This window comes from Tenrec ecaudatus, chromosome 12, assembly GCF_050624435.1.
Source record: "Tenrec ecaudatus isolate mTenEca1 chromosome 12, mTenEca1.hap1, whole genome shotgun sequence".
NCBI lineage: Eukaryota > Metazoa > Chordata > Mammalia > Afrosoricida > Tenrecidae > Tenrec > Tenrec ecaudatus.
The window spans coordinates 3,808,353-4,091,923 of NC_134541.1; the positions used below are offsets into that span (position 1 = coordinate 3,808,353).

At 53.1% G+C, this 283,571-nt stretch overlaps 3 protein-coding genes, 2 long non-coding RNA genes and 1 other non-coding gene across 9 annotated transcripts; 1 reads left to right on the top strand and 5 right to left on the bottom strand.

Annotated features, from left to right (window-relative positions):
• Positions 1 to 4,210: 4,210 nt before the first annotated feature.
• Positions 4,211 to 4,334, bottom strand: LOC142423680 (small nucleolar RNA SNORA54). Its single transcript, XR_012779284.1, has one exon. It is a non-coding gene; the product is annotated as a small nucleolar RNA SNORA54 (small nucleolar RNA).
• An 11,385-nt stretch (positions 4,335 to 15,719) lies between these two features.
• On the top strand, positions 15,720 to 167,341 carry LOC142422281 (piezo-type mechanosensitive ion channel component 2-like). Its single transcript, XM_075527687.1, has 51 exons — positions 15,720 to 15,783; positions 19,158 to 19,259; positions 20,524 to 20,566; positions 21,595 to 21,784; positions 30,916 to 31,117; positions 31,637 to 31,850; positions 32,534 to 32,696; positions 33,843 to 33,929; positions 37,195 to 37,321; positions 38,569 to 38,684; positions 40,065 to 40,112; positions 94,821 to 95,084; positions 95,450 to 95,561; positions 96,259 to 96,428; positions 97,578 to 97,726; positions 98,522 to 98,695; positions 99,826 to 99,867; positions 100,648 to 100,680; positions 101,001 to 101,068; positions 102,286 to 102,449; positions 103,263 to 103,439; positions 104,529 to 104,663; positions 107,300 to 107,338; positions 109,367 to 109,567; positions 110,912 to 111,116; positions 112,421 to 112,519; positions 113,538 to 113,703; positions 117,204 to 117,447; positions 119,897 to 119,993; positions 121,050 to 121,212; positions 121,990 to 122,079; positions 124,144 to 124,277; positions 127,149 to 127,264; positions 129,032 to 129,122; positions 129,791 to 129,856; positions 130,602 to 130,764; positions 131,983 to 132,241; positions 135,546 to 135,734; positions 136,110 to 136,199; positions 136,804 to 136,865; positions 138,497 to 138,644; positions 139,699 to 139,910; positions 140,800 to 140,958; positions 142,183 to 142,330; positions 142,810 to 142,998; positions 143,315 to 143,407; positions 143,608 to 143,777; positions 164,767 to 164,883; positions 165,698 to 165,777; positions 166,020 to 166,257; positions 166,998 to 167,341. The coding sequence occupies exons 1-51, from the start codon at positions 15,720 to 15,722 to the stop codon at positions 167,293 to 167,295; spliced, it is 7,170 nt and encodes a 2,389-aa protein (XP_075383802.1). The 3' UTR covers positions 167,296 to 167,341.
• A 1,133-nt stretch (positions 167,342 to 168,474) lies between these two features.
• NPEPL1 (aminopeptidase like 1) lies at positions 168,475 to 186,509 on the bottom strand. Its single transcript, XM_075528373.1, has 12 exons — positions 186,331 to 186,509; positions 185,565 to 185,750; positions 185,057 to 185,227; positions 184,534 to 184,623; positions 184,138 to 184,219; positions 177,592 to 177,734; positions 173,407 to 173,484; positions 170,388 to 170,488; positions 169,766 to 169,889; positions 169,509 to 169,685; positions 169,228 to 169,338; positions 168,475 to 168,722 (listed from the first exon to the last, which is right to left on the bottom strand). The coding sequence occupies exons 1-12, from the start codon at positions 186,478 to 186,480 to the stop codon at positions 168,564 to 168,566; spliced, it is 1,572 nt and encodes a 523-aa protein (XP_075384488.1). The 5' UTR covers positions 186,481 to 186,509; the 3' UTR covers positions 168,475 to 168,563.
• A 16,284-nt stretch (positions 186,510 to 202,793) lies between these two features.
• STX16 (syntaxin 16) lies at positions 202,794 to 223,952 on the bottom strand. 4 transcript variants are annotated; one of them, XM_075528378.1, is made up of 10 exons: positions 223,041 to 223,952; positions 220,498 to 220,500; positions 215,863 to 215,874; positions 209,597 to 209,704; positions 209,136 to 209,276; positions 208,453 to 208,618; positions 207,786 to 207,877; positions 207,292 to 207,435; positions 207,114 to 207,194; positions 202,794 to 205,343 (listed from the first exon to the last, which is right to left on the bottom strand). In XM_075528378.1, the coding sequence occupies exons 1-10, from the start codon at positions 223,170 to 223,172 to the stop codon at positions 205,239 to 205,241; spliced, it is 984 nt and encodes a 327-aa protein (XP_075384493.1). In that variant the 5' UTR covers positions 223,173 to 223,952; the 3' UTR covers positions 202,794 to 205,238. The 4 variants fall into 4 exon arrangements, with proteins under 4 accessions (XP_075384493.1, XP_075384491.1, XP_075384489.1 ...); XM_075528376.1 differs by lacking the exons at positions 215,863 to 215,874; positions 220,498 to 220,500 and having other exon boundaries at positions 223,092 to 223,950; XM_075528374.1 differs by lacking the exon at positions 223,041 to 223,952 and having other exon boundaries at positions 215,863 to 221,785.
• Positions 223,953 to 228,529: 4,577 nt separating this feature from the next.
• LOC142423143 (uncharacterized) lies at positions 228,530 to 230,934 on the bottom strand. The gene is made up of 3 exons (XR_012779104.1): positions 230,325 to 230,934; positions 229,633 to 229,725; positions 228,530 to 228,676 (listed from the first exon to the last, which is right to left on the bottom strand). It is a non-coding gene; the product is annotated as an uncharacterized LOC142423143 (long non-coding RNA).
• Positions 230,935 to 233,580: 2,646 nt separating this feature from the next.
• On the bottom strand, positions 233,581 to 235,184 carry LOC142462562 (uncharacterized). Its single transcript, XR_012787264.1, has 3 exons — positions 235,068 to 235,184; positions 234,346 to 234,465; positions 233,581 to 233,665 (listed from the first exon to the last, which is right to left on the bottom strand). It is a non-coding gene; the product is annotated as an uncharacterized LOC142462562 (long non-coding RNA).
• Between the last annotated feature and the right edge of the window lie 48,387 nt (positions 235,185 to 283,571).

The window sequence follows — 283,571 nt, forward strand, 5'->3', positions numbered from 1 at the left end:
GCGTACTTGAGCTAAAACTCCATTGATAACTTGACCTCCATAAGCCCCCACTCTGATTGGTGGGCCTTCGAAACATTTTGGGTCTCCTGGAATTAGTGTCAGTTCTGAGCCGGTGTCTAGTAATTCCCGAAAATTTTGATTATTTCCTTTCCCCCAATGAACAGTCACTCTTGTGAAAGGCCGCAGGTCCCTTTGGGGAAGGCTAGAAGAAAGACTAACAGTATAAACCTTCAGTGATGTAACAGTATCCTCCTTACAAGGGACCCGGCCTCCCCTTCATTCAAGGGGTTGTGGGTCTGTAAACTGGCTCAGGTCTGGGAATTGATTGAGTGATCATGACTGTCTATTCTGCTGTTCACCTGATCTACCATTCTTTTGCCTGTACAGATCACGGAAATATTTAGTAGGCTTCCCATCTATTTCATTCCTAGGGACACCGTGGCTAAGTAGCCAATGCCATAATTCCACACGAGACAGGTTGCTTTGATTATTATTGAAAACTTGTTGTCTATTATAACCACGCCCACCCTGTCTCTGTTGATTCAGTGCTGACACCTGCCCTCTACCATCACGGGGACCAATCAGCCCCACTGTGGGCAAATGTCGGAGTTCGCTTAGGGCAGTGCCCACTGTTAATCCTGGTGCACATAGAATAGCAATTACAGGAGTCTTAAGAGATGCTGGGGCCCACTTCACAAACTTGTTCCTTATGGTTGTGGAGAAGGGCATGTCCTCAGGACACCCCCTTTTTGGATCTATGGGAATATCTTGATAGATCCATTCTAACATACCAATTTCTCCAAGCTTTTGGATGCCTTCCTCTACAGTGTACCAAGGGAGGTCAGGTACTTCAAGTTGGTCTAATCTAGGCCATCTGGCAGTCCATACTTCATTGAACCAACCAAATAAAGACTTAGATCCTTTTTTAGCCTGTCTCGCAGAGACATTGAAAGAAGAGTCTGTGCTTAGGGGTCCCATATCCAGAAACTCAGACCGGCCTAATATTACATTTCGTGCACCAGTATCCCACACCCTGAGTAACCATTCCCAGGGGTATTCCCCAGGCTTTTGCTTGTACGTATTTGAGAACTCGAGCAGGTCTTTATGTGTGTAGCCCACTTCTTCTTGGATAACCTCACCTTTAGGAGGTTTCTGAGACTTAATTCTAGTGACAGGTCTAGCGGAAATAATGGGTGGTTGGGGTGTTTCCTGGGTGCTCTCAGCAATACCTTGCGAGGCATCTTCCTCAGGTAATGCTACTGATGCAGCCCCACCTGGCATATCAACTTGAATAGTTTGGATAATCTGCTCAGGTGTTTCTAAGGGCTCAATATCCTCTTCTTCTGTATCATCAGCCCATATGTTCCCATCCCATGTTTCAGGGTCCCAACTTTTCCCAATGAATGCCCTTACTTTGGTTTCAGACACTACTCTAGATCTGCAATTCAGCCACTCGTATAATGAGACTCTGGACCTGGTTCTCAGCAATGTCAGCTCTTTTACTAGAGGAGAGAAGGCTCTCCTTTGTAGCACAGATGGAAGTTTTCAAATCTGTTAGTCTGCACCTGAGGCGTGCTTTTGAGGCTCTGAGATCATCCCTCTCCTTAATAACTCTTTCCATTGTAAGAAGGACCAGTCAACCAGCTTCCCTATACTTGTCATTATCTCAAAACTCCTGGAAAATATCAAATATACGATTGCCTAGAGCATCTCCTTTATCCAGCACGTCATCTACTTTAGGTGCTACTTCAGGTATTATCTTTGCTATTTCACACCATGGATTAATACGGGTAGCAGACGTATCCCCGTCAAGACTAAATAGGTTGGAAAACCAATTTAAGAAATCCATATTTATAGTTTATTTCTCTGGAAGCACTCCTGGTACCAAATGTATTTGTCTTTAGAGAGACAAACCAGATTGCTAGTAATTATATATAAATATATTTATAAAGATAGATATGTAATTCAAGAAATAAACCGTTAAATTATATACAGATAGATGATACAAGAAATTAACAGTCAAATTATAAAGCAGTGAGACACTAGCATTCCTTCAAGACTTGAGAGCTGCCAGTTGCCAGTCCCCTTCTGTAGAGAGATCTGGGCTATATATACCCAGGCAGCAAACAGCAAGGCAGGTCCCCAACTGTCATCAACTGTCAGTCCCCAGCTCCAGAGATGAACATTCCAATTGTGTGGGCTCAAAGGGACCTCAACTTACAGCAACACAGTCCACAGCCTAGACATCCCACACGTAGTGAGTGTACCCCTTTAAACTGAGACACAGAACAACCAAGGTGAGGCTCACCGAGCCATTTATCCCTCTGCCCTTCAGTTATTCCTACTTGTGTTTATCGGCCAGGCTGGCACAATAAACTATAGCTGGGTCCTTGGGGAAAGAGGTGTCCACTTGCCGACGGGGCTGATACTATTCTTGCAGTCCGTGCTGTCAGTGAGAAGCCCCTGCCACGATGCAGACGTGCGTCCGGACCTGGACTGATGGCAGGAACCACAACATGGGAAGCCAGGCTCTGCGCACTGCCTCCACGGCCGCCCTCGCCCACAGCCATCAAGTGGCCTTTATGACTTGCCAAAAATGGTGTCCATGTGGTCATCACTCTCAGGTTTGCCTTGCTTACACGAATCCCCCACTTACATAGACTCCTTAGCAATAGGCTTTTTTGTTTGTTTGTTTTGGATTGGCTAATGGTGCAGAACCTATTTCCACAGACACACGGACATACTGCCCTTTAGGGAAATGTGTTTAAATTGATTGCCCCTATTTAAAAAATAAGAACAAACAAACAACCCCCCAAACCCCTTTTATCGTGAATTAGGTGAAGGTGTACAGAGCAGATGACCAGCTTTACACTCAACAATCCATATATATTTTGTCTCAACTTATACATTGCAATGTCCTCACTGGACCATGCCTGCCCCACTGTTTCTTGGAGTGTCCTGTGTCCATCCTCTTTCTACCTAAGCCTCTGAACTTCGTCCCTGGGTAAATGCTGCCCTTTGGATCTTGAATGGTTTATTATTCTAACAAGGGTGTGAGTTCCGTTCTAGATCTGAAGGGTGGCTAATGGCCATAGTTGCAAATCTCATCAGCCATTTCTATCTTTTTTTTTTTAAAGAGAACACATAGTAGGTCTTACACAGGGCAAAGACAGGACAACTTCAGACACATCATCTGGAGGAGGGGACCATTAAGAAAAGGTCATAATGGCATGGAAGGATTCGCATTTGTCCAGTTTTTTTTATTGGGTTGTCTTTTGGTTGTGAATTGGCAGGAGTCTAAATAGAGAGGTATATATATATTTATATATATATATATGCTATGCAACCCTTCTCAGATGTGTGGTCCCCCCAATATTCCCCCATTCGGTTGTTCGGTGCTGTCAGGTCAGTTCTGATTCTTTTTTTTGGGGGGGGTTCTTTTCTTTCCATTTTATTGGCATATAATTCACATATACAATAGTGCAATCACATCAAGAAGGTTGTACAGTCATCACCACAATCAATTTTAGACCATTTCCTTCATTCCTGTACTCCCTATTAGCTCCCCAATTCCCCCCAACCACCCCTGTCATACCCTCAAGGGACCAATAATCCAGTTACATCTCTATAGATTTACGTATGCTGGATTTCATGAACAGAAAAACATTAAAAATAATAACAAAAACCAAAAAACACAAGAATAACAAAGTAGAACAGATGAACCTCTCAATCAGTTTTTATGCTTCTTAATGCTTTGTCTAGTGTCAGAAAAAGGTACATGTTTTCTCCAATAAATTCAACAGCTGTGGTTATTGAGCCATAAGTACCTCTAAAAATAGTATTCTTAAGTACAAGGGACTTGAAGGAGCTCTGGAGATGTTCTTGTCTGCTAACTTAGAGGGTGGTGACTCTAACCTACCCAGCTGCTCATGGATAAAGACTTGGCAGGCTGCTTCCATGAAGATCATGTGCAACATGGAAGAAGCACACCAACTCATGTGATCCGAAGGCCACAATGACAAAATTCAGATATGACAAAGGGAAAAGTATCAGCGCCTCAACTGCGAACCCCAATGTGTTCTAAGGAAGACGGTGGGAGCCCCAAACTCATCAGCAGAGCATCTTGTCAGATTAAGCCACTGGCAGATCCCCTCTTGCCACAGGCAAGGGTCTCTAACAGCTTCCCCCCCTCCACTTTTTTTCTTTTCCCCCTTGTCTCCCAAATATAAAATCAGACAGACACGATGTCAGTCTTGTATTATTCTGGGAATTCCTGTAGCACTGGAATGGAACCCATCAGCAGTAAATCTGATAGCAGGTTATGAACAGCGCAATCTAATAGCTTTAAAAAATTTTTTTAAAATCGTTTTATTAGGGGCTCATGCAACTCTTATTACAATCCATACATGCATTAATTGTGTAAAGCACATTTGTACATTCATGGCCCTCATCATTCTCAAAACATTTGCTCTCCACTTAAGGCCCTGGCAACAGGTCTTCATTTTTCCCTCCCTCCCGTCTTCCCCCTCCCTCATGAACCCTTGATAATTTATACATTATATTTTGTCATATCTTGCCCTGTCTGACGTCTCCCTTCACCCACTTTTCTGTTGTCCGTCCCCCAGGGAGGAGGTCACATGTAGATCCTTGTAATCAGTTCTCCCTTTCCAACCCACCCTCCCTTTACCCTCCCAGTATTGCCACTCACACCACTGGTTCTGAAGGGATCATGTGCCCTGGATTCCCCGCGTTCCCAGTTCCTATCTCTACCGGCGTCCATCCTCTGTCTTAGCGACCCCATGTGCAGCAGAATGGAGCACGTTCTAGCCTGTGCCATCCTCACACTGACAGCTGTGTTTGAGTCCGCCGTGCAGCCACGGGGCCAGTTCGTCACATCGAGGGTCTTCCTCTGTCTCGCCAAATGTGAAGTCCCTGTGTCGAATCGAGTCCCTCCTGATCCCGTGTCTCACTGTCCTTGCTTCTAATGAGCATCCCCACTGCGCTTCTTCCAAGACAGATTTGTTTGTTTAGGCAGTCCATGGTGCTTTCAATCTTCTCCAGCATCATAATGTAAATGCATCAATTCAGTCTTCTGGTTCACAGTCCAGCGTTCACATCTCTATCAGGCGATTGAAACACCATGACGTCCTTGCTCTTCAGCACTTTTAAGGGGTCTGGTGCAGTCATTTGTCCAGTGCAACATCATTTAATTTTTGACTGTTGCTTCTACGATCGTTGACTGTGGATCCAAGCAAGAGGAAATCTTCAACAAGTGCAGTCTTTTCTCTATTTATCGTGATTGTGTCTATTGGTCCATATCTCGTAATCCCTACTGAAGGCTGCAACCATTGATCGGCATCTGCAAATGCTGGTGGCCATACTGAGACCGAAGCATGAACTTTATCACAACCCAAGAAACACCCCAACCCAAGAGGCAAGAAGCGAAACTTCCCTCCATTCGGAAACTACTCCTGTGTAGCGCCTGGGGCAAGTAAAAAAGTATTGCTACTGGCGTTCCAATTCATCCATGTATGGGTTGATTCCAAGAAAAATATGTTGCCATATAGTTCTGATGGGTGGATGGATGGCTGCAGGCAAGTTCTCTCAGTAAGACACGTGTCTTGGTCTCGTTGGCGTGCCTTCAAAAATCAAGTCCAATCCAACCAGCAGCTTCGGAGGGGAGCCGCTGGGCCAGTTAAATGCAAGGCGGAGAGGTCGGCTCAGACGGTAACAGTGACTGGCTTGTGGGGGGGGGGGGGGTTCTCACAGGGGTCATCCTGGTAGACTTTCTTGAAGGACACGGGACCATCGGGGGCTCCTTATGAAGGTGTTTTAAGGAAATGTAGAACAGCAGTGACACATCAGGGCTGGGAACATTGTATCTGGGAGCTTCTTTTTTGCACCATGCATCTGCTCATCCCTTCTCCAGAGTAGTAAGGACAGTTCTGTAAGAATTCATGGGGAAACTTCGCCCCTCGACCCTACAGCCCTGAGCTTGCCCCAGACAGACTTCTTGTCCCTGAACTCAGAGGACACTGAAAGGGAACATCATTTAAGGCTCTGGAGGATGTCAAACTGCTGTCTTGGTGTAAAGTGGGAGCCCAGAAGTCGGGGGAGGGGGAGGGGGAAGGTTCGGGAGATGGAGACACGGCCTTCAGCGTAGTATAGACCCAGATGGAGGACGTGATGAGAAACAATAGCTTCCTGTTTGGCTATTTTTCCTCACAGAGGTTTCTATGACTCTGTAGCGGTATTTTGTGACTTACCCTCGTTGGGCTCAACAAGACCATCTTCACTTCTCCAGAGCATCTGGCCCCACTTTTCCCAACACAGGTTTATTTGTCCTTGTGGCAGTTCATGGCCAAGCGTGTCATGCAAATGCACCGGCTCTTCCCTGCTCCTCCTTGTGCATCACCCAGCTTCTGCTCACAGATGGGCTCAGTGAAAGCTCTGGGTTTGGGGTCACATGCACCTGAGTCATCAGTGGGACGGCTTTGCTTTGTAACACTTTGAAGAGGTTGTGTGTCGCAGATCGGCCCAATGCAACACGCTGACCTCTCTTTTTGGTAATCATGTTACTGGGGCTCATACACCTCTTATCACAATCCATACATACATCCGCTGTGTAAAACACATTTGTACATTCATTGCCCTCATCAGTCTCAAGACATTTGCTCTCCACTTAAGCCCTTGGCGTCAGCTCCTCATTTCCCCCTCTCCCTCCCCACTATTCCTTCCTCCTCCCTTATGAACCCTTGATAATTTATAAATTATTATTATTTTGTCATATCTTACACTGTCTGATATCTTCCTTCACCCACTGTTCTGTTGTCCATCCTCCAGGGAGGAGGTTATATGCCGATCCTTGTAATCGGTTCTCCCTTTCCACGCTACCCAGTATTGCCATTCTCAGCACTGGTCCTGAGGGGTCCGTCGGTCCTGGATTCCCTGTGTTTCCAGTTCCTATCTGTGCCAGTGTACATCCTCTGATCTAGCCAGATTTGTAAGGTAGAATTGGAATTGGACTCATGATGTGGGGATGGGGTGGTGGGGAGGGGGAGGAAGCATTTAGGAACTAGAGGAAAGTTGCATGTTTCATCATTGCTAACCTGCACCCTGACTGGCTCGTCTCCTCCTCATGACCCTTTTGTAAGGGGATGTCCAGTTGCCTACAGATGGATCTTGGGTCCTTAATCAGCACTCCCCCTCATTCACAATGATTTGATTTTTTTGTTCTTTGATGCCTGATACCTGATCCCTTCGACACCTCGTGGTCACACAGGCTGGTGTGCTTCTTCCATGTGGGCTTTCTTACTTCTGAACTAGATGGCCGCTTGTTTACCTTCCTGTCTTTAAGACCCTAGATGTTATATCTTTTGATAGCTGGGCACCATCAGTTCTCTTCACTACATTTGCTTATGCACTTACTTTGTCTTCAGTGATTGTGTTGGGAAGGTGAGCATCATGGAATGCCAGTTTAATAGAACAAAGTACTCTTGCATTGAGGGAGTACTTAAGTGGAGGCCCAGTGTCCATTTGCTACCTTAATACTAATCCTATAAATATATGCACATAGATCTATTTCCCCATCCTCATATATAAATATATTTACGTAAGTATGTGTCTTTATTTAGACCTCTATAAATGCCCTTTGACTCCTGGCTCTTTCCTCTATTTTGTTTTATTTTCCTCCTGTCCCACTATCATGCTCAGCCTTCATTTGGGTTTCAGTAATTCCTCTCGGTTACATTACTCTTGATCTCGCCCTACCAGGCCTCCTACACCCTCCTCAGCATCGATTTGGATCACATTTTGTTCCCTTGTCACTGGGTTTGTTAACACCACTTCCTTTCCCTCACCTTCCCCCACTCCCGTGTTCCCCCAGGAACCATCAGTCCCATTGTTTTCTCCTCCAGACTGTTCATCAAGCCTATCTTATTTAGACAGACCTGCGGAGATAATAGCGCACAAAAACAAGACAGAGCAAAACAGAACAACAACAACAAAAAGAAAGAAAGAAAGAAAAGCCTGTAGTTAGTTCAAGGACTGTTGGCTTTTAGGAATGTGTTCCGGTTGAGTCTGATGAGGTGCCAAGCCCTGACCCCAAAGTCTATTTTTGGTATTGATTGGGAACTTCCTTGCTCTGCTCCCCTTGCTGTTCAGTTGCACGCCCTTAGTGTTTTGCCTCGGTGTGGTGGGGTCAGATCAGGCGCAATTCCCACACTGTGTCTCCAGTGTTGTCCCCTGCCGGGCTATGGGTGAGGGAGGGATGTTGTGTCTCATACTGGGGCTGGCAATATGGTCCTCTCTGTGCATTGGCTGCTCTGGGTGGGGATATTGTCCTCCAGGCTCGGTGGGCCACACTGCTGCTTCCAGGAGCGTTGATTGCGGATCCAACGTCAAGGAAAGCTGTCCATTGCCTGTTGATCTTGTGGCTAGAGTTCTGTGTTGACCAGGACAGCACCTCGTTCATAGATGGTCACACTCAGCTCTCTGGGCCTTTGCTGGCCATGCTTTTGATGTTGTTGGCATTGTCTGGGAGAGAGGGTAGGATGTGTCCACCTGTGTGGAAGTCTCTGCATGGTTTTGTGGGTGAGCAGAGGGAACCCAGAAAGGGCAGGGGACTCACGACGGAGTGAACCCTTCCCAGGTACAGCTGGCCCCCACATCGGCCGCTGGGCTCCAGGGCCTGGCCCCCACTGGGTCCAAGGACGCAGGAGCGGAGGCAAGGCTTGCGGGGGCAGGGTACTGAAGACCTGGTATCAGGAAACCAGCCTTCTCCCAGCTTACGTCTTTCTTCACAAGCTCTTAAGCTGCTTAAAAACCTGGCCTATAGACTTGTGACTCATCAATTACGCCTGCAACAGAATTAGCCAATTTGTTAGATCTCCAACTGATCTCATACATTTGTCTTGTCCCCCTCCTTTTTATTTAATAGCTGACGTACAAAAGCAACCAAAGTTTACACAAAAGGGAAAAACAAGCACACGAAACCAAAGCAAATGGCGTGGTTCTCTCTCTCTGTTTTCTAAAAGAATAGAATTAAAAACCCAGCTTGCAAACAGAAGCTCGGGGCTCACCACGCCAGCCCCTCTCTACTCTGATCTCTGGGGTGCCTGGTCTAAATCACTCTAGGGGCTAGCTTTCCCCCACCCTCTTCTCCCCTCACGTGTGCACGCCACATGGCCTCTCCCAGGGTCCCCATGGTGGGGGCCGGGGGCCTAGATGGGTCTTCTAATGAACACTTCCTGCCTGGAAAGTGCCCCTCCACCATCCAAGGGCTCCATTGCCCACCACACGGTGCGCCAGTGTGGGAACGGAGGCGCAGAGAGGCTGAGGGATTTGCCGAAAGCTCTTACCTTGTACGGAGTCCTGCTGGAGGAATGGCTACTCGAAAGGCCAGCAGTTCAAACCCACCAGTCTCCCATGGAAGAGAGATGGGGCGATCGGCTCCCAGAACCATGGCTGTGGGTGAGTGACACCATGCAGTGGGTTCTGGCCCTCGTGCTCAACAGAAGGAGACACAGCCTGCTCCTGCCCCTCCCCCCAACACACACACACACACACACACACACACACACACGTCGCTCCATTGGAGCCCATCGTTACCGCCACGGTGTCCATCCAGCTGGCGGAAGGCCTCCCTCTTTCCTGCTGGCCCTCAATGTCCTTCTCCAGGGAAGATGATTTGGGAAGCTCCAAGCCTAGAAAAACCCAACAGGGCCGTTCTGCTCCATTCCACGGGGGTTGCTAATGAGTCGGGTTGACTGTCTGGCACCTAACCACACCAACTTCACCTGGTAAGGGACCCTCGCCTCTAACTGCAAACGCCAAAGGACACACGGTCCAGTGACCTGGCTGGCTCCTTTGTCTCTGACCCTGGGCCAGTCCAGAGCAGCAGCTGCAGGGGCTCGTTCTGCCCGAGAGGTTGTGTACGGGGCCGGGTCTGGAGGTATATTTGGGGGCGTCGCACCAGGGATTGACATAGGACTGGCATCTTATGAGTGGATGCTACGGACCCTGCTCTGCACCCCACAGCTCACTGGATGTGCCACCCCGCCCCACTCCCACCCCTTCCTCACCTCAGTCAGGGCCGCAGTGGAGACTCCCTGATATAGGTGAAATGTCTCGGGCAACGCGTGTCTGCCCATGAGCCCAGAGCGTGTCAGGAAGCTACGCGCCGCCCGACACATTGCTCATCTCCCTGAGACAGAGTCTGGGTAACCGAAACAAATTCTTGCCTTCCTTGTTGTTTTCTGAACTGCTTCAGTTCTTACGCACGCACACACGCACACCACTGGACATGCATCATTTTTGTAATCGAGTGTGGGGGGAAGTACTGTTTTCATTGTGTAAAATAATAAAAAAGGGGGGGTTTAAGACTTATCGATTTCGATCCCGTTCCCTCACTAGCTAGCTGTCAGGTACAGCTCTCTGGGAAATATGTCTACCTGGGAAGTAAGAAGAGCTATCCTTCTTGCTTTATATTATAGGAATATAAAGTAACATTGTCCCGGAAAAGCTCCGGAGCCCAGAGGAGAAAAATTGTCGTGAATCTTGAGACATTACTTCTCGCCTATATTTCTTCTCCGAGGCGGAAGCGTGCATTCCTGCGGCACAGAGGATTGGGAAAAAACAGGACTTGGGCGGGCTGCATCCTGATGTGCCAAGCTCAGGGTCAGACACTGGCAGAGGAGTGGGGTCCCCAGGGGGCTGGGGAGACACAGCTCGAGCATGAATAGGAAGACTGACGAAGCCCTGGAGCCTTTGAAGGAGGTCCTGTCAGCAAGCACGGGATGTACTGTGGACCGCAGAGGAATGTGCACGTCTGTCCTGGAGGGAACTGCAGCCAGCACGCTCCTTAGACACGAGTGCAGGGGGACTCCATCCCACGGACTTGGGACCAGTCCCTGGAGAAGCACATCGTGAGCCTGGTAAAGCAGAGGCTCACTGGACAAGGAGGAAGATGCCCCGTCGGGGAGATGGACCACATTTTGCTGTGACACTGCATCATAACCGTGTGGTTGGCGCGGGACCAGGCGATGCGGTGTTCTCTAGTACAGGAGGTCACTTTGAGTACCAGCGGCCCCAATGGTACCTCATTGCAACTACTCCTCCTTCTGGGGACCGTCTTGTCTCCCCAGGAATATGTGAACCCCAGTCGGCATGGTCTGCTGGGGTCCCGGGGTCCATTGGGACCCATAGCCACCCCATGTGAAAGGGAAATGTCCTTGGGGTTTTCTGAGCTGTCCCCTTTACTGACACCCTACTAGGTCTTTCCCCAGGGGCCAGTGGGTGAGTTCAAACCACTCACTTTGGGTGAGCAGCCGAGCACCTCACCACGGCGGCACCAGGACTCCCTCAGGCTGGGCTAGGGCAGGCCTTTGCCACCTTAGCACGACTGATATTTTGGACAGGGTGATTGTTGTGGGGATGAGTACTCGTCCCACCACCCCACCCCAGAGTGGCAGTAGCATGCCTCCCCAAATCCTGATGACCACCGGTGCCTGCAGATATGTGTCCCCTGGGGGTGCTGGCTGGGACACTTGGGGTGTGACAAGAAGATGCATCAGAAGGCTACCTCCCTCTCAGTTTCTGTCCACGAGCGGCATCTTCAAAGTCTCCCTCCCTGTGTGCCCAGCTCCTCAGAGATTGCCCCTCTCCACACCCAGCCCCTGGGAGCCCCTTCATCCTGCTGGCAAGCCTTCCTAGATGGGTCAAGGACCAGGGGCAGGGCTTCTGGTTCTGTAGTCACCACATGCCAGGCAGGCCAGGAGCCATCAGGAGCCATGGAAGGGAGCCCGCAGGGGCCCCACACAGCACTGAGCGGCATGGATGGAGAGAGGGCCCAGGGAGATGTGCTGCCCGACTGTCCCCACACCCCAGCCCTGCAGGCCCACTGCCCCTGCCTTGTATCAGAGCCAACAGATGAACTTTAAATGGAGCAGGTGGAAACCAGTTTGGAGATCAAATAGTTACCCTCCTCCCCGCTTCCTTACAAACCCATAACCGTAGAGAACACAGTCAGGGCCTGGCAGTTCTGACTGAATTATTACCGACCCCCTCCCAGCCCCCCCAGAACTCCCCCCCTCTGAAGACCACAGCTGGGCACGGGCGTGGGGGCGGGGAAGCAACTCTGTGAGCTCCTGCTCCTTGGTCTAAATGGCCTGGCCTCAGCCCTCCATCCCAGCAGGACAGGAACATTATAAATACATGCTAAACAGCCTTCTGAAAAGCAGGCTAATTGCGCTTCTAGGAATTTCCCCACTGCTGTCCCCCAGCATGGTGATGAATACACAGGTCCCTGCATCGCCACAAGGACCGTCATGGCAACAGACTGGGGGCCCCCTGGGTGCCCAGGCTCCCCTGGTAAGACAAGCCGGCTCCTCCTCCTCCATAGCCTGGCCCGGGGGCCCAGGCGGCCACTGGGGAGACTCGGCCAGTGCAGTGCCAGTTACAGCGTGCCTGTGTCCCGACAGGGGCCGATGCCTATGTCCCCACCATTTTGACCCCGTCTGGTGTCTTCAGGCCGCTGCCCCCGGGAGAAAGAGGGATCGAGAGGGATAATTCACAGGATTATGAATGATCTGTTGGTTTCGAGTTTGGGAGCAGACATGCATGGATGAAATGACCTTTCTTCAAGGGGGTGGGGCATACTAATGACTGAGAAATACCTGGCAGGGAAGGGGTGATGGCTTTGTGCAAAGCAGATGCTGCCACACTGTCCAGGCACAGTGTTGTTTTTCTTACCGCACTGCAGCCTCCTTGTGGGCTGTTTTAGGGTCTTTCCAGCCACAGTGCGGCCGTCCACCCCCTAGCCACAAGCCCAAGCCTTTCCCTCTAACCTCCCGCCTGCCATAGCTTTGCTGACCTCTGGCAAGGCTGGATCTGCGGATAAGCCTGGGCTCATTCTTCTGCATCTTTGTTTCCCTTAAGAGCACATTGGTTAAAAAAAAAAGCACGCTGGGTTGCTAACCTCAAGGTTGGAGGTTCAAACCACAAGCCGCGCCTGGGGGGAAAGAGGAGGCTGCACAGCCTCGGGCACCCTAGGAAGTGGTGCTTTCTTGGAGTCACTGTGAGCCGGAATCAACTCAGTGGTGGTGTGGACGGAGACGCCGTGGCTCAGCGCTGAGCAGCTGAGGGAAAGGGGGAGGTTCCACCCGCCAGCCTCCCCTTGGGGGAACAGCCCTGAGACTCAGTTTCCATAATGATGGCGATTGTGGAGGAAGCCCAGAGGAGGGAGCTGCCGGATCAGCCCCTCGACAGGAGGGTGGGAGACCCTGTCGTCCCCTCGTGATTGGAGGGGAGCAGGAGGGAGCCGCGTGGAAGTGAGAACAAGCACAACTCAAGCCGGGGGCCACACAGCAGGCTGGGTGCAGGGCTGTGCTGGCTGCACACCGCCCTTCCCAAGGCCCCTCCTTTTGCCCAGCCTCCTGGAAGAGAGAGGAAGGGGAACCTTGGCAGTGAGCACTCAATTACCGGTGGAGCGGGCAGCACCCCCAGGTGTTCTGTGCCCGGTAGTCACGTGGGAAGAAGCGGGGGGGGGGGGGGGGGGTCGATTCCCCAGGGTACGCGGTGCTTCTCTGCTTGGCCTGCCTGCCCGGTGACCTTCCCTTTCCGTTCCAGTTTAGATCGTATTTTCTGTTCCCTTTTAGAGCGTATTGTCCGTTCTCCAGAGTCAATTATGGCTTAAGTAGAGCAAATCCTGAGCGAGGAGGGGAGGCCTTCGTGAGCCGCTGGGTTTGGCTGGATCCACACTTGCCTGCAGCCCCCTCTCAGGAGAAAGCTGGGAAGGCGTGGCAGAGAGGGTGCCCAGGACAAAGCAACTCCCGGGGGGGGGCCGTTGGAGCACTGCCTGTTAGCAGCTCTCACGCCCGGGCCTTCCTATGAGACTTGTAGCCGAGTGTCTGAAGATCGTTACTGAAACACCTAGACCCCTAGCCACCCCAGGTGCCTCACAGGAAAGGCCTGGCAGTCTGCTTCCAAGCAACCAGCCATAGAAAGGCCCTGCTGAGAGACAGTCCCACTCCAGCACCCACGAGGTCACAACACCCGAGAGGAGGGATCTGGCAGCCAGGAACGAATGCACAACAAGCTAGGGTATACGATTTTCGGCTGCCGTGTGGCTATTTTGCCAGGATATGAGTTTTATCAACGGTATCCCGCTTTACCAGTGTTAAAATCTGGTCACCTTACCATGGATGTCCCCTCAGAGAAAACCAGCCAGGAGCCCCCCCATAGAGTTTTCAGTGGCTTTGATTTTTCTCACATAGATTGCCAGCACTTTTTCCTAAGACCTGTCTGGATGGATTTGAACCTCCAACCTTGCTACCAGCATCACCCAATAAATCATTGTATTAATGACTGTCTCTCTGCATCTACTCCTTCTGTGTTTGTAAATCTTAAAGGTTATACAAAGCCTCATCTTTCTCCAGAGGAGCGGCTGGTGGGTCTGAACTGCTGACCCTGCAGTTAGCAACCCAACGCATAATGGAGGTTGCTGGTGGGGGGGCCAGGTTGTGGGGAACGGGGAGCAAATAATGAATGCAGGAGGGGGAGCGTACACCAGAACTGATTGTGATGATGAATATCTAGCTCTTTTTAAAAGCAACCGAACACTGGAAGTGTATGATATGTGAATGTTCTATCAATTAAAAATAATAAGAGGCCATGTTTGCAAAGTAGAGAGTCAGAGAACCTGAAGGGAGCCTTTAAAAGCTAGCAGAGGGACAGTCTCGGCAACCCAGAAGCTCCGTTCTTCCCTGTCCTGCAGGGTCGCTCCGTGGCAGTGGTGAGAGGGCCAGTTAGTTTGTCTGCCTGCTTGTTTGGGAGACATGGCCAGGGCAGTGTGTCTGCAGACAGGAGCATGGGCAGCTTCACGGTGCTTCCCTCCGGTGTGGGATGGGTGGGGCTGACCAGGAACTGGGAGCCTGCAGACCCACAAGTGCCCCAGGTTGTCCACAGAACTTGTGGGGACCCACCATGGCCTCCCTTCCTGCATGGTCCCCCCCTTTCCAAGGTCTGAAACAGGGGAGACGGCAGCTGTTCTTAGCACGCTCAGTGAAGGGCTCGTGGTGGGCTTGCGGGCAACAGAGGTGTTTTAGGGATGTTGTGAGGTCACCGACCGTGTGCCCCTCGGGGGGACAGCTTCCAGAAGGCCAGGAGAGTAGGAGTGGGAGTCCCTTCCGGCAGGCTCTGGGCCAGGGTCCTGGCCGGCCAGTGGCACACGCATCCTGTACCCTGTGTCTAATGACAGTTGCAAGGGAATGTGAATGGAACTAATTAGAAACCAATTACCCGCTCAGGAGATGGAAGCCACTTGCTAATGGACATTTGAGGGGGGGGGACTGAAAGTGGGGAGGCACGAGCCCACATATTCTTCTGAACTTGACATTTCAGGGCCTGGAAAGTTCTTGGGCCTGGGCTGGGAATTCAGCCCAGCCTTCTGGGAACCCGGTGCCTCCTGGACCCCGGGTTCAGGTAAAGTGGAGAAAGGTGTCCAGGGATCGATGGCCCGGCCAGGGGAACGACCGGGAAGGGAGCCATCTTTCCACTGACCCAGTGTGTTAGGGCAGCTTCCAGGGCCCCTCCTTCCAGGATCCCGCCTTTGAAAAGGGCCCGGGGGTAGGGAGGTGGCCCAGGAGAAGGCAGGAGGTGGCTGCAGAGACCCCAGTGCCTGAAGAGGCAGCCCTAGGGTGGAGCCCATGAGGCCAGGGGCTATGACCACCGAGTGGCCTGCCGGCTTCCTCTTCCGAGTGCTGCTGCCGGCCTCCTTGCTCACAGGTAAGGCCGCTCCAGGTGGGAGGAGAGGCTACTCAGCCCTGAAACGTGCCTATCATGGGGTCCCCTGGGACTGGCCCATTGGTAAGAGGGGGATCTGGCTGGTCTCGTGAGATGTCAAGAAAACCACCACCTGGGCCCCTCTTCCTGGGATCCAGGACCACGGAGGACAGCAGACCCCTACCCCAGTACACACCCAGTTCCCCGGAGATTGCTGGGGCTCACCTAGGTGGCTCCTGCAGACCCTGGTACACCCCCTGTAGCTCTAATAGCAGCTGAGCTTGTGATGCCAGGAGGACCTTGGGCCGGGGGTAGGGAGTGTCCACCAACTGCCCTCAGAAAGCTACAGCAGGCTGTGACTCCCCATCCTCCACACAGGCCTCTCCCAGTGGGTGATGGGAGCCGTGTGTGCCTCACGGTGACTTGACCACCCCCTGCCCGGGGCTCAGTCCTTCCCCAAGCCCTGCTGACCCCTAGTCTCCTGGAGTGGGGGTGAGACACCTATGTTTTCATCAAAGCCCGTCCTCACCCCAACCTAGCAGTCTTGGAGGCATCATTCAGGCAAGAGAGTTGGGGTGCAGAGATCCGCAACCGCTTTAATTTGCATGAGGTGGGGGGGCTACTAAGTTCCCTGACTACCTTGAGACAGCTCTCCGAACGACCGGAGGCTGTAATTAACCATGCGCAGGGAAGCTGGAATGTCAGAGAATTATCTAGAGAATTCGAGTCCGAAGAAGCATGTTCATCTGAAATACCTAGATAATTAAAGAAAAAAAATATTCATTGCATAAATTGCTCATTAATTCACTCCTCCATGGGGGCACGGAGCTTAAAAGCAGGCACTTTGATTAATCCGCACGATATTAAATTCTCCGGATGCATTCTCTAACCTTCTCCCGCCGCGCCCCCCCCTGTGCCCGGGTCTTCATATTTGCTTTCTCTAAGAGAAAGGGTGGCGAGAAATCATAAATAAAGTTGTCCTCTTACAAAACAAAACCAAAAAATGCATTTGCGATTGGCTTGGAAAAATGAACCCCCGAAGGGTTGGGGGGGTGGGTAGATGTCTGTGTGTGTGTGTGTATGTGTGTGTGTGTGTGTGTGTGTGTGTGTGTGTGTGTAGGGGGGGAGATCAACTTGGATATGCATTTCCTTTTTTTCCCCCTAAGTACACATTTTGAAATCAGACATATTCTTTCAAGTTCACTAGAAAATGCTAATCTTTCCCCCCTTCCTCTTTCCCCAACGCCGTGCAGAGCTACATTGTGTGTGGCTAAGGCACAGCACCCACCAAGATAGCACTTCAGAGAGGAGGAACGAGGACAGGTCCCAATCAGACGGCGAGCCGGGGACATGGTTAATGTCGCAGGCAGACAACTGATTGGGGAGATGCGCAGATACAATTATTTATTTCCTTTATAAACACACACACAACCCTGAAAATTCAGAGCCCACTTGGCAAGAACAATCGTCTAATCCCGGCAGGTTGATTTCGCCAGACCCTCGTAATGGCATGTCAGCTGATCTGCAATTTGCTCGTGTTCCTGCCCTCTCAGGGTGGGGGTGGGCCGGGGGAGGGAGCTACCTGCTCCCTCTGGTCCAGCTCGCCTGTGGGGGCACCCCGCCCCGTAGCTGTCTCCTTCAGGTACAATGCTCTGTCGGCTGTCTATCTGGGTCTCCTGCTGTTGCTGCCCCTCCTCCAAACCCCATCAGCCAGCCCTGCAACAGGTAGGCAGACCCCCGGCCCAGGTGAGCAGGGGTCGTGACCCTACAGACCCGGGCCCCATTCGCTAAAGGAACAAACTACACACCGGTGGTGTGTGCCAGCGTGCGGACTCCTCCTTGGGGTCCGTGATGAGGCCTTTGTTCTGCCTGTTGGCCCAGCACAGCAACATTCCGGCCCGGAAAGGCCTTCCTAGCAAGGGGTGGGGTGGGGTGGTGGAGGAGAAAGAGGAAATGTTTCCAGGAACTTCCGGGATGTTGTGTGCCTCCGGCCAACCCCGACTCACCTAGAGCCCGTAGGACAAAGAGCTGCTGTCTTTCCAGAAGCGGGTGCTGCCACTTCGCTTCCGCCCGCTGGTCTTTTCACAAGGAGCAGCCCGGTGCCTGTCCCTGTGTCGCCCACTCCATCCAGTTCACACCCTGATAGAGAGTTCTTGTCTACGCCGGGGTCGGCCCTCCCCTGGGATTCCATCTTGTTCTTGGTGGGCCCTTCAGGCTGACTGCGACTCACGGTGGCGCTGCCCGGTCCCGCGCCAGCTGCACAGCCCTCTGTGTCTGAGCCCGTGGTGGCAGCCCCCGTCAGTCTATCCCATTGAGGGCCTTCCTCTTCCTCGCTGCCCCTCCGCTTGACCAAGCAGGATGCCCTTCTCCAGGGACTGGTCTCTCCTGATGGCATGTCCGAAGGATGTGAGATGAAGTGTCTCCATCCATGCTTCCGAGATGAGTTCGGGTTGGATTTCTCCCAGCTTTGCAGGACATGTTCAGTGTTAGCGTCTGAGCTGCCAAAGCAAACGCCAGAATACTTTCCACCTTCTTCACCAGCACCTTACCCAAAGGCACCAACTCTTCCCCAGGCTTGAATGTTCGGTGCTCAGTTGTTCATGTGCCTAGCTCAGTCATTGACAAGCTCGTGTAAGAAGTAAAAAAGAAAAAAAATCATTAGTGGAGAAGATTGCAGCGTTTAAAGTTTGTCAAGAAAGGCTTTCTGAAGCCTCCCACTCAGTACACTACCCTCGAGTCCAATCTGACTCCTGGTGACCCTGCAGGACAGGGGAGAACTGCCCTTGTGCGTTTCTGAGATGGAGGGGCGCTCTTGATGGGAGGTAGAAAGCCTCCTCTTTCTCGCGTGGAGCAGTGACGTTAGATTAGCTGCCCAATACCTAACCCACTCTGCTACCTCACTGGGTTGTCCTCACTGGGTTGTCCCCTGGAGCCTACTCCTCACTGGGCCTCACTGGGTTGTCCCCTGGAGCCTACTCCTAGGGAGCCCAGGCCCATGTCATCGCAGGTGACCAGCCTTGTGTGAGGTCTCGCTCTATCTACCTGGTTATCCATTGCCAACCACGCCTAGGTCCCCAATGTGAGGAAGTCATGCTTCTCCCTAGACTATGACCAGGCCACAATCTAACATGGTGTAAGAGAGAGCAGGGCAGGAGGGCAAGTGGGTGGTGAGTTCTGCCCGCCAGTAACTGGTTCACGGAGAGGCGAGTTGTGGGAAACAAGATGGGCATCCTGCCCATTTTCTCCTAAAGAGCCCGTGCAAACCACCCCCACCTCTAGTTGGGGACTGGGCACCAGTGACCAGTGAGGGGGCAAGGCAGGCATCAAAACCTGTGGCCTGCGCCTCATGGACACCTCACCTTTTGCCCCTCTTCCAGCGGGCACCGGGCACTTCCTGCGCGGCGTGTGGTATACAAGCAGCTTCTTCCTCCTGCTGCAGGGGGCTCTGCAGATCGCCTTTGGGGTCGCGCCGCCCCACGGTAAGGCCCAAGTCATACACTCCTGCCTTGCATGACCCCTGCACTGCTGGGAGCGGGGGCCAGGTGAGGGCGGCTCAAGGTCTCGTGACCAGAGGAGGGCCGTGGGCACCGTCTTCAAGCAGAAGCCCAACTTTGAACGGACCCTTCTTACTGCCCTTCCTGGGGCAAGAGTTGGGCACTTGCTGGCCAAGGGCAGGAGTGCTTCCCGTCCAGGCATGAAGGAAGTCAATACTCCGTGCCTGTGGTAGAGAATGTGCGTGGGGCACACACCAGTTCAGCTATTTCTACACATGCGAGGTGGTGGCATGAAGGATATGCTTCAAGCTGACCAACTCTCCCAGCCCCGTGTCCTATCATCCCTCCCCCAAGAGCAGAAGCTCCCTGCCTCCTTGGGTTCCCATTGAACCTTTCCAGCTGCCCTGCCCCTTGCTCACTGCCATCTCGAGTCGATGCTGCCTCACAGCGACCCTGTGGGACAGAGTGGAACTGCTCCTATGGCGTTCCAAGATGGTCTCTCTTTACTGGCGCCAAGAAAGGCCTGACTTTCTCCCAAGGAGCAGCTGGTGGTTTCTAACCACCACCCTTGCGGTTAACAGCCCAGTATGTAGGCACTAAGTCACCAGGGCCCCACACTTGAGGGGCGTGATGGCGAGTCCCACAGGCTGTCACGGAGAGCCCACTCTGCCCTTTCAGCGTCTCCCTCGTGTTTGCTGTTCTTAAGGCCTGTGTTCCCTGTGATGCTCCCAGTCCATGGGTCCTGGGCAGTGTCCGGGAGCCTCTCAGCTGTAGCTCCCACCCCACTTCCACTGGACTGGCTGGCTCTCTTTGCCCTCGGGCCCCAGGCAGGGGTTTGCCCTATCGCTGATTCTGCAGCTCTCCCCTGATTGCTATGGGAGCAAAGAAGTGAGGCAGGTCGGGGCCAGGCCAGGTGCTCCCCTACCTGCCCAGGTGAGGCCCAAGCAGGTGGGGAGAAGAGCTGTCTGCCTCCTGCAGAGAGGTTTGGACCCCCCCACCCTCACCCCTTTCTGATGCAGCCCTCACTCTGGACTCCGGCTGTGTCACTGGGCTCACTCCTCAGTCTCGGTGCAAACGGACCCACATGTGTCTGGCAGTGTGGGGCCAGGGTTGAGACAGTCCCTATCCTTGCTGTCCTGTGCACGCGTGCGCGCGCGCACACACACTCACACACCCCGGCCCCCAACCCCCCTGCCAGGTGCTGTAGCCCACAAAGTACTGGAGGCCTGAGCCACTGTGTCTCCAACAGGTGCAGTATGGGAGGAGGCCCTGGAGAGCATTGGCATCATTCGGTAAGGGGCCTGGGAAGGAGGCGGGCGGCGGGCATTCTACCCCTGTGCAGGGTGGCTCAGATCCACCCGCTCCCTGTGTGTGGAGAAGCTGCTGGTGGTGTGAACCCCAGCTGACCTCTCTGGGGTGCAGAGTAGACACCCAGAGAAGAGCAGGGCCAGCATGTGGGTACGGGAGGACCCAGCTCAGTGTGTATGGGTGGGGGGCACGGAAGGTCAGATGAAGGGGCAGAGAGGTAGTGCCCAAGACCATGATCCCCCCCACAGCCCCAGGATGTGGGATTTAATTCTACTTCAGAATCCCACTCTTGGGGAGAAGGTATTAATGATGATGGCGGTATGGGTAATGCTAATTTACCTGTCCAACGTTCACCGTGTCTAGAAAAACCAAGCAAATCCCAAATCCAAACCCACTACCATCGAGTTGATGCTGGCTCACACCAGCCCCACAGGACAGGCAGCACCGCCCCGGGGGTTTCTGAGCCTGTCCCCTGCATGGCTGCAGCAAGCCTGCCATTCTCCCACAGAGCAGCTGTGGTCGCAAACGGGTGACCAATGGTTAGCAGCCCCTCCTGCACTCACCACGCCCCCAGGGAAGTCATTACTGTGGGGTGCCAGCCCCCAGCTCATTCTGACCGATGGAGCCCCCACGTGACACCGTAGAACTGCTGCATTGTGTTTCCTAGGAAACAGACCACCAGGCCAAAGCCATTGCGTGGGTCCAAATCCCCAGCCCAGCACTTAACCATTGTTTCACCAGGACTCCTGCAGAAGAAGGGGACCTGGTCTCGTCTGTGCTACAGGCGAGGCGGTCGACGTTCAGTGGGAGAGAATGCCCGGGGCAGGGGCAGCAGTGGGGGCTGAGCGGACAGTGGGGCATTAGGAAGGATGGCCAGGTGGGTGGTGAAGTGGGAAGGCAGCTATTGCTTAGACCAGTAGTGGTAGAGCAAGCTAGGTGCCAGGAGGAGGGGGGCTTCCGCGATGGTCGGCCCTTCTCCCTGGGAACCCACCGCTGTTGCTGGCCTCCTCAGGCTCAGCCGGGCCGACGCCGGCAATGCTTTGCGCCTGCTGGCTCCAGACGTCGGGATGGCTCTCGTGGGCCTTGTCGTCTTCAGGATGAGCAAGAAGCTGGCGAAGCCGTCTGGGACCCCAACATATGCTTCTCCCGACACGGAGGCCTTCCAGGAGCAGCAGGCAGACGGAGAGGGGGAAGGAGTGGAGGTAGGTGGGCGCGAGGGCACATGGGACCACCCATTCCCCAAGCTGCAGGGTCATCCACACAGGCTTGTCATCCAGCTTCTCTGAGCATTTGCTCGGCGTACAGACTGAGTAAACGTGGCGAGAGGCGGCAGCTCTGCTGCACCGCCTTCCTGGGTTCGGCCACACAGCCCCCTGTTCTGTTCCGATGACCGCTTCTTCAGCCCTGGGCATGTTCCGGAATTCCCCGTCTTCCCAAGGCTACGCGTAGCCGCCGGTCTAACCCACACAATCTATTGACTTGGCATTGTCAATCAAGCACAGGTAAACATCTTTCTGGGCGTCTCTGCTTTCTGCCAAGACCCAGCTGACATCAGCAGCGCCCACCCTTGTTCCTGTCCTTTTCTGAATCGGGCCTGAGCCTCTGGCAGAGCCCTGCCGGGGCACGGCTGCCACCATGGTTGGCGGATCTTCAGCGAGCTTGGACTTGCTCGTGGAGCTAGTGATGTTGCTCTCCAATCTGAGCATTCTGTTGGGTGACCTTTCTGGGCAAGGGGTGCAAATGTGGATCTCTTCCAGTCAGTGGGCCGGGCAGCCGTCTTCCAAATTTCCCGTCACAGATGAGTACTGCCAGTGCTCCTTCGGCTTGTTGGACCGTTTCAGCAGGTGTCCCCTCAATTCCGGGGGCTGCTTTTGACTAATGCCTTCGGTGCAGCTGGAGCCTCTTCCTTTGGCACCATGGGTCCCCGATGATCGACTGCTTCTTGAAGTAGTTTGACCGCTGACTCATTCTTTTGGGGGCAGTAGATCTGTGCCTTCTTTGATGCCTCCTGCAACATTCAATGCCTTTTCCCCATAGAATCTTTCATGATTTCAAAACAAGGCTTGATATTTTTCCTGAGTCTCTTTCAGCGGGAGATATGATGAGTGTTCCTCCTTTCCCTTTTCATTTTCTAACTCTAGGGCTTTGCACTCCCCACCCCAACCCCCCACCTTCTAAACCAGACTTAGCTATCACGAAAAAATCTAAGCTATCTCAGCCCAGCTTTTCTGTCCTTTCAGTCTCTCAGGCCAGTGTTTGGATCTCAGGGGTTCGGAGAAATCTGGAAGGGTTTTAAGGCTTGACCTTTCACTCGCTCACGCTCTTACCATTTCTTTTAAGTTTTTTTTTTCCTTTGGTTTTATTTTGTTTTTAAAGAAAAACATCTTCTGGGTGGTTGCCAAGCCCATCTCGTTAAATCTGATCAGTAATAGTATCCCACTAAACCCCAGGCATGTGGTTCTTTTTGCTTTGCTTTTTCCTCCCGACTTCTTTCCCTCCCTCCACAGTTCCCTGTGCCTCCCCCCTACCAGCCCTCCCCACGCTGCCCCTAGTCTCTGTGTAGTCTCAAAGTCTTATCTCGACTCAGGGCGAAAAGAAACCCCCTTTCTTTTTCTTTATAATAATAGAGTCATTAGCTACTCATCACTGGGCCGTGCACGGCTTTCCCTACTTGTGTCCATGTCGGTCAGCGTCTGACAGACTTGCCATTGCGCTTTGTGGATGTGTAATATTCCGTTGTACGGATGTAGCACCGTTTGTTTATCCACTCCTCCTAGAGTTAGAGTTTGCATTGTTTCCATTTTTTAAAAAATTGAGCTATAATGAACATGTACTACATTTCAATGGCCACCACTCGTCTGTCTGTCTGTCGTATTGTGGTGGCTTGTATGTGACTGTGATGCTGGAAGCTAGGTCACTGGTATCGAAGATGCCAGCAGGGTCACCCCAAGTGAACGGGTTTCAGTGGAGCTTCCAGACTGAGCAGAGACCTTGGAGAAGGTCTTGCTCCCGCTGTGGAGGAAGGAGCCGCGGGAAACCGGATGCGCAGCTTCCAGCGTCGTCAGGTACTGAAGGCCGAACGAATGCACGCAGGACGTCGTCAGCCAGAGACGGTGCCAGAGGAGGGGCCTCTCGGGTGAGGGGGCTCTGCATGTGACGGAGGAGGGGCTGCTTCTCGAGGGAGGGTCAACCATGGCGTGGGAATGGAGGAGAGTCTACGGGAGGGGAGCCTGCCAGGCCTTCATTTGCTGATGGGGCACAACTCCGTGTGAGAAGAAACACTGTTAAACCGAATCGTTGGAACTTGGAATGCAAGAGTATGAACCAGGAAAATCGGAAGTAATAAAGAGTGAGACGGAATGCATAGAGATCACTGTCCTAGGCATTAGTGAGCTACAGTGCACTGGCAGTGGCCGTTTTGAATCAGAAAATCATGTAGTTTACTCTGCTGGGAACAACGACATCCAGGAAATGGCTCAGTACTCATCGTCAGACAGGACCTGTCTGTGACGCACCGTGCAATCTGTGATAGGAACCGCTCGATCTGCAATCAAGGAAATCTAATGAAGACACCTGGCATTCAAATGTGGGCCTCACCACCAAAGTTAGGGATGGAGGCGTGGAAGAACTTTACCAACATCTTCAGTCTGACACTGATCAAACACGCAATCAAGATGCATTAGTCATTATTGGCAATTGGGATACAGCAGTTGAGAACAAAGAGAGTGGCACAGTTGGGAAATATGATCTTGGTGATGGAAACAGAGCTGGAGCTCATATGACAGGATTTTGCGAGACGAACGACTTCTCCATTGAAAATACCCTTTTCAGCAACACAAACAGTGATTATACACGTGCGCTTGTCCGGATGGACTGCACAGAGACCAGGCCGACTGCATCCACAGGAAGAGAGGATGGAGATGCTCAATATTAGCGGCTAAAACCAGGTCAGGGACTGACTGTGGAACAGATGATCAATTTCTCATATTTAAGTAAAGGTTGTAGCTGAAGACAATTAAAACAAATTCACCAGAGCTAAAATACGACTTTGGCTACCTTATCTGAACTTCAAGAACATCTCGAGAACAGATTGGCTGCGCTGAACACTACTGCCAGAAGACCCGATGAGCCGTGGGAGGACGTCAGGACCAGGCTGCGTGAAGGAAGCAAAGGTCATTAAAAAGACAGGAAGAAAAGAGGACCTGATGCAAGGGGCTTAAGTGGAGAGCAAATGCTTTGAGAATGATTGGGGCAGGGAATGTATGGATGTGCTTTATGCAATTGATGTATGTATATGTATGGATGGTGATAAGAGTTGTATGAGCCCCTAATAAAATGTAAAAAAAGAAAAGAGGAGAAAAAAATGATTAGGGCAGGGACTGTACAGATGTGCTTTATGCAATTGATGCATGTATATGTATGGATGGTGATAAGAATTGTATGAGCCCCTAATAAAATATTTTTTAATAAAAAAAAAGACAGGAAGAAGTAAAAGAGCAGCATGGGTGTCCGCATAACAAACACCCACGACAAATACACTGCCATGGAGCGGTGCCGACTGCAGGGCCGAGTACAACTGCCCCCATGCGTCCCCCTCGGAGCAGCTGGGTTTCTGTCGCTTGTTCTTGAAAGTTGCGTACTAAGGGCCTTGAGGTGCATGGAGTCAAAGGGCTGAACAGAATATTTCAAAGGGCAGCTTGAGAAGACAAAGTGAAGTATTATGGTGAAATGTGTGAAGACCTAGAGTTAGAAAATCAAAAATGGAAGAACACTCTCAACACATCTTAAATGGAAACAACTCAAGGGGGAAAAAACAGGGCTTGAGTTGCAATAATGAAAGATTCTATGGGCCAAATATTGAATGATGCAGGAAGCATCAATAGGAGATGGAAAGAACACACAGGGTCCACTGTACCCAAAATAACGAGTCCACATTCGACCATCTCAAGAGGTAGCATGTGAACAAGAACCAATGGTACCGAAGGAAGAATTTCAAGATGAAGAAATTTGAAGGAGGTTTAAAGGTTGAAGCTACTCAAGGAGGGAGTTTCAAGTATTGGAAGCGTGAACCGAAAACAAAGCTGTGGGAATTGACGGACTACGAATGGAAATGTTCTGACAAGTTGACGAAGTACCTGAAGCACTACTCACTCACTGTTGGCAGGAAATTGAAAGACAGCTCACTTTCCAAATTTGAAAGGCCTGGCCAACTGACCTTCCCAAAGAAAAGCAACCCCCAAAATGCTCACATTATAGAACAACATCATTAACATCACATGCAAGTAAAATGTCCCCAAGATCGTCCAACAATGGGGGCAGCAGTGCATCGACAGGACATGGCCAGAGGTTCAGGCCCGATTCAGAAGAGGGCAGAGAACAAGGGGTATTGTTGCTGACGTCAGATGGACCTGGGCAGAAAGCAGGGAATAGCAGAAAAGATGTTGGTTTATGTTTTATTGGCTGTGCTAAGGCATTCGATTGTATGGATCACAACAAGCTATGGATAGCCTTGAGAAGAGTAGGAATCTCAGAGCACTGTTTGTGCTAATGGGGAAATGTACCGGGATCAAGAGACAGCCCTGTGAACTGAACATGAATTAAAATCAGGAAAGGTGTGTGTGTGTCAGGACTGTATCCTGTCACCACACTTATTCAATCTGTACGTTGAGCAAATCATCAAAGAAGTTAGATTGCATGAAGAAGAACGAGACATCAGATTGGAGAAACAACCTGCTATACGCAGATGGCACAACCTTGCTTGCTGAAAGGGCGGAGGACATGAACTCGAAGTACTTGTTGACGAAGACCAAGGATTACCACTCAATGTAAAGAAAATCCAAGTCCTTACAACTGGGCTGGTAGGTAGCCTCATGATAAGTGGAGCAAAGATTGAAGTTGTCAAGGATTTCGTCTTGCTTGGATCACTCAGTGCTCATGGAAACAGCGGTCACGAGATCAAAGGACACATTTCATTGTGCCAATCTGCTGCACACGACCTCTTTAAAGTGTGAACAGCAAGAATGCTACTTTCAGTAAACTAAAGCGAGCACTAGTGCACCGAGGGTGTGCCCGACACAAGCCGTCGTATCTTCAGTCATCTCATATCCATGTGAAAGTTGGACATTGAATGAGGAAGACCAAAGAAGAATCGATGCAGTTGAATTATGGTGCTGGAGAAGCATATTGAAAGTGCCATGGGCTGCCCAAAGAACACATAAATCCGTCTCAGAAGTACAGCCAGAATGCTCCTTTAGCGGTGAGGATGCAAGTCTTCATCTCACGTCCTTTGGACCTGTCTTGAGGAGAGACCGGTCCCTGGAGAAGGACGTCACACTTGGTAAAGTAGTGGGGCAGCGAAAAAGAGAACTGGGTAATGCTTTGTTCTGTTGTGCATAGGGTTGGCATGGATCACAACCAACTCAATGGCACCTAGCAACAACAAACAGAACAACAACGATAACAACACCCATCCAATGGCCCCACCATATCAAGAAGGGCTGCACAATCATCCTCACCCTCAACTCTGGACCTTTCCCCTCATGTCTCCCTCCGTCTCCTGCCATGTCCTCAGGTAATCACCAATCCCGTTACTACCTTCCTATTCCTATTGATCCCGTTTTCCTCAACAGACAACTGTTTCAAATGAGGGCAGACACCAATCAAGGATCCATCCACAGTGGCCATGCAAACCAATGGAGATCTCATTCTAACAGAAAGCAGAGGAAAAGTTTAGAACACATTTACTTTGGTCCACTGGGAGATCCTATTACAAGCCAGCGTATTCCGGCCTGGGTTCAGCTGCTTAAACCCCTGTACACGGCTCACCATCTGCCTTTTGATCGGTCGTCGTTTCAAGCCGCCGTGTATTGAGGACTCTTAGGAGGCTCATCCATGCGGTGGTTTTGCAAATGGATGCTGAGCGACTGCTGTCCTCTATAGTTTTCTGCAGTCTGGGGGTTTAGGATTTGGGGACTGGGACTGTCCCCTTCTCCTGGTGTGGATCGTATTGTCAGCCATCTTTGGATCACACCGGTGAGTGTGCTGCTTCTGTCTGGACTCAGCTGATGCCTCACTTAGCCGGCTGCTTGTTTGGATACAAACCTTTAAGGCCTCAGGAGCTAATAGCCACGATAGCTGGGCACCATCTAGATTTTTCACTACACTGTGCTGTGGCACCCATGTGCTCACTGATCTCTTAATGGGGGCGATTAGCAGGCAGGGCTCTGTCATAAGAACTAATAGACCTTATAGCTGTGATCAAGCGGCAGCTCACAATCCATTCTTTTAACTGTTGTTCCTTTGAGGCCCTCGTCTGATTGCTTGAGACGTCATTGCCATTGTATTGTAGTAGATCCTAAATCTTCCCCTGAGGCGTAAAGCAATTCGATTGCTAGGAGGAGGATTTTAGTCAATGCGCTCGTGTTACTGATCGGAGACTTTCACAAGCAGAGAGCTGTGTGTCTCCAAGAGGTGGCTGGCTGGCTGGCTGCTAGCGGCACACATGTTGTGGAGATCGTGCTTTCAGTAACCCTCATTGTGGGGGCAGAGTCCTGCCTCCCAGACTCGCCCGTGTTGATTGCTTCCATCTTTGTGCTATTGTGGAAATTGCTGCAATAAACATAGGTGTGCATGCGTCTGTTTGTGTTGTGTGCTTCATTTCTCTGGTGTATATACTCAGTACAGAGATGATAGCATCATGACATAATTGAACGTGTATTTATTTCTGGAAGAGCCTTACTCATTTCCGCAGTGGGTGGCCACTTCTGCAGTCCCACCGGCAATGGATGAGCAGTCCCATCTCCCCGCATCCTCTCCAGCATGTATTATTTTCTGGTCTGTTACGAATTCTTTTGCTCAGCATATTGGTGTGAGGTGGCATCTCATTGTTGTTTTGTGGTGTTTCTCTTCTTGCTGATGAAGGTGAACATTTCTTCATGCCGCTGCTGGCCACCTGGATGTCATCTTGAGTAAATTGTCTACTCATGTCTTGTGCCCATTTTTGGTTGGGTTATTTTAATTTTTTCTTATTAAGTTGTAGATTTCGATAGATATGTATTTTGAAAATTCGCCCTTTACTGATCAATCACTACTAAATATTTTTCCCACTCTAGGGGTTCTCTGAACTCTTTTGATGTGCATGAGTGTCATATTTTTACAAGGCCCCAGTCCTTTCTTTTGTCTTCCACAGTGTGAATATTTTCATTATGTTCAGTAGTATATTTATTCCTTATATTAGGAGCTTTCCATTTGTCCTAATTTTTCATTGATGGTCCTAGGGTTTATGTTTAGGTTTTTAATTCATATTGAGTTTGCAGGTTGTTAATAAGCCTTTCCCCAACCCTGATGCTGAGTTCTTCTTCATATAATCCAGCTTCTCCAATTATTTTCTCAGCATACAGATGAGAAAGAATGGTGAAAGGATGGAAGCCTGATGCACATCGGTCCTGACTTTAAACCAAGCAGTACCCTCTGGTTCTGCACAAACCACTGCCTCTTCACCCATACACAGGTTCCCCATTGGCATCTCCGTCTGTCTGAATGGTGATCTGAGTGTGGTGTGACCCACACAGTCGAAGGCCATTGCATAGTCAACGAAACACAAGGGAACACCTTTCTTGCAGTCTCTTCTTTCAGAGACGATCCATCTGACATCAGCCATGATATCCCTTGTCCTCTTCTGAATCCAGCTTGACTTGATGGCAGTCCCCTGTCGATGCACGGCTGAAACCGTTGTTGACTGATCTTTTGCAAACTTTAACTTGGATCTGATATGAATGATGTTGTTTGATAATTACACAGTCGGTTGGGTGGCCTTTCTTGGGAATGCATACAAATAACAATCTCTTCCAGTGGGCTGGCCTCTTGGCACACCAGACTGTGTGCTTCCTGGGCGGCATCAGCTTGCTGCCACATTTCAACTCCAGGACTCCCGTACTTCACTTTTGCTTTCAGTGCCGCTTGGACTTGGCCCTTCAACACCATCCGTTCTTGCTGCCTCTTGAAATGGTTGACTGCCGGGCAGTTCTTTGATCCAGTGACGCTGTAATGTTCCTTTCATCTTCTTCTGATGCTTCCTGGCTTGGCCGACATTCCCCTAGCATCTTTCAGTACTGGCATGGAGCTTTCCTGCCGCTCCTTTCGCTGCCATAGAGCGCTCTTCCTTTTTGGTAGTCCAACCCCAGGCCTTGAACATTGCATCACAACACAGTACTGTCTTCTCAAGCTGCCCTGCGACATGTTTGCGCAACTCTTTGACTTCATGTTGATTTCAAGAGCAAGTTCAAGTCTCTTCCAACACCCTCTTTGATGACTTCCCTATTGCTCGTCTTTTGCTTGCTTCATGTACTGGGTTTTTGAGGTCATCCTACCGCTGCCCAAGTCTTCCATCATCAGTGCCCAAGAGGCAGATCTGTGCTTGAGATGGTCTTGAACTCAGGTGGTATGTACCGAAGGCTGGTTGAGCTAAGCTAGCATATGGTCTTAAATAGACTTGAGGGGATAGTTTTCATTTAAGGTTCAAACAGATCCCAAGGGCCATAGTTCTGAGGGATCATCTGGCCTCAGTGGCTCCGGAAAGTCTAGAGTCCATGAGAATTTGAAATTCTACTCTAGATTACCCCCGCCTCCCCACTCCTTTGATCAGGATCTGTAAGGTCTCTCTCTCCGGGACTAGATTTCAGCCTCGGTCCTTGGCTCCGCGTGAGAAAGATTTCACGCCGAAGCCGGGCTCATGATCCAAGTGAATTTAATGAGAGTTAAAAGAAGTTTCAGGTTTTACGCGGCACCCATTAGGATTCCTTTGACCATGCGGCCTGACAGAGACTGCCCCAGGTCACGCAAGGACCTCTCTCCTCCCACGAAGACGACCAGACCGCCCAAGCAAGAAGACCCTCTCCCTTCTGGTCCCTGCCTTTTCAAGGGTTCCCGGGGGAGGTGTGGTGAACGACCCCAGGTCGCTCCCATTGGCTGAATTGCAATCACCTGGCCCAGGTGGGCTACTCCAGGTGTAACGCCCATCCGAGCCCACCGGCAGGAAAATCCAGCTTTGTCCTTTGCTGGCTCTCCTGGGCATGTGTAAATGGACTTCCCAATTCCCTAGGCTAAGCTGCCTAACAGATCCTTCAACAGACTCTTTGACCAAAACGGTCAACAGGGGCAGAAGGGCACCATCTACTTCTTCTGGTCTCAATGCCAAGGAGGCAGTTGTTCTTGGAGGCCCTTAGCAACACATTCCACAGTCTCCTCCCCTTCCTGGCTCTCCTTCTTCCTTGGCTGCTCCCGGTGAGTAGAGCCTAATGGTGGTGCCTTGGATTTGGCCTCTTCTTTCTCCCAGGATTGCGGGTGGGACTCTGAGGACGACCCCCCCAGTTCCTGGTCCGAGGACAGCATCGAGGGCAGCATGGAGGAGGCTGGGGGAATGATACAAGACGGTCTTCTGAGAATCTCCTCCGTGGCCGCGGGCTTGAGAAAGATCATGGAGCCTCTCGTTTCCTCTGCAGGAAAGGTCTTGGTGACACTCCTCCTGGGCTTGGCAGGTATCCAAACGTTCTGGGTGGTGGGTCCAATGCTGGACTGGCCAGCGGGCACAGAAGAGGAAAGTCTGGGGTGGGCCATGGGGTTTCCCAGGAGCCCAGGGTTTCTGGGGCGCTCAGTGAGGAAGAGGCAGGTGGCTGGAGAGAGAGCGGTCTCTTGGAGGCTGCGGGCTGGGTGGCACGGGAAGGTCATGGAGAGCGAGGAGGGGCGGGGCATATGCTGCTGACTCAGGGGGGGCCTCAGGCGGATGACCTTTTCTATCAGGTCACATTGCTATCCAGGTAGAGGGACAGGAGCTCACAGAAAGGGTAGGCCTATCCCAGGAATGCACACTTGGATGCCTGTGGGTGGGTCGCCCTTGTCCTCTAGCCTTGGGCGTTGGTGCGTCTCTCTGGGATGCCGCTCCAAGTCTGGACCCTGCCACGTGCCCGTGTAGGCTGCTTTCAGAGCCAGCGTCTCCTGCTCTGGGCTCACAGAGAGGAGGAAAGGGCCACCGGTCATGTGGGGAATTGTCTCCCTAGGCATGGTGTCTCCTTCTGTCACCTCGGCTGTGTACTTTGGGGCCTTCCTGGGCCTGGGCTCCTGGTGGGCATGCCAGTGGGCGTTGAGTGCCCTGGCCTTCAGCTCTCTGTGTGTCTTCATGACCATCTTCACTGCTGGCCACCTGGGGAGCCTCTACCTCTACCAGTTCCCTGTCTTCCAGGACCTTGTGCCACCCGAGGACATCCATGCCAGGTACAGCTGGTGACACCCATCAGGCATGGGAGGGAGGGCTCTTAGAGGGGCTTTGCCTGCTCTTCAGGGGTGCAGCCCCACCTCCACTTCCCCAAACTGGAGTAAGGATGTGGTCAGCTTGGGAAGTTCAGCCCGTCAGCATGAGGACAGCACCCATAGCCACCTCCCACCTGGAGGAGAGAACAGTCTCAGGACTTCCCTCTTCCTCCCTCCTCCCCCATCTCTCTTTCTCTCATTCGTTCTCTCCCCCTCCTTTTCTTCCTCCCTCCCTTCCTGCCAGACCAGAGCCCTCCAGGCACTGTTCCGGCTGTTAGGGTTAAAGGGACAGACCAAAAACACGTGGGTTACAACCTGGTTTGGAGTTCTCACCCACCGGCTGGCTTCTAAAGCCCTCCCGAAGGGAAAGTGGCCGACATGTGTGCCTGGGACCGAGGATACGAGGCAGCAAGGCAGTCGGGCTCGTGTCTAAGGGGAGACCCATGAGGGGCTTGATCCAAAGGCATCGCAGGGAGAGGGTGGGGCAAGGTTCATGCACGAGAGGAGGCCCTGAGCTTGTTGACCCATCGCCAGCTTCCATACTCCCCGAGGCTGGTTCTCTGGCCCCCTCGAAGCAAGGGGCTGGACATGGAATAGACCAGGGCAGCATCTGATGACGCTCTGGCTGACCAGCTTTCTGTACGCAGGTTGCTGGGCATGACTGGGGTCATCCGGACCAATCGCACGGAACCCTGGAAGCTCCACGTCCATGCAGGCCTCCGCTGGCCGGAGGTTGTGAACCCGTTCATCCTGCTGCTGACTTACTACGCACTGGTCCTCCTGCTGAAGCTGCAGGCACCTCCTCCTGCAGTAGGTTGTCCCCAGAGAGCGGGACTGTTTGTTCACCTGCCTACCCCAACACAGTAAAGCAACTCAATGGGCAAATTCTCACTCAAGTGTGAATGACTAAAAGTTACTTACTAGGTTCCCTTCCCATGGCACTAAGCAGGCTGGGAGTGATGGGTCAGAGTGGGGGTGGGGGGAATCGGAGAAGCCCGGAATGTTTGAAGGGCTGTCATGTGAGCCGGTGGGAGGGTGTGAAAGAGCTTAATGCGCAACCAAACCAAAAACAAAGAAACAAACAAAAACCCAAGTTCACCGTCCTTGAGTCTATCCTGACTCCTAGTAACCAGACAAGACAGGGTAGAACTTCTCCTGTGAGTTTCCAGACTGTAACTCTTTATAGGAGTAAAAGACATCCTCCCCACCACCACCCAGGGCCTGGTGGTTTTGAACTGCTGAACCTTGGGTCTAGCAGCCCACCTGGTAGTAGCTTCTGTCAAGATGACTGCCTTAGAAACCTGGGTGCGGGGGCAGGTGGGTGTCAGCTCTGCTCTGAGTTGGATGGTTTCCATGGGGGTGGGCTGGTGTTTGGTTTGCACATTGGATTTTGGGAACTTGTGAGGGATTGAAGGCGTAAGGCTTTGCCCTTGTCTTAGGTTGATTGTGTAATGAAGCGGTAACGCAGGGGGTCTCATACCTCGCTACATATGGAGGAAGTGGCGAAATTCCCGCCTTCGGTGTGGGAGGACCAGGTTAGACCCCGGCCAAGCAACCTCAGGTGGAGGTGCAGGCTTGTGTGCTGCTGTGACGTGGAACAGCCTTGGCTCTTCAGCTAAGAGGAGGAAGAAAGACCTGGCGGTGGACTGTGAAAAGTCAGCCAATGGGCGCCACGATGGTCCAGTCCACAGCCAATCATGGGGTCACTGTGAATTGGGGACCAACTCAATGGCAGCTTGAAACAACACAGTGAAGGGGCACCTGTGGCTCCTAGCCCCATCCCTCTGGCAGGGAGCAGTCCCCTGGGTTGGGGGGGGGGGGCGTTTCCTGAGGATGGAGGGCAGGCTTGGGGGGGGGCAGGCAACCTCAGTGAACCTTGAGACCTTCGCCTGTACCAAGCAGCTGAGACGGGTCCCAGAAGGGAGCTGAGACTTTGATGGTGGTGTGTCCCTCCAGAATCGGGAAGAGACGGCCCTGCCAAGCCACAGTGAAGATCTGGAGCTGAGCTCTGTGCAGTGCACCTCGGGCAGCGAGGGGGACCAGGTAAGAGCCCCCCGTGGGCGTGTGTGTGTGCCCACCACTCCCCCAGCAGCGCCAGGGCTCGTTGACCATCCACGACGCGCCAGGCACCGTCCCAGGTTGTCCTCCACGTTGGATGGAAACTGGGTGGGGGAGGGGCACTTGCCAGGTGGAGTCCCACCAGTCCTAGTAGGAAAATGGAGATGGGTACCCCTCAGCACAGCAGCAGCCCTCGCCCCCAGGGCCATCAGAAAGTCCAGAAACCTGTGTGAGAATGTGCCCCAAGTGGAGTGGAAACAGCCATGCAGGGAGTTAGTTCCAAGCTCACAGGGCTCCCGTGGCCGCCTTCGGGATTCTGAGACCTAGCGCAAGAGGCTGACCCCGCGGGGCGGGCAGTGGGTAGCAGCTGGAGGACGCCCACTCGCCTCGGCCCTCTGACTACTCCAGAAGAGACGGATGGGGAGCCAGCTTGAAGATGCACCCGTGGATGGGCAGCTGGTGCCATTCCATCTGCAGACGGGAAGGGAGGGCCCAAAGGCGCAAATCACCTGCCCAAGGTCACCAGCCCCGGCCTCCCTGAGTGGCAATGAGAAGCTGTCCATCTTGTAGAAGAGTCCACATGAATCATCGTCCAAGCCTCTCGCTCAGTGTGATTATACGGCCGCTCACCTTGGCGGCTGCAGCCAGTCCTTCATCTTGTATCTGTACCAACCAGCTGGGCCCTTGGCAGCCCTGGGCCTGGGAGAGAACCTGCAAACAGCCAAACACTTGCCTGGGCTCTCGGACCTTGGGGGGGTCCTGGCTCTTTGTGTGGGGACTCCACAGCTCTGGGCCACCTTGCCCCATCCCCAGACCCCAGAGGCCTTTCATTCCCGGCACCTCCCTGTGGTGCCTAGCTGGGCTCTGGGGCACAGGACTTCATACCGGCCTGCTGAGAGCCTGTTTCCATGTTCAATTTCACAGATGGCTCTAGGAGCCAGGGAAAGAAAAGGGCGGAATTAATATACATTAGGTGACCTTACTGTCCAGATGGGGCTGACTGTCCCCATCAGACAGAGTGGAACGGCTCCGTAGGTTCTGAGACGGTGCAGCTTTACCAGAGGGAGCGGCCTGCAGTGGGCTCAACCCACCCTGTCTTGCACTGAGCACCATACTTAACCCAGGATGCTACCAGGGCTCCAGCGTATCCACGTGGGGCATGAGAGTGAGCCCCTGGCCTCATGACAGGCAGCCTCTCCATGCCCTCCACGCAGCTCCCAGCTCCTAAGAGCCTTGCAGCCAAGATGCGGAGAAGAGCCCTTTCCTGTCCAACAGGTTTGGGTGCCTCCCACTCTCCTCTGCCGATCCCCCGAGGTGATATATGACTGCACTTTATTTACCGGCAGGCAGGCAGGCAGAGCCCTTGTCCCCAGCCTGCTCACACCGGAGGCCGTCCATCACTGGCCTGCCCCTGGTTGAAATTCACCAAGCAGCCCGGGCCTCTGTGAGCTCGCGCGCGCAATGCATTTTAAAGAGCGTCCTCTACACAGATCCATGCACTCGACCTCGGCTCAAAGCACAAGATGGAATGGTGGCGTAGCAAGCGCCTCCCGCAGCCTGCGTGGAATGCAGCCCCTGAGACATCCCCCAAAAGCCATGCGCCTCTCCGGGTTCTGGGAAGGCAACAAAGGCTGCAAAGTTGGGGGGGGTGTATCTGTTGCCCCAAGACCCCGCCAGACAGGACACTGTGTTCCCGTGAGACCCGAGTCGAGGGCTCCAAGAAGAAGCATGGGCACCTCCTCTTGGGTAAGGCTGTCCCTTCAAGCTGGCATTGTGGAAGGCAGTAGGGTCAAGCCTCTGCCAGGTACCTCTGGGTCTGCGTGGGAGCATGGTGGGTAACGCAGGGCCACTAACTCCAAGGCTGGCGTTTTCAACCTGCTCCTATGATCATGACTCTGTGAAGCAGCTCTACATGGTGCTGGAGTTGACTTGATGGCAGTGAGTTTTCCTTTTTACTTCTGTTGGGAGCCAGATGAAACAGATCTCTCTAGCAGGACTTCTTGTAGGAAAAGGCACTTGACCTTGGCTTGGAGGATGGGCAGGGAGGTGTAGGAAGTTCATTGCTGGCTGGGGAACTGAAGAACAAGCACCTCCTTGCTGTCAAATCAGTTGCCGACTGATAGCGACCCTACAGGGCAGACTCGACCGTCCTCTGTGGGTTTCCCAGCGAAACAGACAGCCTCATCTTTCTCCCTCGGAGGGACTGGTGGGTTTGAACGGCTGACCTCGTGGTTAGCGGCCCATCATGTAACCCACTCCCAGGCAAAAAGCAATGTGTTTTCACGAGGAGAAAGGAGCTTGATAAAGTACGGGGTGGGGTAGGAGGGCAGCAAAGAAGAGGAAGGTGACCGATGGACACGGGGGCTGCAACAGTGGGGCTCAAACGCGGGAACAATTGTGAGGCCGACACACGAGCGGCCGTGTTGGCTCCTGGTCATTGTACGTGGGCGACTCCACAGCACCTAAGGACACCAGCAAAGTGCTCACCACTCGAAAGGCACGTGAGTCCGAGGAGGCCTGCACGGGACTCTTCAAAGGGCCCTCCAGGGCCAGCCTGTCTCCATTCACACTTAGGACGGAGCCCCCCTCCACCCTGGCTTTCCCACACGCCCTGCCTCAGCCAATGCATCTCTATCCAGGCCACGTCTGCGAGCAAGATCTCGCTCCCCACCACCCACAACAGAGGAGCCCCCCCACCTACTTCTGTGTCTCTGGAGCCACCTTCCAAGCTACCTGTGTCGTGGATGGGCAACGTGACAGCTGACGTGGCAAGATTGCCGAATGGATGAATACGTGGGGCCATGATCTTGAGATATTATCACCTCAGCTATGGCCTGAGAGTCCCCGAGAGGGCTGGTGGCGTGCAGAAGTCACAGGTTGAAGACATTCTAGGGGTACAGTAGACAGGAAGGTGGGGGCACCACAAACAGCCAGGGCACCTGCCGTCAGTCACCACTTTCCAGGAAGGGAGGAGACAGGAGGAGGTCCTGCCCCCCACCCCCACCCCCACCCCCCACCCCCGCCTCTCCCAGCAGGTGTTTTCAAACCACATCTTGATGAAAGCCAGGGGTCATGTCCCTCAAAGGCTCATGTAGCTTTTGTACAGATTTTCACCAGGGCAGCTGATCAGAGATAAGTGTCCCTGCTAACGCCCACCGTAGCAGAGTCTTTGGGTCTCATTGCAGGTGACTGGGGAGGCCCTTGGCTCCCAGGTCTCACCTTGAACTGCCTTTCCTTTTTGCTTCGGCAGCTCACCTTGCCCCAGGGGAGCTGGCAGGATCTTCCCCTTCTGCACTGCACGGAGCGCCAGGAACAGGACGCGGGCCTTGACTCACCTGCTTTCTTTGTGCTGGAGACGCGGGAGGAGACACTCTCAGGTGAGAAGATCCCCTCAGACGGTCCCCTCCTTCAGGTGGTAGGGAGGCTGACACGCATCTTTAGAAGGGACCAGTGCTTTCCATTTCCGAGCAGGAGGCCCTGGAATGGGTCCCTCAGACCTCAGGCATTCAGCCCCCAAGGCCAAAGGCATCAGAAGACTTATTGAGACAAACAAGAGTAAGTCACAAAATACTACTACAAAGTCAGAAACCTCTGTGAGGAAAAATAGCCAAACAGGAAGCTATTGTTTCTCATCACGTCCTCCATCTGGGTCTATACTATGCTGAAGGCCGTGTCTCTATCTCCCGAACCTTCCCCCTCCCCCCTCCCCCTCCCCCGACTCCTGGGCTCCCACTTTGCACCAAGACAGCAGTTTGACATCCTCCGGGGCCTTAAATGATGTTCCCTTTCAGTGTCCTCTGAGTTCGGGGGCAAGAAGTCGGGAGGTTTCCCAATGGAATTCTCACAGGTGGGTCCTTACCAGCCTTTAGGAAGCAGGTTCATCATAAAGGAAAGACAAAAATAAAAATCTTAGGGACAACTTTCCTGGCCCTTTACACATCAATATTGTTCGTAATTTTCTTCAAGCACTTTCATAATAAGCCCCGCCGTGACGGTCCCGTGTCCTTCAAGAAAGTCTATCAGGATGGCCACTGTAGGACCACCCCTCCCAGCCAGTCACTGTTACCGTCTGAGCCGACCTCTCCGCCTTGCATTTAACTGGCCCAGCGGCTCCCCTCCGAAGCTGCTGGTTTGATTGGACTTGATTTTTGAAGGCACGCCAACGAGACCAAGACACGTGTCTTACTGAGAGAACTTGTCTGCAGCCATCCACTGATCAGAGACACGCAAACACGTTTTGCTTGGAATCAGGCAGTACGCAGATGAGCTAGAATGCTAGCACAGTACTTTTCGGCTTGCCTCAGGTGTTGACAAACACACACATGTGGCTCCCCAGTGAAGCCAAGCCACACTTCCTACCTCTTGGGTTGGGGTGAAGATCGTGTTGACCATTTTGGGGTTTGCGACAGTCGTGAATGCAGCCACTTAAATGCACACACTGAAGAGGAGTTGGGGGGGTGGTGAGCTAGCAGACTGTTCGCCAGGCAGAGGAAGGAGCCCACTCGCCTCGGGTCCCCAGGGCCAGCAGAGACATGCGGATGCCTCTGGTCTTCCGTGTTGCTCACCGAGGCCCTTCTACATGGGACTTGCCGGTCCTCCAGTCTGTCCGTGTCTTTGTTTGCAGGATGCACTGAGACTGCCACACAGACCAGGGACACAAGCACAGGACCAAGCAGCATCACGGTGCTGTGCCATCTGGCCTTGAGGCACAGCTATGTCACCGCGCTGATCACCATGATGGTGAGCTAGGGAAGACGGGATCTGGCTCCCTGTTGCCTCCTGGGCAGATGGTGGGGGATGCTTCCTCCTTCCCGCAGGAGCGCCTCTGTGGAGCCCGTTGGTTGTGAATGGGTGCACGGGGGAATGAGGATGTGTGAGGCCTGGGAGGAACCCTGGCCGGGCCACAGGTCAGCTCTTGGCAGCTAACCGAAAGTGGACCCTGAGGCCCTCCTAGCCCCTCTACAGGGGCAAAGACCCGTTGATGTGCTCTGGGAAAGATGGAAACTGGTGAAACCTCTGGGGCAGTTCTGCCCAGTCACGCGGAGTTTCTGGGAGCCGGAATGGATTGGGTTGTATCCAATAGCAGCAGCAACAAGGGGGACCCCAGTCTTGTAACTGCAGAGGCCGACATCAGGCCAAGGAGAAGCTTCTGGCTCCTCACAATCGGGTGACTGGGAGCTAGCCGCAGGGAGGGCGAGGACCCTTTCTAGGTACGCGTGCCGTGATGCAGGCTCGAATTCATCTTCCAGAGGAGCAGAAGGAGGCTGGGAGTGAGGAGAAGCCTGGTTCGGGGTTTTCATGCTAAGGCTGAAACATCACCCAGGAAGTTCTCATTTAGAGTGTTTGACCCCGTCAGCCCCATTCCTGACCTCTTCTCCCTTCCATGTGGGACTCAGCTGCTTTGATGGGTGGCTGTGGCCTGTGATGGTGGCCTGTGGGGGTGGCCTGTGATGGTGGCCTGTGGGTGTGGTCTCAGGCTTTGGTTGAGGAAAAAAGTGCATCTAGGTGCCAACATGCTAAAGGATAGCGCCCAGGGGCCCGTGGTGGAACCCCCAGAAATTCACCAACTCTTGTATCCACAAGCTCAGGAGGGGCCTGATCGGACAGGGATCAGGCTGAAAGCCACCATCCCATCCACACCAAGGGCATCCTTTTCTGTTGTTTGCTTTTGATGCCCTAAAACATTGTATTGTGCCTTTGGGGTTTACACATCAGAACACCAGGTTTGCACTCAACACTTAACCAGCTTACCAACCCCCCCACCCCCAATGGCTTGCTGGGCCCCCATTTCCCTCTCGTGGTATATAATCTTTCCCTTCACCAAAGTCAACACCCATCCACCTTCTGTCCTGTTGCTTCCCCTCCCCCACTTCCTCTCCCACCCCTGGGAGCCCTGTGTCTCTGTTGCTATGGAGATCTGTTCTCAATTAAAAAAATAACAACGGTCTCCTGCGGTCTGTCCCCTTCTGTGTGCGACTGACCACTCAGCACAGTGTCCCCCGAGTCCCTGTGTCACAAGGCGCTCCACAGATCCATCACTGCCCTGCAACGATGCTTAGTATTCCCTGGCGAGTCCGTGCCGAAGCTTATTGACCCGTTCTCCCACGGCCGCACCTGCAGGTTGCCTCCACCTTCCTGCTGCGGCGAATCACGCTGCGACGGACACGCGTGAGCATCTCTCTCTTTGGGCGGGGTCCGGCGTTTCCGCAGGGCTTGCACCAAGCCGTGAGGTTGCTGGGTCACATCCTAGGTCTGCTCCCAATAGTTTGGGAAAGAGCCAGCCCGCCTCGCACCGGGACTGTGCTGCTGCTTGGCGGTCCCACCAGGGGCCTATGTGTTCCAGTTTCGCCACATTCCCGCCAGCAGTTGTTGTTTTCTGCCCCTTTGGACGTTGCTGTCAGTATTGGTTTGAGATGGCATCTCCTGGCTGTTTCTGATGGTTAGTCACGGTGAGCAGTTCTTCATCCTATGTTTATTGGCTGCCAGAATGTCTTCTTTGATGAACTGTCTATTCATGTCCACTGCCCATTTTTTAATTGGGTTGTTCATCTTGTTGAAAAGTTTTCTACAGATTTTAGAGATGAGTCCTTTGTCTGAAATGTCATTACCAAAATCTTCCCCCCCTCACCCCCATCTATAGGTGTTCTCTTGATTTATTTTGGAGAAATCTTTAAAGCACAAAGGCGTCTGCTTTTAGGGGTTCCAGTCATCTATTTTGTCTCTTTATGTGTGTATGAATCTATTTGACAATCTGTGTTTATGCCAGGTCTTAAGGCACCTACATTTGTCTCTATTTTTTCTTGAAGCAATGATCTTTGATGATTTTTGTAGTTCTTGTGTTTACATGTGTAAGGTCTTTAAGTCCGCTTGAGTTTGTTTTTGTGTGTGGAGTGAGACATGAGGCCTAATTCATTCTTCTGCAAAGGAAAACCCAATCTTGTCAGCACCGATTGTTGAAAAGTCTCTCTCGTCCTCATTTAATGCCTCACTCCTTTGTCAAAAATAAGTTGTAAGTTGTGTGTAGGTAGATGGATTTATTTCTAAGGTCTCTATTCTATTTCCCTTGTCTACTTCTCTATCCTTGTCCTATTACCAGGCTGTTTTGACCACCGCCACCGTGGAGTAGCTTTTGAGATTTAGAAATGAGAGGCTCCGGACTTTGTGCTACTTGTTAAGTTGTGTTTTGCATCTCCTGGGTCTCTTTCCATGAGTTTTTCATGTCTTTGAAGAATGAGGCTGATCTGGAGAGAATTTTCATCATCGTTTGGTCCACGGTGTTAACGCTTATTATGCATGGACCTGAAACAGTCTTCCGCTTCTGAGTATCTTGGTCTCTCTTGGTTGCTTGTGGTGGTGTTTTGTAGCTTTCTTTATACAAGTCTTGTTTCTCTCGTTGGCATGATTCCTAAGGACTTTGTCATTTGGGTGGCGATTGTCAATGGCACAGCTGTCTTGGTTTCTTTTCCAGAGCTCTCTTCATTCGTGTGCAGGAAGCCAGTGGATTTTGTATGTTGATCTTGTACCCGCCATGTTGTATGGTAGAATTTCTTGTTAAGTGTTTGGGGTTTTCTATGCTTAGAGTCATATCATCTGCAAGTAAAGAGAGGTTTACTTCTCCATTGCTAATTTGCATGCCTTTGGTTTCTTTGTGTTGTCTTTAGTTAAAACTTCCAGTTGTGCTCTCTTGAATAAGAGTCATGAGAGAGGGTCGTTGTCTGGTTTCCATTCACCTAAGGATGCTTAACGTTTCTTCCACCGAGAGAGATGTTGGTCATTGGTTTTGTGCATACCCTGCTATTAGGCTGAAGAATTTCCTTTGCGTTTCTATTTTGTTGAGTATTTTGTGAAGGAATGGGTATTAGATTTTCTCAAATGCCTTTTCTGCATCAATTGTCATGAAAAAAATCTCCCTTTGTTTTATCGATGTGGTGGATTATATTAATTATTTTTCTGATGTTGACCCGTCCTGTTTTCTACTTTCTGGGCTCGCTGCCGTGGAAAGCCCTTCTCTGAACGCTTACTAGGCTCCCCTGGCTAAGCCGTCTGTCTGTGGACTTTTGGAGTGTTTTGGATGATCAGATCATTTTCTCCTTTTTATATCAGTCTGTGTTACCTTAAGTGGGTAGCGTGCTTCTAGAAATTTGTCCATTTCTTCTAGGTTTCCAGATTTCAGGCGTGTGTGTGTGTGTGCAGTCCTTCATTGCATTGTGTTATGATCTTTTTTATTTCAATTGGTTCTGATGTGATGTCACCATTTCATCTTTTAAAGCAGCTTGATTGGCACATAATTTCCACACATACCATTCGATAGCTGCACTGATATTAAGGAGAGCCGCGCAATCACCACTGCAATCATGCAGACCGTTTCCCTCTTTCTGTGCGCATCGCTATCGGTGCCCACCTCCCCCAGTCTGCCCTGCCGTGCCCCAAGAGACCATTAACCCACTTACCGCCGCCGCGCACTCACCTGTCCTCGCTCTCACAGACAGAAAAACATACTAAATAAAGAAGTCGATAGATCGGTAGATAGAAAAACTAACGACAATAATAAAGTAAAACAGAAAAACCTCAATCGGAAAGAAAGCAGGAAATAATAAAAACTAGAACAACTTTAGAATGGATCAAAAGGGAGATCAAATGATAAGGTGTTACATTTTAGCCCATCTCATTTCTTATTCATCTTATTTGCATCTTATCCTTGTTTTCCGTTGTTAGTTTAGCCAGTGATCTGTCTATTTTGTTAATTCTTTCAAAGATCTTTTTTTCTTTTAAAAATCACTTTAGTGGGGACTTGTACAGCTCTTATCACAATCCATCCATCCATCCATCTATCCATCCATCCATGCATCCATGCATCCATGCATCCATGCATCCATTGTGTCAAGCACATTTGTACATTTGTTGCCATCAACATTCTCAAAACATGTGCTTTCTACTTGAGCCCTTGGTATCAGCTCCTCATTTTTTCCTCTTCCTCCCTGCCCCTCCACCCTCATGGACCCTTGATAATTTATAATTTTTTTTCACGTCTTACACTGTCTGATGCCTCCCTTCCCCCACTTTTCTGTTGCCCATCCCCCAGGGAGGGGGTTATATGGAGATTCTTGTGATCTGTTCCCCCTTGCTTCCCACCTTCCCCTCCCCCTCATTATTGGTCCTGAGGGGTTATCTGTCCTAGATCCCCTGTGTTTCCAGCTCTTATTTGTACCAGTGTGCATCCTCTGGTCTAGCCGGATTTGTCAGGTAGAATTGGGATTGGGATTGTGGGTGGAGGAAGCATTTAAGAACTAGAGGAAAGTTGTATGTTTCATTGTTGCTACACTGCACCCTGACTGGCTCCCCTCCTCCCTGCGACCCTTCTGCAAGGGGATGTCCAGTTGCCTACAGATGGGCTTTGGGTCTCCAATCCGCACTCCCCCTATTTCAAAGAACCATTTTTTTGGTCTTTAACTCTTTCTATTGTTCTTCTGTTTTCTGAATCATTTTTTTTCTGCTCTGTTTTTTGTGGCTAAAGTTTTGACTCAAGGACTTTTTTATTCCTTCAGTTATCTAATTGTTTCAAAGGCGATGTTCTTCAATTTTTATGTGTTTTATTCTCCGCCCCCCCCCCCGCCCCTTGCTATTTGTGTAGTTATTCAGTTTTGTAGCATTGCAATCGGAGAAGATGCTTCGGAATTTCTCGATGGTGTAAGATGGATTGCGGCTTGCTTGCCTGTGGCCTAACATGTCATCTCCTCTGGAGAAGACGCACCATGCTGCTGCTAGGCAGAGCGTTCTCTGCGTATCTCACAGGTCCAGTGGACCCATTGTGTTGTTTAGCTCGTCCATGTTCTTGTTGACTTTCTTTCCAGTTGCCCTGTCCTGTCTCAGGAGTGGCGTGTCGAGCCCTGCTACTACGATTGTAGTGCTTTCCACTTCTCTCTGCAAAGCCTCAGAGTTTGATTACTGCCTTTCTAAGGTCTTTCATGGGGCGCGTAAATATTTGTTATAGTCATATCTTCGTTTCATTATTTCCTTTAAAATTATGTGGTGGCCTTCTTTGTCGCTAATGGTGGGTATGCTTTGACTATTTTATCTGCGATTTACGTCGTCACTCACATTTCTTTTAGCTTGCCCTTAGTTAGAGCCCCGACCCCCATCCTTTAACGTGCAGTCTGTTTTTGTCTTGGTGTCTACACTGTGTCTCTTGAAGCAGGATACTGATAAGTACCGCTTTCAATCTGGCTCGTCCGGACTCTTGGCACCAGCCTCAGAGACAGCGCCAAGGTTCCCCGTCATTTTGCTGTGGGATTTTGGGGGTATTGTTGCTTTCCTTTTCCTTCATTTTTCTTGTGAGCTTATCTTTTTGTTGTTGCCAATGTTTGCTTCCTCTTTCTTACTTTGCCAAGGTTGACCCACTTTCTTTAAGGCTGTCATCTTTTCTATTACATTATTCCTGAAGCCGAACCCATCTGAGCCCTTGAACCTCACTTGGCTGCCTCACTTCAGTTTGCCTTTTGGTGCCAACACATGCAACACCGTATTCGCCATTTCGCCCACTGCGTGTGTGCCCGTCCAGCGGCATTCGTTCTGTTCTTCATGTCACGCCATCTGCTCTCACGTCCTTCGCCACAGCTAGCATAGCCGCATGGCCTCCACGGCAGAAACCGCTCCTCCCACGGCCTCCCACGGCCTCCCGCTCATCGCCGCTGTGCCCGTCCGGCTCAGAGCTGCTCTTTCTGGCACCCACGGGCGTCCTGGACGTCTACACGCGAGCTCATTCCACACGAGTAGCACAGTCCCGCGTCCTTCTTTTGGAGCGGACTCATTCAAGCCAGTGTCCGGCTTTTGCCCCCACTTGTGTGTCAGTGTGGTGTGCTGTGACAGCTGGCATGCTGCTACGGCGGTGGAGACTACGTCACCCGTGTTTCAACACGAGCAGGGGCCCCCTGTGTAGACTGGTTTCCAGGCGACAGCGAAGGATGAAGCTGTCCGTTTCTGAGAGTTGAGCCATGAAGAACCTTATAAATAGGCTTTTAGCAAGATGTTGTCAGATATAGTGGGCCAGACGATGAGGCCCTCAGGGTGGAAGGCATTCAGAATACAACTGGGGAAGCACTTCCTGCTCCAAGTGGGGGTGGCCACCAAGATGTGGATGGAGTAATTCTGGCATCGCCACTATTTACCGATGGGGTATGACTCAAGATGAGAAGGAAAAGCTGTAAACATTCATTACAACTGGAACGTGAAATGTGCAAAATGTGAACCTAGAAACATTGCAAGCCACCCACACTGGAGTGGAACACAGACATACTGATATTGTGCATCTGAATGACACAGTCACATGGTTGCTACAAGGGGAAGGTGGATTCAAGAATAACGATGTTGCACTCATGCACAAAAAGAAACATTTCAAGATCTGTCTTGAAGTACATTCGTCTCTGTGATAAGATAGTATCTGTATTCCACCACGGGAATCCAGTTAATAAAACTGTGATTCAAATGTGCAAATTAACCGCTAAAGCTTGTGAGGAAAACAATCAAAGAATTCCACCAAATTCTTCCATCCGAAACGGCTCAAACATATAATCAAGGTGCACTGATGCTTGAGGACTGGAATGAGTGACTGTCAGGAACTGGGAGGCAGGGACGATGGTTGGACCACGTGGCCTTGGTGATGGAAATGACGCTGGAACTTGCACGAGAGGATTTTGTGAGATCAACAACTCTTTTTCATTGCAAATATCTTTTCCTCAAGAACATACACAGCAACCTTGACAGAGGGGCTCTACAGGAATGCAGGGGCAACAGAGCAGCGGGAGATTAGCAGTCAGACAGGGCCAAGGGCTGGCTGAGGAATGAACTATCAGTTACTCTTCTATAAATTCAGATCGAAGTTGGAGGAAATGAAACCTTGTCCACACCAATTACAAGGATCTACATGTGACCTCCTCCCTGGGGGACGGACAACAGAAAAGGGGGTGAAGGGAGATGCCGGATAGGGCAAGATATGACAAAATAATAATCTATAAATTATCAAGGGCTCATGAAGTAGGGGAGAGCGGGGAGGGAGGGAAAAACAGAGGACCTGATGCAAAGGGCTTAAGTGGAGAGCAAATGCTTTGAAAATGAGTAGGGCAAAGAATATACAGATGTGCTTTATACAAGTGATGTATGTATGTATATGTATGGATTGTGATAACAGTTGTATTATCCCCTAATAAAATGTAAAAAAATGTATATATATTTTGGCTCTTGTGGACAAGTTTGTTTTTTTTTTTTGCTGTTTTGTTTTTTGTTTGTTTGTTTCTGCTTTTACTTTTAAAAAAACATTTTATTAGGGGCTCATACAACTCTTATCACAAGCCATACATATACATACATCAATTGTATAAAGCACATCCGTACATTCATTGCCCTAATCATTTTCAAAGCATTTGAAGAGCCAAAATATTGCCCTGAGTCTATTGCACCTGAATTTCAAGAAAATGTCAAGCACAGGTGTGAGACATTAAACACTCATGACAGCAGTGCTGACCAGCTATGGCACGACATCAAGAACAGCACAGGAGAAGAAATAAAAGGGTCATTAGAAAGAAAATACCAAAATGGATGTCAGAAGAGACTATGGCGCCTAAAGCACATGGAAGACATGATGAAGTCAAAGAGCTAAATAGAACATTTCAAAGGGCGGCTCAAGCAGGCAAAGGAAAGGATTTTTATGAAAAGCGCAAAGACATAAAGCAAGAAGATGGAAAAGAAAGGGCTGAAGAAAAAAGATTCAAGCCTCACATCTCAGTATTGAAGGATTATACAGGCAAATCATCGAACAATGCAGGGAGCGTCAACAGAAGGTGAAAGAAACACACAGTCCTTTCCCCAAAAAGAACCTGTCAAAATCCAACCGTTTGCAGAGGAAGCATGCAGTCAAACATTTGATGGCACTGAAGGAAGAAGTCCAAGCTACACGGAAGGCATGAATAAAAAACAAGGCTCCAGAAATCGGTGGACTACTCACTGAACTGTTTCCACAGCTGATGAAGTTCTGGAGACACGCGTTTGGTTTTCCCACCCCACCTCGGTAATCTCCAAAGCCCATTCCTTTCGGTAGAAAGATAGTTGTCTTCTCTCTCTCTCTCTCTCTCTCTCTCTCTCTCTCTCTCTCTCTCTCTCTCTCTCAAAGTGGTTTCATTCAGTATATGCCTTTTTTGTGACTGAGTAATTTCATTCATGATACTGGTCTTTCTCCAGATCAATTCATGCCAAGAGGCTGTTCCTGATTTCATCATTGTTCTTTAACAACGCGTTGTATTCCATCCCACCTCTCGTCTGCCAGCTAGTCGTGCTGTGCTCGTTTGTGTGTTGCTGTGATGCTGCTGCATCACTGGTATTTCAAATGCCAGCAGGGTCACCCACAGGGGACACGTTGTAACAAAGCCTACAGACTAAGGACAGACTAGAATGAAGGACGACGCTGTCTGTCAGCTCTCGAGGAACAAACCACTGAAAACCTTCTGAAAAATAGGGAAATATTGTCAGATGCCAGAAACTCTTGAATAGCGGCGGAACGCCATGGGGTAAAGTGCCAGAAGATGAGCCCTTCAGATCGGAAGGCACCCCAAATCTGGCTGAGACGACTGGCCTCTCAAATTAGAATGAGCCATGGCGACGTGGATGCAGTGAAGCTTTGAGACCGTCACTTGCTGATGGAGGTGACTCAAAATGGTAGGAAACAGCTGCAAGCATCAATTATTGGACACCATAATTATGAATATGAATCTAGGAGAATTGGAATTCATCAGAAATGAAATGGACTGCATAAAGATCGATACCCTAGGCATCAGTGAACTGAACTGCATGGGGACCGGTCATTTTGAAGCAGAAAAAATGTTATGACTTACTATCCCACGAATGACAATTTCAAGAGGGATGGCGCACACGGAAATCCAGTCAATACCACTATTAGTCAAAGTTATGAACCAACTGCTAAACCTGTGATGAAGAAATTGAGTTATGCCACTATCTCCAGTCAGAAATGGATCAGACATGCAATCAATTATATTGATAATGATTGGTGATTGGAATGTGAGAGTTGGAAACAGACACAAGGATAGTCATTGGAACTTATGTCTTTGTTGATAGAAAGGAAGCTGGAGATCACTTGATACAATTTTGCAAGACCGATGATTTCTTCAGCGCTAGTAGCTTTTTCCACATTAATGACACTACGCACGTAGACTTCTCCAGATGGAATACAGAGAAATCCGCCTGACTGTGTCTGTAGGAAGAGATGATGGAAAAGCCCAATGTCGGCAGTCAAAAGGAGGCCGGGGGCTGACTATGGAGCAGACGATCAATTGCTCATTTGTAAGTTCAAGTTCTAATTGAAGAAAATTAACACAAATTCACAACAGCCCAAATATGATTTTGAATTATCCTACCCGAATTTAATTTTGAGAACATATGGAGAATAGATGTGACTCACTGGACACTAGTGACCGAGGACCGAATGAGCTGCGAGAGAACGTGAAGAGAGCCAAAGAGACAAGACAGGAAAGATAAAGGTGGTGTCAGGAGACACGCTGACACTTGCTCTTGGACATAGAACGGCCAACGCAAAAGCAAGAAACGATGAAGGGAAAGAGCCGAACAGAAAACTTCCAAGGTCAGCTTGAGAAGACAAAGCAATCTTTAGAAACAAAGGTGCAAAGACCTAGAATTCGAAAGCCACAAAGGAGGAACACGTTCAGCATATCTGAAACCGAAAGAACTCAAGAAAAAATGCAGGCCTCGAGTTGCAAGATTGAGAAATTCTACGGGCGAAAAATGCAGGGAGCATCAAGATAAAATGGGTGGAATACACAAAGGCACTACATCAAAAAGCACGAGTCAGCATTAAACCAGGTCAAGAGGTAGCGTGCGATCAAGAACCACCCCGCACCGAAGGCCTTGGTGGAAAACAGGCTCCAGGAAGCGATGACGCCAATGGAAATGTTTCACGATGCTGAGGAGCCAGTGGGAGCACTCCCGCATGAGTCAGTCTATGGCAAGAAATTTGGGAGGCGGCTACCTGGCCAGCTGAGGGGAAGAGAGCCACACTTGGAGTCCTCACAGACGGGTGGCCCCACAGAATGTGCAAATTATGGAACAAGATCAACGATACCACGTGCAAGTGCAAACTTGCTGAAGATCATTCGACAGCAGAGGTAGCAATGCATGACGGGGAGGATGTGGCTTGAGGGGCTTCATTGCTGACGTCAGGTAGTTCTTAACTGCAAGCACAGAGTATCCGAAAGCGGGCTAGTTGCTTTTTATTGACTATGCAGACGCATTCGACTGTATGAATCATAACAAACTATGGGCAGCCTTGAAAAGAGCGAGAAGTCTAGAACAGTTTGTGCGGAGCCTGTGCATGGAGCACGAGCCGTGTGGTTTAAAATCAGGGATGCTGTGTGTCGGGATTGGCTCCTTCCACCGTACTCACTCTCTGTGTAGCTGGGCAATCATCGGGGAAGCTGGAGTCTGTGAAAAAGAAGCCAGCATCCAGCTTTGACCCTTTGCTGTGCAAGACTACACAATCTTGCTTGCTGACAATAAAGACTTGGAGCACGTGCTGGTGAAGATCAAGGCTGGCTGCCTTGAGTATAGATCACAACTCAGTGTAGAGAAGGCTGCTATCCTTGACCTTCAGCAGCAGGTGCTTCACGTCCTCATTATGAAGTATAATGCAGGCTTGCAATGAGAACAGCAGCAGGATTTCATTGCTCCTGTGTTCCAAAGTTTCCCAATCCATCCTTCTGCTGGGCGTTTAAGCTATTTCTGCTTTACTGATATGGTGAACAGTGCCGTGAGGAACACAGGCGGATGTGTGTCTATTGGTGCTACGATTGTGACTGTTTTAGAGCATCTACCTAGCAGATAGATCGCTGGGTTGATGGAGTTCTGTTCCCAGTGTTTGAGAGGCTGCCTGTTGCTGTCCTCAGGGGCCGTGCACATTTCCAGCCCCACCAACAGGATAGCAGGGCGCCAGCCTTTCTGCATCCGCTCCAGCCTTTATTCCTTTCCGGTTTCCTTCTGATGTGACTGTCATTGCGGGTGCAAGGTGGCCTCTCACAGTTGCTTTGAATCACGTGCCCTCGATGGTTAGTGCTTGTCAGTATTCATCCTTGTTGGCTAGTTCGCTGTTATCTCTGGTGAACTGTCTGTTCATGTTCTTTACCTAATTTAATTTGGTTATTTATCTTCTTCTTACTGAAGTATTGCAATTTTTCATAAATTTTGTTAGTCCTTTGTCCATTGTGCCATGGTTTAAAAAAAAAGTTCCCCACTTTATTGGGTCTATTTTTACTCCTTTGATGTGGTCTCTTGATGGACATAAGGGTCTTATTTTGAGTAGGTCCCAGCCACCCATTCTTCTTCAATTATATCGTTGCCTTTCTGTTGCGCTTGAGAGCGTGTCCGTAGGCAGCACTGGGCCGTTCGGTTTGTCCCTGATTTCTCGTTCGTGGTTTTATAGCCCTGGGATTTACATTAGGTCTCCGATCTATCGGGAGTCCTTTTTTCCTATATGGGGCCCTGGTTCATTCTTCTGAAAATGGAGATCCAATTTTGCCAGCAACTTGTGAAGAGATGATAATAACTTCCCCCATTTAAAGTTGCTTGACCTTTGTGAGAAGTCAACTGCTGCAAGTGGATGATGGGTTTCCTGTGCCGTTCCATCGCTCCAGGTACCTATCGTTGCACCAGTGCCAGGCTCTTTGAACGCCTGTGGCTATGTAATAGGCTGTAACGTTGGGAAATAAGAGTTCTCTCATTTTCTTTTTCTTCTTAAGTTCTTTGCTTCCTCCCCCACAACTACCACGATCCGAATTCTACCTGGCAGGGCTGGATAGGGCAGAGGCTGTACACTGGTGCATATGGGAGCTGGAGGCACAGGGAATCCAGGGCGGATGATCCCTTCAGGACCAGAAGCGAGTGGCGAGAGTAGAGGGTGAGTGGGTTGGAAAGGGGGGACCGATTACAAGGATCCACATGTGACCTCCTCCCTGGGGGATGAACAACAGAGAAGGGGGTGAAGGGAGATGCCGGATAGGGCCAGATATGACAAAATAATAATCTATAAATTATCAAGGGCTCATGAAGGAGGGGGTAGCGGGGAGGGAGATGAAAAAAGAGGACCTGATGCAAAGGGCTTAAGTGGAGAGCAGATGCTTCGAAAATGACTAGGGCAAAGAATGTACAGATGTGCTTTATACAATTGATGCATGTATATGTATGGGTTATATGAGCCCCTAATAAAATGTTTTTTTAAAAAAGTCCTTTGCTTATCGTGAGTCTCCTCTCTCCACATAAAGTTACTCATTAGTTTTCCCAAATTTTTTTAAGAGTGAAGCTGACATGTGGATCAGAAGTGCACTGTGTTTATAGATTGGTTTGGATCGCATCGGCAGTTTCACAGTATTAAGCCTTCCAATCCGTTAGCACGGACTATTCTTTTGCTTTCTTACTGTGCTCTGTAGCTTTCCTTAGTCTGAGTCTTTGGTTCATCTTGGCAGGGGTCTTCCTGAGCATTGCATCTTTGGGTGGTTATTGTACACTGCATCTTCCCCTGATATCTTTTTTTCAGAGCTTTCTTTGTTACTACACATAGAGCTGACTGATTTTTAAAAATATTGATCTTGTATCCTACCACTTTGCAGAATATTTTAATCGCATCCAACAATCTTTGATGGCTGAGTCTTTGGGGTTTTCCCATGTGTAAAATCATAGGATCTTCAAATAGTGGGAGTTTTATTTTTTCTTTGTCAATTTGTATTCCTTTGATTTTTGTTGTTGCTGTGGTCCGATAGCTCTAGCTAAGACTTAGAGCACAGGGTTGAATAAGAGTGGTGAGAAGGGGCTCCCTTGTCTGGTTTCCATTCACAAGGGGAATGGTTTCAGTGTCTCCCGGTTGAGCAAGATGTTGGCCACGGGCTTTGTGTACGTACCTAGTATTGTTTGAGGATTTTTCCCTTCTATTCCTATTTTTAAATGATTTTTTATCAGGAATGGGTATTGGATACTGTTAAATGCCTTTTCTATATTGATTGATAAGACCATGTGGTTCTCATCTGTTCTCGTTTATATGGTAGATTACATGAATTATTTTTCTAATGTTGGGTCATCCTTATATACCTGTTATAAATCCCACTTGATCATGATGTTTGTTTGTTTTTTGATACATTGTTGGATTCTCTTGGTCAGGACTTGGCTGGGACTTTTAGCATCTATGATCATAAGGGATAATGGCCTGTAGTTTTCTACTTTGGTGCTGTTTTTGCCTGGTATCAAGACCATGCTCACTTCATAAGATGAGTCTGAGTTTATGGTTCTTTTCTGTATTCCAGAAGAGTTTGTGTAAAATTGGTGTCAGCTCGTCTCTGAATGCTCGCAAGAATTCCCCTGTGAAACCATCTGGCCCTGGACCATTAAAAACAAAACAAAACAAAACAAAAACCAATTCAGTGGTTTAAATATATTAAAAAGAGTTGTGCAATCATCGCCAGAATCAATATTTGAACATTTTCTTCCTTCTTGTGCCCATGATTATTAGCTCCTCTGAGTCGGCATCGACTCGGAAAGAATGAGTTTGTTTTGTTTCCCTCAGCCTTCTCGTCCATGACCCTAAGAAACTATTAATCTAGTTTTTGTTTCTATAGATTGATCTATCCTGGATTTCATATAAAGAAAATCACAGGGGAAAAACACCAATAACCAAACCCAAACCACAGAAAACCCTCAGTCCAAAAGAAAGCAGAGAATAATAAACTCTAGAAAAATTTAAAGTGGGTTAAAGGGGAAACAAAGGATGACAGGTCCCATTTTAACATGACTTCATCTGCATGGAGCTGTTGTCTAATGCACACTGTCTGATGGAAAGGCCATGCGCATTCCTCGTCGAGCACCAGAGGCAACGCACTGGAGGCTTAATTCATGTGGGGGCTATCCAAATCGATTTTGGGTTTACACTGTCATCCATAATCTTCTGCAAACCAGGGGCCTAGAATTTCAGTTCTAATGCAGTGGTTCTCAACCTGTGGGTCGTGACCCTTTCAAAGGAGTCACCCGATTCATAATGGTAGCAAAATTACAGTTATGAAGTCCCAACAAAAATAATGTTATGGTTGGGGGGGGTCACCCCAACACGAAGAACGGCATTAAAGGGTCGCAGCATGAGGCAGATTGAGAACCACTGCTCTAATGCAATTCTACCCTCTGGTCCTAGATTTTATTTTTGGAAATCCTTGGATCACAGTGGCTGGAGTGTTTCTTCCGTGTTGACTGAGCTGGCATCTCACTTGGATGTTTATTTTAAGCAAGAATTTAAGCCCACAGATGCTGTTCTTTCTGATAGCTTGGTATCATTGGGTTTCTTCACCATGCTTTGTTACAGCACCGCAGCTTCAGCTATCTCTAAAAGATGGCAGACATCAAGTAGGGCCACGTCATAAGAACTAATTTTTCATAGAATAGGGCTATAACTAAGTGTGAGCGCAAAATCCATTCATCTATCTACATTTTATCCGTTCATCTATCTACATTTTATATATGCCCCGTACATGTTTGCGATATCACTATCATTTTATTGGGAATATTATATCTATATAATCCCCATGGGCATATAGTAATTCAATTAATAGTATCATTGATTTAGTCAATGGTATAAAATGATAATTGCTGTTGATGAAAAGAAACTATACCGATATAGGACAGATGTTTAAACTAATAGACATGGTTGTTAACTTGCCCAGACTAAACACGTAAGTGATTGGACCATTATGTAAAAAAAAAAAAAAATAGAGCTGCTGATCAGGCAAAACTTTCCATCGGGTTCATTCACGAAAGCAGAACTATATCTGCTCCACTGAGGCTTATTATCAAAAAGCAGAGAGTATGAAAATAGCAAATACATGATAGTCACGTCTTGCCAATTATTGGGCACTCTCAAAGCAAGAGCTTTGAGCCAAAGTCCAATGACTTCCAAATCCACAACCTTAGGAGAGAAGTCATCTGCTTCTTCTCACACTGGGACATTTCAGCTTTATATCCAAGGGACTATTTCAGTTCCTTTAAACTGCCCTGGTGGCTTAGTGGGTAATGCACTGGGCTTCTGGCTGGAAGGTCAGCAGCTTGAAACCATCGGCCGCTCTGTGGGAGAAAGAGGAGGCTTTCTACACCTGGAAAGAGTTACAATCTTGGAAACCCACAGGGGTTCTATGGGGTTGCGTCGATTCGATGGCACTGAGTTATAGTGAGTTAACCTGCCTACAGGTGTGTTTGAAGTAAAGCCTGGTTCCCTCCATGGGGTTTCCAAATCAGATCTTTCAGGTGTGGCCAATGAAGGATGTTAAAAACAAAACAAACTCACTGAGATGGAGTCACTCCTACTCTCGTGCAGAGCGGCCCGTGGTTTAGAACTGCCAACCTTGCAGGTCCTCGATCAACGCTTCACCGCTGCATCGTCCGGGTTCCTATGGAAGGTGTTGCGCTCCAGAGGGAGAACTTCCAAAGTCCTGATTGTCTATAGCACACAGCCGGAGTCACCCAGGGCTGGATAGAAACCTGGTCACACATGTGGGATTGGGAACATAACACGGGGCCGATTCTTCCTGTGGGGTTCAGTGTTTTCCCAGTGGCAGGCTCCCCTCCTGGTTGACCCAACAGCAGCAGTGAAATCTCCTTCTCTGAGACAGACACCCCGCTCTCACCTCCGGACTTGACCTTCCATAAGGCTCCGTGAGTACCCAGGCCGGGGTCACTATTGATTTGGGGGTGACTGTGTGTGGAAAACGTGTTCTAACGGGTAGGTCTTCTCCCTTTCTTTCCAACATCTGAAACCGGCCCCCGCGGGCGGGCGGCGGCCCCGTCTGACAACGTGCTTCTAAGCGGTACAAACAAGGGCCTGATAATGAGTCATGAGAGCATTCGGCGAGCACATCCTCTCGTTGCTTGGGAGACCGGAGGAGAAGATTGCACGACCTAAGAACAGATGCCTGCCTTCATCCTGGGGTTTATCTTTAGACTGGTGGTCTCATCCAGCCTTTGTCCTTTTGTAAGCAACGAACTTCACGCAGCATAATGGTTTCCTGGTCCATCCACGTCATGAAGTGCTTCATGGTTTCATCACTGGTTTTCAGAAACGTGTGCTATTCCATTGTGTCTGTACCAGAGTTACTTTATCCAGGACATTTGGGCCTCTCCAGTCTCTTGTTATTGTGAATTGTGCTCTGCGGAGCACGGAAAAGCATACATCTCTTTGTGTTGTGTCTCTTATTTCTTTGGGGTAGATGCTCAACAAAGGTATTGCTGGATCATATGAGATTTCTATTTTCAGTTCTTTCAGTAGCACCATCTTGCTTTCCATCGGTGTGCACATGTTTATAGATCCATCGGCAGTGTATAAGAGTTTCAATTTCTCTCCCCACTAGCTTTAGTATTTATTGTTTGCTGGTGTGTGGGTTGTTTGTTTGTTTTGTATTGGACTATCTTTATTAGTATAAGGTAGTATCTCATCATTGTTTTGATTTGTATCTTCTGGACGGCTGCTGACCGGGAAGATTTTTTTCATATGTTTGTTTGTCATTTGAATGTCATTTTTGGTGAACTTTCCATGTCTTTTCCCCACCTTTTAATTGGATTATCAGGGCTGTTGGGTTTTTTTTTCCTCCTTATTGAAGGATTGCAGAATTCTATCGATTTTTAGTAGTCCCTTGTCCATTGTGTTGTTGCTAAGGACTTTTTTCCCAGTCTGCAAGCTCTTTTAAATTAATTTTTGATGCTATCTTTTGATGCACATTAAAAAGCAAAGCAAAGCACTCGCTGCCGTCAAGTTTCTTAAGATCAACCGACAACGGTTGCAGCAACACATCGGAAAGAAGCTGCCAGTGGTGCTGGCCAGATTCAGAAGAAGATGTGCAGCAAAAGACTTCACTGCTCATAGCAGATGGATCTTGGTTCAAAGTAGAGAGTGCCAGAAAGATGCTTACTTGTGTTTCATTGGCTAGCCAAAGACATTCGACTAGGTGCGCCGCAATAGACTATGGGAAACTCTGAGAAGAATGAGAATTCCAGAACACTTCCTTGTGCTCACGAGGAACTTCTCCATGGACCAGGTTGCTGGGACGGAACGAGGGAGCGTCGCGTGGTTTAACATCAGGAAAGGTGTGTGTCAGGGCTGTCCCCTCTCACCACACGTGTTCCATCTGTGTGCTGAGCAAATCATCAGGGAAGTTGGAGTCTCTGAAGAACTTGCGATCAAGAATGGAGGAAGGTTTATTAACAGCCTGTGATCTGCAGATGATATACCTGGCTCGCTGACAGTGAGGAGGACATGAAGCCCTTGCTGATGAAACTCCAGGATGGCAGCCTTCAGCACAGATGACAACTCAATGTAAAGAGGACCCAAATCTTCACACCTGGACCGATAGGTAACATCATGACAACTGGGGGAAAGGTTGAGGCTGTGAAGGATTTTTGTCTTGCTTGGATTCGGAATCAATGCTTTATGGAAGCTGCAGTCAAGAGATCCAAAGGTGCATTATTGCACAGGTAACACGAGGCATCTGCAGAGCAGTGGTGCTCAACCTACCGAATGCCGTGACCCTTGAATACGGGCCCTCGTGTGGTGGTGACCCACCCCCCCCAACCATAACACTATTGTCGTTGCTACTTCATCACTGTCGTTTTGCTACTGTGATGAATCATCATGTCAATATCTGATAGGCAGGATGTATTTTCATAGTTACAAATTGAACATAATTAAAGCATGGTGATGGATCACAAAACAATATGGAATCATATACTGTGAAAACAATATGGCATTCCATAGTGTGAAATATTTATGTGTTTTCTGATAGTCTTAGGCGGCTCCTGTGAAAGGCTTGTTCGCTCCCCAAAAGGGTCGTGACCCACAGGCTGAGAAGCACTGCTTTAGAGTATTGAAGGGCAGGGCGTTACTTTGAGGACTGAGGCGGCCCGACCCAAGCCTACGCACATGCACGTTAGACATTGAATAAGAAAGCCAGAAGCAAGATAGGTGCATTTAAATTGTGGTGCTGGAGAAGCATAGTAGATTAAAAGCACAACCTGATCTGTGTTGGAAGAAGGAAGGCCAGAGTGCTCCTTAGAGACAAGGATAGCAGACTCTGTCTTCCGTACGTTGGGCATATTTTCAGCAGAGACCAGTCCCTGGAGAAGGTCCTCAGGTGTGCTAAAGTCGAGGGTCATCGAAGAAGGGGAAGGCCCGCGAGGCGATGGATTGACACAGTGGCTGCATCCACAGGCTCAGGCAGAGGAAAACTGGTGAGGACAATACTGGACCGTGCAGTGTTTTGCTCTGGTGTGCACTGGTTCTCAACAGGGTGGAAACCAACTCGATGGCACCTAACGCTACAATACAACAGCAACGCCATCGAGGCAATGCTGACTCACAGGGTCCCCAGGGGACAGGGTGGCACTTCCCCTGAGTTTCCTCGACTGTAACTCGCCAAGGGAGTAGAAAATTGTGTCTGCCCCCAGCAGAGGCTGGGGTGGTGAGCAGCCCAGTGTGTAAGCGCCCTGCCTGCAGGGCTCCTGATGCAGTGAGTGCTTTATTTTTAGAAGGTTTCCGTCATCATTTTTGCTTCTGTTTGCGCTTCCCTCACTCTATTTGGTACGAAGTCTATTTTCTGCGCGGCCGCACTGTTTGTCCTGCGCTCTCATTGCGGATCTCTAGAGCTCTGCGATCTGCCTTGAGGTCCTGGGTCCATCTTAAGCTCGTGTCTGTGCATAAAGTATGGGTCCTGCTTCTTTCTTTGGCAGATGGCCATTCAATTTTGCCGGCCCAATTTCTTGGAGAGTCTTTCTCGTTCCCACTGAATGCTTTCTGGTCTTTTGTCACAGATAGGTGGATGGAGGAGTGATTTCTGGGTTTTCTGTCCCGTTCTATTGCGCTACGACGCGTCTCTCATTACACCGGTCTCAGGCCACTTGGCCGACGGTGGCTGTGCCCGGAGGCTGAGCAGTTCAAGGCCTTCCGCTTTGTCCTTCCTCTTATGGAGTTATGTGCTTATTGCGAGCCTCTTTCTTCTCCATATGAACCTGGTTGTTAATTTTATTTTCATTTCTTCAGAGAGTGAAATTGGGATTGGGAACGGAATGGCATCGCATTTATAGATTGATTTGGGCAAGTATTGGCATTTCCACAATAATAAGCCGTCCTACCCATAACAAAGGAGCTCAGGGGGCATCCCTGGCTACGGTTGGACTGCTAACTGCAGTCAGCCCTTTGAAACCCCCCGCTGCTCTGCTGGACAAGGCAAGGCTTTCTACTCTCGAAAGAGGCGCAAGCGCAGAAGCCCACGGGGCCGGTCTACTCTGCCCTTCGGGGCTGCCAGGAGTGACACCGACTTTGGAGTGTTTTATCCTAAATGTAGACTATTCTTCCATCTGTGTAGGCATCTTTTGGTTTCTTGGCATAGTGATCTGCAATTTTCTGTGTACAGGCCTCTTGTGTCTTTGATTACGGAGTTATTTGTTGTGTTGTTGTTGTTAGGTGCCATCAAGCTGGTCCTGATTCATTGCGATCCGATGCACAACAGAACAAAACACTGCCCTGCTCCGTGTCATCCTCACAAATGTTCTTATGTTGGAGCCCATCGAGGCAGCCCCGGCGTCAACCCGTGTTGTCAAGGGTCTTCCTCTTTCTTACTGCCCCTCTCCGTTACCAAGCATGGTGTCCTTCTCCAGGCACCAGTCCCTCCTGACAAACGTGTCCAAAGCCCGTGAGATGAAGCCTTTCCATCCTTGCTTCCGAGGAGCATCCCGACTGTACTTCTCCCAGGACACACGTGCTGGCTCTCTGGCAGTCCGTGGAACTTTCAGTGCTCCAGCGCCCAGTCTTCCTCCATCTTCCTTATTCAGTCTCCTGCTTTCACACGCAGGGGAGGTGTTTGAAAATGCCACGGCTCGGGTCAGGCGCACCTTGGTCCTCAAAGTAACATCCTTACTTGGCAATATCTTAAAGCAGCGGTTCTCAACCTGTGGGTCGCGACCCCTTTGGGGTCGAACAACCCTTTCACAGGGGTCGCCCGATTCAGAACGGTAGCAAAATGACAGTGATGAAGTAGCAAAGAAAGTAATTTTATGATTGGGGGGGTCACCACCACACGAGGAACTGTATTCAAGGGTCGCGGCATTAGGAAGGTTGAGCACCACTGCTCTGCAGAGATCTTAATACAGCAGATTTGCTCAATGCAACACGTCATCTGGTCTCTTGACTGACTGTGGATCCAAGCAAGATCCAATCCTTGACAACCTCGATGTTTTCTCCATTTACCATGATGTTGCATCTTGGTCCAGCTGGGAGGATTTTGGTTCTCCTTACGTTGAGTTGTCATCCAGACTGGAAAATCGTTGGTCTTCATCAACAACGGTTGCAAATCCTCCTGGCTTTCAGCAAGCAGCTTGTGTCACCTGTAGATCCCAAGTTGTTACTAAGCCTTCCTCCAGTCCTGAGGTTCCATTCTTCTTTGCATAAACCAGCTTCTCTGATTATTTACATACGGATGGCGCCTGAGAGAGTCGATCCTGATGCATATCTTTCCCCTGATTTTAAATGGTGCAGCATTTCCCTGTTGTGTTCCCACAGCTGCTTCTCCAGCCTTGTATAGTGTGGGATGTAAATGGGTTTCCTGACTGTGCACTCGGAGGTCAGTTGCTTAGAGGTCACCTCCCTGAGGGTATCAGGCATTTAGAGCAGTCACACCCTATGGTCTGTCCCACCCTAGGTGGGGCCCCCTCCCTGCTGATAAGGATAGTGGATTGCATCCCTGAAGGAGAGCTCAAGGTCAAGCCAACTCAAGGAGGACTGGACTTGGACTGCCATCTTGAATCTAGGGCCCGCCCATCTTGTCACATGTACACCCCTAGTCCCTCCCCTTCCTATTCCACGAACACCCCTACCTCATCCCCTTCCTGTCCTGCACATGCCTATTGGACAGCCCCTCCCTGTTACATACGTGGTTACCTGTAATCAGGGGGGCTTGCAGGTCCCCTAAATATCTGTAAGGTGTGATTAGAATAGAAATATATTCTCTTTCTTTCTCTCTCTCTCTCTCTCTCTCTCTCTCTCTGCTTGGACCTGGCTACTGAGATCTTGGCCATCCCAGAGGTGAGCATGCTACCACAAAATGTGTCTGACTCCTTTATTTTATTCTTTCTCCTATCTCCCTTATCTTCTATGACTTACTATAACCTTTATAGATTATCACTGTACAATTGTTCCTACAGACCCTTCGGTGGTTAGAGGCTGGTTTCCTCTGACAGTCTAGGCTCTATCTGAGCACAATCCAGTGTTCCCGGATTCCCATTGTTCCCAAGGCTGTCCATAATTTGTTATGGCACATTCAGACAAAGGTACTTGCATTGTCCATAAAACACAAGTGAACATCTTTCTGGTTTGAGCCAAGACCTAGCTGACATCAACAATGATATCCCTTGTTCCATGTCCTCTACTGAACTGACCTTCCCCTCTGGAACTCGGTCAGTATCCCGCTGCCACAGCTGTCTGCTGCTCTTCGTCACCGTCACGTGCATGTGATAGTAATTATAATTGACCTCTAATTTGGACAGTCTGTTGGGTCATCTTTCTTTGGAATATAGACCTCTTGCAATCAGCTCATCAAGTGGCTGCCTTTCAAATGTCTTGGTACAGAGGACCTTCATCAGCTTGTTGAATCCTTCCAACGCGCCTCCCATCAATTCCTGGACTCTCTTTTTAGCTATGCCCTCACACAGCTTACCCTTCTCCCTTCAGCATGAAAACATGCTGCCTCTTGAAATGGTAGAATGTCAACCAGTTCTTTTTGATACAGTGCCTGTGTCTTCTTTCCATCTTCTTCCGGTGATTCTTACATCACTGAATACTTTGCTCACAGAATCTTTCGATATTACAACTCCAGGCTTGAATATTTTCCCTTTAGTTCTTTCCATTTAAAATATGCTGAGCGTGTCCCCTTTTGGTTTTCTAATGCTAGGTCTTTTCAAATTCCATTATAAGATTGTACTTCTTGAGCTGCCCTTTGAAATTTTCTGTTCAGCTCTTTGGCTTCATCGTTTTTTTTCATGTTCCTCACATACCCCGCGCTTAAGAGCAAATTTCAGAGTCTCCTCTGACATCCACTTTGATCTTTCTCTTCCTTCATGACTTGTTAATGAACATTCGCTTTCTTCATGCATGATGATCTTCATTCCCTCCCGCAGCTCACCAGGTCTTCTGTTATTAGTGTTCAATATGCCAAATCTGTTCTTGAGATTCAGGTGGGGTGGATCCAAGTCTCGTGGCCTTGTTTTAATTCTCTTCCACTTCCACTTGAACTCGAATGTGAGCAAATGATGGTCCGGCCTCATTTTAGCGGCTGGCATTGAGCTTCTCTGCCCCATCCTCTCTTCCCACAGGTTTATTCAATTTGTTTCCTGCGTATTCCATCTGGACATGTGTACTCACCTTTTGTGTTGTTGAGAAAAGGTATTTACAGTGAAGTTATTGGTTTTGCGAAATTCTATCATGTGCTCGGCAGCTTTGTTTCTGCCATCAAGGTCATATTTTCCAGCTACTGTGGCTGCCTCTTTGTTTCCATCCTCTGCATTCCGATCGCCAACAATTTCAGACTGAAGATGCTGGTACGTTTTTCACTTTCTGAATCACCAGCGTTAGTCGTTGGTGCTTGAATTGAATAATAGTTGCAGGGACTGAATTTCCTTGTATGAGGATAGATATTATTTTATCACAGACAGCACTGTGCTTAGGATAGATCTTGAAATGTCCTTTTTGATGATGAATGCAGCACCATTCCCCTTGAATCTGTCATTCCTGACATAGCCAACCACACGATTTTCTGATTCAAAACGGCCAATATCTAGTTCACCTCACTAATGCCCATGATACAGATCTTTATGAGTTTCATTTCACTCTGATGACTACCAATTTTCCTAGATTCATACTTCATGCATTCCAAGTTGCTACTATTATTAGATGCTTGCAACGGTGGCTTCTCATGTGAGTCATGCCCCATGTGATAGGCTGGTCGGACGAGAGAAACAAATCCAGTGACATTCGTGTCTGTGTAAGGAAGAGCTTTCTATCAAGAAGTAGCTATGTATCAGGAAAACGTCCCAGCCCAGTCCCACTCAAGGCATAAGTCTGATACTAGTCCACCAGTCCCTCTTCAGACTCACGCAGGAGGATCACAGGCCAGTGCGTGAAAAGACGTGTGGATCCAATGGTGCTAGAAACACCACAGGGTGGTGGAGGTCCCAGAGTGGCTCCTTCCCAGGAAGCTGAACGCAGAGAGAGGGAGAGCTTCCCCGGACCTCTGCCCCCACCTTGTTTATGAGCAGGTCATGCCCACAAGGAATCACCATCAGGCTGTGCCCTGATTGACAGGTTGGGTCCCACTCCTGCACTTACTATCTATCTTTAAGTTGACATGAAATTATGTAACTGCCACACCCCATCAGCAACTGCAGGTCCCAAAGGCTTTCCTCCTGAATGGCTTCCTCCAGTCACGTAGTACAGTACACTCTACTTTGAGACGGCAGCTCTTCCTTAGTCGTGTTTTAAGTAGCCTCTGACCTGAGGGACTGATCTTCTGGCCCTGCCTCTGACGATGTTCTGCTGCTGTTCTGGAGGTTTTTAGTATCTTACGAGCTGTTGCCGTCCACAAGGCGTCCAGGGGCTGGTTCCTCTGAAGTGGATAACCTAGTTCTTCCTCGTTGTCTGTTCTCAGTCTGTGAGTGCTGCTGAGACCTGTTCACTTTGGGTGGCCCCTGGCATTTGAACATACGAATGACATAGCTTCCCATCTTAGAGCAAAACGCAAGCCACCACAGTAGGACAGCATGACAGACAAAGGGTTGTGGAAGCATCGATCCACATATAGCTGTTAGTGTGTTGTTCTGTATTTCTCTGGGGTGTTTACTGAACAGGGCGGTGGCTGATAGCGCAGGACATCACCTCAGTTACACGGTCTTCTATTTCCATTTGTTTAAGGAAGTGCCGCGTTGCTTTGCTCTGCGTAGTGGCTGTACCATTGTAAAATTCCATCCGCGATGGTGATGGGTCCAATCTCTCCACATTCCCCCAGCATTTTAGTTTTAATTGTGCTGGTGTGAGGCGCTACATCATTGTTGTTTTAATCTGTATTTCCCTAATGATCTCAAGCGTGTCTTCTTTGGTCAGCTAGATGTCATTTTTGGTGACTTGTCTCTTCACGTCTTCTGCCCATTTTTAATTGGATCGTTTGTGTTTTTCTCCTTAAATTGTCACCATTTTCTGTAGATTTAGAGATTGGTATTTTATCTGATATATCATTGCTCATTTATCCCCCATTGGTGCGTTCTGCTTTCTTCATATGAATTTGTGTGTCATTAAAGACTCCAAGTCTGCTTCATTGTTACTTCCAGCGACTTAGACCCATATTTAGATCTGCGGGGTTCGGGGTCTGGGGGTTTTATTAAGGCCACGAGACTTCACTCTAGTCGTCGTTGTTGTCGTGGTTGTTGTTGTCTATACAGCTGCACAGCTTGTCTCAACAAACGAGGTCAGTAATGAAACCCTGTTGACCCCCCCGCCCCCACCAAGTGCTCTCTCTTTCTTTGTCTCCCTTCCTCCCTCCCTCCCTCCCCCTGCAATGCCCTGTGCCTCCCTCTCCTTGTCCATGCCCCTGTCCTTGTCCATGCCCCTGTCCTTGTCCATGCCCCTCTCCTTGTCCATGCCCCTCTCCTTGTCCATGCCCCTCTCCTTGTCCATGCCCCTCTCCTTGTCCATGCCCCTCTCCTTGTCCATTCCCCTCTCCTTGTCCATGCCCCTCTCCTTGTCCATGCCCCTCTCCTTGTTCATGCCCCTGTCCTTGTCCATGCCCCTGTCCTTGTCCTCCCTGTATTCTTTTCTTTTGGCGTGGGAGACACTTTTCTTTTTCTTTGTTTTTCCTTAAAATCATGGTGTCATATTTTTATAAGGTTGACTAACTTTGCTAAGCTCAATGTTCTCGGGTTTTGTCCGTGCCTTCAGTGTTCAAGAGTTGTCAATTATTTTTTATTTATGCATATATTCCACTGTATGGATGAAGGTACCAGAGTTCATTTATCCATCCCTCTGCAATAGGAGTTTTTGGTTGTTCCCATGTTTTTGCTGTTATAGACATTGCTGCAAAAAGCATATGTCTGTTCATACTTTATTCTCTATTTCTTAAGGATATGCACCTGGGAGAGAGATTGCTGGGTCATAAGGTATTTACACTTGAATGTGTTTAAGGGAGTGCTGTAGTAATTCCACAGTAAATGCACCACTCTGCCGCCCCACCAGCAACGCATGAGCGTTCCAATCTTTCCACCTGCCCTCCCTCCAGCATTTATTATTTTGTGTTCTATTGATTTTTGCTAAAAGTTTCGGTTTGAGGTGATATTTCATTATTGTTTCCATGTATATTTCTCTTACGCTAACGAACACAAACATTTCTCCCTACGACTGTTGGCCATCTGGACCTCGTCTTTGGTAAACTCTCTGTTCATGACATGTGTTCATGTTTTAATTGGGTTATGGGTATTTATCTTGTTAAGATGTTGTAGTTTTCTATGCATTTTGGAGATTATCCCTATATCTGATATATTGTTACTAATTTTTCCCCAGTCTGTGGGGTTTTTAGAAACGTCTTTAATGAAGTCTTTTGATGCCTACTTGTCATCTTTGTACAAGTGTGTCTATCTTTGATTCTATTCTATACTGTACTTTTGCTTTATATTAGCGTCCTAAGTTTGTCCCTATTTTTTATTTGATGGTCATTATAATTGTGTGGTTTATATTTAGGTCTCTGATCCAGCTTGAGTTCATTTTTGTGCATGGTGGGAGGCATGGGTGCTGTTTCATTCTTTTGCAGGGGAAAATCCAGTTTCTGCAGGATCATGTACTTAAAGGCTCTCTCTTCTCACATAATGTGTTTCAGTCTTTTACCCAAAATTAGGTCTCTTTAGATTCTTGGTTGTATTTCTGGGTTCCCAATTCTAATCCACTGGTCTTCCTATCTATCACTGTATCAGTACCGAGTCGTTCTGATTCCTCTGGCTATGTAATACGTTTTAAAATCTAGGAGCGAAAGGCCTCCTAGGCGGTTTCTTCTTTTTAAATAGTGTTTTATTTATCCTGGGTTTCTGTCCCTTCTATATAAAGTTGGTGATTCATTTTTCCATTTCTTTGAAGAATTGTGGTGGGATTTGGATTGGAATTGTGTTGAATTTGTGAAGTGTTTTTTGTACTGTTGACATTTTCACCGTGTTTACCTACCCAGGGACATGGCAGCCGACTCCATCTGTGTAGGTTTCTTTTGGTTTCTCACAGAAATGCTTTGTCGGTTTCCTAGTATAAGTCTTTTGTTTCTCTGGTAAGATTTATCCCTAAATATTTTATCTTTTGTATAGTTATTGCAAGTGATGTTGTTCTTTTAATATATATTTTTGGTATCATCTTCTTTAATATAAAAGGATCCTGCTGAATTCTTATGTTTTTTGATTAATTCAAGCAATTTTAAAAATTGTGTGTTTGGGGTTTTCTGTATATGGGATTTATGTCACCTGCAAATAGTTTTGTTTCTTCTGTATCTATGTAGATGTCTTTAATGTCATTTGATGTCATGTAGCTCTAGCTGAAACTTCTAGGACCAAATTAAATAAAAGTGGTGATAAAGGGTCATTCTCTCTGGTTTCTGTTTGAAGGGGGAAATCTTTTCACTCTTTTAATGAAGTATTTCAATGTTCATAAATGCCATATTTTATTAGGATTTAATACATACATCATATTATTCCATATATCCATATATCCAATATCCATATCATTCCATGTATCCAATACATATATCATATCATTCCATATTTCAATCATGTCAAGTAAAATTGTACAATTGTCACCACAATCAATTTCCAAACATTATTTTTCTACATGGACTCCTTGACATTGCCTCCCTCTACACCACCACCACCGTATCCCCCTTCCCCTGAACCCCTTCTCCTACTTGCTGTTCCTATAGTTCCATCAGTCCTGAGTTTCATACACTGAAAAACGGGAAAGCATATAACTCAGCTTCAAGAGGGCGGCCTCCACTGACAGAACTCCCCTGAGATACATGATAATATGAACAAACAAAAATCGAACCAAACAATGTAAACCAAAGGTACAAAAAAGTGTGGAAACCAGATCAGGTCCAGCCTGCATCGCAGGGGGATCCACTGACAAGGTTTTAACTGTTCAAGTCGGATGTATGCCTTTGGCCTTCTGTCCTCCTCTCTCCCAAGCTCTCTGTTCAGTCACTGCTTCCTCCCACCCCTCAGTTTTAGGTAAGCGAGCTCTCCGGAGGCTTATTTCCCAGGTAGTTCCAGACAGGAATCCACAGAGGAATCAGAACGACTTGGTACTGATCCAGTGACAGTCCATGGACTCCCACTGCCCTCCATCGCCGTCTGCACACCGGATTCTCCTAGTGGAGGCTCTGATACCGATCCCTCCTTTGACTTTGGATTATACGGATTCCAACCCTTCAGGGATTGCTCAGGGCGCGCTTCTTCCACGTGGACTTAGTTGACTTCTCACTCAGATGGCCCCTTGTTTAGAGACAAGCCTTTAAGGTCCACTACGCTACTTTCATCTGCTAGCCAGGCACTATCGAGATTCTTCTCCACATTTGGCCGTATCCCCTGCATCTTCTGTCTTCCCTTCCCGAGGGTGAGGATTGTGCAGGGCCGTGATGTAAGAAATCATTGTTCTTAAGTTGGAGGTAGGATTTAGCGTGAGCCCAAAACCCATTCCTGGAACTATGCTTTTTTTTTTTTTTAATTTGCTGTAAATTGGGAGTTAATACATATGTCAGATCATAGCTCAATCACCCCAGCAAGCAGAATTGCACAATTGCTTCCACTATCAGTCTCCAAACATACTTTTCCTTCTTGGACTCCTGCACATTGTGTCCCTCTTAACTCCCCCGCCCTCTACATAAACGTCACGCTTTACGGGGGTCTCAGTCCTGTTTTGTCTTTTGTAGTGTGTGCTTCCATTGTTTGGTAGGATGCTCATGCCCTGTGGGAGGAGCCTTTAGTTTGTCCTTATTTTGTCATTGATGATCATAAGAGTTCTAGGGTTTGTATCTAAATCATTAATCCAGCTTGAGTTAGTTTTTTTAATTTGGCATAGGTCTTAGGTCTTAATTTAGATGAGCATCCAGTTTGACCAGCTGGCTCTTGCCCAGGTAATTGTTTTCATCTGTCATCTGCACTCAGGTGTCTGTGACTGCTTTGTTTTGCTTATGGGTTCTCTACTCTGATCCTTGGTCTCCATCATTATCACTGTACCAGTACCAAGTTGTTTCCGCGATGGCTAGGTAATATGTTTGGAAGCAGGGAGTGAAAGGCCAGCTATTTTGTTTTGTTTGTAGTGTTTTACTTATTCTGAGTTTCTTTCCTGTTCATTTAAAGTTAGTGATTAATTTTTCAATTTCTCTGAAAAATAGTGCCAGGGCTTGAATCAGAATTAGTTCTATTTCTAGACTGCTTTAGGCAACATTGACATGTTTGCAATATTAAGTTTCCTATCCATGAATATGGAACATTCCTCCATATTTATGTACCTCTCTTGTGGTATTGTTTTGTCGTTTCTTTGTTCAAATATTTGCTTCTCTGATTAGGGCTGTTTCTAAGTATTTAATCATTTGGGTGGCTATTATAAATGGTATTTAAATTTTTTTTGTTCTAGTGGTTTCTCTCTTGATATATAGAAAAACGATTGATTTTTGTACATTGACCTTAGCCTGCTATGTTGGTGAAATTTTCAATTAGCTCCAGCAGTTTTCTTATTGAATCTTTGGGGGTTTTATTATATAAAATCATATCCTTTTTGGCCAGGCAGAGTTTTACTTCGTGTTTGCCAATTTGGAGGCCTAGAGTTTCTTTTTGATGTCTTGCAGCTCTGACTGAGACTTCGGGACCATATGAAATGAGGGTGGTGATAAAGGACATCCCGCTTGGTTTCACTGGGAGTGGGAATGTTTTCAGTATCTTTCCATTCATCAAAATGCTGGCTGTTGCTTTTGCATCTATGGTCTTTATTATACTGAGAAATTTCTCTTCAATTCTTATTTTATTGAGTGTTTTTATCAAAAATTGATGATGGATTTTGTCAAATGCATCCTCTGCATCTATTGTTATATGGTTCTTTTGTTTTATTTATATGGTGGATTATGTCAGTTGTTTTTCTAATATTGAACCATCTCTAAATATCTTGTATAAATCCTACTTCACCATGATGTCATTTTAAAATGCTTTGTTGAATTTTATTACCGAGAATTTTGTTGAAGCTTTTGGCATCTCTGCTCATAAGTGATATTGGTTTGCAGTTTTCTATTCTGGTAATATCTGTGGATTTAGTATTAAGGGCACATCTGCTTCATAAATCAGTTTGGTAGTCTCTTGTGCTTTTCTAAATTCTAGAATAGTTTGGGTTCTATTGGCTTTAACTTTTCTCTGAATGCTTTGTAGAACTCGCCAGCAAAGCCATGTGATACCAGACTTATTTTGTCGGGAGTTATTTAATGACTTGGTCTATTGCTACTTGTGTCACAGGTCTGCTAATGGACTTTCTACATCAGCCTGTGTTCCTCTAGGCAGGTAATGTGTGCTAGGCATTTGTACATTTCTTCTAGGTTTTCCAGTTTATTGAGGTGCAGTCCTTCATAATGTGGCATTTCCTTTTTTTATTTTGGTTGGTTTGGCTGTGATGTCGCTCATTTTATTTCTTATTAGTAATATTTTCTGCTTCTCCTTGGGAACATAGATGTTTATTATGGCAATGTATTTTGTTTGTGGTTTTAATAATCATATAATGGCTTTCTTTGCCTTTCATGATGGCTTTTATTTGATGTCTGTTTTATCAAAAATAATATTGTTACTCTACCTGGGTTTTTTTTAGTTTTGTTTTTCAACAGTTTTATTGGCAAGTCGTTTGCATGTCATATAATTCAATAGTTCAATCATTCAGTCATATCAAGGAGAATTGTACAATCACCCCCACATCCATTGTTTTTAGATCGGTCCCCCTCCCAGGGTTAAATCACCCCCAAGATGAGTTATGCAGTCACCATCCATTCAATACTTGAGTTTTTTAATCATTTTATTGGGGGCTCATACAACTGTTATCACCATCCATCCATCCATCCATCCATTGTGTCAAGCACATTTGTGCATTCGTGGCCCTCATTATTCTCAAAACATTTTCTTTCTACTTGAGCCCTTTGTATCAGCTCCTCATTTTCCCCTCCCTCCCCACTCCCTCCTCCCTCATGAACACTTGATAATTTATAAATTATTATTATTTTGTCATGTCTTCCACTGTCTGACGTCTCCCTCCCTTGACCTACTTTTCTGTTGTCCGTCCCCCAGGGAGGAGGTTAAATGGAGATCCTTGTCGTTGGTTCCCCCTTTCTACCCCACCTTCCCTCCATCCTCCAGATATCACTACTCTCACCACTGGTCCTGAAGGGATCATCTGTCCTGGATTCCCTGTGTTTCCAGTTCCTACCTGTACCAGTGTGCACCCTCTGGTCTAGCTGGATTTGTAAGGTAGAATTGGGATCATGATTATGGGAGAAGGAAGCATTTAAGAATTAGAGGAAAGTTGTATGTTTCATTGTTGCTGCTCAATGTTTTCTTTCTTTCTTTTTTAAAAACAAACAAACAAACAAACACTTTTAAATCCAAACCAAACTCATCGCCATCAGAAAGAATGATGAAAAGATGGCAGGAGTACAGAAACATTGAACCAAGAAGAACTCATCAACATTCAGCCATTTGGGCAAGTAGCGTACAATTAAGAACCAATGGCACTGACGGAAGGTACGGAGGTATACCTGCACTGAAGCCAAGACTGAAAAACAACATTCCAGGAACCGATGGCATACAAATCGAAATGTTTTAACAAGTTGATGAAGCACTCGCTAATCCACTTCAAGAAAGTTGGAAAGCAGGTAGCTGGCTAACCAACGGAAAGAGATCCATATTTGTACCAATACCAAAGAGGTGATTCAGCAGAATTCTCAAATTGTAGAACAATGCCCTCAAATCACATGCAAGTAAAATGTTGCTGAACATTACCTAACAGCTGTTGCAGCAGTAGACTGACAGAGAGCTACCACCAGAGGTTCAGACCAGATCCAGAAGGGGGTGTGGAACAAGGGATATCAGTGCTGATGTCAGATGGACCTTTCCTGGAAGCAGGGAATACCAGAAAGATGTTTACTTGTGTTTCCTTCTGCTGTGCATAGGGTCACTATGGGTGGGACCGACTTGATGGGACCTAACAACAAACAAAGGAATTCATTAAAACATGACCCCTTACAAAAAATATTAAAAGTAAATACATGGACAGAAAATCTAGAACAGACAGTAACCTAAAACTATTAGAAAAATTATTACGGAGAAAACATTCTATTTACGCAATACTCAAAGTGAAATGGAAATGAACTAATTAAAACAAGGAAGCATAGACAACATTCCTCTATGAATTAAAAATGAGCAAATAAATAACAGCAGTGGGAACAGAGTAATCAATACATAGCTAAACTGAGATGATATTGAACCATTCACAAAATACAACTGTTTAAAATTAAAAAAGAAACAGCAAAAGCAAACAGCCTACCAAGAAAAAACATCAAAACAAACAAGATAAAAATCATATAAGGAAGACAAACATAGATTAAAATAAAGAGTATCGACAAGACAATAGAAAATAAAGGGAACACACACACACAAAATCATGATGAAAATGGAAACTGGTAGCACACTAAAAATACACGACAAAAGAGCACCAACCAAGCAAACCATATTTATCTATAATGACACTGTGGTAGTTACATAATTTCATGTCAACTTGACAAAGAAAGTGGAGGGGTGGAGTTTAGCCTGTCAATCAGGTCACAGCCTGATGACGCTTCCTTGAAGGCATGACCTTCTCATGAGGAGGATTCTGGGAACTTCCTCTCTCTCTCTCTCTGTGTCATCTTTCTGTTGAAGCATAGTTGGAGAGCTGGAGGAGCCAAGTGGAGACCCACGCCTCCGCTGAGATGCTTTCACTGCCATTGGATCCACAAGACTCTGCACTGGTCGGTTGTGATCTTCCTGCATTTTGCATCATCGCATGTGATTGCGTGAGTCTGAAGAAGGATTTATGGACTAGTATTGGGCTTACGGGCTCAAGGACTTGATCGGACTCAAGGACTTGATCTGAACTGAGCTGGGATGTTTTCTTAATATACAATTACTCTTTGAAATAAGCTCTTTCTTTCGTATGTATACATGAGTGTCCTTGGGTCTGTTCATCTAGTCAGCCTGGACTAACACAAGCACTGAATGTAAAGGGAAGGAAAGACTTACAGAATGGATTTAAAACATGACCTTCGATAGGCTGCTTACAAGAAGCTCATCTTGGATACAAAGAAAAACATAGACTAAAAATCAAAGGATGTAATAAATGTATCGAGCAAACAGCAGTCAAAAGAAAGCTAGGGTAGCAATATTTACTTCAAACAAAATAGACATCAAAGTTAATGAGAGATAAAGGAGATCCCTGTAAAATTATTAAAACTTTAATTGAACAAGAAACTATAAACATATTAAATAAGCATGCATCAAATGAAAGACCATCAAAAGACATTAATCGAATGCTTACAGAAATGAAGAGACAAATGGACCGTTTCAGGATAATGGTAGGAGACGTCCATACATCACTTCCAACTAAAGATCGGTCCACTAGAAAGAAAACCGACAAAATACAGAAAAATTAAATAACTTGATCAATCAACTTGATTTCAGAGATATCGATAGAACACTCCATCCAACAAAAGTTCCTTTCGCTTTCTTGTCTAGTACCCATGCTACCTTCTGGAATAGATTATATTTTAGGTCATAAAGCAAGCGTCAATAAATTTTAAAGCATTAAGAGAATACAAGCCACCTTCTCAGATCACAAAGCCATAAAATTGGAAATCAACCATAGAGTGATTAAAGTCCCCCCAAATCAAATAGATGGAAATCGAACAATGCTTTACTTCAGAACTGCTGAGTAAGTGAAGAAATAAAGAGCATAATTAAATGATTGCTTGAAAATTGAGACTGAAAAAAAATCGAGACTGAAAATATACCATGTATCAAATCCCTTTGGGATGTGGCAAAAACAGTATTCAGAGGGCGATTTATAGCAATAACGGCGCGCATCGATAAAGCAGAAAGAATGGAAAATAAGCACACCAACTACAACTGGAAAAAATGTAGTCAAACCATTATATAAAGAAGAAAAGATATAATGAAGACTAGAGCAGAAATAAATGAATCAAAAATTTTAAATTATAGAATAAATCCGTCAGACAAGAATTTGTATTTTTAAAGTTTAATGACATTGATAAACTACTGACACACCTAGCAAAGGAAAGAATGAAAAAAGATTCTACAAATAAGAAATGAAGCGTGTGATATCACAGTAGCCCAAATGAGATTTTAAAATATCACCCCCCCCAATTATACGTCCCAAAATTCAAAAATCTCGAAGAAATGGATAATTATCTAGAAATGTATTATTTAACAAAATTACCACAGAACGATGTAGAAAATCCCAACAAACCTAAAACATGAGAAGAAATAGATCTACTCATAAAAAACCTCCCCAAATCAAAAGGCCTGGGTCTAAACTGCTTCCCTGGGGAATTCGATCCAATATTTCTAGAAGACTTAACAGCAACTTAACATAAACCGCTTGACAATATGCCAATGGACAATGTACTTCTAAACTCATTTTATGAACAATGCCAACTCTGATAGCTCAACCAGGCAAGGACATCATCACCAGAATTGAAAATCACAGGCCAATATTTCTAATGCTATAGATGCCAACATTTTCAATAACATTCTAGCCAGCAGAATTCCAATAAGCATCAAAAAATAACACATCACAAGCAAGTGGAATTCATACCAAATATGTCAGGATAGTTTAAGATTAGAAAAACAATCAATGTAATAGGCTAGCTATGTAAACAAACTAAAGGGAAAGAATCACATGAGTTTATCAACGATCCAGAAAAGGCATTTGATAAAATTCAGCATCCATTCCTGATAAGAACACGCCATGAAATAGGTACCAAAGGGAAGGTTCTCAACATCATAAAAGCCACACCTATAAAACAATTGGCCTGCATCTCACTTATTGGCCGGGAATTGAAAGCATCCCTTCGTTGACTGGGAACCAGACAGGGTTGCCCTTTACCACTACTTTCATCACTACCGTCCTGGACGTTTTAGCCAGAGCCATAAAAGACCAAAGAAGATAGGAAGGTATCTACATAGGCAACAAGCAATAAAAATCTCTTTACTTGCAGGTGACGGAATCCTATATATAGAAACCTTCCGTGAGATTTACTTTATTTTTTATTATTATTTTTAATCCTTTTATTGGGGGCTCATACAGCTCTTACCACAATTCATGCATCCATCCATCGTGTCAAGAACATTTGTACATTTCTTGCCATCATCATTTTCAAAACATTTTCTTTCTACTTGAGTCCTTGGTATCAGCTTTTCATTTTTTCCCCTCCCTCCCACCCTCTCTCTCCCTCATGAACCCTTGATAATTTATAAATTATTATTATCTTTTCATTTCTTACATTGACCAGTGTTTCCCTTCACCCACTTTTCTGTTGTCTGTCCCCCTGGGAGGGGGTTATATGTAGTTCATTGTGATTAGTTCCCCCTTCCTCTCCCACCTCCCCCTTTCCCTCCTGGTATTGCAACTCTCATTATTGGTCCTGAGGGGTTTACCTGTCCTGGATTCCCTGTGCTTCCAGCTCTTATCTGTACCAGTGCACGTGCTCTGGTCTAGCTGGATTTGTAAGGTAGAGTTGGGGTCACAGTAGTGGGGTGGGGGGAAGCATTAAAGAACTAGAGGAAAATTGTATGTTTTATCGTTGCTACACTGCACCCTGACTGGCTCGTCTCTTCCCCCTGACCCTTCTGCAAGGGGATGTCCAATTGCCTACAGATGGCTCCCATGCAATTTTTAAAATTGCTCAAACTAATTGACAATTTTGGCAGTATAGCAGGCTATCAGATCAACACACAGAAATCAGTTGGATTCTTGTAAAGATGATGATGCCCAAAAAGGCCAATACCACTTATAATAATTACACAAAAGATAAAATATTTAATAATAATTCTTACCAGAGAAACAAGGATTTAGACAAGTGTTTATACAAAACACTTCTACAAGAAGCCAAAGAAACTTACACAAAGGGAACAAGCTACCATTTCCTGTATAGGCAAACACTTTGAAAATGTCAATATTATCTGAAACACTTTAAAAATTCAATACTACTCTGATCCCAATCCCACCACAGTTCTTCAAAGGTAGGGGAAATGAATCACCGACTTTATTCAGAAAGGAAAGAAACCCGAGGTAAATAAAACACTTCAATTCCGAGACTTAAAAACTTCATGGTGATGAAAACCAACTTGGTGTTTGTATAATGATAGATTTGAAGACCGTAGGTTAGAATTGAGAACTCAAATGCAACCAAGTACGATACTTAATTTTTCTTTTTTTCCCCTTAATTTTTTCATAAAGGGCTAAAACACATTAAGTGGGGAAGAGATCACCTTCTCAACAAATGGTAATGGAAAAACTGCATCTTCTCCTGCAAGAGAATGAAATGGGACCCATACTTCACACCACGTACAATAAGTGACTCAAGATGGAGCGATGGCCGAAGTATAAACAACATAATTGTAATGACTATCAATAAAATAATAGGCATGAACTTAAGGACCCGACACAAGGCATAAACGCACAACTGAACATAATGAAGAATATCCGCACTATGGAGAACAAAATAGAGAGCTGGAGCTTAACAAAAAACATGATACATATGCAAATCAAAAGTCTTAAAAGAACCATAGACTGGGGGAAAATACAAGTATATACACAGGTGGAAGGTTTTACAGGATCTTATTGTTATTTCCTCTCTTGAGATGGTGAGATGTGCTCATATATACAGGGTGTTTTTTTTTAAAAAAAACCCTCCAGATTTCTTATCCCTGAAACATGAGTATTGATCTGAGTGGTGGAAAAAAAAAGCGGAGTAAAACTTTTAATGGATTTAAAGTTTTTTGAGACAAAGAAGTTTATTCAAACAAACAAGCAAAGAGATCAAGTGGCACATTGCATTGGGATAATAGGCTCACAAGACCTCTTTCGAGGATTAAAGAGCAAGGTCGTTGCTTTGAGGTAGAAAAAGTGCTGCTGACTCATGTCATGGTAATTTCAGTGGTCTCACGTGCATGCGAAGTTGCACACGTGGGCAGAGAGTCCGTGCATTTGGATTATGTGCTGGCGAAGAATGTTGGGAGTACCAGGCACTTCCGAAAGAAAGTGCACGCCCCTCTTGGAAGCAGTACAGCCAGGATGCTCCTTGGAAAGCAGGAGGGTGAGACTCCGTCTCATGCACTTGGAGCATGTTCTTGTTGTTGTTGGTAAGTGCCACTGAGCTGGCTCTGCCCATAGCGACCTCATGCACGACAGATTGAAGGCAGACCTGCGCTGTCCTCGCCATCGTTCCTGCGCGGGAGCCCAGCCTGGCAGCCTCGGGGGTCAGTCCGTCTCCTGGAGGGCCTTCCTCTTTGTCACTGCCCTTCCACTTTACCAAGCACGATGTCCTTCTGCAGGTCTCTCCTTCTCCAGGGACTGGTCTCTTCTGTGACCTGTCCAAAAATGGGTAAGACTGAGCCTTACCACCCCTGCCTCAGCACTCTGAGTCTACTTTTTCTAAGACACTGTTCCTTCGGTCGTCCACAGGACTGCCAACGTCCCCCGCCAGTGTCATAATTTAGATGAATCACGTGTCCTTCAGTCTTCCTTAGTCAACGCCCAGCCCTTCACGTGCATACGAGGCAACTGAGCGGACCCTGGCACCTTCGTCCTCAAAGTCACGAACATCCTTGCTGTTCAACATTTTAAAGCCCTGCGCAGCAGATTACCCACTGCGATGCATCCTATGATCTCTCGTCTGCTGCTTCCATGAGCATTGATTGTGGGGCCAAGCAAGAAGAAATCCTTGACAACTTCAACCTTTTCTCCACTGATTATGATGTGACCTATTGGTTCCGGTGGCGAGGATTTGGGTTTTTACATTGAGCTGTGATCTGTACTGAAGGCTGGATCCTTAGCAAGCGTTTCGACCCCTCCTCACTTTCAACAAGCAAGGATGTGCCATCTGCGACCCAAAGATTGTGAATAATCTTTCCCCCAATCTTTAGGCCGGACAACCCAGCTTCTGTGATGATGTGTTCAGTATGTAGATTAAACACATAGTGAGCGTGTCCAACCCTGACACACACCTTTCCAGGTTTCAAACCAGGCAGCATGCCCCGGTTTCGTTCACACTCCTGCCTCTTGATCCGTGTACGAGTTCTGCATGGACACAAGCGAGTGTTCCGGAATTCTCATTCTTCTGAAGGTTATCGAGGGTTTGTTAGGACCCACACAGTCACATGCCTTGGCACAGTCAATAAACACAAGCTAACATCTCTCTGACACTCTCTGCTGTGAGCCAAGGGGCATCTGATGTCAGCAATGAGAGCCCTTGGTCCATTTCCTCTTCCGAATCCGTCCTGAAGCCCTGGCAGCTCCCTGTCAATGGACTGCTGCCATTTCTGTTGGACAGACTCATGGTGGGAGCATATTATTGGAAGAGACCGATCTCCGGAAAGGGACATCATGATCGGCAAAGCCGAAGGTCAGTGGACACATAAAGGTCAAAAACAGGAATTGGCACCGTGAGTGCAGTAAAGGGCCTCAAACACAGCAGCCGTGTAGGGGACGTGTGTGCTGTGTCTTAGGCAACCCTGGGCATGGGAGGTCTTCACAGCTTCACCTCCTCTGATGCTCATTTCCCCTTGGTTTCAGGCAGGTTGGCCTTCCCCCCACCGGGCAGGCTCAAGCTCCCAGGTATGCAGGAGGGAGGGCGTCAGCATCTTCCTCAGATTAAAGATGGGGTACTGGGCTTGGGAAAGCAGGGCGCAGCTGCTTTGATGAACTGGCTCCTGGTCAAAGACTTGCTGAGAGAAGGAATTTCTGTCCTATTCACATCTTGTGGAATTTTAAAAGAATTAAATGGTGTTGAAGGTGATCATTGTGTCCAGTGCCTTGTCTGCTTCGGTTGAGATGATTATGGGGTTTGGGGTGTCTTTTCTTCTCTCTGTTTGGTTTTGTTAATTTGGTGTCTTCCATGGATTGGTTTTCTAATGTTCAACTCACCCTTGCTGTCCTGGTATCAACGATCCCTACTTGGTCTTGTTTTATAATCCTTTTGGTGTCTTTCGGGATGCGAATTTCTAGAGTTTATTTGCATCTTTGTCCATTAGAAGTACTTGGTTTATAGTTCTCGTTCCTGGTGGGGTCTGCCCTTGGTCCCGGCATGATACTCACTTCCTAAGGGGAGACAGGAAGGCTACTGTCCTTTCCGCTTTCTGGAGGAGCTTCCGCAGCTCAGTCTGTTTCCCTGTACCTGTGCTGGGGTTCTCTGGTGACGCCGTCTGGTCCAGCACCTCTCCTTCTTGAGGAGGGTTTTTGATTCCTGTCTTAACCTCATCACTTGTCATGGGTCTGTGCAGAGCCGCTATTTCCTCCTGAGTCGGCGTAGGGAATTGGCGTGTTTCGGGGAATCTGCCCATTGCCGCTCCGTGATCTAATTTGTTGGTGCACGACTGTTCACGGAGCTCCTTCACAACTCTGGGCACGTCTGTGGTGTCGGCTTCCTCACTCGGGTTTCTATTTTTAGAGATTTGCGCCTCCTCTTTCTTTTTGCTGGTTGATTTTATTGACATTTTCCCCCAAAAAATGAACTTCTGGTTTGATTGCCTATCTAGTGTTTTTCTGGTTTCTCTTTCTCTCTTTTTGAACATTTGGTCTTATTTATCCTCACGAGGGGAGGATGGCTTATTATATTAATACTGAGTTATGTATTTTTCAATAAAGATTTATTTTTGTCAATATCTGGACAGGCTGGGTGGGGAGAAAGACAGAAAACGGAAAACATACGTATCCCTTTTCCCTCCTCTGAAGGATTATGATGGAGTGATGTTTTCTCATCTCTCTGTGGCATGTAAGAAGGCATTTAGTGTGGTCACGTACTGATTCCTAATGGCTGAGGAAGCGGCGTGGGATTGCAGGAAGCAGGGATTAGGAAGTGGGGGGTCCCTGGATGGGGCACCTCCCATGATCCTCAGTTCTGTGCATCCTTCTTTGCTTTCTTCCGGTGTCTATGTCATTTATTTCAGGTAGCTCTGGGCTTAGCTTGTTGTTGCTGCTGTTGTTGTTGTTCTTAGGTGCCGTCAAGCCAGTTCGAACTCATGGTGACCCAAGGCGTCACAGAACAGAGCGCCCTCCTCCTCCTTGTTGAGCCCAGTGTTGCACCCACGGCGTTGGTCTTATCAATGGCTTTCTTCTTCTCACGCCCCTTCACTTTACACGAGGTCCTTCTCCAGGGACTGGTCTCGCCTAAGCAGATGTTCAAGGTATGCCAGACAAGTCTCCCCATCCTTGTCCCTGCGGGACATTCTGGCTGTGCATCTTCCAAGACAGATGTGTACGTTCTCTGGGCAGTCTGGGCGTTTGCAATATTCCTCACCGATACCCAGAGTTGATTTTACCAACACCAATATCGGTTTTTCTTCGGTCTTCCTTATTCAACGTCCGACTTTCACATGCCTATGAGGCAATTGAAAATACCATGACTTGGGTCAGACATAGACTGAGCCTATTCATTTGGCATTTATTGCTATAAATTTCTCTCTGAGTACTGTTTGGCTTAATTCTTACTTGTGATTCGAATATATTTTGTTGTGTTTTGGGTGAAGATTCACACAGCAAATGTGATCCCCATTTAGCCATTTCTATACACATTGGTCAGTAACATTGATTACATTTTCCACACTATGTCAACATTCTCCTTGTTTCAATTCCAGTAATCTAAATTCCTTGCCCCCTCTTGCCTTCTCATCTCGGTTTTAGAGTAAATATTGACCATTTGGTCTCTTGTTTAGAAGGACACCGCATTCATGAGTGATAGTGTTTATTTTATGAGCCAATCTGTCTGGCTCTCCGGAGAGGTACCAGTTCAGAAGCTAAGGCATGTCTCAGGGTGACCATTTCAGGGGTGCTGGGAATTCTCTCCTGATCCAGGAGATCTGCCTTTTTAAAAAGACTCTGAGTCTCGCTCTGCTTGTCTCTCCCGTGCTGTCTGGGCAGTCACTGAGACCGTGGCCAAAGTGGGCGGCAGCAGTACCTGCCTGCCACGGATCTTCTGGTCCCGGGACCGAAGAAGCTGTATTAAGTAGAGGTTATCAGCCCTGTGAATTAATTTCTCCTTTGAGCATTTAGGTTTCTTCTTTCTTTCGTTCCACGTGAGTGGAGATCAATAGTCGTATCCTAGATTTCTGCTCACAAGCTTTTACGACTTGAGACCCTAAGCAGTAAGCACACTAGGATATGAACCTTAAACTCTTGAACCTTGTGATGACCATGGACCAGCTTGTCTCACAAGACTGTGGCCCTGTCTTTGATCCTAGTAAACCAAGTCCATGCGTGCTTAGTTCTATCTAGAAAGTACCTGTAGCTGTGTGGTTTATGATATTAGTGTTGTTCAGTGTCAGCGAGTCAACTCCAACTCATAACGTTCCTGTGTGCCACAGAACAAAAATCTGCCCAGTCCTATGGCAGCCTCACAATTACTCCCACGATCGAGCCACTGGGGCAGCCCCCTCATTGACTGCCTTCCTCTCCGCTGCTCGTCCTCTGCTTCGCCAAGCATGATGTCCTTCTCTGGGACTGTTCGTTCCTGACACGTCCAAAGTCCGTGAGACAAAGTCTCTCAATCCTGGCTTCTAAGGAGCACTCTGGCCATCCTTCCTCCAAGACAGATTCATTTGTCCCTTCAGCAGTCCGTGGGACTTTCAGTATTCTTCGCCAGCACCGCCGTTCAAATGCTTTAACTCTTCTTTGCTCCTCCGGATTCACTGCCCTACGTTCACATGCATATGAGGTGATGGAGAACACCCAGGCGTGGGGCAGGTGAACCTGACACCTCAAAGTAACATCCTTGCTTTTCAGCACTTTAAAGAGGTCTTGTGTAGCAGGTTTACTCAATACGTCTCCACCCCCACCCCAATAAGTCTTTTTATCTCTTGACTGCCGCATCCTTGAGCATTGGCTGTGGATCTAAGCACAGCATCCTTCACAACTTCAACCTTTTCTCCATCTATCATGATGTCACCGGTTGGTCCAGTGGTGAGGAGTCTGTTCCTCTTTGCACTGAGTTGTCATCCACACCGAAGGCTACAACCCTTGACCTTCATCAAGTGCCTTGAGTCCTCAGTGTCAGCAGGCAAGGTTGTCACCTGCACATTGCAGGTTGTTAATAAGCGTTCCTTCAATCTGATGTCTCATTATTTTCCATATAATCCAGCTTCTCTGGTCAAGAAATAGGCTAAAAGGATATGGCCCTGATGTACACTTTTCCTGATTTTTAAAAAAAATCATTTGATTGGGGGCATGTACAACCCTTATCACCATCCATCCATCCATCCATTGTGCATCGAGCACATTTGTACATGTGTTGCGCTCATCATTCTCAAAACATTTGCTTTCTGCTTGAGCCATTGGGATCAGCTCCTCATTTTCCCCCTCACTCCCTGCTCCCTGCTTTTCCTGATTTTAAACCTGGCTGTATCCCCTTGTTCGTTTACACTACCACCTCGTGTTCAGTCTACTAGCTCTGCACGAACACAGTCACGTCTTGTGGCGCGCTTCTCCAGGCTGACCATTGTTTATTACGTACGATTCGCACAATTAAATGCCTCCGTAGAGTCCAGAAAGCGCCAGCAAACCACGTCTGACATCAGCAGTGATATCCCTTGTTACGGTGTCCTCTTCTGAATCTGGCTTCAACCTCCGGTCGCTCCTTGCCAGGCACCGCTGCAATATTGCTGATGAGCTACAGCAAAACTGCACTTGGCTGTGATAGCAACGATTTCTGTTGAGTCACCTCTCCTCCTTTCTTTGAAATGTGTCCATACACGGAGCTCTTCCAGGCAGTTGGCCAAGTAGTTGCCTTCCAAATGTCCTTCCATAAGCGATTAAGTGTTTCCAGGGCTTCTACCGCTTGTCGAAACCTTTCCGTTGGTATCTCGTCGATTCCTGGGCCTTGCTTTGGGGTACGCTTTGAGTGCAGCTCGAATTTAATCCTTCCTTCCCATTGGCTCTTACTCACATGCCATTTCCTGACACGACGGGACGTTCTCTAAGTGGTGGAGTGCCCACTGGCTCTTTGTCGGCGAGTGACCGCCCGTGTTCTTTCCGTCTTCTTTGGATGCTACCTGCCTCATTTGATATTTTGCCCAGCGGATCGTTCAGAATTGCAACTTAAGGCTTGACGCTGTTTTCTTTAGTTCTTCCCATTTGAGTTATGCTGAGTGTGCTCCTCCCTCTCGGCTTTCCGACTCCAGGCCTCTGCATGTATCATTATAATATTTTAATTAATATTTCTCAAGCTGCCTTTAAACATTTTCAGTTCAACTCTTTGGCTTCATTTTTTCCATGTACTTAAACTGCTCTATGATCAAGAGCAAATTTCAGAGTCTCCTCTGACATCCACTTTGAAATTTTAGCTCATGCCTTTTTAATAACCCTTTGCTTTCTTCGGGAATGATGTGCTTGATGCCCTCCCGCCGCTCATCTAGTCTTTGGTCCTCAGTGTTCAGTGCGTCAACACTGCTCTTGAGAAGTTCACTTGGAATTCAGGTGGGAGAGACTCACAGTCATATTTTGGCTCTCTTGGACTGGTTTAAATTCAGCTTCAACTTGAACGTACATGTTAGCAATTGATAATTTGTTTCACAGTCAGCCCCTGGCCTGGTTTCAGGTGCTGATATTGAGATTCTCCATGGTCTCTTCCTGCAGGTATTGTCAATTTGGTTTCTGTGGATTTCATCTGGATAAGTCCATGAGTATAGTTACCTTTTGAGGTTTTTTAAAAAAATGCATTTTCTATGAACAAGCCGGTGGTCTTGCTAAATTCTATCATGCAGTCTCCAGCTTTGCTTCTGTCACCAAGCCCATGTTTCCCGATGAATGTTTATTCCTCTTTGTTTTTTGACTTCAGCATTCCAGTCACCAGTAATTACCAAGACATCTCGATTGCCCGTTTGATCAATTTCAGACTGAAGACATGGCTACAAGTCTTCAGCTTCTTCATTACTCGCTTTTGTGGTTGGTGCATACATTTGAATAAGAGTTGTATTGATTGGGTTTCCTTGAAGGTGAATAGATACAATTCTGTCAGAGACAGCACTGTACTTCAGAATAGATCTTGAAATATCTTTTCTGACATAGAGTGCAATGCCATTAGTCTTGCTTGTGTTATCCCCAGCACAGGTAATCCTAGGATTTTCTGATTCAAAATGGACAGTATCAGCCCATTTCAGCTCACTAATACCTATGACACCGACCTCTATGCCTTCCATTTCATTTTTGAAGACCTCCAGTTTTGGAGATTCATACGCCACAGCTCCAAGTTCTGATCCTTAGCAGATTTTTGTGGCTGCTTCTCCTGACCTTGAGCCGTGTCCCAGCAGCAAATGAAGATCCCCCCTCCCGGCGCCATTTCTACAGGCTTGACCCAACTCACGTGACCATGGCGACTCCGCTCCAAGAAGTCAGCTCCTGTCCGTCATCTTTGGAGTGCCTTCCGAGCGGAGGGCCCGTCCCCGCGCTGGCTTCGACATGCGCTGCTCCCAGGCGCAGGCTCGCAGTGCTGACGGCGGTGCAGGGCTGCGCAGGAGGTTGCCAGCAGCTACTTCCTCCGAGGTGAGCGGCGTGGGGGTCGTTCTTCGCTGTCTCTTCTTCGTCTGGAAACTCTGCTGACACCTGTTCACTGTGGGGGAGCCTGCTGGCACTTGAAATCCCAGGGACACAGCTTCCAGCATCACAGGATGCCCAACTGACAGACAAGGGGTGCTTTACTATACGTAGGAATGCATGCATGCAGTGTACACACGCATGCACGTGCACACGCATACCGCCATGCACAAAGGAGACCTTCATGGTGTAACCTAAGTGCTCACTTGCTAACTCAAAGGTCAGCAGTTCGAGCCAGCAGCCCCTGCAGAAAAAGGAAGCAGCAGTCAGTTTCAGTAAGGAGTGCAGCCGTGGGCACTCAGTGGGGCATCCTCTGCCCTGCAGCGTCACCGAGTCAGAGTCAGCGAGACGACGAGGGGCTTGGCTTCCATGAACAAGCACACGTGCGCGTGTCCAGGCATCCATGCATAGAACTTTCTGTATGCCTATGTGGATACCTAACTACCCGTGTAGCCACGCATGTTTTTTATTGTTATAACGTCGTGTTGGGGGAGGCTTCAAAAAGGGTGTGAAAAGAGGCCACAATCCTTTCAGTCCATTTATCCCCAGCCTTTTTTTGTTTTTTAAACTTCTTATTGCGGAAAGAGTCCATGTTAACAGAGCAGACCATCAGTTTCGCATGCAACAACCCGTACACACTGAGCACCACTGCAGCCCTCACGGTCCCCTCGGGGTCACACCTACATCCCCCCTCCTCCCGGTGATCCACGCCTCCTTTCCGCTCAACCCGTCTGCGCTATGTGTTTGGTGCCTGCCGTCTGCTTCATCCCAGTGGTTCTTCTAAGGTGTGTGTTCCTCACTAGTATCATTGTCTCCCCCTGCCCCCCCAACCTTTACACCTGCCTACGGTTGGGCTGAAAATTAGACCTTGGGTGAGTTCTTTTCCATTGTCCCGGGGGGTCCTCCTGCAGTCTATAGGACCAAGAAACCTGGTATCTTCCATGATTCCAAGTTTGTTCCACAGATTTCTCTCACTCTACCCAGGAGCTTCAGATGGGGTCCCTTTCCGAGAAGCCGGTAGTTGTAGTCAGGCACCATCTAGTTCCTCTGGTGTCAGTCATGGACACCGATACTCATGGGCTCCATTGGACTAATTCTATCCATGATCTCTTTTTAATTTTCTTCTCTCTCTCTCTCTCTCTCTCTCCTTCCATCCCTCCCTCCCTCCCTCTCTCCCAAAGAGACACAAAGAGCTACACCTTAGACGGTTTCTCACGAGTTTTTGCGACCCCAGTTGCTCTTGATACAAGTAGAATATAAACCACTGTCTCTGGGGACTGGGTCATTCCAGTTGACCCGGGTACCCTCCAAACTAGGGTGTGGAGCCCCCAGGCCCCACTCCTCATTCTCGGAGGTGTTTGGCTATGTCCAAGACGTTTCTGTAGCCTTGTCCTCTGCACGCCCCATTACATTCAAGGTTAGAGGTGCAGAAAAGCAAACTACCCATTTGCAAATGTATTCTCTCAAAACTAGATAGATGTGCGGGTATGTATGTCCCACTGTCCTCACACATGTTCGGCATAAATGTTCCACTCGGGGTCACCACGGCTTCCGGAGGGTGTCGGGAACAGTAGGCAGCTGAGCTGCCTTCCGCTCGGGCACGACTCCCAGTAACTGCCCTGCCCATCCGCTGTGCCGCCAGCCTCTCCATGGCCTTCCCTTCACTCGGTTTACCAGCGATGCGCCTTTCTTGTTCTCCAGCCCTTGCAGGGGGTGTTTCATTTACGTGGGCACGTGAAAGCCCTTTCCTGATTTTTCACAATAGTGGTCTGATGCCATAGCCATCCTTGTCAGCACCCTACTCTCCGGATTCTTCCATGTTAGGAGGTGTTCCACAGATTCGTTATTACTTCACGTTGTCTAGAGTCTCGCTGTGTGGATGTACCAGAGTTGACTTGCCCATTCATCCAGTGATGGCTATTTAGGCGGCTTCCATCTTTCTGCTACCATGAATGGTGCTGCCACGAACACGGGGATGCACGGGTCCATTCAGGCCTTGTTCCTATTTCCCTGCGATAGGTAGCAAGGAGAGGGATCGCCCGGTTGCAAGGTTTTGCTAGACTCGGCTTGGCCCTTGATGCTGGGGAGATGCTAGCTCATGTTCCTTGTGGTGTGCCTCTCTCAGATGGCTAATGAGGACACACCTCACTTCTTCTGTTTGTTGGCTACCACAATGGCCTCTCTGGTGAAGTGTCTACTCGTGTTCTCTGCTCAGTTTCAAGTTGGATTATTTGAGGTGAAGTTTCCTGGACATGTTAGAGACTTGCCCCTTGTCTGACATGTCTCATCAATTTTCCCCTTTGGAGGGACACTCCTGTGACGCATATAAGGGTCTAATAGGTATGAAGCTCCAGTCATCCAGCCTGTGCGCTTTCAGGTGCTGTTCGATAGCATATTTATGCTATGTATCCGAGACCCTACATTTGCTCCTGTTTTTTCACTAATGATCTGTAGAGTTCTAGAATTTACCGCGAGGCCTTTGATCCGCCTGCAGGTTCTGTTTGTAGATGGTGTGAAATATCGGTTCTGTCCCATTCTTCAAATGCATGTCCATTTGTGTGCGTGCCATGCGTTCAAGAGGCGATCTCTTCTCCAGTGAAGGTGCCCTCGCCCTTTGTCAACGACCAGGTAACCGTGGAATGATCGATTCCGTCCCAGTGGGCTCTGTGCCTGTCGTCCCAGTGTCGTGCTCTCCTCACTCCGAAGGCTGCGTGCTTGGATATTGGAAAGTGAGAGGCCTCCACGTTATCCTGCTTCCTTAGTCGATCTTGTTTCTCCAGCTCACTTTCCTTTCCACCGTCATATTGGGTTCTCCATCTGTCAAAAGTGACCCTGGGATCTGGATCGGGATCGCACTGTATCGGTCCATAGCTCTGGGTCCCATTTATCTTGGCCCAGCGTCCAATCCTCCTGTCAATGAGCAGGGCAGGATTTTCTACGTATCACTGTCATCGAGCCAAAGTCAACCCATAGTGACCCTAGAGGACCGGGTAGAACTGCCCCTGTGGGTTTCCGAGACTGTAACTCTTCAGAGGAGAACACCTTGTCTTTCTTTCTGCCAAGGATTGGTTGCTGGCTTGGAACTGCTGCCCTTGAAGGTTGCAGCCCAACTCATAAGCACGATACCATCAGGGCCCCCTTTTCTATGCAAATCAAGGGAGTTTTACTTCTTCTTTGCCCATTTTGATGCTTCCGATTCCCTTGAGCACTGGTGACTGGGAGTCCGGGTGGAGGTGCAGGTTACACATTAGGCTGCCCGCTGGGAGGCCAGAGGATTGTGAGCAGGAGCCACTAGGTGGGATAAAGTTGAGGCTTTCTAGTGTGATAGAGACGGACAGTTCTGGAAACCCACAGAGACAGTTCTACTCCGTCTGTAGGACTGCTGTGAGTGGAATCGACTCAATGGCAGCGAGTTGAGGTTTTATTTTGGCTTCTTTCCCGTTGTTGCCTAGTGGTTCTGACAGCGACTCCCAGCGCAATCGTGGCTGCTGTTAGGTTGCTGTGAGATGCCGTCAGGTTGGCTGGCTCTGTTTCAGGCTGAGCAGATGGACAGCAGAAGGAAACCTGCTCCGGTCTGCGCTGTCCTCAGTCGTGGCTGTGTGGGGGCTCACTGTTCCAATCAGCGTGCCCATCCACCTTCCTGAGGATCGTTCTCTTGGGCTGCCCCTCCACTCCTCCGGGCGTGGGTTTCTTTCCCAGGGACTGGTCTCTCTCAATAAAATGTCCCAAGTAGGTGAGATGCATGAAGTCTTGCACCCTCGCAATCAATCCAGGAGAGTTCCGGCTGCACCTTTTCCAAGGCGGATTGATGTGCTTCCCAGCAGCCCGTGGTACTTCCAGGATTCTTCCCAGCACCCTGAGTGCCCAATCACCCAGTCTTCACTTGTCTTCCTTATTCTTGTCCGACTGTGACATGCATAGGAGGCAACTGAAAATGTCATGGCTTGGGTGAGACGCACCTTCGTGATCAAAGTGACATCACCCTCCCTCTTCAACACTTTAAAGAGGTCCATGAAGCTGATTGATGCAATGAAATGCACCATGTGATCGCTCAGCTGTTGCTTCCGTGAGCGTTGCTTGTGAATCTGAGCCAGGCAAGCTCCTTGACAACTTCGGTTTTTTCTCTGTTTATCATGATGGTGCCGCCAGGTCCAGTTGTGAAGATTGTGGGTTTCTTTAGATGGAGTGGTCACCCACACTAAATCTTCATCAGCAAATACTTCAATCCTCCTCACTTCCAGGTAGTAAGATTGTGTCATGGGCTTATCGAAAGCCACCCTCCAATCCTGATGCGGATTTCTTCTTCGTATAATTGAGCTTCTCAATTTGTCGCTCAACGTAAGTATGGCGAGAGGATACGCCCCTGATGCCCACCTTTCCTGATGTCAAACTGCACTGTTCGCTCATTCTAGTCTCGCAAGTGTTTCCTGAGCCATGTACGGGTTTTACATGAGCACAATTAAATGGTCTCAAACACCAATTTTTATGCCCGGTTGGGTGTCTTTGCAAACTCAATAAAACACAAGTAAGCATCAATCTGGCAGTCTCGGCTTCCAGCCCAAATCCATCTGACCTCAGCAATGACATCCCTTTCTTCCACGTCCTCTTCTGAATCCGACCGGAATCTCTGGCAGGTGATTTTCAAGGTACTGTCCCAACCATTGTTGGATGATCTTCAGCTTAACTTTAATTTCATGTGATATGAATGATACTGTTCTATAATTTCAGTATTCAGGGGGTGGTGGTGGTAACTTTTCTTTAGAATGGATACAATAATAGGGACAAACTTAAGGACCCCAATACAAGATAAACACACTACTGAACATAATGAAAAATATCCACATTATAGAAACAAAATAAAGAACTTTGACCTGCTGAGAATACTGCATTTCTGCACATCAAAACTCAACAGAGAAACTACAGATTGGGAAAAAATATTTAATAACGATGCATCGAATAAAGGGTGAATTTCCGAAATCTAGAAAACTACAACATCTTGACAGTAAAAGTGCAAATAACCCAAACCAAAAATGAGCACAAGAAATGAGTCAAAAACATACAAAAGGTGACATTCAGGCAGCCAACGACCATGTGGAGAAATGCTAGCGTTTATTAGCAATGATAGAAATAAAAATTAAAACAACAACGAGATCCCGCCTCACACCAGCAAAATAAAAGGAAACAGACAATAATCAACGGTGGCGAGAATGGGGAGATGGGAACGCCCTCACTTTGCTGGTGGGACCGTAGAACCGTGCGAGCATGATGGAAATCAGTGTGGTGCTCCCTTAAACCAGTGCAACTGCAAGCACCCGATGAGCCAGCAATCTCCATGGTGTCCAGACCCTAAAACAATAAAGGGCACAACACAAACAGACCTCCGCATACCTATGTTTATTGCAGCGATTTCCATAATAGCAAAATCAAGGAAACAGCCATAAACCTATTATAGAGGCATGGATAAACAAGCCCCGGTAGAGCCACACAATGGGATATTATGCATCAACAGAAAACAATGCCAAGTCTCTTAAACATGGCAGGACATGGACACAACAAGAGAACATTATGTTTAGCAAGCTCAGTCAATCTTACAAAGATAAGCATTTAACAACACCATTATGATACAGATAAACAAAGACCAAGACGTGTGGTTATGTACTAGAAGACAAGGCTTGAATGAGTACATGACGGTCCGGGAGGGGGAGTGAACCGGAAGGGAAGGGTAGGATATTGAGGAAGGAAGAAGGAAGGAGGTGGGGGGGGGGGGAGTCTCCTTCATGGAGGGTTTTACAGGAGATTGTTGTAGATTTCATTTTTCCAGACAGTCTGTGTGAATATCTATACCATGTGTTTTCTTAGAAACCAAGAAGTTAATAAATCCCTCCAGATTCTTTATCTCTCAAACCTAAATATGGGTCTGAGTTGTTTTTTGTTTTTGTTTTTTTAAAAAAAGGAGGAAGTACAACTGAAACGGTCTTAGAGTCTTTGGTGACAAGTTCATTAAAAAAACACCAAAGAAAATATATGGTCTTTAACGTCAACCGAGCCCTGTCCTTAAGGGCCATCTAGTCGGTTCGGACTCACGGAGACCTTGTGCACAACAGAGGGAAACATCGCCTGACTGAGACCATCAGACTTGGCGTTGCTGTGCTTTCAGTCCATTGTAGCCCCTCTGTAAGTTCATCTCATCGGGTGTATCTCCTCTTTTGGCTGCTTCTCTACGTTGCCGAGGTTGATGTCCTTTGTCCAGGGACTGGTCTGTCTCCTAATAATCTGCTCCATGTATCTGAGATCAAAGTTGACCATCCTGGCCGCTCAGGAGCATTTTGCCTGCAATTCCTCCAGCGTTCTTCACCAGCACCACCATTGAAACGCACCGATTCTTCTGTGGGCTTCATTAGTCCAATGTCCACATGCATATGAGGCCATTGAAAATACATGGCTTGGGTCAGGTGCATGTTAATCGCCAGAGCGGCATCCTGGCTTTCAACACTTTGAAGAGGTCCCGTGCAGCAACTTTAGCCAACGCAACCAGTCATTCATCTCGACTGCTCCTTCCATGAGTGGTGACTGTGGATCCAAGCAGGACCACATCCTTGACACCTTCAGTCATTTCCTCTTTTTCATGATGCTACCTATTGGTCCCGTTGTGAGGATTTTGGTTTTCTGTGCATCGAGTTGCAGTCTCTTCTGACATCCCGTTTGAGCGTATCTTCCTTTCCCATCACTGTAATGACTTTTTGCTCTTTCGTCTTCTCTCATCAGTGTTCCTGAGACTTTCTTGAAATTCAGGTGCCTTACACTTAAGGTCATAATTGGGCTCTTGTAGATTTGCTTTCATTTTCTTCCGTCTAAACCTGAACTTACATGTGAGCAGTTAATGGTCTGTCCCACCTTTGGCCCCTGGGCCCCTTTTTTGCTGCTGATATTGAGCTTTTCTGTCATCTCTTCCCACAGATGTAGTGAATTTGGCTCCTGTGTTTTCCATCTGGAGATGTCCACGTATTGTCACCTTTTGTGTTGTTGGAAAAAGGCACCTGCATTGTAGAGGTCTGCCGTGCATCATCCACTACAGTTTCTTCCTCTTTGTTTCCAACTTTTATCACCAATAATTATCTATGCAGCCTGATTGCATGCTCGATCGATTTCAGACTGAAAGCATTTATAAAAATTATTCAATTTCTTCATCACCAGCTTGGGTGGTTGGCGCATGCATTCGAATAGCTGTCGTCTGGAACCCGACGTCATTGTGCGCAGACAGATATTGTCCTTTCACAGACAGCATTGTACTTGAGGACTGCTCTTGACGTGTCCTTTTGATGATGCATGTATTCCTCTGGGATTTGTCATTCCAGGCGGCGCAAGCCATGCCACTTTCTGCTTCGACGTGGCCGCTCCCAGTCACTGCAGCTCATGCCTGCCGAGAAGATTGCTGTTGATGAGTTCATTTCACTTGGATGACTTCAAATTTTCCTAGATTCCTGCTTCACACATTCCAAGTTCCAATTATTATGATTCGATATATGCAACTGTCCCTCCTCAATTTCCAATCACGCTGCATCAACACATAGAGTTCCCAGAGTTCTTTGTTCTGAAAGGTTCTGCTCCATCCACGTCATTCTGGTGGACCCCCTGGAGAAGGCAGCTCTTTCTCGGCCGTGTGCCGGGCGCTTTCAACCTGTGGGGCGCGTCTTTTGGTTGCCGCGCTCTGACAGTGTGCTGCTGCTCTTCATGGGGTTTTCAGTATCAGACAGGGCTTTCTAGCAACCTATTCCTCCGAAGCAGACAGTGTATTCCTTCTTAGCTGTCTGTTCTTAGTCTCGGAGCTTTGCAGAAACCTGTTTACGTTGGGTGACGCTGCTGCTATTTGAAATACCCGTGACCTAGCTGTAAGCATCCCCGCGACGCACAGGTCACTACAGTAGGACAAACTGACAGACAAGTGGTGGCAACCTGCATGCATAGATGAGCAACTGATGATGTGTTTCCCAGTCAACCCCTGGGCCACGTTTTGGCTGCTTCTGCTGAACGTGCCCATCGTCTCTGCCCACAGGGGCAGCCCGTCTGATTTGGATGCATTCCGTCTGGTGAGGCCTTCATGTTTATGTTGTTGAGAAAATGGTATTTGCAATAAAAGAAGCCGTTGGTCTTGCAGCTTGAAGCTTCATCCCTGTCTCCATGGCTCTGGTTTCAACTACTGTCCCTTCGTCTGTGTTTCCAACATTTACATTCCAGTTGCTAGTAACTACTAGTGCATCTCGATGACATGTTTGATTAACTTCAGACGGAAGAAGTTGGCGGGATTCTTCAGTTTCTTTATCACTGGCTTTAGTGGATGATACCTAGATTTGAATAGTCACTGTAGGGATAGATATTATCCTATCACAGATAGCATTGAACTTCAAGATGGTGGTAGTCACCTAATCTAGTGTCAGTTTGAGGATTCAGAGTGTCGGGGTGGAGTCTAGGCTGTCAATCTGGAGAGATAGCCAATGAAACTTCTGTGTGGGCATGGCCTTCTCCTGAGAATTCTGGGAAATCTGGTACTTCCTCCTCGGAGGCGGAAGACACTTCTCTCTCTCTGCTGCACCCTGGGAGACATTGCAGAAGACAAGCCACATGGACACAACCAGACCTCGGAAGCCGGAGAACCTACAGAGAGACCCCTGCCAGCACTGAGATGCTTCCAACGCCACTGGACCCAAAGACTTTCTACCCACTGGCGTGTGATCGTCCTGCATTTGGCGTCATTGCATGTGTTTCGTGAGTCTGAAGAGACTTCATAGATGGGTATTGGGCATATGGGCTAATATCAAACGTATGGCCTTGGACTGGACTGGGTTGGGATGTTTTCTCAATGTTCAATTACCCGTGTATATAAACCTCTCCCTTATATACATATGCATGCCTATGAATTTGTTTCTTTAGTCTATCCAGACGAACACAAAGCTTAATCTTGAAATGTCCTTTTTGATAATGATTGTGCCACCATCCCTCTTGAACTTATCATTCTCAATATAGTAGACCATAGGATTATCAGATTCAGAATGGCTGATACCAGTCCATTTCAGCTTACTGAGGCCTATCTTTATGTGTTCCATTTAATGTGTGATGAATTCCAATTTTTCTACATTCATACTTAGTATATTCCAGGTGCTGATTATTAACCGATGTTGGCAGCTGTTTTTTCCCATTCCGAGTCACGGCCCATCTGCAAGTAAAGCTTCTGAAAGCTTCCCTCCACCCATGTGATTGTGGCAGACTCCACTTGGAGAAGGCAATTCTTCCTCTTGAGTGTCTTCCAAACCGAGGGGGCTCGTCTGCTGGCACTGTGTCTGACAATGGTTTCCTGCTCTCCGTGATGGTCTCCGTGTGTCTGACAGTGCTCGGCTGCTACTTTTAAGGTTTTCAGGGGCTAATTCCTCAGGAGTGGACACTCTATTCCTTTCCTGCAGTCTGTTCTTAGTCTAGAAGGTCTGCTGACACCTGTTCACCCTGAGTTTTTCTGATGGTCATCAAAATATTGGGGACAGATTTTGTAGCATTGTAGCCACAGGCAAGGCGCTGCAGCATGACAAACCAACCGTCTAGTGGTGGACAATGTAGACCAGGAGCAGTGATAGCAGGCACCCTTGTCAGGTCCCGCCCGTTGCAAAGGGGATGCTTTCAGTTGCTTTTTGAAGCCCCCTCGGACCTGTTAAGGGAGCCCTGCTAATGTCCTGGGGTACATGTTGGGCTGTGGATCACAATTTCAGCAGTTCAAAACCACTCGTTACTCCACAGGAGAAAGATGAGTCTTTCTATCCTTGTAAAGGTTTGCAGTCTGGGAACGCCACGGAGCAGGTTGACCGTGTCCTACACATAGGTCACTATGAGCTGGAGTTGGCTCAATGAGTTGTAGACATTATAGCATTTAGCCAAAGCCCCCCCTTTCTTTCATATTTCTTAGTTATCATTTACCTTGGTCAAGGTGCCCACGGTTCACTCCACTGGTGTTTCCTTTCCGATAACCCCAAACAACAAGTTATCGACTGTCTAGAAAGCTAGTCCCCATTCTCCCCTTCCACCAATGAACATTGAGTTCTGTGTGTATGCCGGTTTGTGTTTTTGTAAAAGCAAGCTCCTGCAATATTTTCCTTTTATGATTGGCTTATGTCCTCCAGGTTCACTCACGTTGAAAGATTTTGTAGTCTTCACCATCCGTTCCCATCGGCACATGCTATCACTTTGCAGGCATGTGGCATATTTTGTTTATTCATTCCTCTGTGGGTGGCAGCTGGTTGTTTTTCTCCTTTTACTATCGCAAACGATGCTGCCGTGACTATAGAGGTCCATGAATATGTCTCTTCACGTTGCCGCGATGACATCTCCAGGGTATATTCGTGGAGGCATTGCTATATCATAAGAATGCATACTGCTAGCTTTTTGAAGAAGTGCCAGACCATAATCCATTGTGGCTGTATCGCTTTACAGAGTGGTGTTGTGGTTACTTGCTGGGCTGCTAACCACAAGGTCAGCAGTTCGAAACTACCAGATGCTCCCTGGGAGAAAAGTGAGGCTTTCTGCTCTTGTACAGAGGTACAGCCTCCAAAATTTGGGGAGTTCTACCCTGTTCTACCGTGTCGTGTGAGTCAAAATTGACTTGATGGCAGTTGGCTGGTTCCAGGCAATGGATTAAGAGCCCAACTCTCCACATCTATCTCCACAGAAAAGTTTGTTTGTTGGTTTTTATCAGTAGCACTCTTGCACGGGTGAGGCAGTATCTCATGGGCATTCCCCTGGTGGCTCATGATCATAGGCATCTTTTCACCTGGTTGACCGTCCCCTTTGGGGAAGTCTCTATTCTTGCCTTTTACCAGCTGTTCCTCGAGCTCTGTCTTTTTCCTGCGGAGTTGTTGAAGGTCTCTGTGTGCTTAAGGGACGCCGTTCTATTCTGTAGGTTCTTTTGATACAGCCTTGTGATGAGCATAGAAATTTAATCTTTACGATGTCTCATTTATCTAGTATTTGCTCCATTGTTCATGCATGTGTAGTTGTGTTTGACAACACATTTCTGAAGAACCTGGTCCCATAGTTTGGCCACTCTATTTCCTGCCAGGAGTTCCATCGTTTTGGCTTTAACATTGACATCGTGTTCCATTTGGAGTTCGTTTTCTTTTGTGTGTGTGGATGGTGTGAGGTATGGATCCTGCTTTGTTATTTCTGAATGTACGTATCCAGTTTTTCCAGCACCGATGTTAAAGAGGCTGTTTCTTCCCCCTTTGGATGGACTTGGGCCCCTTTCAATTAACTCTAAATGTTCCGTGGATGCTGTCTTGGCCTCTTCTTTGGCCCACTGCTTGCTGGGTAAAAGGTTGGTGACTTCACATACATCTGTATAATTTTCCAGTTTTGCTTATCTTATTAATTTCTAGTTTCATTTCTTTCTTTCTTTCCTTCTTTTTTGCATCAAGCTCCGTCTTCTGCTCCTCTTTATGGCTGGGAGCGCCAGGCTCCCATCTCCACCACAAGGAAGCTCACTGGGGAAAGACTCCCTGTACCTGGTGCATCTAGGCAAGAGGGCTGGGTCTCCAGGCTCACCCTCCTCTCACATGCTGAGACTTGGCTCCCGGGTTGGGTTGGGGACAGAGGCGAAGAACCTGAAGTTTAGGAAACTTGGGTGCTCTCTCGCCACTGCCTGGGGGAAACATGCACCTGATTCTAGTCTTAACTCCAAAGTGGCCTGGAGGACTGGGGATGTGCATGAGTGGGAGTGCCACAGGGCGGTCCCTTTCCCGGGGGCTGGAGGCTAGATCTGGAGATGTGAGCCGGAACCTGGTGCCTCCTTGCCCCAGGTATGGAGCATCACACACAACAGCTGGCTGAGCTTCGTCCTGCTGCTTTGGGCCTGCGTCATCTGGATGGCCCGGGACCGCCGCTCCCTGGCCCTGCTCAGCGCGCCTGGCCTGGTCCTCTATGCCAACCTCCTGGTCCTCCTCAACTTCTATGCGGGGCTGCGCCTGTCCCAGGAGGAGCTGTTCCCCGGGGTTCCTGACTGGCTGCTTGCCGACCTGGACCTCAAGCCCTATCCCCAGCCATGTCTTCACCTCGGCATCAAAGTAGGGTCACAGGTCTTTCTGCATCATCTATGGTGGGAACAACGGGGCTCTGGGGCGGGGCCCACAGAGATTGTCCTCTTCAGAAGAGCGACCTTCTGGGCTGGGCACAGGGATGTGGAGGCAGGAGGGAGCTGTGTACTGGGACCAGAGGGGTGTGTGTGTGTGTGTGTGTGTGTGTGTGTGTGTGTGTGTACCATTTTCCCCATTTGGAAGAGGGAGGGCTCACCGTCACCCGCTTCATGCCCTAATACCCGGGGAACCAGTAGGGGTTAGGGCAGGGAACATGGGCCAGATATGCTCCAGGAGAGATGTGGAGACAGGCGCGTCCTCCCCGCCCCGTGACACTGGTTCATGTCTCACTGCAGAGCCTCTATGCATCGTTATTCTGGCTGCTGCTGCGGCAGCGGGTCCTGGAGAGGCAGGTGCTGGCGGAGGTGGTGGCCGAGGCTCCAAGTGGAGAAGCGGGGTCAACACCTGGTGAGGACCCTCCCACTGCCTCCTGGCCCCGCCTCCAGGCAGCGCCCCTTCACTGACCATTTGTATGCCTACTTTATCCTTCGCTGTCTTCCTGGGGACCCCAGGGCTTGGGAGACGTGCACATGCACCCACAAGTCCCTGGTCCCTGCCTGCCTTCCCTGGCTGGGATCAAGGTTGTCTCTAGGGGACTCAGGTCATGGATAGCCCCTCATCTGGAGAGGTGCCCGGTAGCAGTCCCTTGTCCTGGGCTTTGTCCAAATGTTGGGTCTGTAATTCTCTGGTTGTAGCTGCCTCTGAGCTACTGCCCCTGCTTCTGGGGACAGGCCATCTCCTCTGAGTGGGTGTGCAGGGCTTAGAGGAATCCCCTCGCCTTTCCAGTCCCTTGGCTTAGGCCTGCTTGGCTCCTCTTACTCTCTAGGCTTGTAGCTCTACGAGTGTCATGTCCAACCTCCTGTAGTCATGGAGGATGTAGCCGGCCATGAGCCCCTTCCCTGAGCCCTGCCTGGCCCTTGCTCCTGCTCCCTGCGAGCTGCCAGCAGCCAACACGCACCTTCCACAGGGAGGGGCAGACTCCAGAGAGAGACTGACATCACCTTTGGGTGTGACAAGGGGCTGAGCAGAGGGTGGGCATGTCTGTGGGGACAAGGAGTCCACCCAACACCAGCCCTGATAGCTCCCCCTGCGCCCTACCCCCCAGCCTCCAGCCTCCTGGTGGACATGCTAGGCTCCTTCCTCCGGGGCCTCTTGGCTAAGTACTGGATCTATGTCTGCGGCTCCATGTTCTTCGTCATCAGCTTCGACGGCAAGGTGGTGGTGTACAAGATCGTCTACATCTTCCTCTTCCTTGCCTGGGTGGCCTTGTACCAGGTAGCATGCCCATGCCCACCCCACTTCCCTGAAGTCCTTCCTTCGGGGCCAATGGGGCAGCTGGAATGCCTCCAGCCCATGCCCGCTGGACGGGACACTCGGTCCTCTCGCATGAGACGCTCAGGAGGCCCCGGGCCTGAAAGGTGCCCTGGCACAGGGTGGTGCACCCTTGATTTTCTCCCCATTGCTGATGAGAACGCCCCCTACGTGCCCATTCAGCACTCTTGCTGACATGACAGCTTCAAGCTACGCACCAACCTCGCCCTCCTTTCCCAAATTGTCTCCCACCCCTGGGGAGGGGCATAACCTCATGGCTCTTAAGTTTCTGCCTTATTTCATGGAGAGACCTTTTATTGTATTAATTAACTTATTTTGAGAGAACCTTTTAAAGACTGCTCATGTTTTGAGATGGCAGCCGTGGCGCCAAGGGATACGTAGGGCCTGCCACGGACCGAAGCCCCCCCACCCCGTGCCGGGACCTGTGGTGTGAGGGCAAGCCCAGGCCTTGTCTGAAATCCTCGCAGCAGCTGGGGGACCAGAGACCGAGGAGGCGGTCCTGGACAGTCAGCCTGCGTCTTCCCGACCGGCTGTCTGGCCCCGGGGCCCCGAGTGACGCCAGCACAGGGTCGGCTTGCATGACGTGGAAGGGTGACGGAGGCACAGGGAGCAGCCAGGGAGCCTATTTGCATCAGTCAATACGCCAGCCCACCCAGTCCACCTCTGGACGTGGCAACCGTGGTCTCCGCATAGCCCAGCGGCTTCCACTCACAGGCTAGCGGGGGAGTAGACTGTGTGTGTGTGTGTGTGTGAGAGAGAGAGATTGATTTCCAATACCTCCCAGATCAGTCAATAAGCACACACAACTCCCACCCCAGTGACTCACCGGCTTCTAAGGGGGCGGCGGCTTTGTTTTCCTGAGGGCAGAGTAGCTGCAGCCACGAAGCCACTGACTTCATCTTGTGTCTCATGAGAACTTACTTTGCAATGCGCCTGGGGCTGGAGCTAGGGAGGGAGGCTGTTGGAGACTGTGGATCTGTAGGGGGCGGGGGCGGGGGCAGGGTGCCTCCAGACCCCTCGCCGGCCTCCCTCGCCATGTCTGTCCCCAGCAAGGTGCAGCGAGTGCCACCAGGGGCCATGTCTGTGTTGCAGATGAACTATGCTGCCTGGAGGAGGCTGCTGAAGTCCTTCTGGGTGGTGGTGGTCTCATACTCCATGGTGGTCCTGTGTGTACTCTACACGTACCAGTTTCAGACCACGGCTGCCTTTTTCACCGGGACCCTGGGGCTGTCTGAAGAGGGGTAAGATTTAGGATCTGGGAGCTGGGTGGCAGTCTTTCGTGCTAGAAGACCCCAGTTCTGCCAGCCTTCCTGGGATTTGGGATCAGAGGAGGTGGGCACCAGCCCAGCCTCATGACCTCCTGCGTGGAAACTTCCAGAGCAGTAAGGGGCTGCCCAAGGGGACCTGGCCTTGCCAATGGAGCTGTTCAGACAGCCTCAGCCACCTGGAAGCTGGAGACGCCACCCCACCTGGTCGGCCCGAGGCAAGGGCTAGGAAGAGTTTCTCGGGTTGGTCCTGCTCACTTAGGGGCACCTTCATCAAGCTTCCAGACTCTCAGGGTCCCTGAAGACACCTTCTCCAGGTGCCATTGACTTTGAAGTCAGAATCACCAAGGCCAAGGAGAGGGTAGATGTGGCGGGAACTCATCGGGGCCTTAATGCCAGTAGACGCGCCTGTTCTGTGGGCCTCTGGGATCCAACGACTCTCCCCTCCTTCATGTAGGTTCCTGCAGCCTTCAACTGAACCCCATCCTCAGCTTGCCCTGTTCCTCGCCCCCCAAATTTCAGATACAGTTCTGCATTTGTGCCCCAAACCTATACCCCTGGGTACTCTGGGCTTTCTCAGCCACCTGAGTCCACTGTGGGAGACTTCTGGGGGGTCCACTGGACTCCCGGGTGCATGCTTGTAGAGGTCACACCTGTGTCTCTGCCGGTCCAGAGGCGAGGACTCCAAGAGGGAGGATGGCAGGGGGTGCAGGCAGGTGTCTGTCAGGCGGCCCCAGCTGGGGCTCTGCCTCACTCCCCTGCCCCCTCCAGCTTGCGGGACGTCGGCCTAGAGCAGTTCAGCACAGCAGAGCTATTTGCGAAGATTCTGCGACCCGCCGCCTTTCTGCTGGCATGCATCCTTCAGCTTCATTACTTTAACGAGGAGTTTCTGAAGACCACCAGCCACCCTGCAGTTCCCATTCCCCGCAAAGGCCCATGTGACAGGTACTACCGTCGCCCGGGGTGGCACTTGAAGATGCTGCTAATGGACTCCAAGATGGGCTTTGCTCAGGAGAATGGAATTAAATTTACTTTCCATTTGCTGAGTCATCCGTTTGTGGGTGTGCTCTGAAAGTGTGTGTGAATTAGGGCCTTGTGTGTCTTCTCAGGGGGCAGTGGACAGGATTGGGGTTGGGGACAGGATTCCCTACCAAGTGTCCCTGTTGGCAGAACCAGATCCCCAGTCTGTTGAGGCACCATTCAGGTGTTGTTGGGGGTTTGTTTTTGGCTGAGATATCTTTTAAGCAGGCATCCTGGGACCCAATCACCTAAGGTTTCCTTTTATTTTATGATTATTATTTTTAACCATGCCTATACTTCATCACGATGAAGAAGCTGGCTGTGCAGCTTGGCTTTTAAAGATTTTGACTTTCTGTTTGTTAAATTTTCAGACTGACTGACTCATATGCTAGAGTATTTCACAGAATTCTTGTTTTCAAAGGTGGTACTTTGCCAAAACAATTCCCTTTCTTCCTAAAGAAAATCCAGCAGGAGGCTGCTGTCTCCGGCCAAAGCTGGTGTGTGTGTGTGTATGTGTGTGTGTTCCCGAGCAAATCCGAGTAGCCATCCGAATGCTTTACATGAGCAAGTGCACAAAATACCTACGCTTGATTCTCTCCTGTTCCCAGGGGAGATGCGGAACATTCCTTTTTATCAATGCAGGTGTCATTTGTGTTTGGTTTGCCCTGCCTGGTTCATATCCAGGTGGAGTTGGGAGCCTGAGAAGCAGAGAGGGGAGGGTGGGGGGAGGTGGTGGGGTCCCCAGGGAGTTGAAAAGCCGGGGGCGAAGAGCAGCGAATTCTTCCCACGTCCTAGAAATAACGTGCCGGGCAAGTTAATACCAAGCAATTTCTGCTGCAGCAGGGAGAGGAAGCTTGGGGAGACGTGGTCTCTTTCCAAGGCTCTGGACCCCAGTGGGTGAACTCGTTGAATGGTGTGAGGAAGGGGTGAGACCCTCTGAGGCCGATTGAACCTGAGACAGGAGAGGGGCAATGCTCGGGGGGCAGGTGGCGGGGGCAACGTTGTGTGAACACACCAGCCCTACACCAGGGCTCTGTGGTCTCTCTCCCCTTCAGCAATATGGCGGCAGGGAGGGCCATGCAGCTCCTGGCGGATGCGTAAGTCTCCCTTTTCACCTCTGCCCCCGAGAAGCCCCTCCTGGACAGCGAGGCCTTGTGCGGGGTGCATGGGCTACGCTTCCCAGTGTTTGGCTGCGGTGCATCTGCACGCCAGCAGGTTCATCTCAGTCTTTTAAAAACACCAGCAGAGAATGAATGCCCATCACGAAGGGCCTGGCTGAACAAATTATGGTGTGCTTCTGCAGCATAATGCTATGCAGCCAATAAAAAGAACAAGGCAGCTCTCTCTCCACTGATAGGGGATAAGCTCCGTGATATATTGCCAAGTGCGAGGAAGCAAGGTGCAGAACACCGTGTAGAGAGTGTGCTACATTTGTTTAAGAACAAGATATATATAGATAGATAGATAGATAGATAGATAGATAGATAGATAGATAGATAGATATGCTCATGCTTAGACACACAAAACCTCTCTTTGGAAGATTACCAAGGAAACCGGTGAGGGTACTTGCTTTGGGGGCAGGAGACCCGGACAGGAAGGAGGGGCCCTTTCACTGTAAATACTTTGTGGGTTTTGAATGTATATAAATCACATATAAGTGTTATCTAGTATACGAATACACATCTATGTCAAACCCTGTGCATGCATTGTCTTGGCCACACAATGAATGGGTCAAAGGACAGCATCTTCTAGAGGGGTTTGCTGTTGAAAGAAACCCACTGGAAAATGAATTCTCTAAGAAACAGAGGCACCTCTCTCTCTCTCTCCCTCTCTCGCTCTCCCTCCACTCCCCTCCGTTCCTTCTCTCTCTCTGTCAGGCTTAAGGATACCATCTGGAAACTTCGAAAGAGGTAAGATCTCCATCCACTCACTGCAGTTGGGCGTGTTCTCATCCACCGGGGCCTAGAGTCGATAGAGCTGACAATGGAGAGAGAGGAACGTGCGGGTCCATGTTGACTTCTGAAGTCAATTGCACCCCGCGAGCGGGAGGAAATCCAAAACTGCAAATGGAACTGGATTGACCTTTTTTTTTAACGATCGTGGGCTCTGTCTCCTACCCATATGAGCCAGTGTCCTCATGGACACTCCCTACCCATTTCACTCATGGGGAACGAGTGAGCACAGAGACCCTCTGTCCAAGTGCTGAAGGGCACTGTCCTTGGGTTCTCAGTCTAGGAGCCAACAAGGAGAAGGAAGCCATGTGGACCGGGGATGACAAAGCAAGCTGTGGAGTGACAGGTGAGCTGGGGATGCTGGCAGAAGACGGAGGACAGAGGCAGAATGCACCAGAAGGTTAGAAATGCTGCTTTCCCCCCGGAACTCCTGCTGGGCACAGTATGGGGGTTCCCTAGTATTCTCGGGAATCTTGGATGCCCTCCCCCCAAGTTAATGCCTTTAAAAAAATCCTTAGAGGGGGCTGAGCTGATTCAACATCACTGCAGGTTGAAAAGAAGGGACGCCCTGCATCAAGAAGGGACAGGAGCCCTCCTCCCCGACCATCTCCCGGTTGTCCTTGCCTTAGCTGCGTGTTTGTACCCCCATGCCATAGCGGTGGCGGTGGCAGTTGCTGGTAAACTTCCCGTGAAACACATGGCCTGTGAATGACTAGTAACAGGGGCCCTTGGAGTCTGCTTTGTCTACTTGAGGAACTAGCGGGCTGCTAGTGATTCTGGAGCATGTGATGATGTTTCATTCGGCGTCTGGCAGGCAGTGAAATAAGACTGTAGGAGTCTCAGCACCACACCTGGGTACATGATGAGTCAGTTACAGTTCCTCTCTGCTCTAAAGAGCAACCAGCACGGAAAGGCTCTCCTTGGGCAGGGATGAAAATTAAACTTCTCGTGGGCAGATAGTTGTTTTTTAAAAAACAAATTGTCATTCATGCGTGTGTCCTCCGTTAAGTGTTTCGGGGGTGTCTCTGCAGGACCCGACATTGTGCTAAGCACTGGGGGGCCCGGGGGAATAATGAGCTCTCCTCTCCGGCACACGGTGGCCACTGGGTCCTATGTGGTCCTCGTGGTTTGCTAGACTAAGCTGCATCCACGTCCATCTTGTCTCTGGCTCTTCCTCACCACAGTGCCAGTGCTGAGGGCATGGCCAAGACCTGCTGGCCTGAAAGATTGACTCTCTGGCCTTTTACAGATGCCGGTGGTCGCCCCCTGGTCTAGATCGGGACGCGAGACTGCTAGCGGATTGCTGAACGGGGCTGGGTGGGGGCAGGGGGAGATGAGGAAATGTTGGCACAGGGAGGAGGGGAACCTGGGGACCCAGGGGCCCTGCCACACTCTGTATTGTGGGAAACAGCCTTCTTTAAAAAAAGAAATCAACAACAAGACAGCAAAAACAATGGCTTCCTAGTTTTCTCTGCTGTGTCCCTGCTTCCTGCTAAGTCCAGAGGTGTGCGTGTCGTTTGAAAGACAGGATCCGGCCAGTTCAAGCCTCTCTCTTCCCCTCAGAGGCGGGCACAAGTGATTGGGATTCAGCGATTGACAAGCTGGCCGCTGGTTTCCTGAAGCTTCTAGAAACGATTAATGGAGCCCAAGCGCTGCTGTGGTGCCTTCTGGAAATGCACATCCTGAAGCTCGTGTCCTCCGTGGCGGTCTGGCTCACACTGCAGGAGGTCCGTGGCCTTTCAGCCGACGCGCGGCCCCTTCTCTCAGGGCCTCCCACCCAGGTCTCAAAAGCCTTCCCCACGGCACAGCGCTCACTTCTGGACGGTGGTTCGCTCCCGTGTCCACTCACGGACACAGTGGGCGACCCCTGCCTTCCTAGGCACTTCCTAGGAAGGAGAGCCAGGTTCGATCCCGAGAGGAAACCGCTCCTGCGTAGCCCCCGTCTGTCCGTGGAAAGCAGCTGTCGCTGCCATGCTGGGCAGGTTCCTGCAGAGCCTCCAGATGAAGACAGACGAGAAAGAACGGCCCAATCACGAGCGGCTGTAGCACCGACTCTACAGAACAGAGCAGGGCAGTCGTGCACCGAGATCAGAGACGGGGGGTTGGGGGGGGGGACCAAGAGACAGTGAGGTGCAGTGCAGGGGAACTTCCTGGCAGAGGCCAAGAGAGCACGTGGCTGAGAGGCGGAGGAGGAGAGAGCAGATGGCTGCTGGCTATGGGGAGAGTGCTGTGGACCAACGCTCGTGTCCCTACTGGTTTCTGATCCTGACTCCTGGGACCTTAGTACTTATTAACGCTCCTTGTGAAACAAAAGAAAAAGAAAGACGTGCCGGGCGATTTACTTCTGAAAAGCCACCCATGAACACCCTGTGGGTCACAGGGTCCAGTGGTCGGCTGACCCGGGGGATGGGGCAGGGCCTGGCTGGGCTCTGCCCCGTTGTGCTCAGGCTCGGGGCTGACGCCGAGTCAGAATGCTGGGGTCACAGTGGGGGGATGGAAGCCCGGCCAAGGCCCTGAGCAACCCCCAGGCTCCCTTGCAGGTTTCTTTGATGAACTCCCTGTTTTACGTCTCCTGGGTGACCTCGCTGCCCTATGCTAAGCTCCGCCCCGGTGCGTCCCGCCTCTCCACCCTCTGGGCCTGCGGGATGGTCATCTGCAAAATGATGTACCAGTTGAAGTGCGTGGAGCCCTCGGCTTATGCTTCCAACTGCACAGAGGTGAGCTCTGACCTTGACCCAGCCCTCCCTGGGCCCCGCGGGAGCTCCACCTTTGGCACCTGCTGTGACAAGGTCTGCACAAGGGAGGGCTCTCGATGAATGAGGACACACAGCTATTGGGCCCACCCAGAGTGCCGCCGATTTCAAGATGGCGCCCGGGATGGGTGGGGCAGGGAGACTTGGTCTGAGAGTCCAGGTTCTGTTGGGTATGCGCATTCAGCAAGCGCCTCCGGCTGGGGCGGGGCTGCCAGGGCTGCATGGAGGTCCCAGTCTCTTGGACTAGACATTCCAAAGGGACAGACGGCTGTACGCAAGTCAGCAGAGAGACTGAAGTTGAAGCTGGTGGGCCGTTGTGTGGAGAAGGCTGGACCGAATGGGGCCAGACAGCGCTGGGGCCCGGTGGGGGTGGGGAACACACAGGAACAGGACAAGAAAGCACGATGGCCGTGTGGTGGACCCATTGACGGTGCTGGATGAGGGCCAAAGTGGAATGGACACAGAGGCGGGGATGGGGTAGGAGGGGTGTCGATGGGGTGGGGAGAGATGCGGGGATGAGGCATGAAAGGAGATGGATGTGAGAAGAGATTGTGGGGAGAGAGCGGAGAAGGAGATGTGCGATGGAGATGAGGGTGAGGGAGATGTGGATGAGGGGTGTTGGGGTAAGGTGAGGTGGGGAGAGAAGGGGGTAGGGGTTGAGGAGATGAGGGTGTGGAGCAGGGGGTTCAGGAGGAGTGAGATGGGAATGAGGGTACAGAAGTTGGGAGACATGGTTGTGAGCTCTCTATGAGGACCTCAGCCAGGGTCAAGTCTGGAGATGGAGAGGAATGGGGTGGGGAATGGATAGAGATGGGGGGGAAGTGGAACATGGGGGAGGGGATAGGATGAGTGGGATGGGGGTGACCTGTCCTGGGAGGAAGGGGTCAGGCACTAAGTCACAAGGACTTGCAAAGAAGAATCAGGAAGGACCTTGTGACCCATCATGAGGGCCGGCCTGGGCTCTGTCCTGGTCAGGCAGAGTCAGGGCAGGGGCGGATGGCAGATGGGACAGCGGCATCCTTGTGGACCCCATGCCTGTCTGTGTCCCCCAAGGTGTGGCAAGAGAACAAGACACGCCTGCAGGGTGAGCTCCAGGGGGCCACGCCCATCCACCTCCGGCCTGTGGATCCAGCCGAGTGGCTTGGCGCCTTGAGGAAGTGCCACGACAGAGTGCTCCCCTGTCTGCAGGTAGGGAGGGGGCAATGCCCAGGTGATGGGCAAATGGGAGCATTGGCAAGACCCTACAAAGTGTCTGGCACCCAGCAGGCTCCTGTTCACTACGCTGCAGCATCCTGGCCCTTCCCGGGAACATTATGCTAAGTAATTGCTTTAGTGGCCAAGTTATATATTACTGCGAGCGAACCTGGCTCGGACATATCAGTCACTTTTACTGTTTTGCCTAGAGAGGTTTCCGTGGCAGCTCAGAAAGCCAGGAATGAATAAGGAGAGAGGTGACATTAAAGGCAGGCTGTTAGCGGAAGTGAAAATTAAACAACTCAGCCAAAATCGAAGTCAGGGAGCGCCTTGCCTGTAGGAACAGGGAGATTAATGCCCCCCTTCTAGAGCGCTTGCCCTGGCCCAGGCTAGCAGGGCTCCCCCCACCCCAACTCTCTTCTTTAAAAAAAAAAAAAAAGTCAAACACAGGGGATCCAGGACAGATAAACCCCTCAAGTAGTGATACCAGGAGGCCAAGGGGAAGGTGGGGAAAAAGGGGGAACCAATCAAAAGGATCTACATATGTCCCCCTCCCTGGGGGACAGACAACAGCAAAGTGGGTGAAGGGAGACATCGGACAGTGTTAGACATGAAAAAATAATAATAACTTATTTGTGAGGGAGGGAGGGTGGGGACGGGGGAAATGAGGAGCTGATACCAAGGGCTCAAGTAGAAAGAAAGTGTTTTGAGAATGATGATGGCAACAAATGTACAAATGTGCTGGACACACTGGATGGATGGATGGATTGTGATGAGTTGTACGAGCCCCTGACAAAATGATTTTAAAGAAGTCATTGCAGTAAAATATATGTAACCAAAGTATGTCCTTTAGCTTTATTTAAGTGCACCATTCAGTGACCTTCATTACGACCGCTATTTCCAAAAGTTTTCCACCCCCATAACAGAGTCTCAGTGCCCGTCCCCCACAGGTCCTGTTTCCTCCTCCCACTGCTTCTAGACACGGATCCGTTGTCGTGGTGGTGGGGGCGGGGTGTCTTATCTCTGCCTTTGCCTGTTCTTGACCTTTCATAGAAGGGGAATCCTGCCGTGTTTATCCCTTCGGGCTTGGCTGGTTCTGCTCAGCTGCATTACAGCATGTCGGGCAGAGAGAGCTTCAGGTCTCTTGAGAGTTGGGGAAGAGTCTGCCGCTGTGTGCATAGGCCACCTGTGTTGGATGCACGTACCTGTTGGTGTCCGCGTGGGTTGTTTCCACCTGTTGTGGTTGGGAACAACATTGCAACGGACCCTGGCATGCAACCTCCAGTGGGAGGCCCTGATTTTGAGAAGTGGGGGTCTGCCTGCCTCAGAGTGGAACTGCTAGGTCCTGGGTTGTTGTTAGGTGGCAGCCAGGTGGTTCCGACCCATTGTGACCATGCACAGCAGAATGGAATGAAACACTGCGTGGTCTGGCCCCGTCCTCACGATGGGTACTATGCTGGAGCCCATTGGAGGCGCGGTGTCCATCCGTCTCCTAGAAGGCCTTCCTCTCTTTCGCTGCCCCTCCACTTGACCACCCCCTCCTGCTCCGGGGGCTTGCCTCTCATACCAACATGCCCAACGTTTTCACGGTGACGTTTCACCATCCTTGCCTCTAAGGAGAACTCTGGCCGTACTTCTTCCAAGCCACATTGGTTTGTCCACATAGGGGAGCTGCGTGGGCCATGTGGTCACCCCATATTTCGTGTTTTGAGGAACTCCCTCCAAACTGTTGTCCACAGAGTGTCGCTATTTTATGATGTGGTGGTGTGTTAGGCCAGATTCTCTAGAGAGACAAAGGCAGGACACTTATGAATATATATATATATATATATATATATATATATATATATATATATATATATATATATATATATATATATATGGATAGGTTTATACAGCAAGAAGGAATATAACAGCTAAATAGTCCACACAGCAGGACAGAGGGCCCAGTTCAACTCACTTCCATGAAATACTTCATATACTGGAAATTCTTTAACTCAGGAGGGTTGCTGGGTCCAAGGTCAAGGAAGCAGACAACAGGGTCTTTTCTGAGGTAAGACAGGCAGAGTCTGCCCACAGGCAGCAAACAGCAGGGGGCGGGGGGTCAGCAACAGCCAGTAGCTCAGGAACTTAGTGAAGCAGGCCCAGATGGGATATTGAACTCAAGCAATGCAAGGTGACAGCACCCACCAGCCTCAAGCTCAAGTGATGTATGCACCTGCAGCGTGGAGAGGCAGGTCTTGAAGGAGCCGCAAGCTCTAGCGACTTGATCCACAGGTTGGCTTGGCCCACAGGTAGTGTAGCTCACAGGTTGAGGTAGAGAACTAGCTAAAGCAGCAGCATGCTGGTCCAGAAAATCCATTTATCTCTTTGCTCTCCAATCAAGCTTCGACCTGATTAATCCCACATGTTCCTATTGGCCAGGTTGGCACAATTAAACCTAATTATAACAGGTGGGTGGGGAAATGGGTCCGAGGGAGGAAGCAAGGAAGCAGTTCCAAACCAGGCTCAGAAGCACACAGGGACAGGTCTGCTCTGTCCTATGAGGTCACTGTGAGTCTGAATCGACTCCTCGGCCGTGGGAGCGAGTGAGAGGGTGTGGGGCCTCTGTGTCACCACATCCTCCCCAGCACGTGTCTGTGTTTCTGGAACGAGCCATCCTAGTGCAGGTGAGGTGGCTCCTCACTGCATTCTGGTTTGTCACCAGCTGATCCCCAATACTCTTTAGAGAGACTGTCTCAGGGAAACCCCAGCACCCAAATTGCGGGCAAACCTTGTCGGTGACTCAGAACAGAGCAGAGATCTTGCCTGCTGAGCACCACACAGCGTTGTTTGTTAACCTGGTGAGACGGCCAATTAAAGACTTGACTCTGCCAATTAGAGACTGGACGCGGCCAATTAAAGACTGGATTCTGCCCTTCCATGTCTTCTTCACGCCAGGCATCAAGAACAAGTCCCCCTCATCCTCCAGGGCTTCCCAAGGAGTCCGGCATGGTGGCCTCATCACTCCACAGCCTGTGCATCTCTTACAATGAGAACGGACCTTGGAGCTGAGACCCTGACCTAGGGACCCCCCCTCTGCCTCCTCTGTGTGGCTGTCGGGGAGCCCCAGGGTGGCTAGTCCACACCAGAGCAGTGGTCAAGGTCAAGGCAGGAGATAGACTCTGAGCAAGTGCAGTGGATGAAAACCAGCCCTCTGGGTGATGATGAGGAAGTGGGGGAGGGCTCTGGGCCCACTGCTTTTTGTGATTAGGGCCCCAATTTCCAGCCTCTGGACAGGCTGCGTTTGACCTCTCTGTGCCTGGACAGGGGTTCTGGACCATACTCCCGATAAAAGGCTCTGCTCCCACCATCCAGAGAAACCATGCAGTGACACATGGATGGCCCTGGCACATGTGGAGCTGGGTGGGCTCAGGCAGACAGACCTAAAGGGATAGGCGTTGGGTCAGCCTGGCTTCTGGGGAAGGTTGAGAACAGGCAAGCGCAGAGAGATGGGAAACGAACCCATGGCTAGCAGGGCGGGTGGAGGAGGACACAGGAGCTGTAGTGGTGGGGGTGGGGTGGGGTGCCAAGCATCTATGTGTGGGTGGTGAAGGCTTCTGGCCAGTCTGTTGGATGCAGAGAAGGTTGCTGAAGCAGCACCTGCTGAAATGGGGCCAGAGGGGGATGGATACTCTGTGCCCCATAGAATCAGAGAAGGAACACCCCCACCACCACCACCACACACACAAATGCATGGAGAAGGTCGGGCCAGCCATGCAGATGCTCAAACAGAAGTCCCATTTAGTGTCTACCTCCTAATGTGCTAAGAAGATGCAGGAGAGGCCTTGAGTGACCATGGGAAGCCGGTCAGAACAGAGCACGTCTATGAGGCCCCTGAAAGGCAGTGGGGTGAGCTGGGGCGCCAGCTCAGAAAGAGGGGCATTGGGAGGACCGTCTGGGGCACAGAACAGACCCTGTTCTTCATCTCAGATAATGAGTTAGTCTCTCTCCAGTGCCCCAAGTAGACGCAAACAGAGCATACTCATGGCTAAATATGATCTAATAAGGTAATCCTTTCCAGCCCCGTGTCAGATAATCAATAGGGAAATACAGCGTATTTATAACCAACAATTAGGCTTTCAACAAGCACCCTGTCCCCAACTCTGAGTCATTCGTTCTCCACCACGAGTCTGCCTGGAGCACGGAGGACTGCACTGAGCGCCTCAAGAGAAAACCGACCCCCACGGGTGGCTTTTCAACGCATGGATCACAGAGCCGAATGGGGCTGGGGGCCCCCCGCAGCACTCCCTGCGGGGGCAGCTCGGAGGCGGGCCCAGGTCCTTTGGGAGGGCGTGCCCGAGGCCACCGCACGCTGGACCAGGAGGCCATCAAGCAAAGTAAATGAACTCATTCTGGTTGGCTTCTTATTCCCAGCCTGTCGGGAGTCATAAGTGTGTGAGGCACAGCCTCCGCCCAGATCGATGGGAAATCAATACCTTGGTATTTGTGGAGCACACCCCCTACAGAAGGACAGGAACGGAGACGTTTGGGGAGCAGGGGTGGGGGGTGCTGGGGGACATTTAGGAAATGATTCAGCCCCAGTGACAGCTCTCTGGGAAGTGAGAAGAGGACCGGCTGAGCCGCTGTGTCATGGCGGGGTGGGCGAGGAGCGGCGGCCGTGGGCCGGGCGGGCTGACACTCACTGCCGTTGGCAGGGCCAGCTGATCATCTTGGCCCTCATGACTTTGGAGCAGACGGTGAGACGGCATCAGAAATTCCACCGCCTTCGGAAGCAGCTGCCCGAGCCCCTCCTGGCGGTCCTTGCCGACGACATCACCCGGGCACACCTGGACAGGGGGCTTCCCGGAGCGTGTCTGTATTTCGTCAACTATGGGTTTTACAAGTTTGGCCTTGAGGTGAGGTCCTGGGGCCACCCCACCCCTCCTTTCCCAATTTCTTTCGAGGATGGGAGATGTCGTACGTTCACAGAAAACAGGGCCCTCAAGCCCCACGCCTCTATTACCCATTCCCAGCCATGGTCGCTGCACTACCAACCCCTTCTTCTGCCCGGTGGGTTTGCAGGAGACAGGCCCCCATGAAGATTTCTGTGCATGTCTGTAAAAAGTGTGGATACTCTTAAAGATTAAAAAAAAACACAAAGGAAAAAAGATCCAATTCTTCAGCACCAAGCATATCCAGTGTTCCCTTACTGCCCCATAACCTAAACAGAAACAAGGCACCTAAATTAAACTAAAGCAAAGAAGAGCCCTAGACTCACTGCCTTTGAGTCGGTGCTGAGTCATAGCGACCCTCTAAGACAGGGTGGAACGGCCCCTGTGAGTTTCTGAGGCAGTGACTCTTTACAGCAATAGAAAGCCTCGTCTTTCTCCCGAGGAGCAGCTGGTGGTTTCAAACTGCCGACCTTGCTGTTAGCATCCCAACGCGCCACTGTCATGCCGCCAGGGCTCCTCTAACTTAAAATAAAAAAAAGAAATTGAATGGAGATTCAATTCAGATCCAAATAACACCCAGACATTGCCATTGGTTACTTGATTCTGCAGCTCTCCGGTCTCCTAATCTACAGCTTCTCTCTCTCCCGGTAATTTATTTGCTGAAGGCATCTGATCCAGAGCTGCCAAATTTCTCAGTCTCGATTTTGCTGATTGCATGCCCCTGGGGCCTTTTGAACTCGTGACAGTCCAGCTCGATCATTGCTCCCTTATTTGTGACTGACAGACTTCTATAAAGAGCAAGTCCCCTCAGCGACTCGTCAATTACCCCAGGATTTAGTTCTGATCAGAGAAGGCAGGGGATGTGCTCAATCTCCCCGCTTTGTTCCCAGTGAACAAAATAGGGCCTCGGTTCCCCAGCACCCTCCTGGGCTGACTGTGAGCTGTCAGTGTCCCATCCCATTGCGGTAGGGTCCTGTCCCTGGCCAGGGAGTCCCCCCCCACTAGCCGGCCTGGACCTGCATTGTCTCTCTGGCCTGTATGTGATAAACTGGGCCTCATTAGTTACCCGATTTGCTAAGACATCAGGTGGCTGTCATGGATTTCTGGGCGATGGGGTGCTTTGCAAAAACCGTACAGCCAACCAACCCAGTGTCCCTCCCCAACCCATGCCCCCCACACAGAATTAATCCCAACAACCGTTCCACCCTGGCCCCCCCAGGGACTGAGATCCCCACCCCCTTCCTTGATCTGGACTAGATGGCTGGTGCCCCTGGGCATTGGTCTGCCATCTTTCATTCTGCGTTCCAGCTGAGTTTCGTGGCTGCTCTCCATGTCATTGGGCAGCGCATGGATTTCTACTCCCTCATCCATGTCATCTGGTTGATTTATTTGCTGAGTCTCCGGCGGAGGAAAGCAATCGCCGAGGTCTGGCCCCGGTACTGTGGTTTTCTCGTCAGTCTTGTGATCCTCCAGTATTTTCTGTGCCTTGGGCTGCCCCCCACTTTCTGCAAAGGTAAGCTGAACCACCTGCCGGCCCGAAGCTTGGGCCCAAAGCTTGGGCCCACTTTGCAGTAAACCCGGCGGGCATCCTCGGGCCTCTGTGCCTCTGTTTCTTTTTATGGGAGGGTTGCCTCCAGGAGGAATTAGGGGGCCTCGGAAGCTACTTGGTCTAACACCTGGATCGCTTGGTCTTAAGGGATAGTTGACCCCGGAAAGAGCCAGCTCAAAGTCACAGCCCCACTAAACACCCCCGGCCTTGCCTGGGGGAAGCGTGGATCCAAGCCCACCTTGGACTTAAATGAGATGGACAAGAGCAGGCTGTAGGAAGACCCCTCCCCCTTTCACTCCCGTCTGCTCTTGGCCCCCCAAGCGTGTCTCGCCTCTCTCTACCAGCCCACCATCCTGATAGCTCAGGTCCATCAGCCACCAACATCCCTGCTGTGCACAAGGGGATGTGGAGGCTGGGGCGGAGGGTGTGCAGATGCAGGCCAGCCTCCAGTGGGCTGGGACCCATTAGCTAAGGTGAGGCAGTTCTTGGTGGCACCTCCCAGAGGGGAACTCCGTTCCCACAGTGCCATCCCAGCGGAGTCTCCCGAGTCCAGCGGAGCTCTTCGTAGGCGTCTTCTTTCTCGAGCCTGTGACCGGCTCTTCCAGTCCGCCGCCACCTTGTTCGTTGTCACACACTCCCCACTGAGTTCTCCTGCCTACCAGTGTCCTCTTTCCTCCTTCTCTCTCTCCCTGACAGTCTTTCCTACTTCTTCCTGGCCTGCTGCTCTCCTCCTGCCTCCTCTTCCCTGCTCCTTCCGTCTCCCTGCACTCACCTTTGCTCCCTCTCACCCTTGCCCAGGGCTCTCCACCCTTGTCCCAGCCTGAGGGTGCTCCTGGGGCCCCCTCTCTCCTCCCCTGCTGAGGCCGAACCCACACTGCTTCTCTCAGCGCCTCCAGTGCGGTCCAGCTCCTGACCCCCAGCCCCACCGAGTGCCCAGAGATACCTGGATCTGCCGCTTGGAACTCACGGGCTCACTGGTTCCCTTTATCGGGCCCTGGCTGGAACAGGGGCCTCTCCATGGAGTTCCTCCCTGACCCTCCCCAAACTCCCCAAGACGGGAATCAGCACCCTTCCCCAGGCAAGCCAGTGGTCAACTTTTCCAATGCTGTTCCCGGCACGGGCTCAACTTCAAAAAAAAAGTCCTTCTTTTGACCTTGACTTCACCTCTGACATCTTAGTCATTCTATATAATTTGAAAGAAGGGCGAATAGAACACAGGCTCAATGACCTTTAGACAAATCGTGAGATAATCACTCCTTCCTTTGCAGATTACCCGTGGCGAACCCGCTCCGCAGTGCAGTCAAATCTCATTCAGTGGTTGTATCTCCCCGACTTTGCCAGGAAGCCGGACGCCAACTTGTTACTCTGTGAGTACTCCGAGGGTCCGAGGGTCTCTTCAACTCGGGGCTTCAGATTGGCCGAGCCACGGAGGACTCGGACATGCCAAGAGGCGCCTCAGCCCTCTCTTGTCGCCAATCTTCATTCCGACATTTCTCCATTCCATCTTCTTGTAATCATCCAGATGGTACTCAGAGAGGAAATATAGTTACCAGGTTCCAAGGTCTCCATCTAATTAAAAGATGCCTGCCTGGGAGAGAATTTTAATTCCTAAGCATTATCTGACGGGGAGGCTGGGGCTCTCGGTGATGTAAAATGCAGAGATTTAGCTAAATGCCAGATTAAAAGTCAATGGCTGGGTTGCACGCGACTTCCAAACACCATTGCAAACAAAAGGCTCCCTAGGTTTAGACGGGACAGGTGCCCACACCCTGCCAACAGGGGCCCTCTCGGTGTATTCTGCAGGGGGCAGGGGACTGTCCTCCAGTCCGTCCATAGGAAAGGCCCTTCTTCTGGAAGAGAGCCGAGTCGAGTCTGAGAAGACCACACCGGGAGCTGTCGATGGCGCCAGCATTTTCAGAGCCTTTGCCCATGTCTTACCTTTTCCTGAGTTCTGCCCCTCGCAGATTCATTCCTTCAGCGGAAGTCCACCCATTCGTTTCATAAATGCTAATGAGCCCGTACCGACCCTGTGCCCAGCACTGCCCAGAGCTCGTGGAGACCCAGCCACGAGGAGAAAGAGCACCACCCCCACCAGCAGACCCACTCAAGTGGTTGGAAAGAGCAGGGTCCCCCCAACCCCACTTGGAGTCCTGAGGACACCCCACATTTCATGGGAGCAAATAACCCTCACCACAGTGCCTTCAACTGCTCCCCCACCGAGAAGGTGGTGAGGGAGCCCCAAGTCATAGGAGGGGCGAGCAGAACCAGGCCTGCCTCGTGGCCCTGTGTCCTTGCTGGTGGCTCCTTGGCCCTGAGGGCGCCACAGGAACCGTGCAACCGGGCAGGCGTGACCGAGAGCCTGTGGTCCTCCTCGTCTCTCTACAGACGACTTCCTGCTCCTCCTGGTGGCCTCCCTGCAGTGGCAGGTGTTCGTGGATGAGAACAAAGCCGTGGTACGAATACAGGCTGGGGACAACGTGGAGATCAGCCGAGAGCTGAGGGCAGAAGACCTCAACCAGCTCAGCCTCCTTCCCAACTTCATTTTCTGCCGGTAAGAAACGCGATCCTGCTCCAGAAAGCACGCCCGGTGGGGTGGGCCCACTCCTCTTTTAACTCTTAAACTATTTTTACGTTGAGGGATGTATCCTGCAAAATGTTGCGAAGCAAGTGGTCTCCGTCGATCCGTTCTGGTGGGGGCCTAGGAAGGCACTAAGCATTTGCAGGAGCCTGGAATTTTCCGTCGGGCCTCTGACCGGTGAATCCTCCCTCCCAAGCAAATACCGGTCTGATTTCTATCGTCCAAAATTAGCTCCACCTTTTCCGGGCGCTCGTCCAAACGCATCACCTGGCGGGTCGTTTTTACATGTGACTCCCTCTGCGCCTCGCGTGTGGTCTCTTGGAGGTCCGTCCATTTGGGTCACTGGGGTCAGTAGGGTGCGCCTTGTTCCCGCGGAGCCGTCTTCCACGGCACCAGTTTGACCACATTGAGTGGAGCCACTCGTTAGCTGATGGACATCCTGCTGCTCGCTGTGAACGCGACAGCCAAGAGCATTTTTGTGCAGGGCTCTCACGGGTGTGTTTCTGTGCCTCTCCATCTCCGAGTCAAGAGGTGCGTCTAGTGTTTTGAGAACTGGCCAGATAGCCCTCTGGAGAAGCGGTGTTACTTTCTATGACTTTCTGAGTGACCCTTCTCGCGGCGGGGCAATGGACTCGGTCTCTGCCATGTGCACGCTCACAAGGAGGTACAGAGCCAGGCCCCGTGCAAAACAGGACTTGGAATTCGGCAGGAAGAAAAGCAGGGGGTGGGGGGGCAGGGAGTGCGGGGGCGGGGACGGGGGTGGAGTAGACCCACTTTCATCCCAGCAGACTTCTTTCCCTGATGAAATTGAGGAATTTATATGAAAAAACAAAATCATTTTGCATGTTCTTCACAGCCATCAAGATGGGGCAGGATCGGTAAAAGTAGACACCTGAGTCATAGACTCGCTGGTACAGCAGGGCCTTAAAAAGAATCGCCCTTTCAATCAGCGGGACTGGGGCTACGAAGAATCTGTTCATTTTTGCCACAATTTTTTAAAATTACATGAATAACAATGAGCACAGGGACGATGAAAATATTCCAGAATTGATGGTGATGATGAGTGTACAACTCTTCTGGATCTGATTGAACCCCTGAGTTATGTGGATGAAGTGCCAATACAGCTACTTAAAAAAAGAAAGCAAAAAGATAAACCCCCTGATCCCTACCTCACATTGTACACAAACACGAACCTGACATTGATCTTAGACCTCAATACAAAACCTTACATTTCTGTAAAAACTTTAAAATTTTTGAAAAATTAGGAGACGTCACTTAGAAGGCAGGGAACGTCTGTGATTGGTGGTGCAATCATCCAGCAAGGAGAGTGGTGAGGGTAAGCCCGCAGGAGGAATCCAATCAATGACACCAAATTGTCCGTCTATTGATTCAGGCGTCTGTGCCTTTGCCAATCCCACCCCATCTTGATGCTGTGTAGCTGTAGGGAAAGCCGTTTGTTTCCATATAATTTCCCCCCATCTCAATATATACTAATTATTTAGTTTTCAAACTCATTCCACGCATACAGACACCTCCCCGCCCCCCCAAAAAAACAAACAGCAAAGATATGCATCTTGATGGCAGCTTAACGCATGATTGTCAAAAGCTGTGGGAAATGGGATGCCCGCCAGCGGCTGACTGGACCCATTGTGGCCCATTGGTGCGACGGGAGGGGCTCAGCAGTAAGAAGGTGTCGACACGGATCCTTGCGACCACAGGCATGCATCCCACAAGCACTAGGCTGAATCAAAGAAGCCAGACACAAAAGGCAGAGTTCTGTAGGACCGAGTTTGCAGAGGGCGGATTATAGGGAGCCACCGCCGGCCTGTTAGTTTGTGAGACTGCGATGGCTCGCTCCTTGGTCTGATGCAGGGAGCGGCGGCAGGGGTATTTCGTAGACAGTGAAGTCACTCCTGGCGGACAGGTTTCAGCAAAGCTCGTCGACTGAGCCAGGCTGAGAAGAGCAGGCTGGTGGTCCACTTCCAAAACCCAGCTCAGGAAAACCCAGTGGTTTATAGCAGAACTTCGTCCAACATGGTGCCGGCAGATGAGGCCCCTGGGTGGGAAGACACAGCACCACGACGGCCACAAGGGGCTCACCGTGCCCACGGTCACGAAGGCGGACCAGGCGACGTCTCCTCTGCTGCCCAATCTGCCGACACTGAGGCGCGAAGATGCTAACGGAACAATTTGCTCTGGCTGTTTGCCCCGCTGGAGAAAGAGGTGACCGTCGGCTTCCATTAAGGGGGCAGGCCTCAAAATCCACTGGGGCAGTTCCTGTCTGTCCTTCAAGGTTATGCACCCGACACGGCTTGATGGGCACCGGTCACAAGATCGACTAAGAAGGGAAGCACATCTGAGACAGGGAACTGAGGGAGGGCGCAGGGACCCAGGGAGACGGTGGAGCACTCTTTAAATCTTGCTTTAATTCGGTGTTTAAACAGCTTCATCGGCACTCCGTCCACATAGCCTGCAATCCAACAGTTCAGTCCCATCAAGAGGAGTTGTCCAATCACCACCACAATCAACTTGAGAACAGTTTCTTCCTTCTTGTCCTCATTGTGCTTAGCTCCCCGTGTCCCCGAAACTCCCCTGCCTCCCCCCTCCCGCCCCCAAGAAACCAGTCATCCGTATGGTCTCTGGAGATTTACCTAGCCTCGACTTCATACGCGGAAGAAATCAAAACCAGAACAAAAGAAAGCAGAACCAAAAACTGACAACAGGAACAAACGGAAACAGGATAACCTCCATCAAAAAGGAAGGCGCATACATTAAAATCTGGAACCACTTGAGAAATGAGTTAAAAGGGAGCTCAGATGGTAAGATGTTAAATTTTAACCCACCGGCAGCGGCTGAAAGGCGCTTTCCCGTGCGCTCTGAGTCCCTGGTCTGCGGCCAGAGAGGACTGACTGGAGCTAGCCTCCGTGTGTATTTCCCTGTCACTTTCTTGTTTGTTTTTGCTTTTCTGATCTGAAACACCTTTTAAAGGGGGGGGGAGCTGGAGATCAAATAAGATAGCCACATTTCCCTAACACTATCCACCGAATAGTCTTCACAATGCTGCCTGCTGACCAGGCTGCGCATACCCTTCGGCCACGGTCAAGGGCTCGGTCTGAGGCTTCATCGGAGGTGTGGCCCCTGCACTTTCAGCCCATCGAGGTGAAGGGCGCAGCCTCGAGTGTCCAGGAAGCTTGAGGAACGTGTCTGTCTGTCCAAACGCGTAGAGCCACCCCTCGAGGGGGCTGTGTGTGTGTGTCACTGTGTGTGCATAACATCCCAACCGGTCCAGTTTTTCGGAACACGCATGTCCTCGTGGGCCTTTCTGACTGTGGCCCGTGCTCTGAGGCTCTGAGGACCCCCACACTCCATGTGCTGCTTGCCCCACTCTGTGCTATCTCCCCATTGTTGGAGGGTCGGTGAGAGGTGGCTCTGGGGCAGCAAGCTTGCCTTTAATGGGTTTTGCTTTCTTCCAGGTCCTACCTGGACCTGGCCAAGGTTGCCATTTTCCGCTACCTCTTCTGGTTTGTGATTTGCCTGGTCTTCCTCGCCGGAACAACTCGGATCAACGTCTTGGGTGCTGGGTACCTGGTGGCCTTTGGTTACTTCATGCAACGAGGAAACCATCTCCTCCTGCAGCCTGTGAAGTCGATCCTCCAGCCCTGGGACCGTCTGGTGGCCTGCTCGGTGCTGGCGGTGGCCGGAAAGACTCTCCTGTCGGTATGGGGCCAGCCTTCCCTGAAGGCTTCTCCTTGCCCTCCTGGCCTGGCGGCGCTCATACTCTAAAGAAGGGGTACAGCTAAGATCAGCGCCGTCTTAAATTGTGTGTGGACCAAAGAGGGGGAGCTGTGAAACAGGTTCCCCCCACCCACCGAGGCCCCAGTGGAGCCGCTGGCACTTTCTGAGGTGGCCTCTGAGGCTCTGGATCTGGAGGGCACCCAGAGGGAGGCAGCGTGGTAGGAAGGATGCTCTATGAGGCAGCTAACGGCCGGGAGACTAGCCCCAGCGAGTCTGGCGTGCCCTCGTGACGACAGGACTCACCCTCTTTGCCCCGTGCCTCTTGAAGTGCAAGCCCATTTGGAGCATAACAAAGCCGAGTGGGCTGATCAATGCAGTAGGGTTCGGGGCGCATGATTCACATCTTGTACAATTCAATGGTTCAATCATATTAAGAAGAATCATACAATCATCACCACAATCAACGTTAGAACATTTTCTTCCTTCTTCAGGCTGTTATTGTGAGCTTCCCATTCTCTCTCACCACCACCCCGCCCCAACCTCCCCTGCCACGTCTCCCAGAACAACCAAACCCACTGCCACCCCTCACAGCGGTGCCATAAGATGGGGTAACTCTTTACGGGAGTAGAGAGCCTCCTCTGTCTCCGGTGGAGCGGCTGGTGGGTTCGAACTGCTGACCTTGCAGTGAGCAGCCCAAAGCTGACCAACATGCAACCTCTACACCATGTCTCTAGCTAATCATGAATCCAGTTACTGTCACTATAGATTTGCCTATGCTGGCCTTCATATACAGAGACAATGTAACAGGATCCAGAAACAAACACACACAACCCCAACCGAGGCAGCCGCTTGAGAGCTACAGAATTCACGGGCTGGAAACGGGACTGGGGGGCGGGGGGGTCTCAGAAGGCGACTGGACTCCCACAGCCACAACCCCTTCCCTTGCCGCCACCACGGCTGAGAGGGCTTTAAGATTTCCATCTTACAGCTAAGCGCCCGGACCTAAGAGACAGCCCAACACCACATCTGGGGTAGAAGACCCTCCCTGTCTCCAGCCGCCAGCCCCTGCCCGAGACGTTCCTTTTTCGTCTTTTGGTTTTAGCTGCCGCGTTCCACATGCGCCCTTCCACCTCTGCCGTGCATTAACGCTCCACTCAGCATAATGGAATCATTCTTTGGCGATTCCAACCCCAGGTCTTCCTTCAGTCGATTGGTCTTGGTTGGCCCGGACCTCCTGAGTGATTGCCTGTCAGATGAACTAGCTTTTCCTGTAATGGCGACATTCGCATCCCTAATTTATCTTATTGCCTCTCCGTGGGGGGAGACACCGCTGGGTCCTCCAGTGGAATACATCCGCCTAATGGCCAGGAGGAGGCCTTTCTTTGTAAAAAATAAAACACAAGCGTGGGAGTGAGAGGGAGTGTCTAGAGATGACGCAGTCCCTTGGCAGATGAGGCCCCAGCGAGGAGCCAGGGCCTTGCACCACGGCAGCTCTCTTTCCTCCGTCTGCCCCTTACCAAGACTCCGCCGGGGCCTCTTGGCTCCCATGATTGCTATGGGACGACGATGAGACGGAAGGACAGTGGCAGCCACCGTGCGCTCACACCTAAGGACAGCTCTAGCCGAGAGACTGGCCCCCGGCGAGTCTCGTGGTCCCTAGTGACGATGGGTGACAGGTGCAGGGGTCATTGTGTGTCGGCACCGACTGGACGGCCCCCGGCGGCGACGACGATGACAAAGCCTTGCCGTCCAGCTGGCTCCGTGCCTGGCTGCCTAATATGTGCTCCGCTGCTGGCAGTGAGGATAGTGACGGGTCCCACCAGCTGCTGCAGGGCCGACAACCCGCTCCTGCAGCGGCTGTGTGCAGCCTCAGGAGCCCCCAGCGCAGTTCCACTCAGCCCCATGGTCTTTAAGAGTCAGACGGCACACTCCGTGGCATCGGGCTTGGCTTGGTTGTTTAGAACCTCCCCAGGGACGGCTGTCATTCAACCAGGAGTAGCCTCAGGCTGCCCGGCTATGTGTCTAGGAGGGGACCCAGTGGTGGGGGAGGGGTTGCAGAAGTCACAAGGTCAGTGGCCCGAAACCACCAGGAGAACGATGAGGCTTTCTACTCCCCCAAAGAGTTACAGTCTCAGAAATCCTATGAGGCAGGATGGGCTCCGCTGGGGGTTGGGGGGGGGGGGCAGGAACACGCTGAGTTGGCGTGGCTAGCAGCATGGGCTGGGGGGATTTACACAGTCCATGCTACAGATGACAACACAGACAGAAGAGAACCGCACAGTCCTGTCGTCTGCAGCTTGATGTTTCAGCTGAGGAGACAGCAAAGGGAGGCAATTACGATGACATTGATTGCTGGTGTTGGCGGAGAGGGGCGGGCAGAGGGAGGCCCGGTTGTGGTCCATGTGCATCCTCAGCCTGTTTCTCCTTGCAGGTGGGGGCGTGTGTGTACCTGGACACATTGCTTGGTTCCCACTGCTGGCTAGTCCACACCTTGGGCATGTTCTGCACAGGGAGGGGCTACCAGCTCAGTAAGTACCCACACCACGCCCGCCAGCAAACACAGGGCTGGGTCGCTGGGAATCAGCGATGGGTAGCTGGTGCCGGGGGCATACATTCTGCTGGCCAAACACTTAGAAGCCTGGTGCCGCCATCACCCGTACCCTCGCCCACCCTCCCCCGAGAAAGGAGCGGCTGTTGATGGTGCTGTGTCTGCAGTGTGCGGGCTGTGTGCTTTTGTAAAAGCCCCAAGGAGGCATTGCCCCAGTCTCACCCCTTGCTGGCCCAGCTCCGTCAGTCACAGCTGGTCGAGGGATCGGGGGCGGGGATCAGGGTCTGAAGAGGGCCACCCGGTGCCAGTCTCTCAAAACGTGGAGGGAAGCCACTGGCCAGGTAGGGAGACATCCATTCTCCCTTGGAGAAGTCTCCCTTGGAGACAGGGCACAACGGAGCAGGAGGGGCATCCAGCCAGGGGCCGCACCTCCGCAGAACTGACAGGCTGGGAGAAGGAGTTCTATCCTGGCAGGGCTGTCCCTGGCTCCCCCTTTTTAAAGAGGGGGAAAGGAAGAAATGTTTATTTTACGCCTTGCTTCTGAGTGACGCCTTGGGCGAGTCCACTGCCTCGGTTTGTCCAGAACATGTGTGAGCTCAGGCGTCTGGTTCTCCCCAGACTGGCCCTGCAGGCCGGGCTCGGTGCCATGGCCCCAGGGAGTTGAGGTGGCTCGGGAATGTACTCAACCCTGGATTTCCGGCTCCCCCAGCCACTCATGGCTCCACTGTTTAGCTCCCCAGGGGAGGCCCGGATGCTGGGCTCACCCACCTGAGGCTAGGAGAGGGAGTGGGCGAGGGCCCTGAGGAGGGTGCTGGTGGAGAGTCCGAGCGAAAGAGGAGCAGCTGCTTGGCCTGGCCTGCCCCCCTCGGCCCCTCCAAGACCAGCCCAGTGGGCAGGAAGAGGGAGAAAGAGGAGGGAGGGGGCTGGCTCGAACCAGAGTCGGCCATATAGAAGGGGGCCAGTCACGGTGGGTGGCTCCCCGAGGGGCGCTGGCTAGGCCACCTGTGTGGTGTCTCCTGTGCCTGTCTCCACGCAGCCGTCCCTGAAGACGGACCGTGCGAGGCCCCTGAGCAGGCAGCCGGGATCCTTTGGGACGGTGTGTGCTTCACCTTTCTGCTGATGCAGAGACGCATCTTCCTGAGCTACTACCACCTGTACGTGGTGGCCGACCGGAAGGCCGCGGCCGCCTCCGCGCCCAGGTACCCGACTCCGGACTGAAGTGCTAGTGCCCGAGGACTGCCTTAACACCCAGAGGATCACAAGACTGCAGACATCGGAAACCTCAGACTGCCCCAGTCCCCTCTCCCCACCCCATGCCTCTCAGACCACTCCATCTCAGCCCTCCCCACAATAGAGAAAGAGTTAAGCCCCAGAGAGGTCACGTGCTTGGCATTGCTCAGCTGACCTAGAGAGAAGCATGCCAGACCCCAGCCCTTCCCTCAATGTCTGGGAGCTCCTTGGGGGTCTCTAGGCATATAGGGCCTGAGACTTGGGGTGATACTGATTTGTAAACGCAGAGGAAGGTCACCCACTTCTCACTTGGCCAACTTGGTAGGGCACTGGCCCCACGGCAGTAGGGGACCCCATTCAGCCGAGTCAGTGTGGGGAGGCCAGTTTGTGTGCAGCACCTTCAAGCCAAGGCCATGCCGGCCAGGGACAGGGCTGGGGACCCCTGTGGGCATCTCCTCTGGCCTCGGGCTTGGCCACCTTGGTCTTGCTCCTCAGCAGTCAGCCAGTCACCTCACAGCCCCAGGGGCAAAACAAAGTCTTTATGTCCTTGAGGGTCACGCCCTTCAGGGAGCAGAGGACAAGGGCTCCCTCTGAGCGGCCCTGGGACCTGCCTTGTCACCTGAAGGCTTGACACACTTTATCCCCGGACGTTCTCGCCAAGCCTGGTGGTGCCTTTTGGTGGGCAGAACCCGGGAAGAGGTGACTTGGGCTGGGAGGGTTGTTAAGTGTCCATTGCCCACACGCAGGGCGGCCGAACTGCTCCGGCAGGTGCTCAGAGATGCCTTGATGTGCTGCGAGGAAGAGGAAGGAAGGTCCCGACGGGTCGCCATGGAGCGGTAGGTTGACTTTGCTCTTGTTTCGGCCTGGAAACGAATTCCTCCCAAAGCTTTTGTCATTTGGGTAGCGCTGATTTCTCCCTCCGGTGCCGGCTTGTCCTCACCCTCCCCTTGCAGGCCCCTCTCTGCCCCCACTGCTTCTTATTTTTTACTGTCACCAAGAAGAAGAGGCTGCCGCGTGATTAGAAATGTACCAGGGTTCTGAGCATGGGCGCTAATGAGACCCACGTGGGTCAATCAGTGGTCGGAGGTGCCAAAGATTGCAGCCCGACCCCTCGAGCTTGAGGACCGAGGCCGAGCTCTTGAGCGTGATGGGAAGACGGGCTTCTCTGGAACGAGCCGGAGGCGCAGCACGCCCGGGAGCTCTCGGCAGCGCCCGCTCGGCCTTGGTCACGCCACTGTCCCCCAGACAGGCCACATGCTGTCCTGGGAATGAGCCTCCGTTCCGGCAGCCTTTTGCTTTAACCCAGTGCCCACCCCATCCTCCGATGACGTGCCAGTCGCTGATGTCTAGAGCCCTCCTCCCGTTTCAGGAGGGGCTCGGCGAAACATGAGTTTTGCTTTAACCTCGTGTTGGCTCCAACCCAGTGTGACCCTACGGGGCAGAGGTGAGCTGCCCCACGGCTCCTCCAGGCTGCGCTCTTTAGTGGAACCGAACAACAGGTACTTCTCCCACAGACAGGTATTTCTCCCATAGACAGGTACTTTTCCCATAGACAGGTACTTTTCCCATAGACAGGTACTTTTCCCACAGACAGGTACTTCTCCCACAGACAGGTACTTCTCCCACAGACAGGTACTTTTCCCACAGACAGATATTTCTCCCACAGACAGGTAATTTTCCCACAGACATATATTTCCCCCATAGACAGGTATTTTTCCCACAGACAGATATTTCTCCCATAGACAGGTAATTTTCCCATAGGGTGGCAGGTGAGTTTGAACCTTGGACCTTTCAGTTAGTAGCCAAGTGCTGAGTCACTGCTTTATAAAAGCTCCAAAAATGCATCTTTAAAAAAAACCACCAAAAAAACCCAACCCAACCCACTGCCATCAATTCCAGCTCATAGTGACTCTGTGCCACGAGTTTCTAAGGCTGCACACGCCCTACGGGGACAGACAACCTCATCTTTCTCCAGATAAGTACCCTGAGGTGGAGTCTCAGAGCTTGTGGTCCAATGCTTGCCCACAGCACCACCAGGGACCACTAGGTCTCATGGGGACCAGAATCCTTCAGCATCAAATGAGCAGTCTCAAGGGTACGACTGCTTAGGATGGGGCCAAGCTACAAAAGCGAATTGGCTAAAAGCTGTACCAGTGAGACCCCTCTGGAGAAACGTGTGTGTGTGTGTATGTGTGTGTGTGTGTGTGTGTGTGTGTCTGGAAATGGTATGTGAATGGCATGCACCACCATCATGGTTTCTCCTGGTCATGGTCAGGAGTGCTCACACGGGTCTGGGGCTGGAGAGGGCTTGGTGGGCTCAGGCAGCTGGGGAATTTAAACTTGAGCAAGCAAAGAAAAAACAAACTGGTGCATCCTCGCCTTCCCTGAGCGCGGCCTGCCTCCCCATTACCGGATCCTTCCAGACTGTCTTCATGGTCCATGGGCAAGAGGTGATACCAGTTTCTTCAACCTGGTCCACGCAAGGAGAGAGAGCCACCAGCCCCATTGAAAAGCAGCCGGTTGAGAAAGATGTTTCTCTTGTGACCGAGAAGAGAATGGAGGGTCTCTACTCTGCCACCAGGTCCTTTGGAGAAAGAAGCCGTAATCGAGAGGGAGCAGTGGGGTGCCACTGGTGTTGTTTGGGGATGTACGTTCTATCTTCCGGCAAGTGCCTGACCAGTCACAAGCTGTTTGCCGCTGCTGCGGCAGCATCCAGACCAGGGCTCTACCCACAGCCTTGGCTGCTGGCTGTGGGGGCTGGGGGTGTAAGGAGGCCCCTGGGGAGCGCTTCCTCAGCCTTGGGTTCTAGGGGGCAGGGAAGCAGGAGTCGCACAAAATGGCGGAGGGGCTTTGACCGATAGAGACAAAAATGGCTCTTTCTATGTGCCTTCCATTGCCAGGATGGAGAAAATCAAAGCAAAACAGAACAAAATTGCGGGTCTGCAGAGAGCCCGCGGGAGCCCGGGAGCCTTGGTTGATGCTAGCGAGCGCCAGCTGCCCGGGGAAGAAATGCACCAAGAGGCCTTAAAACAAGGTGAGATGCAGTGGAAGTGGGCAAGCGGTGACCTGTCCTAGCAGTCGGGAGGCAGCAGGGACACTGATTCCTCTGCCACTGTCGCTCACCCCAGAAGCCAACAAGAAAATGGAAAATGGACCCCCCCTACACCCCACACCACCCCCCTTCCTGAGCACGGGTGTCATAGAAGTGCCTTTCAGTCTGGAATATATTCCGTCTCAGTTGAAAATGCAGAACTCAGCTTGGACCCTCCCCCATTTACTGAATAAAAATAGCCTCCTCCCCCACCCCCAATCAAGAAGAGCTCTTGCTATTGGGGCCCTGGCTCTCTGGAAATCGAAGGGTTTCTTAAATGGCAATTTCTGCCCTTTCCGTTTAGAGATCTTTCCGGAAAAAATAAAATAAAATAAAATAGCTTCCCCAAAGGGCCAGGTGGCGAAAGGAGAAAGGGCTTCCATTTTTATTGTCAGAAAGGAGATAAAATATCTTTCGAAACTGGTTGCTTTTAAATTGGACTAGATTTTCTCTTTCCTTGAGTTGGGCCAGGTTGCGGAAATCAACCAACCCCCCCCCCCCCCCCCCCCGGCCATGGACCCACGGAGATGGCGGTTGCATCCAATCATGGATGCGCAGGGCATGGCAGGTGCTTAACCTTCCTAATTGGGGCCCAGGCTGTCTGAATTAGTGACGAGACTGAATTATGGTGCTTTTAAGAAAAAGAAGAAAAGATTCCATTTTAGTTCTCTCAAGTTCAAGAAGCATCGATGCTCCTTGTCTCCCCAAGCACTGCCCAGGGAAGTCTTCCTGTGGTAGCTTCTAGAAGCTAAGAAAAGAATGGTGTGTCACCTGGGGTGCTGGGCAACCTCACCTGTAGGGCCCGTGTGCCATACATTTCCAGGATGGAGAAAATGATCCACAACCTTTACATGCTACATTTGCATGAAACAATTTCCCCCAAACGAAGCATTCTGTAAAGTGATGGGGGTGCAGGGGGAGTTAATAAAGTCCAAAGGGTTTAGTCTCACTTCTTCATGGTGTGTGTGTGGGGGGGGGCACATCTTCGTCCAGCCTCCTTTCATGTGCTTTGTTTATTTTGTTCCTGATGGGTGTTGCTGAGACGACCACACAGCAGAACATACTGCCATGCCACAATCTCTACCCGTCCATGCGGCGACATTGATGGCGACCCTTGAGAGGAATGGCCTTAAGGGTCCTCTGCTTCTGTGTCCCTCCCCCCATTCACAAAGTCTCCCGGCCCTGGAAAGCTCGTCACTGTGGGCAGTCTGATCCCATATGGCTGAGTCTTAAAAGACAGTGTTCAAGGTAGACATCCAAGGCTAAACTCTTCTTTGGTTGTTAAAAAAACAACAACAAAAGATGGCAGGGTGTGATTTTGGTTTAAGGTTTCAACATTAGCTCAGGGTACTGCCTCGGGGGTTCATCCAGCCTCCATGGACCCCAAAAGGCTGGGTTCCACGAGAACTGGAATGTCCTCTTGGATCGGGATTCTTTTGTGTCCAGTAACGGTGGCCCAGCACCATCCACTTCTGGTCTCTTGGCCAAGAGGCGAGTGGTTGATCATGGAGGCCATCAGCTGCATACTCCATTCCCCCCTCCCTTTCCTGGCACTCCTGCTGCCCCTGCTGCTCCTGATGAATAGAGACTAATTGCTATAAGTTCAGCTTCTCCTTTGAACAACTGCAAGGTGGTCCAGGCCAATAAAAGCTGACGGGTTTGGGCTTGCTCTGTGTTTAGATAAACGTGGCACAATGGACAATGAAGACGAGAGGAAGTGGTGGGAACCTTGGGGGAAGCATCCTTCCAGTAAGTAGATTCTTACAGGGGTGGGATCGGCGGGGAGGGAGAGGGTGTACATGACTCAGCTTCCTGTGGCACAGACTCTGTGATGTCCAGGTGTTAGCGGCCCCCAACGTTTGGCACATTTTCTGGGGAATGGCTGCCTTGGGGCAGGGACACGGCCTCACTCTTGGGACACAAGTCCACCAAGACTCCTAGAAAGGGTCCTGGTGACGGCAGAGTCATCGGTCCCCTCCTCTACTGAGGAGGGATGTGCTGCCATTTCGACGCATGACACCTACAGGAGACTCTACGGCAATGGAAGACCCCGGGCTCAGAATTTCACGGCCAATGAGGTGGATGGATAGGAAAGGGAAGTGGAAACCCATGGGCCCTAATGCGAAATATCAATACTTGTGCATAATTTACATCTGTTAAGAAATCATTTTATTGGGGGCTCTGACAATTCTTATCACCATCCATGCATCCATCCATTATGTCAAGCACATTTGTACATATGTTGCCATCATCATTTCAAAATGTTTTCTTTATATTTGAGCCCTTGATTTCAGCTCCTCATTTTTCCTCCTCCCCAACCCTCCCTCCCTCATAAGCTCTTGATAATTTATTTAAAAAATTTCCCCTCATATCTTATACTGACTGCTGTCTCCCTTCACCTACTTGTCTGTTGTCCATCCCCCTAGGAAAGGGTTATATGTAGATCATTGTGATCAGTTCTGCCTTTCTCCCCCCTCCTTCCCCTTCCCTTCCTGGTATCTCTATTCTCATGATTGGTCCTGCGGGGTTTATCTGCCCTGGATTCCCTGCATTGCGTGCAAGCCCTTGTGTGTACCAGTGCACGTGCTCTGGTCTGGTCTGATCTGTAAGGCAGAATTGAGGTCAGAGAGCAATGTGAGCCTGTTCTGGCCCCGCTCATCGCTGCCGCGGAATGGGCCAGATGAGGAGGAAGCCACACACACCACCCGAGACGACACGTCCATAGAACATCCAGACATGTGGCCAACTGGGAGGTGTGCAGGCCAAGGGACGAGGGGTGGGCCCCGCAGGCTCATGGGTGGCCATGTTTTCCAGGGTCGCAGGAGGGTGGTTACAGCCTCTTCGAGACAGACAGTGAGGATGAAGAGGCCACTGAGGAAGCCAAGCAAGAACGGAAAGACGGTGTGCCGGAGCCCCAAACGGCCTTCCAGGTAAGCTTTCCCTGAGAGTGCTTCGGGAGCTCAGTGACACACAGGGGTGCCCACTGTAGTTTGGGTGGCGACCGGATACCTCGAAGTTCGCTAGGCCCTCAGCATCCATCGGGGGCGTGTGGTCCACCACTGGACGCCTGGGTCCACCGAAATAAACCCCGCCCATAGGATGGAGTAGAAGGGCCCTCTAGGAGTCCCAGGGCTGTACATCTGTACGGGAACGGGCAGCCCCAATTTCTCCCCGGGAGGGAGCAGCTGGTAGGTTCAAACTGCTGCCCCTCATGAGTCGGGTGGTCGCCCAACTCCTAAGCTGCTTCATCACCAGTCTCCGTCCTCAGGAGCTCAGGCTTTGCGGCACCAGAGGCCAATTTACTGGGTCTGGAAAGTTGCTGCTGACTCCAGGTGCCCCGATGTGGTACAGGAGTACAGTGACCCACTGTCTGCCTGGGTACCAGGTGGCTTGAGGTCCAAGCTGCAGCCACACTGTGTGCTGAAACCCACGAGGACTGGAACTCGGCGGGCCTGCCTCGTTTCTCCGGGCCCTCGCAGGGCACAGTCTGGCCACTGTCCCGTCCCTCGCTGTGTTAGGAAGTGTCTGCGTTTTCTTCTCTGAGAGGTTTATGCCCTCCAGAACCTTCTGGCCTCCGAGGCCCCTCTTCAGACTGACGTTTGCCAGGGCTCTGCTGTGACCTGTGGGTCTTCGGTAGCTAATTGTCAAAAGTCGATCACCAGGCAGGTGTTTCCTTCCTCGTTTGTCTTCACTGAGGGCTTCCACTGACACCTGTCCGTCAGGGGCCACCTTGCTCCCATTGCTGGAAACACCAGGGGCACGGCTTTCTGAGTCACCGTCACACACGAGCCACTGCTCATGAAGGTGCCCTGGTGGCATTGGGGGCTGGGCTGCTAACCCCAAGGTCAGCAGATCGAAACCCCTGCTTACTCCCTGAGGCTTTCTTCCTATTCTGGCAGCAATTTACGGCCTTGGGGACCCACAGGGGCAGTGCTATACCGTCCTGTAGTGTCGCTGTGAGTCTGATCTACTCGATGCAGGGAGTGGGCTCCTTGTGAGTCCCTGCCACCAGCTCACTTGAAGGAGCCTCTGCCTCAGCTTTGCACTGTGTGGATGGGGTGCCCCTCCTTTCTTCTTGTTAGCTGGGGCGCTTCTCTCCCACGTGGCATTCTAGCTGAAACTAATTAAGTAAATTGCTTGAAAAAACATTTAAGGGTGAGAAGGAATCCCATAGGCCCTCTCTCTGCTCCTTCTTTAGGGACGCCTCACTTCCAAACACCCCCCCCCACACGCACACGCACACGCACACACCTGTGACTGAGCAGGACACCTCCAAGCAGGTGCAGAAAAGCTTACCAGTGCCCTCACCTTGACACCAAGCAGGCTGCCTCTTCCAGGGATGAGGGGCCAGATCACCCCCAGACACTCCGTTTGGGGTTGCCTTGGATGCCCCCCTGTTGAGATGCAACCCGCACCCCTCTTTAAATTCACGAACCGCTGCTCAGAGTCTTCTCTCCCAAATAAACGAGCAAACCACAAAGAAAGAGAGGAGTCACAGGGAACAAATATGACATTGATTTCCCGTCTCCCCGGAGGGGTCTCATTTGCAGGGATGTTTATGATTTAAGACTCGCCAACCACAGGACCCATGGTTAGAAACGGCTCTAATTAGACAGTGTGACCTTTAAGGGAGAGAAGGCAGATCTGGGCCCGAAGATGTCCACAGCCCTGGGCGATGTGTGGCTTTCTCCCTGCAGCTGGCTTACCACGCCTGGACTAACAGCCCCAAGTCCGCATTGAGGATGAGGAGGCAGGACGAAGAGGAGGCCTGGGAGAGCCACCCAGAAGGTACTGGCAGCAGCGCAGTGGGATCTCTGTAGGGCCTTTGACCCCCAGGTGGCCTGCAGCTCTGGCTTTCCACTGGATCCACTGACAGCCCGCGGGATGGGTGGGAGGATGAGCTCGTGGGTAAGGATGGCCGTGGGGCTTGGATCCGCCCTCCTCATGACGTGGGGCGTCATGGAGGTGACCCCAGTGTGGGAACAATACGTCCTTACTGACGGGGCACTTGGTGGACTTCAGATTGGGGACGGCTTTACCTTTGAGGTGCGGCGAGGAGAGGGCAAGAGAGGGGACTGCACGCTCCGCCCAGTGTCCGGTCTTCCTTTAGCGTCGCGGGCACTGGAGCGCCGCCTGCGCTCCGGGCGCAAGAAGCAGGGGTCGGTGCAATGTCAAAGGCTCCCCTCCCTCCATAGACCTGTTTGCCCTGGTGTCAAGTACAAAGCAGGCTTGACATGAACCCCGATAGTCTGCCAGGGACAACCCAAAAAAGCACCTGCCATGGCCCAACGATGCCCCCAAGTATGTCCACAGTGTGAGCTGCTTCCAGGGGTCCATGATCCCCGAGGCCCACCCACACATTCGCCCAAGACACCCACACAGCCCGACGGGGAGGCCGTGCCACTTCAGAGCAACATGGCCATCAGACGCCTCTTTCTTCTGCTGGTGTTCCCCAGGAGGTGAGGAGCTGGCAGCCCGCGAAGCCAAGCTTCAGGCTGAAGCAGGGCACACAGATGAGCCTGGTACGTATGGCAGCCCCACCGCAGGATGGAGAATGGGGAGGGGGCGGGGGAGCGGGGGGCTGGTGTTGTCCGGCCACTCCACCCCACGGGGACCCTGTGGGACAGAACAGCCCATGGTCATGGTGTCTCCTGGCTGTTGTCCTTGTGGGGGCAGGTGGCCAGGTGCTTTCTCCATGGAGACCCCGCTGGGTTCCACCCCAGCACTTCTTTCAGTTCGCAGCCAAGTGTGAAGCTAATGCACCCTGGGCGAAGGGGAAGTGTGAATGTGGGAACCCCTCTTGCTCCAGCCCTTATGGCTGTGACATGGGCTCTGTACCCCTGGGAAGTATGGGGCTCAAGGATGGCGAGACTCCGCCATACATTCTTCGGACACGTTGTCAGGAGAGACCAGTCCCTGGGGAAAGCACATCAAGCTTGAACAATGAGGCAGGCCCTCCCAGAGAGGGGTTGACCCGGCAGCTGCAACAATCGTTCCAACACCCCCACACACCGACCATTGTGTGGCCAGTTAGCGTCACCGTCACCGGGTAACACAGCTTGTGCTCCACGACTCACCCAGATAGGCTGGCCGTTTGCAAGAAAGGCCCAGATGCCTGTGGAGCGCAGTCCTCCTGGGACACACAGGATGCCATGGGTCAGGTTCAGGCTGGCTTTCTGAGGTCCCATCCCAAGAGGAGACTCTGGTCTTGGAGGCGTTGTGTTGCTGAGTGGGGCCCCTCTAGCACATTGTTCTGTCTCCCCATAGACGGTGTGGCCCAGAGGCTCATCACGCTGGTCCAGCTCCTCTGGGTGCTGGGGAAGGTGCTGCTGGATGATGTCACCAAGGCCCTGGGGACGCTGAGTGGAGGGCACGTTGGCGTGGCAGCAGCGCTTCGGGTGGACCGCCACGCGTGGTGGCGGCGGGTCATGTTAGAGGCAAGTCTGTCCAGAGCCCTATCTCAGACACCAGCTTCTTGTCATTACGTCGTCCAACAACTCAATGACGAGGATGGGCACCCCGATGTAGGCCTGGTGTGGCTGCGCAAGGCCCACTGCCCCCCTTTCTTGGCAGGTCCAGAGCCCAGCCTGCTGACCACACGGCCCTCTGGCTGCCCTGTCCCAGCAGCAGGAGGACTCCCTGGTAGTTGTAGCTTGTGTCCTAGGGTAGAAGTCATAGTTTTGGGGTCACCCCCATCTCAGAAGCGTACCCCCTTGGGCCCTTCCCCATCTTGCCCCCACCCCCACCCCCGCTTGCTTTCCTTCCCTTGTTTTTCCTTTGGATAACGAAGACCTGAAATCTTTTTGCAGGGGAGGAAGCCCCCCACTGAGTGTATCCTGGGGTCCTGCCTGTCCCCTGAAGCAGCATCTGCTGGAAAAGGGGAGAGATGGAAGGAGTGCCCAAGCCGAGGGGCCGAGTCTCAGCAGCCACCTGGGCCTGTGGACAGCAGAGTGGCTGTAGGGTCCGGGCCAGCGCCCCCCAAAGAAACGGAGGGCTACCCTCCAACCCAAGAAGGCTCCCAACCCCCAGAGGGTCCCAGGAGAAATGGCTGCGTGGGGGAGCCTCAGTCTCTCTTAAGGTCAGACCTTTGCCCGGGTGTGGAACAGGGAGTCCGGGGCCAGGGTGGTCATTTTGGGTAATGCCCTGCAGCGACACTCTGAGTTGGAGACTGGCGAGTCGAGGTGGGAACAGATGTCATCTCCCTCCAACGGGGACTCTGACTTTGAGAGAGGTGGGAGGCAGCCTTGGGGGTGCTGGCAGCTCCTGTCTGGGGACTATGAGGGATCTCCGCTGGAGCTGCAACCTTGCCCTTGTGTCACCTAAAACAGTCACCGGAGAGCGGGGTGATCCTGTCCCCACCCCCGACACACGTGAAGGGCCTCTAGGCAAGGGGTCTGAGAAACTCAGTCTAGGGTCCAGGCCCGTCTGGACCTCAACCCCTGGAGCTTTGTGGGTGGGCCAGGCCACCAGTCCGAGCTTCTCTGTAAGACCCCAGCCTGCTTCCCCTCAGGGAGCCCCCATATCACCTTGGATGAGGCCCGCCATTCCTGAACCTGTTGGGGTTTCTCCAGGCAAGGCCACCCCTGCTCCGTTCAAGGCTGGGGTCCTGCGGCACCCCGGGCTTATGGCAGGCTCTCTCGCCTTTCAGGGCACGCGGGGACGAGGAGCTGGTGCAGTCGGACAGGTTTTACAGACAGCTGCCACGTCTGGTGAAACTGGCCTTCGCCTTCTACCAGCTGGTGGAGTCCCGGTCTGAGATGATGTGCTACTTTGTGATTGTTCTGAACCACACGTTCTCAGCTTCCATGATCTCCATGGTTCTCCCCATCCTGTCCTTCCTGTGGGCCATGCTTTCTACCCCAAGACCTTCCAAACGCTTTTGGATGGCGGCCATCTACTACACAGAGGTAGGGGCCAAGGGGTGTGTGTGTGTGTGTGTGTGTGTGTGTGTGTGTGTGTGTGTGTGTGTGTGTGTCCCCATCCTTGGCTTCTTCATATGGGTGGAGGGCTCAGAGTGGAGCCCCAGGCACAGCCTTCTGAAGTCCCAGGCTGTAGTGATAAGCCTTCCTAAACAGAGCAGAACGTGGCGCGTGCACACAGTGGGGCTTGTTGTTGTTGGGTGCTGCGGCGGGAGTCCCATTCACAGAGACTCCAGGTGACACCGGAACACTGTCCCTGGACTTTTCTTGGCTGTCTTCTTTACAGGAGAAATAGCCAGCTCCGTCTCTCAAGCCGGGGGGGCTTGAGCCAGCAAACTCTGGGTTAGCTGCTGGGCTCACTGAGGGTCCAGCCCAGAGGATGCTAGCCACGCCTGTGTCCCTGTTGGCGCCTCTTGGCCTCACCGACCACGAAGTCATTCTCTCCAGCACTCTTCCCGGGTCGGCCTCCGGCCTGGTGCCTCGGAGGCAGCCTGGGCGTGGAGCTCAGTAGAGCAGAAGTTGAGTTTCCCTCATTGGGTGGCTTCTACCCTCAAAGCATCTTGATGAACCTGTCTGATGGAGGAGTCCTGCCGTCTTCCACTCCCACAGGTTCTGGACAGGAGGGAGGGATCCCCTGGCCAGGCCTCCTCCTTCAGAATCGCTGAGCTTTCTCTAGGGAGGAGGCAGTGACCCCAGGGGCTGTCCACCAGGCAGTGTCTCAGAAGCCCTGACTATCACTGCAGGAGCTGGGGAGAAATAGTGTTACATGAGCCAAGGAACATCATTGCAGGGGATGTTTTCATCCACTGAAAGGAGTGCACTTCTGAAAATCCATACTACTGTGTGGTGGTGGTTGGTCAGTGGATTTCAAGTCATAGTCACCTTGTGTGACTGAATAGAACTGCCCACAGGATTCCCCCCGCCCCTCCACCCCCGATTGTCACATCTTTCTCCCTCAGAGCTGCTGGATGTCGTTCAATCTGATGATCTTTCGGTTAGCAACCAGGCTCATCACCAGGCGTGCCACCAGGCTTCGCCGTGTTTAAGCAGATCCTCCTAATTTAAAATGAAGCAGGCATAATTTGATTTACTCCTTGTGCCCGAGTCTGCTAAAATTGGATTCCCTGAAAAGTATTCCTGTGAATCTGACTTTCAGTTCATCCCGAAGAGTCTAGCTGGCTGCACGTTCCTCCGAGGCGCGGAGTAGTGCTACGTGAGGGGAGTCAGGTCTTAGCTCCAGATTACAGAGTCAGAGGCTAGGGCAACACGTCTGAAGACCTTGGCTAGAGTCCAGTTCTTCTGATCCCCGATTCATGAGCAGTTTTATTGGTATCAGGGCAGGAAAACACTCTTTAACTCAGATATGATCTCCCAGCCAGGTGCCCATGGCAGACATTACTAATCCACTCAGAACCTCTTCCCCATAGACCCAGTTATAGCCTGGGAATTGTTCTCAACTCCCACCGGACCCAAGTGTGTTGTCAACACGTAACCTTATCTATTCCTGGCCCCAGCCTCTGCTCCTGATACCGTCTGCAGTATATTTTTCAACGACCCACCCTGTGCTGGGAGCCGAGCTTGACGCACGGAGACCACAGACGGCTGTGTCCAGACTTCCCTGCCGACAAGTTGTGTAGTCGTGACATCCGTTGGGGTTCCTCACTGTCTAGACAGGCGTGGTTAACGTGGAGGGCTGCTAACTGCTCAGTTGGCAGTTTGAACCCACCAGCCACTCCGAAGGAGGAAGAGGGGCTTTCTGTTCCCATAGAGAGTCAGTCTCAGAAATGCACAGGGGCGGCTCTGCCCTGTCCCAGAGGGTCCCTGTAAGCCGGCATTGACTTGATGGGGGTGTGTTTGGTTAGGGATAGAGTGTAGCCTCCAGACCAGCCCTCTTGCCTTACAGTCAAGGAGACTAAGGTGGGTTTGTGGGAGCTCTGACCTGAGCCCAGTCAACTCTGAGTCACCGATTGCCAACACCACTGACACCTGCGAGCCTTCAAAGGTGCGGCGGATGCACGCCACCTCTCACCCCAGGATGGAGGCCACCTCTCCACCCCTCCACCCTCAGGTGGTGTCTGTGATAAAACCCTTGCTTGGCTTCCAGCCCAGTGGTTCGGCAGGGAGCCGCTGTCAGGAGAGAGGAGGAGGGGAGCCGCGGCTCCTGACACGGGGAAAGGCGAACCCCCACAGCGTCCGTGGGCTGTGGTGCTCACCACTTGCTGGGTTCAGCCTGGTTTGTCTCCAGCCTCTGCTGCCAGGGGCCTGACTATCGCTTGCTGGGCTTTCTCTCCCTCCGGTGCACATATCCGATGTGCTGTGTGTCTGTAGATGCTGCGGGTCACACGAGTGCGTGTGATGTGTGTGTCTACGTGTGTGTAATGTGCACATGCAGCATGTGGGTCTGCATGCTTATACACACAAGTGGGCACATGTGTGTATATTTGTAGTATGCGCATGCACACATATATGGTGTGTGCATAACATAGGTGTGTGATGGGTGCTGTATAGGTCATGTATACATGTGCTGTGTGTGGTGTGTGTGCGTGTATAGTTTATGGAGAGTATGGGTATGTGTGTCATATAGCTATGTGTGTGCTATGTGCATACACATACAATATGGGCATGTTTGCCATGTGCATGTGTATAGACATGTGTTCATGAATACTGTGCATGTGTATGTGAGCACTATGAGTCATGTGAAAAGGTGTGTGCATGTGTGCACATATGTGCACGTGGGTAACATGAGTGTGATGTGTGTATGCCTCTGTGTTGCATGTGCAGTGCATGTGTAACGAGTGTGTGATATGTGTGCATATGTTGTGTGTACTGTGTGTGCGCATGTTGTGCATGTGTATTACATGTGTGTACACGTGCTGTGTGCGCGCATATGTGCAGTCTGTACGCATGTGTGTGTGTACGATGAGTGTGTTGTGTGTGTGTGTGATGTGTGTGAGCCCTGGTGGCGTAGTGGCTCCCCATTGGGCTGTGCCCTGCAGAGTCAGCAGTTGGAAGCCACCAGCCACTCCGTGGGAGAAGGACAAGGTCTTGCTCTCGCGGAAAGCGCTGCAGTGTCGGAGACCACAGGGCAGCTCTCCCCGTCCTGGAGGGTGGCTAGGAGCCGCATCAACTCAGGGGTGGTGGGTTTGAGTTTGGGCAATGTATGTGTGTATGTTGAGGTGCAGTGTGTGTGTGTAGAGTGTAGATGCATGCGTACCTGTGTGGCAGTGCCCTGCGTATGTGCGTGTCCTCTCATAACCTCTGCAGTGACTGTGGCCCTCTCTTCCTTCTCGAGGCGACCGTCCTAGTGAAATACATGTCACAGTTTGGCTTCTTTCCCTGGACCACAAAGCGCTACGCTGGCATCAATGGGGAGAAGCCGTTCTCTCTGCCCAACCTCATCGGGGTCGAGAAGAAGGACCATTTTGCCCTCTGTGACCTGCTGCAGCTGGGCATACTGTTCTTCCACCGCTCCACCCTGAAGGTACGGCGCCCCCAGGACCGGGGTGACCTAGCCCAGGAGGGCTGGGGGTGGGGATGTCTCTATGCCCCACCACTGTCCCGGCTCCTGGCGCCTGGTGATTTCTAATGGAAGCAAGAGGGTGGCTGACTGTGGCCAGAGAAACTGGTTCCCTTCTACAGATGAGAAAATTGAGGCTTCCCCTGTGGAAGCCTGGTTGCATGTACACTGGTCCCAAAAAAGACGGAATAAGGACCCAGTTGCAGTCCCTGAGGGTCCTCCATGGTCCCTCACCCTGTCCTATTCTCCAGAGGGTTCTAGGCCAGAGTGCACAGTGGGGGGCTGAGTGGTGGATTAGGGTGAACCACCCACCTCACCTTTCCCCTGGCCCCCCACCAGGACTTGGGGCTGTGGGACCAGCCACCGTCTGGCCAGGCTCCTGGCACGGAGAGGGCCAGCAGGACGCAGAGGAGGACAGCCAGCCCGGAGGTGCGCGGTGGCGTAAAGAGACCGGCCAAGCTAGAGGTCCACTCACATCAGCTGCCCTTGCCCCAGCCAGACCACCGCTGGGCCTTCTGCAGCAGGCTGTGCAGAGAGGCAGGCAGAGGTAGGCTGCACCCCCTTGCCCTGAAGGACGCCTGGCGCCTAAGGCTCGCTTCTGAGTCTGGGAAAGTGCAAGCCACTGGGGTCTCCCACTCCCTGGGGCTGGCCATTGTTTCCTGGCCCACATCACATTTCCTCCTTACCCCAGTTCCCAGGCCACCCTGCCCACTCCCCCCACCCCTTCAGACCTTCCTTTCTCCAGCCGGGGGTCCCAAACCAGCCCTCTTGGTCCAGGGGAGGGGCCCGAGCCAGCCTCCAGTATAGCCCAGACATTGGTGGAACCCTGTGGCTCCCTCCCTCCCAGTCTGGGGGTCTGTTCTGGGAATCAGCTTGGAGAGTGAGGTGGGGGGCAGGTGGCCCTCCGCTAAAATAACTTCTGGAAGAAAATGTCAAAGGGAGGGGCTGTGGCATTGTCTCGCCAGGGGGTCCCCAAGACCCAGGATTCAGGAAGAGATGGAGCCTAATCAGGAAATTCCCATTCGGCCAAAAGCAACTGAGCGAAAGGATGCTGAAGAAACAGCTGAAGAAAGGCAGGAAACTGGTCATTAAAAGGTAATTACGGGACCTTGTTTAGGAGCAGGGGAGAGGGGAGCCCAGGAAGAGCCTGCTGAGGTAGGACCCTTCCTCTTTCCTAGCAGGGAACATGATTGTGCAGGTCTGCACGCACTGTGTGGGCCATCCATCCCTGGGAGGGACGACCCCAGACTGGGCTGAAGGAGGCGCACCCACCTGAGGGTCAGGCCCTAGACCTAGGCCTGCTACTGACAAGAGGAGAATTGTCTTGTCTAGACGTTTGTCAGTTTGGACTTCTGTCTCTGAAGCTCTTGTTTATTTGTCCAATCAACCATCCACCTACCCATCTTATATCTACTCAACTGATTTTCCCCGCTTCCTTCTTCGGCTTGTCTGCCGGCCATCACAGAGTCAACTCCTCTTCCACTGCCCGCCTGCTCATCTCCGCATTCTTTCTAATATCTCTCCCTTTCCCTACTATCCATCCATCCATCCACTCACCCACCCATTCACTGCCGTCTGTCCATCATTCACTCATCCATCCCTCTCCTGACCCAATCACTCTTTCACTTGCCCATCCACCTATTTGTCCACTCACCTATCTTTCTATCCCTTCTATCATCTCTCCCTCCCACTGTCCATCCATCCATCCATCCACCCATCCATCCTCATCTCATCCATCCATCTATCCTCATCTTCCTGTCTATCCATCCATCCTCATATTCCTGTCTATTCATCCATCCATCCATCCATCCTCATCTTCCTGTCCATCCATCCATCCATCCTCATCTTCCTGTCTATCCATCCATCCATCCATCCACCGATCCATCTCTTGATCCAGTTACCCTTTCATTTGCCTATCGACTCAGCTAACCATTTCCTTCACTCGCCATCCATACGCATTCATCTACCCACCCATCTCTTGATTTAACTGTCCTTCCACTTGTCCACCCATTCATTCATCCACCCATTAATCTATCTTAAGCACCACCCATCCATCAATCCACTTACCTATCCTTCCATTCATCCACCCACCCACCCATACACTAACCACTCACACAGCCCTCCGCCTCCATGCACATCCATCTGTGCTCCCACCTCTCTACCTGACATTCACTTGCTCACCGGTGAGATTCCCTCTATATTGCAGACACTCAGGCAGGTACACCTTCCTTTATCATGCCCAGCGCTGGGCCACATGGACCTCAACACTGTCCTCTCACAGCCACCCCTTGCCGCAGTCAGGTCGGGGCTCACCACTCCCATCTTGGTGGTGAGGAGTCTGAGATTGGGCATAGAGTGACTTGCTTAGTATCCAACCACAGGGCTTGAGCCTGGTCCTCTTTCCACCACACCAATCTCTTTTGCAGGCTGCCTCTGACTGGCTATCAGGTGAGACCCTGGAGAGTTTATGGTGGGCTTAGAGTTCTAAGGTGTGGCCACGGGGAAGGGGAAAATTCAGGTATGAGAGACAGAGGGGTGGTCTTCCCTTGGACATTGGTTCCCTCTGTATTTTAGAGTTTGGGAGGGATGAACATGTATGTTGTCTTCAGCTTCCCCATCTGTTACAGCCATCACCTTTTTCTAGAAGCTTCTATGGGAACTACGGGGGAGATAACTGATGGCCCCCTTGGGAAGACTGGCCTATAGCATCCCCATCTCCCCCACAGGACCCTCCAGGTTTATCACCCTATCCGCCAGTTCTTCCACAGCCTCACCCACCCCGAGGCCAGCCCGGTGTGCGATGCATATGCCCTCACGTTCTTGGTAGAGGTGCTCAACTCTGTCGTCGTCCTCTTTGGGTACTGGGCTTTTGGGGTAAGTAAGGCCCTCAGCCCGCCAGCTCTGCCCAGACTGCGGAGCTCAGCACCTTCACTTTCCTGGGAATGATTGCCCAGAGCGCCTTGGCTTCGTGGACCTGCGATGTCCCTGTTGTTGGGGGTGGCAGTGGCCATCAGTTATCCTTAATAACCAGGCAGTCGACAGGGTAGGATTGGCCTCCGCTTTCTTAATAGCAGAGAGTGGTCTCTCTCCCTCTCTCTCCCCAGAATAGCAGTCGCACTGATCCCATTACCGAAATGGCTCTTGCCTCCATGCTCGTCCAAGTGGGCTGGGCAGTTGTTTCATTGCTTCTGAGAAAAGCTCCTACTAATTAAGGTGAAAGCTGGGTACAAATGGGGCCGGGGCCATGCCACAATGGACAAGTCCTTCAGCAAGCCCAGCGTGGCCCCTCCAGGGTCCTCTCCGCCAGGGCTTCCAGCCTCCTCAGAGAGTCTGTCCAGGGCCTGAGTGTGAGCCACCCAGGCGGGACTCGGAGGAGGGGTGTGCTCTCATCCCAGCAGCCCCCAGCGCCCTGGGGGGAGGTGGGTGGGCACCGTGGGAGCGGGTCTCTGCCAGAAGGGGGTCCTGTTCCGTGTCTGGGTGCCTGAGATGCACAGGAGTGCTGGCCGTCCTCCAGGGCGCCTGTCCACATCGGGCGGACCCAGCCACGGTCCCCGGAGGGTGTCTGTGCACAGGACCAAGGCCCAGCCAGGGGCCTGGAGGGTGAGGGAATGGCTGCTTTGGTTGGGGAAGGAGAAGGAGGGGTAGCTGTGAGGTCTTCAAGGGCAAGGCAGAGGGGTCAGGGCCAGCCATGGATCCTCCACAGTTGGGGGAGACACGGGTGGCCCCGGGTGTAGGGGCACCAACGGTGAGGTCTGAGGGAGGGGAAAGCTTGGTGCCCAGGCTCAAGCTGGGGTGCAAAAGGGCCCTCAAGGAGAAGGATAGAGTCCCTGGTGTGCTTAAGGAGCCGGAGCCTGGTTGTGGAAGCCCCCTGTGCTCCATACCACTCTAAGGACCCCTCCCTAAGACGTGCATGCCTCTGGCCCTGCAGAAGTATGGGACCGCCGACCTGGCAGAGTCGCTGGCCGAGGACAAGGTGCCTGAGGCCTTCCTGGTGATGGCGCTCACCCAGTTCGGCACGATGGTAGTGGACCGCGCCCTCTACCTGCGCAAGAGCTTGTACGGGAAGTGTGTGTTCCAGTTGGTTCTGGTCCTGGGCACCCATTTCTGGCTCTTCTTCATCCTGCCTGGAGTCACTGAGAGGTAGCCTCGCCTCCTTGCCACCCCTCCTTCTCCCCCCCCCAGTCCCCCAAAGAAAGAAAGGGAGAGTGACGACCCCCAAGGGCTCTGTGAAACAGCCTGGAGCAGGGGTGGAAGGGACAGGGTTCCCTCAGGAGGACCGTCCTCACTAGGCCCAGACTCAACACCAAAACTCATTGCCCCCCTGAGTTGATGCAGAGGTGTGTCACCTCCGCTCTGGACAGAATGGAACTGCCCCTCTGGGCTTCCCCATCGGAGATCTTTGTGGGAACAGAAGACCCCCTTTGTCCCTCCCTACAGAAAGACGCGGGCCTGCTGGGAAAGGGGCTAGATGTCCAGAGCCTGGGACCCTGACAGCAGCAGGAACCTAGCCCCCCCAAACTTCTCTGTAAGAAGGAAGGTCTGTAGCTGCCGCTGGGCCTGCTTCTCGAGCCCCCCCCTCCCCCAGAAGTGGATGCAGCCCCACTCTGAAGAGCTGGTGACTACTTGGCCCCACCAGGAAGGTGGAAGGATTATCTCCCTGGGACAGATGGACGGACAGACGGAGGACGTCAGCAGTCAGGCGGCAGAGGGCTGGAGAGGGTCAAGGTTTTAGTACCTGCTTAGCAGCGCCAGCGCCAGTTCCTTTGTCCAAGCTTAATGACGGCTGATAAAAGGCTCCCTATTCAGGAAGGCCGAAGGGGCCCAGGCATCCCCAGAGGCCCCCCGCAAGTTTGGAAAAAGGTGTTTTTCTGAACCTTTCTCCCTCCACTTCCATTATCCTTGACATAACAGCCCTCCCTTCCACCTGGGCTTTGAGGAGCCCCATGGGTGGCCCGCTGGGAGGGGGACTGGGGCGGGAGGGGGGCATGGAGGCTGTCAGCGTCAGGACCACTGGCTTTTTTGTGGGCAGGAGGTTCAACCTCAACTGCGTGGCTCAGATCTGGTACCTGGTGAAGTGCGTCTACTTCGGCCTGTCTGCCTACCAGATCAAGTGCGGCTACCCCAGCCACATCCTCGGTAACTTCCTCACCAGGAACTTCAACTTGCTCAACTTCGTCCTCTTCAAAGGGTCAGTGAAGAGCAGGGCCCAGCTGTGGCAGGCTGGGGCCCACCCCCGGCCAGGGCCACTCGTCTGGGGCCAGGACGTGGCCTCTACCATGAGTCCTCCGACAGGGCTGAGGCCCTCCCACCCGGGGTCCCACTAGCTGAGGGTGAGGGACAGGCTGACGATGGCCAGCCTCTCTAGGCTCAACTTTATGGAACTGAAGTACCCTTGTGCTGTCCCTGGGTTGAGGACAGGTGTGTCCCACGGGGCAGAGTGGCCCTGTCCAGGTGAGTTAGCGCCCCGGAGGCTGAGACAAAGCCGCGTTCTGAGGGGTGGGTGAGGGGCAGAATAGACTCTCCCCATTGGTTAAAAGCCCAACCGCAGTGCGTGCTTTGTCCAAGGGACCTGTGGCTTGCCCTGGCCCAAGTCTCTCTCTTCACATCGCATTGCCCCCCCAAGCCCCCCCCCTCTCAGCCATGTGGTCAGCACTCTCCAACCACTTGGCCTGGGGCCTGCCATCTTGGGAATGGCTTGGCCACCCCCCACCCCTTTCCCTGGCCCCCCAGTGTGAAGTGTCCTGTCGCCGCCTGCTCACTGTCTGTACAGCACGTCCCTCCCGCCCTCTGAATATGTCACCTTATTTAATGGTCGTGTGTCCCACGCAAAGGTTCCACCCCTCTGGTTTCTCCCCATGTCTTTTTATTCCACGAGGGCTGATGAGGATGGGGAATCCATAGGTGGTTAGGGCTGTTGGGAGGGAGAGTGGACTGCATCAGATGACGGGATGGGTGGGGGGTGGGAATAGGGGGTGGAGGGGCCGGTGGGGGCAGTAGTTGGGGGAATGGTGGTGAGGGTGTGATTGGGGCGGAAGGGGTGAGATCATGAGTGGGTGCAGACGGTGGGCTGGTTGCGGACATCAGATGGCGGGAGTGGTTGGGGTGATGGGACCAGTGGGGTGGTTGGGGTCAAGGGGTGGGTGGCGAGAGATCTCGATGGTAGGGCGGTGGGGGTCCCTCAAGTCGCTGGTGCAGGTGCTGTGGTGAGAGCATGGTGTCGCTGGGAATGGAAGAGGCGGCTGGGGCGGTTGGGGTGGAAGGGGTTGGGGGTAGATGGAGGGTACAGACTGTGGGTTGACTGGACACTCGGGGAGAAAGGGCTGGGTGAGCTGTGCCCCAGGATGGGTGGTGGGAGGACCACACTCTGGCCAGACCTGTGCCTGGAGCTCCTGGGGCTCCTCTCGGTACCCAGGTTCCGCTCGGTACCCTTCCTCCTGGAACTTCGGGCTGTCATCGACTGGATGTGGACCGACACGGCTCTCAGCCTGTCCAACTGGATCTGCCTGGAGGACCTCTACGCCGACATCTTCATCCTGAAGTGCTGGCGGGAGTCCGAGAAGGTGGGCCTGCACTGGCACCGAGGGGCCCCTTGTCTTATCTCCAACCCCATCCCCCCGGAGCAGCTGCTTGCTTGCCCTGTGAGGTCAGCCAGGTGCTTGCCTGACAGCTTGGCCTCTGCTTTGAGAAGTTTACCTTCAACTCCTCTGTCCATGGCAGCTGCCATCTGTTGTTTCAGACCAGGTGCTCCTAAACCCCCCTACCCATCACCCCAGGAGTCTGCAAACCCACCTGGCAAAGCAGGAAGCATTTCATCTTTATCTGACAGAGGAGGAAGCAGAAACAGGGCAGTGATGTGGACTCAGCTTGGAATCTGACGCCCCTGACTCCGGGGGCACGTTCAGAATCCACCCCCTTCAGCAAACAGTGACACGTCCCCCTTTCCCTAACATCTAAGGGCCATTCACCACCGCTCCCCCTTTGAGCCCATGTCTGTGTGGCTGCAGAGTCTGACCCTCACATGCCCGCTCCTCTTCCACAGAAGTACCCCGAGCCCCCCGGGCAGAAGAAGAAGAAGGTGGTGAAGTACAGCGTAGGGGGTGTCATCATGCTTGCTCTCATTTCCCTCATGTGGTTTCCCCTGGTCTTCATGTCCCTGTTGAAGACGGTGGGCGGCGTGACCAACCAGCCCCTGGACGTGTCTGTCAAGATCGCCATCAATGGCTATGAGGTAGCTGGAGTGGACGATGACCGAGTGTGACTCGGTGGTCGACGCGGTGGGGGTGCTTGTGCCCACTTGTCAGCGGCAAACCTAGACATGGGTGCAAGCAGAGACCAGACAGCCTCTGTGCCTTTGCTCTGGCTGTTCCTTCTCTTCCACGTGCCCTCACCCCTCGGGTTTCAGAGCCCATCTCAGGCCATCTGAGGGGTGTTACGCTGAAGCTCCTTGCCCCAGAGAGCCCAGAAGCCCCCTGGGGCCCTCCACTTCCCCTTCAGCAGGGGCCCAGCTTTCTGAAGCTCACGTCCCCCTCCTGCTGTGCCCCCAGACCCTGTTCTCGATGAGTTCTCAGCAGCAGAACCTGGTCCCCTTCTCGGACACAGCGTATGACCAGCTGACCCAGCAATACGCTCTCCACCCGGTAAGTGCATCCCAGACTCAGAGAAGCCACCACACATCCTTTCCTGCCGGGTCCTCGCCTCCCCTGTGTTCTCCCTGGTGTGATCACCCTACGGTTTAGAATGACAGGGGAAAAACGAGGTCCCCTCACTGGTGCCAAGGTTGAAGGATGGGCCCAGGCAGAGGGATTCAGGTGTGGCTCCTCCTCCCGTCTGCCCCCAGCCGGCCATGCAGTTCCTGGTGAACTACAGACCTGAGGACATCACTCTCGCCAAGATCAAAAGTCATGCCAGCCTGCTGTGGGGCATCAGCCCAGCCAACCGGGCAGCTATGGTCAAGGAACTCGCTAACGCCACCTCTATATACATCACTGTCTTCTGGACCGTTCAGAGGTAATTGGGCACATGCAGATCCCGGTGTCCAGCTGGGGCACCACGGTCAAACGCCAGGAAGTTTGAAGTCCATGTCCCAGAATGGTCATCAAGGCTGCCCTTGAAGGTGTTGCTTGCTTTCTCCCCCTCCTCCCCTCCCATTCGTGTCCTCTCCCTTCTGGCACTCCTCTTATCTCCCCGCCCCCACCCCTGCCCTTGTCTATGTCGGTGTCTGGTCTGTGTCGGCAGTATGCTTGGTAAAATAAAGAAAAATACCCTCACCGCGATGGGTAGGCACAGTGTCGGCAACAGTGACCCAAATATGACCATGACGGCGAGGGTGGTAGGGGGCCGGCACTGCCGTGCTCCGTCGTTCATAAGGTTGCCCTGCGTCAGGACTGGCCCCTCGCAACAAGCTGTTGGTCAAGAATCTTGCTGGGGTCTGGGGTAGCAAAGTACTTGCCAGGACTTGAACAATGTATTAGGTTTATAAAAAAAAAAATCAGATTTTGCCTCTGTTAATTTTATCTATTGCTTGTTCTTTATTCATTGATTTCTGCTTTCCTACCTCTTTAAAGTGGCAACTTATTAATTTTTCATTTCCCCTCTTTTCCAATATAGTCTGAGGTTTATAAATGTCTCTCTAAATTGCATCTCAAAAATGTAGGCATGACGAATTTTCACTCTAATTTAGTTTCAAGTATCTTAATCCTCTCTTTTATTTCATTTCTCTGCCCCCACCCCTCACGTGTTACGCAGACCTGCGTTGGTTAATTTCCCAATATTTGGGAGGTTTCCTAGATATCTTTTAAGATTGCTTTCTAATTTAATTTTATTGTGTTCATTAAAAAAAACAAAGCCCGTGTGTTTTCAGTATTTTGAAATGTATTGAAAAGTGTATTAGCCAATATGTGGTCGACCTTAATACCTACGCCATGGGTGCTCAAAGCAGGGGGCTTCTTTCTCTGCTGAGGGTAGCGTGGTACGTGTGTTCGTGAAGCGAGTTGGTCCAAGTTGTATAATTTGAAGGAGTCCCAGTGGGTGATTTGACCGTTAAGCACTCAGCTTCTGACCCAGAGTCAGTGCTTCGAACCCACCAGCTGCTCAGCAGGACTGAGATGTGGCCCTCTGCTGCGGCCCGCGCGGCCCTGGTGTCAGGCCATCGCACCGAGGGTCATGCGCGTGTTCCCTGGCCTTTTCTTGTGCCAAAGACGATGTCCTTTCTAGTGATTGGTCTTCCCTCCTGACATGCCCAAGGAGAGCAAGACAAAGCCTTTCTAGCCTTGCTTCCGTGGAGCATCCTGGTCCCGCTTCTCCCGAGCCCACTTCCTCTGTTCTCCAGGCGGTCCGCGGTCCCGTCGATCCTCGTGGACAGCAGCGCCACTGGACCGCGCATCACTCCTTCTGTCTTCCTTTCCCTACGCCCAGCTTGGAGAGGGTGGTCAAGACCATGGCTCGGGTCAAGTGGCCTTGAGTGATCCAGAATCTGCGTTTTAAAACTTCAACTTAGAGTTCATTTGCGGTGGCTTTTCTCCGTGTGGGAGGTTACTTTCGGGGATCGTTTTAGCTGCCCTTTATTCCTGCCTTTCGGTGCACCTGCTGTTCTTTCTTTTCAGCCAGAAGAGCCTCTAACAGATCGCCGACGACGTACCTGCTGGTGATTGTCCTCTTTGATTGCAATATGCCTTTTATCTGCCTGCTTGCAAGACGTTCCTACCTGGGTTTCAGCACACAATTATCATTTTCCCAGGCATATTTTTCTTTACACTTGTGAAACTTTTCAAAGCGTATTAGTTTTCCATTCCATGACTTCTACGTGTTTTGTTCCATGAGATTGCAAGACCCCAATAGGACAGTGCTCATCCCTCTTTCTCTCTGAGCCCCCACCCCACCCCTGTTTCCATCTGTTCCCCGCGGCCCTTTCCTGCCTCCGAGCTCTGTTTGGGGAAAGTGCTGCTCCTTGGTTTGTGAGGTTGGTTGTACAGTGGAGTTTGTTTCTCGCAGGTGTTAAGCCTCCACTTTGATAGGTTTGGCTGAAAGCTGATCCCGTGGGGTAGATTCTGTCCCAGCCTTAAGAGGTGTCTAAGGCCTACCGTCTTGGGGATTCCTCCAGTCTCCATTAGTGTCTCTCTCTCTCTCTCTCTCTCTCTCTCTCTCTCTCTCTCTCTCTCTCTCTCTCTCTCTCTCTCTCTCTCTCTCTCTCTCTCTCTCTCTCTCCAGAACCTTCTGTTGTGATACAGACCGTAGTAGGAACCGGGCACGGTTGCGTTCTAATCTCAGGGAGGCAGGGGAGTGGCTCACATGGCCCATGAGTCGGGGGGGCTGTCTTGGAGGGCCTCCACTCGTCTCTTTTTCAGCTGTGGAGAGACCAGCCTTGCGTCGTAGCTGTCTGCTGCGAACTTTTAAGATGCAACTCACCGGAGTTGTTGTTGGGTGCTGTCCAGCGGGTTCTAACTTCAGGTGACCCAGCGTCCAGCGGAACCCAGCGCTGCCTGGGCCTGCGCCCTCCTCACAACTCTGCCCATGCTCCATCCAGCCCGGGGTCGCAGCCACCATGCCGATCCATCTTGTTGAAGGGCTTCCTCATTTTACCAAACATACGATCCTTTCCCTCCCGCGCACGTGTCTAATGTGTGGGAGACAAAGGCCCCACCATCCTTATCCCCAGTGTTCCGCGCCAACAGCAAGTTCAAATGCATCGGTCGTTCTGCAGTCGTCCTTATTCGTTGTCCAGCATTCACGTGCATGGGGCGCAATGGGGGAGACCCTGACTTGAGTCAGGAGCGCCTGCGTCTTTGCTCCTCCGCACTTCCAGCAGGTCTGTGCAGCGCATTTATCCAAGACGACACGTCACTTGGCTTCCTGGCTGCTGCTTCCATGAGCGTTGACTATGGATGCGAGCAGAGTGGAATCTCTGGTTTCAATCCGTCTTCACTGATCATGATGTTAAGTATCGATCCAGTTGCAAAGACTTGGGTTGTCTTTAGCTTGAGTTGGCACCCACACAGATCAGGCTGCAGTCCCTGATCTTCACAGCATGGGATGCAAGCCCTCCTCGCTTTCAGCAACCAAGGGCGTGAGACCTGCAGATCACAGGTTGTTAATAAAGCCTTCCTCATTCTCGATCCCAAGTTCTTCTTCATATAATCCAGATGCTCGGATTGTTTGCATAAGTATGGTGGAAGGATACGGCCCCAATGCACACCTGGGCTGATTTTAAATTACTGGGTGCTCCCTTCTTCTCTCAGGCGTCTGCCTGTTGGGCCCACGTACAGGTAGGCTCCACGTGAGCACACGTAGGTATTGAGCATCCCATGCTTCACAATGTTTGTCAAGGTCACACAGTCGAATGCCTTGGCATAGTCAATAAAACACAAGTAAGCATCTTTCTTTCTGCTAAGATCCACCCGGTGTCAGCAATGACCTCCTCGTACCACACCACTGCAGAACCCAGCCTGAACTTCTGGCAGCTCCCCATCAATGGGCTGTTGCCACCATTGGTGAATTATTTTCAGCCAAACTTTGCTTGCACTGGGTATTAATGGTATTACTTGATAATTTCTGCATTCTGTTGGATCGATTTTCTTGGAATCGGAACACATATGGACCTCTTCCAGTTGGGGGCCAACAAGCTCTCTTCCACAGTCCCTGGCAGAGACAAGGAAGGGCTTCCAGTGCCTCATCAGCTTGATGAAGTACTTCAAGTCATTAGTCTTGCAAAATTCTATCATGTGATTTCCAGCTTTGCTTCTGTCACCAAGGTCATATTTTCCAACTACTGTTCCTTCTTCATTTTCCATTTTTGCATTCCAATCATCAATAATCAATGCATCTTGATTGCGTTTGCTCCATTTCAAACCGAAGAATGCTTCAAGTTCTTCACTAGCTTTCGTGGTTGACCATAAATTAGAATCGTCATCGTCTTCACTGGATTTCTTCGTGGGCATATAGATATCATCGATCACAGACCGCATTGCACTTCAAGACGAGTCTTGAAATTTCCCTTACAACGAAGGCGAGGCCACTTCTCGTGAGTTCCCCGTTACTGGCGGCGTCAGCCAGGTGATGGCCAACATGGCCAAGACCTGGCCGTTTCAGTTCACTACTGCCCGGGATATAGACTTTTGTGTGTTCTGTGTCATTTTGGAATATTTCTAATTTTCCTAGATCCATCCTTGGTACGTTCCATGTTCTGATTATTAGTTGGTGTTTGCAGCTGGCCCTTCCCACGGATGGCCCCAAAGCCTTACGTCATCCATGCCAGGACGGCTGGCTCTTCTTTCAGGCGCTCAGTTTCCCTCGGTGGTATTTGGGATGCCTTCCCACCTGAACGGCTCCTCCTCCAGCACGGTCTGATGGCTCCACTGCAATTCCTCCGGTTGCAGTGGCCGCTCCCTCTGGAGCGGAGAGTGCACTCCTGCTTTGCAGTCTGTTCTGCGTCTGGGGGCTCCACTGACACCTGTTCACTGCAGGTGACCCTCCTGGTATGTGAACCGTCTGTGGCACAAGCTCACAGCATCAGCACCCAAGGTGCCCCTGTATGACAGACGAACAGATGGATGGTGGCCTCTACCCAGAGATCGCCACTCCTCAGCAATGGAATGTCTCACAGCAACGACCTCTGTGCCTTCATGTGCGCCTTACCCTGCCTCCGGCACCACATATCGCACATCACCTTCCCCCTTGCCCAATTAACATGTTTTGACCCTCTAAGCCAGCCGTGCACCCTTCTTTGCCCTCCCATTCGTGATAACCATCAAGGAATGCTTCTTGTAGTGTGAAATTTTTTTTTTCTTGTCTCTGTATAATCGTGATCTCATACAATCTCTGTCCTTTGGCGATTGGCTGATTCCGTGCAGTATAATGTTCTGCAGGTCCATCCCTACGTTCGGGTGTTTTGCAGGTTCCGAAGTATTCTTTCACATTTCAGAGCATTGGCTGCGTGTCTGTACTGTCGTTTGCCCATCGGGGCAATCGGAGGCTTCCATCTTTTGCTATAGACACCCCTGCGGCAGTGAACGTGGGTGTGGGCGCATGCAGGCAGGCTGAGGAGTCTGTTTCTCTAGGATAGCTCCCAGGACAGACCCGGCAGAGTACTGTGGGGTTTCTGTCTCTGACTTTCTGAGGAAGCAGCCGCCTGTTGGTCCGGTGCTTCACCGTTTCACAGTCGAGTCTCTGCACCCTCGCCACTGCGTTGTCGTTTGTGAAGTTTTCTATTAGTTTGGGGGTGAGAAATCTTTTCGTCTTGATTTGCATCTCTCGGATGCTCATGATGGAGAGCGCTTCTTCACGTTCCACGGTTGCCTTAATGTCTTCTTCGGGGAGGTGTTTGTTCCTGACCGCTGCCCAGTGCTAACAGGATTATTTGTATTTCTCTGGTTGAGGTGTTGAATTTGTCTATGAATATTAGACACTAGTCCTCTGTCTAATAAGTCATTTGCAACAAGTTTTGGGGGTTTTTCCTCCAAGTCTGTGGGTTTTCTTTTTATTCTTTTTGTCCACATCTCTTGAGGCACCCAAGGGTTTGTTTTTAAAAGGGTCCGGGAATCCAGTTGTGTCGTCAGTGATGTTGGGTAGTTTGCGTGTGGCACATGTTAGGCTCCTATGTTTGCCTCTGCGCTTTCTCTGACGATCCTTGTGGCTCCAGGTTTTCCATTTGGGTCTTTGGTCCATTCTGAGTGTGCTTTCTGTGCGCGACGTGAGACACAGCTACGACGTGAGATGTTTGCTCTCTCACATTCGGAAAGCAAATGGCTATTCAGTTTTGCCAGAACGCAAAAAAGGAGCCCTGGCAGGTGAGTGGTTACATGCTGGGCTGCGATCACATGGTCAGGACGCGGTCCTAAACGACAGCCACCACTTAGGAGAAAGACGGAGCTTAATACGCCCGTCAACAGCGACCGTCTCAGAAACCCAGTTTCCCTGTGAGCATTGACACTGTGGCAGCAAGTGTGGTTTGGGTTTATTTATTAAAGAAAATAGTTTTTTTTTCCCCCTTCATTTAATGTGTTCTGGCCCTTTATCAGAGATCAGCTCTCCACAGGTGAGTTCTCAATTCTGTTCCATCGGTCTGTGCGTCTGTTATTGTGCACGTACCAGGCTGTGGCGACCATGACCGTGCAGTAGGTTTTGAGATCAGGAAATGAGAGGCCTCCTACTTTGTTATTCTGTATGAGAGATTTAGTCAGGGTCTCTTTCCTTCCCATACAGAGTTGGCTATTGGTGTTTTCCATCTCTGTAAGCATCATGTTGGGATCTGGCTGGTATTGTATGTGTAGGTAGTTTGGGGATGGCGTTGACATCTTTACAACGCTCTGTTTCTCTCCAGGAGCATGGCATACGCTTCCACTTAGGTAGGTCTCTTGGTTTCTTGAAGTAATGTGTTAGAGTTTTGTTTCTCTACTTATACGCATTCTTAAGAGTTTCAGCTTTTTGGTGACCGTTGTAATGACATTGGGTTTTTGTGGATTTTTTTCTTTTTCTGAGTTCTTTTTCAGAGCTCTCTCAGTGAGAATCTTTTTTTTGTTTTTTTTTTTTTGTTCTTACATCTCTATACTGGCCATTTTGCTGAAATATTCAACTCGTCCCAAGTTTTCTTGCCAAGTTATAAAAAAACCGATGGTGTGGGACTTGGTATCTAATCTCCAACTACACGAGGGGAGGGGGGGAAAGCCCACCTGCATCCGCTTTCCCCAAGGCTGCGACCGATGAGGCTAAGGTCAGACCTGCCCCACCTGCAGCCCTCCTCACCAATTCTGACAGCAGCTTTGAGGAAACAAACATGACGTGTCTTCTGACCTCCCCCAGCTACACAAGGACAACCCCTCTCATCAGTATCAGCTGGCCAAGGCCAAGTCCCAGGGGATGGAGGTCAGACACGTCTCTATTCGCCAAACATCCTTCCCCAGGCACTTTCTACTTCTTAGCTAGATTCCATAATTCACTACCACGGTCATACGGAACTCACAGCCAATGCTCATGATTTTATAGGGTTTATTAGAGAAGCTAACGGGTTATAATTCGGTGTGCAATTCGAATGGAAATGCTTAGGACACAGGACGGTTTTCTGTCTGTGGTGTCCACAGGCAGGCCTTTCTCTGGCCCTCAGCCTCTTGCCTAGCCTCTACCCTGCATGGGCCATGTTACAGAGATCTTTGAGGGCTCGGAGTAAATGCCCACCGTCCATGCTGCTCTGCTGTAAATCTCAACCTGAAGCCAATCAACCCCACCTAGTTGGGTCAGCAAACCCAGCTGCCCCCGTTATGGCCCACACCCCTCGACTTCGCTTGCTCTGTGGGCTGGGAAGGTTGCTGCGTCCTCCTGCTCGGGCACCTGCCACCGCTCCTCGGATGCTCCTCAGCGGTCGGAGCTGTTTTTTGGATCCAGGAGGCTCAGTGTGCCGGGATCTCAGGGTTCAAAGAACGCACTCCACCCCTCCGTCGCCGCACTTGCTGTTTGTCAGATGCCCCTGTTTCGGAGCCATGGGATTAATCCTCCACAGCCGAAGCATGTAATCCATCCATAGCTTCCCTCCTCACTTACCCAGACGCGTCAGGAAAAGTACAGTCATTTGGGACGGAGCAGCAAAGACTCTGGCTAGAAAAGCCAGATTAAATATTTCACTGCTGCCTGTTTTGTAGGTGTAAGTCCTGCCGTGTGCGGATAGAAAGAGGTTTACTGCTTTTCTGTCTTGGGTGCCTTCAACTTTCCATTGTTGCTGAAAGCTCCGGCTCAGCCCGACAGCACAATATTGAATCAGAGTGGTAATAAAGGAGCCTTATCTGGTCCCTGCTCACAGGGGGCACGTGCGCGGTTCCTCTCCATTTAGAAGAATGCTGCCCACTGCTTTTGCTGCTGTGCCCTTTGTCATCCGGAGCAGCTTCCCTTCTATTCACGTTTTGTTGAGTGTTTTATCGGTGGTAGGTGTTATGTTTTGTCCAAAGCCTTTTCTTGTCCATTGATAGGTAGTTCTTTTTATTTGTTGTATTATGTGATGGATTACATGGGCTATTTTTCCTAAGGTTGAATCATCATCCTCCCTGGCATGAGTCCTACTTGCTTCGGATTCCTTATTATCATTGTTTTTTGATATGACGCTGGATCCTATTGGTTAGAATTTCACCGAGGATTGTTCCGTTCCTGCGGAATACTGGCCTGTAATGTTACTCGGAGTGGCGTCTGTCTGGCTTGGGCTTGCTTGGTAGATGTAGTCGAGGGCATCCCTGGAAGAGTTTGTGTGGAATCCGTGCCAGCTCTTCCCTCAGTGTTTGGAGAATTCACCACTGAAGCCGCCTGGTGCCTGAACTTTCTGTGGTTATTTGGGCGAGGTTTTGTTTTCAATGACCCGATCAATGTCTTCTTCTGTATTGTTCAGTCCGTGTGCATTTGGGTGGGGTGGTACCAGGTGCTGTTGAGTCCGTTCTGGCTCGCAGTGACCTGTGGACAGCAGAACAGAACACGGCCCAGAGCCAGCCATCCTCCAAATCACTGGTTAGTTTGAATCCGATGTTGCAGCCACTGTGTCAATCCATCTTGCCCCGGATCGCCCCCTTTTTGCAGTCCCTCGACTTTACCAAGTTGTCCTTTTCCAGGGACTAGTCTCCCCTGACCACTTGGCCAAAGTCCAGGCGCTGAAGTGCCATCTTGGCTTCTAAAGAGCATTTGGCTCTACCTGTCCCAGACAGACATGGCCGTTCTTCAGATAGCCATAACACTTTCAGTATTCTTTGCCAGCAACATAATCCAAACGCATCTGTTCTCCTTTTATTCAATGCCCAACTTTCGTATGCATGTGAGGCGGTCGAAAGTGCCAGGCCTTAGGGCAAGCACACTTTCGTCCTCAAAGCAGCATCCTTGAAACGGTGCTTGGAAGAGGCTTGGCGCTGCACACTGACCCAGCGCAAATCAGCCTTTGATCTTCTGACTGCTGCTTCCATGGGCATGGATCCAAGCGAGGTGAGATCCTTGATAACCACAGTCTTTTCTCCATTCTTCAAGATGTTGCCTATCGGCCCACTTTTGAGGACTTTGGCTTTCTTCATCAGCGAGTGCTTCAAGCCCTCCTCACCTTCAGCAAGCAGGGTCGTGTCCGCTGCACAGTGAAGGCTGTTGATGAGCGTCCTCCAAACCGGATGCGTGCTCTTCTTCGGACAACCCAGCTTCTCGGATTAGGTGCCCAGCACACAGTCTGCACAAGTACAGTGAGAAGATGCACACCGTTCTTGCTTTTACAGCACTGCCTCTCGATCCAGGCACACGTTCCGCACGAGCACAGTGAAGCGTCCTGGAATTCCCGCTCTCCTCAAGGCTGTCTATGATTTGTCATGATCCACACGGCCTAGTGACCTTCGAATAGTCAACAAAACACAAGTGAACATCTTTCTGATAGCTTCTGCTTTGAGCCAGGATCCATCTGACACAGCTCTTCTGAATCCACCCTGACCCTGCGGCAGCTCCCTGGGAAGGGACCACTGTAACAGTTGTTGGACGATCTTCAGCAAAATCTCACCTGCGTGTGATGCCAACGATGTAGCTCTACAATTGGCGAATTCCGTTGGGTCGCTATTCTTGGGAATGGGTACAGATCTGGATCTTTCCTAGTCGGATGGCCAAGTAGCTGTCTTCCAAATTACTTGGCATCAATCGATGAATGCGTTCAGAGCTTCACCAACCTGTTAAAACCTTTCCGTTGGTGTTCTGTCAATTCCTGGAGCCTTGTGTTTGGCTAATGTCTCCGGTGCAGATTGGACTTCTTTCTTCAGTACCATTGGTTCTTGATCATAGGTTAGCTCTTGCAGTGCTTGCATGTTGACTAGTTCTTTTGGGTACAGTGACTCTGTGTGTTCTTTCCATCTTTTGACGCTCTCTGCGTTGTTCACTATTCGGCCCACAGAATCTTTCAGTATTGCAAGTTGAGGTTTGAATTTTCAACCCAGTCCTTCCTTTTCAGTCTTCTAACTCTAGGGTTTGCACGATTCATTATAATGTTTTTACTTTATCTTCTTGAGCTGCCCTCTGCAGCAATGATAGCCCTTATTCCATGTCCTCTTTTCCTGTGCAGTTTTAGAAACTTTATTGCTTCTTCCATCGGCTGTAGCTACTCTACCTTTAAGGGTGAGTTTCAAAATCTCTTCTGACATCCATGCCGAATTTCCTTCTTGCGGGATCTTCTTGGTCGCACCCCCACAGAGCATCGGGTCTTCTGCCACTAGCTTTCAGTGCATCGCATCTGCTCCTGAAATGCAGGTGGGATACACACAATGTTGTGTTTTGACTCTCATGGACTTGTTTTTATGTTCTTCTGCTTCGACCTGAGCTTCCATATGAACAATTGGTTTTCTGTCCCACAGTCAACTGCTGGCTGTGGTTTAGCTGCTGATATTGAGCTTATCCATGGTCTGTCTCTTCCCACAGATGTAATCTTCCAGCTGGAGAAATCTATGTGTTGTTGAGAAAATATTTTTATGATGAAGCTATCGTTGGTCTTTCGAAACTCTGTCATGTGATTTCCAGCTTTGTTTCTGTCAGCAAGGCCTTCCAGTGTCGTGGCAACTCACAAGTCACACAGCTCAGCACACTGACAGGCAAGGGGTGGATTCATATGGGTGGGTCGTGTGTTTCTGGACATTTGTCCATTTCTTCCAGGTTTCCAAATTTGTTAGAGTATGGTATGCTGGATAATCTTCCACTTGGGGTCCTCTTTATTTCAGCTGGTTCTGTTAAGACACCCTCGTTTCCTTTTCAGTCATCTGCAACTTCTCCTTTGCTTCCTTTGTTGATTGGCCAGTCACTCCGTCAAGTTTGTCAACCATCTGCAAGAACTAACTTCTTCCCTTGATGATTCTTTCTGTTTCATTTATTTCTGCATTCATTTTTCTCTTTGTTTGTTCTGGCTTATTTTGCTGCTCTTATTCTAATGGTTGGAGATTAGGGATTGGGGTGCTGATCTGGGATCTCTCCTCGTTTGGTGTGTGTGTGTTGATCACTCTAAGTTGCCCTCTGAGTACTCATTTTGCTGTGTCCCACAGGTCCTGGTATGTTGTGTTTTCATTGTCATTGGATTCAGAGGGATGTCTTTATGTCACACCCCACAACCCCATTACTCAGTAGTTTTTTAAGCAGAAAGGTAGTCAATCTCCTTGTATCTCATTTTCCTTAACCTACCTATTGTAGATTTCAAATTTTATAGCTTTGTTGTGTGAGAAGATGCCTTGTAGTATCTCAGTGTTTTAAAATTTCTCAAGGCTTGCTTTGTGACCTAATAGAGGGTCTACTCTGGAAGGATCCCCGTGCACTGGAGGAAAGTGTGTATTGAGTTTTGTTGGGTGAAGTGTTCTGTTGGTTTCCTGTGTTCTTTAGATCGATCATACCTGGATTGGGTTTCTGTGTAGTTCTAGAAAGCTGCGTGTTAAAGTTTCTGACTATCATTGTCAAGTGAGTCGTCTAGGTCTCTTTCCCGTTCTTTTGTTTGATTTATGCATTTTGGAGCTCCAAGATTGCAGACGAAGTCACGTGAACGCTGGGCTTGGGGAAGAACGTGGAGGGCACCATGGACTTCCAGCAAAGAAAGCCACGTCTGCTTTGAAAGAAGTACAGTCACAGTGCTCCTTAGCAGTGGGGACGCCAAGACTGCATCTCACACACTTCAGATGTCCTAACACGAGAGTCCAGTGCCCGGAAAGGGACGTCCTGTGCAGTAAGACAGAGGGTCAGTGAGAGAGAGAAGGGTGGACAAAGTGTGGCCCAACACAGGACCACTGGGAGCTGGGTGCCGGAGCTGTGCGTCGGGACTGGCTTGCTTGCACCTCACGACGGCAGCACCCGCGGGTGCGTAATTGTTCATTACAACAGCCCCTCTTATTGGATCAGGGCATTAATCATTGTGTCGTGCCCCCTTGCTCATTCCCGTGGGTTTTGACGTGGAGTCTTTGTGCCAGACACGAGCAGGGCCACTCTCCTTCCCCTTGGATTGCTGCCTCCCCGCTCTGTCTTCCCGCCCTTTGCTACCTTCTGAACTTCTCGTGGTCACGTGCAGGAAGGGGAGGGTGGTACCCACAAAGACATCTGAGTGGGTGGGTGGGGGGTAAGGTCTCAGGGCTGTTGGTAACGAGTGTAAACAATTAAATACAAAGTGGAAGATCCGAGATGTAAAACGCCCACCTAATCACATTTTTTCGAAGTGGTTAAAAATAAATAAGTAAATCAAAGAGCATCTGTGGTGGTGGTGGTGGTGGTGGCGGTGAGGTGCCCCCGAGTGGGTCCGACCCACAGCCTGGCTGTGGGGGGAGAGGAGGCTTTCTGCTCCTTTCATCACAGGAGTCGGAACTGACGTAATCTGAGTCGAGTTGGAGTTTTTTGTTTGGAATGAGTTTCAAATTATCTGCATTTCCTCTCCACCCTTTATTCCGCCTTTTTGGTTGGTCACTGTCAGTATGATAGACTGATGTCGCTGGTTGTCCCGGTCTTATTTTTACGCTGATCACGGTTCTGTAAGGAGCATAGTTGATCTTGGTGACATGCTGGGTGGAGCGCACTTCCCAGAGACACGTGGACACAAACACACAACAGCCCCAACGGCTGGGGTCTGGCAAATGCGGTCATAAGAGGGCAGCTTCTACCCACCAGGACCTCCCGCACACCAGCAGGATAACAGCCCCCTCGAAAGGGTAAGAACTTGACAGAGAAGAGCAAACTAAGAAAATCTACCCGGACGAAGGAAACACTGAAGACCGGAGCCGAAGTAAATGAAACTGAGAAACAAAACCGCAGAAAGAAGCAACAAAGCCAGACGTTGGTTCTTTGAAAGAAAATTTGCCAGTCTTTGCAAGAGTGACGGAGAGAGAGGAGCACCAATGACAAAGGGGAAAGGCAAGTGACCATGATAAGACAGGAAGTAGGAGACACCACCCACCCAGTGGACGCAATAGAAACAAGGCGGATTACGATGGAATCCTCTGAGCCGGCAGCCAATGGGATAACTCAGATGAAATGGACATAGAGGCTCACACTTTACCCAGATGGACTCACGGGAAATGGAAACGTTTCAAGGGACCCACAGGGAAACAATCGAACCAGTGACCAAACACCTGCCGGTTAACCACCTCCTGGACCGGATGCCATGACTGGGGGGTCTCCAAGCTTTGAGGGAAGGATGGACACCAATCCTATTTAAACTTCACAAAGATCGTGAGGGAAGGCATCCTCCCTGATTTATTCTATGAGACAAACAAAGCACAGGGACCATAAGACACCGCAAGAGAAAAAGACAACCGATGGGTCAGTGACCCCTGTGAATTCCAGTGGCAGCATCGTGAACAGCACACTACGGGCCAGAGTACAGCAGCACATGACCAGGGCCCTCCTCCATGACCAGGCAGGATTGATTTCGGAAACGCAGGAAGGGTCCGATATGAGGAAATCAATCAGCCGAGCATATACATCAACGGCACACAGGGAAGAGCCGTGTGAGGGGACTACGGGGACAGAAGAGGCGTCTGATAAACACCAACACTGTTTCCTAATGAAATCCCCCAGGAAGCTGGACCAGACGTGAGATTTTGCAATATGATTCATTGCACACAGGAAAATCCATCATGTTATGTAACGGAGACAGACAGCGAGCTTTCCCCTTGGAAAGTGGGGAAAACTCTTGGGAGAAGCAAAAGGTGCCTGCTCCCGTCACTTCTGTTCAGCAAAGTGTGAGAAATCCTAGTTTTGGAGCCTTAAGACAAGAAAAAGGAAATGTTTAAAAGTCAAGAAAAAGAAATAATAGCTCTTTGGAAAAGATGAAATAAAATTATGACATGTATATATATACACACACATACACACAAACACAGAGAGGGAATATATGAACATATGTCATAATTTTACTTTATGAGAGCAGCGGTTCTCAACCTGTGGGTCGAGACCCTTTTGGGGGGGGTCGAATGACCTTTTCACGGGGTCGCCCGATTCATCACAGTAGCAAAATGACAGTGATGAAGTAACAACAGAAATCATTCTATGGCTGGGGGTCCCCACCACATGAGGAGCCATATGGAAGGGTCGCGGCCTGAAGAGGGTTGAGGGCCACTGCTGTAGACCGTCCATCGGCCTGAGTGAAAGGAGTCCGTCACAAGAGGACGCGTGTTGTCTGGGAACTCTGTTAGGTTAGCAGGGGCCTAGGGGGCTCTCTTACCAAAGGGAGCCGACTTTGGAACTCTGAGAGAGTGGGGTAAGCTATTGGCGGGAGGTGCAGAAGAGAGAGAACTCGTCGAAACTACTGAACACAAAACCGAACATCTGAAATGCAAAGCACCCCCCGCCCTGCTTAATTCACACGTTTTAAAATTGGGAAAATAAGTAAAATAGAACATGTTGTTGTGGTTGTCGTGTGCCAGGGAGTCAGTTCTGACTCACAGCAAGGCCACGGACAGCAGGAGGAGACGTCAGCCGAGCCGGACCATCCTCTCCACGCTCCTCCTTTGAGCCCACCGTGACAGCTAAGGTGTCGGTTGCCTTGTTGAAGGCCCTCCTTGTTTTCAGCGCCCCTCTACTTGACCCAGCATGATGTCCTGCTCCCAGGACTGCTCTCTCCGGAGGCCATGCTCACAGCGTGTGTGGTGAGCTCTCAGCACCCGTGTGCATAAGGCGCGTTCTGGCTGTACTTCCGGCAGTTCGTCGTCAATGCGGTACTTTTGAGTGCCATAGCCTGACACAGGCGGCACTTCGAAGGCCTCGGTTCTCATTTGACCTCCCTTATCCATTGCCCAGCTCTGCACGCACTTGGGGCAATCGGAAATACCGTGGCTTGTGGCGGGCGCGCATTCGCCTTTAGAGTGACATCCTTGCTTTTGACCCTTGGAAGAGTTATTTTGCAGTATGTTTGCTCGAGTTAATAACATTGTTTGTTTTTCTGACTGCTGCTTCCGTGAGCATTGCTTGTGGATAAAAATAAATTTAAATCCTGTGTGTCATCTACGTATCACAGGTGGTTAATAAGCCACGCTCATTGCCTCATAGTTCGACGTTTGCCTTAGTTGATCGGCAGGGGCATAAGCCTGGCACGCCTCTTGTCCTGTCTTCTTAACTCCTGAGTCAGCCTCTTCTTCTGTTTGAACAAATGCCTTTGGGTCTGTGGACAATCCTGTACACACACAATGAAGTGTTCTGGAATGCCCCTTCTTCGCAGGGTGATCCACAATCTGTTAGGATCCACACATAATCGTGCCTTTGAGTCATTCATAAAACACAGGTTGACTTCTTTCCCGCCGTCTCTGCCTTCAGCCAAGATGCGTCTGTGTGAGTAGCTGCCCGCTCTGCCACGAGCCCAGACAGACTGGAGGGACCTGACCCCCAGGACTAGACATGTTGGCGAAAGCGTCTAGACAAGAACCCTGACCAACGGGAGACAAGGAAGAACGGAATGCCACATTCTCATGGAGCCCAATCCCCCAAACAATTGTCCTGAGATGACGGTTAAACAAGAAAAAAATCCCCTGGAGTGTTCTTGAACGCAGCCCCCCCAAAAAGAGTTTCCCTTATAATTAAGAATGTCTACCTTCAGCACTGTGCTTTTCAAATAAATACTAAGTGGAATCAAACGGGCCACGCTGGAATGATTGCATAGGCTAGAAGGCGCCTTGGTGACATAGTGGTTATGTGTTGGGTTGCAAACCTCAAGGTCAGCGGTTTGAAGCCACCACAGGGGCTCTGGAGGAGACAGACCAGGCTTCCAACTCCGGAAGAGTTACATTCTGTAAAGAGTTACAATCTCAGCAACTCGTATGGGCACTTCTGCCCTGTCATGCAGCGTCACAAGAGTAGGCATGAATGCCGTGGCCGTTAGTTGATCTTTGCCTTAGCGAGGAACGAGTCCCTGTGAACAGGGGAGGAACCATTCAGAAACGATACACGAGGGAGGCTGGTGCTGATCTGTAGCAACCCGATGTCCAACAGAACAAAAGCCAGCCTCACCGTGTTCTTAAGTGGAAGCCCAGTGTTGCTGCCACCCTGCCTCTCCGTCTTGTCCAGAGTCTCCCTCTTTTTTGTTGCCCCTGACTTTACCAAATGAGAGGTCTTTCCCCAGAGACGAATCTCTCCTGACAACGGGTCCGAAGTACACGAGACGCAGTCTCACCATCCTTGCCTCGAAGGAGCACTCTGGCTGTACTTCCTCGGAGACAGGTCAGTTTGTTCTCCGGGCAGCCCGTGGGACTCTCAATATGTACCAAGACCACCATTCAAATGCATCGACTCTTCTTTGGTCTTCCTCAGTCAATGCCCAACATTCACGGGCACAGGAGGTGATTGACAAGGCCACGGCTTGGGTCGGGTGCCCCTCAGTCCGCACAGTAGCACCCTTGTCAGCCCTGTCAAGAGGGCTCAGCAGCAGGTTCACCCAAAGCAACATGGCGCCAGAGTGCTTGACGGTGGCCTCCATGAGCCTTGACTGTGGATCCAGTGACGAAGAACCATCTGCTGACTTCCTTCTCTTCTCCATTTAACATGAAGCTGTCGACGGACCCAATGGTGAGCACTTTCGTTTCCTTTACATGGAATTGTAGTCCATGCTGAAGGAAGGCTGTGATCCTTGACCTTCAGCAAGGGCTTCAAGTCCTGCTCACTGGCAGCAAAGCGAGGCTGTGTCATCGGCAACAGGTATCGCTAACCGGTCCCTGTGGGACGGTTGGAGGACCCTGTGCTGTGGATGAGGCGGGGTCAGAACTTACTGTTATTTGAATGCCAGCTCATACACACACCGTGGTTTGGGTTTTGTTTTTTAATATTTAAACATGTCTCTGTGACCAGTAGATGAATTCTCGGGAATATTCTTGTCTTAGTCTTGTTAGGTGCCTTAAAGGAGAAGAAGAAGTTTCATGAAAACAATGACTTCCAAGGGAATATTCTGGACCAGTTAATTCAAGACAGGGGACTCAGAATTTTATTCTAACCCTTTTTTTCGGAGGGGGGGAGCGGGGAGAGGGGATCTTAAAGGGCTAAATCATCTTGATAGGTTTTCCTAAAGGACACAGGGCGATCCTGGGGGCTTATGAGGAAGCGGGAACCTGCACGGGTACGAAAAGGGCCAGGACAGCTGTGCTGAGAAATGGTTTTCTGTCGAGACAGTGCGCTTGTTCCTTCTGCAGGGTGACCGGGGCTGCCCTGGGGGAAGTCCCCTCCTCGCACCCACCCTCCGGTCCTGGGTGCCCATTGATGAGCCATTCACCGCCCCCCCCATCCTCAGAGCCCATGGAAAGGGAACATGAGTTGCAGTCTTGCAAGGATGCCAGCCTGCTGTCTTCGCGTGGCGTCAACCGAAGCGTGGAGAATCCGTCGGCGCTGCACAGATGGAAATGCTGTCTTGAGACTTGCTTGGACCCCGGTGGAAGCCATGCCAAGAAACAGCAGCTTCCTACTTGGGTCTATTTGTTAAATAAAGGTTTCTATGGTCTTATAGGGATGCTGTTGGAACTACTGTCACACTCCCCCAAGCAACACAAATAAATCCAATGGATTCTTTAAAAATAAATTAAAAATCACAGCCGTAGAAAACATTCATGAGGCTCGGAAACCGCGCTCTAGGTTGCTGTGAGTTGGAATTGACTCTGTGGCACACTGCCGCAGCAGGTGGCTCTATATCGGAAAGAAAATGCTGGAAGATCAATGGCGTAGTCTCTGGTGAGCTTAAGGGGGATTGGCTCTTTAGAGTCGGACAAGCAGGTGATCTACTCTGCACGCCTAGAGGGGCATCTACAAGACACGAACAAGTTACGACTGCTATTCATATTTCTGAACTAGCTTTTAATCCCCAAATGATGAAGTTGATTGGCTTTTACCAACCTCTGCCTCCTGGAATTGACCAGACATGCAAGCAGGGTGAGTTGATAGTCACTGGGGAGTAGCACACGGAGGTGGAAGAAGACAGAGCCGTGGGTGGAAAATGCAGCCTTGGTGATGGAAAAGGAGACTGTAGGGCAGAAGTGTGCAAAGCCAGCAACACCAATGGCGGCTGTCCATGTCTGTGGCCCTCACCAGGTGGAATCCCCACCGGTGGAAAGTGGCGGCAGGGCTCGCTGGGGAACTGATCATCACTAGGCTGGCCCAAATTGGAGCTGAAGGAAACGAAACCCAAGTATGACCTTGAGTGTGCCCCAGCTGAAATGGGAGACCATCTGAAAAATAGATCTGCCACACTGAACACTAACAACCAGAGACCAGGCGGGGTTGTGACATTAAGGACGTCCTACGTGACAAAAGCAAAAGGTCATTAAGAAGACAGGCACGAAAGAAAAGACCAAAATAGGTGTCAGAAGAGGCTCTGAGTCTTAGATTTAAATAGAGAGGACCTGAAATGAACGGCAGAAATAATGAAGTCTTTAAAGGGCTGAAACGCACGACTTCAAAGGGCAAGGTGCGGGCAAGGACCTGGAGTCAGAAAAGGGAAGGTCACACTTGGCATCTCTCGAGAAGGAAAAGAAAACGTAGCCTCGAGTTGCAATCCTGAACGATTCTGTGGGCAAGATATCGAATGGCACGAGCGTCTCCAAGAGCGATGGGAAGAGTGCAGTCACTGGTGCAAACAGCCCTGGTTGGCGGTCAACCGCTTTAGCGGTCGCATGCGACCAAGAACCAGCCATGCTGCAGGAAGAAGTGCAAGTGACGTGGAAGACATCGGTAAAAAACCGCTTCCAGGAATTGACCGAATACCACCTGGAACGCTTCAACAGATGGAGGCAGCCGTGGAAGGGCCAAAATATGTGGAAGACAGTAGCCTGGCTAACTGGGAAAATCCCTACGGAGGCTTCCTCGAGGTGGGAAGTGGCTCAAGGCACTGAACACCAACTACATACGTCTCCTGGCCAAGGCGTTCGACTGCTAATGCAATGGTCGATAATTCGAAGCCTAGTGGTGAGCAAGACGTGGAAGCGGGCTTCCATAAACCTCACTGCCTGCTGGCAGAGTGGGTCATGGGTTGCTCTGGGAAGTACGAGGTCAGCAGTCTGAAACCACCCTAGGAAAGATGAAGACCTCTTCTCCCGCAGAGTTACAGTCTGGGAAGCCCACAGAGGCCATTCTCTCCTGTCCTGCATCAACTCACTGGCCAGGAATGAGAGCCACTCCGTGGGAGAAAAACGTGGCAGGCTGTCTCCGTAAATATGACCCCTGGGGGCAACACAAGGGGCTCTTCTCTGCCATCAGCTCGGCAAGAGTTGGCAATGACTCAACAACAGCAGGCTGGAGGCTTTTGTTACACACACACACACACACACAATAGCCTATATGTTTTATCAAAAATATGATATATTCATGTGTGTGCATATTGTGTGTATATATATTCATGTGTATGCATGTGTGTATGATATATTCATGTGTATGCGCGCGCGCGTGTGTGTGTGTGTGTGTGTGTATCATGCTCTTTTGTAATCCTTCTAACTTCACCCAATCCTGTTCCCAGGGAAACTCTGGTCTGTTTCCGGCACGATAGATTATTTCAAATGTAGAGTATTTTATATTTTAAATGACTAGAATCATGGAACATAGTAGATTATCATCCACTTTTATTTTCACTCAGCATAATTATCTCAGATTTATTCATGTTACTGCACCGGTCTCTCAGTTGCTTTTACGGCTCAGAGCACTCCGATGGATAAGTAATCCTTTCAACGACTCACATATGGGCGGGCATGGTGCTCTCTCTCTCATTTTAATTCAATTTATGTCTTGTCTCGATTATGTCTCCCACGTTCATTAAGTCTGAATAAGTTGTTTGTTCTCTGCCCAGTTCCTTCGTGTGTAAGTTTCCATTAGCTGACACTTCTTGGCAGTGCAGGCTCTTTGGAAGTGTTGAGTGTGGCTCAGTTTCCAAGTGCGTGTGCGACCATTGTGAGCAGAGGACGCATCTTGTCTCGCTTCGGTCCTTGACCGTGTGTTGGGTTCCGTGTGGTTTACAAGGGTTAGGGGGATGTTCCTTATGCACTTGAGAAGGGCCTGCTGGTCCTAGTGGCTGAGTGGTCAGTGAAGATTCACTAGGTCTAGTCCACACTCTTCAGGCTAACCACAAGGTCAGCGGTTCAAACCTACCGGCAGCTTGGGAGACATGAGGCATCTGCTCCTGTAAAGATTTCCAGCCCCAGAATTCCTAGGCAGGGTCCTTGTGAGGGGACTCAGGGGAGAGATGCCCAGTGGAGTGGGGTCTCTATCGGGTGCCGAGAAAGACCATGTGAAGTCTTCAGATCAACGTCGTCAGTTGACTTATTTCTCCTTTCCATTTTTTCAGGTTTTGGATTAGGGGGGGGCCCTCCATAGGGGTGTGTACATTTAGGGTTTTTCGTGGCAAATTAATTCTTTACTTTTGTGTAACTCTTCTGCTAACACCTGGTGATTCTTCACCTGCTTGTTTAGAAGTCTTCTCTCTGAAATCCATGGCGTCACTCGTGCTTCGTTTGGATTGGCATTTGCTTGGAAACTCTTTCCCTGCCCTTGACTCGTTTTCCCAGAGGCCGGCGAGCTTTGTCTGTGGAGAGCTGGGAAAGAAATATTTGGGTCTCTATGGGTCAGGGACGGTCTCCCCTCCTCCTCACCTTCTTTTCCTTCATCACAACTCTTTGAAAGAATCAACATCTTGTGTTTATTTGGGGGTTTCAATCACTGGAATATGCTGTATCAGGGAATGGTTTCCTTTGAGCGTATCCTGTTTGGGGTTCACAGGGGGGTCGCTATGAGTCAGCACTGGCTAGACCGTAGTCTGGCTTGGTGCTTTTTCAGTTTTGTTGAATGAACGAGGGAGTGGATGCAGGCATGCTAGGTGTGCCGAGGCCCGGCATGGGGACCTGCAGAGGCTTCTTAGGCGCCACTGTGGCAGTCCCCTCGGCCTGTGCCTGCGTCCGGGCTGTCTACTGACAGCGGTTCTTAGCCAGAGCCCAGGGAACACACAGGGCTGTGCTGTGTCTCCGCCCCGCCTCAGGAGGAGACACCCCCCTACCCCACGGGCTCACCTCCAGCCCATCTTCCCTCCTCCCCTCCGCAGGAATGTGTCTCTGGTGAGGAACGTGGAAGCTTCTGGCAAACACACGGTGTGCTACGCAGACCCGGAGACTCGGGGCCAGCTGCTCCGGATGCTCACCCACACCAGGAAGGAACCCGTGTAGGTGACCAAGGGGACCCCCTGCCCTGCACAGTGCCCCGTGACGCAGTGAGCTATAGGTTTGGCTGCTGACGTACAAGGTCAGCAGTTTGAAACCATCAGGAGCGCCACAGGGGAAAGATGAGGCTCTCCTCCACTGCCCTGTCCTGCGTCCAGTCCCAGGAGGCCAGGACGGGAGGGTCCCAGGGCCCGGTCACTTCACAGAGGAGGACACCAAAGCCTAAAGCCCAGCTGCCTGCGAGTTGGCTGTGATGAACTTCAGGAACTGCCCCATCTTCTCCCTGGCCCTTCCAGCCTCACAGCTCCCATCTACCAAAGCACCCTGGCCAGCCGGTCATCTACTGAGCCTGCGCAAAGCAGAAAGTGTGCCAGAACTCCCAGAACTGCCCAAGACGGCGGCACGGGCTCCCACCCACGTCCCCTTGATTGTGTGTGCCCTGGGACTGCACGTCAGCTACACGGGCAGGCTTGGCAGCACCTCACCTGGCCGGTGCTTGCCATAGTCTCACCTGCTATCGCATCCCAATAGAGCTGAGTCTGTGGGCGCTCCCAGCCTCGTGGGTTCCTCTGGGTCTCCTCTTGGGTGCTGAGTTCCCAAGTCACCGGAAGGTTCTCGGGAGGCGTGTGCTTACTAAGTGTTAGCGGCCGAGGGAGCTGGCTTCAGGCCTGCACAGCAGTCAGGCCCTGGAGGTCCAAGTGCGACCCTGAAGCACAGGCTGTAGCCCATAGCTGGTTTCCGCCAGGCTGTTCTAATTGTTCAATTGACTAATGTAAACAAAGGCCTGGGCCTTTCAATTGGGATTTTTGTTTTCAGAATACTACCGGGTCTGATCCCCAAGGCCCTCTGGACCACAGCGGGGACTGAGGCAAAAATGGCCCTCCGATTGGACGTGGGTAAGGTTGGTCACCCACTGAGGGGGTGCCGGCTTCGCTGGGTGCCCTGCCCCACCCCAGCGGTCACAGAGTCCCCTGGGGCGAAGAGCCTGCTTCAGGGGAAAGGGCAGAGGCTATGTTGGGGTGCAGGGTTCAGTAAGGCCAGGTCTGCATCGGGAGCTCCCACATCACGGCTGGTGGTCCTCCAGCACCTTCGAGCCACATCAACCCTAAGGCATCACTGATGGCCCCCTCTCCCCCAGCCCACTCCCCGAGGCCGCAGGACATAGACCGTCTGGCCTTCTTCCGCAATGCTACCGTCCGGCTGCAGCAGCTTCGGCCCGCCGGTTCCCCTGAGACCAGCCCGGCAGCCGAGTGGTGGGTGGTCCAGGAGTGGAGACCCAGCTGTGACCAGAACTGGGGCTGCAGCCGGGACCTGGAGGTGCTGGTGTTCAACGACAAAGTGAGCCCCCAGAGCCTGGGCTTCCTCGCAGGATATGGGTAAGCCCCAGCTGCAGTCTGGCACCTGGTACTCCCTGCCCCCTGCATGCCCCCCCTCCCAGAATTGCCGTAGCAACCCTGGAATCTGGGCCCCCCCCCCCCCCCCCCGTTGACTGCTGAAGGAGCCCTGGTGGTCCAGAGGTTACATGCCGCCTGCGAATGGAAAGGTGGGTTGTCTGAGTGCCCGGGCCAGCTGCTCGGTGGGAGAGGCCATCTGCTTCCATCTGGCAGCCTTGGAAACCCTGTGGGGCCGCTGCCCCGTCCTCTGGGGTTGCTAGGAGTCCAAATTAACTGGGCAGCTGTGGGTCTGCCCCCCGCCCCCCTGCCCCAGGCCTGTCAGCTCAGAGGTACGCTGACTCCTTCCCTAGTTCCTGCTCCTGCCACAGGATCAGGTGGGCACCCATCTGCCCTGCAGCCCCAGGTGGCTCCTGAGATTGCCAGGTGGGACACAGTGTCGGCAAAGCCACTGACAGCAAACACCTGACGGGCAGAACCTGCTCTTGCCTCCCACAGGGACTGACCCCTGCCCTCTGGTCCCCAGTGTGGGGCTGTGTAAACTTGGTGGAGATGGTAGCCCCTCCCCCTGGCCCCCAGCATCGTCAGTCTGTCCATATGGTGGTTCGAGTGGCCCCATCCCCTCCCCCAGCATCACGGGACAGTGTGTGTTGGTGGCCCCATCTCCCAGCATCGTGGGGCCCCTCCCCTGTGGTGATGGTGGCCCCGCGCTCCCCCTCCCCCAGCATCGTGGGACTGTACGTGTCGGTGGTGATGGTGGCCGCCAAGTTCATCCGAGAGCACTTCCACGGCATCTCGCGCTCCATCATGTTCGACGAGCTGCCCTCGGTGGACCGTGTGCTGGCGCTCTGCACAGACATCTTCCTGATGCGCGAGCAGGGCGAGCTGGAGCTGGAGCAGCGCCTCTTCCACAAGCTCCTCTTCCTCTACCGCTCGCCCGAGACCATGATCAAGTGGACCCGCCGGCAGGACGCCGCCGAACCTGCCGCCAGGGCCCCCGCCAGCCTGGGGGGAGCAGCCTAGGGCCCTCTCCCGCCCTCGGAAGGCCCCACTTCAAGCCAGCTGGTGGCTCACCCCACTGCCCCAGACCCTGCATGCAGGCCGGCCGGCCGGGCCTACAGCTGGTGCCCAGCTGGTTCTCGCCCTGAGGCTGCCTTTGTGCCCACACAAGGGACACTCAGTCCCTCCCTGCCCCTTGACCCTGCATCCTGCATCCACAGGGCCAGCCCCCTGGGGGAGTGAAGAGTAGGGGGAGGGAGGGTGCAGGGCCAGCTGCCACGGCTGACCGGGGCCTGCCTGGGGGCAGCTCAGAGGAGAGCTGGTGGACAGCCACCAGGCCCAAAGCCATTAAGCCGCCCAACGACCCATGCAGGCCACTGTGTTCAAACGCCACCACCCCTGGGTTCCCGGGGCTGGAGGGCCTGTGCGGGGCTCTGCTGGGTCTCGGCCAGGCTCTTAATAAACATGAGAATGGCACAAAGCTCTCGCAGTGTCCTCTTGATTTCCGGGGACTGCTGGCCAGGCAGAGGTGGCTGTGGAGCCCAGGACGTGTCCGGCAGAAGGGCAGCTGAGCCTCCCTGGGAAGCCTGAGATAGGACACGCAGGGCGGCCCAGGGACAAAGGCCCACCTGCACTGTCCAAGGCACGGGGTTCTCCAGGCCCCTGCAAATCACTTCCAACCCCCACACGCCAGGCGTCATTATGTCCAGAGACAAGGGGGGCGGTGCTGAATAAACAGGCCTGGGCCCTGTTGGGGAGCCCAGAGCCCCTTCCCCCCACCCCAATGACTCTGGACCTGGGGACCTGGAAAGCACCCCACCCACCAGGCCAGGCAGGCACCTCCTCTCTGGGCTCGGGCCTCTCCTGCACACTGCCCAGAAGTCAAGCTTTGTCCCGGCCCTCCCAGGGTCCTTCAGACCCTGGTGAAGAAAGGGAGGCAGACCCGAGCCTGACTCAGGGTCTCCGGGCTGGGGGGCAGAGGAAACAGGGAAACTCGATGGGGGTCTGGTTGTGCTGAACTGAAGCCAGCCGGCAAGCTCTCCAGGTCGGAAGGAAGGGCTGCCCCACTGCTCAAAAGGGATGGAGCCCATGTTCCCCGTACTCCCACTCCTGTCTCTGTGCCCATGTGTGTGTGTGTGTGTGTGTGTGCCAGCCACGCCCAGAGCTGCGGCACCACAGTGACTCACAAACACTGTCCCCAGGCCCGTCTCAAGGGATCATCTTTAATGGTTTAACCATCCCGTCGTCAGTGCAAAGTGAGGTCAAGAACCAGGGGGCTGGGGCGGCAGCAGTCACACCAGGCGGCGGCGCTTGGAATCCTGCTCCGTGTCCTGGGCCTGTGTGTTGGCCTCGCAGCCCAGTGGAGACACCAGGTTCAGCAGGGGGTCCTCGGAGGCCTGGCCAAATAGGGCCAGAAGCAGGGCCACGCCGAAGCCTGTGGCCCGCTCTCCCTGTGGGCAGAGGGTAGGGCGTGGGTGAGCCATGGGGCTCTCTGCCCCACCCCAGGAGCCCTCTTGGCCCACCCACAGCCTCTGCCACACTCGGGCCATGAGCAGGGACAGTAGTGGGAGTCAGGGCTGCATGCTACAGCCCAAGTGTCCGTGAGAGGAGAGGCCCGGCCAGCCAGACAGCAGCCATTCTGTTCCTGGGGACCAGGAGCCAGGGGTTGGAGGCCCCTCAGATGGCTGGGGATGGGCCACAGGCCACATGACCTGCCACACACAGTTTCCGCTGACCTCGGCCTGCAACTTCAGCACCGAGGAGGAAGGGAGGGATGGATGGATGGTCGGACCCATGAGGGCGGATGGCCCAAGCTGGTGGGGGGTGGGCGGAGGGGATTGGCAGCCTGCCCGATAGTGTCGGGAGAGCCCTGACTTGAGAGGGGGAGGACCCCCACAGCGGGCAGCGGGAGGCAATCAGGTCACACACAGCCCAGAGGGGGCCCCAGCCACTCACAGTATGCACAGGCGCCGCAATGTCCAGGTGGACCCAGACCCCCGGCCAGTCGAAGCCGATGTGGGAGGCGATGAAGAGGCCGGCACAGGAGCTGGGACTGTTGTCCCGGTCCTGGGGGGTGGGGAAGAAGATGACCTCTAGCTCCTACCACCCAAGATGCCTGGTTCCCCCCTGCCCGCCTGTCCCCACCCCTCAGAGTCAGACTCTGGAGCCAAGAAGAGGCCCCCAGGATGATGTGGTCTGACACCCTCTTCCGTCACCCCAACCGGCTACATACTCACCGCCACCGAGTTCTTCATGTCAGCCACGGCCGAGGTGAACTCACTGAAGTGCAGCTCCGGGCAGTAGACCAGCGGGTGCACCAGGTCTCCGCACTTGCGGCCGGCGGTCACGCAGGCTGCCTCCCACACGGCGCTGTTGGTGAGCACTGCAGCGTGGTACTTCCCCGTGGCAATGCCCTGGGCCAGAGGGACGGGAGGGTCACGGGGGTGCAGCCCGGGGGTGGAGAAGCCCTCTGCAGCCCGGCCAGCACACCCACCTGCGCCCCAGTCAGCGTGGCCATGTCCAGGATGATGTCGGCTCCCAGGTCCTTGCAGGCGTAGGCCACGCCATCGGCCAGCACCAGGCGGCCCTCCGCATCCGTGTTGTTGATCTCCACGGTCCTGGGCACAGGGATCCATCAGAGGGGGCACTGGGAGTGAGCGTCCCCACACCCCGTCAACACAGCATGTGGTCAGAGCAGAAACCATTCACACCAGCCCCCAGCCCCATCTATAACATGGGCGGGGCCTGGGGTGGGCGAGGAGGTGCAAGGATGAGAGGGGCCTCTGGGGCTGCCATCCTGAGCCCCACCTTTCCCATGCTCACCAGAGAACTGCTAAGTGGGGCCTGGCGCAGCTAAGATGCATAGACTCCAGGGACAGGCTTCAACTACCCAAAGCTCAGCTAGCCCAGGGGTCAGGGGCTATTCCGTGTCCCCAAAGCGGGAGCAGCCTGTTAGCCTTTGACCTTGTGGCTGCAGGATTCCAGGTTCAGGGCACGCTTCAACAGGGTCTGCCTCTGACCTGGGCATGGGGAGGGCAGTGCAGGTGGGGCGGGTCTGTGGAAGCTGGCCTGGGGGTTCCCACGAGGGGTGGATCTGAGGGGTGAGCCCAGCTTACTTTCCTGAGTACAGCAGGTGGATGTCATCTGGCCTGGTGGCGCTGGGCCCCACAGCATTCTCCGCCAGACAGAAGACGGCGTGGAGGTTGTCTTTGAAGCCCTGCGAGGAGAAGGGTACTGGTTGAGTGTTCTCTGGCCCAGCAGACAGACAGACAGACAGACATCCAGACCCTCTCTTCACAAGTCCTGTAGGCGGGCATTCTCTGGCTTACAAGAAGGAGTATGTGTGTGCACATGTGCACACACTCGTGTAGGGGGGGCACAGGAAGGTGGCATTGGGGGGATGGTCAGCTGGCTCAGAACTGCAGGCAGGAGGGGTCAGGGGTTATTTTCTGCTGAGTTTCTCCCCCATAACCAGCCATGACCTTACGCTTCTCATCACAGCAGGGTCAGTGACAAAACTGCTGAAACGGCTTTACAAAAAAACCCCCCCCCACTGCCACGGGGTCGATGCCAACTCACAGTGACCCTACCAGACAGGGTAGGGCCTCCCCCGTGGGGTGCTGAGACCCCGTGGGGTGCTGAGGCGCGCGCCTCATCTCTCTCCCATGCAGCTGGTGGTTCTGCGGCGAGGGGATTACTGGGACACCCGCCACACCACCCCGATTGGCTACAGAAACTATTAGGAAGCCAAAACCCATCAAGAGGTGCAGCTGCGGTTTTTCCACAGCTCCTCCACCTGGGTCTCGGTGCTTCTGAGGGTGGTTCCCCGCTCCCCACACCCCGGCCCTGAATCTCGCTACGCTCTCTGGTCATGTCAGCCGGTCGTTCGAGCACCCTCCAGACGACCACTGCCGCTGTATGGGTGCCAACCTCACATCTACCCTAAAGGAAGGAGGGAGACTGTCCCTGTGGGTTTCCGAGGCTGTACACCTTTCCGGGAGTAGAAAGCCTCATCTTCGTCCTGTTAGCATGCGGAGGGGCTCAGCTCGGGCTCCTTGTCCATGTTCCTTGCGTTTGGGGAACAAGAAGAAGCTGAAATGGGGCCAAGCCAGGGTCCGTAGGGCAGACGGGGCCACAGTTCCCAGTAAAATTCTCCTAGGATAGCCCTTGCGGCTCAAGAAAGATGGGCAGGTGCATTGCCGGGATGGGGGTGAGGGGATCCTTGGTGAGACGTTTTCCCTGGGCTGTCTCTCAACAACGCAGCTGTCCACTTCCTGCGAATGTCTTCCTCGTAAGCCTGTGACCGTCCATGCCCTTCAAGACGATGCCTCCCACACCCACACGCTGCCGGTCTCCCGGGGGCAACCTGCCGGGACATCTAGTTGCCAAGGCTCAGAACCTTGGCGCACTGTCGACTTGACTTTTCCTGAGAATGAGGCCCGACCACACCATCTTTCTCCCCCGCCCCCCCCCATGTGGCACTGAGAGCGTCCCTGAATGGGACAGTGCCAGCAAGAGACCGAGACAAGGGCAGGGCAGGAGAAGTTGTCTGGACTCAACCTCTGATCCCAGACCCAGGGAAGCGCGTCTTGTGTGCTGAACGGCAGCGATGCCCGCTGACTCCCACTCCGCCTGTGGCCTCGGGCCCAGGATCCGTGCAGTACTCTCACCTTCTGTAACCGGGTGCGTCTGAGCCGAGGCTCGTTGGAGCCCCCTCCCCGTGTCCCCCAGGGCCAGCATCTGTGCGGCCTTCTTCCCTCCCATCACGACAGCCGTGCCTGTTCCCCCATCCCCTCCACAGTGACGAATTAGAACTCTGCTGTCAGAAACGAGCTTCCTCCCCCAGGGACTTCTCCATTCAGTGACATAGTCAGACCACTGTGGGGTGCAAGGTCCTTATTTTGTCCTGTGGGCCAGAATTCACGATGACCAGTACTGGCTTGGTGCAGGGCCTCTGTCAGGATGGAGCTGGCATATGAAGGTAGGGTCATGCAGCTGCCACGCTGGGGCTCTAGGGAGGGGCTGATCCGGCAGGGTCCTCGGTGCCCACAGGTGGCACGGTTGCAGCACCCTGAGACTCACACTGCCTGCCAGCGGATGAATCAGTGTTAATTGCCAAGTGGCCTCTCCTGAGCAGGGACTTGAGTCAGAGTATCACCTGCTGGCTGTTCCTTGGCCAGCCCCGCCAGGTGCCAGGGCAGCTCTGGGCACGGGCCCTCAGTGCCAGCCACCGGTGAACAGCAGTGGCTCCGGCAGAGCGCCTGAGCTCTCTGCAGGCATCGAAGTCCTCCAGAGCGCTGTGCGGGCTCCGGTGCCAGCGCTGCAGGCCTCAATGGATGCTGGGCACAAACCCCCACTGGTGTCTGGTCGGCAACACACTCTACAGAGGATGGAGGCCACCTGGGCTCTGCAGGGACCTGGCTTCTGGCGCAGCCTGAGCCCCTACTTCTCTCCCGTGGGGGCAGCCGCCTGGCGAGAAAGTGTTTGCCTAGAATTCTCTGTCTTTCACACTTACCCAGGTGGCACCTCGGGCAGGATGGCAAGCTGGAGCCCCCCTGCCCTTGCCCATTCCCGTATCAACTGTCGTCGGCACGGTGGGAACCAGCCAGTCCCACCCCATGCAAGAGCCTTCTCGGGTGGGTGCTGGCCCGGAGTAAACCCCCTGCAGGCCTACGGTGCCCCCATCACCTCACCGGTGTGCTATATCAGTGCTCATGGTGGGGGGGCATGCATGCCTGTGCCTGTCAGGCACCCCATCCATCACCCACCGAGTGCTGCCGACCCCAACGCTCACACAGCACCCTGGAGTTACCACCACCAGCTCCCCAGTCACTTCAGGGGACCCTTCCCTAGGGCCCCCATCCCTTGCAGTCTCTCATAAGCACAAGAAACACCCTCACCAGCCGGGGTGCCCCTGGGGACTGGGCCCACCTCCCACTTCCAGGAGGGACCCGTAGACCTTGGCACCTCCAGGGGACAGGGGTGGGGGGTGGGCGTGGTTCTCTCTGGCTCAAACCAGCCAGCCTCTCCCATCTCAGAGTAGAACTGGATGGGTGAAGTCTGGCTCTGGTTGGAGGGAGGGTGATGTCCAGCTGGGGGTCTGTAGACTGGCCCTCCCTCGAGGTGGCCCCTTACCTGTTTGACCGTGGCTTGGAAGGCTCCCAGGATCGCGGCCGCCCCTCCGCAGTCCCGCTTCATTCCAGGCATGGTGGTCTGCGGGAGGCATGGGGTGGGGTGGGGCTGTTCAGTGAGTGATGCCACCTGCCCTGCGGCCCCCCACAGGGCCATAAACAGCACAGGTCCTTCCAGGTAACCTGGGCACACACAGAACTCAGGGCCTCCGCCCCACGCCGCCCAAGGCTACCTTCCCATGGAGGGTCCAGGTGCCACCTGCTGCTTCCAAAGACTGACCGCCCACCTGACACCAAAGGCCAAGGGTGCCCTCAAACTCCCACCACGACATACCCCAGCCCTGGGGACACCCTCCAGCACCACTGCCCCTCCAGCGCCCAGTCCACAGCTCCGAGTTCCGCTCCTGCAGGGGACCCCCCAGGGCGAATGCCCTTTCTTGCAGACAAACCGGGTGAAGGAGATTGGCCATCCACTTTGAGATGCCATGGCTGCCCGATCCAAATGGGACAGCCTGTGCTTTGCAACTGCAGGTCAGCCGGCACAGCTGGGGGTGTCTGGGGCCAAGTGAAAACTCACCGTCCAGTCTGCAAGAAGGCACTACGTAACTCTGAGAACCAAGAATTTTCCAAAGGATCCTACACAATATCCCTACATCCCACATTCCCAGTGTCAGGCAGAGGGATTTCAACCAAACAGCACAGGAATCCCCACTGAGTCCGTCTCAGACCTTCCAGAAACGACCTCTTGCCGAGGTTGGTGGCGTGTCAAAGAATCGTTTCCCTTGTCATCTGACAAAGGCTTCTGAAAAATACTTCTTGCTTAAGAACCACCTACATAGAGGAGGCTAGACGGGAACGACCGATCGCAGACCACTAACGGTAGAAGCCGAGACGGTGAGACCCTGTCTTCTACTAAAGCTAGACACTAAGGCAACATGCCAAGATGTAACACAACGACACCCTTCTCACTACAGTGTGCTCTGGATTATGCAGTTCTTTTTTCATGAAAGTCTACTACATGCGTCAACATACCATGAAGGTGAGCGGCCCCTTCTGCACACTGTTGGCCTGGGCAGGGCGAGACTTGAGAATCCCTCTCTAACAGTGCAGAGTCCACTGGGCTGGTGTCTCCCAAGTCTGTGACACCTCACCTCCCTGGGATTCCAGGGCGGATTCGGAAGAAAGGACGAGGGCACAGTGTCTGTAAATCAGACACCAGCCTGGCGTGCTGCAAGTCTGTGGACCTCCATGACCACCTGGAAGTGTGTGTGTGTACGTGTGTATATATAATTCTTTCCCATAAACAGCTGCAAGCTGTGGAATCCATTCAAAACAACCAAAGACATGGATGTCATTGTAAGCTCTGGAATTTACTGCGATGGGGATTTTCTAAATCTCAGCCAAAGGATTCTTTGGTTTAAGACCTTTCTTAACTGGTGTCTGCTGCTGTCTGTGAGTGACTCTTCCCAATGAAAATGACTGCATTTTATACTCAGGAGCCCTGGCGGTGGGCACACTTGCTACCAAGAGGTAGCAACCAAGAGGTTTGAGCCCTTCGGCTGTCTGGCGGGAGGAAGGTGTGGGCTCTGCTTCAGTAAAGATGGGCGCCTTGGAAACCCTGGGGGCTGTTCTGCTCTGACTTGCAGGGTGGCTACGAGTCAGACGGGATTAGGGTTTTTAGTTGTTATTTGTAAGACACACAGAGTGCCTGTGGTCCACGCAGACTTAAGCCTGGCCAGGGGTGGGAGCTGGCCCTTGTGCCTTTCCCCTATACACCAGCAAGGATCAGTCAGGATGGAGTCGGGGATAACTGTGCAGAAGGCTGGAAGACCAAAAGAACATTCCGATCTAGTGACACAGGAGCCCACGCCAGGGCACAGCTTTTTCTGTTTTTTGAAACTTCCAGTAAGGATCTTTAAGGGAAAACCAAACAAGATAAGCCTTCTCTCCCTTTTGGATTCTTCAGCTGATGCATCTCGCACACGTGACACTGAGCCAGGACTGAGAACAGGGCGAGGCCAGAGGGCCCCAGGTCCAGGGACTGATTAGGTCGGCGTGAGGGGGGCCTCTCGGGAGCTCATGGTGATCCACTGACGTTCTGGGCAGCAGCATGCAGTCCAGGATGGGCACCACACCTCTGCTGCTGGGGCTTCTGGCTAGTGTACAGGCCTCTGCTCAATTTCCTTCTCCCGAGCTTCCGTCTGGGCATTCGCCTCTTCCTCCACCTGGCACCCAGGGTCCTGAGGCTGTCGAACAGGCCGGTGCCAAGGCTGAGAGCCCTCTTCAGAAGCCTCAGTCCGTCACTGTCTTCCTCCTTTGGGCTGTAATAGTTCCTTTCTTACATTTTTAATCTAATTATTTTCTTTGAAAACTTTTGACTTGGGTGAAAGTTTGCAGGGTCCACCGAGGGAATCTACCATGGTGTCTGGGCCTCCATCCCGATGGAGTCACACACTCTGGTCACTTCTTCCCCTTTCTCTTGCCTGGAGCTTCCTGGCTTCTCAGCCTTATCTTATCTCTGGGCCAGTGCTGCCCTGCAGATCCTGTTTGGCTGGCCGGAGCACGTCTCTCCACCTTATCTCAAAAACAAACCAACAGAAACGGCAACCTCACGTCCAGCGAGCCGATTCTGACTCACGTGGCTCCGCTTGAGGAGTGGGTGACAAGCTGGGCTGCACACCGCAAGGTCGTCAGTGTGAAACCACGCGCTGCTCCCCAGGAAGGAGAGGAGACTCCGCTCCTGTAACGAGGCAACCTCAGAAGCCCAGCGGGGCAGTTGGGCCCTGTCCTAGAGGGTCGCTGTGTTCAACGGACAGACCTGTCCTTTAGCTGAAAGTTGAGCCCCTGGGGTGAGTTCAGGCCCAGGCATGGAGGGGGTCTGAGAACATGGGGGGTTCTACTTCGTTTGTCCCTGGTGTGGTACCATGTCTGGGTTGTTATCAAAGAGAGGTGACTTCACCGGAGAGGTTACTTACATTATTATTCTCATGAATTCCCTTCCTCGGATTCGCCCCACCCGAAACTAACTTTGCCGCTTGGAGGAGGCAAACATTCTAGACAGGCATCCAATCCCCGAGGAGCCCTGGTGGCCGAGCAGTCACGCGCGGGGCTGCTAACCCTTAGGGCAGAGGTTCAAAACCACCAGCTGCTCTGCAGGAGTCAGAGGGGGCTTCCTCCTCTCCGGACAGCGAGTCTCAGAAACTCGCAGGGGCAGTTTGGCCCTGACCTACAGGGTCGCTGTGAGCCGGCGTCAACTCCACGGCGGGGAGTTTGGTTTTGGTTTATCTGCCAGAAAGGCATGAACGGCAGCTCAATCCCTACAGAAACTGCAGCCGCTACCAGAGGTTGGGAGCCTGGGTTCGGGGGTTCGGCATGACTCGGTGACAGTGCGTCTGAGTTCCGAGGTGGAGACCATCGCTGGAGCTGAGAGGGTGCTCTGGGAAGCCACAAGGCTGCCAGTTGTCATCGTCCGCTCTGGGTGGCCCCGGCTTGTCCCCTGCTCCTAAGTCTTCTCTCCCAGTCCGTCGGAGTCTCTTCTTCCAGGTGCCCCTCGGCAGACACCTCATGCTTGGGCTGCTCCAACCACAGTCCTGTCCCAAGCCCGGGCTGCGGGGTGAAGGTATGGAGATGGCCTGGCCCAACTCTGGGCCTGAGGGTCACATAGACCCAAAACATGCCAAGTGTGGAGGCGAGCTGGCCACTCCAGGTGGACGCCATTCCAAATGCCCGTTCCGTAAGCTGCTGCCTGGAGGGCCTACCAGCACCAGCCACAACTGAGCCACACTCCCAGGCCGCCGATGGCCGGCAGAGTCCAGGTGGCCCCTGGGCACCCAGGTGGTGTCCCGGGTGGACAACGGTGGGGACATGAACATCCCCAGCATCTCCTGCTCCCCAGACAACACCAGCCCCGGGGGCTTCCATGACCCTCAGCTCCCTGTCCATTCTCCAGCCCTCGGTCACCTCTGCAATGTCCCTCTGCATCCCGCCCAGGCCTCTGATTCCCAGACTCCCCGCTGGACGTGTGGGCACGAAGCCAGGTGTCCCTTGAAAGTGGCTATTTCTCCAGTGAGACCTGTCCTGGCCACTCGCTCCCCAGCACTTCCAGGACCCTCCCTGCCTCTCTGTGGCACCCCCCCAAGTGCTGGGTGCCCCCCCCCGGCCATCCCCCCAGGGCCCACACAGCCCTCACCTTCCCCTTGATGCTGAGGCCCCCGGTGTCGTAGACGATGCCCTTGCCCACCCAGGCGATGGTCTGCGTGGCCCCTTCTGGGCTGTGGCTGAGGATGGCGAGAGCGGGCGGGTGCTGGGCGGCTTTGCCAACTCCATAGATTCCTACGGAGAGAGACGCAGGTTCCATCGGGACAAGGCTGGGCTGGCAGAGGAGCCCCACCAGTCCCCGGGCAATCCACTCCCAGTGAGAGACCTCGAATGCCCTTGTTGGTTCACAGACCCCCACGCTGCCTTACAGACCACTCACAGACCACCGCCCCCAGACTGGTCTCAGCCTGCTCATGAAGCACCAGCTGCCCCGGCCTGGTGCCCCCCCTCCCTCCACCCTCTCCAGCCTGGCCAGCATGGGGTCAAGAAATGCAAATTTGCCCCATCACTCAGGGGCCATGAATGCAGTGGACGCAAAGGATGATTCAGCAAGAAAACCCGCTGAGCGCGCACACCGCGTCCTTCCCGGAAGGAAAGGACAGGACTGCAGGCCCAAGTGAATCTACAAAGGCTGCAAGGTCACCACCACCCCATCCCCCCACCCCACCCCACCCCCAGCTCCTGTCTGAGCCCTCTCTGCTCTGGGCCAGGCGACATCCTACCCCACGCTCACACCACCTTCCTTCCACCCTTGTCTCACCGTCCGGCTTACAGCAAAGGAGACAAAGCTCATGGCTTTGTCAAGTTCCTCCAATCACGGAGCTGGAAACATCAGCAACTGTAGCACCAGCCAGTATTGGCTACCTGGCAAACTCCTACTCATCCTGCAAGACCCATTGCACAGGGACCTCTTCCTCCACCTGAAGTTGGTGTTGGCATCTATGTCTGTCCTTGTGGGGGCCCCTGTCCTTACAAGTGGGCTGGGTGTGCCTTGCATACCAGCTCACTCAGTTCTAACCACAGAATACCGCAAAAGGAACAGGAGGGTCCCAGATCCATTGCTGCTTCTGTCCCCCCCTAAGTGGTTGTGTACAGTGCCCGGTTATCTTACAAAGCTCGCAAGCCACCCACCAAGCCACCACGCTTGGTCACTACTCGGTGGGAACTACGGAGGATGGAGAATCAGAAACAGAGAGAGGACATGGGACATGTGGCTAAGTGGCCCTGTGAACACTGGCCCCTTTGTCAGAAACCAGAAGAATTGGATAGTGCCCTGCTACCATTATGGAATGTTCTGGTCAGATTCTGTAACAGAATCCAAATGAAAATGGAGAGCAGAATTTCAAATTCTCAGGGAATCCAGACTTCCTGGAGCCAGGGCTGACTGAACCCCTGAAGCTACAACCGAGATCCTCTTCAAACTTTACGTGAGCATCCCCCCCAGGCTCCTTCCAGAGCGTTGTCGCTGGGTGCCTTCCCGTCAGCAGTCCCTAGAGTGAAGCCAGGCCTGGGCCTGAGCCACCCTGGCCAGCACTGTCTCTGGGAGCTCATTGCTGCAGCCTGTGTCTATCCTCACGGACAGGCCTTCCTCTTCTGCACCCGCTCTCTACTTGATCGGGTCGCCTTCGTCAGCAAAAGGGACATTTCAAGATCTGTCTTGCAGAACAATGCTAGCCGTGATAAGGAAGAGCATTCACGTATCTACCATTTGAGTCCGTGTACCAATCGCTACAGCCAGTGCTGAAGAAATGAAAGAATCCTACCAACATCTTCAGTCTGAAGTTGATCAAACCTGCAATCCAGGTGTGCACTTACTGACGACTGGAATTCAGAAGCTGGAAAGGATCGGTAGCTGGGCACTACGGCCGTGGTGAGAGAAACAACGCTAGAGAGATCGGGCAGAATTTTCCATGACCAGTAACTTCTCTGTAAATATCTTTTTTTCCCCAACACCCTAGATGGCGACCACCCACATGGATCTCGCTAAATGGAAGACACAGGAATCAATTTAACTACGTCTGCGGGAGAGATGATGGAGAAGCCAAATATCATCAGTCAAAACAAGGCCAGGGACTGACGTGAGCAGACCCATCGATAGCTCACGTGCAAGTTCACACTGAAGCTGAAGAACATTAGGACAAGTCCAGGAGAGTAAAAATACAGCCCTGATTACATCCCCCGCAAACCCACAGGTCTCCTCTCCTCTTGGCACATGGACCACCAAGGACCAAAGACCAGATGGGCTGTGGGAGGGCACCAAGGCCACCACACATGAAGAAGGCAGGAAACGGAGAAAAGACCTGAACGGAAGTCAGAAGGGACTCTGAAAGCTGCCCTGGACCGTACTAGCATCAATCAACAGCACGAGTTGAACAGAACATCCCCAAGGGCAGTGCCATGAAGGCCGAGAGTTGTAAGACCCTGACTGTAAAGACTAAAATAAAAGAACATGCCCAGCGGAAAGAACTCAAGAGAAAAATCCCAGACTTGAGTTCAATGCCGAGAGATTCTACGGGCAAATATTAAACGATACAGGGTATATCAAACGAAGATGGAACGAATACGCAGCCCCCGTGCCAAAAAGATATTATTTCACATGCAACCATTCCACGAAGTAGCACATGAGCAAGATCCAATGGTGCTGGCGGAAGAAGTCCAAGCTTCATGGAAGGTGGCAGCCAAGGACAGAGCCCCAGAGTTGATGGAATACCAACGGACACCCACGGAAATGTTTCAACTGGCCCATAAAGCACTCCCAGCCCTTCCCTCGTCGATGTCACAGCCACTTGGCCAGACGAGAAGACTCTGCACCCATGCCAAAGAATAGCGGCCCAAGGAAATTCGAAAATTAGCGAACCATGTAAATAATATCACAGTCCAGCAAAATTTTGCTGAAGATAATTCACAAATGGGCCCAGCAGTGTGATGACAGGGAACTGCCAGAAACTCGCGCTAGACTCGGGAGAGGGTGTGGCATTGCTGATGTCAAATGGAGCTTGGATAAAAGCAGAGAATACCAGAAAGACGCTTGCACGTGGACTGTTGGCTGTGCGAAGGAATCTGAACGGCGTGGATCGGAACAAGCAATGGATAGCGTGAATGGGCATGGGGATTCCGCAGCTCCACGTCATCGGGTTCATGCAGCGCCTGTAGAACCGTCAGAGACAGGTGGGCAGACTGAACAAAGGCATTGCTGCAGGGTTCAAGGTCAGGCGCACAGCTCCCTGGGTTTATTCCATCTGCACACTCGACAAACCTTCTAAGGTGCTGGATTGTAGGAAGAACAATTCAACATTGGGAATGGAGGAAGGCTTACGGGGGCCCATGAGCTACGCATCAGGCTGCCGACGACAAGGCCGGCAAAGCTCGAAAGCACAAGTTAGACACTACCCGCTTCTCCTGGGGAGAAATGAGGCACTCTGCTGGCCTAAAGAGTTACAATCCCCAAAACCAACAGGGCCGTGGAACTCTGTCCTGGAGGGTTACTCTGCATTGGCGGGGAGTTTGGAACGTGAGATGCAGATGGCCCAACCTTGCGTGCGCAGTGAGGGGACCTGAAGCACTGCACTGGCTGATGAAGAGGAAGCCTCCAACCTTCACCATGGAGTGCGATTCAGAGTAAGGAACCCCGGATCCTCACAAGTGTACCACCAGGCGATCCAGGGACAAGTCGGGCCAGGACAGAAGGGGTCAAGGATTGCGTTTGGCTTGTACCCACAATCAGTAATGCCCACATCAACAGCAGTGAAGAAAGCAGATGGCAGACTGTGTGTGTGTAGGGGTGGGGGGGGCTACCGCACAGACCTCTGGAAAGCCCTGAGGAGCACGGCTATCTCACTCTGAGGACTCCGAGGTGCCTTAAGCCCAGGCACGGTATTTTCAACCATCTCATGTGCATGCGAAAGCCGGAGACTGGATAAATGAGACGGAGGTAGAACGGATGCATTTGAATGCATGGTGTCGGCAGAGAATATGCAAGAGCACTGTGGATCGCTAGAAGAACCCATAAATCTGCCTCGGAACACGCACAGCCAGGATGCTCCTTCGAGGCAACGTGGCCAGGCTCGGCCTCGGGTACTGTGGATATGTTACCAGTCCCTGGAGAAGGAGATCATGAAGTAGGCGATCATAGAAAAAGTGGAAGATCTTCAAGGAGGTGGACGGGCACGGTGGCTGCAACAAGAACCTCACACGCAGCAACGCAACGGGATGGTAGGAGGACGCAAGACCGGGCCGTGCTTTGTTCGGACGGGCTGACATGAGTGGGCAGCAACTCAAGGCCACCTAACAACGATGACAACCCCACGTGGACCTCACCATGAGATACACAGAACCAAATCGATTCTCTCTATGGGAAGAGATCCCGGAGAAGCTCAACATCAGAAGCCAACACGAGGCCCAGGGCTGACTGTGGAACAGACAGACCATCGACTGCTCATGTGCACGTTCTGGTTGAAGGTGAAGCACGTGGAAACAAGTCCAAACAGGCCCCAATCACGACCTTGAGACCTTGCCTGACCTTGAGACTATTTCAAGGGCAGGTTTGACGCAGCCAACGCGTTTAGCCACGAGGAGTTGAGGCTAACAGCATGCGTGTCGTCATCGTGAAGAAGCAAAAGGCCCCTGAAGCGTGCCCTGGAATGCAGACTAGTAAAGGGCGTGGCAGAAACACGGACACGTCTGAGCAGCACACTGCAAAGGGCAGCTAGGGAAGACAAAGCACTGCATTCTAATGAAATGCGCGGAGACCTTTAAGCAGTAGTTTAGCTTAACGAGTAGAGAATGTCTGCTCTGAGGGGATCAGATGACAACAGGACCGGGAAAGATGGGGCAGGAGCCCGGGGGGAGGGGGGGGCGCAGTGAGTTTATGTCAATGGGGGAGGAACTACTCACAAAGTGGGGCAAAGACAATCTGTCACCCAAATTAATGCGGTTGTTAACTGGTGCATGCTCTGCTGTGTACCTTTTTAACTAAATAAAATAAATGTAGCCCCCCCCCCCCTTTTAGGAATGGGCAGGAGTCCTCCTTGGCATAGTAGGTACGAGTTGGGCTACTAACTGAGAGTTCGGCAGTTCAAAATCGCCAGTTGTTTCCGGGGCAAAAGAGGTTTTTTGCTCCTGTTAAGAGCCTGGATGGGACAGAGGCTGTACACTGGTACATATGAGAGCTGGAGGTACAGGGAATCCAGGGTGGATGATACCTTCAGGACCAAGGGTGTGAGGGGCGATGCTGGGAGAGTGGAAGGTGAGTGGGTTGGAAAGGGGGAACTGATTACAAGGATCCACATGTGACCTCTTCCCTGGGAGAGGGACAGCAGAGAAGGGGGGAAGGGAGACTCCGGATAGAGCAAGATATGACAAAATAACGATGTATAAATTACCAAGGGCACATGAGGGAGGGGGGAATGGGGAGGGAGGGGAAAAAAAGAGGACCTGATGCAAAGGGCTTAAGTGGAGAGCAAATGCTTCCAGAATGATTGGGGCAGGGAATGTATGGATGTGCTTTATACAATTGATGTATGCATATGTATGGATGGTGATAAGAGTTGTATGAGTCCCTAATAAAATGTAAAAAAAGAAAAGAGGAGAAAAAAATGATTAGGGCAAAGACTGTACAGATGTGCTTTATAAAATTGATGTATGTATATGTATGAACTGTGAAAAGAATTGTATGAGCCCCAATAAATTGTTAAAAAAAAATCAATAGCCCCAGAACCACTATATAAGGTGGTTATCAGTCAGAATCGACTTGATGACAGTGTTTTTTTTAATCCAGGTTGAATTCATTATTATATGCTCATTGTTATTATATTCATTTTCCTAATTTAAAAATAAAGTTAAAATATTTTCTTGGTTCCCTAAAAAAAAAAAAAGTTTCGGTCTCAGAAGCCCACAGGGCAGTCCTACCCTGTGCCTTAAGGAGTCGGAATTGACTCCATGACAGTGAGTCTTCCTTTCTGGCGGGCTCCCTCTCACTCGGACCTTGCTTGAGGGTGGCCAGCTGGTGACGCCCGGCACTGAGAGCAAGCCTATGGTGGGTGAGTGCCCGCAACAAGGAGCTGTGATCCACGCCAACAGCCACGACCCCAAGGAGGGGCTTCCTGGAAGCTGATCCCCCGGTCCCAGGGAAGCCTTCTGATGTCCCCCATCCACACCTCCTGAGACACTCAGGACCAGTCCACTAGCCAGGCCACCCCCAGTGCCTGACGCCGAGCCGTGAAACAGCGACAGTACTGTGCACCACAGCCCTCTCCACAAAACTGCGTCGTGGTTACTCCACTGCCTCTGGGGCGCGGGGAGCCCCCCTCTGAGGCTCACGGCATCAGTGGGCCCAGGTAGAGGGAGTCACAAGTACAGAAGCCTAGCTGGACATGAGCTTGCATATGGGGGACAGAGAAAACCTGCAGGGACAGCAGCAGCTGAGGTGCACAGAGAAGCTTCTAGAAGCTACGCTACAGGCTCCTCCTTCCTCCAGGCTGGGGTGTAGCTGGCTGGCTCAGCCCAGGGTCCACCAGGATGAATCAGCAATAGTGTGGCTATATGGTGCCCCAGCGTGCATGCACGCGTGCACACACACACACACACACACACACACACACACACACACACACCCCAGCCCCCGCTGCTGCCCAGGCACCTCCGAATCCTCTGGTCTTCAGCTCCTCATCTCTGATGACGACCGGCACGATCCCCAAGTCTTTCCCAACTTTCCTGATCTCCTGGACACAGTTCATGGGAAAATTACCAAGGAAGCACGTGAAGGCGCTGACCAGGAGGCTGGGCCCTCCTGGCTTGCCCAGGCCCCAGCCCAGCAAGGGGCTCACCCTCCCGACTCTGCAGCCCCCTACCCACAGGCTTCAGTTGCTGAGGGCCCTGGAGGGGAAACAGCACCTCACAGCCTGTGCAGGAGCTGGGGACTTCCCCCCACCAAGCAATCCCAAAGCAGCCACAGTGTGGGGCCTGGCTCTCTCTGTGCACCCCACGGTCCCCTGTGGCCCCGAGGGTGTCCTGAGGGTGCCCCCCCCCGGATAACCTCAAGGAAGGTGTCCGTGTGCATCTCGTTGCAGGGTGTGTCCACGATCCGGGCTGCCAGCCGTACCCCTTCAGTGGCACTTGCTAGGCACTAAGAAAGACAGGGTCACAGCTCCTGGGACCTGATGGGGCCAGCACGACCCCACCTTGCCCAGGGCCCCGGAACCCAAGGTGCATGAGGACCATGTGGTCCAGGAAGGCCTGTGAGGGAGGGGCTGAGGACGCACCAGGCTGACAACTGCCACCTCATTCCGCCAGCACCCCACTGCAGCTAGGGGTCTCGATATCACACAGGATGCCCAGCAGCCTGCTGAGCCGCACTTCCTGCTGTCGCCTGCCTCAGTTTCCTCATCTCTCTGGGAGCGTCCTGTCCACAGTGCCCCCACCTCATGCCAGCTGCTGGGCATTATAACCCCTCCCCACAAGCCATGCCACCAGGGGGGACGGGAAAGGCCGAAGGCCCTCAGTGGGGACAGTGGCTGGATGAGGTGAGGCAAGGGATGGGCGAGGCCCATGGCACCCACTTGCAGGGTGGGCACCTCCATGGGGCCGTTGTCTTCTCCCACCAGGAAGAACTCCACCGTGACTGTCTTCTTCTCCGAACGTTTCATTGCGCTCGAGCGCTGGGTGAACAGCGGGAAGGCCCGGGCCAGTGCGCAAGCTGAGGCAAAGACGTCCAACCGCTCACAGACCATCTGCAGCACAGGGCAGGGGGCCAAGCTGTGAGTGGGGGACTCCTGGGAGCGCTGGCCGGACCTCAGAGCCAGGCCAGCGGTCGGGCATCCATCAGCCCCAGGGCAGCTCAGACCGGGGTGGTGTACCCCTCAAAGCAAGAAGTGAACCCTCCGTCGGAACCAGGGAACAACTAGGCGCAGGGAGCAAACAGCTGCCGGATGCATTTCCTGCTTGCTGACAAGAGCCCAGGCCCTCAAGGGCCCAGGACATCTGGCCTGGAGTCTCAGCCCAGGGCTGGCAGGCTCTGCAGTGGGGATGCACCATCCATGTCCCCGACAGGCCGCTGGGAGCACTCACCAGCACACACCGATGCGTCCCCGGGGGCAGGCAGGTCCGCACCAGCCGGGTGATGAAGTGAGCTGCCGAGGGGCTGTTGTGTCGGCTGACCTTGGAGGGCAGGGCGGCCACGGTGGCACAGTTGAGGTACAGGGGACAGCTGTCGGTGGGGTTGGGGTTGAGCGTGGCGAGGGCAGCCTGCCAGAGCTAGACGAGAAGGCACAGATAAGCAGCAGAGCCGGGCAGGCTGAAGCGCATGCCGTGGTACAGGCCCGCATCTGTAAGGGCCTTGCAGCGCCAGGCCAGCGGCGTGCGCACGTGCTGATTGCGGCGTGTCCTTGTCCCTGCTGGCACCTTTCCGTCCAGGTGGCAATTTCAAAGGCCACTTGGGGGGCTGTCGTGCTTCACACACTTTACACAGTGGACTGGGGGGCTGGGGACTTAAACGGGTGGCACTGAACTGGCAGGGGCCAGCGGGTGGCAGCCCCTTGGGACCTGCACCAGCCACTCTGGTCAAGGCTCCCTCCTGGCAGGGCCCAGGGCGGGGGCTGGGCCTGGACGGCGCGCCTTGGGCGCAGAGCGCTGGCCCCCGGCCAGTAGGCCGGCGGGGCCCGGCGGGGGCTGCAGGCTCCTCCCCCGCGCGGGGGTGCGGGCCTCCGGGCTGGGGTCCGGGCGGCGGGCTCAGCACCCCTGCCTCCTGGGCCGCAGGCGGGGCCTCCGAGGCCTGCGGCCGCCGCCCGGGCCTCCTCTTCCGCCGCGCGGGCGGCGCATGGCGGCCGGCGCTCACCTCCTCGGTGACCCGGGGCTGCAGCTTCCCGCGGACGTGGCTCCAGGGTACGCGGCGCAGGTGGGGCAGCTGGCCAAGAAGCAGCAGCGGCCGGCTCTGCGGGTCCGCGTCCCCCGCGCTCGCCTGGAACTGCAGCCCCACGTTCGCCATCTTCCCGCCGGCCGGCACCCCCGCCCCGGCCGGCACCGCCCCGGCCCTGCCCCGCCTCCCGCCCGCCGTGGGCCGCCACCTGCAGCGCGCGCCCTGGGCGCATGGGGGCGCCGGGCAGCCCGGGGCAGGAGGGACTCGAGCGAACCCCACCGGAGCGGCGATGCAGGCCCAGCACTGACACTGCCCTTAGTAGGCCCTGGGCCAGGACAGCCCAACTGCTCGAACCCCTGTCCAGCAGAACCCCTCCCCAGCCTCCAGTGGGCCCCAATCTCAAACAGACCCCCAACTGAGCCCAAGCCAGACCCCTGTAGCTGCCTTGTCAGCTGAGGATGGCCTGCCCTGGCCTCAGGGGGATTCTAGGCAAAGAGTTCTTAGACTGACCAGGCCCCCTTCAGTCTCTGGGCAGCCCCAACCCCCACCTCCCTCAGCAGGGTGCACATCCGCTCCAGGGGTGGGGGGGCGGGTGTCAGGCTGGGTTACACTAGCAATCTTGGATTTGTGCCAGGTCCCGACATGTGGAGGCAGTGAGTCTGTCGACAGCCTGGTATGGGGGCAGGGCCACACGGTTAACACGCTTGCCCTCATCACTGATGAGCCCCCACTATTGCTGGGCACCCACCTGGACTTGACAAGACACAGAGGGCTTGGTCACGGCTTCTTGGCCGGCCAGCACTGGCCCCTCCGACAAGGCCTGCTCAGGGAGGGTGTTTTTCCAGCCGGCCCTATGCACAAAGGGTCCTGTGGCCACAGCCTGGCCTGAGTGACCCCAGGAGGTGAGAGTGCAATGGAGTGAGGTGCAAGACGGCACCTTCGTCATCGCTGGGAGGGCAGGGAGCTAGTTAGGGCACCTGATGGGGGCTGGGGATGAGGTACTTGGCAGGCCCTCAGAGTCCCTGCAGGAGGCAGGGGTGGGGTCACTGGTACAGATAGAAGGCCCGGAGGTGAGAGTGACCCTGAGGAGGTTGGTCTGACAAGGGGCCCAGCCTGTGGGTGCTCAGACACAAGCCTTGGGGTGGGTGGCCCCAGTCAAGGCAACTGGGAGCCATGAAACCTAAAAGGGCCTTGATTACCGCCGCTCTGTTAGCGCCGACCAATTCCACCTGCCGTCCCTCTTAATTCTGAATCTCCCTTTCAATCAATCACTCTGGCACCGCTATCTGACCCTACAGGGCAGGGCAGAACTGCGCCTTGTGGACTTCTGCGTAACACTATAGGAGCAGAAAGCCTCGTTTTATTCTCGTGGAGCTGCTGGTGAGTTTGAGCTGCTGACCTTGGAGTTAGCCCAGCCGTCCAACTGGTAGCCCACTACGCCACCAGGGCTCCTGCCCTCTTCGCCATGAACCTTCATGCTTAGTAACTGGCAGAACCCCCATATCGGATCCCTAAAATGTGGAATAAGGGCTATGTGATAGGAAAGGCCAAGCGGACACCATTAGAACTGCCATTACCTAGGAAAATAGTAAACCAAAAGCAGTACGGCATTCCTGGAGGGATTGCAGAGATCGGTGCCACCATCAAAGATAATCCCTGAAGTAGCACCACCCATAGATGAGGTGCTGGTTAAAGGAGAGGCTCTGGGTGATCGTATGTTTGATATTTTCCAGGAGTTTTGTAAGGATGACAAGTATAGGGAAGCTGGTTGATTGGTCCTCCTCTTTCCTCTGCTACTCTTACTAAACCATGGTATGAAATAACAAAGTGGACCTGGTGGCAGGGATGGAGGTTATGCATGGGCACAGCAACATGGACTTCCACTCACCAAGGCTGACTTGGCCACTGCCACTGCTGAGTGCCCCCTTTGCCAGCCGCAGAAACCAACATTAAGTCCAAGATATGGGACCATTCCTTGGGGAGATCAACCAGCAACTTGGTGGCAGGTTGACTACATAGGACCACTTCCATCATAAAGGGGGCAGCTTACTGAAATAGCTTACTGGAATAGACACCTACTCTGGATATGGATTTGCCTTCCCTGGACGCACTGCTTCCGCAAAAACTGCTATTCGTGGACTTACAGAATGCCTCATCCACCGGCATGGCATCCCGCATAGCATTGCTTCAGATCAAGGAACTCCCTTTACAGCAAATACAGTGCGGCAATGGGCCCATTCCCATGGAATCCACTGGTCGTATCAAGTTCCTCATCATCCTGAAGCTGCTGGCTTGATAGAACGATGGAATGGGCTCCTAAAGATACAATTACGGCGCCAACTAGGTGGCAACAACTTGCGGGGCTGGGGCAGTGTTCTCTAAACCAGCGGCCAATATATGGTGCTGTGTCTCCAATAGCCAGAATTCATGGGTCCAGGAACCAAGGGGTGGAAGCTGGAGTGGCACCACTCACTATTACTCCTAGTGATCCCCTTGCAGCATTTTTGCTTCCTGTCCCACCAACCCTGTTGCCTCAGGCCTGGAGGTCCTGGTCCCGAAGAAAGGAACTCTCCCACCTGGAAACACAGCACGGATTCCACTGAACTGGCAGCTGAGAATGCCCCCTGGCCACTTTGGACTTCTTATGCCTTTAGATCAACAGGTCAGGAAGGGTGTCACTGTACTGAGTAGTATGATTGATCCTGATTACCAAGGAGAAATTGGACTGGTGCTACATAATGGCGGTAAAGAAGAATATGTCTGGAATCCAGGAGATCCCATAGGCCGATTCTTAGTGTTACCATGCCCTATTATTAAAGTAAATGGTAAATTACAGCAACCCAATCTTAACAGGACTTATAATGACCCAGACCCCTCGGGAATGAAGGTCTGCGTCACCCCGCCAGGCCAAAAACCACAACCAGCAGAGGTGCTTGCTGAGGGCAACGGTAATACAGAATGGGTAGCAGTAGAAGGTAGTTCTACCTATCAATTACGACCACGTGATCAATTGCAAAAGCGAGGCTTGTAATTGTCAATGTATTTTCTTTGTATGTAATTATTGCATATAGTTCATTTGTTCAGGTATGATATATCAGATACAATTTGACTCAGTGTTTTCATTTATATGTATGATAGATGATTGATGATAAGTATAAATGTGATTTCATTAATATCTGCAAATTATATAAGTATGTATGGGTAAAGAATTGTGTACGGGTGCCAGGTTAGCAAGGGGTGGATTGCAATAGTTTATTGTGCCAGCCTGGCCGATAAACACAAGTAGGATTAATTGAAGGGCGGAGAAATAAATGGCTCGGTGAGCCTCACCTTGGTTGTTTTGTGCCTCAGTTTAAAGGGGTACACTCACTACCTGTGGGATGCCTAGCCTGTGGACTGTGTCGCTGTAAGTTGAGGTCCCTTTAAGCCCACACGATTGGAACGTTCATCTCTGGAGCTGGGGACCGACAGTTGATGACAGTTGGGGACCTGCCTTGCTGTTTGCTGCCTGGGTATATATAGCCCAGCTCTCTCTACAGAAGGGGACTGGCAACTGGCGGCTCTCAAGCCTTGAAGGACTGCTAGTGTCTCACTGCTTTATAATTTATAATTTAACTGTTAATTTCTTGTATTATCTATCTGTATATAATTTAATGGTTCATTTCTTGTGTTATATATCTACATCTATATATATATTTACTAGCAATCTGGTTTTGTCTCTCTAGAGAACCCTGTCTAACACAGGCAGCAAAGCCAATGTCCTAGCCTGGCCATCAGTGTCTAGCCTGGCCTCCCAGCTTGTCGCCAGCTTCTGGATGGCAGCGCACCCACAGGCCAGCTTCCCTCTCTCCTCTGCTGTCCTTGTGTCTTCGGCCCCCCTGGCACTAGTCTGGAACGATGGCATCCTTCGGTGGGCAGAAAGACCTGTGCCCACCCCACCCCTTTTCCCTCAGTGCCTGGCACAGAGAGGGCAGACACTCAAAAATGCCTGCTGAGCGAAAGGGTTCCTTCTGAGCCTGCGTGTCAGCGTTAATTGGATCTTTTCTTCGAAAGACTTTACAGCAGCAGAACGTTTTCACACGTTCGTAAGGGGCGCTAAGCGTGCACGTGAAGGCCGCTCGCTCTCCTCTCTGTCTGCAAACACGGTGCAGACAGACACCCAGCAGTAGTCGAGCTGACACGGCTGAGGTCTGCCGTGCGTGCTAGCCAGAGGGTTGGAGGCAGGTAGGGGAGGAAGCAGGGGGAGAGTACAGGTAGGGACTGACTGGGGCCTAGTCTGTTACGAAGGTCCTTTTGGTGGTGGTGGCTTGGCGTGTCTCATCGTTGCTAAGGAGCCTGGTGCTGCTGGGATGGGACTGCAAGGCTGATGACTTGACTCCGCCAAGCCCGAAGCAAACTCACTGCCCTCGAGTTGCTGCCGATTCACGACGACCCTATAGGACAGGCTAGAACTGCCTGCCTCTGTGGGTTTCTGAGACGGCGCCACTCTACGGGAGTAGAAAGCCGATCTTTCCTTCTATGAAGAAGGCAAACTAAACAACTTATAAAAACAAAGCAAAAACTCGCTGCTGCAGAGTCGATGCTGACTCACAGCAACCCGAGAGGACAGGCTGGAGCAGTGGTTCTCAACCGTCCTGCGCCGACACCCTTTCACACAGCTCCTCATGTGGCGGTGACCCCCCAACCATCACATTCTTTTCATTGCTACTTCATCACTGTCATTCTGCTGCTGTGATGAATCGGGCGACCCCTGGGAAAGGGTGGTTAACCCCCAAAGGGGTCGTGACCCACAGGTTAGCAGTAACAGCTCGTGTGGGTTTCCGGGATTGTCACTCCTCAGGCTTTCTCCAGTGGAATGGCGGGTGATTTCAAACCACTGACCCTGAGGCTAGCACCCCAGCTTGGAACCCACTCTGCCACCAGGGCTCCCCTCAAATCCATCAGCCTCTTCAAAGGAGACAAACGCAGCTGTCGGGTCCCAGAATCTTTCATCTTGGAAATTCTCTATTGGAGAGCTACGAGTTGGAATCAACATGCTGGCAGTGGGTCTGGGGGCTGTTGTAACACTGTCAGGTACGTGTTAAACTGCTAACTACATGCAGGGCTGGTGGTTCAAAACCACCCGCCACTTCCAAGGGAGAAAGTTGAGGCTCGAGGCTCTCTGCAGAGGGTCGCTGAGTTGGAGGTGCCTCGATGGCCTGGGGGTTGGTCTGGGGTTTGTCAGTACCGACTATGCTCCACATGTAGGCACCTAACTGGCTCTTGTTGTAGCCCCAGACATCCAATGTCCACTTGTGGGACTTCATTCAAGTGTCTCCAACCCCCAAAGACAAATTCCACATTTCCCCCACATAAAACATGGATAACGTGCATAAGAAACTAAGCTGGGAGGGGGGTGGCAGTTTGCAAACAAACAAATAAATAAAAAAGACCCCCAAACATTTAATGTGTCATTTGTAGAAAAATTTGAAGATCAGATTTCTAAAAATACTGATCTTCTAAAAACAAAAGGCAGTACAACTCCGGCTCCAGGATTATGGCCCGGCCTCGGTATCTGACATGTTGCTTTTGCAACATGGTAAGAATCCTATTAGATTGCGTTTGAATGATGTAGTCTGGCAGTAACAAACTCAGAGGGGCTGGGCGGAAGTAAGGCAGGCCGTGATGGGTAACCTTCACAGTTACCTGTCAGGCTGATCGAGCCATGCACGATTCCCAGCGGCTTGGAAATTACGTCATGATGCCGTTTGGCAGTTACGTGGTGACGTCATTTGGCGGTTCTGTCAGGAGATCAGCGCCCTCCGTGTTGTGGCGTGGTGTGCTCAGCTCCGCTTTCCCATGAACGCTGGTTTGCCCTGGAGGACCTGCAGCACCTAGTCGTGTCGGTCAGTAAGGAGAGGGTGTAAAACTGGAAAAAGAGGTATTCAAACTACAGCTGAGCCGGCTTAACAGAGAGATGCTAGACCAAACCCTGTCGTAGGTCAGGGTCTGCTTTTCTGCCCAAACCAGAAGCAAGCCTTGTGGTGGCTGAGCTGGATCCGAGGGATGGATGGCGTTCCCTGTTACTAAATGCCGGAAGTGCTTTGTAGTATTGTCTTGGGCATCATCTATGGAAACGGCGAGCTAGGTCTTCTTCTGCTTATATGTTTTACAGTTTTATTGACATCTCACAGATCACTACAAAAGTTCAATCGTATCAGGAAGAACTGTACCATCATTACCACAGTCAAGTTTAGAAAACACCCCCCCCCCAGCCCCTGGTTAAATCATCACTTCTAAAATGAGGTCTGTAATGGCAGTCCATTCTGGCACTCCCTGCCCCTCCTGCCTTCATTGTTCACTCCCCAAATCCCCTCTCTCCCTATCTCCCACCCCGCCCTACAGCCCAGATTATAAACCCCCGTATCAGTTCCTCTCTCTGCGCATCTGCTCCTTCCGTGCTTCCCAAACTGGGATACCTGACGGAAACAGTAAAGAGCAAGACCAAAATGAAGTGGCCAGGATGAAATAATAATCATAATTTAAAGATAAAGAGTAGGAATAATGAGTCAGAAAGAAAAGACCACAATCAATATCTTAAAAGCCCGGGAAGAAATGTTTGTCATGGAACACGCAAGAGACCCTTGCACCTAGAGCAAACTCAGGTGGGGTCAATAGGGGTCAGCGGGCCAACTACCAGGTTCTATCCAGCATGATCAGATGACAATGACCTCTGTCTGATAGTCAGGCTCGTTCGAGACCCTTGCCGGTGGCTAGAGGGGATCTGCCAGTGGCTTAATCTGACGAGTTATCTGCAGAGGGATTGGGGGGTCCCCGCTGTCCTCCATGACCTTCCGCCAATTGGGTGTTCACAATTTTAGCTCTGCTACATTACCCTTTGTCATATTTGAATCTTGTTACCATCATCTTTGGATCACCCAAGCTGCCGTGCTCCCTCCAAGTGGATTAGTTGACTCCTTGCTTAGACGGCTGCTTTGAGACAATGCCGACTGATAGCTGGGTACCATCTGCTTTCTTCATCACACAGTGATGTAGCACCTTTATCTTCAGCAATCATTTCACGTAGGTGAGTTATCTAGCAGGGCCAGGCCTGTCTTTTGCGGTATTGCTGGGCAGGCTTGAACTGCCCACCTTTCAGTTAGTGGTGGCTCGGTGCCGTGGAGTCGGCTGTGTTCCAGAGGGAATCGCGGCCAGGTCCGGCACCATCCTCACAGTTTCTTAGGTTTGAGCCCATGGTCGCAGCCGCAGTGTCCGTCCGTCTCCTTCAGGGCCTTCCTCTTAGTCGCTGCCCCTCCGCTTCTCCAGATAACCTGTCTAATGCACGTGAGACGACGACTCCCCACCCCTGCCTCTCGGGGGAATTCTGGCTGTCCTTCTCCCAGGACAGATGTGTGCTTCTCCTGGCCGTCCGTGGCACTCTCATTGTGCCTCCCCAGCGCCTCCGCCTTCTCTGCTCTTCCTGATCCCGTGTCCGACTTGCACGCGTAGGAGGCGACTGAGCACAGCACCGCCGAGGTCAGAGGCACAGCCGTCTTTCCAGCTCATTTGCCCAAGACATGGCGTCGCTGGCTCGCCGGGCTGCTACTTTCATAAGCATTGAGTGTAGATCCAAGCCAAACGACTTACTTGACTTCAATCCTCTCTTTGGATCGCGGTGTTGCCTATTGCTCCGGGTGTTCCATTTTGGTCGTGGCATCGAGTTGTCATCCAGCCCGAAGGCTGCAAATCCTTTCTCGTCATCAGCAAGTGCTTCAAAGACTCCCCAGAGTTCACCACGCAAGGTCGTGTCGTCTGCGCACCGCGCAGGTCGTTAATGAGCCTCCCTCCAATCCTGATGCTGCATTCTTCTTCACGTGATCCGGCTTCTCTGATGATTCGCTCATTGGTACTTTCAGTTAGTGGCTGAGTGTCAACCACTCGCACCAGCCAGGGACCTCATTCTCTCCAAACAAAAACATCACACCGCTTACCGGGAGTCAATTTTAACTCCCGGCAGCCCCACGTGCACCAGAGCTGAACTGAGCTCCTCCATAGGGCGATGGAAGCGGATCCCAGGACTTCCTTGTGCAGGATTGCTGAATGAGTTCGAATTGCTAGCCTTTCCATTCGTGGCCAACAATAAGCCTTTCGAGCCGGCTGGGTCTCTAGATTATGGTCCTGGGACTAGTGTGACTCTACCAGAGGGCTCTTGGGGACTAGGGAAGGTGTGGTGATGGTGGTGGATTGGGAGTCTCCCCTGTTCCCCAGGCTTGGGGCAACTGATGCGGGACCCAAGAAGCACCTTAGAAAGCTGTGTCAAAGCAGGTGCACAAGCAAATATGGTGAAGAAAGCTGATGGTGCCCGGCTATCAAAAGAGATAGCGTCTGGGGTCTTAAAGGCTTGAAGGTAAACAAGCAGCCTTCTAGCTCACAAGCAACAAAGCCCACATTGAAGAAGCACTCCAGCCTGTGTGATCACGAGGTGTTGAAGGGATCAGGTATAAGGCACCATCAGAACAAAAAAATCTTACCACAGTGAATGAGGGTGGGGAGTGCAGAGTGGAGACCCAAAGCCCATTTATCAGCCACTGGAGATCAGTCAGTCAGGGTGCTCTGTAGTACCGATGAAGAATACAGCTTTCCTCTAGTTCCTAAATGATCCCCCCTCTGCCCCCCTCCCCAAAACACTATCATGATCCGAATTCTACCTGGCAAGTCTGGATAGAGTAGAGGATGTACACTGATGCATATGAGGGCTGGAGGCACAGGGAATCCAGGGTGGATGATACCTTCAGGACCAGGGGTGTGAGTGGTGATACTGGGAGGGTAGAGGGAGAGTGGGTTGGAAAGGGGGAACCGATTACAAGGATCTACATGTGACCTCCTCCCTGGGGGACGGACAACAGAAAAGGGGTGAAGGGAGACTTTGGACAGAGCAAGATATGACAAAATAATAATCTATAAATTATCAACGGCTCATGAGGGAGGGGGGTAGCAGGGAGGGAGGGGAAAAAAGAGGACTTGATACCAAGGGCTTAAGTGGAGAGCAAGTGCTTTGGAGATGATGAGGGCAAAGAATGTACAGATGTGCTTTACACGATTGATGTATGTAAATGTATGGACTGTGATAAGAGTTGCATGAGCCCCTAATAAAACGTTTCAAAACAAAATAAACAAAAAAAGAAAGCCGTGTCTGGCAGTTTGGTGTACACTGGGTTGGGGTTGGGGGGGAGGGGAAAGTGCCGCTTGAGAGATCGCATGGCAATCTGTCTATTCAGAATCCCCCCTTCTTTCCAGGCACACCAGCTCCCCCGCGGCCCCAGGAAGGCGGGCACGTTGACTCCCCGGCACATGGCTTTGGTTGAGCACCTACTGGACACAGGGTTCAGAGCAAATGTCCCAATGCTTCTTAGAAGCAGATCTTCACGATTCTGTTTTTAAGCCACCCCTGACTTAAAGGAATATCCAAACTAAACAGAAGGGGAAGGAATGATTCCACCCCAGATGGCTGCCAGTTTCCTCAAGATGAAGCTGGTGGCAGATACAAATATATTCCAGGAAAAGACTTTCCCTCCTTGCTGCAGACTTTACATAAATACGACAGGCAGCACTGTGTTTAGGTAAGTTTTCTGGTGGCATTAATCCACGCCTCAGCGTATATTTCACTGTCAATGAAAGATTCACCCCCATTGGATATTCTTTTTAAAAACTGAAGGTTTGGGACGACTTCCAGATACGCAACCCAAGGCGTAGCTATGTCCCCGGTGCCTGGGCGCCGCACCAAGGAGGTGAAGGACAGGCGGGAACTTCTGGAAAAGATCGGAACAGCGACCCCAGGCCTTACTAGGAAGCTGTTTGGTACCGTTCACATTCTGTGGCGGAGGCGTGCACGCCTGTCGGGGGTGGCATGTGCTCTCACACGCTAGGCTCACGCTATGCTCCCCGGAGGAGACTGCCTCAAGTCCTCTCACCTCCGAGGTGTCTGGGGGGAAATGGTGTGTGTGTAGATCAAGTTTTGGGGGTACAGGGATGGATGTGTGTGGAGCGTTTCTGAGGTGCGAGGTGCTATGCGTGTGTAAATCCAGTTTCTCACATACAATGGTATTTTTGTCGAGTGCATGTGATTAGGTTTCTGAGGTCCAATGCTGTGTGTGTGTGTGTGTGGTTTCTGAGTGCGTGTGTGAGCTGGGGGCAGATGTCGTAGGTCCAGTGCACAGGAGTCTGGATGGGCCAGCCGAGGGGGATCGGTGGGGACTAGGTAGCAGTGTGCCAGGCCCTCGGTCTCACACGTGTGCCCCTGACACATGCTCAGCCTGGAAGTTTGGACTTGCCTCGTGGGTAACTCGGGGGGGGGGGGGATTGGTCGTGAGGAGCCACAGTGGTGCAGACGTGCTGCCTCATGACCTGGAGGAAGCAGAGAGCCCCTCCTCTCCATGACAGTCCGGGCAGCTGGCCTCGCAGTGAGCGCCCTCAGAGGCAGATGGTGACGGTGGTACAGGGCTCCCCAGCACTACCCCGGGGTCTTCCCTCCGCTGGTGAGAAGCCCTACTTGTCAGGAAGGGCCTCTTTGTAAATACCCTACCAGGCTCACCATCTGGAAGGTCTGCACTCAGGTTCCCTGAAGGAACAGGAGCATTGCACACCCCCCCACGTCTCTTATTCTGAGGAATTCACTCAGCCCCTGCTATGGGCACAGCCCTGAGAGCGTAGATGCCCTTCACTCAGATTCATAGGCACACTTCATTTCTGCACCCTGCACATACCGGGTGGGAGGACCTGCTGCTTCCTCGCCAGTGCCACCTCACAGGGACCCCCCCATAGGCCTCGTCTTTCTCCTGAGGCACAGCTGGCCAGTTCGAACCACTGATGTTGCAGTTAGCAGCATCACACTCACCCACCGGGCCACCAAGTCTCCCCCGCCCCCTCCTGCTGACTCTTAATCATAATAAAACCCAGACCCGTTGCCATGGTGTCAATTGCAATCCACAGCGATCCTGGAGAGCACAGAGCTGCGGGCCGCACGTCCTCACGGAAGAAGACGCCCTGTCTTTCTCTGCAGTGGCCGGGGGGCTCCAGCCCACATTGCCAGCGCTCCTAGACGCTCACAGAGTTCAACATGCAGGGCACCGTCCAGCCCAACAGTCACGTACGCGACTGCCGACTGATATGTTGGTGACTCCAGCCCACCCAGAAGCTCCTGGGGGAGGGAAAAGGTGCGGCCACCGGCTCTCCCAAAGATCATCACCAGGAGAACTCCACGGGCCAGTTCTACTCTGTCACGTGGGGCTTGCTGGGCATCGGAATGGACGCAACAGCGCCTAGACACCTCTTATGGCCCACGTTGGAGTCTGTCGCCATGGTTAGGTGCCACGGAGCCCGTTCCGACTGACGGGGCTGCATGTACAACAGAACCAACGGTTGCTCGGCCCTGTGCCATCCTCGCAATCCCGGCCGGGATTGCGATCATGGTGGCAGCCACCATGCGAGTCCACGCAGTCCCCCTCACCTGTCCCCCACATGCCTTTTTCTTGTGCAGCCCAGGATCCAGACAACCAGGGGCCACTGCTTCAGGCTGTCAAGTCCCCTGGGGTCCCTGATCTGGGATGCCCCTGCCCCACCCCACCCATCCTTCCTGGTGGCGCTGTGCCTGCAGATTTGCCTGCTTGCTGTTCTCCTGGTTTGTGTCACACCTTTTGGCAAAAGGGCCACAGGTGAGTTTCTTGTTGGGCCGAGGCAGGAAGCAGGCTACGAGCATCTGCCAGGATTGGCAAAGTTTGCTACCAGCACAGGTACCTCCCCTACCCAGAACCAACAACAATAGAACCCACTCCCACTCCGGTCTGTGGGGGCAGGCTTTCAGACTTCTCTGAGGTTCTGCTTCCCAGCCACTCTCCCCGGTCGGTGGCCTTAGGGATCCCCCGGCTACATCATGTCTTGGTTCCAACAAGGTGATTTGTCCATTCCGCCATTCCCGTTACACCTAGTGCCTGGGAACCTCCAGTCAAGAAGAGGAGCCCGTGGGCGGGGAGTCCAGTGTGTCGCTTGGGTTCCACGGTCAGATGGGAAGATGAAGCCCCCTTTTCTCAGAAACAGACTGCAAGATGACACCTGTAGTATATTGAACCCCAACCCAGGGGGTGAGGGGTGGGGGGCGCCCTGCTCACCCATGACTAGGCATGTGTGGACACCAGCTGTAGGGAACCCTGGTGGCACGGTGGGCTAAGCACTGGGCAGCTCACGGCAAGATCAGCAGTTAAACCCCCCGGCTGCTGCTGGGGTGCAAGCCTAAGTCCTTCTCCGAGGAAGAACGCAGCGCCCGCCCCCTCGTCTCGGGGACAGAAGTCCCAGCTACTTCTGAGCACCGGCATCCTTAGTTCCTTGGTCGCCACGGCTTCCAAGGGCAGACGGAAGCCCGGCGGCAGCCCGGGGTCTGGGAGGGTGGCAGGGTGGGAAGCAGACGAGAAATAATTAACAGACTAAATGAGTCCCACATTCCTTGACGCAAACCCGACCCACGAGAGACAGACGTATAGAAAAGCAAAGTTCGGGGGGGGGGGGCTGTGTTTATTTTGATATGGAAACTTTTCTTTAGCAAAGCTTCCCCGAGCCAAGGGCCCCTTCCGAGGGGCACGTCTGAAAGAGCTCAATCTCTGAACCACCACGTTACCTCTTTTTCCACAGAACACCCCCACCCCTACCCCCACCATCACCACCACCACCACCGTGCCGAGTACCACGTCCATATGGAGCAGCTGCATGCAGGCTTTTTCCAGAGTAAAAGGCCATGCATGGAACTGCCGCCCAGGGTCCGGACAGTCAGGCAGCGTGAGGGGAAGGGCGGGCGGGGGAAGGAAATGTCACCAGGGATCATTCGCTTTAAGGTCAATGGGAAGAAAAGTCAATATTTTTTTTTCTCACTCAATCTGGAAGGTTGCATATTTCAGAGCTGCAGATGGAAAATCCTGAGGTGCGGCCTCTGACCCACCTGACTCCCATCCCCACGGCAGGTCCACACAGCCTGTCCTCTCCCAGGGGCAATGAAACTTGGGCGACAGAACCCAAGCAGAACATGACCCGTGCCATGCTCAGAATCTCAGTAATAGTGCAACACCTGGGCAAGAGAAGAGGCCTGAGGACATTCAGGAGTCTCCGCCTTGTCCCCGAGGGGCGGTCCACAGGCACAGCAAGCAAGCGCTCTCCGTGAGGCTTGAGCTCACCTCAGGCCGGCCAGCAGCCCCGGGACACCAGGCAGCAGTTCTCCACACCGATGGGACCCCCTTGGTCTTGCTTTTTGCTTTGGATCTTGGGTCAAGACAGACACGCGGTCCTGTGGTGGCTTCCTCAGGGAACTCTAACCCACGGGGAGAACCGTGGGATGTGGGTGGGGTGGACTTCGGACCTCTGGGAGGGAGGACGGCGGGCCTGGCAAGGCGTGTGGACTGAATGGTGTCCCTCCCCCATGTGTGTGTCTGTGTGTGTGTGTGAATCCTAAGCCCCACACCCGTGGATACACTCTTGTTCAGAGGACTGCCTTGGCTCTCTGAATGGCGTCACACTGGTCCAGGGAGCAGGGACCTCCACCTAACTGACCAGCCCTGGTTGATGAGATCTGCAAGAACAGACCCAACTGGAAGACAGATGCCACCTGTAGACCTGCAAGGGGCCGAGTGCCAAAACTACAGAAGCCCATTCTAGAATGTTCCCCAAAGCACCGATCCAGAGAGAGAGAGAGTGCCGGCACCATGAGTCCAGCCTTCAGGCTCCTCAACGGGAGAGAGCAAGGACGTTTCCAACACTCCAAACCCTCCACCCAGGCCGGGTCACAGCAGCCTCGGGGACGAGGCTGCCAGGTTTGGGTTTCCGACTTGGGGTGACTTGGGGTGCTCCCTGCCACGCACAACCCCAAGCCACTGGCCCCCACCCCAGGTGCGGGTGGTAAGCGCGGTGGTTCTGTGTAAATTTAATTATTAGCATGAACTGAAGGTACTGTCATTGTTTAACTCATCCGACCTTTTAAATGGATAACCACCCTTGAGGCTTAATTGGATTTAAGAAAAAATCAATTTCTAGCCATTGCCTGGCGTTGAAAGGAAGGCAGGCTGCAGCACACTCAGCCGTCTCAGCTCCAGACTATTTATTATTTACAGCTTTGCGACGACATCCCCTCCCCCGGTAAGCGGCTTATGTACACCTACACCTTTTATAAACCGCCGCAAGTGTACACAGGCACACAAGTCATGTCACCGACAAAGTCATTATTTTCTGGTGGGCAGAGGACGATTCATCGCCGGCAATCTCCCTGCAATTACACAGCGAACGGGGGTAATGACATACCGCTGTTTGCAAATCTCTCCTAGCCTCAGTCCGGGCTAATCTTCGTAATAAGGGGAAAAAAAAAATCCTTGAGCAAGCTTTTACCAAATCACATCTTGACCATTCAATCTTTCTTGAAAAAGGTCATTTAATTTTATGGAAAAGAAATGGACAATTAAAATGGCCTAAGCATTAACAGGACTGGCCGGGAAGTAAGGAAGATGGAAATCACCCGCCTGGGCCCCCGCGTGTCTGGTCACCCGGCTTTGAGGGAGGGTGTGCTCTCTCGGGCAGGGGCTGCGGCGGGCAGGTAGCCTCTCCCCCTAACCAGCTGATGAAAGTGGGGTTTCTCATGGTTCCCGAAGCCAGAGACCAGGTCAGAAAGCCCTTTGATCTTCACAACAGCACTTCCTGAGCCAGGGAGGCCCAGGGGCACTCTGGGGGGGCCTTGCCGCCATCCTGACGTCATGGATGTGGACTCAGGGTGCGAGGACAGAGGAAGTTGGGGGTTTTCAAGTAAGGAAGGAGTAGCAGCCGACAAACGGAAGATGCTGGGTCCAGGGAGCTATTTAAGCCCGGTTTAGACGGACATGGCGTGCGACGGAGTCGCGCCCGAGGAGTCTGTTTGGCCAGGTTGTGGGCCTGGGGTCAAGACCTGTCTAGGAAGGGGTAGAGTGCTCAAATTTTGACCACTGCACAATTGATTAACTTATTGACCTCAGAACTCAAGGTACCTAACAAGAGGGTGGCATCAGGGGTAGGGGTGGGGTGTGGGGTGGCTGAGGCCCACAGAGCCCCGGACCTGAGGCCCCTGCACCCAGTGCCTGTCTCACAGCATGCCCACCAGCTCCCTCCCGTCACCTGGGGGAAGAGAGTCTTTAGGGCTCATCACAGATCCGGGGACACCATCCAGCTCTACAGTGAAGCCTGCACCTGCCCACTTACACCTGCGGACCAATGAGTCAGGCCCCCCAAGAGCCCTCCCTACACCCAACTCCAACTCCTCTGAAAATGTGTCCTGGTGAAAAAGAGAAAGAGGGCAGGCCGGGGGACACGCTCTAGCCGGGAGTCCTGCTGTTGGAACCGGGTTGCAAGCAGGTCTCACTAAACTTTGCCAGGGGCGGTGGGACCCACCTGCATGGGGTGCTAAGGGTATGGCTGCCACTTCCAGGCCCTCGAACAAGCAAGCAAGCCAAGGCCAGGGCTGGTGTCTAGTACTCCCTCCTTAATGTCCAGTCCAAGGGACGGTAAGCACACAGGGCTGGGCCGTCTTTGTTTTTAACAGAAATGTCTTCTCTTGAAGTTCAGGGCTCCCGGGGAAGGCCTTGTCTTTGTGTCCCCGGGTGATCTTCAGTGATGTGCCTTCTCTCCCCCCTTTTCCTTCCCTGCTAGCTCTCTTACACCTCCAAACTGCCTTCCCAGAGGGCAGGGTCTCCACACGCACAGGGCCTGGCACGTGCCCCTCCTGGAGGCTGCATTTCCATCCACGCCACACCCACAGTTCCAGGAGGGTCTCATCAGGACGGACGGAAGAGCAGCATGATTGTCGCTGCTCAGAATGTTCTGGAAGCCGCACCTCTGAAGAGTGGATCTGACCTGGAGGCAGAGCCAACGAGCAAGCTGGGGGATGGATGGTCCCGTCAGAGTAGGCGGCTTGGGGCCCAGGCCTGGAGCTGACCGCTCTGGGCGGCCCCTCGATGGCCAGGCTCCGGACGAGGAACAAGGCTGCCTGTGAGTCCATCATCTCGAGACTAAGGAACCCGGGGCTGGTGTTTAACTCAGAATCTGGGAGTACATGCCCCCCACCACAGGCCCATCAGGCCCGGAGGGCACACTCTGGGCTGGCTTGGCTCCTGGCCGAGGGAGAAGCTGACTGACTCTACTGGCTCCTGGGTAACGGGGCAACAAATGTTTGCCCGAAGCCTTCCCAGTGCGTCACCACCGACAATTCCCAGGGAACGTTCTGGATGCTCGTTTCTGGGCTGTCATCTGCCTCTTGGGCAGGGTCCTCTTCTTGTCTATAGACCAGCACGCTGATGGGTCCTTCGGAAAGGGACCACAGGGGAGATGGGGGGACTCTCAGACCCCAAACCCCACTGGCTCCTGGGAGCCCACCGCCGAAATCAACACCAGGATACCGAATGGTTCTTTAATCTCCATGATTACTTTATTGTACAAAAAGTTACCAATAACAGAAAATTAGTTTGTGTTTTTTTTTAAAGGACAGGAAAAAAAAGTCATTTTGGATAGAAGCACTTCACTAATTGCTTTATTTAAGCATACAAGGGACCAAGTCTTATCTGACCAATTAGGTTGGCAGGGTTTTATTACCTTAAAGAAGCCATTAGCTGGGGAAAAAGCCACTGAAAGCGGTGTCAAAACAAATAAACGATGCTCGCTCAATTAGCAGAGGCACAGCCCCCGCAGTGGGACCCCCCCACCCCCAGGACAGACAGTAGCTTTCAGTGCCTCTATGGAGGCTCGGCAGGCACGGGGGGGGGGGGCGGGGGGGCACACTGGTAAACACTCACATTTGCCCACTTTCCCTGGGGCGGCTGCTGGCCACGTGGCTCAGGCTGAGCCCCATCAGTGAGGGAAGGACCCGGAGGGGACTCGCACGTCTCCCAACCCCAACGTTGCTGACCGTCCCCGGGGAAGCACAGTCCTTGGAGGAGCCCAGCCATTGGGCGCCCAGAGGGGGGCCAGCCCCCGGGCAGGCCTGTCCACCACTGCACTGCCTCGGTCAGAGGGGGGACAGCACAAAGACCACTCCTAACTAGACCCAATTAGTTTACCCTGGACCCCGAAACCAGCCCCCACCACCCCACCCACAGCCGCAGCATGGAGAGCTTTTGGAGCAAGCCAGCATTGCCGTCATCGCCCACCCACCTCTGGGAGGCCTTGACCACCGAGCAAGACCTGGTGGCTAGAGGCCCCTTGAAGGTGCCTTTGAAGAAGGGCGGGAGCCCTGCTTCTGAAAATCTAGACCCCGAGACCCAACTCCCCAGGCCTCGTTCTTCAGAGACCACAGCGCTGTCCCCTCTGTCCACACGCGCGAGCACACTCGGGGCGAGAAGCAGGGGCAGGCGGTGTGCCCTGTTGGGGCCATCCTCCGAGCCAACTCGGGCGAGACGGTGTTGGGAACTGGTCCCAGTCCAGAAGACCACTCCTCAATTGAGGGAATGGGGCAAATGCCAGGCCACACCGCACAGACCACAAGAACCCTGTCATCTCCCTCAAGACCCAGACCCACACCCACGGCCCTCCCGTCGATTCTGACTCATGGCCACCCCAGGACAGCGGTGGCCAGCAGCATCCTTCCTTCTCCCACCAGGGACCAGGAGGGAGGGCCAGGGGTGCCACACCACCACGAAGACCAGCCAGAGCAGGGACAGCTTCCATGGCAACGCCACTGTGCACATCATTCCATGGCTCCAGGGGCTGACTGACCTTGGCTCCCAGGGGTGGGGGCTCCCAGGCGGGGCTCGCCCGGGCCCTGGGAAACGTGCCCGCTCTTGGGGCGGCACTGTGGTCGTGGCAGAGCCCATAAATCAAAGCCCTGGTGGAATATTTCACCGGGGGCGATGGAGTGATGTTTGGTTAATGATTTGAGATCCACTGATCCTAAATAGAGTGGCCCATTTGAAGTGGCCTCCGTGTAAATTCCCAGTTCATTAAGCACAGCCCAGGTTGGGCAGGCCATTATGCAGTTTCTGTTTAAGTAATGGGCCGAGTGAGGACCGCCTGGGGATGGCCACAGGACACGCTGGCCGCCAGGTCCAGGCACTCCCACGACCCCATCCTTTCGAGCGGCCCTCTCTTAACCCTGGGCTCACTCCCACCGCGGGCCGGCAGACCTGGGCGGTTTTCTGTGGCGGTCACTTCAGTTTACAGTAGGAAACGTGGTGCAGACAACGCCCCGTGCTCCCACCCCAAAACACCATGTGCACAATGATTTCAGACTTAGGAAGCTGCCTAACGGGCCGTCTAGACGTGCTAATTACCCTCAGTGCTGGTTTCTTATCTCCCACACTGTCACTCTGATCATTAGCAGTGAGAGAACAGCGGCTCGGGGCTGGGGACGGGCTATAAACTCCTGACGGGCTCCCCACTCTGTCATTCCCTGGGGAAAATACAGAGAGGGGACCAACAGGCACTTTTGCCCCTCCTCACACATTTTTGGTACCAAATTTCTAAAAACAAACAAACAAACACAAAAGCCCCCACCACACAGATGATTTAAACAAACACAGAGCAAAATCCCTCTTTCAACAGCGGTTCTTTCCTGCTGCTCTGCACGGCCGCATCTGCGTGCTCACACCTGACCCTTCACAGCTCCCGCTGGGCCTGGACACGTTCCACTCGCTCTTCCAGAAAACCTAACAGCAGACTGACAGCGAGCACTGGCCGCCGTCCACCACCTCTGTCCGGAGGCAGTCCGACCGGTTCCGTCTGGGCTTGGAGGGAGAAAGGCCAGTCAGCGCCGCACTCGCACGAGCCAGGACACTGGGCGGAACCGAGTGCAGGGCTCGGTCGGGCCGTGCCTCTGCCGGGGGCCGGCCATCCGCGTGCAGCGCCCGCAGGAAGCCCAGCACTTAGCGAGACTTCACGCTGACGAGGGTGACGACAAGGATGACGATGACGACCACTAATATCAAGATCACCAGCATCTTCCGGTTCTTCTTCTGGTACTGCTCCGCCTGCAGGGACGGAACACAACCGTCACACCTCCGCCAGGGTCACGTCAGACCCCGCATCCGGTCGGGGGCCGGCAGGCTCCTTCCTGGTGGGGTCCCCAGTGGAACTCCCAAGCAGCCGTCCAAGAGACGCTTACGGGCCTCTACTCACCTGGAACGAAGGGAAAGAGGGAAACCAGAGGCTCAGAGGAGGAGTCTCCAGGGCTAACTGCTTCTCCCCTGAGATCAGAGGAACTAGATGGTGCCTGGCGACCACCACCAACTGTCCACTCAGGGGCACAGGGAGGTGTCTGACAGGGTGGCAGAGAAATGCAGATCACCCCTCGGATGTCCAGACAGAAAAACAAAACAAAAACCGCTCACTGGACTGGTGAGAGCGGACACTGCTCTGCGACGCGTGTAAACCGCCCAGACGACCCCACGCTCCCTCCCATTGGGCTAGAAAGCAGACCAAATAGGGCTGCTGTTACCACAAGCACTGGCTCCTCTGGAGAAGTCACCCCATGAGACCGCGGGGTCCACACCGACACCAGAGTTTGGGGCAGGGAAACTAGGCACATGGGAGGGGACCGCTGAAGGGGCACGCTGGGAGCGTGGATGCACTCCAGTAAGCGGACAGTTTGTGCAGACGCTGCTGCCTGCCGGGAACAAGCGGGGGGCAGCCTCCTCTCGCTCGAGCCACAGCCATCTGGACACACACACACCTCCTTCACCAGGACACAAACCAGGGCCTCACTGGCTCAAGGGACCAGAGCTGGGCTGGAGCTCCCCAGAACCGGGGAAGGAGAACCTGTCCTGCAGAGCCCACCTGCCCTTGTCCCACCCAGACAGACAGGACGGACAGGCTGGGGCAGGCACGGGTTTTCCTAATCAGGAACCACAGCGACTGGGAGCCTGTGCTCCAGGGCCACCCCGGGGACTGACAAGCAGCACGGACCCGCCCTTCCTAGCACTCGCGTTCACAGACATCACCAGAGCCTGACTGGCACTTCACACGCTTCCAATGGACGTGACTTGCTGCCCGCTCGCCTCTCTGCTCCAGGCCGGCAAGGGGACCAGCATCCGGTGGGGATGCAGGGAGTTCTGTGACTGCAGCTGGCCCTGTTCCTGGTCAGGGTAGCCTGGGGTAGCGCGGCAGGTCCACCTCCTCATATGGAGGAGAGCACGCACGGCCATGTGCGTCTCCTGTAATTGATTACAGGCCCCCAGGTGCTTTCTGATGACTGTTTCAGATAAAACCAAATGTCATGGAGCAGGCCCCGTGCACAGCCAGCTTGTTCACGAGGTCTCAGACAGCCTGCTCCCCCTGTGCAGCGGGGCAGTGGCCAAAAAAGGGAAAAGCAGGTTTGATCTTGTCCAGGTGATTCCCCACCTGCATCAGGCGACCCACAGCCCGATGCACCTTCATGGGCGCGAGCTGGTGCCCCTGTGGGGGAGTGCCGAGAGGAACGGGGAGGGAGGGGCACCAGCTGTGTGGGTCCGCAGCAATAACCCTTGGGGGCAGAGGGACACCCCCTCATCGAACTGCTGCCCACTCACAGAGGCCCTCTACCTGGTCTCTGGGACCTGGTCAGTCTTCCTGGGGGCAGACAGCTCCTCTTTCTCCAGGGAGTGGCTGGTGGGCTGGAGCCACCAAGCTCGCAGTTAGGGTGCTAGGGTGGCTTTTGGACTTTCTGTTGTGAGGGTGCTCGGGCGACGGGAATGCTGAAGACTGCCCGGGGTGTGTGTGGTGGATGGGGGTGGGGGGAGCCTGGAACACCCGCCGACCATGACCTTGTGCAGCTGCTTCAGGCCGTCCTCCGTTTTGAACTGCGACTGTTCAACGTTGTAGTCGATTCTATCCAGGACGGTCCCCTGAGCAATCAACAAAAGGGACAGACAGACCGTCAACACGCAAGTCGAGGCCAGGAAAACGAGGGCTGCCAAGGGCAGGCGTCGGGCCGCTCCCCACCTGCTCCACGATCATGGCCCCCAGGTCCCGGAAGAGCTCGTTGAGGTCGGAGATGGACTGCACGATCTGGCGGATCTCGCGCTCCCGCTCCTCCACCAACAGCGTGTTCTGCTCCACCAGCACCAGCTGCTCGTCGGTGAAGCCCTGGGGCACAGGCAGGCCGGCTGCTTAGGAAGGCTGGGCAGGTAAAGCTTGGCGCTATTTCTGCGAGGCACCAGGCAAGCACACTCATCTCCCTTGACGGAAAGTTGCCCCACAGGCAGAAGAGGTGCATAGCCCTGGGAGGTGGGCTGGAGAGGGTCCCACCTCTGCGGCCAGCTAAACGACCAAGGGAGATACTGGGCTTCTCTGAGCTCTTCCCAAGGCAGGTGTGCTCTCTAGAAGGTTCTGGAAGGCCCCACCACCACTCTTCAGCCTGGGCCTCACACCGGGCCGGGACACTCTTCGGCAGACCAGTTACGGAGGGAAGGCTAGCGTGCAGCCCCTTCGCCTACCCGATCATACAGCGCAGTGTCATCCCCACTGTCCACGAGCGGCACGGATGTATGGAAGAAATGCTGGGAACTTTCCTCGCGGTGCTTCATGCCTGTCACACACAGGAGCACGTCACCCCACGTGCAACCACGGCCCCCAGCGCAAGGGCCAGGGCCAAACTCCAGCAGTCACAATGGTAGCAGGGTTCCTGTCAGCTTTGAAAGGCTCCCCCCCCACACCCCCATTAAGGGGTCTGGCAGGGTCCAGACCACAGACCAGCGTGCTGACCCATGGTCAGGCAGGGAGCCAGGGCCGACACACTGACTCCACACCTAAGGCTCCTTGGAATCTCTAAGGGGAAGCAGAAACATTTAATCCAACTACTGCTACAAAACACTGAAATAAAAAAAATCAATTATTTCTCTCTAGAAGTATCTAATATCAATTCCAAATGGCCCTAATCAAATTTCACAAGTAATAAAGTACAGATTGGAGCACGCTGCTTTGAGGAAGGGCACTGAGGGTGCTGGAGTGTGTGCGTGAGCACGGAGGGAGACCACCAGGTTGGAATGAGGGCGCAGCGGGCCGCTGTTTGGGGCTGTTGGGGGAAGGCTAGCCTGCGCTAGCTGGTGGCCCTGGGGTGTGGGAGGCGGCGTCCATGTGCCGCGCAGGCCGACAGGCACTCACGCTTGAGGTAGCCCGACTGCGCGTGCCGGAAGCTGGAGGACAGCTCCTGGAGCGCCTGCGCCAGAGCGGCCACCACGTTGCGGAGGAGCCGGGCTTCCTGCTCCGAGCAGGTCTGGCGCGCCCGGCCCGGCAGGGCCTGCACCGCGCGCTGGCACCTGTGGAAGAGCTGCGGGGAGAGGGCGGCTCACTGCCGGCCCAACGAGGGGCGAGGAGCCCGAGTTGTGCCCCCACCCGTCCTGGCAACTCTCCCTCAGTGCGCCCACCGCCCTGCGCCCGTGTCACAGATGCAGGCCTCCTGCCCTGGCCCCGCCAGCACTTGCATAAGCACTTCGGCACTGGCCACCCTTAAAGAGCTGGTCAACACGGACACTCCGTGAGAGATGTTTACACAGGGCATTGCGTTCCTCTAGGAGAGCTGGCAGTACAGTGCTTAAAAGCTCAGCTGATAAACGGAAGGCCAGTGGTTCGAATCCAGCAGCCGCCCCACGGGACTCTAAGGAGTGGCTCTACACACTCCTACCGGGTCCTCCCACTGGCATCGACTTGGCGTCAATGGTTGAAGTCAGTTTTTGAAGGATTTCATCCCTGCCTCGGGACACTGTGCTCTAGGAAGCTGCCCTCCCGACGGACGTGGCACGGTCACACTATGCCACGTGGCATCATGCGGTGTCCCCGGCCCTCACCTGCGTGACCTCCTGCGTGGTGATCTCAATGGCGTGCTCCTCCTCGCTGCTGTCGTCCAGGGTGGGTCTATTGAGGTGCTTGTCATGAAGACTGACTAACTCTCTCATCTTCTGCTTGATCCGGCCTACAGCGTACTGTATCTAGATACACGGGCGCGGCGGGCTCCACTGAGTCCCCGCAAGCAGTCCCACTCACAGGGGCAGCACCATTGTGGGGGCTCCATGTCCAGGCATCCCCGCGCCAGGGTCCCACTTCCTTCTGTCATTCATGCAGCCCCCCTGCTCACACCAGTCACCCCCACCCAACCTTCTCACGCGAGTTCAATGGGAGACCGATTTCTAGAGACAGGCACCGCAAGTGAGCAGATTACATCTATGTGGCAGATGGCCTACAGCGTCCAAGTGTCCCAGGGCATCAAGGAGGGAAGAGTAAGATAACGTGAAACGAACATTCAACTTACTTCGTCCACGCCATCCACCCACTTGGGGGTTAACCGTTTTGTCACACCAATGGCCGCTTCTGGGTCCAAGCTAAGGCCGGACACCAGTGCCATGCGGTCGTCAGCGAGCTACAGGGGAGAAGCGACAGGAGGCGGCATTACTGGGCGCCAGTCTGGAGACACTCCTCCTCCCGGGAGCACCAGCCCTGGCCCTGCTTCCCTATCTCTGCCTGCACCCGCGCTTCGCGTCCTTGGACACGGGCTGACCACGAGTCTGGCCGCAGATCTGGCTCTGGACATGGGATGGGAGCCAATGATGCGCTTCAAAGGAAAGAGCTGGCAGCGGGTGCAGCTTCCACGGGCCAGCACGAGGCCCCACTGCCCACCACCGTCAGGCCACAAAACTGCAGTGCCACCCCCGACATGGAGGCTTCCTGGGTCCACGTAGCCTGGCTCTCGGTGGCGCAAGAACAGGGCTGAGAAGTGCCCAACAGCCTACAACAGAGGGCAGAAGACCCACCGCTTGCTTACCAAGCCCTGTCCTTCAGCTCCCAGCACAATCTGACACTGTCGTTCCTTCTCACTCTTGAGGCGACACCAATAATTCTTACTTAACCGCATCACACATCACCTTAGAAAGCTTTTCCAGAAGGGGGTGGGGGCATCACCGGTCCAGCCTGGCAAAGTCCAGGGGCTGTGTACAGGCCAAGAGGGACAGAGGGACCAGAGGACCCTCCAGAGTAAGATCTGCATAGGCCATTTTCAAAGGGTCTGAGTGACAATTGGGCGGTAATGGACTGGACGTGACAGAGTGCTGGCCCCACACGCCCTGGGTGGGGAGCACACTGGTGCGTTCATCTAAATGGATTTTCTCATTCATGCAGTGGGGACTTGCTTGTTTTTAACGACGTCACAGAAGGAAACCATGACAGGGCAGTTCCTCAGCCCCCATGCCTAAGTCCTGATGTGGCAGCCACTGCACAGGTCCCAGAAGAAAGTTGGTTTCTTGCGTTGACCCCTCTGTATTCTTGAGACATTGCTCTGGAACTGCGCCCACACAGTAACCCACCGAGGGCCACAGCCCCTGGGGTGGCTCCACAGTGCTTGCCCACCAGTGGTGGCTTGGTCACCCTCGGGGCACTTCCCTACCCCACCACTGCCCCTCTGTGAATGTGTGCAAAGTTTGCCCACCCCGCCACTTTACAGATCAAAGGTGGCCAGGGGCCCGGAGGCCCCGTCCACCCCACTGGCTGCCAATCACACCGACAGGCCTGTGAAATGGAATTGCAATTTGCTAAGAAAACTCTGGAGGCCCAAAGGCCAGGTCAGAACAAGAGCAGAGCTCACTGCTCTGGGCCGCTCCCCAACAGGGGAGGAGGTTGGGCTTCTGGTGAGTGCTCCTTGTCCACACGCCTCTGGCCACAGATGAGCCCACCTCAGCGACTCCGTCTAGGCCAGCCAGCCCTGCACACACTGCCCAGGGGGCTGAGCCCACCTCAGCGACTCCATCTAGGCCAGCCAGCCCTGCACACACTGCCCAGGGGGCTGAGCCCACCTCAGCGACTCCGTCTAGGCCAGCCAGCCCTGCACACACTGCCCAGGGGGGCTGCAGAGGAGCACGTGGAGACCCAGAGCCCAGGGCTCTTACACACCCACCTTCCTTCCACCACCACACTTAACCGAGTCACCAGGGCCATTTGTTTGAAAGTTTGACCCTGTTGGTCTCTTCTGCTTAAACTCCCAAACTCCCCTAACAGTCCTGAGACCCAAGAAAATGAGACTCCACCCCGCAGAGACCCAGAGGTGGCCCAAAGAGCTGGACCCAACACTTCCTGTGTGAGAACCACAACAAAGGAGCCCCTCTGGGGACAGCACCTGCTCCTCCCTGCACTGTAGGGACAGCATGTCCCTCCCCACAGCAGGTCCTTCAGGTGCCCACTAAGAGCAAGCACATCCTTCCCTGTCCCACAGGGCCCTCTCAGATGGCACTGTGTGTGTGTGTGGGGGGGGGGGGGGTTGTGGGGAGAGAGGGAGAGAGAGAGAGTCAAGTCCATTTGGGAACGGGAACACCTCACTGAAGTTCAGTGTTTAAAATGTTTTTTAAAAAAAGCATAAAAACTGCATTTCAAGTGCAAACTAGTCACTTCTCAGCTCGGGACACACCCTACACAGTACTGCTGGGCCCAGGGCCCCCACGCCAACACTCGCTCAGCAGGTCCACACAGGACCCAGCAGACCTGCCTGTGGGGACCTCAGGTCCCTCCTCCCATGGAGCCCCTGCTCAGGTCCAGCCCCCACTCCACTTGGCTCCTGCCCAGCCCAAGCCCACGTGCTGCTGAGGCTACCTGGGCTGCGAGCAGCCCCCCCAGGGCAGGTGCAGCAGCTCCCTCAGATTCCCAAGGCTTTGCAGAACCAGACAACCGTTATCTGCGTTTCTGTCCCAGAGCAGTGGGTCCCACTGACCTTGCAGTTAGCCGCCCGTCACGGAACCCACTGGCCCCGACAGGACAGACAGAACTGCCGTGGGGGGTTTCCGGGACCGCACCTGCTTGCGGGAGTGGAGCAGCCTCTCTCCTGAGCAGCAGCTGGTGGTTTCCAACTGCTGGCTTTGTGGATCGCAGCCCAACGCCTAACCCCTGAGCCACCAGAGCTCCTTCGTCCCACGCAGACCTCCAGGGAGTGCCTGGTGCAGCCCTGCTGAGGCTCGGCTCTGCCCTTCACAGACAGGAGGTTGGTCAGAACTTTTGGTGAAAATACACTCAGCCAAACCCATTTCACATCAGGGCCAGGGGCATGGCTCACAGCGCGCCAGCGTCTGCTCCTTTCCCTGGTGGCGGCTCTGCCACCGACGGTCCCCGGGCGGGTGGGCACAGAGAATTGTTTGGGAGATGCGATACTCAAGGGTATTGCACACTCTTTACTCTCTGGGCAAAACTACTACCTAATGCCAAGGGGACACTGGGGGTCGCTTCGATTCACAATTAAAGGGGCTCTTGCAGGGCCCTACGCTGGGGGAGTCAGAAACCTCCCCAAAGCTTAAGAATACAGAGCACCCTCTCATAACAACTGCACTCACAAGCACCGGGCACATTCTTGTCGTTTGTACCGGTCCTTCAAGAACTACACCTACGCGGGCCCAGCTGCCACCTCACCTTCTTGGGGCTGGGGAGGCTGCCCTGCGTCCACTCAAGGCAGGAGCATTGAGGACAGTGCAGCGCTGTTCCTGACCTGTGCAAGACGTGTGCCCATGGACAGGCCCACACTCCTGAATCTGAGGCCCCTCCGTGACAAGCCCAGCCTCTGGCAGGAATGATCCAGTTCCCACCTCTCAAGCAAATGATCCAGTTCCCACTGCTGGCAAATCCACTCTGCCCGTGGCGACCCTAGAGGACGGAAGGGCCCCTGTGGGCTTCTGACACAGCGACTCTGCAGGAGCAGACCACTCCTATCTCCTCGACACGCTCCACAACGCAGCAAATGCAAGGCCCCAGCAGACTGGGCAAGGCCCCTCCACACAGAACGACGCCAGGCAGGGCAGCCCAGGATGGCCCGAGTGAGGCCCCAGCACAGGCCACTAGGCTGGGGGCCAGGACACGGAGGACTCGAGGATGAAGGGGTCAACTCTGAGTTTTGTTAGTTTCTAACCTGTTATCCTTCAAAAAGAAAAAAAAAAAAGTTCCTTTTTCCGGATGATGAAATTGATACTTGTTCCCAAGAGATGCCTTAACAAACATAGAGACTAACAAATTGGTGCCACATTGCGTTCACATAAATGTTACTAGTATCTCCATTTCCCCTCTCAGTGACTATTGGGGGGCAGTCACTCCTGTCTCCCTGGGGCTGACTCGCCCCCATGGTCCTGCTCCCCTCGGCAGCAGGCCACAGCGGTTCCCCACCTGTGGGTGGCGACCCCTTTGGGGGTCAAACAACCCTTTCACAGGGGTCACCTGATCATAAGAGCAGCAAAATTAGTTATGAAGTAGCAACAAAAAGGATGTTATGGTTGGGGTCACCGCGAAGTGAGGAGCTGTGCTACAGGGTGGAGAAGGGGCAGGGGCTCGGAGCCGCCCTGTTGGGTTTCCCATTCCGTGAACCTTTACAGGAGCCTCCCCTCCTCCTCCTAGAGGGGGGCTGGTGAGTTCGAACTCCTGACCCTCCGGTTCACACACCTCCCAATGCTAGCTGAGCACCTGCTGAAGCCTTTCTGGGGAGCATGATAGGAGACTTGCACTTGAGGGCAGCATGGCACCCAAGGGTCACGGAACACAAGGCTCATTAGCTGAGTGCCAGCACCCACCCGATGACGATCAGACACACGAAGTGGACAGAACGCACGCTGTGATCACTCTGGGCAGCCCTGCTTGCTGACCAATAATCGAGCACAGGAGAGGCCCGCAGGTGGGCAGAGGCCCGAGGACCCAGCATGGACACACTGGGCCTCTGAGTGAGTGCTACTTCCCCTGCGTGAGGGCGGGCTGTGAGCAGAGGTACGCACGTTGGGTGGGCAGCTTGGGAGCTGCTGCCCGGGTAGGGGAGGCTGGATGGTGCTTTGGGAGGCCGACCCATGCAGGTGTCCTCCACCCTAAAAAGACCCAGATTCTGCTGCTGAGCAAGCGGGGCTGACACTTGCGGTCGCCCATCAGACTCTTCCTTCTGGGGGGGGGGCTCCCCAAAGGCCACATCTATTCTAGAGGTACCTGCCCTAAACCTCTGCTCACCCTAAACTGGGTGCCCACTGCACCCCACAGATATACAACTTGGCTGTGTGGGCATAGGGCTGGCTCCCTGGCCCCTGCCCCTCCAGGGTCCCGGGGTGCCTGGCGGAGGCGGTCTGGCTCAAGTATCCCCAGGTCAGGGCTCACTGAGCCACCAGCCTGATGCTAAAGGCCCCTCTGAGACCCAATGGCCGTAGCAGGGACAGGTGGTTCAAGTGCACAGCAGTCCTGTCTTGTAGTTCAGTTCTTCCTGAAGAACCACAGCGGAACAGGCAGCACTCTCACAAACCTCTGAGTCGGCAAAGCGAGACAAGCCACAAAAGACCGGGCGGTCGTCAAGGCGGCAGTCCTCATTCGTGCACAAGGGACGTGCCTCGCTTCCCTGCAAGCTTACATTTGCTGTGGGTCTTTCCAGCAGCAGCAGGGGTGCATCCCCCCGGGAGCACCATTGGGCTGGGGACCCAAACCTTCACAGCCTTTGCAGCCTGCCCTCCCGCTCCACCCTCGCCCTCCGGCTGGTGCCAACTGTGCTAGCTAGCTGACTGCCCACAGCCCGCTGCCCTCATTGACCCAGGTGCAACTTTTGAGAACTCACTGACTGACCTTCATCCACCAATTAGGGCACCCCATCTGCTATTGAAGGGACGGACCTACCCCAATGGGCCGTGGGGGCACAGTGCTTCAGCGCTTGGCTGCTAAACTGAGAGGCTGGCAGTTCACACCTACCCTCTGCCCCTCTGGAGAAAGACAGATGGGGCTGTCTGCTTCCACCAGGAGGGGGGCCAGGTCTAGGGGACAGCCTTGGACATGAGGGCCCTTCCACTCCAAGACTTTACATCACACTGGACTAGATGACAACTGCTTGAGCCTAACTTCACCTCACCACTCTTCTGCTGGTTTCAAACAAACAACCCCCACCCCATCCCGCTTCTATCACTCTGTTTGAAAAGCTTCCCTCCCAGGAAATGTATTCAGCCCCCCCCCCCCAGCCCCCATCAAGGAAACAGACGCTCAAATCCAGGTAATGTATTCACAACCCTGGTCAAGAAAACAGATGCTAAACACACACAAACAGTGGCAGCCTCATTGAATGCGCCTTTACCCCCAACCCTTTCATCCGTGCTACTGAAATGACGTGCAGTGACGAGCTCCCCTCCCACCTTCTGGGGGAGACCAATGAGAGAGGACAAGGCCAAAGAGCTCTGTGAGGAAGGGGCAGGGCTCCAGCTAATGACCAGCTCGGCAAATCAGCCTTGAGGTCCCCCACCTGTCCCAGGAGCTCCGCCTCCCTCCATCATCCCCAAGCACTCCTTGGGAGCCACGGGCAGAACCGGGCCTGGGGTATATGTGGGTCAAGAACATCTTCCAAGTGGGGGCACTGTCCCAGGAGTCCACCTGGGCTGGGCAGTACATGGCTAAACAGGATTATCGTTGACAGTCAGTAGGGGCAAACACTAGAACTCATCTGGGCTCGGTTCGAATTTTACAGAGGAGCAAAGACTTCAGAGCAGCAGATTCCGGCTTAGCAATTAAACTGACGGGGCGCACAGAATGTTTATCAGGACACAGTACCTCATCCAGCTCCTGGAGACAGACGCGGGGCGGTCCGGCGGTCCCAGCCAGCAGGGACGGCAGAGGAGGAGGGGGACAGACAGACAGATAAGGCATCATCAGTTTGCGCAACACTGAGACGTTAAGCAATTCTAAAGTGACCATAAAATAAAACATCCACAAACTGAGGCATTAAAAAAGATTTTTCTTTTCAAATCCCCCACTCACCTTGGTTCTTTTGTTAACACACAACAAAACAGCTGCAAGTTCTCATTATTTACTGTGGGATGGTTTTGGTAAAGGAAAATAAGAGACACCCAATACAGGTGTCAACAGGAAAACACAAGAGGGGAAAAGGAAGACAGACAGACAGCCCCACTGCTTTATTCCCACTCCCCACTTCGATAATGAATATCACAGAGCCCCAGAGCCCATCCAGCAGGCACTCTCCATTTCCTGGAGGGAGAGACAGGAGCGTGCACAGCAAAAAGGTGATTCCACCGTGCCAGAAAAATGTCTAGCTTAACGTGTAAATCAGCCCTGTAAATGCAACACAATTAAAAGCTGAACCCGCCAAAAATAAATAAAAGGTCTCCCGCCGCCTTCAGATAATACAGCGGGGGCCGAATATGTAAGTAAGGCCACTAGAGACTCACTCCTCCGGCCAGGCTTTATCCACACACACGGGAGACACACAGGTGGGAAAATAAAAGAGAAACCCTTACCATTTGTTATTATTATTAGTCTAGAAAGCACCCAGTTATTCACAGAGCCATTATAAATGTAAACAAAACAAGACAAAACAAGAAACAAAAGAGGTGTGTGTGTGTGTGTGTGTGTGTGTGTGTGTGTGTGTGTATAAAAAGCGGACCTGCCAGACGGGTGGGGGTGGGGAAACCTGAGGGTCCAGTTTCAATCGCAAACTCACGATTCATTTTTAGATCAACATGGGACCCTGTTAAGAGTGGACATTTATTAATGATAGATCACCGTGCCCACCTGGTATTTTATCTGTACTGTATTGATCACTGAAATAATTAGTGGCGAGTTTCAATCATCTCCTCCTTCCCCTTGCTCGCTTTTACACTTCGCAGTAAATTCAGAACACAAAAACCATAGCTTCCCTATTTAAAAATGAATGATGCAGATGAAACTAGTCTATCAGCGCCAAACTATCATTAAACAATGACAGCAATAAAAATGTGATCCAACACCAATTCCTCCACAGGCAAGGCGGCTGCAAAGCGGGTCCACCGTGCCCACAGTTTGCCGGCGCGAATGCGATGCCTCACACGCACGCCCCGCCAGCGCTGGAGTTCCAGGAGATATTAATGGTAAAGACGGTGGCGAGTGGAAATCTGATCTAATCGCCTTTTACATTTACCCCAAGGCCAAGAAGGGAAATGGTGCTCGCTCCAAAAAGCCTGCTGCTTCCAACTCGAGGGCACAGGCGGCTCTTGCCAGCAGACCTGGCCGGGCCAGCCCCATAACTCCCAGATTCCCATCTGCCCTCTGCTTCTCTGGCTGCTGGAGTCCCTGGGCATGTGATTTCTGCAGAGTCGCCCTTGGGGCCACGTGAAAGTCCCACCGCCCGCAGCAAGCCCGTCTGCCTGGGCTGCTGGCAGAGCACGCTTCCCGACCTTTCAGTGTCTTCAAGTTTCAGCCGCTAAGAGGTGAGCACAGAGCGTGGGGTTCTGGGGCTGAGGACTCTCATAAAATACACACAAATAAGAAAACTACGCTTCAGAAGGCACAGCTGTGTGGCCCGAAGTCACCAAGGCTGGCTGGGGACAGACCCAGGTGCTGGGCCCACCAACACGATGATTAACAATCCCGGGCAGAAGTCCTCATGGACAGCCGCTGCCACGCCACATCAGAAAGTAAATGTCGAAGGCCATCTTGTCAAAGCATCCCTGTTTTACTACTTAAAAAATGGCCGGCTTCATAACAACGCTGACCTCCACCCCCACCCCCACCGCCATGAAGGCAGCAGAGAGTTTACCCTGGCCCTGAATTCCTGCTTAGGGCTGCCATCACCGAAGACCAGCCTGCAGCCCAGAGCCAACATGCCGCGCCCACCTGCACCTTCGCCATCTCTCTCATGTCTACATCTAGGTCCCTGCCCTGCCCGTGGCATGCCATCAAGCAAATATGGAAACTCCAAGCAGCACGCGGGATTTATGGCCCCGGGAACGCTGGGCGAGCACACAGGGAGAGCAAGCGGAACCCGTCTGTGTTTGCTCAGGGGGTCTGGAAAAGTTGAGCGAGAGGGTTGGAAACACAGGTCTTATGGTATAGAGCTGCTTCCTCTCTCCCCGGCACTGCCAGCACACAAGCTCACTTCACTTTCATCCAAGAGAGCACCCGTCTTCTCTGCAAAGCCTCCCGTTCTAACGGGGTCTCGGGATGCAGAGAAGCAAACCCATCGACAGGGAAATACACATGATTTCATCCTTGGACCCTGAAGCCAGCACCGAGTTTCCCAAAGACTAAGCCTGGGCTCGAACCACAGCCCCTTGCACGCACGTTTGAGGGAAGAGAGATGCTGGTGGGTCTCACGTGGGGAGGGGGACTGTTTTCAACAACAGGTCCTGGTCACCCCCCCCCATCCACCCCCATCTCCTAACTCCAGGACCCCAGGTCCTTATCTGCATCATGAGAACAGCTCCCCGGCAGGGCTCGATCTCCTGCCAGGTACAGAGGAGCCAGCCCTCCAGGAGTGCCGGACAGTGGCCAGGCCACGGCCAGGCTCAAGCAGACCCTTGGGTTTCAGAGCACCACCGCCGAGGCGCATCCCTCATTTCCTTCTCGTGGTTTGTTTTCTTCCCGCAAGCATACTGCGCTTTATTGAAAATAATGTGCTGGTCTCAAACTCATCTAAGACCAATTAACTCACGCTTCCACTTATAGATTCTGCATTATTTTGAATGCCGAGTATAGATTAGGCAGGAAACGCCCCCCGGAGACCCACTCCGGGGGACCCAACAGCAGCCAGCCACACAGCAGCTGGGAAGGTCAGAACCACAAACCAACACTGTCTGCCTCCCACTCAGGCCAGACCTTCCCGGGACCCCAGAGTGACTGCTTAACTTTGTCCCTAAAGGCAGGCTGCCCGCGCACGGCCGCTTCGGCGGAGATGGCAGAAGAGCCGCTTCTGCACAGGAGTGTGACTGGGCTGACAAGCACTGAGCTCTCCGCGGTGGGCTTCTCTCTCCCCCCGCGGGAGCCGGGGGTCTGGGTGGGTGCAGGAAGCAGTGCACTGCCCCAGGGCCCTGCTAGGCAGGAGCTCATTCAAACTGCCAGACCATCCAAGGAGGGATTAAAAGCTTGCCTAAGGAGGGCTACACTCAGGAGCAGCAGGTGGCCTGGGGACCAATACCTGCATTTCCCCCAAGTGTAACTGACCAGGTGGGCTCACAAGTGGAGGGGAAACCAAAAGAACCTAATTGCGCCTGAGTCCACCAGCCCGCGGCACCCACATCGCACACGCCACCACCACCCCAGCACACGTGCTGGGCTGCAGAGGCCTCTGGCCCAGCCGCTGACCTTTAGCCAGGCTCTCAGTCTTGGGGAAGGGGAGGGGGCGGCGGGCCCAGGAGAGCCTGAGGATTACAGTGCAGGGAAGGACGGGCAGCCAGGGGTGCCTAGGGGTGAAAAAACGGGCCGATTCGGGGTTCTGAGGCTTGGGGAGGTGGGAGGTAGAGGGACGGCACCAGGTGCTCGGATTGCCCATGCAGATCGGGGCTCAGCAGGCAGGGGAAGACGACGGAGTGGGGGGGGGGGGCTGGTCACAAAATGGGGATGGTGGACACGGAGACCATGTGGTCCTTTCTGCCTGTCTCAGCGAGTGTGGGTCTGCACACACTTCCCAACCCACCCAAGCCGCCCGCGGCCAGCTTTTCCCTCAAACAAGGACGCTGCAAGAAGCAGGTTTTTCCAATTACTTGGATGACGTCGCTGAGGTGTGCTTTTTTGGGTGGCGTGTGACACTCTCAGAGACCACTCTGCCATCAATTTCCACAGCTTTCCCTTCAAATAAGGATGTGAAAATTTAGCTTTCAGCTCATTTAAAAACCTATTCATTTAAGGTGTGACTTGTTGCTGTGTGAGAGAATACACCTCACAGAAAAATCAACTTGTACAGTTTTTTCTGCTAACTAGGAACTTAAAATAAAAAAGCCGACAAACTCAAGCTGTGTTTTATTTGGTTACACTCTCTGGTGAAGTTGGAGAAGTGTACTAATAATTACCCCTCTTTCACGATTTTACTCATGTTTGTCAGATACAGGCTATATTTCTTTTGCATTTCTTTACAATCTCTCAGACCAACAACTAAGTTCGCAAATGGCAGGCTGTTTTCACCTATTCATGACTGGACTGAACACCACTAGTACTCTGACTGGGGGAGAGGGTGGCTTAAATTATTTAAAGTAATTACAGACACCTGACACATTCCACCGCTAAACATGTTGGCAGGTCTCCTTCACAATATTATGAAATTTCATTAACTTACAATTAATGCAACGAACAATTTTTAATTACCAGGCCATATTCAAATTTGGCAGATAAGAGTTTTGTTGGATTTGATGTTAGCTTTCTGAAATTCACGAGTTGGAAATATGGCTTTCACAATTTTTCCTCATGCAGTAAAAAGACTGCCTCGGTCAATTCAATGAAGCGTTCCGAAACCGACTCACAGACACGGCTTTTTCCGCCCTAAATGCTCATCGTAGAACTTTTCCATTTTCCGAAAAGTTGAAGCGAAATTCCATACCCTTCTAACCCCCCCTTAACACCTAGCCATAATGGAGTGTGTCTGCTTGTGGAAAGGGCAGGTGCCGGGCACGTGCACACTTGCAGACACACAGTTTCTGCAGAACCACTTGTAAGCAAACAGATGTAATTACACTGAAGCACACTGGCAGATAAGGTTTTCATGCCATGCGTTTGATGTACACAATTAAGCACGATAAATGTGTGTTTTTAAATTTTAACCTAGGCAAACTCTTTTTGTTTGATGGCAAAATCTAATTTCTAGCCGATCCTAATTGACTACAGGGTTATCTTAAATGATCTGATTGCTTCTAATGACCTGAGAAAGATTTAAAGTAGTCAGACTAATATAACTATATGTTATTTAAATGGTGTGACTTCTGAGGGAGGTGGGAATCTAATGCTCTGATTTAAACCTGTGTTTTTAAAAAATGACTCGATTCAGAAATCTGTTCTCAAGGAAACGGCATGAATTAGCTTAATGTATTTGTACATCTCCCCAACACATCTATTTTTCCAGTCTGTGCAATTTATCTTTCCATTTTTAATGACTGGACTTGGGGCATAGAAGTCGCCTAAGTTAGAAAACATTTGCAAAGGCAATTTAATTAGAGGAGCGCTCTGCAGAAGCTGTCCGGCTCGGGCACCGGCTTTCATACGCCTTCACGGATCCACAAAACATCCACAGCCAGCACACCAGTCTCATGTCACCCAGCGAGTTGTTTATATGATTAGAAATTTAAAAGCAAACAAAATATTTTCCATCAGCCCAAATAGAAACCCAATGCAAGTTTAATTCCGTTTTTCCCCCCGTGAGGTACCCTAAGATCACGCCGTTTAAGGAACTATCGGCTCTTGCTCATTTGACAAAACTAAAGTGTGCCGGTGAGGGGCTGTATTCACTTAATTTCTACGCTTTCTCTTAAAATTTTCTTCTCAAAACTCTGGCTGGAAGCGGGCGCATTTGGGCCCCCATAAATAGCTCTCCCCGATTTCAGCAACACACCGTTTTACAAATGTGCGGGGCCTTTGAAACCTGAAGTCGTTGAAAACCTAAACACACGCTTGTCCCTATTTCCTCTGCTTTTTTAAGCCGAGCTTCCGAGATTTTTATCCCTAAAATTGGTCACACGGCTTAAATCTATCTTTTCCTAAACCGGTATTATAGCCAAAGACACTCTCCCCCACTCCCCCAAACCCACCCCTACTTATCACTTAGAAAACGGCTGTTTCTGCAACCTCACTGTGAATGATCGGAGACACACAACATAATTTTTCTGAAGCAGTTAGATAAAATCATAACGAGAAAAGAATTAAGGTAATGCAGTCTCAGTCGGGCGGAATAAGTACGAGGCTCAAAGCTATGTATTTCAAAGTATAGTTTCCAAGGGTCTGATTTGGGGCGAGTTTCCTCCCAAGCTTCTGGTCAAACCTGTCTCCACCCCCTCAACTAGCACAACTTCACTTTCCAAAGTCCCATATTAAGGGGCTAAAGTTCATGGAGCTTTATGGTTTACCCAAACCTTTCCTCTGACTTAACAGAGAAAACCGAAGCTAAAAAAAGGGTTAAGTAGCCCCCTTCACATCCAAAAGAAAAAAGATTTCCCCCAACTCCCCAGCAGCTCCTCAAAGAGAAACCTGCTGGACTAATGGCTCGGGTTAAATAAAAAAATAAACAAAACACCATGCTATTTTGGGGGATTAATTTTCACATACACCACCGTGTTTTTTAAAGCCCGAATGGATGGAAAAGCTTAATTTCCTGTCTGGGTTATAAAAGACCTGGGGGCCTAGCACCTCACCGTTTCACACACTTGAGCCCCCAGGAAAAAAACAGGGACGCAATTATTCATGAGGAGCGAAGCCCTGGGCTGCAAGGCCATTAAATGAAAACGGTTGGAGAGGTTTTAAAAAAAAAGGAAAAAAGCAAAGGAAAAAAACACCGCCAACTCCTTCCTGAAGTAGGGAGTTTGCTGCTCCTTGGCAAAGATTCGGGTGGCGACCCTACAACCCAGCCCTAGTGGGGCTCAGTGGGGGTGGGATGCGGGGGCGCTTAACACAGAGACACACACACACAAAAAAAACCAACACCCGGGCCTCAGCAAAGCCCGGGCTCCCAAATCTTGGGACCAAAACATATGTAAATTGGACGCTGGAGGAGCGGTGACGACGCGGGCGGGGGCGGGCAGCGGAAGTGAGGAGCTAAGGCTAAGGCCAAGCCCGAGATGGTGGAGCAGGGCCTAGTCTGGTTTGTCCCCCACCCCCACCCCGCATCCAGGGTTATAGGCGCCCCCAGACTCCAGCCAAGAGGCCTGCATTTCCTTATGATTCTTATCTTCTTGTTTTAAACAGAGAGACAGACAGAGACAGACAGACAGACAGCCGCAGTGCACACGGCCGTGTGTAGGGGACGCCGGAAGACTCACCGCAGCAATGCTACGTGAATGCAGAGGACTGGAGGTGGTGTGACTACTCACTTGCTCGGCTAACAGCTGCCGGTTTTGGATGGAATTATTCCGCAACAACAAGAAAGCGTCGGTTAAACGCCTGGTGGCCATGTCTCCCCCTTTGTGACCCCCCTGGCAGGGGCCCCCCCACCACTGAGAAGCCTGATTGAGTCACTGTCTTTGTCGTGACTTGGCCTGGACGGCCCGACCTGTACAGGAGCCTCTCTTGACAAGGCCTCAGGCCTGCAGCACAGCCAGCGCGCGCTTCTCCGAGGCGCGAAGACCCCTCCCCAAATAACCTCCTAGGCTTTCCAATTGTCTGACTCCCCCTACTCAAGCCTTGACTTCGATCTCCAAGCACTTAAATCCCCCCAATCCTTGCGTGGCGAGCTAAAGTCCCAGAGACCCCCACCCCAATCCAACCTTGGATCTACAAGCGTCTAACTCGCCAATCCGGCTCTGAACGGGGAGGCCCTGAAGCCCCCTACCCTCCTTAGTCCCCGAGACCCCCGAGGGTCTTTGCTCCCTATCCCTAACTTGGCTCTGAAGCGTCTAGGCGGGGCTCTAGGAAGTGGCCCTGACTCAGTTTCTCCACCAGAGGCCTGGCCCGGGCCCCCTGGGGCACCACTCGCCAAGTTTGGACTTGCTCTGCAAGTGCCTGCGGTGCCCTTTGGGAGGCCTCGCCTGGGCTGGCCAAGGGACGACCTCCTGACCCCTGCCTCTGCCTGGGTGGCCTAGCCTCTACTGCCAGCAGGCCACGGCCTCCAGGGGGGCAGCGGGGCCGGCCTCGCGGCCTCCTCACGCCTTTTGTCCGGCTCCCTCCATCCCCGGATACGCCTGCTGCCCAGCCCCGGGCCGTTTCCGTGCTGCGGTCCCGGGTTCTGGCGTCCCCCCGGCCCTCTTCCTGTCCGTCTCTCGCGAGTGCCCCCCTGCGACGCTCACGAGCCCTGCTCGTAACGTTCCGGGTGCGGGAGCTCCCTTCCCGCCCTGTCCCGTGGCGCGGGAGCGCTCCTCCCTTTCCCGGGGTGCTCCCGGGGCGCCCCCGTTTCCCTTTCCACCACTGGGCCCAGCTCTTAGAGTGGTTGGACGGGCAGGCCCGAGCCTCGGGGGCGTGGGCCACGCGCTTCCCGCGCTTCCCGAGGCTTCGGCGCCTCCAGTTAGAGTGGAAGTTGTGCGGCGGGCAAATTGGGGCGCCGGCAGGGCGGGCGCGGGCAGCGCACGCGGGAGGGAGAAAGTTGGAGGCGATCGCCTCTGGAGGCCGAGCACGCGCCACTGCAGCTCGCTGGCGTGTCTTCGCCTCTGCAAAAAAAAAAAAAAAAAAAAGACTTTCTCGGAAAAACATCGGAAATAAATAAATAAATGGAAAAGGGGGGAAAAACGATCAGCTCGAGGCCCGCGCAGGCCGGAGCCTCGGCGCGCGGCCCCCGCCGGGGGTCTCGGGCGCCCCCGCCGCCGCTTTCTATAGGGGGCACTGCAGGGTCGTGAAATCTCAAGTGGGAAAGTTCCCCGAAAACTTTGACACCCACCCCCCCAAAAATGAACTTTCTCCCGAGCGGGCACGCCGGAGTCCGGGCTGGGACCCCCGCGCTGCTTTGCCGCCCACCCTCGGGGCTCCCCGGTTCTGGTTCAGGGAGATCGGCCGGGCGCTCCCCGATACCCCGCGGGGCCACGCTGGGAACCCGCCGCGCGGCGTCCGCTGTGGCCGAGCCGAGCCGGAGCCCGAGGCCGAGCTGGTGCGGCCGCGCCTCCCGCGCTCCGGGCTGGGGCAGAGGCAGCAGCCTTCGCCGAGAGCCGGTGCCACGGCGGGGCCGGAGCGAGGGTCCCCAGGGGGGCATCGCCCCGAAATGTGGGAGCGGGGCTCACTCCCGCCGGGTTCCGTATAATAAACTTTACGCACAAGCTATTTTCCCGGGTGCTGAGCACCGACAAGTACTGGAAAACGAAACCCTTCGCCGGCGCCGCCGCTCACAAAGGGCTCGCGGCGGGCGCGCCGCAGCTCCGCGCCGGGAGAGCGCCCGAGCCCGGGCGCCGGGGGTCCCCCGGGGGGCGAGCGAAATCGCCGAGCACCTAGACATTTTATTTCCCGTACGAGAGCATGTTTCTGTGCACGAGTTGAGTAACTAAAGGAGAATTGCAAGATCTCTTTGGAGGACATGGCAAAATGCACACAAAAGGAAGAAGGAAAAAAAAAAAAAACCGAGAGTGGGGGGCGCTGGGCTGGGCAAGCGCATTTCGAGGAAGGGGCGAAGGCTTCCCGAGCCAGGGGAGGGGGAGAGACGAGCGCGCGGAGGGAGACTTTCCCGGCCGTGGAAATATGCTCGGGCGACACAAAATCGCGGTCGCCGCGGTCGCTGCAGACCGCGGGGAGCTGCCGGGCGCCAGCAGACAAAAACCAGCCCTTGGAGACAGAGACCCTGGCTTCTCTCTTGGAGAGGAGACCCCCGGGGAGTCGGGGTGTGTGTGTGAACCTCGGGCCGAGCAAGCCGCCCCAGGAAACATTTGCCCGAGGCGGGAGAGTTGTGTTCCCCAGGAGATCTGACCCCCGCTGCGCCGCAGACTCCCGCCGCGCGCCCCCCGCCGACCCTGGCATAGAAACAGATACTGGTAACGGGCAGCGGAGCGGGGGCAGGGGTAAGATCATCGGATTAGAAACGTGCTCCTTTCTCTAGAGGACACCTGGCTTAGAGGTGGGCGGCTTCTCGCCCTCTCGCGCCGCGGGGCCCTGTTTTATTCATCTTTGTATCCACTGCCATCTCGCCTGGCTTGGTTCGGGCTCCGGATAAATGTTTGTTAAATATGTGCATGAATAAATTAAAGCCTAGAGATTTCCCCCCGAACTATCTGACCTCCCTAGAGTGACTGAGCCCTGGAGTCCTTATCTGTTTGAACGGCCGGGGAGGCAGTGGGGGTTTCATAAACCTGTAATCCGCGCCCTCTCTACCTCTCTGGGGCTCAAGTGAAGATCAAATTAGATAAGTGAAAACGCGTTTGTAAACTCTCAGGTGCTGAGCAAATATTATATCGGATGGTTATTCATTCATTCCCCTTCGGCTGGAAGGCTTAACAAACTAACTCCGCGGCTTGTGTTTCAGCACACCGGGGTCGCCCTTCCCGGGTCAGACTTAAATATTTATTGCGGGACAATCTGCTTCTTGCATTTAGGAAATTAACCAACCTTCCATTTCTTTGATAGGCACGCTCGCGGGCATTAATAATGGAAAAAAACACTGCAATTCCTCCCCCTCCGCTCCCACCAGCTTGGCCACCCCAAGCCAACCCAGAGCCAGGCGGCAGGGAAGTCTCGGGATTGGCATAGCAACTTCAAGGCTGCACCTTGCAGCCCAGAGCCGCCGGCAGACACCAGGCAAAAGGGCTGTGCTTTGCACATGCGAGGGTGCACACAGGCCGTGCACGGCCAGGCCCGTTGGAAAGGAGAGGGGGGTGGGATGTAAATCATTATATTTGAATGTTCCTTGGCTGTTTTATTTTCCTGTCAAGTGGCTAAAGCCTGATTTTTTTTTACCCCTCTCCTTCTCTTTTCTTTTTTTAAAGTATTCCCTCATGGCCAACTATGTGTTTCCTTGGAATTGAAATCTGGGTTGATGGTTTTATATTTTAAAAGCTTTCGCTGTGACTCATTCTTGGCCTGGGAAAGGATTCTGTAACACTCCCCAAGCCTGTCCTGCTTCTTGGGCGTGGGATCCACTTTCTAACATTTTCCCGAAGGATCCAAGAAGTCACTTTTGGGGACAAGCGTTCCATTCTTTCTCATTGTCTTAATCAGCACTGAAGGGCCTGAGCTCCCTGGCTAGGGGCCAGGGCTGGGCAGGTTTATGGTGGTCAGACTCCACAGGCCCTTTGGGCTGCAGGAGTTGGGAAGACAAGGGTCAGCTGGGAGCTCCCTGAGCAGCACTGCCTGCTTGGGCCTCCCGGTTGATTTGCACCGTGGTCTTTGCTGTAGGCAATTTCACCCAGGTTCTCCTCTCTGAAAGGCGGCACCTCGAAAGCCACAGAGGAGGAGGGCTCGGCAGTGGGAAAAGGACTTGCTTCCAGTCCAATTCCCAGAACCTTGTTTCTCTGTGGTCTGCCGTTCTCGGGGTGACAGTGTTCCACTCGTGCTTTATGGCCTTAAATGGACACCGTTTAATTCACCACCACCCCCATCCATGGGGTGGGGCAAACAAGCATATAGGCTTGGTTGCTAAGGGAAAGATTGGCAGTACAGGGGGTGGGGGTATCTGCTTCCATTGAAAACCCCACGGGGCCCAGCTCAGCTCTGGGACTCACAGGCTTGGTGACTGTGAGTTGACATGCACCCCGCAGCAAGAGGTTTGGGGTTCTCATTTTGGACTTTCTAGCTCCAATGCCAGAAGAGGCTTGGCCATTCTTTTGTTAAGCTACCACGGCTTTAAAAAAAAAAAAAAAACGGATCAGGAAAGTCTCCTTCTACAGCTGCAATGTAACAGATAGATCCCCGGGCAGATTCAGGTACCCTGCCTCCCCTAGCAGCCCCTCAAAACCTCGCACACGTCTAACCTCAGACAATCTCCCAGCTCTCTCAATTTCCAGCCTCTCCCAGACAGAGACCCCAGGGGATCACCGTCAACAGCCCTGGGTTGTTGGGATTTTTCCCCCCCTCTCCCCTTCCAGATTCCATTATCTTTTTTTATACCAGACAATTCAATTCAGTCGGCGTTTCTACAAATTGAGCTATGACTGCCAGCCCTTGCCTGGCCCTGGTGAAAGACAAGACGCGGAGCTCCACCTCAACCATCTAGGAATAGTCATCGCTACCAGCTCGGCCCCTGATCTGGTTCTCATCTGGGTCTCAGCCACAGCCTCCGCGCTGCTGCCCTGCCCTCCACAACCCTACTGCCCTGCCCTCTCCCGAGCAGCCGCATGACCACCCAAAGCCCATCCTGTACCTGCCTGCGTGAGACCACACACATGCACACACACACACACACACATACACGTGCGCGCGCGCGCGTGCGCGCGCTCCCTCCCTCCCTCCCTCTGGTCCACACCAGCGGATGTCAGACACTGCAGGAACGGTTCCTCTTGGCGCTGCAGCCAGCCAGGCCGTCGCTAATATTAACGAACGACCGCCTCTCCCGGGCTGGCAGGAAAAATTAAGCAAATTGATGGCATCGGCTCCATTTTACATGTTCCTCTCATCACTTTCTTTAAACTTCTGGTCTCTGGTACCACGTGGCTCTATTAGAATCTAGTCTAGAGATATCTGATTGATCACAGAGCCCTGAGTTTGGTGAACACATTTCCCTTCCTGGGGATTCATCTTCCCCAGTGTTCTGCCCGTAGGCGTGACGCCCTTTCAATGCAGCGGCGTGCCGACTGGGATGCAGAAGGAAGGGGCATGTAAGGATAGTGTGCATGAACCCCCCCCACCAAGATACCCAACTCAGGTCCTAGCTCCCTCCCAGGCCTGACACACTGGCTTACTTCATCTTCCTCTGCTCCTTGGTGACTGTGTCCTTCCAGGCTGCCACCTTGGCTTCAGACGGTAGCACTGGTGTGGTGTCTGAGGACTGGGGTGGGTTTCATTCTGCGGCACACCGTCGGGGCGCTGTGCATGGGGACCAGTAAGAGGACACCTAACAACAACAACAACAAAACAACGGTGTCAGGTGTCATAAGTGCATCATCGTTCTCCGGGCTTGGGGGGCTGAGCGGCGAGTGAACGGATGGATTGTTCTTTCGGTTTTTGTTGTTGGCGACCCCGGGTGATGGAGTAAGACTGCCCAGAGGGCTCTGCAGGTGGTCATCATGACAGGAGCAGATGGACATGCCTGTCTCTCTCTCAGCTGCCCAGTTTGTTTAAAACCCACTCCCTTAGCAGCCGAGGGCTTAACCCTTGTGTCACCAGCGCTCTGGATGAAGGGATGCCCACAACCCACCCACTGCCCTCGAGCTGATGACGGTCTCGGTGGCCTGATAGGACAAGGCAGAACAGCCACAGCCTGATCTCAAACCAGGGTCCCTGGAGGGCCCCCCCACAACAATCAGTGGGATCAGAAAGGAGTGGTCAGGAAGGTTGGCTTGACCACAGGGTCACCTCTGGATTCTGGGAGCCAAGGAAGGCAGATCAGACCCCCCCAGCCCTGCTCTTTGAAGCAGAACTAACCAATCCCATGTGGACAGCAGAAGTGTTCTCCATGGGTTTCTTGGCCATGACCTTCATGAAAGCAGGTCAGTCTCCAGGCCTTCCCTATGCAGTGTCCATGGTGGGTCGGACGGAACTCCCAACGTGTGAATTAGCAACCAAGTCCAACTGTCTGTGTTCCCCAGGGGGGTTGGTCTTTATACAGCCCCCTAAATGGAGCCTTTGGCTTCATCCTCCATGCTAGCCCTGGCTGCCAGTATCCCTTCTGTCGGCAGCATGTGGAAATTCTTTTCCCTCCACCTGGACCCTCAGCCTGCCTCTCACCCCACTGCCCTCCATGGCCCTCATGGTCCATTTTGCCTGAAAACATGGGACCACTCCCTTACTGGCTGGTCACCACGCCTCCCACGCCAAAGCCCAGATGACAGCGTTCTCGCCAACCTTCACCTTCACCTTCCTGAAGAGCCGGCTGTTCCCGGTCCTCTCGGTCGATCAGGGACCTGCCCTCTGCTGTGGAGCCGATGCCGACTCATGGCGACCCTGGGGGACAGGGAAGAACCGCCCTGTGAGTTTCTGAGACTGTGATCTTTACAGGAGAAGAAAGCCTCATCTTTCTCCCGTGGAGCAGCTGGTGGTTTCAAACTGCTGACCTTTGGAATCTCTGCCCGACCCATAACCACAACGTCCCCAGGGCTCCTTAACAGCATGCCAAAAATAAATAAATTAGAACCCCTAACTTGGGCTGGACAAGCCTGAAGCCTCACGTCTCCCCTCACGGTCTCCCTGGCTGGCCCACCTCCATGTCTGTGCCCTGCTGTGCCACCCTCGTGGTGCCCTCGTCCCTGGGCCATTGGATACCCTCTGTGTGGCCACCGTCCCCGTTTGCCCTCTTTCTTCCGCTCCTGACCTCTTCCCCAGGAAACTGCCCTCACCTTTCAAGAGCCAGATCAACTATCACAGGGGATACCTTCCTGCCCCTCAGTGCACTCACACTGGTGCTTCTCCGTGCCTGCACCGGGCTTGCCCGTGCGTCCTGGTCTCAGGACTGGCCGGCCCTCCTGTCTATCTGCTCCAGCAGTGGGGACCTTGGAGGCAGGTGTGGGGCCGCTCCCCTGAGCCCAGCACTGACTCACGGTCACCTCCTTGGTGTCAGCGCAGAACGTGCTTGTCCACACGGTGCTTGGTGACTGGTCTGGAGGCGTTCCGTCCCCAGGCCTTTCTTCCAAGGAGCCTCTGGAGGGATTGTGTGAACACCGACCTTGGGAGGAGACGCAGTGCGTGAACCGAGTGAATAACCCAGGGACTCCACCCGCGAGCTATGCACGGCTGACTGACTGAGTGAGGAGCCAGTGCTGGGCAGGCATCTCACAGCTAGCTTATCACAGCTTGATCTCGCTGCTCAAGCCCAGGGGCAGGGAATCAGGTCTGAATGCAAATCAAGACCAAGCAAGGCCCAGGGAGACATCCTTAGTACTTGTGTCTTGGAGCGGCTTGGGGGTGGATGGGGGTGGACTTTGGGGTGCAGGGAGGCAAGCAACCCCAGGGCCCACAGGGTGGGAGGGAGTGGAGCTAATGAGAAGGTTCTACAAGCCTTCCAGCTGCTTCCAAGCTGAGCCTGTCCTGAATTCAGGCAGCCCAGCTTGTCCTGAGCTGGCAGTCTAAATCGATTTGGGCCTCAAGGTGCTTTGTTGGTGATAAACACAACATTGGTGGCTCCCTCGCTCTCATTTTACCATCCCAAGTTCAGACCTAAACCCAGTTATGTGGATCCGTTGGCTGGATTAGATGTGACGTTCACTGGGCTGGCCTATGAGAGCCCCCGCCTGCTTCAGGGGCTTTTGATGGAAATACAGGCTGATTGAGGTGGCCTTGTGTCAAATGACCTCTGGACATATGGCGGGACTCGGCCTGGATGAAGCGTACTCGATTCTTCCCCGGTGCTCTGGTTTCAGGAGTTGATGGGATGGGGCATGGGTCTCGGGTCCGCAGGGGACACACTGTTGAGGCCCATCAGGATGGCAGCGTGGTCACCCTTGGGCAAGGTTGTGATAGGACCAGTGAGAGCAGGGCAGGCCACTGCAGGGGCTACCAGAGATGGGGTTTGGATTCCCGGCAATCAGGACAGGCCGTCCTCCTGTACAGGGCCTGGGTGATGCAAGTCCTAAGCCCTTATCCCTGGAGGGAGAGGCAGATGGACAGTTCCAAGCCCCCAGTGACTCCGGATGAGGAAGAGCCGCTATCCCAAGGACTAGCGCCCAGAGACGTCTCTGCGGGCAGTTCGACTCTCATCGCCAGGAGTTAGGAAGGACTCGGCCAAGACCACGCACTCCCTGCCTCAGGGCCACCCTGTGCTCTCTGCCGCCCATCCTCGCATCCCGGGGCGCCCCAGGCGCTGTGCTGCAGGGTCACCTGCTGATGGCGTCGCTCCTGGTGGTTTTCCAGGGACAGCTCTCTGCTCCGCAGAGGAGAGAAATGCTGAAGGAGGAAGGAAGAATGGAGAGGAAGGAAGGAGGGTGAGGAAAATGTGCACAGTGCAAGGGACAGGTGGAGCGCCTTCTAAGCCCAATCAAAGACTTCAGTGGCCTGAACACATGGACCAAATGCCGATGGTTTCTGCCAAAGTCCAGCTGGGATGTGTAGAAGATGGGAAGGGAGCGCGCAGGAAAAAGAGAAAGGTACCAGACGGCCAACTCTGGTTCATTTTCTAGCAAGAAAGACCATCTCCATTCCCGGGGCTCATCCAGAAGCGCCGGAACCTTCCGTCCGTGGCATCTACACCACAAGGGACACACAGCTGATATCACCGAGCCTTCTTTGTCATCGGAGTTCATGCTTATGGTTTGTGGGGTTGTTCTTTTTAATGGCAGTATTAAAATGTACCTGGAAGTTTCTAGGTAATGTCTCCAGCCCCCAAAGACCAATAAAGAGCGAATTAATTAAGATACGCAGAGTAAAAGACAATAACAGTACAGCCAAAAAGAGAAGTAGAAGAGGGATGCGCGTTAGGTCTGAGCCGAGCGTGTGCAGGGTCATTGGAGTGGGGCTCCGGGGCGGGCTGGGAAGACCAGTCAGAGGACCTGAGGTGTCCATGTGCGGGCCTGTCCCTTGGCCAGTGGCAGAAGCCCGGACCGGCTACCCTGAGCCTGGCCATGTGAGCGAGATAAGGCCTGTCTAAGACGTCCTTGCTCTCAGAACACTCGAGTCTGGCCGGCAGCACAAAACCAGCAGACGGAGGACAATTAGTGAGCAATGGAGCTTGAAAAAATATGCCCAAGTGGCTGGAAGGGCAGCGGCGGCAGTTCAGGAACGGAGGGGAGACTGATGTTTCATCGAAAGCTCCGTCACGGAAGAGGTCCCGGAGGGCCGGCTCCCGGGAGTGCAAGCTAGCAGTGGGCCTCAGGAAGCAATGGGTGGGGATCCTTGTTCCAGATTGAAGGAGCTGCAGGGCTCAGACCCGGGTGGGCGAGGGGCCAGCAGACGGCCGGCCTGAGCTGGGTGGGCTTTGAGGGAGCGTGGGAAGGGAGGACGGATCAATAAGCTCGGGCTAACCCAAACACCAAACTCACCACCACCAAGTACATGCCGACTCAGAGCGGGAAGAAAAGGCCATGTGCACTTCTGAGACGATCTCTTTATGGGGGGAGAAAGCCTCATTTCCCCCTCCTCAGAGCAGCTGGTGGTTTCAAAGTACCTACTTCGCAGTTGGCAGCCCGGTGCCTAACTCACTATGCCACCAGGGCTCCTTGCTAAATTAGGGAAGCACCCCTAACAGCTAGGGGTTTATGAGTGGTCCCTCCCCCTAAAAAACCCAGGGAAAAGCTCCGCTGGGCAGAGCTTTCCTATTAGGCATTTTCCCCACTAGTCGAACATCAAGCAACTTCCTCTGTGTTAGTGCACCCAGTGGTATCGCCTGGAAAGATTCTCTCTGGTCACAGTGTCCTGAGAGCAGTTTCGCTCAAGCCTCATTTTTTGTGACGGCTGATTTAAGAGAACAGCGTGCAGCTATGAGATTTTGTTTCCTACGCAGGGGAAAATGCCACAGAAACGGTTGCAGCGTTGAACACAGCTTACAAGGACAGCGCTGTGGGGAAAACTCAAGTGCAGAAATGTGAGCTGGTAATGACAAGCTTAGTTCTAGACGTCCGTCAACTTCCTGAATGGACAAAGATGCCAGCTCAGTGCCTTTGGAGCTCGTTCCACCAGGTCAGACTGTTAATCAAGCTTTCCATCTAGAGGTTCTGAAAAGAACGTGTAACGGCGTGTGACAAAAAGGGTCTGGCGATGGCAGGCAGAGGGACTGTTTACCACCTGCTCACACAGCCTTCTCAGGCGCCGGTCTTTGGCAAAAACCCACATTCCTCTTTTGCCCCACGCACCTGACTCACCTGACCTCGCTCTGCGCAGCTTCTTTTTGCTTCCACGAATGAAGAGGGACATGAAAGGACGGCAATTTGATGATGAGGGGAAAATGAGGGAGGTGCTGTCGACCATGCAAAGAGATGAGTTTGAAAACTGTTTCCAAGACTGGAATCACAGATTTAACAAACGTCATAAGTGTAACAGAGAGTGCTTTGAGGGCGATAAGGTCGTTTAGAATTTTTTTTAAATATATAGCTTTGAAAACAAATTCCTTTGGAGGGGTATCTCCGTGTATATTCAATGTCCGTTCAATTCACCTGCTATTAAGTTGTCTGGGAGATTAAAAATTAACAGGACACCAGGAAAGTCAGACACACTAAGATCTTAGAGTTCAGTGTGATGATGACGGCAGAGGTGTCCACCAGGTGCCTGGAAGCCAAAGAGAGGCAGCCAGCCTCCCTGAGCAGTAAGATCCTGGTGGGCCTCTTGGAGGAGGCTGTGTTTACAGGGACTCTTAAGGAGCACTGCAGGTGGGTCAGGTGTAGAAGCAGCAGCTATAGACCCGGGCAGGCACAAACGTGTCCACCGCAGCGCTGTTTGTCATAGGGAAAAACGGGAAGTCACTCAAGAAGGGACCAGTTGGATAAATGATGGACTGTCTACAGGCAGGGAGGGGAATCTCGCCCCCTCCCCCAGCCGCTCTGCCAAGGGCCATTTGAATATTTATAAAACCCAGGCCACCCAGAATGATCACCTTGAACATTAGCCTGCTCAATCCGGTCAAACATTTAATTCACTCACCCCTACGGTGCGGGCTGGGCCTGTTTCTCCATGGGGAGCCGTGCGACAGTGATTGATGTGGGTGACTTCTCAGGCCTCGGGCGATCCCCACCCTGCTTCTCCATGGACTCTTGGGCAGCCCTGTGTGGATTGAGTTGGAATATTCTCTTAAGAGACAAAGAATTGCAAGGCACAGAGAGAGAAACAATGTGTGGTGGGGACCGGGGCCAGGGGGCAGCTGTTTGGATGGTAAGTGATGGGAACACGCATCAGAAGTGTGTGGTGATAATGGTTGTTTCCAAGGAGGGGAGCCGAGAGGGACGGGGAGCCCGTGACCCACGCTCTGGCCATGAATGGCTGGTGGCGGTCAGCTCTTCAGTGGGAATGGTGAAAACCAGTGTTCTGAGGTGTGTAGTCGGCTGGAAGGAAGGTGGATTTGGGCTTGGAGGTGGGTGAACGTGTAGGCAACCAGGAGCCTCCTCTGCCCAGCTAAGGAGTCTACAGCAGACTCCACACTCCATGTTCCTCCTTCAGTTGCCCTGAGTGTGGGCCTAGTGGAACCCCATGGAAGATCTCAACCTAGCCAGTCTGAAGTCCATCCCCAAGAATTCCTCCACTTGAGTGTTTACTGCCAGGATGGGCCAGCACCCAGTAAGGCTAGGATCAGATTCAATCTATGATGCTCAAAGGGTTGGACAGCCAGGGAGGGCTGTCGTCTGCCGCTGACCCACATTGTTGCTGACCTGCTGACTCACTCCGTGGGTGGGAAGCCACCTGCAGTCTTCCTCTGGGCCCCCTAGTAGCTTCTCAGGCTCCTGGTCCAGGTGTGCGCGCACAACGGTGTGAGGAAGGGCTCGGATTCTGCAGGAGGAAAGTTAGAGGTAACAAGAACAGTTAACAAGTTTCTGTGTGTCTCCCTGGGCTTGTGGGGCATCCCCACTCTCCTCCATGTCACGTCCACCTCCATCCCCGACGGCTCTCCCTGGTGACTTCAAGCCCCAGCATTGAACTTGGCCATAGCCTCCGAGTTGGCTTAACCTCAGTGTGGCATGAGATCACGCCTGTACCCCATCCCTGCATGCGTCTATCCATCCACCTCTCCTCTTGTGGTTGAACCTGGCTGGTTCACCTACGGGCCTGACCCTGGGGCACACAGAGTCTTGTTCTGGCAGAGGACTTCGCAACGGAGTCCTGTAACCCCCTGCTTCTCCTGGCCGTACCTCAGGAGTGGTCCAGGGGAAGGCAGGGGCAGCCGGGGGGACGAGGGGACCCCACGGGCAAAGGATTCATGGTGGGGTCAGCTCGAGGCCCCGAGAAACAGGAAGGAGCCAGGCGGGCTGGAGGGCCACGAGGGAGGGAGGGTGGGTCGGAGCCCAAGACTGGGTCATACTTGGCCGTGGAGGCGTGGGTTCTGGGAGTTGGGATTCTGTTCCTAGAGCCTCCTGGAGTCCAAGCTTCTTTCCAAGTTGGCCGTGTGCAGGCCCACACACAGCCGGCCTTTGGGAAGGTGGGGGATGAAACTCGGCATGCGTGTGCGTGTTCATGTATGTCCGGGAAATCGGCGGGTTCCTTGTCTCCATTTTTGCCTCGGGTGGACTGCCAGTCTTTCCATACGTCATGTGTGCTCAGAGGACCCCGTCTCCTGCTGGGGTCGCTCTCAGCAGAACCCCATCTTCCCACCCCCCCACCCCCCCGGCGTTCTCTCCAGGCTCCCGAGAAAAGCATCCCGTGAAGCCGAATAACTCATGCGATTTTCCGCTTCATTTCCCAGGAACGCCATTAGCAGCATCACGCATTTCTGTCTTTATTGGACAGAATTTCCTCCCTGATTCTGCTTGGAACGGAAGACAGATGAGAGGGGAGAGGTGGCGTTGGGACTCGAAGGGGCTGACAATGGCGGGCGGAGCAGCCATTTTTGGGGTGTTCCGGTCCTGGAGAAGGGAATATCGCCCTAAGGGGGCTGCTATGGAATTGCGTTATGCATCCCCTACCCCCTCTGAGCCTCAAAATAGTGTAAATCCGGGCCCCTGGACCTGGGGCCATCATCCCACTTGGGGATGCTCTCCCTCAGTTATGGTAGAAAGTCAGGGTGTGTTTTAAGTCACTCTCTTGAGTTGTAAAAGAGCCGCCCACTGACCAAGCCCAAGAGATGGGGGAAGAAAGGGCCTTAAGACGCAGGAGCTGGAACGAGAGGAGAAGAGACGAGGCCCTCCGCCAAGAGCCGACCGTGAGAGAAACGCTTCCCCAAGAGCCGGTGATCGGAGGGTAGGCTTCCGGCCTCTCGAACTGTGAGAAAAAACATTCCTGTTTGTCAAAGCCAGTCCCTTGTGATGTTCCAGCTAAAGCAGCACTGTAGAGCGAAGACAGAGCCTCTGGCCTACCCCATGCCCTCTACCTCCTAGTCCAGTCTTCCAGCCCCTGCATGCCGGGCACATTGACTCAGAAATAAAGAGGATATCTCATGGATACCCAGAGACCCTGGCACCAAGAGGAGGGGTGTCTTTGACCTAAGATTACACAGCTGTCTGCTAGTGGAGTTGGGGACCTGGATCACCCCTTTAGTGCACCCCGGATTCCTCTAGAGGAGACCAAAACCCCCCAAGGTCACCTGTGAAGATCATGACCCCCCACCCCCCCCTACACCTCCCGCTGGTTAATGTGTTCAGTACCTACTCATCCAAAGGTACCCAGGAAAAACGGCCGGACCATCTACTTCCAACCAATCAGCCCCCAAGGACCCTCTGGCCCACTGCCGGTCTGACACACACCAGGTTGCCATATTGGTGTCAATGTGATGACAGCCGGGAGCCGGGAGCAAGAGAGGAGACTGTCTGCTTCCATAAAGAGTTTCATCTGGGAGACCCCTGTCCTGTAGGGCCATCGCGAGTCAGAACTGACTCGGTGGCAGGGGAGGGCAGTGCACAGGAGCCCTGGTAGCAGAGTGGGTTACGAGGTGGGCAGTTTGAAACCACCAGTCGCCCGTGGGAGAAAGCAGAGGCTTTCTGACCCATGAAGAATTGCAGTCTCAGAAGCCCAGAGGCAGTTCTCTGTTCTATGGGGTCCTTATGCAGCAGCAGCGACTTGATGGCCCAGGTGTTTTTCTTTAGTGCCGTGCAGGGTGTTTGGCAGCATACCTGGGCCCCACTCACAAGATGCAGGTCCCCTCGCCTGCTCCCTAGGCCCCAGGTACAATCCCAAATGTCTCAGACACCGTGGAGGTCAAGTGGGCAGACCCATCCTGACAGAGAACCTGTGCGGACCCTAGAGGCCCTGGACGGGTCCCGGGGTGGAGACTGGACTGGGTCCTGCAAGGAGACCCCGAGGATACCCTGGGGAGTAACTTCTGCCCCGGGAGAATGGCCCACGAGAGATCTTGCCCTGACAACCAGGCTGGCAGCCCCTCACCGTGCAGGTGGGCATTGGGCAGCCGGGGGACACCTCAGGCATCAGCACTGAGCCCTGAAGGTAAGCACCCAAGGACAGTCGATATCCCACACTGAGCCCCCACCTGGGGTCCTGCTGCTTTCTTTGTCTGGAGAGGCTAGGGGCTGTGTGTGTGTGTGTGTGTGTGTGTGTGTGTGTGCTTGGACTTTGCTCTTCTGATGCTGGGGTTTTTCATTTGCTCCCCGGCTCCCGGCTCCGGGGAAACCGTGTGCAAGGACCAGCTTGTTGCTGTGTCTGTGGAAGAGGAGGCTTCAGTTGATTAACCGAGACCCCCGCTGCCTCGCAGGCCAGTAAATCACGCCCACGCCGGTGGCCCTGAGCCGCCGGCCCGAGCTGTACTTTTCCTTTCTCCAAAAGACAATATGAGCTCTGCCCACTGCGGGCTGCCTCTGAAGATTGTTCATCACAGAGCGCCTGACTCACCTTCCCGCTCCGGGGGGAGGCGGCAGTCTGTGCACCAGGGAGGGGGGCTGGTCTCCACTCTGAGAGGGGGAATGTAGGCTCATGAAGGCAGACAGAACTGGTGGCTTCCTGAACAGGGACCTCAGGGCCCCAGACATGAGGACACGCCAGTCACACAGGTACTGTGGGCAGAGGAAAAGAGTCTTCTGGTCTCAGATAGCTCTATACTTCTCTGCTCGCTCCCCTGACAGCCGACAGCACTGCCTCTCCATGCTCACGTCCCCTGTCTCTGCAGCTGACTACAGTCACTAGTCAGTACAGGGACCGGCAAGGAAGTCATCAATCAAGAGACCGATGGGTTTTGAACATCTCTCGTGTATTGCCAAGAGCGGTGGCGGCCCAGCGGGGGGCTGCTCACCTTTCTTTCTGGGCCCAGGCACCTCCTCAGCTATCTGTCTGTGGCAGAGGTTCGAGTGCCACGGGGCTTCCAGCCTAAGATAGACTAGGCAAAAAGGCCTGGAGAGTCACTTTTGGAAGCCTGTCAGTGGAAGCCCTCTGTTTCCTAATGATCTGAACCACTGATCTTGGGGTGGCTCCGGGCTGGGTAGTGTTGTGTCCCAACCTGCAATGAGGTCACCACGCATTGGGGCTGACGCCCGCAAGCCACACTGGGGCTCACCTCTTCACTCTAATTGGTCAGTGGGGCTCAGTTTGCCCAAGCGACCAATTCAGCAGCCAATAGGGAATGGACAAGGAATGAAGGCTCCTTGGCTTAGGTTACTACAAACAACAGCGGACACACATTCCCACGGCCCTTGGATCATGTCCGTTTCACAGAGGGAAACGGGGGTCTCCGGGGAAAAGAAGTGAGGCCTAGAGACGTGCAGCCACTTGCACAAGCACACATAGTAAGCAAGAGAGGCAGGATTCAAACCAGGGACCACATGACCTCAGACCTGCCTCTTAGGGCCTGGCCCTCTTACCTGGGAGTCCTGCTGGCTGAGGGCCAAAGAAGAAGCAGGTGAGGGTCTGACCCAAAGCCAAGGTCTCACCCCCATGGTGGGCTCAGAGGTGGGGGGACTCTCTTGGGCAGGGGGAGTTGCTGTTGTTCCTAGAGGCATTTACGGGCACAACCCTTTTAGGGCGCCTGGTCCCCAGCAGGAAGCCAGGCTGGACACGCACAGGTATGCCCTCATCCGCCAAAGGTCGTGATGGATGGCCCCTTGCCATCGTGACTGATCTCTACGTCACATATTGCTCCGGGTCCTGCCAGCTACCAGAACTCCATGCAGCCTGGAAGAGTCCCTTCCACACAGACCAACTTTGGCAATGCCCATCCTCTGAAGTCTGGCAGTCAGCACCCGAATTCCAGACTCATTTCTGAGGTCTTGCCAGGGTCTTCCACCGAGCCTGGGGCTTGGGCTCCTTGGGGTTGTCTCAGTAATAGTGTGCAACAAGGTGGTGACTTGAAACCACCGGCCTGTATCAAGATGCTGGCAAGGTCACGAGTCTTCCAAAGGCCTTAGGAGAGGAGTCCTCCTTGCCTCTCCCAACTCCTGGTGACTGCCAGCATTCTTTGGCTGGTGGCTGCATCACTCCCCTCTCTGCCTTCTTCCTGCAAGGCAATAGATTTAGGACCTGATCTAAATTCAAGATGCTTGTATCTCAAGATGCGTCCCTAAGTACATCCACCAAGACCCCATTGTCACAGAGGTTGCCTTCTGAAACTCTTGGTGCACACACATTTTGGTGGGACAAAACGCAATCTACCACAGGGGTGGGGAAGGAGCCCTGGTGGCAATGTGGGTACAGGCTAAGCAGCCAATAGCAAAGGCAGCCTTCAGCACTCTGACGGACAAAGACAAGAGTTTCTACTCTCGTCAAAAGGTAAGATTCTGGGAATCCCATAGGGCCAGTGCTACCCTATAGTCCTATACGGTTGCTATGAAAAATTGACTCAATAGCAGTGAGGTTTGCTTCTTTTTTTTTTCCCCTTTAGGGTTAGGGTTAGGCCTAGGGTTAGGGTTAGGGTTAGGGTTAGGCCTAGGGTTAGGGTTTAGGCCTAGGGTTAGGGTTAGGGTTTAGGCCTAGGGTTAGGGTTAGGCCTAGGGTTAGGGTTAGGGTTTAGGGTTAGGGTTAGGGTTAGGCCTAGGGTTAGGGTTAGGGTTTAGGCCTAGGGTTAGGGTTAGGGTTAGGCCTAGGGTTAGGGTTTAGGCCTAGGGTTAGGGTTAGGCCTAGGGTTAGGGTTAGGGTTTAGGCCTAGGGTTAGGGTTAGGGTTAGGCCTAGGGTTAGGGTTAGGGTTAGGGTTTAGGCCTAGGGTTAGGGTTAGGGTTTAGGCCTAGGGTTAGGGTTAGGGTTAGGCCTAGGGTTAGGGTTTAGGCCTAGGGTTAGGGTTAGGCCTAGGGTTAGGGTTAGGGTTAGGGTTTAGGCCTAGGGTTAGGGTTAGGGATAGGGTTTAGGCCTAGGGTTAGGCCTAGTGTTAGGGTTTAGGCCTAGGGTTAGGGTTTAGGCCTAGGGTTAGGGTTAGGCCTAGGGTTAGGGTTAGGGTTTAGGCCTAGGTTTAGGGTTAGGCCTAGGGTTAGGGTTAGGGTTTAGGCCTAGGGTTAGGGTTAGGGTTTAGGCCTAGGGTTAGGGTTAGGGTTTAGGGTTAGGGTTAGGCCTAGGGTTAGGGTTAGGGTTTAGGCCTAGGGTTAGGGTTAGGGTTAGGGTTTAGGCCTAGGGTTAGGCCTAGTGTTAGGGTTTAGGCCTAGGGTTAGGGTTAGGCCTAGGGTTAGGGTTAGGGTTTAGGCCTAGGGTTAGGGTTAGACCTAGGGTTAGGGTTAGGGTTAGGGTTAGGCCTAGGGTTAGGATTAGGGTTAGACCTAGTGTTAGGGTTAGACCTAGGGTTAGGGTTAGGGTTATGGTTACTGTGAGGGTTAGGCTTAGGCCTAGGTTTAGGGTTAGTGTTAGGGTTCGATTTTGCTTCTTTGTCTTAATAGGGGTTGGATCAGCAGCAGCTAGCGGTGGACAGATGTCCCTCAGTATCCGAGGCTGCCCTCAGACCCAGCGTCCACTAGTGGCGAAGGCACTAGAGGCAGGGAGTGCTCCCCAGTATCCCAGGCTTCCCTCAGACCCACCGCCTCCTAGAGGAGGAGACACAAGAAGCAACCATTATCCCTTTATTACCACTCTGGCAGTGACTCCTGGGGGCCTGGTTCCTCCTGGGGGGGCGCGGAGGGCTTTCACAGGCCGGCATGGAGGCATGGACAGTTCCAGAACAGGCTGGGCACTGCTTTTCTTGCTGTTGGGCCTGGATGTCGGCCAAGTCTCCTCGGAGTCTACAACAGAAAATAATAATAACAATACATGCCTACTTGGTTTCTCTTGTGTCTGCTTTTTCACTTATTTTGTTTCTTAAAAGCCACCCCGGGGTCAAGACAGGGTCTTTCGGCCACTGCTGTATCTGCAGGGCGGACAGGGAATCCATTGTCCATGGGCTGGGAATCCTTGGGGGCAGGTGGGTCTCCTTCCTTCTGGGGCCTGGGCCGGTCTCAGCTGCCCCTGATTCAGGCTTCTGCTGGGAAATGACTGTAGAATGGAGCCCCCGAGGGCTATAAAATCCCGGCCCGAGTGAGGCATGGTTTGGAAGGCGCGAATTTGCATGGAGTAATGTTCAGCCTGGGAGATGGTCCTGCTTGCTCACCCCGGCCCTCATTGCTGTAAGAAGGGCCACAGATGGGACTCACCAGGGCGGTGAGACGGCAGCCTGGCTGTCCTCCTCTTTCCCAAGGCTCTGTCCTCCTGGAGCCCACCGTTCTCGGGGACGTAAGCAAGCAAGCAAGCAAGCAGAAAGCCATCGCTGGAGGGATAGGGGTGGGGGTCAGCAAAAAGCTCTCCTTCAGCCCCTACCACCTCTGTGGCCTCCTGCACCTCTCCCCTCGTGACCGTGACCGCCTTCCCTCACCCTCCACAGAGGACCAGAGGAGCACTGAGAGACGGGGAGAGAAATCCACCCAGGTGTAGTTGTATCAGATGGACCTCAAACAAACTCCTGCCATTGAGCCTGTGCCGACTCACAGCGACCCTACAGGACAGGGTAGAACTGGTCCCGTGGCTTTCTGAGACTGTCACTCTTTACGAGAGAAGACAGCCTCCTCTTCGTCCCAGGGAGTGACTGGTGGTTTCGAACTGCCAACCTTGAGGCTGGCAGCCCACTAAGCCACTAGGGCTTACATAGCCAGGGCCCCATGATGATGACTTGATTCAACGTGAACATGACCTTATTTCTATACAAATCCTCAAGTCTGTCACCCCACCCCACCCCTCCCACCAACACCACCATGAAGAGGAAACTCCAGAACAGGAATGCCGGTCTCCAAGGCACAGGCTCTTAGCCCCAAACCCTCTCAGATCCTCAAGGCCTGCCGCCCTGCTGGCCTGCTCCCTCTACGGCGAAATTTCTTGACCGGGGTCCAGGGCAGTTTCTGGAGACGCAGATGCAGAGCACGGCCTACATCACAGGACTCTTTGTGAGTCCCACACAGCCACCTTCAACCTGGCCATGGACCTGTGAGAAAGGACAACCGCTCCCTGAGGGAGAGGTGCTCCCAAGGAGATGTCAGAGGCTCAGGAACGAGCAGCAAGGCGGAGACCCACCTGGAAAAGGATTGGTGGTGACCTCAACCAATAACGTTAAAAATGCCAGCGGTCGGCAAGGTAACCCAGAACCAGCAGTGCACCGAGTCGGAGCTTCCTGGCCAGCAGCCCACAGAGTGACCACGGCCGGTTTCCGGTGGCTTCTGGCTTGCTGGGCTGCCGTAGGACAGGAACTTCCCCACGGGAGGCCCACCACTGGCACCTGCAGGGACACCGCTCTTCCTCAAAGCCCCAAGTGGCTCCTCGGCATTTGTCTGGCTTTTCAGTGCTTCACCCAGTTGTTATGACCTCCCCACACCCTCCAGGTCCCTTGGGAACATCACACACACACACACACACACACACACCAAACAAAAAACCACAGCCCACTGCCAATAAGTTGACTCCAACTCAAGAGACCCTATAGGACAGGGTAGAACTGCCCCTGTGGATTTCCCAAGGGGCTAGGAAGTCTCATCTCTCTCCCAAGGAGTGGCTGGTGGTTTCAAACTACCGACCTTGTGCTTAGCAGACTAATGCATTACCCACTACACCACCAGGCCCCTCTGGCACATGCAGATGCTCGGTAAGTACTCGAGGGGGCCAGACTTGCGCCACAAAGCTGGCTGGTGCGGGATGGGGTAGGGGGTTGACAGGAGGGTCAGCTTGCCAGGCCCTGGGCTAAATAAGCACTTTGCACGTGAAACACATGGGGCCCAGCCCCTTCTCTGAGGGTCAGGCATGGAGACAGACAGGTGGACATTGTCCAGCCCCCTGGAAGCTGCAAGTCTGGCTAGCACGACAAGACATTGAAAACTCCATCGCTGATAAGGGTGAAGCAGGCGCTCAGTACGACAGTGGGGGCGATCCCCAGACCGTCGGTGAGGAATGGGCAGCAGGCAGGAGGGGTGATAACTGTGTCAGTCTCAGAGAGGGGCCCGTTGCTCGGAGCCTGGTAGAGCAGACAGACGCAGAGGGAAACTTCCCTTTCAAAGGGGTCCGGGGAGACCCAGTCAAAGGCCTGTCATTGTCTGGGGGCTCCAAGGGGGCCTGGAGGGAGTCATTGTCTTTCCTGAAGTGCAAGCGGAGTGTCCAGTGGTCCCCGTTGTCATGCTCCCCCCCATGGAAGAAACCATGGTGGTGCTGTGGTCAAGTGCTTGGCTGTTCCCGAGCTGAGGCTTATTGGGAGGAAGACGTGGAAGTCTGCTTCCGTGATGATTCCAAACCCCAAACTGAATGGCGCCCTGCCAGCCAGTCAGTTCCGACTCTCAGGGACCCTACAGGACAGAGTGGAACTGCCCCCATGGGTTTCCCTGATGGCAGCTCTGTATAGGAGAGCCAGAGTAGCCGGTGGTTTCAAGTGATTGCGTGTATCTGCCAGCCTCGGAAGCCTCATGGAGTGGTTCTGCTGTGCCCCACGGGGCCTCTATGGGTCAGAGTCCACTCCACACAGGGTCCTTCCGGAGACCTGCTGGTCCAAGGGGCCACGGAGTAGGGGCAGGGCCAGAGAAGGGGAGACAGCCATCCCTCCTTCGGCTGCGTAAACTACTCCAAAGCAAGCTGCTCGTCTGAGTCTCTGGAAGACGGGGCTGGTGTTCCAGAGTCACCCTCTGTGGGGACAGGGCGGAAGGCGACTTTGTGCCCCGAAGGCTGCTGGGATCTCCCTCTCCCTGCGCTTCATGGTCCCTTGCAGTGCTCCGCAAACAGGGACATCCATGGGGCGATGCGGCTGTGAGGCTGGCTGAGAAGTTGCCTGGCGGATCTCTCTAAGCCCCACTGCCCACGGCACTATCTCCTCGAATCGTGGGACTCTCTGGAAGCAGTGACGGAGAGCGAGGTCATCTGGCTGTGGCCGCTTCAGCGCTGGCATGGTTAGAGGCTGCTCTGCAGACTCGGGACCCGACGGGCAGCCGTTTCCCTGGTGCAAACCGTCCAGAGGGACGCCCCTCCTGGGCAGCCCTGTGCCAGGCCCAGGAGTGTTGTCCCTCACAATCAGAAGGCAGATGGCCAGTGATGGTTCCCAGACTGCTGTCTGCAGGGGAGCAGCGAGTGACATCACAGCTGGGACGGGGCTCTGCAGCCACGGGTGGCCCAGGGAGAGAAGAGCTGTGCCCGGTGCTGAGTGGACCCTCACGGTCTCTCCATGGTTTCTTTCGGGGCCCCCGCCACAGCCCCAAATGATGTGAGCCTCTCATTGTAAAACCACAACTGCAGACACGTGGAGGATCTCCCCTCTTTTCAAGAACTGTGGGTTTCATCTTTGCAGTCAGTGAAACACTCAACCATTTCTACGTGGATGTCGACACGGGGGGGGGCTGTCCCCCGTTACCCAGCCACCTGCACCTCCTGGTCCGAACTATCAGCTCACCGCCCACTACGACTCTTGTCCTACCCTCCGAGTTGAGGCGTCCATTTGACCCCCTTAGAGGTAGTTCTTTTACTTTCACCCCTTTAAGAAGGTGAATCGGGGCAGGTTTATAGAGCAGTCATCAGGTGTCCACTCGACCGCCCTCCCCACAATTCTTCACATCCGTCCCCACCGTGGATGAGCGCCGGCTCCTGTTTCTCCCCGGTTCCTCCTCCTCGTAGCCAGTTCCGATACGAGCCACGCTGGAGGGTGCTTTCCCTGGGAAGCTCGGCCCGAGTCTGGCTTACAGAAACCGTCGGGTCCTGAGGGCGGAAGGTATAGAGATGGTCTCAGGCACTTGCTGGGGGCCTTCCTTGAGCCCCACGGATCCAGGGTGTCTGGCTTGCGTGAGAACGCGGGTCTGGCAGGTCTGTTTCCTCTTGTAAAGACACCCCTTGGTCATCGGCCCTGAGCAGTTCCCCCCGTAACCCCTCCTCCCCGTGCCCTCCGGCCATGCCGCCACCTTCCGTGGCTGCCCTTGGGTTCCGTAACAGCATGAGCACCACCTGAGTCTGGGCCATGCTCACAGTTGGCCCGATGTTGGCACCCACGGCTGCAGCCACGCGTTGCTCATCTCTTTCCACTGCCCCTCTCCTTCCCCGGTGAATGATGTCCTCCTCCAGGGACTTGTCTCTCCTGACAACAGGTCCAGAGCACGTGGGGCGAGGTCTTGCCATCCTTGCCTCTCAAAGCTTCTTCCAAGGCAGGCTTGTCTGCTCGTTAGAAGTCCGCAGTGTTGCCCAACACTCTTCCCAGCACCGTCATTCGAACACCACGAATCCCTTTCTGCCGCCCTTCTTCACCGCCCTTCTTCACCGCCGCTTAAGAGGTGAGGGCAGTGCCAGGAAGGAGCCAAGAGCCAGGTCTTGGGCTCCGATCCTGATGGCACTCCCCAACACTGGGCACATTCTTTGGCCTCCCTGGATTTTGCTCCTTGCCTGTTAGGTCACTAACACACTCAAGGGGTTCAGAGGACCCACCCGGGAGGCAGTGCATGGGTAGGCACGTTGGGGTGGGGTCACTGACGAGATAGCGCTCAGCAGGTGGTCCAGTCTCCGATACGTGTTCAAACCCTCCACAGGCTCCGTCTCTTAACATCCTCCCCCCAGGGGGGGGGGCTCCGGGGCTCGGGTGGCGTTGATGCCTGGGGAGGAAGCAAGGTGGACCGACTGGCTCTGAGTCAAGCGCTCAGTCGGAGCGGTGCCAAGAAGGCTAGCAGTATCAGGGGCTTTGCTGCCTCGCCAGGGCCTTGGGCTGGCCCACGCAGTGGGGGTGGGGGGTGGGGGGAGGAGGGTTGGGGGAGGAGGAGCTTGGCCAAGCCAGGCATGGGGAGAATTTGCAGACTGGACATGGTCACAAAGACCCCGGGGCAGCACCGGCCCTGTGTGTACAGGGAGGTGATGGGAGGGAGGGAGGGGGAGGGGGAGACCCTGGCTAAGTGCCCGCCGAAGGCTGCCTTGGCACTGCACGCCCTGCAGTTGTGAAGGTCATCTCTCAGGGATGGTCCTGGTGGAAAGCACGTCACTAAGCATCTCAGCCTCCTTTGAACTCAAGGCCCTCAGGACCCTGGGCTGGAAGTAAGAGGGGGCTAGATTTGGCGGCGGGGGTGTGGTGGGATGGGGAGCTAGATAGCATGTCCTCCAGTAGTGAGGCCAGAGAGGGAGAGACCGAGAGGCCCTGAGGCCCTTTGTCTGCTGGCCCCAGAGATGAGCCTTGTCCATCCCCAACCCTGCTGTCCCCCCAGGATGGAGCCCAAGCACCTTGAGGAGCCTGGAGTCCAAAGCTCTTTGATGGGAAGGGGGCATGTGGCCCAACAGGAGTGCCCGTGCCACCACACATGGCTGGGCAGCCGCCTGCCCTCTCTGCACGCCCCCTGGCCCCTGTGGTGGTGATCACTGCCCACTTGTCCTAGGCATGCAGATTGAGCCGCTGACACGTACAGCTCACAGAATGGTGTCTGGCACACGGTGAGGGCTCACATGACAACTCACACGCACTGCCATGGAGCCAACGCTGGCTCATGGCAGCCCTACAGGACAGAGTGGGGATGTTCCTATGAGCTCCTGAGACCATAACTGTTGGCAGGAGCAGAAATTCCTGTCTTTCTCCCAAGGAGCTTACCCTTGGGTCACAGGTCAACTTGTAACCATCTGGGGCCCAGGAAATGTAAACGCTCATTATCACCTCACCACAACCAGCCCTTTCTAGGGGACATCTGAGACCCCAAGAACAGCAGAGACCACCTACTGAGCAAGGCCAGGCTCTGTGCCCCGCTTTCCATGGGCCAGGGATCAGGATCAGACAGAGGAAGTGGCTTGACGGAGGCCACACCGCAGTGAATGTGGAAGCAAACCTTGAGCCCCCGAGTGTGGGTTGAGGCAGCAAGCCTGACGGGGCGGCAGATGGTGGGGGTGAGTAACAGGACTGGCCAGACGTGGAGGGGAGGGACGAGGGTGGTCTGGAGCTGTGGGCCTGAACCCATGTGGTCAGGCAGACAGGAATGTTCTTTACTGAGAACAAAGGGGCAGGCAGGGGCTGGTTGGTTCCAGGCAGGTGAGGGGGGAGCACGTGGCTAAGGAGAGACCACCGGTCTTTCTGACAGTCGGGGGTGGGCTTTAGGAGGAGGTGGACTCAGCACCCCAGTGGGCCTGGCGGTGTGGTCTCATGGATTTCTGGGGCTGCAGGGCATGTTTCATAGTTCAAATCCACGGCGGGAGCCCCCAGAGTTTCAGAAGCAGCCATGCTTACCCCCTCCTGGTTCCTGTGAAGCAATGGAATGCCCACCCACTAGGCTGTGAGACCCTTGTGGGTCCAGCCTGCACTTTCTTGGGCGGATCTGGTCAGTAGTTCACGGCCACCTTGGGAAACCCAGAAGGCCTGACGAGGCTTCCTGCTGGGTCCTCGGAAACCCCGTGTCCTGCCCCGAGAACCAACATTCTGCATCACCGGACAAGCTGCCCCAGCAGCAAATGTTGGGGAGAGGGAGGCATCTTCAGGCAGAGAGGGCTCGGCGCCCAAAGCCAGCCTGAGAGGTGGCTGGTCAAACGGGCCCTTGTTTATTGGGACTGTCCTTGTTCATGGGTGCTACCAGGCGGTGGGTGGGGAACATCCGTGGGAGCAGCCAGAAGCAGGCCAGGCTTCATTGCTGCCTTTACTAAATGGGACCCACATTCATTAAGCCAAGATCCAACTTATGGAAGAAAGACAGGGAGAGACGAGAAAAGTGGGAAATGAGGATATGGGAGGAAGACAAACGATAAGGAGAGAGGGAAAGGAGATAAGAGCAGGAGGGAAGGGAGGGGAGTGGACGGAAAATTCCAGACTCCAGAGACCTCAAGACCTTGCTACTCTGCACGGAATTTCTGCCACTCTTGACCTCGACTTGTCCCCTCCTACCCACTCATCCATGTCAGCCTGGCAGGGAGAAAAGGCTGTCTCGGGAATCCTGGAGACTGAGGGTCCTTGGGGCATCTCCATTCGTGGCCAACACACCACCCAGAGACACCTCTGCCCTTCCACCCCGAGGCCCAGAGGCTCATAGGAACTGGCCTCCTTCCTATAAAGAGCGAAAGAGCAGACGTCCAACAGGGTCTGCCAGTGGCAACGACCGCCGCAGCAATGAGATGAGGAGCCACGGCCAGCAGGTTTGATTAGCATAGTGCAGAACAACACCCGGCATTCCTGGAGCTGAAAATGTAATTCAAGGCTCGAGCAGAAATACTGAAGGATTCTGAGGGCAACATGTTGGATGCTACAGGAAGCATCAAGAGAAGAAAGGAATGCACAGAGTCACTGTAACCAAAAGAACTGGTGGGTGGTCCACATCATTTCAAGAGGTAGCATACGGTCAAGAACAGATGGTAGAGAAGGAAGAAGTCCAAGTCGTACTGAAGGAGTTATCTGAAAACAAGGCTCCAGGCATCAAACGAACGAACCAACAGATACATGACTGGACGCACTCCCCTGTCTACGCCAGCACATTTGGAAACCTCTCCAAGAGACTGCAAGAGGTCCATGTGTGCGCCCATTCCAGAACAAATCAGTCCAGTGGAATGTGAACATTACTGAACGGTCTCATTAATACCCCTCACAAGTAACATTTTGCTGGAGACCATATAAAAATGGTTGGGGAAGAAACCGCAGTCAGGAGAGGAAGGAAAGCGAGGGGCATCGGTCCTGACAAAGAAGGCTCTCAGCAGAAGGATCTTCACACTTGTGCTTTATCAGTCATGCGAGAACGGTGAGGCTGTTTCCTCCCACGAAGGTTGACAGCCGTGGATGTCCTCGGGTTCTGCGCTGGCCTTGGGGTGCCTCTGAGTCAGGACTGACTCGACGGCCATCGGGAGTTTTTGGTGGAGCACAAACCAACATGACACATGCAGAAAATACTGGCGCGGTCAAAGATGTTCATTTTCCTCATACCTACAGCGGTCGTCAAGAATCCGAACCACACACCTCCCCGGGAAAAATCTCCAGCAAAAGACTCTTTTAATCATTAAAAAAGCAAAGAGGTCACGTGGCGCACTATCATTCCAAGCACAGTTCCACCCTAATCAATCCGACTCAACCTTACCCCAATTCTAAACCCATCCCAACTTTAACCCCCAACTCAACCAAACTCAATCCAATTCTGATCCAAGCGCTAATGCTAACCTTAAAAAACACCTCTAACTGCAGCCTAAACTCCAGCCCGAACCAACCTGACTCAACCTAACCTCAGTCCTAAACCCAGTGCAACCTAATTTTAACCCTCCCTCAACCCAGCCCAGTTCTAATCAGAACTCAAATTCTCCCTCTAAGCTTGACTTTGTTCCAGTCCCTAACTCAACCCAACTCCAGTGACAGCGAGTTCTCCATTGGCGACTTCTCCAACCACAGAAAGCCCTGAGCTCTTGAGTGAGAGCAGACAAGCGCTGCAGGCCCACTTTCTGGACGGGTGGAATTTGACGAAGGTGAGGTTCCCTGACACCCCAGCGCCATGAAGACTCAGGTTCTCACCTCCCCGGACCAAGCCTGGTGCTACAGGGGCGATTTTCCTGGGCAGGGCTGCAGGGCAGGGGCCATGTGTGTGGACTTTCTCCTAAAGCCATCCTGGGTTCGGGACAATCAGGACAGCACGGGTGGTGCAGCCCGGCTGGGGGCGGTGGGACCACCTTGAGTTGCCGGCGAGTTTTCCAGCCAGGGAGAGGTGCTGCCTGGGCGCAGCGGAGGGCCCAGGAAGAAGCAGCTGAGTGAGTGAATGTAGCAGGGAGGGGCTTTCCAGAAGGGAAGAAAATTGGGCTGTCACTGAAATGCTGTTATCCTGCTTCCTCCAATCTGTTTAATCCTTTGAGTGGGGTGCCGGGGGGTGAGGAAAGCACCCAAAACACAGAGCCCCGAGCCCAGCATATTTGTCCGCTGAGAGACGCAGAGGAAGTTTCCAGATGTTGTAGCAGCTGTCCGCTGAGCTCCTTCTCAGGCCTGCAGCCCTTAGCTAATCTCAGGACAAAGCACACCTGGTACCTGGCCCTCGGACACTCCCACACCTGCTGTGGGCCGGCCACTGGGCAGCTGCTCACTCTGGGTGGGGACTGGGCCTCCTGGCGATGCCAGTGGTGAGCACCCTTAGCTGCTGACCAGAAGGTGGGAGGTTCGAGCCTAGCCTGAGGCACTTTGTATAAAAGGAATGAGGCTCTGCTTCTGAAAAATCAGCCACTGAATGCCCCCTGGAGCTCAGCGAGCTTGGGAACTCCGTCGGCACGCTCACCGTGATCGCACCTGCTGCTTCTCAGCCACGAGAGCGTGAGCACGGCACTGAGCCCTTCCAGGCCCGCATTGTCCCATCGGCATAATGGGCACAGTAGTATGGACCTCAGATCGCTCTGGCCGTGGTCAATCAATTTGATGCTTATGAGGCTGACGCGCACACAGTACAGACCTCTCTCCCTGTTAGACACCCAGGCAACCACTGAGTGAGTTATCCAGACAAAGAGCCCTGGTGGCACAGCGGTTAAGCGCTTGGCTGCGGACTGCAAGGTCGAAGGTTTGGCCCCCGCAGCCATGGTGCAGGAGGAGACCTGCTTCTGTAGACAGGAGCCTGGGAGACCGGGGGGTGGGGGAGGGACAGGTCCCCCAGCGAGGGCCAGGGCCCCTACGAGACGCATGGATTCAGCAGCAATGGGAGTGGCCAGCAGCTCGGTGGACTCGGGGTTGCTTGTGGGTTCAAACTGAATCAGTGGCAGTGAGTTTGGCTGGAACACGGACCGAACGGCTAGTTGTTCTAACCCGCTCAGAGGCACCTCATAGGAGAGACCTGGCTACACTCCCCAAAGGTCTCAGCCAGGTCTCTGGAGCTCAGCCCTGCGCTGACACACATGGGGTGGCTGAGCCGGAGTTGAAACGACAGCGACCGGTGGTTGTTGTTGTTGTTTAATACTGTTACTGTCGCCCACCCTTTAGGGCAAAGTGGTTTTTAGAGAGACCCTCCTTGACCATCCTGTCTAAAGCCTGTGGACTGGAGAGTTCCTCTCCTCAGGGGCACCTGGCACACTCCTGAGGAGCCCCGCCAGTGCAGTGGGGTAGGCACGGAGCTGCTAAGCACAAGGTTAGTGGTTGGAAATCAGCATCTGCTCTGAGGGGGAAAGATGAGGCTGTTTGCTCTCAGAAAGGTTGAGTGTCTCAGAACCCAACGAGGTTGTTTCTCCTGAGTTGGAATGGGAGCAGTGGCAGGGTGCTTGGCTGCACGATTGTAATGACGGACCAAGGCAGGAAGCTCCTGGGCTTCTCCTGTCTCCTTCATCACAAGCCCTGAGGCTTAAGGTCCAGCGCTGCCCGGCCGGGGAAGGAGGTCAATAAGTAGCGAATGGACAGTCTTGGAGTGGCTGAGGGATCTAGCAAGGGTTGGCTGGCTCCCGCTATGCACAGCCCACTGACCAGGGGCTGCCCAGACTCTCACTGCCCTCTTCCCTCAAGTGAGAGCCGCACAAGACACAGGTGGCTGCTGGGCCAAGTGGTGGGGAGCCAGGGATGGAGGTAACTGCAGGAAGGCCTCCCATGAGAGGCAGCATGTCTCTGGTCAGGAGCTGACCGCACATACCTCCCTCCAGCCTTCCGACAGAGGACAGACTCCAGGCACACAGCAAGGCGGCTGTGCCCCATCCCCTCTGGTCAGCTTATTCCTCATTGTATATTGCCCCCTGGCCCCAGGGAGATAGATACCCAGGCCCCTGGGCTGGGACTCCACGCCTCTCAGGATGTCTCCAGTGGCGGCATCCCCTCTGAGTCTACTTCCACCCCAGTGCTGCCCATGGGCCTACGCATGGCTCCAAGGTCACCCCAGTCACTGGCAGCAGCCCACCTGGGGTGCAGGGTATGGACAACCTTGGCTTAGGTCCAAAGTGGATATCCCAGATGGGATCCAAGGAGAAGAAATGGCTGGAACGAACCCTCCAGCCTCTGAATGGCCTCACGTTGGACAGACCTGGAAGGATGGTTAGGGACCCTGTGGGCCCCCACTTTTGGTCTTTCTCAGTCCGTCATAGCCAGCTGCCCGGCCGAAGACCCCTTTGGGCACCTCCAAGTTCACATGGCCCAGCAAGCCAGAGCTGTCTTCTCGCCAACTCATTCAAGCCACCCTGCTTCCCCTTCCCCTACTAAGCATGATCGTGGCTGTTTCCATGGGGGTGAGGGCGGGGGAGAAAAAAAGAAAGGAAGAAAACCCCCCTCACATCCCTGGCACAAAATTAACAAACTGACTTTTCCCGGAGAAATCCGAACAAGAACCGTGCGCACGCTATCTGGAAAACCTGCAATGTCAAGAAGACAGTAAGCAGATGACTGGGGGCGGGGGAGGAGGCATGTGTGTGGTGATTACAGTCACGTCTGTGCCGGATGTAAAGCTTCAGGCGCTTGGCATGGGTCCAAGTGCAGCCCTCAAATGGTGTGGGGGTGAGGAGGGGCCCACTGAGTCTCCAGAGGCAGGAAATGTCCCCCAGACCTCTGCCCGCCAGCCAGATGTTTGAACAAAGGCCCGTGACTCTGGACGCCCCATCAAATAAAATCCCAACACGGGGTTGGGGAGGGGAGACTCTGTGTCCTCACTAAGTGCTCCCCCCACATTTGGAACGTGTGCGGAACCTTGATGGAAGCACCTGGAACTTCCCCTCTTGCAGAACCTGGTACAGCGGGCACCATACTGCTGAGCCCAAGTGGGCTATATGGTTACAAAGATGAGGCCCCAAGTCCATGGTCATTGGGTGGGTGCAACCTCAGTCACTCTCCAGGACGGGGTGGGACAGTCCCACAGGGTGTCCAGGTCTTTAGGGAGCTGAGCCTTGGGCTTCTCCAAGGGAGGAAGAGGAGGCAGCCTGCTCCCTTAAAGATCTGCAGCCTGGAAAACCCTCTGGGGCAGTTTTCTGCGTGGGGCTCAACGCGACTCCATGCGGTGCGTAGGAGTCTTTATGGAAGCCGATTGTCGCAGAGCAGCCGGGGGATTCAAAGTGCAGACCCTCAGGTTAGCATCTGCACCCCAGAGAACAAAACACCCCACAACCAAACCCACTGCCACCGAGCTGCTGCCAAATCATAGTACTCCTACAGGGCTCTGAGACTGCACCCCGGACAGTCTCATCTCTCTCCCACAGCGAAGCTGATGGGCTTGAACCACCATCCTTGCAGTTACCAGCCCAGCACTTAGCCCCCCGCGCCACCGGGGCTCTTATGATATGGTGGGGCTGCTCACAGAGCTCCAGGTAGTCGCCCCCTGGAGGTTTTGGCCTGGAGCTGTCGTAAATGCAGTTGTTTTGCAACTGCTCACAGGGCTGGAGGAAGCTCCCCCAATTCCAAAGTCAGCTTGTCTTTACGAGCCCCGCTTCCTCAGCGGAAGGGGCGCACAGACCCCTCGCCCAGCACGTAGTCGGAAACCAGTAAACAGTCCCTAAAGAATGGAGGAGAACATGAGGAATCTCCGGTCCCTCCCTCCTTTGCTTCCTGCAGGTTCGTCTTGTCCTCCAGACTCTTCCTCCAGGGCCATCAGCCCCACGCTGTCCTTTTGACCCCCCAGGGCACACCACGCATGGTCATAGGCCCAGATGGGGCAGACGGATGGCCGGCTCTCACCCACCAACTCCACGCCTGGAGATAGGACCCTACCCACCCTAGTGCATAATGAAGTCCTGTTCATTGCCCACTCGCTAACCACCAAGGGAGGCATGGTCTGAGATTCCTGGGCAGGGAACTGAGCCCTTGGACAGCCCCCTCGCCCCACTCGACAGAAGTGAAGCTGGTGTGGGGACTTGGAGGAGGAGGAGGAAGAGCAGCCAGACCACTTCATTGATCAGGTAGCGGAGGCGGAAGGCAAGCCAGAACCTCGGTGAGATCCCACGTCACACAGGGAGGGCTGTTATTAGGGCTGACTCACAGGACCCAATCAATGCGTCATAGCAGGAATGAGCACTGATCCTTCGCCATCCACATAACTGTGAAGTGGGGGCCCACTGTTTGGAGCTGCCAGGCCCATCCGTCTCCTTACGGGCTTTCCCCTTTTTCCTCTGACCCTCGGCTTTATCCAGCACCTTGTCTCTCCTGACCACATGTTCACAGTGCCTGAGAGCAAGTCCCCCCATCCTCCCCGGCTGCCCATTCCTCAGGCAGCCCCCGGGGTACGGAATGCTCCTCACCAGCACCGCAGCCTGACATCTGCACTTCTGAAGATGCTACACGGCTCTCTGGCAGTGGATTTGCCCCCTTGGTTCCTTGCATGCTGTTTCTGTGGGGGTGGCAGGTGGACCCAAGTACCGTGAAACCCTTGGCGACAGCAACGTATTCTGTGCGGATCACTGCCTCGCAGTGACGAATTCTGCTTTGTTTAGATTGCAATGTTACCGCGGGGCCCAGCCAAGCTCAGCAGCGCCCCCCCCACCCCAGGAGAAATGGAAACGCTTTCATCTGCACAGACACTTGCATTGGGATGTTCACAGAGACCTTCAAAGTGAGTGAACTCAAAGGCCCATCAGCTGATGGATGGGTCGGCACAGCGTGGGGCAGGTCCACAGCGGAGTGCAGATACGTGCCATCCGACATGCAGGAGCCTTGGAAACATGCTTAGTGGGAGACGGCAGATGCAAGGCAGCCCCCCAGCACGGGGCTCTGTGCTTCTTCACGGAATGTCCGGCACAAGCAAATGGGTAGGAGCAGGAAGTGGAACTAGCATTTGCCTCAGGTGGGAGTGACCCAAACGGTCTGCATTTGCCAACTAAGCCCAGGAGGCGCTGGGTTGCTCACCCCAAGGTGGGTAGTTGAAACCCAGCAGCCGTTCCGTGGGATCAAGATGAGGCTGTCTGCTCCCAGCAACACACAGTTTCAGAATCCCTCTGTCGGATGGGAGTCCATGCGGCAGTGGGCTTTGAGGAACCTGAAGTTTATTGCCTCAGACACCTGGTGTGTGGGCGGTGTTGAGGTTCTCGGCTGCCGGAGCCTGGAAAGGGACCGATTTGCTTTTAGGCCAACGGATAGTCCATTGTGCGAACACACCGTGTTCTGTTTCTCTACCTGTCTGTCCACAGACACTTGAGCTGTTCCCACCCCAAGGATGCTGTATGGGACGCTGGTGTATACATGTCTATTTGTGTACTCATGTCTGTCTAGAAAGACATGTCTATGCACACGTGTCTGTATGCAAGGATCTATGAACACGTGTCTGTGAACCTGGATCTATAAACACATGTCCGTGGGTGCACACATGTCTGTTGCATACAAGTATCTGTCAACATGTGCCTGTGTGCAAGTCTGTTTGGATACACATGTCTGTCTCTGTATATGTCTCTGTTTGTCTTCAAGTGCCTGTTTTTGCACATGTGTCTATGAACACGTGTCTGTCGGTATACATGTTTGCTTGTGTACAAGTATCTGTGTACATGTGTCTGTATACACCTGTCTGTATACACCTATGAACACATATCGGTCAGTGCACACCTGTCTGTGTACACGTGTCTATGAACATATGACTGCCAGTACACATGTACCGGTGTACATGTACCTATGAATGTCTGTCTATGGACATGTGTCTGTTTGTAAACACATGTCGATGAATACATGTGTCTGTGTACACGTGTATGTTTATATACACATGTCTATGAACACGTCTGTCTGTGTACATGTGTCTGTCTGTGTCTCTGCTTTCGAGCCTCTCAGGTATACTTATTTCTGGGAGTGGGACTGCTGGGCTCTGTGGAAACTGCCTCCAGCGTTCAGAGACCAGCAGCCCTGCATCTCCTCTGGCCTGCTCCCTTCTCTCTGCGCAGCACCCTCTCCCAGCCCAGCGCATGCCTACCCTGACCCTCGCACCCTGTCCGTCAGTCCGTCCTTCATCACACAGCACCTCTGTCTGCTGGACTTGGGGCTGGAGGGCAGAGGGCCCCAGCAGCCAGCACTTGGGCCACCATCGTGGGTGGGCAGCAGGGAACCAGCCCCAGTCATCCCAGGGTCCTCACTGGAGGAGCTGGCTGATGCTGCCCGCCTGGGGTGTGTGTGTGTCTCGAGCTGGACCTCAGGGCCATTCTTGGCCACCTTGGCCCAGCGTCATGCCTGGTGCTCAGACAGGTCCTACGGGCAGAGACCCAAGATAATCCCTCATGCCACTGACCTTTCCTACCACTGGGCTGCTGCAGCCTGGGCACCATGTCCCCTCGCTCGCTCGCCCGCCTCGGTTGATGCCTGGCACAGAGGGCCCTGGGGGGCAACTCGTCTGGGACAGCGACGTCAGAAGGGCTGAGCACCAAGCAGGCGTCTGTCCGTATACCTACAGCCCAGGCCTTGCTTTTGTCCATTTCAATTAACATCAGCCCTCTAGCCCTCCAGGGTGGGGGTGGGGGCAGGCGGCTCGGAGCAAACGTGGAGCAGACTCCACCGCTCCCCTCCCCTGCTTCCCACCTGCAAGCGCACACCCCCTCGGCGGGCACCAAGGGGGTCTCCACCAAAGCATTGCCCACCCTGCCCTTCCCCCAGCCCCTCTCCCCAATTCCCTTCTCAGCTGATTTTTTAGAGCATGGCCGGACTCTCTTTGGAGGCAGGAAGGGGAGAGAAGGCGCCGGAAGCTCATGGGCATGGCATATGTATTTGGAATTGTGGGAAACTCGGTCGCTGCACAGGGTCTTGCGTTAAAGTCTCAGCGGAAAAGTGAACAGACCTTCCCACCGCCCGCTGCCCCCTTCGGGGGACAAAAGAAAAACAGGTTTCTGTCCACTCTGGTTCCCACAGTGATATAATGTAAGTTTTCGAAACAACACAAACATTTACCTTGGCAGATGGCCCCGTGGAAAAGAATCAGCAGCATGAAAGGGGGGCGGGCAGGGGGCGCGGGTGGAGACTTGAGGTGACAGGTGTCCACCCCTAGGAAGTGGGGAGCCTGGTTCCAATCTGTTCACACGCCACCAGGACAAACACCCCTTCCCAGCTTGTCTGTGGAGTCCTGAGACGGCTGATTGTCTGAGTCACAGCTGGGAGGCTATGCAGAGGACGCCTTCTGCCAGGCAAGGGTGGGGGCTGCAGGAGAATCCACTACCCCCTTGCCTACTGGCTTCTCCCTCTGCTCAGGGCCGAGGGGCAGGCAGGCCTGGGCGGTGCCCTGAGTGCCAGCTGATTGACTATTTAATCCCTAGACAGCTAGGACATGGGGAGGAGTGGGCCAGGGAGGTGTTTGAAGAGAAGGGGAGGTGGAGGGAGGAGGGAGGGAAGGAAGAATGAGAGTCACAAGGGAGTGAGGAGGAAGAGAGAGAAGAGGAGGAAGAGGGGTGGTGTCGGGGAGAGACACAAACACACTGCCATTAAGTCGGTTCTGTCAGAGAAGCCTTTGGGACAGAGCAGAACTGCCCCTGGGGATTCTGAGCCTTCGGGGCTTTGGGGAGCAGAACGCCTCATCTCTCTCCCGAGGAGTGTCTGGTGGTTTCGAACTGCTGGCCTTGCAGCTAGCAGCCCAGTACACCACCAACTATGCTACCGTGGCTCCGACTAGGGAGCTTATCAAGCCCCAAACTCAAAGCCATCAAGTGGATTCTGGAATGTGGTGGTTCTAGCCTCCAGAATCAGGATATGCACCCTTACTTATGAAAGCCCCCCTGCTGCCCCTCCACACAGCCCGGAGAATTCCGACAGGGCCATGTGGGCCTCCGGGTGGGAGTTTGGGCCCTGGGACAGCTCCTGCAGGCCCAGACTTCCCTGCAGGCAGGGATGGTGAAGGCAACACGTGGTGAGGAGCCCGAGGCTCACCAATGTGCCCGAGAAGCACACACCTGCGTGATAGAGTGGGGGCCTGCGTGAGCACTGAGCTGAAGTCAGTTCTGCCGACCCATGATGACATGACACCACCCCCTTGCCCCGAGTCACTAAGTAGATCAGGACTCTGTGACCTGCCCCAAAGCCAACTCGGAACTGAGACCCACAAAACTTTTCTTGGAGAAAGCTACCATTGGAGGCCACTGACTTGAATACAAAGTGACAGGGAGGGATCCTTTACAGGGGGAGAGGCCATTCACCCCATTACTGGACTGTGGGTGCTGGGGAGCCGACGTACAGCCTGGAGACTTACAATCAGAGGCATCTGGATTTCTCAGGGGTCCCCTGGGGAATGGCACTCCCAGGCACAGGAAGCCCCCTGTGGCCTCGGGCCAGACAGCGTGGCTGGCCCAGCGCTGGCGGGCCTGACAGTACGCAGACACCCCTACCTCCCCACCCCCTGCCCAGGCTTCCAAGAGGAAGTTAGACACACAGGAGCCGAGGGGGCCTGTTCTGTCTCCCAAGCTGAAGCCCACTGACCTTTCTTCTGAGAAAAATGCATGCAACGCACAAACCCAGGCCACCCCCTCCACCCCAAAATAGCTGGCACCTCCGGTGGCCCCTGGCCTTGAGGAAGCTCCCGAGAGCAGGAACAATGGGGCACTGCGTGCCCTGGGCCTCCGGACAGGAAGCCGGCCCAAGCGTTCTGTTTCCAGATGGGCCCAGCTTCTGTCCAGGGACCTTCTCCTGCACCCCCTCTCCATCTGTGTCCCGCCACGGCTCAGGCACCCTCTCAGCCACGATACACTTGCCCGTCCTCCCATCGGGCAGAGGCTGGACAGGCTGGCACAGTGGCCCAAAGCTCCTCTGGTGTTGGCTGAATGACTCGGTTACCAGTGCCCTGTGGCTAGTCACCTCCCTCCACCCTCGAGAGGAGCCAGCCACAGCCCTGGCAAGGGCCTGGAGGGAAACTCCAGTGTAGAGGGAGTCCGTCAGCTAGGGAGGGGGTGCTGGAGACGGCCACTCTCTGGGGCCTCCTCCCGCCCCAGGTGGACTCACTATCAGGCAGTCACTTCCCTCATAGGCCAGGGCAGACGGCCTCTGGGTTTCCGAGACCGTGATGCTCTACAGGGAGCCACCATGCCACTCGGGCGCCTATGCTAAGTGACACCTTTGTAATGGCTTCTATGCAGGGCAGACACAAACCCAGCACGTGTGGGAAGGGCTGGGGAGGGGGCCTGGCTCAGAGGTGCCTGCAGAATTTGGACCGTCTTCACCTGCGCCCTTCTCTGGGCCCCCATGACTTCCCCGTGTCCTCTGGGCCGCCTGGATGTGACTTGGAAGCAGGATGGGACCCTTCTTCCTCCTGGTGGGCATGGAGCGGACCCCCACCCCCGCTCCACACACACACACACACACACACACACATACATGCACGCATGTGCACACTCTACAGGGTACGCTGTAGCTGGCACTGGCCCACAGGCTGTGTGGGGGGTCAGCCCCTGCTACGTGGGCAGCCGCTTCTCAATTGCTGTGTGGCTGGGAGCCCAGAGCAGCCAGAGACTGGGGTGTGGACGGGGAGACAAGGAACGTGTCTATCTTGGCACTCACCTGCCCCAGAAAAGCCACAGAGAACATTTTGCTGCAAACTTGCTGGAGCAATGAGCAATGCCTCCCGCCTCCCTGACCAGGACTTGGACCCTCCTGCCTTCTTCAGAAGGTTCCGGAATGAAGGGAGGCAGAGGCCACATGTCAGGGTCAGCACAGAATTCTAGAGTCTCCATCCAGGCCACACGGTGCGAGGTTTGAGGTCACAGGGTGGGAGGTTCAGGGTCACATCGTGTGAAATACCTGGGGCCAAATGGTGTGAGGTATGGGATCACATGGTGTGAGATGCACACTCACCATGAGAAAATGAGCCGGCCTTGCCTTCGGGGCGATCCGGGCCCCGGAGGAAGAGAGAGACAGGAGTCAAACAAGTGCCCAGCAAGTTCGTCACCAGGAGGGGACTCTGGTATGGAGAGGGGCTAGCGCTGGGCCAAGTGAACTGCAGAATGAAGACAAGGTAACTGAGAAGGGAAGGGTGTGTGCAAAGGCCCTGAGCCAGGAGGAAGCCTGGACAGAGCAGAGGGGAGAAATGGCGGGTCCGTATAGTGAGCCCTGTGTCGCCATAGAGGACAGAGCAGAGGGGAGAAATGGCGGGTCCGTATAGTGAGCCCCGTGTCGCCTTAGAGGACAGAGCAGAGGGGAGAAATGGCGGGTCCGTATAGCGAGCCCTGTGTCGCCATAGCGGACAGAGCAGAGGTGTCTGGAGGAGGGCAATGTTGAAGCGGTCACTTCCACCTTCCTTCGCAGTCTGTTTCCACCCGAGTGCCCACGGCAGCCCGGAGACCAGAGGCCACAGAGTTACCCTCAGCACTTCCCTGGCCCTAATCTCTAGAGGAGGCGGTTGTCTGTTGGGGTTTTCTCCCAGCGAGCACCTGGGCAGGGTCGTACCTCCAGCCTTCCGTCAGCAGCTGAGCGCTTCACTGTTGTCCGGGGCACCTAGCACCGCAGGGCGGGACACTGCCCCACCCTGTGCGGACTCTATCTCTGACAATTTTTGGTTTGGCTGGGTGTCCTGGTCACCCTCTCCCCAGAGGTGCAGGTATCCAGAACCTTCTTGATGGAGCAAACTGGGTCCCCCCAAACAGACTCACCATCGGTCACACGGCATAGCCACCTGATAGGACAGAGTAGAGCTGCCTCTGTGGGTCTCCAAGACCGTAACTCTCTTCATCATTCTCCTGCTGTGCGGACAGTGGTTTTGAACTGCTGACCTTGTGGTTATCAGCCCAATGCATAACCAATAGGCTACCAGGACGGAGGCGCTTCCCCTTGGCAAAATGCATCCCAGCTTCACAGGTAGGGAGACCGAGGCTTTGAGAGGGCAGCTGGGTGGGGGGCCCTGAGAGGAGGCACAGAAGAGACCGGAACCCCTGGAGCCCCGGGTCCCCCTGGTGTCCTGGGCGTCCTTCCTGGTAAGCAGGGCCATCTGGGCTCACGCTCTAACACCTGGCATCTCCTTGTACGCGGGAAATGGTCCATCCCGCTCCCCTGGCACCTCTTCCCACCCGCCCATGGGGCCAGATGGCTGGCTGGGGTGGGGGGCGGGGGGCGGTGAGGTGCCTTCGCTGGGGCTATTTGCACGGCTTCCTGGGAAACAGGCCCCATTTCTGGGAAGGGGAGAACACATGCACGCACGACACCCACAGGCTGTTCTGTTTCAGAGAGGCCCCCGGCTTAGCAGCAATCTAATTAGACATCTCCTGGTGCTCTTATCTTGCCTGAAATGTAATTGCTCGCGAAACTGGCCATGTCCCTGCCGGTCAGTAGTTCCCCTGGGCAGGGGGTGTGGGGGCTGAGGGGGGCACCAGGGTCCACCAGAGCTGGTCCTCCAGTCCCTCCCATCCCACAGCCTCACTCCCTCTGCCCGGGGTGTTGTAAGGAATTGGACCGAGGCTTGAAGAGCCGGTTGTTGCTGGAACCAGCCGTGGCCTCGTCCACTGGCCACACAGCCTTGCAAATCTTGTGGGGCAGTTCATGCAGCTGCAGAGGGCCAGTAAAGGAGCCCTGGTGGCGCTGTAGCTGGTGCACTGGGCTGCTAACTACAAAGCTGGTGGTTCTAAACCAGCAGATGCTTCTTGGGGGAAACATGAGGCTATCTGCTCCCATAAAGAGTTGCACTCGGAGACTCCCTCTATGGGGCCGTTACCACTCAGAACCCACGCATCTGCCACTCTTGCCTCAGGAAGAGGCCTTGGGTTTCAGTCCTCCAGCCCTGCGGGTGTAGTGATTAGGAGCTGGGTGATGGATCCACAGGTTGGAAGTTTGAAACCACCGTAAGTTCCTCAGGGGAAAGGCAAACAGTTCCGGTCTTGGAAGCCCACAGGTGGGGGTGGGGGCGTTTCGACCCTGCTCTATCAGGTCGCTCTGAGTTAGAATTGACTGGATGGGTGGAGTCGAGTGGAGTTGAGAACAGGCTGGGTGACCTTGGGCAAGCACTTAATTTCTCTGGACCACCATGCAGACCTGCCATGATGGGGAGTGGGGAGACCCCTGTTTCCTTCCAGGATGGGTGCAGGGTCACAGAAACGTGTTGTGGGTCACATGGTCCTTGTGGCCCATAGGTCACAGAAGCGGTCAGGTTGTGCTTCCCTGTCCTGCATTTTGTGTCCGCCACCCCCACCCGCCCCGTGAGAAGCCACAGGAGGTCAGGGATCTGGTTGGAGACCACTGGCATTTAGGGTCTGCCAACGCTCCTGGTTTGTGGTCAGTTTCCACAACTGAACGCATGAGAAAAGCGATCTCCCAGGTCAAGATGAAGTTGGGGGTCGGCTTCAAGGAGCGGAAGGGGGAAACCTGGAGGAAGGGGAGCTAGGGGGTGGGCTGGGGTAAGTCTAAAATGTGCTCTCTGCAATGTCATCCCGGGAGCTGCATCCCTGCTTTCAGATAAACATATCGACATTTGTCGAGAAAATGCCATTCCCTGAGGCCCATCTTCAAGAAACACTCAAGAACATGAAAAGAGAAATGTGGGTGCCGGTCAGGAAGACAGTGACCAAGGCCGGGGCATCGATCGGCCTGGCACCCGTCTTGCTTTCTGGTGACCGGTCACGTGCAAGGAAGCTCCCGGCCACGTTAGGAGGGTGCCGGAGCGGCATGCCGGCGAGCAACGGGGGTCTCCTGCCAACAGGCAGCCGGCTACCAGCGCCCCACGACCATGCCGTCTTGGAACCAGGCTCGGAAGCAACATTCAGATGACTGTAGCCCCTGTGACTTACGGTCTCTGCTGCAACCTCCTGAGATGACCTCCCTCCCGTCCCCCGTGGGGGTCGGAACCACCCAGCTGAACTGCTTCTGAATGGATGACCGCCAGAACCCGCCGGGCAGTCAATGCGCGTCATTTTAATTACCGAGTCCGGACGTAATTTGTGACACGATGATCGGTGATGGATACAGCCAGCCACAAATTGGGAGTGAGAGCTCGCCAAACACTTGTCTCCCAAATGTCTGAGAAGCTCTAGCAAGATGTCCATGCAAAGAAACCAAGCGGCTCAGTGACGAGAATCCCAAGACGCTTCACAAGGGATGTGATGAGCGGGCAAACACCCCCAAGCCCCACAGGCATCACAGAGACCCCACGAGGGGCCCTTCGCCGGCCAGTCAAGGCTGTGACCTTTCAGAATCGGGGCACCAGCTTCTCCTGGGTTGAAGATGCCAACCTGACGGCCAGTCATGTTTGCCACCTTTGAAGCATCATGCGACCCAGCAATCCCATTCTAGGGACAGCCTCAGGGGAAACAGGAGTCTATATCTACACCGAAAGGCGTGCCTGGCTTTTGACAGCCACCTGCTTCCTGCCAGCCGCAGGCAGAAACCAGCCCAGATGTCCTGCACCTGAAGGACTGGCTGAGCCGAACCCGCGGCCCCTCGGAACAGCGGAGCAGGGCTGCGGTCCGGACCAGGCTGCAGAGCGGAAGGGGCCCTAAAGCAGTGGTTCTGCTCCTGCCTGGTGCTGCCGCCTTTCACACAGCCCCCATCATCGCATCACTGTCGTTGCTACTTCATCGCTGCCATCTTGCTACTGTGATGAATCGGGCGACCCCTGTGACGGGGTCTCGACCCCCAGGTTGAGAAGCACAGCTCTGATGCCTCACACTGCGCCAAAGAAGCCAGGCGTGAGGGCCACCACGTAACCTTAGGGCTCACTCACATTCACCTGCGGCCCAGGGAAATCTGTCTGCGGGGAGAGGGCTTCAATGTTCAAGGCTGGGGGGCAGGGTGTGTGTGCGCAGGGCACAGGGGTATCTGCCCGGGAGTCGTAGGTCCTGATGTTCTGATGTCGACTGTGATGATGGCCCCCACACTCCTCACTCCAAACCACCGGCTCCGGCACGTCAGCGGGTGCATTGCATGGTACGTAACTGACCCCTCAGAAAGACTGTTAAGAGGCAAGAAGAGAGAGGACCCCCACCCCCACAGGCCCAGCTGGGTTCCAGTGAGGGGGGGGTGGCTCCCAGGTGATTCCATACCACCTGGTGGCTTCCGGCCTAAAAACTCAAGAGCTTCTCAGCCCGTATTTTTGATGTGGCCGAAAATCCGTCCCAGAAACTGGGCCTTAGAGTAAATCTGGGACTAGACATTGGGCTCCCCAACAAGGTCCAGGGGTGACCTCAGGTGTGGTTTGACATCATCAGGGAACCTCCACCAGGAGCCCCCTCCTCTAACCCAAGGGCCCCCTCCTGCCCCCACCACCTGGCAGCTGTTTCAACTGCAGGCACAGCCCCTTCCTCCTACCACCCAGCCTTGGAGAGAACATAAGGTACCTCGCTGTTGGGGGAGAATTAGATAATCGGGTTGTTTTTTCTCCTTGACAAGGAGGAACCAGGGACAGCTGGGAGATGCTGGAGGCCCATAAGCTCTTTAGGGGGAGATGAAATCTCAGTTACCACACAGGTCCCACTAATGATTGAAGGGAGGAACAGATAACTTCAAGAGCTGGCTCTCCCCACGCCACCAGCAGCACCTGCGGCACCAGAAGAACTGTAAGCACGGGTCATGGCCCAGTCGTCAGAGCTTCAGAGGCCAGCCAGGTGCTGGAGATGCCTGCCCAAGGTTGAGGACCACTGGGGCTCCAGGTGCTGCAAATGGCCTGTGCCCGGGTGCCAAGCCAGCTGGCACCTTGGAAAAAAGCATGACTTCTGAGAAAACTGGGGTGTTCTGCCCTGACTGGGGGTCGCCTCGAGGTGAAATTTAACCCCATGTCTACCAGCACCTTGATCTTAGACTTCCGGTCTCCAGAAGGGAGAGAGAATGCATCCCTGCCAAGTCTGTTGTCACAGACGCAGGCGGCCCTAGGATGCAGGAGGCAAACAAGCGCTAGGAACTTAGAGAGTTTATGTTTTGGTGGGGGAGATGGATGACGGAAAGAAAAATCGATGATGTATAGATAGACAGAAATATAAATGTCGATGACAAGGAGCAGGTAGATGATACCACCCCAAACCCAGCCCACTGCCATCGAGTCGATGCTGACTCGTAGTGACCCAAGAGGACAGGGAAGACCTGCCCCTGTGGGTTTCCAAGACGGTCACTCTTGACAGGAGAGGAAATTCTGGTCTTTCTCCTGCGGAGTCGCTGGTTTCCAATGCTGAACTTGTGGTTGGCAGTTCATTGTGTGACTTAAACTCCACTAGGGGTCCTCTTGATAGGCCAATCTATCAGACAGGTGATAGACAGGTGAGTGGCCTATGAGTGGGGTAGATAGACAGCTGAGATAAGTAGATGAGTGGACACTCATCGATTATACACCGATGATCTCCGGATACACACAGACATGCATCCATGGACACATGTTGATGTTAGAGGGGGCTGGCTCATAGTGACTCTATGTACAACCGAAGCAAACGCTGCCTGGTCCTGCCCCGTCCTCACAAGGAAGGCTACATGTGAGCCACTGGGTCCATCTAGCTTTGCAAAGGCCTGCGTCTTTTATTTGCTGGCTCTCTTGACCAGGTGCGACATCCTTTTTGAGAGACTGATCTCTCCCCGATCACATGTCCAAAGCACATGGCATGATGTCTTGTTCGCCACGCTTCTCAGAAACATTCTGATTGTGCTTTACCCAAAACAGGTTTGTTTGGTCTCCCACTTGATGAGGTATTCACTCTTCTTCAACAACAGCGTCATTAGAATGCAGCGGTTCTAATCCCTCTCTGGGTCCCTCTGTCCTCGCTACTCAGCGCCCCGCTTGTGCCTGTGGATGAGGCCCTGGAAAAGACCACGGCTCCGGTCAGGGGCACTCTAGTCCCCAATGGGGCCTCGGTGCTTTTTAATATCCTGCCCAGGTGTTGGGCAGCAGGACTTTTCCAGTGCCCTGAGCCACTTGGTTCCTCGACCGCTGCGCCCACGGGCACAGGTTGTGCGTCCAGGTAGCGTGAGGCCCCTGCTTGCACCCATCTCTTCTCCATTCGTTATGCGCACCTTTACTGACCCAGCTGACTTTGTGTAGGCTGCTGTCCTTGACCTTCATCAGTAAGTGCTTCAAGGCCTCTTCACCCTGGCCAGTCAGGCTGGGTTATTTGTGTCACGCAGGTTCTTCCTCCGATTCTACAGACCGGTTTCTCTGCACCTAATCCAGCTTCTTGGCTTGTGCCCTCAGCATGCGGCTTGACAGAGAACGGCGAAAGGACGGAGCCTGTTCCCGACTGGAAAGCTGTGGAGTTAGCTGCCCCCGCGCAGGCTCCGCGGGAGCACGGCAAAGTCTCCTGGGATCCTCGTGCTTGGCAATGTTATCCACAGTTTGTTATGATTCGCACAGGCCAATGCCTTTGCACGGTCAATAGAACACATCAACGTCTTTCTGGTATTTTCTGTTTTCTGCCAAAATGCATCTGGCACCATCAATGATATCCCTCGTTCCACATCCTCTCCTGAATCTGGCTTGGGTTTCTGGCAGATGTACCGTTGATGTATTGCTGCAACCATTTAAAACTTATTTTGAACACAGAATGTAATTGCATGTGATATTAATGATATTGTGTGCTAACTTCCACATTCCGGCGGCTACCCGCTCGCGGAATGGCCACAATCAGAACTCTCCACCAGTCTGCTGGCAAAGCAGCTGTCTTCCAGCGTGTGCGCCCAAATGCTGCCTCAGCGTGTTGGAACATTTCAATTAGGATTCTGTCCATTCCTGGAGCCTTGTTTTCAGGAATGCCTTCAGAGTAGCTTGGACCTCTTCTTTCCACACCATCAGCCTTGGTCCTCTGCTACCTCCAGAAATGGTTGAAGAGCCATGACTCTTCTTCTCTTGAGACTTCCTGCATCGTTCGGTGTCTTCTGCCCACAGAATCTCCCAATATTGCAACTCGAGGCGTGGGTTTTTCCTTCAGTTACTTCGGCTGGGGACATCAGGCGTGATATCCTCCTTTGGTTTTCAAGCTCTGGGTCTTGGCATTGTCCATTACGATGCTGTGCCTTCCGGAGTCCCCTCCGAAATCTCCTGCTGGGCTCTTTTACGCCCCTCTTGCTTCCATTCTCTTCCAGAGTCTCTTCTGACATTTGCGTTGGTCTTTTCTTTACTTGCTGTCTCGTTAGTGACCTCTGCTTGCTTCCTGTAGGTGTCCTTGGTGTCCTCCCACAGGTCATCTGGTCTTCAGTGTGTCCGTGTGTCAGGTCGTGCTCTGTGTGTCAAATCTGTCCTTGCGATGCCCTCTAAACTCAGGTGGATATACTCAAGGTGGTTCTTTGGTTCTCACGGACTTCGCTTTCCACTTAAACTTGCTTGAAGGCTACGGATGGGTCTGAGCTTTTCCCTCATCCCTGTCCACAGATGCAGTTGACGTGATTCCTACATGTTCCATCCAGAGAAGTTCACAGGTTGTTTATGTTATAAGAAAACAAAACAAAACACCTTTGAAATGAGTAAGACGTTGACCTTGCACAAGTCGATCACGCTGTCTCCGGCATTGTTTCTATCTGCAGAGCTGGTTCCCAGTTCTTCCTCCGCCTCCTTTGTTCCTAACATTCACATTGCAGTCACTCGTAGTTACCACTGCATCGCCAGTGCACGTCTGGTGCGTTCCGGGAGGCAGAAGTGACGGCGTGCATAGCTGGATAGACGGTGGACAGGCAGGTAGGTGATCAAGGCGTGGTAGGGAGGGAGACAGACAGGTCTTTGGAGGCAGTTGGACTGAGGATCTCACTGGCTCTTGGCTGGAGCTATCGGTTCTTTGTGGCCCAGGCCTGCCCATGACCAGCTCACAATATGACAACTGCTTTCATGAGAGTGAGAGAGGAGAGGGGCCAGAGAGGGGCCACTCGGGGGCACAGCCTTCACTGCCTCTCTCAGAAGCGGCCTCCCATCACTCCAACCGAGTTCTTTGCTCGAAGCAGATCGCTAGGGAATCACACGGTGTACATCACAAGAGGGAAGACAACGGGGACTGCGGGACAGGTTGAGGGGATATTTCATCGCCGGGGTAGGACAAGGTGCAGAGCCTCGGAGCCACCTCTCCCAACTCGCGAGAGCCAGGTGGTGGTCAGGCAGTTGAAAGTTGAATGGACCCTTGAAGAATGGAGAGATGACTAGGCGGACTAGGGGGAAGATGGATGGAGGGTCCACTGGTGAAGGCTGGCCTTACTCATATCACTGTACAACCCCGCCCCCGCCCCCCAAGAGTGAGGTGGTCCAGAACCCTTCCATGACATTTTCTCTGGGACAGGCCCCTCCCTGCCCCCCCACCCCTGGGAAGATGAGCTCAGAGGCAGTTTTCTGTCCATCCAAGTGGACATACAGGCCTCGATCCTGCTCCAGGAACTCGTCAGCTGCTGGGTCCCCGGGGAGGGAACCCCTGGCTGCCTGGGAAGCGCTGCTGGTCGATTATGAGATTCCACCAGCCAAGCTGTCATCTCGAAGCCAACAGGCCTGAGTTATGACACAAGGATTAGGAGCCGGTGGGATCTTGGAGGTCACCCATGGAGACTCGCCAACATTTGGCTCCTATCTGCGGCCTCGTCTTTGCAGCTGCATCGCAGTACACTTAATCCAACGTGAAGGATTGCGCATTAAGCTTCCCTCCGAGGACAGCCCTGCTCATCCTCCAGTGAGTCCTTGGCACCCAGGGGGCAAGTCCAAGGCCCCCGCTCTGGAGCGGGTGGATGGGAGCCGCCAGATGTTTGTGGTTCACACCGAACGTTCTTGTAGGAGCCCGAGCTGGGCTGGCGGCTGCTAGCCAAAGCTCACACAGCTCCAGGTGGTACCCGAGAGCAGGCCCAGGTCACGAGGCCAGGCGGCCAGGAGAGCAGGGCTCTTCGGGGTGGCCAGGGCAAGGCAGAGGGGCTTGCAGATTAACTAGGCTACTGGGGCTAAAGACACTGAACTTCCAGAGAAGCTGCCCAAACGACAGGCTATTAAGTTCGGACTGCATTCCAAGGGCCCCGGCTGGCAGCCCAAGACCTGGCAGCAGGCCTGCGATTTTATGGGAACGGGGCTGAGATGGGCTCTGAGATCACTGGGAAAGCCAGCTCCACCCGAGGAGGCCCCCGAACCGGGGTCAGGAATGATTGCTGGACACCGTGGCTGTTCCATCTGCAAACCCCAGCGGCCCCTCAGCACAACTCACTCTGGCTTCTTCCCGGACGCCCCTGTTCTCAGAGGGCGGGGAGGCCAAGAGGATGGTCAGGGGCTGCTGAGGACGAGCCGTCTCCAGTGGCCCTGGCTCGCTGGACGCACCCAGCTCCGCCTTCCCCTGTCCCCCATCGCAGCGGTGGGAGGGCTGGAGCCAGGTACTCTCCAGGAGGGATTGTCAGCCCCCACCGGCTGTGAGCAAGCAGAGGGAAGCAGCAGGCCCCCCGGGGCGCAGGTGTGGGAGCAGAGGGCCTTCAGTGACACAGAAACCCATGGTGTTTTATTGAGGGTGATATTTATGTGGGGTGCTCTGGGGGTATCGGATTGGCTGCTACAGTGGAGAGCCCCAAAATCACAGTGACTGAACAGTGCATAGGGCCCTGGGAGTGCACATGGGGGAGGAAGGCGAGGTTCCCTATGCCCGTAAAGATCTCCAGTCTCAGAACCCCCCAAGAGCAGTTCTACCCTGTCCTCTCGGGTTGCTGTGACTTGGAATCAACTCGGTGGCAGTGACTTTGGGTTTCTTTGGAGCTGCAAGGGAGGCTGGGAAATGGGATGTTGATCTGAGCAACCATGTGACACAGGACGGTGCTGTTGATGTGGAAGAAAGCAGACCTGCAGTCGGCTCTGCACAGAAGCGTGATGACAGGGGTGTGTCTGTGGGCGACAGGCATGAGACGCCCCCTTGCCTCTGAACTCAAGACCTGATGCAAGAGCTCCCTCCTCCAAGCAGATTTCCATGGCTCCGTGGTAGTTACATAATCTCGTCAACGTGAAGATGTTCAGGGTGAAGGGGTGGCCTGTCGATCAGGTCACAGCCTGATGCATCCTTGTGGGCGTGGCCTTCTCATGAGGATTCTGGGAACTTCCTCTCTTCCTCCCTGGAGGTGGCCACACTCTCTCTGCTTCACCTTCCTGTTGACAAGCCACATGGAGCTATGCTGATGGCAGCCAGAGCCCTGGAGATGCAGCCACTGCCACTGGATCCACAAGACTTTGCATCCACCAGCCTGTGATCTCCCGGCGTTCAGCACCATTGCATGTGCTGCATAAGTCTAAAGAGGAATTTATGGACTAGTATACGGGCTCATATCAGAATTATGGACTTGATCCAGACTGAGCTGGGATGTGTTCTCAATACACACTTGCTCTTTGATATAAAGCTCTTTCTATACATATATGAGTGTCTCCGGATTTGTTTCTACAGTCAACCTGGTCTAACAGGCTCCTGCCAGCCCTATCTCTGACCCACCCTTCTGCCCACTGGGTACCTTTAATGACTTTGGAAGATGGCCATTTCTGTCACACTTGTCCTGGGATCCTTAAGAGACTGTTTCCTGAGGGATTCCAGATCTCCCACTGGGTCCCCGAGCCACAGGCTCCAGCTCCACACCTGCACCCAGGCAGGAAACAGGGTGGGGGCCTGGGGAAATTTTCAGAAGAAAGCAGGTCCTACTTCTCTATGAAAGCACTCCAGTGCTACCTGAAAGGTGGCATCTCAAGCTCACCAGCGGCACCATGCGAGAAAGGCAAGGTCATCTGCTTCTAGGAGTATGGAGGCCATGGGACCCCCACGGGGCAGTTACTCCAGCCTCTTGTATCCACGGAGGTCATGGGACACCCCGGTCGGCAGAACTGGCTGAAGGCAACAGGTTTTGTTTGGCTTCACTGAGTTTGACCATCTCTGTGTCCAGAGTTGCCGGGTTTGGGGGGGTGGGGGGTGTCCGGTCTTTGCCCAGCACAGTGCCATCCCACGGGGCACTTAGTGAGTGTCTGCTCACCAGATGAACAGAGACCATCTGGGATGATAACAATGGCAACAACAAAAGGATCCTTTGGTGGTGCCGTGGATCCTTGGTGGTGCCACAGGGTGGGGGCATGGGGGGTGTTGTTCTGCTCTGCTTGGCACCCAGAAGCAGCGACAGTAATCACAGCCATCCCACGTGCAGGTGCTGGGGACAACGTGACCCCCTTCTGAAACAGATGTGTCAGCACACTCATTCTACCGAAGCCCCCGTCCCATCTCCCCGGCTCGGCCACTACACCGAAAGCAGCCACAGAGAACACACGCGTGAGCAGGGCCACTGCTGCGTCCCGAGAAAGCTTTATGGAGACCAGCTGTCCAGGTCTGAAGCAGACCCGTGTGGGGCATGCCTTTCCCTCCCACAGGAAGGGGGACCCACCCAAGCTGTGGCTCCCAACACAAGGCAGGGGTCACTGTGGCAAGGGTGGATGCCTGACCGTAGGAGTGGCCTTTGAAATTGGGCCACAGGCGGTTCGCGGTCGACTTGTGTCTCCAGGAAAGAGGCTCCTTTGTTGTGGATGCTATTCTCTAGGGCCTGTCGTGTCATCCAGCTGGAGAGGGGTTTGTGTGTGATGTAGAGGAGGGAGTGTCTTCACTACTCCATCTCCCTAGAGATACAGAAGAGCTTAAAGAGGCCCAGAGCAAGCAGAGAGAGGGACGACAGATGCCAAGCTGCGGGAACTCTCGAAGGGAATCCGGGAATAAGAAATGAGAGGCCAGGACCTTCCACTCAGAACCAACAGAGGAAGCCCCTTCTCCAGGGACGGAGCCTGGAATTCAGACTTCTACTCACCTAAACAGGTGGCGTGGTGGGTTATGTGTCAGGCTGCTAACTAAGGTCAGCAGTTCGAATCCACCAGCCACACCTCAAGCAAAAGAGTGAAGCTTTCTACTCCTGTAAAGAGGGACAGTCTCAGACCCCCACCAGGGGCTCTACTCTGTCCTCTAGGGTCACGACAAGTCCTCTTTGACTCGTGGGCAGTGAGTCTCGAGCTTTGAGCCCCGTGAACTGTGAGGAAATTACTTTCTGTGTGTGACAGCCATCCACTCCCAGTCTTTCTGTTCCGGCAGCCCTGGAAGACTAAGATGAAGACTTGCAGTCCGTCTCACACCGAGGACACACAGACTGGGCAGCTGGCACCAGGGCAGGGGACCCCAACATTCTTGTCCCTGTGCCAGGCATCATCAACCTCACTCACTCGCTGTCCCTAGGGCCACAACACACCAGGATCTTTCCCTAAACTTGTCCCTGTCCCCATCGGCTCCCATAATGCCCCACCTTCGGCAGGAGGTGACAGCACCTGGGGGCAGGAGCCCCACAGCCCCCCTTCTCCTGCTCAGCTCCCCGTCTTGCTTTCCAAGGGCTCGTTTTTTCCAGAGGAACTCAGACATTACAGAGCTCAATGAAGAATGTGGAATACTTGAAATTTCCACTCACACACTCCTGGAAAAAACACATTAACCTTTAAGAAGGGAATGATGGCTTCGTTTTCAAATGACCTTACGGATTAACCCTGGACCAGCCCTTTCAGGTGGGGGCGGGGGCGGGGGCACCGTGGCCCGCGGCAGGGTCCCAGTAGGTGCAGAAGATGAAGAAAAAGGAAAAACCTGCCACATCACTTTGCAGGCCCTGAGGGAAATCAGTTAATGGTTGACAGACTGAACCTGTTCTCACAGCACCAGGATAAAGCAGCCAGCCTCCATCCCTGGTCGGAGATGCCAAGGCTGTTGGGAGCTCGGAGAGAGCCCCTTGAGGATACCCCAAGTGCTCCATCACCGGGGGCTGTCGCCCAGCACGTCCCTTCCCCTGTGTCCATCCAGCCCGTTTCTACCAGACAAGGAGGAGGCTGTGGCTGTTTCCAAGAGGCCCCCAGGCTTACAAACAGTGACCGAATTTGACGGCTCTCTGGAGCCCACCCAGTGGCCCCCTCTGAAGAATGACTTCAACGCCCACTCCTGGAAACCCACGGCGGGAACGGCCGGAGGGTAGCCAGTCCGTTTGGGTGGTGGAAGGCTACGAAAGCCAGGATGGACCCCCCCTCCCCCAGCCCCCAACCAGCCATCGGTGGGGGGGGGGCGAGTCTGTGGAGAAGCAGCGTGGTGGGTGCTGGCGATTCTCGGCAGTGAATCTCTGAGGGACCAGCCATCAGGGGAAACCACAGTCCTGGACGGTGGGAAAGGAAGCAGCGCTGAGCAGGAGGGCCCAGTGGGCATGCCCCTCCCCCCGTACCCCACGGTTCTGCTTTGGACCCCCTCTTCTGGTACGTTCTACCTCTTCAAGACCTCCACAGATCCTCTCCACATCCCCCCCACCCCGACCCAGGACGGTCTTGCTTGTTTGGGGTCAGGGGTTGGCACACGATGGCTCCAGGGTCGGCTCTGGCCTTTGCGAACAAAGCCTGGTCGGGACTCGGTGGTGCCGATCCACTGGGGCTCTGTCTGTGGCTGTTTTCACAGGACAGTGACATATCTTGTACCACCACCACCACTACTACTGATCCATTAAAAAGCGCCTCAACCTTAGCTTACTCTGACCCACAGAATCCGCTCGATGCCAGCTGGGTTTCTCCCCCACAGCGACCTCCCTCCAGACTCTTTTTCCAAAACACGGTTCTTGCAAAACAGGCCTGGAAGAATCTGCCTGCTCGTGGGGACAGAGGAAAGGGTGATGGCAGAGCCAAGGCCCTTAGGAACCAGTTTGGGTTTGGCAAACTCCCGCATTTCCGAAACTTATTTCCTTCCTTCCTTCCTTCCTTCCTTCCTTCCTTCCTTCCTTCCTTCCTTCCTTCCTTCCTTCGCCACAGCAACGCCCCCCCCCTCCCCACCCCTCTTTGGTTTTTGGAGAAGACCCTGCCTGCCTGACAACCGTAGGAACGAGCTTCAGCCTTTGGCGGATCCTGGGCGCCGCAGGGAAGCCCAGAGCTCGCCCTGCATCCCCAGCCGGCCCTCCATTCATCATGCCTGCCTTCCTGCGCCCGTTGGCCGTGTCTCCACCCCTCCATCATTCACTCACTCAGCCAAGGTTCCCAAGGCTGCGAGCCACCTGGAGTGGCCCCCGCCTTTGCCAAGCTTCCTGGGGCCTCCTGGGATGTGAAGGAAGCACCTGCTAAGGCTCCTGGACATCAAAGGCTGCACTTCCAAAGACGCTGGGTGGAAATCATGACAGAGATGGACTGCCTTCCAGCAAGTGTCAGCTTTCGGACAATCAAGCAGCAGTTTCAAGGAGAGGGCTGAAGGAGGGGGGCGCACGCTGAGCGGGGAGCGGGGGGGGGGTGCTCGACACCAGCCCTATCTCACGGCCATGCTGTGATCAAGCGCCTACGCTGAGTCAGGCTCCGTGTGGAATCGCTCTTATTCCGTCAGTAAACATCTGGAAGGGCCTCCTGTGAGCCGGGCCCTGAGCTAAGGACTGCAGGCAGTCACCTCCCTTATTGACTCAACAAACGCCCACTCCACCACCGAGGGATTCTGACTCATAGCAACTGTGCAGGACAGAGGGGGCTGCTCTGTAGTCTTTGGAGGCTGGAAAGCTTTAGGGGGGACGAGGGCCTCATTTTTCTCCTTTCAAGTGACTGCTGGGCTTGAACTTCTGGCTTTGTGGTGGTCAACAGCCAAACACTTAACCAAGTATGCCACCGGGCTCCTTTGGCACTGTGTTAAGAGTTCCCAGATTCACTCAACGGTTATTTAGAAGGTGTTTGCCCTGAACCAGGCCCTCAGCTGGTGTTGGGAGCACCATGGTGAATGTGGCTGCGGCTGGACAAGCTGTGGAGTCAGGAGCCCCCCCTCTTCCCCCCCGCCCATCCCCAGTCACTGGACAGGAGGTCTGGGGGTTGCTGACGGGAAGGTTCAGATTCTGGTTCAGCGACACAGCTAGTCCGAGATAGAGCCACGCGTCCAGCCTATGCCCCCGCAGCCCCCAAACTCCCCCCACCCCCGGCAACGAAGTCCATGTTCTCTCCACGGGACAGCTGAGCAGGGAGAGAATGAGTGTAACCCGCACAGCTCCCATTAGGAGTCCGTGACATGCCTATGAGAGAATGGAGTTGGCAGAGAGCAAGCTAACAGCCCTTGATGGGTGCAGAGGTGAAAGTCGGGGTGTGTAGGGAAGACAAAGGTGACCGTAGTGACATGGATTCTTATGACAGCAGCAGCCTCCCCCCAAAGGCCATCTAATTCTACCCTGACCCACACTTTCCCAGCAAGCTGACCACCAACAAGCAGAGGCCCCACTGCCAGCCCTTTGCCCTGCCCCCGACTTCTCCAGAAGGTTTTAAGCAGCTCTGGGCTGGGGGGGGGGGGGAGTTAGACAATAGGCTTCATTGTCTTTGTTGGGAGTAGAAGATGGCCAGGGGCAAGCTCTTGCTCCTGTTAGCAGCTGGCCGGTGCAACGACAAGGCCAGGACAGTGGGGGTGGTCACTTGAGTGTGGCCCTAGCTATGGCATCATCTCAGTTCTGTTGGCACTTGTTCCCAGGCCTCCCAGGTCCAGCAGCACCCCAGAACATGGGCGGGAACCCCATGTGCACCCCCCCCGAGGGTGGACATCGTCTCTGCCTTCCTTTCCGCTGATGGCCGCTGTGTCTTTGAGAGCACACTTCCAAGAACATGGGTCATTACACAACAGCTCGGGAGGCAGGTCTGAAATGTGTCTCACTGGGCTGAAATTAGAGTCTCTAGGGGGCGTCAGTGGTGAGTGCCCAGCTGCTAGCCCAAAGGCTCGTGGGTTGAATCTACCCACGGCGCCTTAGAAGAAAGGTGTGGCCGGCTCTTATCTACAGACCCGGCAAGCGCAGCTCTTCCTGCCGTGGAGAGGCCCCCCAGGATGTGCCACCAGCTCACCAGTCACTGGAATGACTGTGGTTTGGGCTGATGTCAAGGGGTCAGAAGGGCGTGCTCCTCTGGAGGCTGGAGGATCAGATCTGTGTCCTTGACTTTTAGAGGAAACCGTTGAGGCTGCGTCTAGAGGCTGCCGGTTGTCCTTGGCTTGTGGCACCATACCACTCCAACCTCTGTTTCCATGGTCAAATCGCCTAAACCCCTGTTGTCCCCTCCCACAGACCTTGGGGTGACATTGGGTCTGCCTGGATCATCCAGGATTACCTCCCGTCTCAAGAGCCTTCATCCCACCTGCAAATTCCCTTTTGTCACATAAAATGATACATGTGGGTGCATGCGGGTTCTGGGGACCAGCAGGAAGGTACTTTAGAGGGGCTGCAATGCTGCCTACCAGGGTCTTTTTCCCGGCCCAGCCCTCTGGACTTGTCCCATGTCCCAGTCATAGTCACTGCCATCTGGGGATCATCCCTGACAACATTCAGGGGGTGAAGTGACAGTTCTTAAGTGGCCTCACTGGAATCTGAAACCCTGACTCTTTTCTGTCTAGGTCTTTGCTATTATCCCACACTCAGTCTCTTGGACCAATGTGGTGACTACAGGTGCTGCCAGAAGTACCAATTCCAAATCTCAAGTGATACCATGTCTGTTTAAATGAAAGCTCTGAGAATAAGCTTACCACTCCTTCACCCATCCATCCACCTGCCATCCACCCATTCATCTATCTGTCTATCCTAAGATCCATCATCTGAACATTTCCATACCCACACCTCAGCTCACCATTACTTACTTTCATCCACCCCCACTACCTAGTCTTTAAATTCCATCCATCCACCCATCATCCATCCATCCATCCATCCATCCATCCATCCATCATCCACCCATCCATCCATCCATCCACCCATCCATCCACCCATCCATCCATCCATCCATCCATCCATCCATCCATCCACCCATCATCCACCCATCATCCACCCATCCATCCATCCATCCATCCACCCATCCATCCATCCATCCACCCATCATCCACCCATCCATCCATCCATCCATCCATCCATCCACCCATCATCCACCCATCCATCCATCCATCCACCCATCATCCACCCATCCATCCATCCATCCATCCATCCATCCATCCATCCACCCATCATCCACCCATCCATCCATCCATCCATCCATCCACCCATCATCCACCCATCCATCCATCCATCCATCCATCCATCCATCCATCCATCCTAACATCCACATGTGTAAACATCTTCATATCCATACCTCAACTCACCCTTACTTACTTCCATCTACCCACTTCCCAGTCTTTCATCAGTTCCATCCATCCATCCATCCATCCATCCATCCATCCATCCATCCATCCATCCAAATCTCCCCAATCCACTCACACATTCACATTTCCTTCTTTTCACCTACCAAACCATTCATCTACCCACTCAACCAACCACCCATCTATCCATCTGTCTAAATATCCATCCAGCCATTCACCCATCATGCACCCATCCATCTACCCACCCACCCATCCATACCACACATACTTACTAACTGCCTACTATGTGCCAGCATTGTGCCAGAGGAGGAGTTCACAGACTGGGCAGCAACAACAGCGGGGGTAGGGGGTTGAGGGAACTTAACATGATTAGCATTTACACTGGACCAAGGAGACACCATCTCCTGTGAGCATCCCGCGTCTCAGCCCCTTCACAGGGGAGGATAAACACGGTGCTCCTCCCATTGACCGTAACTCCAACATCCTCTGGCCCACAGGGATGTCGTGGGCACGGACAGCTGGTCCTGCAGCCCAGCGCTGCGGCCCCTGTCTCCCCCACCTGCCTCAGAGAGGACCCCTGTGAGTGCCACAGGCGGCTCTCCAGGCCATTTCTGCCACACTCCAGCCTCAAGCTGCATAAACACTTGGCCCCCAAAGACCCATCGATCCTCGTCCTCAGCCCTTTGCCTAGCAACCTGGGCGGAATGGATTCACAGGCAGCTGCTCCGCTCTGTGGCCGCCTCAGAAACCCGCTCTCTCTCCAGTCCCTGTGGTCGTGGCTGGCATCTTATGAAAGGGCATCACGCCTGCTCCCTGAGGTGCAGACCCTTCTTGATTTCTCTCCCCGCACCGCTGTGAGGGAAAGCCAGGCCTGTTGACACCTCTCTCCAGGGGGCCGCTGTCAGACCCAGGTGTTTGTCCACAAGACCACAGCCTTGCCTCGTCCACCCGTTCCCTAAGACGCACGCGTCTCACAAGGAGCACTGTGCTGGGCACACACAGAGTGCTGGGATCCTGAACATCGGTGCCTCCACCCCCAAGAGCTACAACTCCAAGGGGGAAGATACGCAGATACCAGCATCACCCCCAGTGCCTGCCAGGTGCCCCCTCAGCCTCATGGTGCGCATGGTAGAACCCAGGGCTCAGGCCGGGCCCAGCCAGAACTCCGTCTGCTCTCTGCGGCTCATTCTCTCTGACCCTCCCTGTAAGTAAGTCTGTAGGTATGCCCCGCACCTCCCTGAGATTCAGAGAGGTCAATTCACTGTCCCAGAATCCACAGCCGGGAGTAAGCAAGTCCGGGTTGTCAATTGCAGAAAGGTCTTAGCGACCCGGTGATCCGAACCCACGACCATCCAGCCAATGCAACTCACAGTGATGCTAAAGAACAGAGCAGAACATCCCCACAAGACTTCCAAGGCAGTCTTGCCTACGGGAGCTGACTGCATCATATTTTCCTTCCCTCCTGAGCAGCTGGTGGGTTCAAACCATTGACCCCGTGGTGAGCGGCCAACCACTTAACAACTGTGCCACCTAGGTGATTCGGACTCACAGCGACCCTATGGGACAGTATAGAACTGTCCCGGTGGGTTTCCGAGGCTGTTGTTCTTCACGGGAGTACAAAGCCCTGGTTTCGAACTGCTGACCTTGTGGTTAGGAGTCCAACCTGGAACCATCACACTACCAGGGCGCTTCCCCTAGGTGATACTGCCTGCACACTCCAGCCGAGCCAGAGAAGTGAGGTCCAGCCTCTAGCCCATGGCCAAGGGCCACACGGGTGGTGCTCTAGGGGAGGCAAGAGACAAGTACAGCCATCTGCCCCTGCAGCTCAGGGAGAGGGACATGTCTGATCAGAGCACACGGGAGCAAAGGAAGGGGGAGGAAGAGAGAGTGGAGCACACCCTGGCCCACCATGCCTTAAGGATGATATTCCTGCTCAGAGCAGCCAATGCACAGAGAAGACCATATGGCCAGCCCCACTAAGAGACACGACATCCCTCACTGACCCAGAGCCCTACAGGGGACCACACTAAAGACACAGTGTGGGAATTGAGTCCTTTCTGATCCTACCACACGGAGGCAAAGCACTAAAGGTGGGCAACAAAACAGCAAGCAAGGGAACAGAGCAACGAAGTCCCCAGGGAATAAAAAAAAATAGATTTGGGGGCCAGGGCATGGCACTCCATCAGACTCGACCGGAAAACATTCCTAAAGGCCAATGAACAGTCCTTGAACTAACTACAGGATTTTCTTTTTGTTGTTTTTTTTTCTTGTCATTGGCTTTTTGTTTTTTTTGGGTTTTTTTTTTTTTGCTCTGTTTTGCTCTTTTGTTTTTGTGCATGTTATTATCTCCACAGGTCTGTCTAAATAAGATAGGCTGGATGAACAATCTGGAGGAGAAAACAATGGGACTGATGTTCTGGGAAGGACATGGGAGAGGAGGAGGTGGTGGGGGGAAAGGATATGGTGTTAAGAAACCCAGGGACAAGGGAACCACAAGTGATCCAAATCAGTGGTGAGGAGGGTGTAGGAGGCCTGGTAGGGCTTGATCAAGGGTAATGTAACCAAGAGGAATTACTGAAACCCAAATGAAGGCTGAGCATGGTAGTGGGACCAGAGGAAAGTCAAAGGAAATAGAGGAAAGAACTAGGAGGCAAAGGGCATTTATAGAGGTTTACATAAAGGCATGTACATATGTAAATATATTTATATATAAGGATGTGGGAATAGATCTATGCGCATATATGTATAGGTTTAGTATTAGGCAGCAGATGGACATCGGACCTCTACTCTAGCACTCCCTCAATGCAAGAACACTTTGTTCTATTAAACTGGCATTTCATGATGCTCACCTTCCCGACACAATTGCGGAAGACAAAGCAGGTGCATAAGCTAATGTGGTGAAGAAAGCTGATAGAGCCTGGCTACCAAAAGATATAGCATCTGGGGGCTTAAATGCTCCTAGCTGAGACGCAACAAAGCCCGTGTGGAAGAAGCACACCAGCCTGTGTGATCATGAGGAGTCAATGGGATCAGGTATCAGGCATCAAAGAACAAAAAATCAAATCAAAAGGTCATGGGGAGGAGATGAGCCAGTCAGGGTGCAGGGTAGCAACAGTGACACATATAACTTTCCTCTAGTTCTTAAATGCTTCTCCCTCTACCCCATTTACATGATCCTAATTCTACTTTACAAGTCTGGCTAGACCAGAGGATGTACACTGGTACAGATAGGAACTGGAAACACAGGGAATCCAGGGCGGAATTTCCCTTCAGGACCAGTGGTGAGAGTGGTGATACTGGGAGGGTAGAGAGAAGGTGGGGTGGAAAGGGGGAACCAATTACAAGTATCTACATATAACCTCCTCCCTGGGAGGTGAACACCAGAAAAGTGGGTGAAGGAAGACATCAGACAGTGTAAGATATGACAAAATAATAATAATGTATAAATTATCAAGGGTTCATGAGGGAGGGGGGATCAGGGAGGGAGGGGAAAAATGAAGAGCTGATACCAAGGGCTCAAGTAGAAAGCAAGTATTTTGAGAATGAAAAGGCAACAAATGTACAACTGTGCTTGACACAATGGATGGATGGATTGTGATAAGAGAGCCCCCAATAAAATGATTAAATAATATATATTTTAAAAAGACGATCAGTCTCTGAGCCCCACTGAGGAGCTGGAGTCACCCCAGGGAGCCACAGGGAATTGTAATGGGCTCCCTGGTGTCACAATGGTTGAGGGCAGCTTGACAGAGCAGAGACCTGGCAACCTGCCTTGGCAGCCCCTGCAGGGGCGCTGGATAGAAATCCTACAGCCCACTCAACCACAGGTGGGCTCTTCCATAGGTGAGGTCCTATGGGGGGGGGTGTCTCAACTGTCAGCATTCTCAGCTGCTACCTGAAGGATCATAGGTTCAAATCCACCCCCAGGAGCTTCCGAAGCAGGGACTTCTGGGAAAGCAGCCCTCGGAGGCCGGTTCTGCAGGTGGGGTGGCTGGGAGCCAGAGGGGGTAGTGACGACCGGCCAGACTCCCTAGATGGGGCAGGGACCGAGGCAGATACAGGGGTGGCGGTTCTGATGAGTCTTGTGGGCGAGGGGTGCGGCCGCTCTCTGTCCTAGCCCTTCTCCTCCTGCCTGTCTGAAACTCCCCAGAATGAGTGTGGATGAAGACGGGTGATGGAAGGCAACTTGGGGTGCGGCCTCCAGCTGGGGACTGCCTGGGTTCAAAGCGCCTTCCCTACTTCCTGGGCCTGCGCAGTGGCTGAGGGCTCACCTGTCCGCCCCTTGCCTTCCTGGCCCATCCCAGGAGATCATGGTCCCTCCTGGTGGGCCAGGTTGAGTGAGGCAAGGATGGTGTCAGGTGAGCCCGCGGCATCAGGAGCCGTAACTGACAAGGACCAGGACAGTTGTGCTGTGTTTCTCGAGCCTCCTGTGCGGCACTGGGCTTCTTACTGCAAGGCTCGTCCTTCGAAACCACCTGCTGCTCCAGGAAGAAGGTGGATGAGGTCTACTCCCATCAATGTGGCAGCCTTGAAAGCCACAGGGCAGCTCGGCTTTGCCGAACAAGGTCACTGGAGTCTGAATCGACTTGATGGCAGCCCAGTATGCACAGACGGGCCCACGGGCCCACAGCACAGACAGGTAGGTGCCCAGCCTGCACGCAGCCCAGGACAAACCTACAGGAAACAGGGACGGGGCAACGGTGATGCCTTAGGAAATCCTAGGGGAGATGGGAAGGGGAAGGCAGGGACTCTCAGGATGTGAGAGTAAACTGAGTCTCAGTCTTGGAGCAGATTCTGGAGCCTCAGAGCCCTTCCCATGAGGTTGATGGAGGCGCCGGGGCACGTCCACCCTCATACCACACCCCCCCTTTTATTTTTATAGAAATCATTTTATTCGGGGGCTCTTAGAAGCTCTTATCCCAACCATACATTAATTGTATTGAGTGCATTCGTACATTGTTGCCACCATCATTTTCACAACATTTTCTTTCTCCTGGAGCGCCCTTGCTGTCAGGTCCTCTTTCCCCCCTCCCTCCACTGGTTCGTGGCCGGGAAGCCCAGAGCGGCACCTGCGCTGAGACCCGGGTGCAACATACAAATGGCCACAGGTCCGGGGCCCTGGAGTCCACGCCTGGGGACAACCATGCATGCACAGGCTTGCGGCTCCACCGCCCACTGCCTCCCGAAAAGCCCGCTGTCCAGCCTCCCTTTGTCCGCCCGTCGTCTCCACTCAACATCTGTCAAGGCTTCCCGGGGCCTGGGGCTCGGCTCTCACCATCCCAACCTGCCCTTGATCACTGCTTCTCTTCCCCGCTCATGCTAATGCGATGCGCGCAGTGGGTCCGTGCCTGGCAGGCAGCGGTGCCCACCTCTCCCTCCTTCCCCAGGTCCTCCAGGCCCAGCCTCCCCACGGGGAAGCAACAAAACCAATCTTGCTAAGAAGCCAACGACTCCACGCTCCACGCCTTTCAGGGCAGAGTTCTATAGCAAGCTTAGGGCGGATGGGGGAGGAGGGCTGCTCTCCCCGTGGAAAAAGTGAGGCGTATGTATATTTCATGAGGAACAAAATTTTCCATGCGAATGGAATATGAATGGATGACGTCAATAGAGACTTGGCCATTGAGACAGAGCTGCACACCCCTCAAGCCGGGCCGGCGGGGTGAGTGTCAGCGAGGCATGACCGGGTCACCGGGCACGTCAGCAGATCAGGGCAGCCAGGCCACCAAGGGTTCCCACAACAGGTGCCTGCTAGGTCCAACAGCCAACTCCATCATGAGGACCTCACGGTCTCGGGTGGGAGGGTACCCTGGAATGCCCAGACAGTACCCCTGCTACACTTAGTGCTTAGAATAAAATGCCAATTCCCAACTAGGCATCCAGGCCAGCCCCTCATGGTTTATCCCCAGCCTGCACCCTCCACCTCGCCAGCCTCCGGAAGCCCGGCTCACGCTGCTTGGGCTTTCTGTTCCGGCCTTTGCGCCTGCTGTTCCCTCTGCCTAGACTTTTCTTGCTCCAGCGCTCCACTGACAGCTCCTCA

Bases quoted from the DNA above. Each gene is read 5' to 3' on its own strand.
- STX16 (XM_075528374.1), bottom strand. From the start codon at position 216,018: ATGTTTTATTTTATGGTCACTTTAGAATTGCTTAACGTCTCAGTGTTG. The intron at 209,277-209,596 runs GTAAGTTGAATG...CCGTGTATCTAG, and splicing joins GGGTGGATGGCGTGGACGAA to ATACAGTACGCTGTAGGCCG. The intron at 208,619-209,135 runs GTGAGGGCCGGG...CTCTCCCCGCAG, and splicing joins CCACGCAGGAGGTCACGCAG to CTCTTCCACAGGTGCCAGCG.
- NPEPL1 (XM_075528373.1), bottom strand. From the start codon at position 186,480: ATGGCGAACGTGGGGCTGCAGTTCCAGGCGAGCGCGGGGGACGCGGAC. The intron at 169,339-169,508 runs GTGAGTATGTAG...CCCACCCCCCAG, and splicing joins ACATGAAGAACTCGGTGGCG to GACCGGGACAACAGTCCCAG. The intron at 168,723-169,227 runs GTGAGTGGCTGG...CTCTGCCCACAG, and splicing joins TTGCGGCGCCTGTGCATACT to GGAGAGCGGGCCACAGGCTT.
- LOC142422281 (XM_075527687.1), top strand. From the start codon at position 15,720: ATGACCACCGAGTGGCCTGCCGGCTTCCTCTTCCGAGTGCTGCTGCCG. The intron at 37,322-38,568 runs GTGAGAAGATCC...CTTTGTTTGCAG, and splicing joins GCGGGAGGAGACACTCTCAG to GATGCACTGAGACTGCCACA. The intron at 95,562-96,258 runs GTGAGGACCCTC...CCTACCCCCCAG, and splicing joins AGAAGCGGGGTCAACACCTG to CCTCCAGCCTCCTGGTGGAC.